Here is a 263,790-nt window from a genome sequence, read left to right as displayed (position 1 = left end):
GAGTCCATCTCTCTTGATACCACATGAACTAACTTGGGTCAGAAGGGAGAGAGCCACAAGACTATGCACCAGCTGTGAGTTGACTTTATGTCAAATACCTACTGTGTACCAATAACTATGCTATTATTTTCAAAACCTTTGTCTCAATGTTAACTGAAGCCCTACAAGATTGGCATCATTTTCATTTCACAGTAGCTAAAACTCATAGAGGTTATGTAACTGGCATGTAGCTTTGGATGGAGCTAGCATCCAAACCCAGGTCTTACTAATTTTAATTCAAAGTTCTTTCTAATGCACCAGTCACCCACTTCCTATTTCTAATTTCCTGGAGAACTCAGCTTCATTTTCCCCAGTGAGATCACATGGCTCCCCACTTAAATTAGTTCTTAAAATGCGGGCAAAAATGACATGAATTCTATTCAGAGTGGTCCCAGTTTAGGCTTTGGAGAAATAACTTATCAATGAAAAAAAACTTTCTATAGTAATAGAATGGAATTGAGAGTCCAGAAGCAAATGAATTCATTTATGCTCAATTGCTTTTTGCTGAGGGTACCAAGATAATTTAATGGAGGGAAAGAATACTCTTTTCAATAAATGATGCAGAGGCAACTGCATATTCACATGGAAAGGAGTGAAGTTGGAAGCCTATCTCATACCATACACAAAAATGAACTCAAAATGGATCAAATATCTAAAGTGGAAACTAAACCTGTACAACTCCTAGAAGAAAATATAGGGTAAAGTTTGCTGGCCTTAGATTTAGCAATGGTTTCTTATCTATGACATCAAAAGTACAAATGACAAAAGAAAAAAAATGGGAAGTTGGACTTCATTGAAATGAAACACTTTTGTGCTTCAAAGGACACTATCAAGAAAGTGAGAAAACTCACAGGAGAAATTTGCAAATCATGTATCTGATAAGAGAATAGTATCCAGAATATAGACAAAAAAACTCAATGACAAAAAAAGTCCAATTAAAAATGGTCAAGAGCTAAGTAGTATTCCACTGGGGAGATATATATTTTTTAAATAAAATATTGTGTATATGTTGTATATAATATAACATAATTATATATTGGGAAAACTCAGTATTGTGAAGATAGTGTTTCCAAATTAAATCGAATGTTTAATGCACTTCCAATTAAAATTCTCATAGTGTTTTGGTACTTGAGAAAGTTATTCCAAAATTCATCCAAAAGAATAAATAATCAAAAATACCCAGGCAATCTTTGAAAATTAAGAGTAATGAGAAGGAACTAGTATAACTAGATGTTAAAACACAATATAAATATACAAACATTAAAACAAAATAGGATTGTACAAAAATAGGTATACAGGTCAATGGGATAAAACCCAGAACCCAGAAATAGAAATAGATAGATTTATTATACCTACATCTTATAGGTCTATTCATATATATACAGCCATACCTTGGAGATATTGCAGGTTCAGTTGCAGACCACCACAGTAAAGTGAATTGCACATATTTTTGGTTTCCTAGTGCATATAAAAATGTATTTACTTCATATAGTCATCTGTTAAGTGTGCAATAACATTATGTCTAAACATGTACATAAATTAATTCAAAATACTTTATTGCTAAACAATGCTAACCATCATCTGAGCCTTCAGCAAGTCCTAATCTTTTTGCTGGTGGAGGGTCTGGCCTCAATGTTGATGAAAATGCAGTATCTACTCAGTGCAATAAAAAGCAAAGTGCAATAAAACAAGGTATGCCTATACTGAACACAGTATAAAAGAAACCTCACAAATAAATAGGGAGGGGTATATTGCTCAATAAATGATATTATAGTGTAAATATGCATCTGAGGGGAAGAAGTATAATGTCACTTCATACAGTATACCTGAATACAATTTATTCTTGTATTGTCATTTATTAATGTATTATTTTCCATATGAACAACTATAAGTCTACTTATGTCCCACCCTGTATGTTTTTTTAACATTTTATTTATTTATTTTTAGAGAGAGAAGAGGGAGGGAGAAAAAGGGAGAGAGAGAAAGAGAGAGAGAGAAACATCAACTGGTTGCCTCCTACATGCATCCCAAGTAAGGGCCTGGCCTGCAACCCAGGCGTGTGCCCTGCCTGGGAATAGAGCCAGCAACCCTTTGCTTTGCAGGACAACAGCCAACCTACTGAGTCACATGGGTCAAGGTTATATATTATAATTAGAATAAAGAGTTCTATTTAAAGACTCAAACCATAAACAAATAGCAGAAGAAAATGTAGGGAGCCTCAGAAAATGGGCTATGGGTTTAGTCTCTCTACTTAAAGGTTCCCCCAGGTCTCTTCCATTAGGAAGACTATCTTTGGTCCCAGTGCTTTGGAGGCCAAAGCAAAACCCCAACACAATGGCACAACACTATTATGTAAGTGTGCAGCAAAATCGGTGGCCAAGGTCCCTCAGAATTTGTCAAGCCCGAGAGTTGAGTGGGGCCTCTGCATGGGCATCCCCGAAAGGCTTCCCTAAGCACTGCAAGTCCAAGCTCCCTTTTGTCTTGTGGCTGTGTAACCTAATAAGAAAGTATCAAGAGGTACAGTGGAGCCCTGGCTGGTGTGGCTCAGTGGACTGAGTGCTGGTCTACAAACCAAAGGGTTGCAGGTTCTATTCCCAGTCAGGGCACATGCCTGGGTTGCTGGACCAGGTGCCCAGTAGGGGGCAGGCAAGAGGCAACCACACATTGATGCTTCTCTCCCTCTCTATCTCCCTCCCTTCCCTTCTCTCAAAAAAATGAATGAATAAAATCTTTTTTAAAAAGTAGGTACAATGGAGAGAGGTTAGAGAGAAAACAGATGAGGAGGAGGTTTCCTTGTTGGGGGAGGAAGAAGTCCTGAGGTCCAAGACTGTCATAGGAAACTCATCTTTTTTGAGCTTCCGCGAAGGAACCACCACAGTCTCAAGGCATAATATCTGAGGTATAATATCGAAAAACTAAGAAGTTGTTTGAGCCCTAAGCTCTGGATATCAGGACCTGGTGGAGGTTTTTCTCAGTAACTAGTATTCCTCTTTTCCCCAGTAACTAAAAGCAAAGTGAGCTTAGGGATGGCCTCAGACAGGGAACTGGTGAGTCACAAAACAGAGCAGTTAAGATGATAGCTAGAGGGGGACTCCACCTTCCTGACAAACCCAACTAGCTGGAGGTAAGCCAGAGGACACAGCCCAAAAGCATCTGTGCAAACAGGTTCTCCCTGAAGACAAGCAGAGTCAGGGAGATGCCTCAGTCCTTATTCCCAAGATCTCTCACACCATATGGCATATGCAGGTCATTACAGCACCTGCTGTTTGTACAGGATTAGCAGTTCAGCAAGTGTCAGACTGAATTGCTATCTGTCACTCGGTGCTTTCAAGCTGTCACAACACTATTTTGTCATTATTTTAGCATTTGTGATATTCTTACTATGTGACAGGGATTATTCCAGATATTTGGGTTGTAACACTAAATAAAACAAAGACCCTCCCCTCACAGAGCTTGTATTCTAGTTGGGGAAGGCTGATTAGCAAGCAAACAAGCAACACCACCAGATAATGGTAAGTGCCATGAAAAAAAATAAAGTCAACAGTGGGTCAGTGTGTGATGGGGAGTCTAATTTCAGGGGAAACTTACCCTGGAAAGGTGGTATTTGAACAGACATTGCAATGAAGGAAGGCAGCCAGTCATGTTGACAGTGGGGGTACATTAGTCCTAGTGGAGGGACCAGCAAGGACAAAATTTCTGAAGAGGGAATCTACTTAGCAGCTTCAGAAAACAGCAAGATTGCCTGGCAACTTTGTTAGAATGGAGTGAACAGGGGGAATGGAAGATGAGGTTGAGGCAGGGGAGTTAGAATAGGGAATGGAGGCCTCAAGCTCTAGCCGTCCCCTTCTCTGTCTTGGCTGGGACATCACAGACATGATTTTCACTGATGAGCTGTTCTGCCACTTCTCCCTCCCCAATTACCTTTCATTGGGAAGACCAAAAACATCCCTATCAAGAGAGGAGAGACAAGGATGAGCCATGTGGGCAGTAACCCCATCAGCATCAGAAGCAGAGGACCACCCTGTCCCCCACACTTGCCTACATTTGCCAAGTCTTTCCACCCAGACCCTATAGGATGACTCATTCTCTGATGATGCCCACTCTGTCTTCTCAAATGTATACTATCGTTTTAATAAATTTCCTGTGCCTTGGTAAGTCTTTCCGTTCTGCACTTGAATTCCTTCTTGGGCCGCAACAAGAACCTGGATGGGGTTGAGGCCTCCCTTGGCCTCCCTGGGTGCTACCTGGCATCAAGGTGAGAAAGGTAGAGAAGTGCTAGATCAAGTGGGACCTCATAAACCCCTGTGATGGCTTTCGGTTTTCATCTCAGTGAGATGAGGAGTTGTTGGAATGTTTAAAAAGAATTTATGGAAAATTTTAAGCATACGCAAAATTAGAGAGAATAGTATAATGAACCTCTATAAACTTATCACCCAAATTCAACAATTACCAAGATGCTGTCCTTTCTTTCATCTGTTCTAACTTTTCCTCTTTTTTACATGAACTGGTTTTTTAAATCCTTACCCAAGGATATGTTTATTCATTTTGGAGAGAAAGGAAGGGAAAGAGAGAAGCATTGATGTTAGAGAAAAACATTAATCAGCAGCCTCCCCCACATACCCCAATCAGGGGTTGAACATGAAACCTAGATATGTGCCCTGACCAAGGATTGAATGCACAACCTTCTGGTGTATGGGACAGCACTCCAACCAACTGAGCCACGCGTCCAGGGCTCAGCTGAAGTGTTTTAAAACAAATTTTACCCTTATGTTTCTTGTGTCCAAAAAAATGACCATTTTCTTATATAATGATAAAGCCATTATCACACCTAAAAAAATCTACTATAATTCCTTAGTATCATTTAACACTCAGTCCATAGTCAAATTTCCCTCGTAGCCTTCAAAAATTTGTTGCAGTTGATTTATGATAACCCATAAATTATTTTAATCTAGAACAGTCCTCCCTCTCCCCTCCCCCATTTTAAAAATACCGTTCCCTTCTTTAAGAAACTTTATCATTATTCTGTAAAAAGCCCCGTATTCTGGGTTTGTCTGTTTGCCTCCTCATGGTGGCGAACTTGTTTCTTTATTCCTCCGATTTCCTGTAAACTGGGAGTTAGCCCAGAGGCTTGTTTAGATTCAGGTTCAACTTTGGAGGTAAAAGTATTTTATACATCAATATAGGTAGATATTTTACATTGTGTCTATCCCCCTTTCTAGTACTTCTAAGACTGATACAAAAAGTGTGGGTAGTGGTGGCCTGATTTTTTCATTGTGAGAGTCCACATCGACCTTTCATCTCATGGTTTTAGCAGTCAATGATAACCATTGCATGATACAATTATTTCATAAGAGGATCTACAATGTTTTTCTATTTCTTTCATCCACACTTACTAGTTCACATAATGCAGTATATAGATAAGCCTCACTTCTGACTCTACCCCTTCTAATCTGTTCCTTCCTTCTCCCTACAGGTAAGCATTTTTTTTTTATTTGGGATTTTTCCTTCTAGAGTTATTTTTGCAACAAGAAGCATTTTTATTCATACATTTACATCTATACATATATATTTGTATCCCCTCTTCTTGACAAAAGTTGCATTACTGTATATGCTATTCTGTGTATACCTTTTTTTCTCTTAAATATATCCTGGAACTCACTCCATATCTGTGTCTCCAGATCTTCTTCATTATTGGAGGAAGATCTTCCTCATCATTGGTATTGAGTTATAAGATGACAAAATCTGACTTATAATTTAGAAGTCTTCTGCTAGCTGACTTGTAAAAAAAAAAAGAGGGATTTTTTAAAGGGTAAAAAGAAACTTGCAGAGAGATCTTTAAGAGGCTGCTACAATAATCTAGGGAGATGTGGTGATGAGCCATCTTAAATCATGCAAATCATCCCCAAACCTTGGAAATGGAAGGACTTCAGACCCTAACAAGTTCACTGAGTAGACCTGCACAACAGCTCAGACATCTTGTAGTGTTTGAAAGAGAGAGAAATAGATCTTTGTCTTATTTAAGCTACATTTTATTTTTATCACCTCTTGGCCTTTTGGCTAAGATCAACCATAAGCTGTATTGTATTTCAGATCTCTGTCACATGCACTGAATCTATATCCTAGCTAATGCAAATCATTCTAGTTCTCACATGTTCTGATTATTACCAATAGAAGTCAAGACAAGTAGTTTCTTGTGTTGACTCTTTTGGTCACATGACCTTGAGCAAAGCAGAAATGAGAGTGTGTTCCTGGTAGAGAGAATAGCATGGGTGAGGTTTAAGAGGCTGTGTTACTTAGCCTTTATCTCATAAGCAATAAAGAGCCCCTGCAAGTGACAAGAAGAATTTTCAAAAGGTTAAGTGAGTAGTAGTATAGAAGGGAAAAGAAACCAGAGACCAGGAGATCAGAATAAGAACCCAGGCTTAGGAACCCAATCCAGTTTCTTCTACCCAACGGGTAGTCATCAATGGCCCAAGAGAACCAATTTCTTCAATGACTTACCATGGCTAACTCTACCACCACCCCTCTAATTCCAGTTTTTACTATATTCTCTACTTGTTGCTGACTGCACTTCAGCCGCACTGACCTGTTTGCTGTTCCTTGAATGCATTCCTTGAACAAGTATGCTCCTGCCTGAGGGCCTTTGTACTTGTTGCTCCCTCTGTATGAAATGGTTCTTGCCCTGGATAGTCACATGCTTTCCCTATCAGATCTACCTAAAATGACATCCCATTTCCCATTCCCTTTACTCTGGTTTATTTTACTTCAGAGAATGAATCACCATTTTGCATCATATTATATATATTTATTTGGTTTTGTTGTCTTCCTCTTTAGATTATAAGCATCATGAAGATAGGGACTTTGTCTACTTTAGTGCTGTAACACCATAAAACTAGAATACTACATAGCTGGCACAGGATAAGTATTTGCTGAACGAATGAATGAGATACAGAATAGATTTTACTAAGTCCTTCTACTTGTACTTCAAAGAGTCTTGGCTAACGAAAATGTGAGGCAACAGAGGTGAGGAGGAGAGGGCTGAAATGGAAAACAGCTCTGAGACTAGAAACACATAGGAAGGAACTTGAAGAGGATCTCAGAAGCTTAGCCCAGGCCCATTTTCAGACTTTAAAGTGCTTGGATTAACTTTTGTGGAGATTTTAAAGTTTTCTGTAACTAACTAAATGTGCTATTTTTGTGTCTCTGCCTTTTCTCCAAAGTTATGAAAAATTTTAAAGAACTACAAAATTTTTAAACTTTTTGAAGAAAATATAGAAAAATATCTTCATAACCTCAGAGATGCGAAGAATTTATTAAATAACATACAAAAATACAAAGCTTAAAAGAAAGGATTGAAAATTCAACCACATTAAAATTAAGAACTTTAAAAAATCTCTTAAGAAAGTAAAAAGACAATCTATAAAGTAGGAGCAAGATCATTTATTTGACAAGTGTTATTGAGCACCTACTACATGCCAGGCACTATTAATCGTTCTTAGGATAAACCAGTGAACAAATCAAAACAAAATCCCTGCTCTTAAGGAGCATTATATTGAAAATGTGTGTGTTTACCACATGTCAGGTACCATTCTAAGTATTTTACATATATTAACTCATTTAATTGGCTCAGCAACTCTATGAGTTAGGTACTCCACAGATGAGAAAAATGAAGTTCAAAGAGGTTAAGGAAATTAAGATACAGAGAGATTAATTGCCAGAGATCACACAGTTAATAAGGTATTTGAACCCAAGCAGTCTGGCTCCAGAGACATGTTTTTTTATACTTTACTGCAAACAGGTACCTTGACATTCATGGATTCTAACTCGCAAGGATTAGTATATGGACTTTCTCAAGAGCTCCTACAAATCACTAAGAAAAAATAATCAGTAGAAAAATGAGTAAAAGGCATAAGTAGGTATTTTGCAGAAGAAATATGGCCCATAAACATGTGAACCAAAGCTCAACTTCTTTCATAATTAGGGAAATACAAATTAAAACTGCAAGAAGGTAGTATTCAACACTAAACTGATTGGCAAAAATTTTAAAAGTCATTCCTGGCTGCTGTGACTCAGTGGATTGAGCACTGGCCTGTGAACCAAAGGGTTGCCAGTTTGATTCCCAGTCAGGGCACATGCCTGAGTTGCGAGCTGGGTCCCCAGTGGGGGCCACGTGAAAGGCAACCACACACTGATGTTTCTTTCCCTCTCTTTCTCCCTCACTTCCCCTTTCGCTGAAAATGAATAAATAAAATATTTTTAAAAATTGTTATAAGTCAGTTCAAGCCAAGTGTTAGGATATGAAGCAATGTGAACTCACGCCTGGTGAAAGCACATGATACAATCACATCAGAAAACAGTCTAGCATGTCCTAGTAAAACTGAATTTGCACAGAACCTATGACTTAGCAGTTCATTCCTAGGTATGTGTCTTAAAGAAACTTTTACACACAAGCACCAGAAGACGTGTATAAGAATGCCCAAGCCCTAGCAGCATGGTTCACAATAGCAAAAATGAGCTGGAAACAACCCCAATGTCCATCAGTAAGAACATGGATGAAGAAATTATGCTATATCCACCCATTTTCATACAACAGAATTCAAAAATAAGAGGTACATATGTCAACAAAGATGAATCTCAAAATGTTAGTGTTGAGTGAAAAGTATCAAGTCTTGGTACATATACATACACCTACCTTCATATACAGAGATAAAATATTGATAATTGTTGAATTGAAGAGGTAGATGATATATAGGTATGTATTAGGCTGTTCTTTCAACTTTCCTACATGTTTCGATTTTTTACAAGAAAAAGTTGGAACAACTAACTTTGAAGGCCTTTAGAAAGAGTATGCCTTCTCTAGTTCATCACCATCCCCACTATTCCCTATTCATACCTCTCAGCCTGTTCCCTCATTTCTAATACCTCTGGTTCCTTAGAGACATTGGTGTTTGCAACCTGTGGCCCTGCTCATCGGTCTCGGTCCCTCCTAGATCTCCCTGTCTCCTGCCCTGTAAACAGATCATAGCATAGGGACATGACAGGTATTTTTCTCATTCCCATAGGCCCAATAAACCATATATGAACTTCCGCTGTTTGGAACAGACAGTATGAGCTGATATAATACCTCATGGCCATGCAGTGGAGAGGGAAGCCCTCTTCACCCACTTCTCAGCAGCTATAGCAACTTCGGCAAGTGTACTACACCTTCTAAGATAAGGGTGGGGCCTTTATCCCACAAGACAAGATGAAGAATTTTATGATTCTTTATGACTCTTGTAGTCTCTCTGGCACAATAGGTGAAAAGGGTGGGAAAGTAAGATCTGGGAACATCAATGGACCAGTGGAGTTAAAAGCACTGTATCAGGGATATAATAGATGAAGGAAATGGCAGTTACCTGTGCTTGGATGTGAGAGTGAAAAAAAATCCATTGAGGGTGCACAGGCACAGAGAGTTGGCAGCTGATAAACCCTTCCTATTCAGACTGACCACTTCTTAGTTGCTCAGAGTCCAATGACATGAGGGAGACTGAAGCAGCCTCCCAGTTAGCATTTGCTGAGCCATATTCAGTGGTATGACAGGTGCTTTCTTTGCAAACTCTGGCTTTCACTCCCACAGCTATCACATTGTACTAAACAAATCCTCAATCCCTGCCACCCCCAGCTTGGCTATTTCTGTACATACCACACAGCATGGATTTATCCAATTGTTTAGCAGGAAAAACAGGCTTAGAAGGAACAGGCAGATAGCCAGAAGCAGGCAGCTTCCATTGAGGGAAAGCTGAGGTTGGACAGTGACACCGCATGACAGTCTGGACCAGGGTGCTGAAGCAGGTGGGGAAATGGCAAGATTCCTGTCTGATTATTCTAATCACCTGAACAGAGAGATGAAGATCACTTGCTTTTCTGATATCTACCTACTTTGGACCAATGACTAGACCTGGGTGGTATCTACTGGCTATGTCTCCTTTGAGAATATGGCTTTGTCTTTTGGTTTATTCTTGACTTGATCTCCACACCTTGCTGAGTTCCTAGATCTCGGAACTTCAATTTGTGGTTAATATCTAGATCTTTGCATGACCAGGCATTGGCTTAGGGGAATACTGATGCCTGTCCTTACTTCTCTGTGACTTGCTTTGGCTGTTTACTGCCCCATCCTATTGTAATAGAACCCACTTGAGGATTTGATGCTGCTCTGATAAATCCTTAGCAGGCCAGGGACTGAAGATAAGGGAAAGCAGGAGTTGGTTACCAAAACTGTAGCATCAAGCAGATACCTGCAGTCCTATGAGAAGGAAATAAAAGCCAAGGCCAGACAATTAGCTTTTAAATTGTGACCCATGGGGCAAAGACAGTACTTCTCATGTATAGTGTTAAAGAAGAAAACCCCTACTGGAAAAAGGTGTACCAATAAAGATAGATAGATAGATAGATAGATAGATAGATAGATAGATAGATAGATAAGAGGACATCCATAAAACAATGATGAGTGTGTGTCATCAACCAAGCAGTATGATTAATACAATTCTGTGAAGTCATGTTTTTAAAAAAAGAAAGAAAACAAAGGGTTGGTGTACTTAACATGAAGTTCTCACATCCCCAAGTTTTATAATTTCTTTTGCCTATCATTCCATTTTCTTTGATATACACTTTAGGGTGGCCAGGGCCACCCACATACCAAGAAAATCCTTGGCCTAGGAAATTGCAATCACTGTCACCTTTAGTTTAGATGACAACTGATTAATTGTTTTTCTCCAAAAGAAAGCAATATGAAAGCATATGAACCAATATGGTGACAAAACAGATTTCTGACCCTAGCTTTTTTAGGGGAGAGCCTGATCTCTGTGATCCAAAGCTAACAAGTCTCATTTTCTACACTTACATTTCAATGTTCCCTCAACTTGAGCCAAGGTGAATCTATGCAATAGCACTTCCAGGTCTAGTAGAATTTGAGGGGCCTTCATGAAACCTGTCTCTGGACCTGTTTGAAGAAGAGGCTCAAATGCTCTTTTCAGACTCAGTCATTTCCTTGGAGAGAGGGTCCAATTCTGCTGACAAGGCTACCTGCTCCCCAAACCCTGCCCAGGTTAATGGAGGCTTGAGGAAGTGTCCTACTGTTTGTACCAGTAAATCCTGAAACCTTCTGGGAGAGAGGAAACTGAGCAGTGCCACAGAAAGAGCCATGGGTGAGAGTTTCTGATCAGTGACCTTTCACTGACCATTAAAGACCTAGAAATCTGAGCAGGTGGTGGAAGGAGCATGTCTAAAAATTAGTGCTTCCTCCATAAGAGGAGATTGGTTGAGCGAATCATGGCATATCCATACAATAAAATACTCTGTATAATCTTACAGAAGAAAATTGACATAAAAATATCGATCATATACTGTTAGGTGAAAAAGTAGGTCACCAAGCAGTATAAAGAATGAGATTCCAGCCCTGGCTGGTGTGGCTCAGTGGATTGAACACCGGCCTGTGAACCAAAGGGTTGCAGGTTCAATTCCCAGTCAGGGCACATGCCTGGGTTGTGAACCAGGCCCTCAGTAGGGGTCGTGCGAGAGTCAACCACACATTGATGTTCCTCTCTTCCCCTTTCTTTAAAAATAAATAAATAAAATATTTTAAAAAGAATGCGATTTCATTTTGGTTAATAAATTATACATATGTACAAATTATACATAATAACTAGCATTTACTGAGCTTCAAATATAAGTATAAGCAAGATACTTTACTCATATAAAGCATATGAGTAAAGTGCTTTACATTAATTACTTTATCCTCATGACAACCCTATGATGTAGGGAGATATTATATTCATCCTTCTACAGATGAGGAAACTGAGGCACTAAGAAGTTAAGTAATTTGCCATCATTCACTTGAGGCAAAGCTGAAATACAGACCTAGATGTGTTGACGTCAAGAGTCCAAACTCTTCACAGTGAAGTATATCTATGTCTACAGACATATTTATACAGAAGAAAACGTGAAGAAAGAGAGATACCAGGATGGTGACAGTTGACAGTTAACAGTGGTTATTTCTGAGTGGTGAGATTGTGGTTTACTTTTGTTTCTGTTATGCTTTCCTGACTAGTCTGACATGTTTATAATTTATATGGATTATTTTTGTAATCAGAAAAAACAATAAATTGATTTCCATTTTGAAAAAAGCAAATAAGCCATTGCTTCCAACCAGTAGGCAGCAAGCAGACTGCTGACAGGTGGGGGGAGTAACTTCATTACTAGGGTTCTGGAAATTTCTACATGACCCAAGCATTGTCTAGAATGAATACATAATATGCTTCTACATATGTTTTTTTCAAATGTCATGATGTATGCATCCATGGTGTGCACCCATAGCCTTTCAGTTTGCTATATATTTAATCAATCAATGAATTTTAAAAATACAACTATTATCATGTGGAAGTCCATGACATTTCAAGCATTAAAACACAAAAGGAAGGGATGGGATCACCTGCCAGGAGAAAAAAAATGTTATGTATAGGTTAACTTTCTGTAGCTTGAGTGTCTTCTCAACAACTTACTTCCTTTTTTATGGGGAGGGAGGGGCAGGAGGAAACAGAGGGAATAAAAACCTGAAAAAGCACATATTATTGAAAGTTAACCCTGGAGCAGTCTTGCAGAAGACAATTTACAAAGATGAGAGAAGATGGCAAGGGAGTTGATATAGGCCCAGAAAATTGTATCATGAAAAGGCAGAATGCTCATCTCCCCTGTATTACCAGGAACCTGTCTCCAACATCAACCACAGGGATGTCAACAGTTAAGTAGGGCAGAGATGCTGCAATACCTGAGCGCTGACATTTATTTGCTGGAGGGCCAGTCTGGTACCCAATCAGCAGAAACAACAGAAGTGGGGCAGGCCCCTAGGTGTAAGGGGAGGCAAAATAAGCAGAGCTTTGTCTTTTGCCAAACTGACTCAAAGGTCAGTACCTGCCTTCCTTTCTCTCATTCTTCTTCTCCTCTTTTGTATTGTGTCCCTTTCCCTGTATTTCTGTGCATCCTCTTGTCCCCTGCTGAAGTCTCTGGGACACATTTCTCCATGAGATTCCTATGATCACGTTACTCGTAAGAAACCATCTTGATCACTCACCTCAAATTAAGATTCCCACTTACCAAAGGCCTAGGACTTTCTAGGCATTAGGGGCAGGTGCACTGACAATAAAATGTGGTCCACACTCTTTTAGAAGCATACAGTCTTCAGGTGTGAAAAGTAAAAGCAAACAAACAAAAAAACCCACCAAAAAAACCCAGAAAACAACTCCCACAACCCAATGTGCTTCAGTAAGCATAAAGTTACGACAAGGTAAGAGACAGGAGTCAGAGAGAAAGGAATGGGTCTTTGTTCCTCCTCCCACTTTGGCCTGTGTTTGGGACTCAACCCTGAACCAGGTTCCACACTCCCAATCCCTGCTCATGGGAACTGGTGCTAAAGCCAGGAAGACTGGCCTACTCCAAGTGAGAACATTCTTCAGTAGGTCAATGGCATGGTGAACAAAAGAGTTTAGGAAGGGGAACTGTTCTGTATTAAAAGCCAAAGAGCTGAAACCTGGGTCTGATTCAGTCTTTGGACCCAACTGCCAATCCACAAGAAATACTACCCAGGAACCTGCTGAAGTGCACCATGAGCATGTAGTAAGCAAAGTCTGGGCTGTGGGAAATGCTCCAGGTCAGACGCCATAGGTTCTCCAGCAGATGTTATCAGGAAAAGATATTATTAAGGAGGAACCTGTACATCAAAACAGACAGCCCTGGCTGGCGTAGCTCAGTGATTGAGTGTCAATCTGCGAACCAAAGGGCTGCTGGTTTGATTCCCAGTCAGGGCACATGCCTAGGTTGTGGGCCAGGTCCCCAGTAGGAGTTGCATAAGAGGCAACCACACACTGATGTTTCTCTCCCTTTCTTTCTTCTTCCTTTCCCCTCTCTCTAGAAACAAACAAACAAATCTTTAAAAAAAACAAGACTTAAACTCTTCCAAAGTGTCAGTCATAAAACACAAGGAAAGACCCAGGAACTGTCACAGATTGGAGGAAACTAAGGACACATGATGCCTGAATACAGTGTAGGACTTGATGGAATTCTGAAACAGATAATGAACATTAGTAGGAAAAACTAGTGCAATTTGAATCGTCTGGAGTAAACAAAGTCTGGAATGAACAGTAAATAATGTGCCAGTACTACTTCCTTAGCTCTGATAGCTCTACTATGGTTATATAAGATGTCAACAAGGGAAAGCTAGGCAAAGGGTATAGGGAACTCTCCATATTATCTTTGCAACCCTCCCATATGTTTAAAGTTATTCCAAAGTCAAAGATTTAAAAAAGAGAAAATTTAAGAAACATCTCAATTTTTTTTCGTGGGCAAGACTAAACCATAGTCATTAGGCAAGTGCTTTTAGGTAATCATAGAAAGGCCAGGGAAGTCCTGACTGGTGTGGCTCAGTGGGTTGAGTGTGGACCTGCAAACCAAAGAGTCACTGGTTTGATTCCCAGTCAGGGCACACGGCTGGGTTGCAGGCCAGGTCCCCAGTGGGGGGGGGGGGTGCGCCAGAGGCAATCACACATTGATGTTTCTCTCTCTCTCTTTCTCCCTCCCTTTCCCTCCCTCTAAAAATATATAAATAGCATCTCAAAAAAAGGGAAAGGCTGGGGAAAAATTACTCTAAATGTCAGGGTAATGCAGGGCAATGGTAGTTTGGGAAGAGGAAGAGAATTGTCATTGAAATGGGGCATGGGGAGAGGCTTCTGGGGTGAGTGGAAAAGTTTTATTTCTTGACTTAGTGGTGGCTGCAAGGTGTTTCTCTTACAACAATTCATTAAGTTTTAGGTAGTTTTCTATATCGGGGTTTTATTTTACAACAAAAAAATTAGAGAGAGGAGATAGGGGAGAGAGTGACAGAGAGACTTAAGAGACATAGCATTCAGTTATAACCAGTGGATTTATTTGAATCCTGATTCAAATTAACCAACTGTAAAGAGATATTGAATATGGACTGGCTCTTAGATGTTATTAGAGAATTGGTAAACTTGTTAAAGGTGGTAGTGGCGTTGTTATGGAAGGAAAATCCATATTTTTGTTGATACATAGTGAAGCATTTAGGGATGAAATGACATGTCTTAGAATTGCTTAAAAATACTCCAAGAAAAAAAAAAGGTGGAGAAATAGGTAAAACAAGTAGGGCAAAATATTAATAGCTTGAAGATGAACACAAAGGTAAAATTGTGTTGCATTTTCTAGTTTTGTGTGTGTGCAGAAATTTTTATAATAGCAAATTAAAAGAGGGAGACAGCCTCAAACCCAACTGCCTCAGGTCAACATTCTGTGCCAACAGAGACATACTCCTAAGGGCTCCCCACCCCCACAAACCTCCAGAGCTCCCTTCTCACCAGCCATCTCCTTGAGCTCACAAAGCCCATAGTCTTGGAGTAGCCTGTGAGAGATGTTTCCCTTCTCTGGATCTCTGGGTCACCAGGACTAGATGGCAGTCCTTGTCAACTTCCTCCATCCTGATGTCTCAATAATCCCAGAAGAGAGAGTCAAAGGGCAAATGGGCAGTGTCCATGGCTCAGGCTCTGAAGTCCCGGCCCCTGAAGTGGGTGGGAGGTGTGGGACAGAACAAGAAGGGAAGAGAGCAGGTGAAAAGCCTCCTGGTCACCAGTGAGGGAGCTTCTGGAGGCTGGTGTCACCTGTGGTTGGAACACTGCTCGGGGATCTTCGCTTCTGTCAGTCTCCTGGGCATCATGTCTTGTTTCAAGCAGCCTAAGCACTTCCAGAGTCTCATAGTTCTGCACTGGCCCTTGTGCTATGTTGTCATACGTGAGTACTGGCTGAAGGGTGCATAGCAAGAAGCCAGAGTCAGGGGCCAGGACAGAGCTGGGGTGATTTGTGAGCTCCTAACAAGTTTCACCTGTAGCCTTTCATCATTTTAGATAGTACCACAGAGGACAGACAAGGAGTCTTGAGCTCCCTGAGTACCCTGGGGAAGGAAAAGCTAGAGTCCCGGGGGATAGTAAGTAAGGACAGGCAGGGGGATAAGACAGGGGCATGATGGCTCATTTTAGCTACTTGATCAGCCTCACTATCTGGAGATGGAAAATGAGGCCCAGGGAATAGTCATGATCATAAGGAAACAGGGAGTAAGACAGAGGAAGGATTAGTACTACAGACTTAGAAAAGTATAGCCTGTGTTCGAACCATAGTTCTCCCCTCTGGGAGGCACGGGTGGTAGCACAACAGGGTAGCATGGGGGAATACAGAGATAGTGGAAGTAATGGTGAAGGGCAAGAGTACAAGAATGGTAGAGGGATACAGATGCTCCGTGAGTAGGGTTTGGGGATATATGGGCAACGTATGGGCAAGGGCAGGCGGGCTAGTGGTTCAACAGGGTTCCAGGATGATTGCTAGAAGGGAGACAAAAGGAACCAGGTGATTCGCAAATGGGAGCAGGAGGGAAAAGCTGGTGTCAGGCAGAGTGCAGGAGTAGAGGGATGGTGGGTGAGCAGGGAGGCAGGTGGACCACAGAGGCAGGTAAGTGAAGGAACAGGGCTGGTGTATGGTAGATGACAGAGGAAATGTTTGAAAGACAAATAGACATGGGTAGTGGATAGGAAGGAGCTGAGCTGTGCAGAAAGCCAGGACCAGAGGGTTAGGTAGTTTGGAGGGCTCTTAATAGGGCTGGACAAGAGTAGTAAGTGGTCCATTAAGTGGTCAAGTCCTGATGGCAGCACAAATTTGATCTGCTTTGCTCCCTCATCAGTTTGGATCATGACCCCATTGTTTATTTACCTGATGTTTACATCGTTATGGCTGCTACCAACCCTTTACTTTGTCTGGTATTTCCTGGACTGGAAGACCCCAGAACAAGGTAAGACTCATGGACCTAGAAAGAATAAGACCTAAGAATGTTCCATCTTAACCTGTAGCTAGGGAGTTGTACTCACGGTGCCACAGGCCTCTTGTCCAGTTTCTCACGGTCACAGGAGCTGGGCCAGTCAGGGCCATCCTGGCATCTCCTCCTTTTCCATCTCTCTAGCAGAGCCATGGTCCCTCCATGCTGGCAGGGAAGCCCTGGGTGAGTGGGAGGAGTGGGGTTGGCCCACACAGACACTATCCTTACTGATATTCCTGTCTCAGGTGGACGGCGATCTGCCTGGGTAAGGAACTGGTATATCTGGACTCATGTCAGGGACTATTTCCCCATCACGGTAAGTGTGTCTTCCTTGGAGTCCCTTCATGGTTCCCCAAACACTAGGAATTTATGCTAAATGACCAGGGTTGTCCATAAAGGTAATGAGCATTCCAGACAAGTTTCAATGTAGGCTAGACATACTTTTTTTTAAAGATCTTATTTATTTATTTATTTATTTATTTATTTATTTGAGAGAAGGGAAAGAAGTGAGAAAGAAAAGGAGAGAAACATCCATGTGTGGTTGTCTCTTGTGTGCCCCCTACTGGGGACGTGGCCGGCAACCTAGGCATTTGCCATGACTGGGAATCGAACCAGCGACCCTTTGGTTCACAGGCTGGCACTAAATCCACTGAGCCACACCAGCCAGGACTAGACACACTTAATTATCCAGCATTGCTCCTGGGCACTCATGCTAGGACACTTTGGATGTTCTTGAAATGACCTAGCAGATAACATAGGCAGAAACGCAAATGCAGTTCTGTTCAGTTTAACAAACACAGACTGATAGTAAATTCTATGCCACATGTTTGGGGTACAGAAAAGTGAGTAGAATACCATCCTTTGCCATCAAAGAACTCACATCTAATGGGGAGGATAGGCAAGTGTATACAGGGTCGAGCAGAAGTAACACCTGCTTGAGTGTGGTTGGGAGGGTAATAATATGGGTGTAATAATTTAGAGTTTTAATTTGAACATTTCACATAAAATGTCCTATGGTGTGCTTGAATGTGCTATTGTTATATTACAGAATGACATGCTTATGATTTTGTAAGAAAAGATTTTGTAACAAAAAAGGGTGTTATTTGTGCCAGGCCCTGTATTTATGATTCGGTACAAGATCTACAAGCAGTTCAGAGGATGGGTAAGGAAAGGCTCCATGGACACGGTGATATGCAAGCAGAGCTTTCAAAGTTCAATAAAAGTTACTTAAGTGGGCACTGAAATGGGGTTTGGGGGTGGGGAGAAGATACCAGGGAGAGGTTCTAGAAATGTACCACTACACGGATCCTCTGAGCACACTTCGGAGCAGGCAACAAACACCGTCCTGATTTTGAGATCAGAGCTTGCTGACCTTTTTCACTTTAGAGCACTCTGAGAAAATGATGCCACTCATGGAGTGCACTAATGACTCCTTGCAGCCATAGGCAAGAGACCCAGGAGTTCAGCTGCCCCAGGCTCTATGTGATTTTTCAGGGGCTGAGGAGACCTATACCTCAGCCCCCTGAAAACCCACCCATGGCCTATCTATGGAAAAGCTTTGCTTAGAGAGCACCCTGATTCCTGCAGTGTGTCCATCTTTGCTGACCATGTGGTCTCATTCCACCTCCTCTGTCAATTCTCTCCATGGCTACAGATCGTGAAGACTAAAGACTTGTCACCTGAGCACAACTACCTAATGGGGGTTCACCCACATGGCCTCTTGACCTATGGCGCCTTCTGCAACTTCTGTACTGAGGCCACAGGCTTCTCGAAGATCTTCCCAGGCATCACACCCTACTTGGCCACGCTGTCCTACTTCTTCAAGATCCCCTTGATTAGGGAATACCTCATGGCCAAAGGTGCTTCTATGGCAGGAGATTAATAGCAATAAAGGAAAAGAAAAGGGGTGGTATTATAGCTGGAATCCAGAAAGTCCTTCTGGTTATCTCACTGGCACCTTCCTGCTGTACTTTCAAGCAGTGCCTCCTGCAAAGTGGAGATACTGCCTCACAGTGAAATGTGTTCAATTTGCTCACAGCCTTCTCTTCTCCACACCCTTTGTCCCATCTCATTCCCTCTTCTCCTGAGACCCATGGGAACAGAGGATACACCAACAGGCCAGTGAGAAATAGCGTAGAGGGTGTTCCCTCTCAGTCCTTTCTCCTCTGCTGATCATTTTATTCCTGTCTCTGCTTCTTGATTCGTTTCAGGTGTTTGTTCTGTGAGTCAGCCAGCCATTGACTACCTGCTGAGCCACGGCACTGGCAATCTCGTGGGCATTGTCGTGGGAGGGGTGGGCGAGGCCCTGCAAAGTGTGCCCAACACCACCACCCTCATCATCCAGAAGCGCAAGGGGTTTGTGCGCACTGCCCTCCAACATGGGTAGGTGTTCCTCCCGGGGTGGGGGTGGGTGGCCTTCTCTGAACAGCATGCCCTGGTAGGTGATGCCAAGATAAATGAGACATGTCTCTTGCCCTCATTGAACCAACTAGTGACTAGGGGATATAACTATATAATTTCAAAAAGATTTAAGTCAACTGCTCCTTCTTTGCTAACTGGACCAGTTCCCAGCTAGCCAAACTATAAACCCAGATTCATTATCAGGGGAATTGGCTAGAGCTGCCCTAGTATATAGAGGACTCCTACATTATTAATATCAACATCTACATCTGTCTGTGAATGTTAAGTGCAAGAGGCAGTACAGTATGGTCAGTATGCACTAGGATCTGGAGTCAGGGGCCTGGTTTAAAATCCTGGCTCCATGACTTACCATGCACTCTGGGACAGGTTCCTAAACCATCCTGACACTTCATATGTTTATCCTTACAATGTTGCCACTAATAATTATACCTTCTTCATTGGGTTATTGTGGGATTTAAATGAATTTCTGTGCATAAAACACCTACCGTGTGCCTGACACAGAATTAGCCACTAACGACTTAGGAGCAAGGAGAGAAAGTAAGGTGGAGGAGGCCAACGTTGGAGCTCTGGGCTGTCTCATCAGCTCAGCAGGCCGGCTCATTGGATACAGGGACAGCTGTCCTACTACAGACTCAGAAAGGAGAGAAGCATTTCCTCTAAGGACCTTGCCTTAGTGGTCTGTTGATCAGTCAGAGCAAATGTAGGGGAGAGAGTGATGAATGCAGAGGAAGGAGTCCTGGAAGCCAGTCCAGGTCCTGCCAGTCACTGACTGCCTGAGTCTGAAGAATGAGAAAGGGACTCACCCCCTCCATGTCCTCTGCTGTCTCCACTGTGAGGAACCAGTAAGATCACGTACATCAGGGTGCTGGGAGATCGTTATTAGTAACTCTCACCAGAAGCCCTAAGGAGCCCCATTCCCTATCTAAGACCCTGTCAGGCTGAATTCCTGTGGCCTATGAGAGAGGAATGATTTTTGCTGTGCTAATCCCAAGACCCAAGAACAGAATACCTCATGCATAGTCCCTGTGGATGTGGGGTGCATCATATACACACATCCGTGCAAAATTATTGTCCTCTCTGTGCTCCCTACTAGTAGGAACAGAGTCAGCTATTCCTCTCCCTGATGCTTCCTGCAAGCTGTGAGTGAGTCTCTGGGGAATCCCTGCCCAAACTCTTCTTCCTTTGCTGCACCCCCATATCTTGCCCCTGTGATCCTGGCCCAGAGAGAGCAATTTTATTGGCTTTGAACTGTTAGTTCAAGAGACACAAAATACGAGAGCCCTGTTTAATGCAAGAAGAAATTCTTTATGCCACAGGGACTTTGTAATGGATGGGGTCCTGACCACAAACACACGTTATTCCTGGGTGGTTTCCATCTGGCCTGTGTTTGGGAAATAAATCCAGGCTTTCTTACAGGACTCATCTAGTCCCTACCTTCACTTTTGGAGAAACCGACGTATTCAATCAGGTGGTGTTCCATCAGGACAGCAAGATGTTTAAGTTCCAGAGCTGGTTCCGCCGTATCTTTGGTTTCTATTTTTGTGTCTTCTATGGGCGAGGCTTCCCTAGAGGCTCTACTGGGCTCCTGCCATACCCACTGCCTGTCACCACTGTGGGTGAGTGCTGCTCTCAGCCCAAGTCCACCTCAGCTCTTTCTCAGCTTCCACCTCAGCCCTGCCCACCCTGCCCCCAACAAAGAAGAGGGCAAGTGGGAGGGGAGATGCTGAGAGTTGATTTGGTACCTGAAAGGATCAGGCCCAGGGTGGGGAGTGGGAAGAAAAGAGAAGGAGGTTAATGGAACACAAGAGTTTAATGCTCACTCTTTCTCCTTTGGCATCTCCCATGGCATCTCACATGGCAGTCGGGGAGCCTCTGCCAGTGCCCAAGATTGAGAAGCCAAGCCAAGAGGTGGTGGACAAGTACCACGCACTCTATATGGAAGCCCTGCAGAAACTGTTTGACCAGCACAAGACCAAGCATGGCTTATCAGAGACCCAAAAGCTGCTTTTCTTGTGATTGAAGAGGCTGTGTGCCCAAGACAGAGTTCCTGAGCCCTGGCTGATGTGGCTCAGTGGCTTGGGCATTGTCCCACAAAGGGAAAGGTCGCTAGTTGGATTCCTGGTGTGGGCACATGCCTGGGCTGCAGGCAGGGTGTTCAGTTGGAGCACGTGCAGAAGGCAGCCAATTGAAGTTTCTCTCTCTCTCACCTTGATGTTTCTCTCCCTCCCTTCCCCTCTTTCTAAAAACAAAAAATAAATGAGAACAAAAACAAAAACAAAAAGAGAGAGTGCCTGGAAGAGGAGACTCATTTGCTACTACCCAAAAGGGGGAGAAGGGAGGTGAAGAAAGGATAGTGTGTGGTTGGACACAGCATCAGGAATTCCTTCCTTGCCACAGCGTCCTTGTGGTTGCTGTCCCTGAAGGGCTTTACTCAGAGGGAGCATTCCTCAGATGGAGACATCCTGAGGCCCCTCAGGCCCAGACAGGCATGCTCCCTGCTGGCCTCCCTACTGGCATCTCCTCTCTGAACCCAATGGGCCAGGTCCTGGAGGGGTCAAAAGATAGCCAAACAACCCAAGTACCTGCCACTCTAGTTGCTGTTGTTGCTATGTCAACACATTTAAAAATTGACATCTATTTTGCATACCATAAATTTAACTCATTTACAGTGTAAAATTCAGTAGCATTTAGTATAGGCACAGCATTGTGCAAGCACGACCACTCTCTGATTTTAGAGCATTTTTCAGAAACCCCCCCTAAAGAAACCCAGTTCAAATTACCAGTCATTCCCCATTTCCCCACGTCCCCAGACCCTGGCAACAACTAATCCACTTTCTGTCTCTTTGGATTTGCCCATTCTGGACATGTCATATAAATGGAAGCATAGAATAGGTGGTCTTTTATGAATGGCTTCTTTCTCTTAGCATAATGTTTTCCAGATTCATCCAATTTCTTTTTATGGCTGAATAATATTTCATTGTATGTATACATCACATTTTTTTTTCATTCACCAGTTGATTGATTTGGAGGTTGTTTCCACTTTTTGGCTATTATGAATAATGCTGCTGTAAACATTCATGTGCAGTTTTTTGTGAGGTAACCTGCTGTCTCCAAATACAAAGGCTTACCTTATGTTCACCCCACTCAGCTAACAAGCAGGCCTTTCAGATAGATCAAAGGCATCTTACTTAGGGTTTCTTTTTAGTTTGACGGGTATTCCACATAGGTCACTTTGTCCTCTTGGTGGTGTTGGTCTTCTAACACCATCATCTCAAGATATTTTCTACCTTCCTAGGAGTTCTACTATGGGGGGCCCACTTTATATCTATATTCTAAATGCTTACTAAGCTTTGTTTAAAAATTTTTTAAGTTGTATTCTGGGAGTTTTCAAAGAGTAAATAAAAACACAGATATCTCTTATTTTTTATTTTTATTCAACTTATTTGGGTGACATTGGTTTATAAATTATATAGGTTTCAGGGGTATAATTCTATGATACATTACCTATATAGTGTGGTGTGTGTTCACCACCTCAAGTCAACTCTCCTTCTGTCACCATTTTCTCCCCCTTTACCCTCTTCTACTTCCTTCCACCCCACAGATGTCTCTTCTTTCACAAGGCAATCAACAAAAGACCCATTTAAAAATACGAAAAGGAAATTTTTTAAATAAAATGAAATAATAAAAAACGTAAAGGAACAAATGTTAAAAGGCTATCTAGAAACTCATACAACTCAATAGCAAAACAAACAAACAAATCGTTCGATTTAAAAATGGGGCAGAGGACCTGAATAGACATTTTTGTAAAGAAAGCTGTAAAATAGCTAGCCGCCGCTAGTGCCAGGCCTGGGGCCACTTAATGAGAGGTATGGGGGCTCATTGAGGCCAGGTGTTGCTTATTTGAGAGATTTTTAGGAAAGTCTGAAGCATGAGCCAAGATAGGCCATTCACATGGTAAAGGAACTGGAAACAGCTTGTGTGGGCTCACATGTTGGGTGGGAAAAGGTCTCAGGAAAGCACCACAGGGCTGGGCAAATGGTGTGAACCAGGTTTGGTGGCGACTGCTTGCCGTCTCTGTGGAGGGAAGGTTCATCAAAGCAACAATGGCCTCTGCCAGCATTTCTGTCTGGGAGAAAGATGCCCCCCTCACCACTCTTGCCCTGATGCAGGACACTTCAGCGGTGGAGCTCAGAGGGAGTGAGTCTGAGTAAGTCTGTGTTTGGGCTCTTTAAGAGGAACTGCCTGGGACTCCAGAAGTTTTTGTCTTCCTCAGCCTCAATCCCTACTGGTTTTAACAGCCAGAAGTTATGGAGACTTCTCTTCCCAACACAGGAACCCAGGAACAGGGTGCCTGGTGTGGGGCTGGGACCCCTTGCTCCTCAGAGGTGGACCTCTGCAGCTGAGATATCTCTCCTGATTTTTTCTGCAACAGGTTAGTGTGGGACCTGCATTTTAAGCGTTTCTGCCTCTCCTACCTTCTTCTTTATATCCTTAGTTATAGGACTTCTGTTCAGCTAGATTTCAGGTGACTTTGGATGATGGTTGTTCTGTGGTTTAGTTGTGATTTTGATATGGTTGTGGGAGGATGTGAGTACTTCATTTACCTATGCTGCCATCTTGAGCAAAAGTCCCTTGTGTTCTTATTACCATCAGCTACTTGCTTCTCAAACATTCACTCCTCTATGTCTTTTCTCCCCACCCTCCCCCTCTCCCCTACAATGCAACCTCATATCCTCCATCACTCTCCCTCTCCTTCTGAATATTTTTAAGATACTCTAAGGTTTTGTTCCATACTGTGGTTATTACGTGACTTTATACATGCTGATCATCAAGGGCACTAATCAGTAGGACTTAATTATAGAATGTGAAGGCAGGAAAGAGTATTTCCAAAGAGTAGCCAGGATGGTGACCCTAGGGGACCAAATAGCCAGGGGTCCATCTGAGGTGATCACAGGGGGCAGAAAGTGAGCAGACTTACACTGGATAGCACTTGAGGGGTATCCAGAAAGCAGACCTACAGAGGGAAGAGCTGTACTTAGTCACTGTCCTTGGACCCAGACTATCAGCCAGAAGTTCACTGCCTCCTCATACATCATAAAGGCCAGCAAAGACCCTCCTCTGGCCCATCTTTGATCACTCCTTACCTCCTTACCATGGTCTAAAGTAATACACTGGACTACTTCATGTTTTCTGAACATTTTCACTTTTCTTTTTTCCTTTGAAACATGTTTTCTCTACATGATAAAGCCTATTCATCTTTAAGCCCACATGAAATATCACCTTCTCAAGTGAAGCCTTCACCAGGCAGAATTAACACCCCCTTCCTCCATTCTTTCATAATCTTTTGCTGGCTCTTTTATTGTACTTAACATATTATATTACAGAATAATTATTTTCTTCTACTTGTTTAAAAGCCTCTTGAGAATAAAAACTATAACTTACTTGTCACAACATTCCAAATGTTTAAAGCAGTGCCTGGCATGTGAGAGCTACTTAATATATGTGTATTTCCAGGAAAGAAAGAAGGGGTTTTGTAGAAGAAAGGTACTAAAAAGATAATGTAAGGGCATGTGAATCAAAAGTATTCTATTCAATGAAAGTCTAATAAGCTAAGTAAGATAGCACAAAAATACATAGGTAAAAGACTGAAAAAAGAAGTCTGAAGAGACCTAACTGGTGTGGCTCAGTGCATTGGGCATCATGCTGTGAACTGTAAGGTCACCAATTTGATTCCCAGTTGGGGCACATGCCTGGGTTGTGGGCCAGGTCCCCAGCTGGGGGTGTGTGAAAGGCAACCAATCAGTGTTTCACTCTCACATTGATGTTTCTCTCCCTCTCTTTCTCTCTCTCTAAAAATAAGTAAATAAAATCTTCAAAAGAAGTTTACTCTACTAAACACAGAGTAGAACTTTGGAATGTACAGATTTCATGTAGCTTCAACTATCACTACACTGAAGCCCCATAAGCACAGGGGCTATGAGTGTCTCAGTTCTCTCTCTCTCAACCCCTTAGCCTAGTGCCTGGCTAATTATGGCTGCTTAGGAAATGACTGTTGAGTCCTGGCTGGTGTGGTTCAATGGATGAGTGCTGGCCTGTGAACCAAAGGGTCACTGGTTCAATTCCCAGTCAGGGCACATGCCTGGGTTACAGGTCAGATCCCCAGTAGGTGGTGCTTGAGAGGCAACCACACATTGATGTTTCTCTCTATGTCTCCCTCCCCCTCTCTCCAAAAATAAATAAATAAAATCTTTTTAAAAAGAAATGATTGCTGAGCAAATGAATCCAGAAGGTCCATGACATGTGGACAGTTTCTAATTCTGCTAAGACAAGTGACTTAGCTAGTGAATGAACTAAAGTGTATGAAAATGTAAACTTGTCTTTGGCACCCTCTACTCATGGTTTACTGCATGAAGGGTGTGAAGAAGAAGCTTGAAATTTTCAGTTATATCTTTACTGCATTTGTGCATGGAAATCATATGGTCTCTGGATGCATGCTTTGTGATGTATTCCAAGGGTCTGCTGTATAATGTGATTGGAGACCTCAATACTCTGCTATCAGAATATGACAAATCAAGTAAAAAACTGATTTTTAAAAGCATGGAGCTGAATAACACAATAACTAATGTAGATTAGCCTGTCAAGTGATAAGAACATAATGAATAGGACAAAGAAGTACATTTTCTTTTGAAGTGCACATGAATCATTCAAAACTACTATTTGTGCATTTGAATACAAAATGCTCTTAGTAAGTAAAATACAGAAATTTGACATACCATAGTACACAGTACAGTAAACTTAGAAATAAATAATAAATGTTAGAATTAGAGTCCCCAGTTGAATAGAAATTAAAAATCTTCTCCTGACAAACAGGCTCAGAAAATAAATTTAGAGGCAATAATAGCATGTTACAGAAAACAAACAAAATGAAAATACAGCAAGGAAGTGCTCAAAAAACAAAAGGATGTGGACATGTCAAAGGGACACACAAGAACAACCAGGAAAAGCTCTCAAAGGCCAAACCTGGAACAATTTAAGCAATAAAATAAATAATGTAATATTGGATTATTATTCAAAGTATACAATAAGTACACATGAGTCCATACTGACATAAATAAATGATTGAAGAAGTAAATAAATGATGACAAAGAGACAAATCTTCCTTGCAGAAGAATTACAAATAATGTATGTAGATACTCTCCCCTCCAGCAGGTGGAGCTTAATCCTCTCCCCACCTCCAAGTGTGGACTAGACTTAAGGACTCTATTCCAAAGAATAGAGTGTGGAAAGAGAAAAAACAGTAACTTTAGAGTGGAAAAACCTGGCAAACACAACCTAAAGCAACTGATCAAGGTTAACATCACAAGCAATAAGCCATGTTGGTGTCACGTAATGAGAAGGACAATTCACCTCGGTGGTATTCTTCTCCAAACCCATAGGCCCAGTTTATGAGAAAAACATCTGAAAAGCCCAATTGAGGAACATTGTGCCAAATACCTAACCAGTCCTCCTCAAAAATCACTAAAGTCATGGAAATAAGAAAATATGAAGAAACTATTACACACAAAACAGAAACTAAAAAGATATGATGACTAATAGCAATGTGGTACCCTGGATGCTAGTAGAAAAACTGGTGAAATCCCAATAAAGGATGGAGTCTCATTAATAATAATGTACCAATGCCAATTTCTTTTTTTTTAATTTTAATTTTATTTAGTTATTTTTCAAGTACAGTTTTTTGTCTATTTTGCCAATTTCTAATTTTTAAAAAATCCTTACCCAAAGATATTTTTGTTGATTTTAGAGAAAGAGGAGGAGAGAGAGTAAGAGTGAGAGCCATCTATGTGACAGAGAAACATTGATCGGTTGCCTCTCATATGTACCTTGACCAGGGATCGAACCTGCAACCTTTTGGTGTATGGGACACTGCTTCAACTAAAAGAGCCACCCAGCCAGGGCTCAATTAGTTAGTTTTGGCAAATTTACTGTGGTTATAGAAGATGTTAACATTAGGGGAAACCTAGTTTCCCCTAGGAAACTACCTGGGTTATATGAGAACTCTGTGTATCATCTTAGCAGTTTTTCTATAAATGTAAAATTATTCCAAAATAAATAATTTAGTTTTAAAAGTGTATAAGTTGATGCCAAACTGATGCTGAGAGGAAAACTCATCACTTTTAAATGTTTGTATTAATAATTTTTAAAAAGAGCAATTAATTGTACCTGTACCTCAAAAGTTTAAGAAGTGAAAGGAGAGAGAATTCACTAATTAATTAGAATACAGGGGTGGGTAAAAGTTGGTTTACAGTTGTTTATATGAAAAATAATACAGTAGTTAATAACAATAAAAGAATAAACTCTATGCTTCATGTACTCACAACTGTAAACTTATTTTTGCCAACCACTGTTTATAATCCCAGGTATGTGTATATAAATGAAAAATAAAAACAGATATATTTGTATAAATATATAATAATAGTTAGATATAAATATATAAAATAAATCCCAGGCAGATTCATAGAATTTGATCAATGAACACTGTATTAGTCTGCTCAAGCTGCTGTAATGAAATACCACAGACTGAGTGTCTTGAACAACTGAAACTTATTTCCCCATAGAGTCTGAGAAGTCCAAGGTAAAAGTGCTGGCAAATTCGGTTCTTGGTGAGAGCTCTCTTCCTGGCCCATAGACTGTCGCCTTCTTTCTATGCCCTCATATGGCCTTTCATCATTGTGTGCAAGAGAGCTTGTAGTCTGGTGTCTTTTTTTCTGATAAGAAAACTATCCTATTGGATCAGAGCTCCATCCTTAAGATCTCTTTTATTCTTTATGACTTCCTTAGAGGCCCCATCTCCATACAGCCCCACTGGGGGTTAGGGCTTCCATAAAAGAATGCATGTTATATCCAGAGCATAAGAAAATCACTTTCAGGACTTCCGCCAAGATGGAGGCATAGGTGGATGTGCCGTGCCTTCTCCCACAACCAAGATTAGAGAAAACTAAATATTAGCAACAGAAAACACAGCCAGAACACGGAAAATTGAACTTTTCGGAAGTCCGTTAACAACAAATTCTTCAGCCTGACCGGTAAGGGGCGAAATCAGCGGCTGGCGGAGCAGGGTTGCACAGGAGGACTCGGCCAGACACACTCAGGCCCGCGGAATCCAGACGCAGGGTCAGACCTAGTGAGCGACCCAGCGAGCAACCAGGCGAGCGACCGCGGTGGAGACAGCCGGGCCGGGGCTGCGTGTTGACTGAGGTCGCGCATTTGTGCGAGGGTGGACAGGCGAGGAAGTGGGCGGTTGGACCAGGCCGGCAGGTCCCCAAGGCAAGCGGCAGTGGAGGGCGCCACCATTTCCCTGCTCTGACCCCACCTCCACATACAGCGTCATAACCCAGCGACTCTGAGTGGCCCGGCCCAGGTGAACCACCTAGGCACTGCTCCTCCGCACCCAGCTGTGAGAAGCGGCAGAGGGGGTCGCCATTTCCCCGCTCTGGCCACGCCCCCAACATACAGCGTCACAACCCAGCGACCTGGGAATCCAAGCCGCCGCTTCTCACACTTAAAGGGCCCGAACAGACCAAGAATGGCGCAGGAGGATCTCAGAGCCCCAGAAATAAATCTAAGCGATGAAGAAATAGCAAAACTCACAGACGCACAGTTTAAAAAATTGATGATCAGGATCCTCACAGAACTGGTTGATTATACGGACAAATTAGACAAATATATGAAGGCGAAACTCATTGAAATGAATGGAATTGCACAGGACACCAATAGCAATGAAAAGGAAACTGGGACTCAAATCAATGGAGTGGATCAGAAGAAAGCAAATAATGGCCAAACAAAAAGAGTCAAGAAGCAAGAATTCAAAGAAATGAGGAGAGTCTTAGGAACCTCCAGGACATCTTTAAACGCTCCAACATCCGAATTATAGGGGTACCAGAAGGGGGAAAGGCACAGCCACCAGTGGAAAACTTATTTGAACAAATAATAAAGGAGAATCTCCCCAATCTGGCAAAGGAAATAGACTTCCAGGAAATCCAGGAAGCTCAGAGAGTACCAAAGAAGTTGGACCCAAGAAGGAACACACCAAGGCACGTCATAATTACATTAGCCAAGATTAAAATGAAGGAGAGAATCCTAGAAGCAGCAAGAGCTAAGGGGACAGTCACCTACAAAGGAGTCCCCATCAGACTGTCAGCGGATTTCTCAAAAGAGACCTTACAGGCAAGAAGGGGCTGGAAAGAGGTATTCCAAGTCATGAAATCCAAAGACCTACAACCAAGATTGCTCTATCCAGCAAAACTTTCATTTAAAATGGAAGGACAGATAAGGTGCTTCTCAGATAAGATCAAATTCAAGGAGTTCATCATCACCAAGCCCTTATTATATGAAATGTTAAAGGGACTTATCTAAGAAAAAGAAGTTAAAGAAACATGAACAGTGAAAGGACAACAAACTCACAGTTATTAACAACCACACCTAAAACGAAAGCAAACTAAAAGGACAGCTAGAGCAGGAGTGGAAACATAGAAATGAAGATCTCAAGGAGGGTTAGCAACAGGGGAGTGGGAGGAGGAGAAGGGGGGAGAAAGTACAGAAAATAAGTAGCATAGACAGTAGATAGAAAATAGATGGGGGGCAAGAATAGCATGGGAAATATAGAATCTAAAGGACTTGAGACACATGGTCATAAACTAAAGGGGGGGTGATGGTGGGGATGGGGGGTAGGGTGGAGGGGAATAAAGGGGGAATAGAACACCTGTAACAGCATAATCAATAAAAAAAAAGTAAATAGTTAAAAAAAAAAAAAGAAAATCACTTTCAGACCTAAGAAATATTCCATGTCAGAATCCAGACTCTAATTGCTTTTCAACAAATAGGATTTGCTCTGTCAAGTGTACAACAGCAAAACAATGGAGACAGTCTAAATGTGCATCAATAGGGAAGGTTAAGTGCATTTACCCAGTTGGAGTACTATGTAGACATTGAAAGTGACATTGCAGAATTTTTTTTTGAAAAAAGAAAAAATCTATTTTTCTAGAGTAGTAAAATTTTTTATTCCTACAATAGTCAGTGTTGAACATTCTTTTTTTTCATTTTATTTTTAAAATTTTTTAAATTACACTTGGCATTTAATATTATTTCATACTGGTTTCAGGTATATAGCATAGTGGTCAGACAATCATATACTTTGCTAAGTGGTCCCTCTGATATTTCCGGTACCCACATGGCACCATACAGAGTTATTAGAATATCATTGACTATATTCCCTATGCTGTACTTTACATCCCCATGACTGTTTCATAACTGCCAATCTGTACTTCACAATCCCTTCACAGAATTCTTACTTTTGACAGAAAAAATGTTGTTAGCAAATACATTGTTAACTAAAAAACAGAGTTTACAAAACAGTATGTATACAAATGACCTAATCTTTGTAAATAAAATTGTGTGTGTGTGTAAAGAGAGAGAGACATAGAAGCAATTGACACCCACAAACTGGCCCGGCACAGCTCTGCCATGCTATTCCCATGCTGTGAGACTGGTAAATTGGGCACAAGCCATATCACAGATACCAACCTCAGACTAGATCACCCTGATGCCAGGATACAGTTAAATAAAACAAGACCACTCCATCATTTTGTTTAAGTACAGACAAAATAAGGTTACTTTGCTGCCTACACAGTACCCAATATCCCTTCTTACAAAGAAAAGCAATCATTGCTCTTTCTTTACCAATGAATACTTTCTCCTCTTCCCTTTCTATAAGATTTATTGAGCAACCCAATCAGAGAATTGCCCCGTACTTTTTTACAGCATCGAATCTCAAGTGAACCCTCACCTCCACAGAGCATCCCCTAAACCATGCAATAAAACCCAAATCCTACAATAGTTTCTTTCTAATATCCTCTCAGTGGAGTACCCCATGGTTCCTCCTGACATGTGTTCTCCCTCAGAGCAATGAGTGATAAACCCAATTTTTTCAACTACAGATACATTCTTGGCAGTCTTTGGCTAAAGGGGGGATGTATGTGTTTATTCACAATTTCATTGTCATTTCTGTAGCCACTGAAATTGTATGTGATCAATGATCATGTGATTTCATGGTTACCATTATATCCATTCAGCATAAAATCATAGTATTGTTAGCCTTGGCTGGTGTGGCTTAGTGGATTGAGCACCAGCCTGTGAACCAAAGGGTCGCTGGTTCAATTCCCAGTCAGGGTACATGCCTGGGTTGTGACCCAAGTTGTGCCCCCAATAGGGGGTATGTGAGAAGCAACCACACATTGATGTTTCTCTCTCTTTCTCCTTCCCTTCCCCTTTCTCTAAAAATAAATAAATAAATAAAATATTTTTAAAAAATCATAGTATTATGAACAAGGGATGTTATTTGGACTTATTATTAATATCTGAATCTATACTTTCAAATATAAATAAGCATTCTAAATATAATTCAGAGTTAAAAACTTCTGTGCTTTATATGTTGAAATTATATCAAAGTACATATATGTATGTATATATATGTATTTATATAGAGAGAATTATATATAATTATTACAGTTAATAATTAATGACAACTATAAAAGCTGTTATTTTGTGTATGAAATAATTAAAACCTTTCAAGTAATTAACTAAATAGAAAAGTAGATTGATAGTTAATATGAACATTAAGGGAGAATGTGTTATCTAGAGAACATTAGAAACAATGCTATATCCTCTTTGAACCAACAGATGCTTATGAAAACTTTAACTATAAAGGTTAAATTATATATTAATTCTAATCTTTATAGAACTGTTTAATGTACCAACATTAACAACATTAGAGTAAATTTTAGGAACTATGTTTAAATTTTAGTTATCTAATTCCATTTAGACAGTGACTTATTCTTTTCCAGTGACCTCAGCTGAAAGTGAACATTTTTAAAAAGATTTTATTTATTTATTTGTAGACAGAAGAGCAGGGAGGAAGAAAAGGAAGGAGAGAAACATCAGTGTGTGGTTGCCTCTCGTGCACCCCCTACTAGGGGCCTGGCCTGCAACCCAGGCATGTGCCCTGACTGGGAATTGAACCAGCGACCCTTTGGTTCACAGGCCAGCATTCAATCCACTGAACTACACTAGCCAGGGCTGAAAATTAACATTTTTTAATATATCAAATGTGCAAACTAGAGAGCATAGCAACAACCAAGCAGCTCACAGTGCAGAGATGTTATAGTTGCTACACTATTAGGTCAAATTTCTTAAAAATGACTACTGAAGATTTTAAGTTGCAATAATATTAATTATTTATATAAAACTTTAGATTTATTGTGATATCCCAGGGATTCATGCTAAAATGGATAATAGTATTTAACTTTGTCCTGAGTTTTAGTTGAATATTGACTTTAACTCGACCATTCAGCATTTGGCCAAAAATGGGGTCTTCTGTGTCCCTTGCATCTGTGTGTAAGATAGAATCTGGAAGGGTATATATACACCAATGTACAAACAGTGACTGTCTAATTTTCTGTATGGTGGTCTTTATGTTATGTTTACCCATTGTCCCAGTCTTCCTTACCCAGAGAACCCCAACTGGGTTTTGAGCAGCAATAAACCCAACTTCCTATACACATAGATCAGGTTTGCCACATGATCTCACTCTGGTCAATGAGACTAAAGCAGAAGTCTACTGGGTGGGGTTTGGGTTAGTATATGTCAGTAAGTTTGGTAGGTATCACATAGAACGCCTTCCGCTTAGAAATTTACAATGGACGTTATGATGTTAAGGGCTCTGGATAAATCCAGTAGTAAAGAAATCTTCTTAACATTGTTTAACCCAACCTTTTACAAACTTAGTAAGACCTATTACTATCCTTGAACATTTTGGGGGGGAAACTACATTAGAGAAATGAATAAAAACAAAAACTTGTAAAATCAAAGTAGCTATAATCCTTAAGGAACCAGAGCAAGGCTACCCTCTGAAAAAGAATTCAGCAAGTCTGACTGGGTAAAAATAAATGTTTTATTCACATTGGATGTAAAGGATTATTGGTAGTGAAGAGAATGAGGCTTACACTGAACATTAAATTAAATATCAATGAGAAATACACAAAATGAGCAGGTGCCAGCAGCATGTTGCCTGAGAGGGCATGAGTTGATTTTACTCTTGAATTTTCCAAGTACATCTGGTTTCTTCTTTCCAACAGTAGATCTAAGAGCATGACTAGATCCTCAAGTGGTGGTACAAAGTTTACAGCAATAACCAGCCAGCCCCGAGAAAGTTTTCATCTCTCTCCCCTGTCCTGGAGAGTTCCCATGTTTTAATGATTAATTTAGTTTGACTCAAGGAGGGATAATTTGCCTTCTTCCCACCCTGTGACCTAAATACATAAGCTCTGGCAATCAAACATATGCCAAGGTGCCCTCAGAGACAGACTTGCTTTTTGGTTGCACTCAACTATTTCTGCACTTCCTTTGGTGATGAGCCACATCTTCATTCATACTGGGAATATCAGCTCTGTAGGTTTCAGCACGTAGCCCACTCAATGGGTTATTCTTAAATCTATGGAAAGAGGTAGAGGCGTGTGGGAACTCAAAAGGAAAGAGGAGTATAAACACATGTGAACAGATCTTGATTACAAAAGCTATTTGAGATCGGCCTCCTTAGTTAATGTAATTAGCTAATATCTTTTGTATGCATAGATCCAAGTTAGCAGGAAATCAAGTGTTTTTCATTATCTTTCTTAGTGTCTTATCCTCCCTGATTTCTCTTAGGGATTTGACACTATTGCTTGCTGTCTTAATTTTTTTCTTTTGTTCAAAGGAATTTTAAAAAATAATTTGTGTAAGTACTCTTTGACACTCTTTTTTTCTTGACAGTATTTGTTGATAGTACTTGTTGGGACAATACTAGAGTACCAACCTGTTTCCTCCCTTTGAGATAACTGTAGCCATCTCAAAGATGATACTACAGTCATCTCAAAGTGAACTGTTCTTAGTCTTCTGCTTCTCACACTCAAGTTCCATTCTCTGTCATGATCTTAACTATCACTCTAAGCAGCACCAAATCCAAATCTAGAGTTCTAGTTCCTTGTCTGGCTACACTAAGCTTGAGAACTGTCAAAAAGGGCTTCCCACTCACAAGGACAATAAATGATGTTTCTTCATTTGTTACTCTATTGACACTTTACGGCAGCCCTGCCAAAGAGTTATTACTATCCCCAGTTTGCCAAAGAGGAAATGGAATCCCAGAGAGATTAAGAAACTTTTCTGAGATCACAGAGCTAGTCAGAAGCAGATCAAGGATTCAAAGCCAAGTCTGGTTATCTGACAATTGCTTGTTCTTTCTGCTACTCCTCATCACCTCCTTCACCTAAGTGCTGGCTTTCATCCCATCAATGAAGGAGAAAAGAGGCCCAGTTAAAGCATTTAGCCTAACCAGTTGGGGATTGCAGGATGAAGAAGTAGAAAATGTGGGAGAAGTGAAAGCTCAGATGTACTACCTTGTCCTTCTCTTCACATCCAGGTTAGCCTTACAGGTGGGCCAAGTAGTGAGCAGCCAGTGTAGTGGGATGTGAGAGCTCCTGAGCAGGCCTATTTTCCCTCAAAATATCTTTCCAATGCCCTCCCTATCTTCACTATTCCTAAAGTGCTCCCAGATCTTGGAGTTCCTGTAGCCTCTTAAGGTGGGAACATACCCAGAAGAAGAAACATTAAACTGAATTACTGACATGTAATCATTCAGCAAATATTTATTAAGTAAATGAGATGATAAAATAACAAGTATTTATATTTGCTTAGATCTCTAGATTTGCACTACAATCTGAAGTATTTAAAGCTGACATCATGGTCCTTGTTTTACAGATGACCAAACTGTGGCTCAGAAAGTCTGAGTAATTTACCCAAGTTGCACAACTGAGCCACACTTCATAACCAAGGCTCAAACCTGGATCTCTCAACTTTCAGTCCTGTGTTTTTTCCTTCCTACAACAGCAACTCAAGGGGTTTACAGGTGGGAACTCAAACATATGCAAAGAGTTACCATATTTTGCCATGTACAACACTCTCCTGTGTATAGTGTGCACCCACGTTTTTTGGCCCAAACATTCAGGAAAAAATCTTTCGCTTTAATTTTTAATTCAATTTTTAATTTATTTATATTTAGATACTTATTTTTTATATTATCAAGAAATTTTAGCATTTATTTTTTAACATATTATGGTACAAGAAATTTTATGTAACAAATAATTACAAAACATAAGACAGATACAAGGTATTTCAGGTACTACACATGTATAATGCACACCCTTATTTTTCTCTCAAAAATTTGGGCAAAAAACTGTGCATTACACATGGCAAAATACAGTAAATAGCAATTCAAGATATTAGTATAAGTAATAGCAAAAGACCATAAAGGTTCCAAATGACCAATGTAGATAGCAATAACCATAGGAGTGACCAGAAAGTTCACTGGGTGAGAGAGTACAGAGATGGACTCAAAGAGGAAGTGGAACTTAAGCCTGGCCTTGGAAACAAGGTAGGAAACAGTGGGAGAAGAAAGGGAAGGCATTCTAGTGGAGGGGGGAATAAAGGTACAGAGGTGAGAAAGCACAAGTCTTCTTCAGAGAAAGAATGAAAAGATGAAATGAGCTGAAGAAGAGATATTTGTATTAGGGAAGTAAGGAAAATAATTGAATATCTAACTGAAGAGTTTCAACTTGCCCTGTAGACATGGGGGACCCATGAAAGAGTTTTGAGTAATACAGCAAAACTGTGAAAACAGTGTTTGGGCCAATGAATTTGGCAACATGCATTGTATTGAATGCATTCTTGTGAGGAGAGACTGGAGGTCAGGAAGACCAGTTAGGAGACTGAGACAGTCAGTCAAGGATAAAGTGACAAGAGACAATATTAGAATGGTAGCAGTGGGATCATAAAGGAAGGCAAATTGTAATTGACATGATGAAGAAGGAAATGTCAGAATCTCATGGAACAGGGAGGAAGAAGAGTTCAAGTTGCCTGAGAGTTTGCAAGGTTAGGTGACTTGAGGAAAGAAGATGCTATGAACATAAATAAGTAAGACAGGTAGGGAAACTTGTTCAGGAAGTTTAGTTTTTCACACCTCATGTTGGAAATAACAGTGAACGATCCAAGTGAAACTTTCCAGTGAGCAACTGATGATTTAGAAGTGGATTTGGGAGGAAGTTCAGCCTAGAACATGGTGTAATGGAAGGATCTCTGGGATTCAGGGGACAAGCCTTAGTTCCTGCTCTGCCACTAATTTGCTAAGTCATGGGCAAGTCATATCTCTGGGCTTGTTTTGTCCTCTGTAAAGTGAGGGGGTGCCCAGGCCCTAGAAGATTTCTGAGGTACTCTCAAAGACTATGAGTCAACTGAATTGTACTCACATGTATATATGTTCTCTCCAAGAGAAAATCAAGGGCCAGATGGGAGAGGGGATTAAATAACTCCCAAATGCTCTATGACAGAACTTGGAATTCTGTTTACTTTAGAGAGTAAATGATAGAGAGAAGCCAACCGAGAGAGGAAGTAATGAGAGAAATAAAAGTCAGAGGAGAGAAATTTTAAATCAGGGGGATAAAATGAGAAACTAAAATAAAAGGTATTACAATAAATGGAAGAAACATTTATACCAGGTTAATAAGTATGTTAAAGAACATATTTAAATATATAAGAATACTGCAAAGATGCCAGTTGAAGAAGGATATGAACAGACTGTTAACACAAGAGGAAATGCAAATGGTAAACCCATGGGAAAGTGTTCAATCTCGTGAGTAGCCAAAGACATCAAATTAACAAATTAATGTTTAAACCATCCAAGAAAATGTATCAAGCCCAGTTGCAAAGCAGCAAGGGAACTGGAACACTCATGTGTCATTGTGGCATTACAAAGTTGTGCAGTCCTCTTGAAGATCAAGATCCATAAAAATATTCATGCTCTTTGATCTGGTAATCCCAGTCCTGGGAACCTTTCCTAGGAACAGAATTACTAAGAGGAAAAAAGCCACATGTATTAAGATATTCAAAGCACAGAAAAATTGGGAGTCACCTAAATGCCCAATAATAAGGTAATAGTCAAATAAAATATAATCTGCTCATGGATGTAATTTTATGCAGCCACTGAAATGATAAATATGAAAGACTGTAGCATAAAGAGAACATTTATGATAACAGGTTTTTGCAGAATTTAAAAATATATGTACATGATGTCTACACATATAAAATATATATGTATGTAATATATAAACAGAAAAAGCCTGGAACATGAGAAAATGAAAACAACTGTCTAGGGTTTGAAAGTATAGGTGATTATTTTCTCCCAAAATTCCCTTTAATTTGTCATAGTGGAACTTTTTTAGTGTTGCTTTTATTAAAAAATTTTAAAGAGGACATGCAACAAAGACATCATTGGGAAGTCAAAAGCAATAAAGGTAAAGAAAAAATCACTGAAGGTTTTACTTATGAGGCAATTTGTGTTCTTCTAGGTACAAAAAAAGTGTAGGAATGAAACCAGATTAGGAGAGCTAAGGGGTGATTTTGTGGCAAGGAAACAAGGGTTATGGGGTTCTTTCTAGTGATGACAGCAACATGAATAAGATGAAGAGAATGGTAGCTAGAGGAGTCAGCAGGGTCAAAGTATCATTGGGAATGCTTTATTTTCATTTGTTTGGTTTTGGGTGTGTGTGTGTGTGTGTGTGTGTGTGTGTGTGTGTGTGTGTGTGTGTAGACAGGTGAAATCAGTTATGTAAGAGACTGAAAAGGATGAAGAAGGATAAAAGAGCAAACAAGAGGGAGTCCTTTTCTTCTGGGGCTTCAGGGAAAGAAGGGAGAAAGACAAGATGGATATAGAAGTAGAGTTAGCATAAATGAAGCAGAAGGAAGTTGAGGTATTTGTTCTTAGTTTTGGAGGAGGTGAGGTAAATCATGTTTTTTTTTAAAGATTTTAGTAATTTACTTTTAGAGAGAGGAAAAGGGAGGGAAGAAGCAAGAAACATCAGTGTGCAAGAGACACATTGATTGGTTGCCTCTTGCACACCCCCCATTGGGGACCTGGCTCACAACCTAGGTGTGTGCCCTGACTGGGAATCAAACCAGTGACCTATCGGTTCTCAGGCCAGCACTCAATCCACTGAGCCACACCAGCCAGGGTAGGTGAGGTAAATCTTAAGAGATCGTGAGGTAGGATGAAATTGGGGCAGTCACTCTGGAATGTTTACTAGGAATTCAGCAGACTAAGAGGGATGGGGGTTCAGATGAAATCCCAAGACAAGAAATTTCAGTGGATCAAACCACTCTTGTCTTCTGGCTTCATCTGCAGTCCCCTCTAGTCTAGAGAGTAAAGAAGATGGGTTCAAGGGGGGAAATCAGGGTGTTTAACTAAAGTTAGATTGAGAGCGAAGGCAGCTATAAAGTAGCAGACCACAAAGTCTGGGCAGCTAGTCTCATTTAAGCATATGGGAGGCTGGGTCAGTTTTGATGGAGAGAGCAGCTTTCCTAGGTGGGGCTTGTGGGTAGGAGTGATGATAGGCAAAGAGGCTGTGGTCATAGGAATAAAAGAGAGTGAGTTGCAAATGAGGACAGGGTGTGTGACTGTTTAGGCAGTGGCCGTGAGACTGGGAGGCTAGTAAGAAGGCCAGTTCATTTACTCCCTGCAAAGGGAAGGGGTCCCTGGGGAACAAGCAGGTCCTGGATATCTAGGGGGGGGAAGAGGGCACACTAAAATAATCCAAAGGGGGACTAAGGGGCATGGAACTCATTTTTTCTCCCTGCATACCGATCCCAACCTTACTCTCCAAAGAGACTTAGTAAGACCTAGTGAACTAATAGACAACTAAGAGATCAGAGACAGGTCAGCAAGGGTAGGGTAAAACAAAAAGAAGGCTGATGACTCTGGAGGCCAACGGGCTGGAAGGTTATTTCAGAAAGGGGTGCCTAGAAGAGTGAGCCCACCCTTTTTGCAAAGGCCTGCCCAGAAACTCTTACTTCCCAAGGCTTGGGAGTTAGTGCCCCAAGTTCCACACCATACCCCATATCCATAAGCCTATAAGAACTAAGATGGAGCTGGGAAGGGGTGGATGACTGGATGGGAGACTCAGAGGGGTTCTATCCTAGTCCTAGTGCCCTTCTCTGCCTCAACACCCTAAAGCCTGATCTGAAAGAGCCAGTGATGGATTTATTCTTTATGTAGGGCAGGAGCTAGAGAAAGGGGAGAGACCAGTGAAGAGCCAGCTCTGGCGTTGATCCCAGTCACCACCCACAACCTCTGTACAAACCTGCTCTACCCCTTGATGCTGGAACTTACAGCTGTGAGATCTCCTCCCTTTCATTCTGAACCATCCACTGTTCCTTTCATTACATACAGCAGAACTGTCAAAAATGCTCTGAGCAAACATCACAAAGGAGGGGCAGTCTCATTCCTGTTCCAAAGGCCCTTATCAGCTTACACCCTGTCCCCAAGGCTCTTCAGAGTCCCCAAGCCATGGTGAGACTCAGAGTTCCCTCTCTATGTAGTGGCTACACACCAGGTCAACAGAGCCGTACCTCCAGCTGCATGTGGGGGCTCTGGCATGTGGGCTTTCTGGGACTGTGCCCTATTTCAGCATCTCAGTAGGCCAGGCTATCCTGTCTTCAAGGGGGAAACCAGAAAGTGGGTGTGGGTGTCACATATGTCCCATCCTTGGCATTTGTGACATGCCAGTTCCCCCATCTCCTGATTCTGGCTGTCTTCATCAGATGAGTGAGGCAAGTCCTGAGATTGCCCCAGCTTCTCCACTGCTCCAGGCGAATGCTCTGGTGTGGCTGGGGAACACGTGCTCTACAAGGATGTGGGGGGAAAACAGGGGGAAGGAGGCCTGGGGAAGCTTTCCAGGAAGCCTCGTAGGATTAAGAAATAGGACCAATGGTCCCAGGAATGGGACAGAAACAAAAAGAAAGAAGTAGAAGAGCAAGAGTGGGTGCTACCTACTGCCTTTGGCTAAAGAGTAGAGGCATCTGAAGGATTTGTGAAAGATGGGTAACTCGTGCTTTTCTTGGCTGCCCCTAACCCTCAGGGGGAGGGTCTCTCACCAGAGCCTGGAAAGAGGAGGAAGCAGCTGTCTCAGGTGTAACCATTAGGGTCCCTCACATCTTCCCTGCACTCACCCCCTCCTCTCTCCCTTCCAGGCTCCCAGTGTTATAATCTATCTTCCCTAGGGGTAGGGCAGCCACTGTCTTGGGGGGCAGCTGTCCACCTGCAGCTGCTATCCTCACGCAGGGACACCAACGCCAGGGAGGAGGAAGCCTTGGGAGGCCGGGGTGTGCCACCACTGCAGAGCTTCCCGAGTTGCCTTCGATACTTGTCCCCAGTGAGCAGGTAGAGCACAGGATCCAGGCAGCTATTGGCACTGGCCAGAGGCCGGGTCACTTTGTAGGCCACGTTGACAATGTTCAGCACCCGGCAATCAGCTTCCACCAGCCTCGCCATGTAATAAATGGTGCGGGTGATGTGGAAAGGCACGAAGCAGACAGCGAAGACAGTCAGCACCACTGCAATGGTGCGGAGAGTACGCAGACGAGAAGATGACTGGGCAGCCCCTGGCAAAGGCCGATACAGGCGCCGGGCCATGAGCCCGTAGCAGACGAGAGTGACCAGGCAGGGCATGCCAAAGAACAGCCCCATGATTACTGAGCTGAAGTAGACATAGTGGTGAAAATGTTCAGGCCGAGTGGTGTCATGGCACAGGATGGTGTCTCCATTGACGCTGGTTGTGACAAAGAACAGGTTGGGCACAAGGCAGCTGGCGACGACCAACCAAACAGCCAGGCAGAGAAGACTGGCAAGGCGCGGGCGGCCCCAGCGCAGGGCCCGCAGTGGGTGGCAGATGCCCAGGTAGCGGTGCACACTAATGCAGGTGAGGAAAAGGACGCTACAGTAGAGGTTCCAGTAGAAGAGGAAGCGGACGAACTTGCAGAGCTCAGTGCTGAAGGGCCAGTGGTTGCGGGCCGCGTAATAGTAGATGAGGGTGGGCAGTGACAGCACATACAAAGTGTCTGACAAGGCCAAGTGGAACATGTAAGTGGCTGTCGCATCCCAGGGTCGGAGGTGAAATACAAAGAGCCAGAGGGTCGGGGCATTGAGGCCTAGACCCAGCACAAAGACAACTGCATAGCTCACAGGCAGCAGGATAAACTTGAACTGCTCATCAAACTGGCAGTTCAGCTCCACCTCACTGTTCCCAGGGTCTGAGCTGGGGACTGGGGTAGTGAGCAGCAAGGATTCTGTACTGGCCATGGTCCCCCTAGAGGTAAAAAAGGCAGAAATGAGAGCACTGGATTTCCCTACCTCCACCCCGCACCCCCTAGCCCTGACCTGAGGCAAAAAAAAAAAAAGCGAAAACAAAAATAGAGAACAGGGAGGGTGATGGGTGAAGCCATAGTGGGAGCTCAGCTGAGAGGAGTAAAGTTGGGTGCAACCCAGGCCAGCCAGCCTCCTACCTGAGCTCCCTTGGTCCAGCCAGGGGAGTGGTAGGTAGCAGGCAGTGGTTTGGATTGTTCTTGTTCTGCAGCTGACTCTGTCTTTTAGAGCTTGGCTACCTGAAGAGGGTAGAGGCCTACCAGCACTCTCCAATGTGAGAAGATGCCCAGACCCTAATTGTCTCCTAGTTCATCACAGCAGCTGTGTCCCTGCGAAGAGACCATCTTTTCATTAGGTGGCTTCCCCTCTCCTCTTATCCTGCTTCCAGTGTCTTCCTACTCCAGTTACCTCTGACTGCCAGTCCAGCCCAGGAATCCCATCGCCACTCTTACCCAAGAAACAGGTCTCCTACCTGATCCCCTTGAAGCTGAGCCCAGCTGACTCTGTCACCCTTCCCCTTGGCAGCCAGAGGGCATATCCTTGGGGGTGGGGATGGGGTGTGGCCTGTCCCTCCTCCCATCCTGGGAGACTGTCAGAGCCAGCAAGGCCCATGACGATAATCTAGTCCAACCCACTCATCCTAGGGATTGCGAAAGGGGCCCAGTGCGATTACTATTTAACAACTTCTAAATGACTGTAGGACAGAGTACACAAGAAATGTCTAAATTTACACAGACGAAGAGCCAGGCCACTGAAGATAAATAAAGCTATGGGACGATTATACAATCTGTGTAAATGAGCAGGAACATGGGAAATGAATGGTAACTGCAAGGTAACACATTGAAAGACTTTGGGAAATTTAAACTACTCATGTAAATCTTCACTCCATGTGCATGTGATCATAACAAATGCTTATGTCACACCTACTCTGTGCAAGGCACCAAGTGCTTTACACTTATAATGCCCCCCAAAGCTTTCGATGGAAGCAGGTAATATTATTGTCCCTATTTTGCGGATAAGAAAACTAAGCACACACACACACAAAATAAAATTAAAAATAAATAAAAGAAAACTAAGCACAGAGAGTTTAAGTATTTTGCTCATTAGTGGAACAGCCAAGATTTGAACCCAAGCAGGCCTGCCCTTGAAGCAGCCTCCAGTGTCCATATACCGTATTGCTGTTTGGTCACCTCTCTAAGCCACTGGCCATATACCAAGAAGGGACAAGCAAATATTTCCTCAGAGACAGCTCTGTCCTTGGTCCAGCTCCAGGAGTTCACGAGTAATGGGCAAAACAGACACAAGCTCCGACTCTAATGAAGCTTACATAGCAGTGGGAGGGGAAAGATAAAATTAACAAGTAAAATAGATAGATTTTGATCATTATTATGGAGAAAAATAAAGGAGGAAAGGGGGTCCAGAAGGAAGAACAAGCAGGGATAGAGAGGATTGCCATTTTAAAATGTTTTAAATATTAGGGGACACTTCACAAAAGATGGGTAGTTATAATGGGATCAGAGAGTTTGTCAGGGACCAGATCATGAAGGTCCTTGGAAGGCATGGTGAGAACTCCTTGGCTTTTACTTTCAGTCCCTGGGAAGTCATGTCAACTTTACAGGAGACAAGAGTTGGGAGCTGATGGACATTTTAGAATGTCCTAGCCAGCTGTAGGCTAGCTGTAGGTGGGACATAGACTGCAGGGCTTTGGGGTGCAAGGGGGAGACCAGTTCAGAGGCTGTCGCCCATAGAGATGATGGTGGACCAGGCTGCTGGAGGTGGTGAGAAGTTGTCAGGCTCTGGCTAGATTTGCAAAGCAGATTTCCTGATGTGGGCTGGGGGAGAAAAGGCTGAGTCCAGAATGCCCACAAGGTTCCTGGCCTAAACAACTAGAGAAATGGAGTTACTGTTGACAGAGATGGGAATGGCTGCGAAAGGAGTAGGTCAGAGGCAAAATTGGAAGTTCAATGATCAGCCCGTCAATATTCTGACATGCTTATTATTACATGTCAGAGGAGATATCATGGAGGCAGCAAGGAGGCAGGTCACTCCTCCCCAAGTATGCGAGTCAACAAGCTTCTCCTACAGACTCCACCCTTTCCTATGCACCACCCCTTATCTCTCCCGCATTACAGGTGACCATGTTCTAAACACAGTAGAGAAAGCAGAGAGAGCCCGAGTGAGCCTAGAGGTTTGAGAGCCAAGTGGCCGGGAACATCCAGTTGTCAGCAGTTCAGGGCCTGGGACTCCTGGGGCTAGCTAAGACTTCCTGATTATGGAGGTTTTAGGTCCAGGAGGCAAGTTCCAGGCCTGCTTGGGGAGGGGGAGCAAGGTGAAGCAGAATCTACTCTGAAGGGAGTTGGCGAAAAATGGAGACTCTGAACCTGATCTTCAGGTCCTGAGAATGCTGCCCAGCTGGATCCTGGGAGAGAGAGGAGGAGGCAGGCCTGACGGGAAGGCTCTAGAATCTAGAATCTAGAGCACCTGGTAAAAAAAAACCAAAGACACTGAAATAGAGAACAAGGGGACAGTGACCAGAGGGGAGAAGGAAGGGAAGTTAAGGGGAAAAAGGGGGAGGGATTTGGAGGAACAAATAGGAAGGACACAGGGACGAGAACTAAGGGGGGTGGAAATGGGAGGGAGGTGGGGAGCAAGGGGCGGGGGAGGCTGGGATGGGAAAAATAGAGAAAAAACTGTACTTGAAAAATAACTAAATAAAATTAATTTTAAAAAAGAAAAATAACTAAATAAAATTAATTTTTTAAAAAAAGATAGAGCACCTGGAAGGTCCAGAAACCTAGATGGGGGAAACCTGGAGATCCTTGCTGTGTGGGAGGGTGGGGGGCAGATCAAAGGTAGGCTTGGAGGAAGCGATCATAACCTGAGTCCTAAGCAGATGACAGCTGTGATGCTGCACAAAAGGCCCAGGTGTTTGTTGCCAGATGCAGTTGAATCCAAATCCTTGTTTTCCCATATGTGAGGTGTGTGATCCTGGATGCCACTTTGTAACTCAAGAGTCCTCACCAGGGTGAAATGGGAGATACAGTCAAACCTTGGTTATCAAACAATTTGGTTCTCGACTGGGTTATCCACAGAAAAAAAAATGCCTCAGTTGTCTAAGAGAACTTTAGGTCTTGATTTCCTCCCCATTGACACTTTCATGCTGGTACCTGTATGATCAGTCACATGTTTCTCAGGAGACAAAGGCAATTCTTTTTTCAGATAAACTGCCTCTTAAACGGTTGTTTTTGTGAGTTATATTTATTTATTGATTTATTTAGAGAGGGGAAGGGAGAAAGAAAGGGAGAGAAGCATGAATGTGTGGTTGCTTCTCATGCACCCCTAACTAGGGACCTGGCCCACAACCCAGGCATGAGCTCTGACTGGGAATTTAACTGACAAACCTTTGGTTGACAGACTGGTGCTTAATCCACTGAGCCACACCAGCTAGGGCTCAAACAGTTTTCTGGAATGAATTAGGTTTGAGAACTGAGGTTCCAGTGTAATAATAGCAATCTTTTAGGGCTTCCTGCATAGTGAATTGGTTAATAGATGTGAAAGTACTTTGTAAACCATAAATGCTGCTAATCCATAAAGTATTTTGATCATTACTTTGCTCCCAAGGATGAAGCTGGTCTCTTCAAAGGCGGACAAGTGTGATTTGAAGGTTGGTGTACACCCAAGGGGACAATTCAATGTCCACTATACTAGGGAAGCCCTGGGCTGAGCCAGCTTCTGGCTCCCATTACTGCGAATTTGCTTAGCTCTCCTAGATTTCTGCTAGTCCCTGGACACAGCTACCACTGCCACTGCTGCCACCACTGCCACCCACTGGCTGCTTCAGGAAAAGACCGCTTCCCGCATTTCGAAACCAGAAGCTAGCTTCTGCTAATGTCACCAGCACCTAGGTCAGAAGGAATAATTTGTGCCTTGTGCAAAGCTGCTGCCCAGGCTTGCTGTCTTCTGTGAAGCTCTTCCTCACTTTTGTATCTGAGATTCGGGGATCACTTGGGTTCTCCCCTTCCTCTGGATGTTCCTTCAGACTCCTTCCCTCATTCGTTTTTGCCCTCCTTCCCCAAGGTGGGACCTTTCCCCAAGGCTTACTCTGAGAGCCTCTCCCCACTCCCCTTGACGCCTGTCCTCCCTTCTCCCTTTCTCCCTCCCCCCTTCTTCCTCCCTGCTTTGCCCCCCTCCGCATTTCTCTCCCTCTCTCTCAACATCTACCGATTTAACTTAAAAGGTATCAATAGTTATAATGACCAATGAGACTCTAGCATACAGATATCTCTCTAATTAAAATTCATCTCTCACATTCCCATCACATTTGATTTCTACTGAAATAACAGCACACACTATAGACTGCCTAGAATTATACTCACTTGCATTTTTGTTCATCTTTCTCCACACCAGACCCAGAGCTCCTCAAGGACAAACACCTGGTTTTACTTCTGTCTTTCCCACAGCCTTCCAAGTACAGTTATGATAACATACATTTCAGATAGTTCCCCCCCCAACCCAAATTTACTAACAAAATCATGGGAAAGTGACTGGCTCCATGCCATTTTACTCAAGTTAGTCTTGTTCAGGTGCTGCCTCTGTAATGGGTGCTATGAGTCTTTTAAATGTCTATTCTTTATCTCCAGCAAGGCGGTTAACAACGTTAGAGATCAGTATTGCCCTGTTCAGCACCTAGGACAGCATGGGAAGTGTCTCTTTCTACCTTGTGATCTGTCCATCTCCTTTCCATCTTCCACCAAAGAGCCAATGCCCTGGTCTAGAACCCACTTAAGTCTGCTGGTGTGCTTTCAGTTGCAATAGTAGAAAACTGCAACTCAGCTGACTTTAAAACAAGCAAATTTATTATCTTGCGTCAAAGTCCAGGAATGGGCAGCTTTGGAGCCGGCTACTCAACAGTTCAACGATTCGATACAAAACTCCCTTTTCTTTCCATATTTCTGATCTGCAATCCTCAGCATGCTGTTTAGCAACCCCATGGTCACAAAGTGACTATCGCAGCGTAGGCATTGCATCAAAACATGCAATATTCAGTGGCAGGAGGTGAAGGTCTCCATCCTGTATGCTTATTTGATCACTGAGGAAAGATTTCCCAGACTCTCGCTAGCAGACTTTCCTCACTTCTCAGTGGCCTGAATCTCATCATGCCTGCAATTAAACCAGTCACTGGAAAGAGATGGAATGACCATGGCGGGCTTAGAAGAGCAGAACATGAAGTAGAAGAGGGGGGAGTAGCTAAAAAATGGGAATCCTGCCCACAAAAAGGAAGGCGGATATGGCTATTGGTCAGATAAGCAATTCTGTTTGCTACAACCCCTTGCTTGAATAACAGACCCCTTGCTTGAATAACAGACCCCTTGCTCACTCAGAGGTGTGGTCATCACTTCCTAACTGTCAGGTGTGGTTGGAATATCACTTATGTGTGTCAAGTGAGGGGGTAAGGACCTGAAAAGGACCAAAATCAGTCTCACTGGGCCCAAATCAAGGTGTCAGAATGGCTTCACTTGAACTGTGATGGTCACCTTGCAAGTGTGAGAAACAACAGGGGAGGCCCCATTTCCTCACCCTTTCCAGCTTATAGAGCTATATTCCTTGACCGTGACCCATTTCTGCAGCCTCAAAGTCAGCAGCATAGCAGCTTGCTTCAACCCTCACATTTCCTTCTCTCTCCAGTCAAATCTTTTTCTACCTCCCTCTGCCTCCAACTTATAAAGAGACTACCGATTACACTTAGGGCCCACCCAGATGATCCAGAATAATCTCCCCATCACCAGTTCTTTAATTTAATCACTCCCACAAGGTCCCTTTTGCCATATTAGGTAACATTCATAGGTTCCAGGGATTAGGACCTGAGATGTTTAGGGGCAATTATTCAGACTTCCACAGTAGGTCAAAATTCATCAAGCTGTATAATTAACATTCGTGCATTTTTCTGTTCCTAAATTATACCTCACTCAAGAAATGCATATGCTCCTCAAAAAGAGGTAATGAATCAAGCTCAGTCACAATAATGAATTAAAGACCCATGAGATCTATTTCCTGCTGAGAGGACCGTGGACCTGAGTGCAAAGAAGGAATGAGCCTCAAGTGTGACTCTGAAGACAATAATGGACTGAAGGCTAGTCCGAAAGGGCATTCATCCTGACTATTCATTCACCTTGCCAACAGACACCAGCCTTGGCAAGTATATGACTCTTTTCTATGTGTCCAGCATTAGTTTCAATCACACTATGGTCCCTGCAGAGTCTGGGCTTCTAGCTCTACCTGATAATGCCTGAGAAGGAAAGAGATATAGTAACTAAGAGATAAAGCCCTGAGGTGCCTACTGGGAAAGAATGAGAAGGGCCGATGCAGCTGCTGTGTGAGAATACCCTGTTGTGGAGAGTGAAGGCTGCATCTATGAATAGATGCTAAAGACTGGCCAGCTCTAAGGGAAGTTTGGGTGGGGGACTAGGGTCCTGTGTCCTCAGGCTCTGTCTCTACGTTCTCCATGTCCACAAAGCGTGGGCCTGGGCCCTGTGGGAGGGACAGTCAAGTAAAGATTTGGGTTTTTTTAAGACTTTATTTATTTGTTTTAGAGAGAGGGGAAGGGAGGGAGAAAGAGAGGGAGAGAAACATCAGTGTGTGGTTGCCTGTTGTGTGCCTCCTACTGGGGAACCTGGCACACAATCCAGGCACGTGCCCTGACTAGGAATTGAACCAGTGACCCTTTGATTCACAGGCTGGCACTCAATCCACTGAGCCACACTAGCCAGGGACAAGAAGATTACTTTTGTTGCTGCCGTTATGGGGATCCTGGTAGCCGGAGGACAGAAATATCTCTAATTCTGTGAGCAGTCCTATGAGGCAAGGGAAACTGCTTACAGCCTAGTCATTTCAGAGATTGGAGAGTGTCAAGAGCAGTGGTGAGGAGAGTAGGGGGTGGGAAGGGAGGATTTCCTCTAAGTGGGGGTTATGCACGTCAATGACCTATTCCCTCCACATGCAACAGCCTGCCAGGAGAACCTGTTCTGGGGTCAAGCATCCTTTGTTACCATCTCTCCAACAAGGAAAGAAGTTCAAGGCTCACATGCACATATACTCACAGCTTAGTACACTCATCCCCCTGCTCCCCTACCTCCACTCCCTCTTACAGGAGATTGAGTCCTGCTGTGCTCAGAAGCTGGGATAATCTGTGTTTCTGAGCTTCAGAGTCCAAAGTCCTAAGGGGCGGGGGGCTGCATAAGAGGTGCTCTTTTCCACACCTTTGGCCTGTAGCTGTTCAAGAGATAGAGAAAGACCAGTGTGACACAAAGCTCTCTTTTCAGAAACACAAAGGCTTATATGGATACTTTGAGCCCTCTTATTTCTATCCCTCCCTATGCTTCTTTAAGGCCTCTGACTCTGCTTTGACTGCAGTCCTCAGGTTCAAGGCCTACCATGGCCAAAACTCTATTTCCCCTTCTCAAGTTCCCCTGCCTTTAACCCTATTAGCCTCAAGCTCCCTACCCTCACCCTGTCCCAATACGAGGAGCCTGCTAATCTTTTAGCTACTAATGTGCTTTCCCAACTAGTGGCACCTGAGCTATTTATAAAGCAGTATTTCATGCTAACCCACCAGAACCATATTCTTCTCCCATGATTCCTACCAATCTGAGCACTCACAGGACCTTGGGTATAAGAGGCTGGGGATGGAGGCATAACAACCAGAGCTGGAGACTGATGTGAGCTTCATCTCTTTCTCTTTCCAGGTAATAGTCCCATGTCTTCTATTTCTAGCCCATACTAGGCCCCCACATCCCTTACCCTTAGCATCCTCCTTAATATTATCAGGGAGCAGCCCTGGCTGGTGTAGTTCATTGGATTGAGTACCAGACTACAAACCAGAGGGTCGCTGGTTTGATTCCCATTCAGGGCACATGCCTGGGTTGTGGGCCAGGTCCCCAGTAGGGGGCACATGAGAGGCAACCACACATGGATGTTTCTCTGCCTTTCTCCCACACTTCCCTTCTGTCAAAAAATAAATAAATCCAACCTTTAAAAAAAAGCCTAAAAATATGATCAGGGAGCAGTTTAGGGACATTTCTCCTGACACAGCGGCAGGCATGCAGTCTGAGAGACCCTGCAAGAGACCACTGGAAGCTTCCCTAAGCTCACCCCAGGGACCAGACCTCATAGGCATCAAAGGGAAGGACTAGAGAGAGCTTTCTTTCTTTTTTTCCATTAAGATTAAGAATAGTGAAATTTATTTTTCTGAAAATCTAACTATCTCAAGATTTTAAATATTATTAAATATATAAGTTCATGAGGGTAATGACTGTTTCTTTCATTCATAAAACTCAGAGCCATCCCTATATCTTTCCTTTAATAATTATTTTTTATTGCTCAAGTACAGTTGTCTCCACTCCCCCCTGCCCCACCCACCCTCCATCCCACACCCGTTTGGTTTGTCCATGGGTCCTTTATACATGTTCCTTGATGACCTTTCCCCTCCCCTCTGGTTACTGTCAGTTTGTTCTTCATTTCAATGCCTCTGGTTATATTTAGCTTGCTTGTTTTTTTTGTTTGTTTGTTTGTTTTGTTTTTTAATTATTTATTCATCTTTAGAGGGGAAGGAGAGAGGGAGAGAAACATCAATGTATGGTTGCCTTTCATGTGTCCCCTGCTGGGAACTGGCCTGCAGGGAACCAGCCTGCAACCCAGGCATGTGCCCTGACTGGGAATCGAACCGCGATCCTCTGGTTCGCAGGCCCACGCTCAAGCTTGCTTGTTTGTTATCTTCCTTTTTCTAATGGTCTCCTTCACCAGGGCCTAGCCCCTGGGACCTGGATGAGAATAAGTAAGGCACAATTTGGAGAGGGCGATGAGAGTGACAGATTCAAGAAAGGCTTTCAGTGCCCATAGCAGTGTCTGCCACCAACAACAAAGAGCATGAGAGCACCAACTGCTTGTCTCCCATAACTCTCCTTTCTCAGCTGGGGGTCAAGGCCACCGTGATGTGAACTTAGGCTCAGAATCCATTGTAGGAACAAAAGCAGACAGGATCTGTTTGTTTGTTCATTCATTCAGGTAGCTAACACAGATGTCTCACAAAGATGCCTACGCTGTGCCAGGTGATGTCCAGCTTCATCCAGTGCAGTTTTCCCTCGCAGTGTCTTCTGGATGGAGGCCTGTCTCCAGCCCCTTTACAGACAAGTTTCTTCTCTCTGAAGGCTTCCACGAGTGCCCCAGCTATTCTAGGAAACCCAGCACTTTCTGAAGATGGACACTATAGTTAGCCAACAATTTGTAAAATATAAAAGCAGGGAGGTATACAGGATGGGTGAGAATATGGACAAATAAGTACCTTTGGCAGGAGAGAGAATAGAAAAGGCACTTCATGCTGAGAGGTGTGGATCTAAAGAGGAAGGTTACATTACATTAGGTGTGCCAAGGAGAGTAAGGGACAAATGATTGAGCCTTCTTCCTTCTTTCCCTCCTCCTAGAAAAGGATCTACATCAACATTTCTAGGTAAATAAGAGCTCCTTCTACTTCTCTGATCCTGGAACTTGTCCCCTACCCAAATTCAAGTACTTGCTTGTGCGGCAGAGAGGTTTCCAACCTCCTCCAGTTTGTGGCTTGAACTCTACCCCAGTTACCTCCTCCTTTGCACCCTTGCCTGCTCCTAGGGTGTCTTCTAATCTTAAGAGTATTTCTTTTTTTCCCCACTTACCTTTTTTCCTCTCCCTTCCTCCCTTCTCTCCCAATCTTCCTCCCTGTCCTGTTTCTGGTTTTCTCCCCATAGGGTTTTTTTTTTTAATTTGTTTTTAGACAGAAGGGAAAAGAGGGAGAAAGAGGGGGAGAGAAACATTAATGTGTGGTTGTCTAAAATTTAGTGCACCCCCTACTGGGGAGTTGACCCACAACCCAGCCATGTGCCCTGACTGGGAATCAAACTGGCAACCCTTTGGTTCTCAGGCTGGCACTGAGTCCACTGTGGAATCCTAGGTCTTGATCTTGGTGTTCTCCCTCCAACCTTATGATGGGCCTCTCTCCTCCAGTTTCAGGTTCACTACCAAGGCAAACCCATCTCTGTCAGTGTTTGTATCAACAACTGCACCAGCACACTCATCAAAAAAAAAAAAATCAAGATTTCAGTGAGCTTCTTTTCCTATCCTCCTACCCCTGGCCCCGAATCCACAGATCTTTTTCCAAAACTCTTCCCCACTCATCCAAATCTGCGTTCAGCTAGGCTTTCCTGCCAATGCAAGCGTATTGAAATGTACTTGTCTTTGTCCATGAGCATATCATAGTGCATCATGTGTATTTTATAAGGTCATATCTGAGGGCATATCTAAGTTGGGGGCTTGAGGATGACTGATTAAATATAGTCATGCGATTTTCTTGCCTGTTCAGTTGACCAGAGCACAGATGTTGTCCTGTATTCAGTAGACAAGGATGCCAAGACTGTGTTCATTCAGGAGTTCATGTGAGCTGGGGCTGGGGCTGGGGCTGGGGCTGGGGCTGGGGTTAGACAGCCAAGGGGTGGAGGGGAGGTGGGAAGAGGGCTGCGTGCTAGAGGCAGAGGAGAGGGTTGGGGAAAGAAGAAAGTGCGTAGAGCCCAGGACTGAGAAAGATCAAAGTGAAGGCTGACATGGACAAAGGGGAGAATTCCCAGGAGAACTAGAGGGAGGATACCCACAAGAGGATCATCAAAATGCTGAGAGAGGACAGTGGTATAAGGATTTCCCATCAGAGCAAATTGTTCCCACTTGCCGCAGTGAGACATGGCAGCTTTCTTGAATAATCCAGTAGGTTTGTGCAGTTACGGAAGATACTCTTGGGAATGAAAGTACACTGAGTTGGCAAGCCTAGCCTGAATTCTCTTCTTCTCCTTTCAAAGGGAGACTATAGCTGCTAACTCTAGCTTCTCCAAGAGCTTTGCAGTAACCCCACTCCTGGCTGCCAACTGCAAGAAACAGGGCTTGGTGCTGGATGGAAAACTCAAGCGTGGTGATACCAATCTGGCCTCTAGCATGATATAAGCTCAAATGTCACTCCCAACATCCATTTTCTATCTCTAACCCATTCTGCATGCCATATATACAATTGTGAAGTTTCACCTTGAATAAAGCCTACCTATTTTTTAAAAAACATCCCCAGGTCAGTGTTTAGAGATCCCTCCAGAACTGAGGGCCAAGATTAAGCCAAATAATTAATGTCCATGGGATCCATGACGGGCTTAGGTCATAGGCAGCAAGAAAGAGAAAAGTGGAGAGAAAAAATTCCTACGCTGTATATTTCACAACCCACAAAGGTCTTATACATATACTATGTTTCCTTTATAAAAATTTCACTAAAGTAGGCTGTAAAGTTGTTCTTGTTCCATTTTATACCTAAGAACCCGAAGGCTGAAAGAGATGAAGGAATTTGTGCAAGCTGCTATAGCTAATAAGTGGCAGAGCCAGAAGGGATTCTAGTACATGTCATCTGGCTCTAACACTGTGATCTCTGCAGTACCTACTCTCTGGGGAAGACAGAAATGGATGAAAGACTAGGTGATGAGAAATGGAGGAAAAGGAGGACAAAAAGGAGGATGATATGATAGGGATTGATAGAATTCTATCAAGCCATTCATTTGGCCCTATGACTTCAGAAGTCTTGGTGTTAGATGTATGTCCCATGAAAAACCATCCGCCACACAAGCATTAATTCTCTCTGCCTCTCCCCATGCCTTATTATGTAGCTATAGACAATTATAGCAAGGAAGACCCTTACAAATCATCCAAACAGCATTATTTTATAGGGGATCAGCATCCCAGAGCAATGAAGAGAACTTCCCAAGAATATACATCTTCCTGTATCTCCTTTTTCAATCAGCAGGTTTTTTATTGAGCACCTATTACATGTAGGAGAATACAAAGAAGTTTAAGACAATTTCTGCTTTCAGGCAATGTATGGCCTGGATGGGGAACAAAGAGGAATGCAAATGCAATCTAACAGTTAAATGTTGCTACATGTGGTTGAGATTATAAATCCAATAGAAGCTAAAAGAGGCCAACATAGCTGAAGAAGTTTTCCTAGAGGAGATAAATGAGCTAGATCATAAAGAATGTGTAGAATCTGGAAGAAAAGAGCACTCCAGATTGGGAGCATAGCAGGAGCAAAGGCTAGAAGGTGGGAATCTGCATGGCACATTTTGGGCACGGCGAGAAGATGGGTCCGCTTAGGTTGTCTCCCAGGTATTAGGGAATTAGGGCAGAAAAAGTTCGAGAGGCTGGGTGGGGCAAGATTGCTAACAGTTGTGGAAGCCAAGCAGCGTACTTACAGTCAGAGATGTAGGATCTAGAGCAGGAGGTAACATGGTAAAACTGGATTTTAGGAACAGAAATGTGGTCCCATTGAGGGGGAGAGAGTAGAACCTGTGAAACCTGTTGGAAGATAAAAGGGACACAGGAAGGGACTGGGGGACTTGGTGAATTACTGCCCCTCCTCAGCTCCCCCTACAAATGCACGCTGAATACTGCCACCTCCAGTCTTCGACGTAGAATGAATAAGGAGCTGCTGAGGATCCTCGTGTCCTACAAAGCCAGAGTCACTCTGGTGGTGTTCAGTGGAGGGTGAGTGAGGGTTCAGGGTCTGCCTGAGCAGGGGTTGGGAAGCTGAGGGTTTCTCCCTTCTGCTTTTCTCCCGGTTGAACTGACCCAGTCAAGCTGTTCCCCAGCCTTCTCCCAGATCAGGTTCCCTGTGAGCTCAGTGAGCAAACCACCTTCCCTTCCAGAAACCCATTCTATGGCTAAGTTAACCTCACCCTCTCCCCCCCCCCAGTAAAATTAGATTGCCATTTTCCATTCCCAGCTGCTACTCTTATTTTTTTAATTTTTTAAACCATTTTTATTTATTTATTTTTGGAGAGAGGGGAAGGGAGGGAGAAAGAGAGGGAGAGAAGCATCATTGTGTGGTTGCCTCTCGAGCGCCTCCTACTGGGGACCTGACCTGCAACCCAGGTACGTGCCCTGACTGGGAATCGAACCAATGACCCTTTGGTTTTCAGGCTAGCACCCAATCCACTGTGCCATACCAGCCAGGGCCAGCTGCTAATTTTATAGTATCATTCTACTCTCAGCATCCAAGGAGACCTGACAGCCAGGTAAGAGACTGTGGAGAGCGGACAGGGGCAAGAGGGGAGGATGAGGAGACTAAAAGAGTGATAGGGAGTCTGAGGCCATCCAGGATGGGGAGACTGAGGGAGAGAAGTTCAGGGAGTGGACTTGGAGGGAAATCTGTAACTCTGCCTTGGGTTCCTTGCAGTGATGTTGGTATGGAGCTGCCCCTGATCCTGATGCATTTAAAGCAGCGCCATGGTGACTAAACCAAGTGGGATTCACAGGAACAGTGAGCCTCTGGTTGGGGACCAAGCAGTTGTGATCTCATGGATCAGAGACTAGCAGTTTGGGTGGAGATTGAATAGCAGCAGGCAGGTTGGGTGTCTAGGGGAGTTGTGTGGAAGGATGGCAGAGGGTAAAAAAGGGAGGGGGAACAGGAATAAGACATTTCTTCAGAAAATGAAGGGCTTCATTTTTCCCTCCCTCTACTTGCTTGCTGGAGAGGCTGCTAGGTAAGGAAATGTCAGGCCCAGGAAGTCCCATCCCCTTCCCCACAGTCATCCTCCATTTTATGATGGTGGAAATGTGAAAAAGCTTCCTGGAGTATCGCTTTCAATATGTTTGTAGTGAAAACTTATGATTGAGCTTTGTGCCACTGTTCAGTGCTTTGCAGCTGCCCTCCCTTCCGTTTCTGCATCCCCATTCTCCATCCCTGGTCCTCTCGTGAATGGCCCTTGCCCTTCAAGTTCTGCATTCCTGCTGCCCTCTCGCCCTTTCTTCCATCTTTCATTCTTCCATCCCTTCCCTCCATCCCTCCCTCCATTTTTATTTCCCCTCCAGTTGGAATGTTCATGTTGGGAGGTTGGGGAAGGGACAAGGGAAGAGAAACTATCATGTGTGGTCAATGGGTGGGTGAGTGAGTTGGGGAGCTACTGAGAGAGGGCTGAGGATCTGAGCTGGGAGGCAGTGAAGGGATTGCTTCTGTGCTGTCAGGAAAAGGGGGGAATGTGGAGGATGCTCAGAAACTGCTTCCTAACCCTGCATGCCCCTGTGCTGCTTCTGCAAGCTCTGAGGACAGACTCATCAAGGACTTTACCCAGTAGGAGCCTAGCGAGGAAGAGAGCCAGGAGGCTTTGGCGGAGGAGGGGGAAGAGGGGAGCTGAGCACCTGGCTCTGGCGCTTGGGTGGGAGTGCTGCTGTAATGCTCTAATAAATCAGTTTGTCCACACGTGGCTGGCAATCTCTTTGCTATCTTCTCCTCCAGGAGGGTAATGGAACTATTGAGAATGAGTGCCCCCTTCCTCGTCAATAATTAGATCACCCTGTAGAAGGTGCTTTCCACATAAATGACCCTCACCTCCTTCTGGCACGCCACCAGCCCTCTGTGGGTCCTTCAAGTTTCCCTCCAGGTGCCACCCACTGCTTTGGAGGAGGGACCTGCTGCAGCCGCCTGCCAGTGGGCACGACTATGCTCCCAGACTGAGATGGTGCAAAGGTGGTTTGAATAGCGGTTGGACAGAGAGCACCGTGCGATTTCAGGTAGCTAGCCACAATGTACAGGGGCAAGACACTGCAAGGATGAAAGCTGGGGCCTGGAAACCATCCAGGGACCGCCCCCTGCCCTCCCCCAACATCTGCAATGGTCTCCATGTAAATCCAAACTCTTGTTCCTGGAGCGCAGGGTGGTGGGAGGTCTCAGTTGGGCTTGCGGAATAAGGAGATCTGACAGTATGGAATGGTGTAGAGAATTAATTTCCTCCTTGCCCAGTCCAACAAGTAGCTTATTTATCTGCCTCATAGTGGGGAAGACATCAACCACCACTGGCTTCATGATCCAGAGCTTCAACTGCACTGACTAGCTGAGCCTACCACCAAAGCTCATGCAGTAGGTTTTGTCCCCTTCTCAGCTCCACTCACCCAGGAATTCTCCTCCTTGAAGTTACCTGTTGTTAAGTGTTAACAAGTTGAGCAAGATCACCTTCTCAGGGGCTGTTATCCAATTACAGTTCTAAGGCTGCCTGGTATTGGGGGGTAGAGGAGAGGTACAGAGTGAGCCTCTCTCATTTGCAGGCAACCATTGGAATTGACTTCCTGTCTAAGACAAGGTACTTGGGGGACTGAATAGTGTGGGTTCACTATCACTAACCGTCTATGTCAACCCTTTAGGCATATGCATTACCACCCTGGACTATTTGTGGATAAAGAAGAGAAGGAAAAGCTTGAAGCCTCCCCAAATTGCCAAGCCTTCCCTGTTTCTCGCCCTCTCTATCCTCATCTGGACTCTGACTATAACACAGACAAAATCCAAGAGGTCTTGAATCCTTAGACCTGCTGCTCTATAGGGTCTTCCCTAATGGAAACAGTACATGGACATTGGACCTGTCCTAGGATGGTAGGCCACCTGGTTTGTGGCTATAGTAGCCACTTTTCAGGGACCCAGTTTCCTTGACTCTTTATTTTGCTTTTATTAACTTCTAGCCTTTCACAGCCTAGTTTCTTGTCTACCTTTGTCTGCCTTTGTTTTATGCACATTCACCTGCAGCCGTGGGACCCTTTTGCAGCCTAATTCCCAGCTACATTATGCTTTTAAAAAAGATTTTATTTATGTATTTAGAGAGAGGGGGAGAGAGGGAGAAAGCGAGGAAACTATCCATGTGTGGTTGCCTCTTGTGCACCCCCTACTGGGGATCTGGCCCACAACCCAGGCATGTGGCCCTGACCGAGAATGGAATGTGCGACCCTTTGGCTCGCAGGCCAGCACTCAATCCACTAAGTCACACCAGCCAGGACCCTAGCTACATTATGATTCAATTATTGCAGAGGTTGTCTATGACCTCACAAGGGGGTGCTATCTGAAAAACGGATTGAGGTAAGCAATAGGGAGGTTGACAGAAATAGCAGAGAGAAAGGGCAGGTATTTTATTCTCTCTAACACTGCACTAAATGTTTCAATGCTCTGCAACACATTCTCTGGTACATATCAATGCTTTCAAAGAGACAGATAAGTAGGCAGATGTTCAGGCAGAAAGAGGTGACAATGTCCTCATCATGTTGGTGGGTAACAAGATTGATCCAAACAAAAGCTACAGTATAACTACAACTTTTTCTGCCATACCTGGAGATCAGTCTCTATGGGGAGGGTCTACTATGCTCTGTTTACTCAGGAGGAGTTACTAGTGTCAGGGATCAGAAAGGTCATGGGTTCAAGGCTTCTAGGGTTCCTGGTACTAGGGAGGCATCATTATACCTCAGAAGCATCTAGTCCTATCCACTAACTCTGACTCAGAAGCAGTCTTACCATTGTCTGGCCCCTTATGTAATTTCTCAGTTGTCAAAACACATCTCTGCAGAAGAGGGGGAAGAAAAACCCAGAGACCTCAATGCGATGTTTGTTGAAACCAGTGCTAAAACCAGATGCAACGTGAAAACCATTCCTTATGGTAATTCCATGGCACTCCTGGCTCTGGCCACCCACCGCCGCTTACTCTTTTGGATAACTTTGGCTCATCCTATTGTAGAGTGGGAGTAAGGTTCATGTCCCCATCATACAGAGAAAAGCCCCAGAATCATGTCTCTGAACCTGACCTCCTTTTTTTTTTCCTTTTGTGCATCACCATTCTCTCCCTCCACCCCCATTCTCTGTCTCTCTCTCACAGCTATTCCTGTGCATGGCTTCTGGCCTTCCTTCTAAGAGGAATTCATCCCCACTGAAGGAAGAAGAGTATCCTTTCTTCCAGCTTTGCTGAAGTAGGAAGTGTACAAGCAGAGAAAGCAAACTTCCCTCACTGAGTTGATGGCCAGCCAATTTTTCTCCCTGACTGATATTTAAGAGACAAGAAACTAACTTCAGTCCAAAGGAGCTCCCTGGTTCCCCTGTAGGTGAAAGGGATCATAAAGTCAGAATTCCTCTTCTGTGTCTCCTAGAAGCTGTTCTGGGAGTTGAGATGTGGCCCCAGTCTCCTCTCTATTACCTTCCTTAACACACTTCAATGGTTAAAATCCACCTGGAGCCCTCCGATGACTCAGGCATCAAAAGCCACTGTTCCTGTCGATAGCTTAATTTTTTAAAAACAAAATTTAATTTTTAGAGAGAGGGGGACGGAGGGAGAAAAAGGGAAACATTGATGTGTGAGAGATCCATTGATCAGTTGCCTCTCTCATGTCCCCAGTCACTGACCTGGCCCACAACATAGGCATGTGCCCTGACCAGGAATTGAACTGGCAATCTTTTGGTTCAAGGGACGATGTCCAACCCACTCAGCCACACCAGCCAGGGCTGTCCACCTAATTTGATCCACTTATTGCATTTGGGCTTTCCAGGACCAGTCCTTCCCCCTCCACCCTCAGGGTTATGGTTTAAATACTTGGCCAGTTACTAAGCTCTGGTCCGCTTCTGGGGCTTAGGAGTAAAACAGAAGCCCTGGAAGTGCCATCCTTTCTTCCATGACTGCATCTCATGGCTATGGGTGGAAAGTTCTTGCAGGGCTTAGGAATTCCCACCTCACCTCTCTGACCACTAAGACACCTATAGGGGATGCACTTCCACAGCACCTGGGGTCCCTCGAAGGCTGATACAGTTCATTCTCCACTGCGTTCTTATCAACACTCTCTATAAACAACTGGTCCTTTTGCCTCAGCCTATTACTCCTTGCCCTTTCTCCACGCTCTATCTATGCTTCCACAATGCAATTGCATCATCTGCTGCTCCAAGTACTGCAGAGCAAGAACCAGTTTAGGGCAGGAGGGGTTTTGCCCCTTAGGCCTATGGTACCTGGCTGGGTCTTTTTACAGTTTACTGCTCTTAGATGAGTTGTTAATCACAGGGAGAGGCTTGGATCTCAACATTCAGTCGATTCACCCAATATGCCTATGTGCAAGTTTCTTTCTCAGATGGCCATTAGGGGGCAGCAGAGCAACAGGGAATTGCCCAGGAAGCATGACAGCAAAAGTTCTAGGTCCAGCTCTGCTCACGAGGATGTTGCTACCCAACAGTGGCACCAAGCCTCTAAGTATCACAGTAGAGCTGGGATGGGATTTCTAGGAAGAGCCAGAACTTCCCCATAGAGATATATTGCTACTATTTAGAACCTTTTCCCATATTTAAAATTTACCTTATTTCAAATTTCAGATTTCTAGGCTCCACCTTGGTCCATCAGAATCACTCTCCAGGGGAAGGGCCTGGAAATATTTAAGCTCCCCAGGATTCTTTCAAGGCAAATTTGGGACTTTGATCCCATGGCCATTTCATGGGCCACTTCACCCCATATCTCATATCTCATTAGAAAAACTAGCTATTCTAAATGGGCATTTTGAACATGGTATATACAGTGTGGCCTAGAATCTCTAACAATGGGTTGTAAGTAAGGAACTCAGAACCTCGCAGGTTATTTGGGGGCTGGGGCAAAGGAAAGAGGGAAGTTAGCTGTCAGTACTACTCAACCTACAACTTGGAAATTGGGAACCAAATTCTGACTGCTGTCCTGAAAAGAAATGCAGCTAAGGCTCTCCGTTAGTTTACATTCCAGATCATAGAATCATGGAAAAGAGAAGACAGAACTGTATTAATACCATACCCTGCAGAGAAATGTCCCAAGTTCATGGGGAAAGAGCACGTTCCCTCCAGTATCCCTCCATACCATCCCTCAGTTATACTGCAACTAAGGTTCCCAAGCCTCCCTGATGTTCTGGGCAGATAGAAATAATTGTGAAGTAGGTATAGCATTGCTCTGTTACTTCTAGCAGCTCCTCTTTGGAAGAGCTTTTATGTTTGCCTCAAAAGCATTTTACACTCAGTGATTATCATCCAAAAGTCACACCAACATTTCTTCAGCATCATGTTTTACTTTTTGGAGAATAGGAGGGGCAGGAGGGAAAACAGGGTCCCCTTGGAGTCTCCAAAGTGTATGAGACTCTACAAGAGTGTATGTGGCTTCCCTGAGGCCTGGCCAGCTTGTCCTAGAAGATTCCAAGTGGACAGCTGTGGCTTATAACTCTCTAGTGTACAGTCCTCTCTTTTTGGCGATGATAATCTGGGGAAAAGAAGAAAGACAAGGAAGAAAAAGCAGGTGATTTTCAGGCCTGAGCTTCCAGTTCCCCACTCCTGCCAACCATGGGGCCTCCAGTAATCAAAACTTAAAAGAATTCCTACTGCAGGCCCTTCCAGGTAAGGGACACTTACTGTAGGGAAAGAAGCGGACACGCATGCTGATTTCCCGGGCTGTCTTCAGGATCTCAACAGCCTGAAAGGAACACAACAGCTTGTACAAATAAGATATGACTCAGCACAGAATAGCAAGAGGAAAAAAGTCCTTTGCCACTCCAACCTTCTGGATCACTAATAGCTGCTTCTCTCCAGTACACTTCCTCAGGAAAGATTCTTTCTTATCAAGTTACACACAGATTTGGCAAATCCCATCTGATCTGTCCTACTTGGGATCGCTTCCTGCCACAGCACAGCCCAAAACACTGTGCTCACCTTGCTATGCTCAATATCTTGGAAATCCACATCATTCACAGCCAGGACTTGGTCCCCTTCCTGAAGTCCTGCTCGATGTGCATCAGAGTCAGGGATCACCTGTTGGGAAGGAGAGAATATGTGATCGAGGTGGGAGAATTTCAGAGACTGTAAGTGAAATTAAGTGCTATTAAAATGGAAGGTGCTACTGTTTGTGTGTGTGAAAATGTAGGCAAATATGCTTGCCCGATTGGAAGTATTTTTGTTTTTTAAGATTTTATTTATTTATTTTTAGAGAGAGAAGGGAGGGAGAGAGGGAGAGAAACATCCACGTGTGAGAGAAACAGTGATTGGTTGTCTCTTGCACATGCTCAGACCAGGGACTGAACCCACAACCCAGGCATATGCCCTGACCAGGAATTGAACCAGTGACCTTTTGCTTTTCAAGATGATGCCCAAACAACAAAGCCACACCAGCCAGGGTTCAGGTGGGAAGTTTTAAGTGGGAAAGCCTGTTCCCATTATGCCCCTTCTATGAGTCTACAAAATCATCCTTCTCCGAGGCCTTGAAACATCATGGTTCTGCAATATAACAAATGTAAGTAGCTACCCATATTGCCTACCAGGTGCACGCACCTTGGAGATGAAGATGCCTAGCTGGGAGGCCTTTCCTCCTCGAATGTTGAATCCCAACTGCAAGACAGGAGCACAGAATGGGGGCTCAATATAGACCACAAACACAAGAATATCTAGTACTATCACTGTATGCTAGCTGGGATATGTGTCCCTCAGAGAGAAGTTGGAAGTTGCATCTCAGCTTTTCTGCCCAGTAAAGGTAGTTTCCCCACCTCCTTACCTGCTTCTAAATCTGTCCTCCCAACCACAGATAAGTTCTGCGCATGGTATGGACAAATCTAGCCTGGTATAAGATGAATTGTAATTGTTCCACAAGTTCACCTGAGCTCCAGGGGGCTTCTTCAGTGTGACAGTTCGGGGCAGAAACTGGGTCAACTCATTGTTGTAGTCTGGGTGGTATACCCTCTGCAAGACACAGCAAACCCAGAAATCTTACTAGCAGATTTAGATTTTATACCCATTTTCATCTGGAACACAAATGTGTCTCCCTGAAGTTAGGAAAAGGTAAAAGCATGGGCTTAGCTTAAATAGACCAGATAACACTGTCCAAATGGGCAGATGAACAGCTTGGGGACATGCTAGCAATCCAGTGGCTCCCCACGTCTTTACCTTAAGAGAATGGAAACTGGGGCTCTAAATTTCCAGAATTCTGTGATGTGAATGGACTCTGGCAGAAGGATTCCATAAGAAGCTTCCAGTGGACCCAGTTACTCAGAATCCAACTAAGGGGTCCCTTGGCTACAGAAAAGGCTAAGATTCATTCTCCTTTGAGCTTTCTAACTGTGCTATCCTATGTTTAATATATCATCTTATGCCCGTGGGGAAAAATCTGCTGCTATTCAAGAGTACAGATGGTTCCCACCTCATGAGGAGGAATCCATGCTGGGGGATTCTCATAGGCTGGCAGGAAAACCACTGGGTAGTCATCATAAGGAATTCGGCTGTCCATCTTTGGCAAAGCTCTGTAATGAAAAGGTGAATCAAAGCTGATAAAAATGGTTTAAAAGGGACAGCAGCTAGCAACTTTCAAAAAACAAATCCAACCTATCCCGGGCCGTCATCCTATGGTCCTAGCCCACTTCTAGGGCACAGATTGGTGGAAAGAGGAAAGAAAAAAGATGGAAGAAAACAATGAACTTTACTGGGTATCTGGACGTTGAACAACCTGCTAGGTCCTTTATAGATGATCTTTCTTATAACACTCCTACAAAACAGATGTTACTGTCTTCAACTTACAGAACAGGCAAGCAAAATCGCGTCTAAAAAGATCTATTTTCGAAATCCAAGGGAGTGCTGACTCCAACAATGAACAGGGAGTGGAGGGAAGGCACCGCCCCACATTTTGTACAATTGATCGGTAATGGTGAAGATCCTCAGACCGACCGTCCCTTCACCACTAGCCACCTTCGAATATGCTCCTCGCATCCTGCCTGAGCCCCGTGCATTCAAAGCGGTAATTGCAGTACTATCTCACCCGCCAACAAGGCTCAGCCAGCTCAGGTTCCACTCGCTGCCAATTCGGCCGGAGGACCGGAAGCAGATGTTTTGACTGGCAGGTAGGGGCGGGATCATGGTGCGACGCGCATGCCCACAACTTCCCAAAAGCGTCCTTCACGCTACGCTGAGGTGCGCGCACCTCCCGCCGGTTGTCTGCGCTCCGATTGGCTGGCGCCTCCACTACCAATTTGAAACTTGGCGGTTAAATCTCCGGTTGGAACAGGGCAGCAGAAGACCCGGGAAGGTACGTTTAGTTTGGCGAGTTAAGGGGTCGCAATTTAGCCCAGCATTTGCCTTTGCCGGTACCCTGAGGCTGTGGGTCCTTGTCATCGTCTCCGCTGGGGGTTTTCCTTTCCATTTCAGAGGTCACTTCGCTGTCTTCAGAGTGTCGGGCTGTGGGATAGTCCTGTGGTGGCCAAATCGGAGGGAAAGTGACTGTCCAGCGGCAGCGATCCCGTAGCAAGGAGGAGGCTCCCTCACCTACTCGGAGTCCCGCAAACCATCTCCCACCCCTAGTGGAGGGCCGGAACTAAGGGAGGACACCCTCCCCGCCCTCGCCAACCCACCAAGATTCATCAGCAAGCCTATTTTCTTTTTTTTTCCCCTCACAGACGGTGCTGAGGTAGGATGATGAAGGAAGAGGTGAAGGGAATTCCTGTAAAAGTGGCACTGCGATGTCGCCCTCTGGTCCCCAAAGAGATTAGTGAGGGCTGCCAGATGTGCCTTTCCTTCGTACCCGGGGAACCGCAGGTGCGTAGCACAGTCTGGCCCGGAGTCTGAAAATCCGAGGCCAAATGACAGTGAGGGGCGTGGTCTGGCCTTTCGTTATTTTCTTACTTCTTGTCCCTGCCCCTTTGCCTTCTCTAGGTGGTGGTTGGTAATGACAAATCCTTCACCTACGATTTTGTGTTTGATCCCTCTACTGAACAGGAAGAAGTCTTCAATACAGCAGTAGCACCACTCATAAAAGGCATATTTAAAGGTGAGGCTACTTCATTCTTCAAACGGTTCTTGAGCATATACTATGTGTCAGGCATTGTGCTTGGATGTTACAAATACAGGAATGGATGAAACATGAGTCCTGCCTTCAAAAAGGCCATAGTCTAGGAACTAGTGCAATGTAACTTGGGAAAGTATCTTGTACCCTTGAAACTAGTTTTGTGCTCTGTTTGCTTTCTGTGGTTCTGCTGTGCTTTCGCTTTCATATATTCTGTTTTTGGGTTTTGTTTTTTTTTTTTTGTCTTGGGACCTCATTAGATTCGAAGCTCTTTGATGGGTGCTGATGAGGCCCATGCACTTGCAAGACCTGTGGAAGTATCTAGAGATAAATAATAGAGCTTCGAGGCCCTGGAGGAATGCAAAGCTCAGGGGTAGGAATAGAAGTAGATGACTACATACATAATTTTTGGTGCATAAACAATTTTAAGCTTTTTGCACCCTTTAAAAATATTTTTATTAATTTTAATTTTTTAAAAGATTTTATTTATTTTTAGAGAGAGTGGAAGCGAGGAAAAAAGAGAGGGAGAAAAACATCCATGTATGGTTGCTCCCGTGCACCCCCTACTGGGCACCTGGCTCACAACCCAGGCATGTGCTCTGACTGGGAATCGAACCAGCGACCCTTTGGTTTGCAGGCTGGTGCTCAATCCACTGAGCCATACCAGCTAGGGCTTATTGTTATTTTTAAATCAGTTTTTATGGTTATTCTATTACAGTTGTTCCAATTTTCCCCCGTTTGCCCTCATCTGCCCATCGCACCTCCCTTCCCACAGTCAATTTACACACTGTTGTCAATGTTCATGGGTTATTCATACATGCCCTTTAACTAGTCCCTTCCCCTTCTTTCCACTATTATCCCTCTCCCCCCACCCTCTGGTTGTTTTAAGTCTGTTCCTTGTTTCCTATGGTTCTATTTTGTTTGTTAGTTTATTTTGTTCATTAGATTCCTGTTACAGGTGAGATCATATGGTTATGTCTTTCACCACCTAGCTTATTTCATTTAGCATAATGCTTTCCATATCCCTTCATGCTGTCTCAAAAGGAAGGAGTTCCTCCTTTCTTTCTGCTGTGTAGTATTCCATTGTGTTAATGTACCTCAGCTTTATGATCCACTCATTTGCTGATGGCCACTTAGGCTGCTTCCAGCACTTGGCTATTGTAAATTGTGCTGCTGTGAACAATGGGGTGCATAAGTTCTTTTGGATTGGTGTTTCAGGGTTCTTAGGATATAATCCTAGCAGTGGTATTACTGAGTCAAAAGACAGTTCCATTTTGTTTTCTGAATGAATTCCATACTGTTTTCTACAGTGGCTGCACCAGTCTGTAATCCCACCAACAGTGCACTAGGGTTCCCTTTTCTCCACAGCCTGGCCAACACTTGCTGTTTGTTGATTTATTTATGATGGCCATTCTGATAGGTGTGAGGTAATATGTCATTGTGCTTTTAATTTACAACTCTCTGAAGGCTAGTGATGTTGAGCATCTTTTCATATGTCTCTGGGCCCTCTGTATGTCCTCCTTGCAGACATATCTGTTCGGGTCCTTAGCCTATTTTTTTAATTGGATTGTTTGTCTTCCTGGCATTGAGTCATATGAGTTCTTTATATATTTTGGAGATCAAACTCTTGTCTGATGTATCATTGGCAAATATGTTCTCCCATATAGTTGGCTCCCTTTTCATTTTGGTGATGGTTTCTTTAGCCTTGCAGAAACTTTTTAGTTTGATGTAGTCCCATCTGTTTATTTTTTCTTTATTTTTCATACCCTTGGAGATATATCAGCAAAAATATTGCTACATGGTATATCTGAGATTTTCCTGCCTATGTTTTGCTCTAGGACCTTTATCGTGTCATGACTTATATTTCAGTCTTTTATCCATTTTGAGTTTTTTCTGGTGTATGGTGTAAGTTGGTGGTCCAGTTTCTTCTTCTTTATTTTTGCACATACCAGTCCAGTTTTCCCAACACCCATTTATTGAAGAGGCTATTTTTACTCCATTGTATGCTTGTGCTTCCTTTGTCAAACATTAATTAGCCATAGAGACCTGGGTTTATTTCTGGATTCTCTGTTCTGTTCCATTGATCTATGTGTCTATTCTTATGCCAATACCAGACTTTTCATTTTATTTATTTACTTTTAGAGAGAAGAGAAAGGAGGGAGAAAGAGAGGGAGAGGTATATCTATATGAGAGAGAAACATTGATCAGTTGCCTTTTTTGTACCCTAACTGGAGACCCGGCCTGCAATCCAGGCATGTGCCCTGACTGGGAATCGAACCTGTGACCTTTTGGTTCACGGTACAATACCCAACCCACTGAGCCACACCAGTCATGGCTGCACCCATCTTTAAGGAAAAAAATATTTTACAAGTTAAAATATACAATAGAATCAATCAGTCCTGCTTTAAAAGAAGCAGTGCTTTCATGCAAAGTGGTATGAAAACCAAAAGGATGACACTAATTCTACTTTGGAAACCTGAGATGAATTCCACAGCATAGGGAACCTTGGAGGTAGGTATTGATTGATAAGTAGAAGTCTTTTAGGTAAAGAGTGAGATTTCCTGAAGTGCTTGGATACTCTGGCTGGTTAACAATCCTTATTGTAGCCTTGGCTGGAGTGGCTCCGTGGGCTTAGCATAGTACTGCAAAGCAAAGGTCAGGGGTTCAATTCCCAGCCAGGGCGCATGCCTAGGTTGTGGGCCAGGTCCTTGTCAGGATGTGTATGAGAGGCAGACAATCAATGCTTCTCTCTCTAACATTGATGTTTCTCCCTCCCTTCCCTTCTCTCTAAAAATAAATAAGTTTAAAAAAGCTTTTAAAAATCTTTATTGCAGAATCTAAGGCTTTAGTATTATTCAAGACAATAGCAGGGTTCTGAAGAAGGTAGCGGTGCCTGAGAGGTCTTTAATATTATTCTAGGACAGTGATTATACAGGATTCAAAGCAGAGCTCTATTTAAAAGAAGTAGAACCGTGACATACTAGTCCCTTAAAGTTGAACAGGACATTTATGGCACCTAGTCTAGTTTCTCTTCCAAAGAAAATGCCTGTAGCAATATCTGTGTAAAGTGAACTTCCGATGTTTATTTGAGTATTTTTGGACAGAGAATTCACTGACTCACAGGGTAGTCTTGTTGATGGTTTTGGACAACTCTAATTGCATTAGGTTATATTGAGGTGAGATTTGCCTCCTAGTAATAATTTGTACCCAGTGATGTTAGTTCATCTCTCTAGACAAACAGTAGCCTTCTTGCAGGCAATAGCTATTCACATTTTTTTCCACTTTTTAAGTGATGTCATGACTAGGCACATTGAATACTTTGTTTCAAAATTTTTTAATATTAAAGCAATAATCTCAAACTTATAGAAGCGTTGTAAGAACAGCATAAAAAACTTTTTTTCCTCAACAATTTGAGGTAAGCTGTTGACCTGATGCCCCTGGATACTTCATTGTATATTTGCTACTAACAAGGACTTTCTCCTACAGAACTACAATACAACCATCAAAATCATGAAATTAGCCCTGGCTGGTGTAGCTCAGTGGATTGAGCTCGGGCCTGCGAACCACACGATCGTGGTTCGATTCCCAGTCAGGGCACATGCTTGGGTTGCAGGCCGGTTCTCTGCAGGCCAGTTCCCAGCAGGGGACGCACGAAAGGCAACCATACATTGATGTTCCTCTCCCTCTCTCCTTCCCCTCTAAAGATAAATAAATAAAATCTTAAAAAAATCATGAAATTAGCTCTGGCTGGTGTAGATCAGTGGATTGAGCGTGGGCCTGTGAACCAAAGGGTTGCCAGTTTGATTCCTAGTCAGGGCACATGCCTGGCAACCACACATGGATGTTTCTCTCCCTCTCTTTCTCCCTTACCCTGTCTCTAAAAATAAATGAGTAAAATCTTTTTTAAAAATCATGAAATTAGCATTGCTACATTTCTACCATCCAGTCCTCAGACCTCATTCAAGGTTCACCAATTGTGTCAATTTTGTCCTTTATAGCAGAGGGTCTAGTACAAAATCAGTTGTATTTAGTTGTACTGCCTCTGTAGTTTCCTTCGTTCTAAGATTTTTCATTCTTTTTTGACTTTCATAATCATGACACTTTTGAAGATCACAGGCTAGTTCTTTTGTAAACCTTTTTTTTTTCAATTTTGGTTTGTCTGATGTTTATTTATTATTAGATTTGCATTCTTCGTCTTCAGCAGAAATATCACAGAAGTGGTGATGTATTCTTTTTGAATCCCGCCAGTCAATACATAATTTTGATTTGTACCATTTCTGCTAATGTTCACTTTGAGAGCTCGTTTGCAGGTTCTAGCAGGGGAGCATAGCTACTCATATACCCTTGACTGAGGAATGGTCCTCTCCTCTATCAGGGAAGGTCCCTTTCAATGGGGTGTGCAGCTTTAGGAGGGATGCACAAGGAGCAGTGAGGGAGGAAGAGAACACCCACCTCGCCAGCTAGATCAGCTGAATCAACACTGGTGATCAGTGGGGTGACAGATGGCACAGCCAGATCGCCCTCACATCCTGATGTTCATTTTGATCATTTGATTGAGGTATTATCTGCCAGGCTTCTCCACTATAAAGTTAACCTTTTTCCTGTTTACATATTTGCAAGACCATTACATGATTCCACATCTCTTCTAATTAACCATGCCTCCTCCCCTTTAGCCATTCCTGAAATAAGATGGTTTCCAGAGCCTTCACTCTCTGTTCATCTTCCTCAGAATGCACCATCATAGCTTAGTAAGAGTACTGTAGTTCTACTTTCCTATCTTTAACTTGGGAAACTATGAGAATTAAAGTATAGTCTTTAGAAGCAATAAAATATAGAAAAGGATTCCAATGTACATGCATTTGGTTAACATTGCTCTGCCAAGACAAACTAGTATTTTTCAGTTAGCTCCACAGCAGCCCCCTCGTACTCTGAACTCCCAATACCGCAGAGCCCTGAGTGTTTTGTAGAAAGTACTAGAACTTGGTTTCCCCAGTTATTACTATATACACCCATCTGTAGTGTTGCAGAAGATTATGGAATGTTATTCTCTTGACCCATAGGCCTGCCATAGTATACCACACCAGGCCATCCTAGCAATCCATTAGTAAAAATCTCAATTTAACATCTTACGATTTTTCAGAACATCTAGGTCTTCATTTATACGAACGAGTTCTTTCAAAAAGAAAAAAAGCAAAGGGCAGCCCTGGCTGGTGTAGCTCAGTGGATTGAGCATGGGCCTGCAACCCAGAGGATCATGGTTCAATTCCCAGTCAGGGCACATGCCTGGGTTGCAGGCCAGTTCCCAGCAGGGGACGCACGAGAGGCAACCATACACTGATATTTTCTCCCTCTCTCCTTCCCTTTCCCTCTAAAGATAAATAAATAAAATCTTTTTTAAAAAAGCAAAGGACATATATCCCATTGAATCACACTTAAATGATGACATTCCTATGAGGAGCCCAGTACTGTGGTCCAGATGCAGTCTGTCTGAGAGTGCAGATAAGGGATAGATGCTTTCATTGTCTGTAAGAAGCAACTTCGTTCCCTTTTCAAATGAAGACTTAATCAAAAATATACATGTTTGAATCCCTTCTATTTATGTAGCTTCTGGGACTTTCATTTAAGTCTCAAAATTTAGAAGTGCTTGAAGTAGACCGAAAGTAGAATTACAAAGCTCTGAATGGCTTTTTGGCAGAGACTTGGCCATCCTCACAATGGCCGTCAGATCCTCAAGTGTTTTACTTCCTATCTTTTGAGAGCTATCAGGAGGGGCATACATTTTGTGTTTTTTTTTCTTTGCTTATTTGGAGCAGTACAAAGTCACGATGCCCAGATGACTTTTCTCTGTGGCTGTTGTTCATGAGAGACCCTTATCTTAAGAGAGCAGTCTCAGTTCATAATTGCCAAAGGAAACAGAGTGTATTGATTGGATGAGAACATTCGAGCACCACTATGTGTGTGACTTCTGTTTTGCCAGGATACAATGCAACCGTCCTGGCCTATGGACAGACTGGCTCTGGAAAAACCTACTCCATGGGAGGTGCATACACTGCAGAGCAAGAGAATGAACCAACAGTTGGGGTCATTCCTCGGGTGATACAAATGCTCTTCAAAGAAATTGACAAGAAGAGTGACTTCGAATTTACGCTGAAGGTGTCATACTTAGAGGTAAATGATTTATCTTTAATTATTCTGAGTTTAAATTTATCTTAGGGTAGAAAAAGAAATCCAAATCAGGTTTTTCCTGGCATTGCTCAAACTAATAAATTACATTTTTAGTAAATTACATTTTTATAAACTGATAGCGAAAACTTACTGGCTCAGTTGGATCTGGCTTGCACCCAGTTCTTCCCTTGTTGTCAAAATAGTCTGTTTAATCTGATTGTTAGAGGAGTTGGCATTGCCATATAAAAAGATGACAGTTCTGTTAATTCCAATTTGTCCTCTTATTGATTCTCTGTAGAGTCTGCAAAAAAATATTTGATTTGCCTTTACTGTTTTGAAGCTTAAGCAATAATGCTGCTATTTTATGAAGAATGTTCTAAAAATTGGGAGACGTATTGAGTTTTATAGGTGATGATAGAGTGTGTTTATTCAACAGATATTTATTGAGCACCTACTATGTTATAGACCCTGTTCTAGGTACTTGGGCTATATCGGTCAACAAAACATAAAAGTCCCTGCCCTTGTGGGTGTCTTCATTCTAGTGTATATCAGTGTAGAAGTAGATTGACGAGTTACAGCTAACCTCGTGACACCAAAAACACTTCTCTAGGGAACTTCCAGTTCTGGGAAACTAGCTGGTTAGTTCCATAGCAGGGATAAGATGCCTCATCTTTACGGAGCAATAATTAAAGTGCAGTGATATAAGGATGCAATTATAAATTGTACATAAATACTTCATTCTGAAGTTGACTCTTAATGGGTATAGGAGGTATAGAGTTTAAAGATGGGGAGGCACACATCATTAAGATTAGCCTTCTTGAATCTTCATGAACCCAGTTGTGGTCAAGGTAATCAAATGAAAAAAGAACTTGGGAGCCTGGTATGTCAGATAGGTAGCCACAGCAGTAATAGCAAACAAGTAGAGTGCTGACACTGTGCTAAACACTGTTCTAAATACTTAAAGTCCTGCTTGTTGTTGAAATATTGGTCACTACTTCTTCTTTTTGCTTCCTGCTTCCACCCTTTATTAAGAATTTGTTGGTGGAAAACCCACTTCATATGAAATGTTTTTACTCCCGAGTAACGTAGGAAAGTTTAGATTTCACTCTACTGTATTATCAGGGCGTGATGCCGTAAATGTCTTAGAATTGTTATTTCAGTTTCATATTCGCTTAGACTATTGCAACTCTGTTCAAACTTACATTGTACCATGTACGGGCATTCCTTAGTTGGACTATGCTTTCCTTCTATAAAAGTACTTTGGGGAAAACTCCAAAAAAAATTTTTGTCATTTACAGCTTAACAGAATCAGTGAAGGTGACACTGTTAAGGCACCATGAAAGAACTGAATTTGGGCACCCATGTTACTTTCATTGTCTGCCATTCCTCAGAGACTCTGTCTTGAGAAAGCAGTCTCAATTTCGTTACAGTAACGTGTGAATTCATTCTTGCAAGTATCAAATGTTCACCATCAAATGTTCGCCTATAGGGTTAAAGCCCTTTTCTTAATTAAAAATATGATATGTGTGTTGTAAGAATAAGAATGTTTTGAAACAAAGTCACAAAGAACTTAAAAATCATCTCCGATCCCACCACCCTAAGATTACCCTGTTAACATCTTGTTTTTACTACTTTATTTTCAATGATACCAGATTTACAATGAAGAAATCTTGGATCTTCTATGCCCACCTCGAGAGAAAGCCTCTCAGATAAATATACGAGAAGATCCTAAGGAAGGCATAAAGGTGTGTTTGTTGTTGTTATTATTATTACCTAAAAATGTTGGTCACTACTAAAGGTCACATCTGTTTTATTTGCCACTGTGGTTTTAAATGACTACTAACATCTTTCAGATTTTATGTGGTCCTGATTGCCTTTGTTAATGTCGAATTCCTACATGAGATCTCTCGGAGGGAAGGATCTTTGATCACCTTCCTGTTACCTCTTGAAGGAATGCTAAAATCAATTAAATATTTACAGGATTAGCTATTTATAGAGTTCTAAGACTTTGATGTCCAGTATGGTACTCACTAGCCACAAATGGCTATTTAAACCTAAATGAACTAAAATTGAATAAAATTTATAATTCAGTCCCTTAGCTCTGGCCAACATGGCTCAGTTGGTCCAGCATTGTGTTGCAAAGTAGAGAGTGGCCAGTGCAGTTCCCAATTGGGGGACATGCCTGGCTTGTGGGCCTGGTCCCCAGCTATGGACATGAGAGAGGCAATCAATCGATGTTTCTCTCCCTCTCATTCTGCCTACTTTCCCCTATAAATGAATGAATGAAATCTTTTTTAAAAAAACTCAGTCCCACCCTGGCTGGTGTGGCTCAGTGGTGAGCACCGACCTATGAATCAAGGGGTCGCCTATTCGATTCTCAGCCAGGGCACATGCCTGGGTTGTGGGTCGAGTCCCCGGCAGGGGGTGCGCAGGAGGCAGCCATACATTGATGTTTCTCTCCCTTGCCTTCTCCCTCCCTTCCCCTCTCTTAAGATGAATAAATAAAATTTTTAATTGAAAAAGTCAGTCCCTCAGTTACACCAGACACACATGAAGTACTTAATAGCTACCTATGGCTGGTGGCTACAATATTGGACAACACAGATATAGAACTTACCCATGGTCAAAAGATTCTGTTGGACAACCCTGGAATAGACATTGTGCTAGGCTCTGGAGTGATATTTAAAAATTGAAAACTTAACTAACATAACCTTTTCAAAATTCATAAGTACGATAAGACAAAGATCACTTATTTGAGAGGCTTCTGTCACATGGTAGTCGCAGGATGTAGAGCTATAGCTGAACAGAAAATTTTAAAAAATCTTAATGTTCTTTTTTCAAAAAGGGTTTTATTTATTTATTTTTAGAGATGAAAATGGAGGGAGGAAGAGGGAGAGAAACATCAATGTGTGGTTGCCTCTTGCGTGCCCCTACTGGGGACCTGGCCTGCAACCGAGGCATGCGCCCTGACTGGGAATCGAAGCAGCGACTCTTTGCTTCACATACTGGCACTAAATCTACTGAGCCACACCAGCCAGGGCTAAACAGAATTTTTTTTTATTTTATTTAGTTATTTTTCAAGTACAGTTTTTTCTCGATTTTTCCCATCCCAGCCTCCCCCGCCCCTTGCTCCCCACCTCCCTCCCATTTCCACCCCCCTTAGTTCTCTTCCCTGTGTCTTTCCTATTTGTTCCTCCAAATCCCTCCCCCCTTTTTCCCTTAAATTCCCTTCCCTCTCCCCTCTGGTCACTGTCCCCTTGTTCTCTATTTCAGTGTCTTTGTTGTTTTTTTTAAATATTTTATTTATTTATCTTTAGAGGGAAAGGGAAGGAGAAGAGGGAGAGAAACATCAATGTATGGTTGCCTTTTGTGCATCCCCTGCTGGGAACTGGCCTGCAGGGAACCGGCCTGCAACCCAGGAATGTGCCCTGACTGGGAATCGTACCGCGATTGTCTGGTTCGCAGGCTGCGCTCAATCCACTGAGCTACACCAGCCAGGGCTGTTGTTGTTTTTTTTCTGCTTGCTTGTTTGTTTTGTTGTTTAGCTTCCTGTTAAAGGTGAGATCATATGGTATTTGTCTTTCAATGCCTGACCTTTTTCACTCAGCATAATGCTTTCCAGTTCCATCCATGTTGTTGCAAAGGGTAGTAGCTCCTTCTTTCTCTCTGCTGCGTAGAATTCCATTGTGTGTATGTACCACAATTTTTTGATCCATTCATTGACTGCTGGGCACCTAGGTTGCTTCCAACTCTTGGCTATTGTAAATTGTGCTGCTATGAACATTGTGGTGCATAGGTTCTTTGATATTGATGTTTTAGGATTCTTAGGATATAATCCTAGCAGTGGAATTGTTGGGTCAAGAGGCAGGTCGATTTTTATTTTTCTGAGAAACTTCCAGACTGTTTTCCATAATGGTTGTACCAGTCTGCAATCCCACCAACAGTGAACTAAGGACCCCTTTTCCCCACACCCTCTCCAACATTTGTTGTTTGTTGCTTTGTTTATGATAGCCATCCTGACTGGTGTAAAGTGGTATCTCATTGTGGTTTTAATTTGCATCTCTCTGATAGCTAACGATATTGAGCATCTCTTCATGTGTGTCTGGATATTCTGTATGTCCTCTTTGGAGAAGTGTCTGTTCAAATCCTTTGCCCATTTTTTAATTGGGTTAGATGTCTTCCTAGTGTGGAGTCGTGTAAGTTCTTTGTATATTTTCGAGATTAAACCTTTGTCTTAGGTACCATTGGCAAATATGTTTTCCCATAGAGTTGGCTGTCTTTTTAATTTAATACTGTTTTCTTTAGCCATGCAGAAGCTTTTTATTTTGATGAGATCCCATTTGTTTATTCTTTCCTTTATATTCCTTGCTCTAGGGCACATATCCGTAAAAATGTTGCTGCGTGGAATATCTGAGATTTTCTTGCCAATGTTCTCCTCTAGAACTTTAATGGTGTCACGGCTTATATTTAAGCCTTTTATCCACCTTGAATTTATTTTGGTGTATGGTGTAAGTCGGTGCTCAAGTTTCATTTTTTTTGCACGTTGCTGTCCAGTTCTCCCAGCACCATTTGTTGAAGAGGCTATCTTTACTCCATTTTATGTTACTGCCCCCTTTGTCGAATATTAATTGACTGTAGAGAGTTGGGTTGATTTCTGGGCTCTCTGTTCTGTTCTATTGGTCTATGTGCCTGTTTTTATGCCAGTACCAGGGTGTTTTGATTACAGTGGCCTTGTAATACAGTTTGGTATCAGGTATTGTGATCCCTCCTACTTTGTTCTTCTTTCTCAAAAGTACAGCTGCTATTCGGGGTCGTTTATGGTTCCATATAAATTTTTGAAGTGTTTGTTCTATGTCTGTGAAATATGCCATTGGTACTTTAATAGGTATTGCATTGAATGTGTATATTGCTTTGGGTAGTATGGACATTTTGATGATGTTAATTCTTCCAATCCCTGAACAAGGTATCTGTTTCCATTTGTTTGTGTCTTCCTTGATTTCTTTCTTCAGGGCTGTGTAGTTTTCTGCATACAGGTCTTTTACCTCCTTAGTTAGGTTTATTCCCAGATATTTTATGTTTCTTTTTGCTATATTGAATGGGATTTTTTCCTTGATTTCTGCTTCTGCTGATTCATTGTTAGTATACAAAAATGCCTTTGATTTCTGGATATTGACTTTGTAACCAGCTGTTTTGCCAAATTCATTAATTAGTTCGAGCAGTTTTTGGGTAGAGTCTATAGGATTTTCTATGTACACTATCATGTCATTGCAAACAGTGACAGTTTTGCTTCCTCCTTTCCTATTTGGATGCCTTTTATTTCCTTTTCCTGCCTGATCGCTGTGGCCAAAACTTCCAGAACTGTATTGAATAGAAGTGGTGAAAGTGGACATCCTTGTCTTGTTCCTGATCTTAGTGGAAAAACTTTTAGTTTTTGCCCATTGAGTATGATATTGGCTGTAGGTCTCGCATATATGGCCTTTATTATATTGAGGAATGCTCCCTCTATTCCCACTTTGCTGAGTGTTTTTATCATAAATGGGTGTTGTACCTTATCGAAAGCTTTTTCCGCATCTATTGATATGATCATGTGGTTTTTGTCTTTGCTTTTGTTTATGTGATGTATTACATTTACTGATTTGTGAATATTGAACCATCCCTGCATTCCTGGGATGAATCCCACTTGGTCATGGTGTATGATCTTTTGGATATATTGTTGGATGCGATTTGCCAATATTTTGTTGAGGATTTTAGCGTCTATGTTCATCAGCAATATTGGCCTGAAGTTTTCTTTCTTTGTTGTGTCTCTATCTGGTTTTGGAATTAAGATGATGCTGGCTTCATAAAAAGAATGTAGGAGTTTTCCATCCTTCTGGAATTTTTGGAATAGTCTGTGGAGAATAGGGGTTAGCTCTTCCTTAAATGCTTTGTAGAATTCTCCTGTGAAACCATCTGGTCCAGGGCTTTTGTGTGATGGGAGTTTTTTGATTACTGCTTCAATTTCTTTTGCTGTTATTGGTGTATTTAGATTTTCTGCTTCTTTTTCACTGAGTTTTGGAAGATTGTATTTTTCTAGAAATGTGTCCATTTCCCCTAGGTTTTCCAATTTCTTGGCATACAGTTCTTCATAGTAATTTCTTACAATCCCTTCTATTTCTGTGGTATCAGTTGTAATCTCTCCTCTTTCATTTCTGATTGTGTTTATTTGTGTTCTCTCCTTTTCTTGACGAGCCTACTTAAAGGCTTGTCTATTTTGTTTATTTTCTCAAAGAACCAACTCCTGGATTCATTGATCCTTAGAATTATGCTTTTAGTTTCTATGTCATTTAGTTCTGCTCTGATCTTGGTTATTTCCTTCCTTCTGCTTGCTCTGGGCTGTCTTTGTTGTTGTTCCTCGAGTTCTTGCAGGCGTAGGGTTAGGTTGTTTGTTTGAAATGTTTCTATCTTCTTTACGTAGGCCTGTATTGCTATAAACTTCCCTCTCAGGACTGCCTTTGCTGTGTCCCATAAGTTTTGGGTTGTTGTGAGATCATTTTCATTTGTTTCCAGAAACGTTTTGATTTCTTCCCTAATTTCATTCTTGACCCATTCGTTGTTTAATAGCATACCATTCAGTCTCCATGATTTTGGGTTGCTTTGGGTTTTTTCTTTGGGGTTGGTTTCCAATTTCAGTCCCTTGTGGTCAGAGAAGGTGCTTGGTATGATTTCAATTATCTTGAATTTTTGGAGGCTCGTTTTGTGTCCTATCATGTGGTCTATCTTTGAAAATGTTCCATGCGCGTTTGAAAAGAATGTGTATTTAGCTTCTTTGGGATGAAGGGCTCTCTATATATCAGTTAAGTCCATTTCATCTAGGGTGTTGTTTAATGCCGCAATATCTTTGTTGATAATTTGTTTGGAAGATCTGTCCATTTTTGATAGTGGGGTGTTAAAATCCCCTACTATAATTGTGTTGCTGTCAATATCTTTCTTGAAGTCCTCTAAGATTTTCTTGACATATTTGGGTACCCCTATGTTTGGTGCATATATGTTTACAATGTTAAGGTCTTCTTGGTGGATTCTTCCCTTGAGTATAATGAAGTGACCTTCTGGGTCTCTCTTTATGGCCCTTTTTTTGAAGTCTATTTTGTCCGATATGAGAATTGCTACCCCAGCTTTTTTTCTTGTCCGTTTGCTTGGAAAACTTGTTTCCAGCCTTTCACTTTTAGTCTGTGATGGTCTTTTGTCCTGAGGTGGGTCTCTTATAGGCAGCATATGTGTGGATCATGCTTTCTTATCCATTAAGCTATTCTGTGTCTTTTGATTGGAGCATTTAATCCATTTACGTTTAAGGTTATTATTGATAGGTACTTATTCATTGACATTTTTGTACCTGTGTTCCTCTCTGTCTCCCTCTTATCCTTCCTTCCCTTAAAGCAGTCCTTTTAGTATTTCTTGTAGAGCTGGTTTGGTGGAGGCGTATTCTTTTAGACTTCTTTTGTCTTGGAAGCTCTTTATTTGGCCTTCTATCTTGATTGAGAGCCTTGCTGGGTAAAGTAGACTTAGTTGCAGGCCTCTGGTTCTCATTACTTGGAATATTTCTTACCTAAACAGAAAATTTGAGGCAACATAGAAAGTTTTGTATATGGGAATGGTCCAAATCCAGAAGCCAGTGTTGAAAACAGGCAGAGCTTGGGTCTAGCACCAGTTTGAATATTCAGGAGTGGGAGAATCCGATGATGGAAGTTGATGAAAATAGGTAGTACAGACTTGGGAAAACTTGATAAAATAATATCTTACCCATCTTTCTCTCCTTCCTCTCTTCCCTGCATGGAAAGGTGAAGCTTTAGGGGACAGGTGCCCGAGAGGCAGGTGCTTTTTATTTTCCCCCCTTCTGGGTTGTTAAGCCATTAACCAAGTGCAAAAGCAGGGCTTGAAGGATCAGACTCATTTTGAAAGCCTGATGAGCTTGGAATAGGGGAAGACAGTTTGGATAGTGGGAATAAGAAACTTGGGCCAAACACATGCTGTCTGTCACCAGAAAGAATGTTGGTAGTAAGCCAGCTCTTGACCAGATTCCAAGATGTTTTTTATGCCCCATGCTGCAGCAGGAATTAAATCCGAAGCATTATTTGAGATGAAGTTTGCAATACAAAGAAGTGTAGGTTTGTGACTTAAATTGGGGCGGGTAAGGACAACTTTGTTAATGCTTTTCAGATGGGATGAATGGAATGTAAGTAAGTATAGCAAAGAGTAAGGGTATTCTTGTAGTAAGGAATAGTTTGAACAGGAAAGCAGAAAATATATTCCTAGGGGTAATAAGATAAGACCAGTCAGTCTGGAATCAGAGATATGGGTTGGAAGTAATGGGAGATATATTAGGACCAGATTATTACTCCATATTAAAGAATTTTCTTTCTATCCCTGTGGGCAGCATAAAAGCTATTTAATCCTTCCAAATGAAGGTCTGCTTTGCCTACTTTTGCCAGGTCTTTAGATTCCATGTTTATCTCTCCAGGTAAGTTATGTCCTGGATGTAAGAAGAGTATCTTCAAATCTCTTTGTATCCTCACTATCTAGCACAGGGCTTTGTAGTTTGGTGACATTTTAGGAAGCAGGATTTTTAGGGAGACTAAACAGAAATGGATTGAAAAAAGAGAAAGATGAGGCCAAGGAAGGCCAATTGGGGAAACTGCCTTATTTCTCAGGCATGAAGTAATATGGGCCTGGACTAGGCAAGTAGAAAGGAAAAGGAAGCAGTAGATTCAAAAGAAGAATGACTAGGAGGTGGTGATAGCTGAGATATGGAGGAATGGGAGGAATTGAAGGTGAATCTGAGGTTTTTAGAATAGAAATATTAATAGAAATGAAGAAGTAGTGGATAGAGTCAGTGTTGGTGAGACGAAGATGAGTCTGACTAATAATTTACTGATTTCAAAGTGTAAGTAGCAGGCAATTACAAATAAAAGACTAGAAATTAGGGTACCAATATAGATTTGGGAGCTCTGGAGTAATAAAATCATAGCATATTGGGGCTAGCAGAGACTTTATCTAGTTTAATCTTGAGAAGCTCCAAGAGATTTTAGTTTGTACAAATGCTAATAGCTAGATACAGTACCAAGCCCAGGATCCTGGTTTTCTGGCTTCCTATGGAAGCTATGCTATGCAATTTCCCCTAGTGGAAAATGAGGTTTAAAATGGACCAGAAGTATGGGAAGGAACCTCAGATCCCACAGAAGAGAAAGTAGCAAAGAGAAATACCATAGCTGTTTATGTTACTCTTGCTGTCCTTCAGGTCAAAGCTTACCTTCACCTGGGGCTCCTTGGAAGGCACCTGACCCATTGCTATCCTAAAATCTAGAGAGCTTTTCTAGCTCCAGTATTGGCCGGTACCTTGTTTTGGAAGCCCCTAGGGGAGATTGGAGGCCTTGGTTTGCAGGGATCCCAATGATTAGGGTTTCTAGATAAAACCACGGCTCTTCTATTCAATATTTATTAAGGCTCTACTGGAACATCAAGGCATAATTTCTTCAAACCATCACTTCTATTTCTTTTTTTTTAAGTTTTTTTTAAGATTTTATTTATTTATCTTTAGAGGGGAAGGGAAGGAGAGAAGGAGAGAAATATCAATGTATGGTTGCCTCTTGTGTGTCCCCTGCTGGGAACTGGCCTGCAACCTAGGCATGTGCCCTGACTGGGAATCGAACCATGGTTGCTTCATTCCCAGGCCCGCACTCAATCCACTGAGCTACACCAGCCAGGCATCACTTCTATTTCTGATGAAGTATTTGAAATACGTATCCTAAGGGAATTTTATTTTTCTTTCTCTGACTTAGATTGTAGGACTCACTGAGAAGACTGTTTTAGTTGCCCTGGATACTGTTTCCTGCTTGGAGCAGGGCAACAACTGTAGGACTGTGGCCTCCACGGCGATGAACTCCCAGTCATCTCGCTCTCATGCCATCTTCACAATCTCCATAGAGCAAAGAAAGAAAAATGACAAGTAAGTCACAATGTAAAGAGTAAAGTTTTTTTAAAATTATTTTTAGAGAGGGGAAGGGGAAGAAAAAGAGGAAGAGAAACACCAATGTGTGGTTGCCTCTCTCACGCCCCCTATTGGGGACCTGGCCTGCAACCTAGGCATGTGCCCTGACTGAGAATCAAACCAGGATCCTTTGGTTTGCAGTCCCGCGCTCAATCCACGGAGCCACACCAGCCAGGGCGAGTCAAGATTTTTAATGTGAGTTCTAGTTAAGTTGACCAGTAGGTCGCTTCTTTAATTGCTTTGACAAAGCATCTGACATCAGTACACTGAGCACTAGTAATGAGTGGGGCTATTTTGACCAACTTGAAAGAAAAGAAGAGCTGGCGGGTCAGCTTCGAGACTCAGCTGTCCTCAAGCTTGTGTACTCTTTTCACTTATGGCATCCTGTCATTATCATAGGAATAGCAGTTTTCGCTCCAAATTGCATCTTGTAGACCTTGCTGGATCAGAAAGGCAGAAGAAAACCAAGGCGGAAGGGGATCGTCTCAAAGAAGGTAAGGATGGTTAAAGCCACAGTTGGAGATAAAACCTTCTAGCACTCTTCTTCTTGGTATTACTGGTGTCTTAACTGGGATCTTTCAGGTCCCAACCTAACAGTACCTACAATTCAAGCCGGACACTGATTTCAGAAATAGTGAAAAGTTGTTTCTTTCCCTTGCGCTCATTTCCTAATTTAGGTGTGAGATTTGGATCTGGCCCTTGGCTTGATTTCATCTCATCCAGGCAAGTTTTTGTTTTGTTTTCTTTTCTCTTCTTTTACCCCCCAACTACTTATGATTAAAATCAATATCCTCAAGTATTCACGGTCTTTCCCAGATGTCACATAAACCTCATCAGCATGGTTTCCATATCTTTATTTAAGTTGTTGAATAGAAATGGTGAAGCTCCTAAGGCTAAAAGAATCCATGGTGTGTGCTATTACCAATCTTTGTCTAGCATGAAAGTGACCTGGTAAACTGCATGCTGTGGGAATGGTCTTTTAAGTAATTATTAATCTATCTAACAAAAATTAACAACCAGCTCCTGTTTATCAGTTTTAAAGATCTTATTTTTTATTTTAAGAGAAACGGGAAGGGAGGGATAAAGAGAGGGAGAGAAACATCGCATATATGTAACGTACATCTACCAGTGGCCTCTTACAAGTGCCCAACAGGGAACCTGACCCGCAACCCAGGCATATACCCTGACTGGGAATCGAACTGGTGACCCTTTGGTTCACAGGCCAGCACTCAATCCATTGAGCCACACAAACCAGGGCTGTTTCTCAATTTTATCCTTAAGGATCTCATAAAAGATTTCATGAATGCCTTGCTAAAGTCCAGATATACTATATTATCATATCTCATTAGCCACCAGTTTAGTAACAGTACAAAAAGGAAGTAAGGATTAGCCTAAATCAACTTTTTTCTATAGAAGACACATCAGACTTACTGACCTGTAATTTATGGAATTAACTTCTAGCTCTTTTTTTTTTTTTGAATTTTGAAATTACATCTGCCCAGTCTTCTGGAACATCTTTTTCTCCGAGATTTCTCAAAGATCACTGACATAGTTTCAGCACTCAAATTTGAAATTACTGTTAGTTTCAATTTACTTGGCTAGAATTCATCTGGCCCAAGATATTTGACCTCCAATGAAAGTATCTGATGTCTCACTACCTCCCTACCTTGGACTTCAGGTCCCTCAGGAACTGAGAAGGCAGAAGCAACAAGAATAATTGAGGAATTTTACCTTTGTCATTTACCAGTGTTATACTGCTGGCACAGGGCAGAGACTGTTTCTTTCTCATTCAGCTTTTTGTTCCTAATGTAGTTAAAAGTGACCTTTCTGTTGTGCATTAACCTTCTTATTTAAAGGTTCTTGTGCCTCTTTTATCTTTCCTTAGGTGTACGGTTCTGAGTTATCTTTTAACGGCTCTTTGAGATGGAATTCACAACCATGAGATTCACTCATTTACACTGGCCAGTTCAGTGGATTTTAGCATATTCACGGAGTTGTGCATTCACCACTGCGATCTAATTTTAGAGCACTTCCATCATTTTCCCAAGGAAGTTTAATATCCATCAGCAGTCACTCCCCTTTCCCACCCCTTCTCTAACCCTAGGCAATCACTAACCTATATTGCATATTAATATAGTCATGCAATAAGTGGTCTTTTGTGACTGGCTTGTTTCACTTAAGGTTTTGGGTTTTTTTTTTAAAGATTTCATTTATTTATCTTTAGAGGGGAAGGGAAGGAGAGAGGGAGAGAAACATCAATGTATGGTTGCCTTTCGTGCATCCTCTGCTGGGAACTGGCCTGCAGGGAACCTGCCTGCAACCCTGGCATGTGCCCTGACTGGGAATCGAACCGCGATTGTCTAGTTCGCAGGCCCACGCTCAATCCATGGGTTTTTTTTTAAGATTTGTTGTGTGAGAATTTTTTTTTTATCTAAGCGTAGTTGACATGCAATACAGGGTGGGGCAAAAGTAGGTTTAGAGTTGTCCATATGGAAAATAATACATAATTAATAAGTGATAATACAGGAATAAACTTTCACATACTCACAACTGTAAACCTCCTTTTGTCTAATCCTGTATTATTTTCATTTCAAGTGTACAACATAGTGATTCGACATTTACATGCCTTACAATGTGCTCACTGTGATAAATCTAGTAACCACGTTTTACCATACAAAGTTATTACAATTCTACTGACTGTATTCCCTGTACTGTGTATGACATTTTTGTGACTTATTTTGTAACTAGAGGTATATACCTTTTATTCCCCTTTACATTTTTCAACACACCCTGAACCCCTCCCCTCTGACATCATCAGTTTGTTCTCTATTCATGAGCCTGTTTATGTTTTGTTTTTTTAAGATTCCACATATACGTGACATCACATGGTAATGTATTTGTCTTTGTCTGACATTTCACTTAGCACAATACCTCTAGGTCCAACCATGTTGTCAGAAAGGGCAAGATTTCATTCTTTTTATTGCTGAGGAATAGTCCATCGTGTATAGATACACCACATCTTCTTTGTTCATTCTTCTATGAATGGGCACTTGCATTGCTTCCATATATTGCTCATGATAAATTATGCAGCATTAAACATAGGGGTGCACACATCTTTTCAAATTAGTGTTTCGGATTTCTTCAGTTAAATGCCCAGAAGTGGAATTGCTGGGTCATGTAGTAGTTCTAGTTTTAATTCTTTTTATTAAAGGAGGTTTTTTAAAAAAAGTTTTTAGATTTATTCTTAGAGGGGTAGGAAGGGAGAAAGAGAGGAAGAAAAACATCTGTGCAAGAGAAGCATGGATTGGTTGCCTCTTGCATGCCCCCAACTGGGGACCTGGCCTGCAACCCAGGCATGTGCCCTGACTCGGAATTGAACCAGCAACCTTTTACTTTGTGGGATGATGTCCAACCCACTGAGCCATACCACTCAGGGAGAGGTTTATCCATCTTAATACTTATAGCTCTATTCTAAAGTTTTGTTTTAAACCAGTCTTAGGGTTTCTTAGTATAAAATCATATCAGTAAAAAGAAAATGATCTCTTTGTGAATATTTATCCCTATCATTTCTCATGTTTTTTTATTAGCAAGGAGAAAGCTGTTGAAGGATACACACTGGGCTTGTAAAATTGCTTTCCTTGTATGGTGGGAGAGACTAGTTTCTGGTTTTAGTTGGAATGGTTTTATTGTTTTAATATTTGAAATGATAATTGCTACTGGTTTGGGTAAATGATATTTAATTCTTCTAGTTCCAGAAAGTCTTTTTTATGTTGTGTTTTCATCTTCTTGAGTGTATCTTTTTTAGACTCAGTTGGCTATTTCCTTCAGCAACTCTATTTCATGAAAGGCTTACTTGAGGTTTTCTGCTTCTTTCTGTCTTAGGCTTCTGGGTCCCCTTAGGTGTCTTGTTATTTTTCTTTCTCTTCTCACTGGGACGCAAGTCTAAAGCTGAGGTCCCTTAAGTCACAGCAGCTATGTGACTGGAAAAGGCTCAGTGGTTTGTACCCATGAGCCAGCACTGTAGAAGCGGTCATGTTGTCAGTCAGCTTCTCACACTGTTGGGAGGCATTGAGGGGAGACCCCTCTGACTCTTGTTCCCTGGTGCTGTCCTTGTTTCCTAGTAGAGAGGACGCAACCCAACTCTTTAGTTTCTTTTTTTTTAATTTTATTTATTTATCTTTAGAGGGGAAGGGAGGGAGAGAGGGAGAGAAGTATCAATGTATGGTTGCCTCTCATGCGTCCCCTGCTGGGAACTGGCCTGCAACCCAGGCATGTGCCCTGACTGGGAATCAAACCGCTATCCTTTAGTTCACAGGCCCATGCTCAATGCACTGAGCTACACTAGCCAGGACTAGCCTTCAACTCTCCAGTTTCTTGTCAGCATTTTCAGATCCAGGGAAACCTGCCTTACTCACATGGGCAATGTCAGCTGTCTCCTGGGAGTTCATAGAGTCCCACAGGCCAAACCTTTGCCAGCAGCCAGGTTCCCATCCTTGCATTTTGGCTCTCCTATATGGAACTCCAGGCCTTTAGCCCAGAGTTCTCAGCTGTTCCAGAGAGAACTCACTCTCAGGTCTCAGACCCACTCTGTGAACTCACTCTCTCAGCAACTACTTGGCGGAAGGACAGAGTAGACAGATCTAACTTGTGGATATAGGGGGTCTGGGCTATCTTCAACTCCCCATCGTCCCAAAATCCATCAACATTTTAAAAATATACTGCCAATTCCCACAAAGGCCTAAGATTATTCATTTTTTGTAAAGTCTTCTAGCTTTTCTACTAAGTATTATTACCAATTTGATAAGTGAAAAATGCTATCTCATTTTCTTTCCTGTAGTTATCAGTGAAGTTAAAAATACTTTTAGCCCTGGCCAGGTGGCTTAGTGGGTTGGAGCATAATGGGTTTGATTTCCAGTTGGGATATGTGGCGGGGAGGAGGCGACTGATCAATTTCTTTCTCTGTCTCTCTTTCTCACTCTCCAACATACCTCTCCCTCCCTCTCTCTCTCTCTCTCTCTCTCTCTCTCTCTCTCTCTCTCTCTCAAAGTTAATGAACATATCCTTGGGTGAGGAATAAAAAATACTTTTATATTTATAGGACATTCATGTGCTAGATTAATTTACCTATTCAAGATATTTTACTTCCTTTACTCAACATGGGTGCTGCACATTTCTTTCTAAGTTTATCCCTATTTTTTGTTGAGACTTTGAATATAAAACAGATTCAGCTAACTGCCACATAGAGTATAAATAGATTACAGATGGATAACAGGTTATTCAATGGAAGTATAATGCAGTGTACAGAAAAATGCCCAAATCATAATTTTCAACTCTGATGAATGTTCACAATGTGATTATACCAATGTCACCACCACCCAGATCAAAAAACAATATGACGAGCGTTCAAGAAGTACCACTTGTGCCCACTTCAGTCTCGGTCTTCCCCAGAAGGTAACCTTTGCATCTGATTTCCTTTCACTGGATGTAAAGTCCCTAGAAAAGTGAAAGGATGCCTAGTTGAATTTGAATTTCAGATAAATGGCAAATCATTTTGTAGAGAACATACTTATATTAAAAATGATTCATCATTTATCTGAAATTCAAATGTAATTGATGCTTGTTATTTTTTTCCCTTTGTTAAATCTGGTCACCCTAACTCAACATTATGCTTGTGAGACTCATCTATATCATTTCACGTAGTCGTAATTCATCCATTTTCACCACTATACATATTCCATTGGTGACTGTGCCACAGTTTATTTTTCTTTTCTACTGTTGGATGGGCATTTGGGTAATTTCCAGCTTGGGGCTGTTATGAATAGTGCTGCTGTGGATATTCTCGTACATGTATTTTGGTGAGCATATGTACACGTATTCCTTCAATCCCAAATCCTCCTGTAACTGTTATACTATCTCCTTCCGTTTAGAGTCAAGCTCCTCAAAAAAGTTCACACTGCTTAGCAACATATGTGATTCATTCGTAGTTACATTTTTTTTCGGTGAGATAGAGCATACATGGAAAAAACTGCATAAATCATGTATATCATTTAATAAGTAATTATAAAGTGAACACCCAGGTAACTATCATGTAGGCTGAAAAAGAACATTTCTAGCACCTGTGTCCGTGACCTCTCTCAGGTCACAACCCCCTTCCTTCCCTCTTGAGGTAACCACTCCTGACGTGTATGATGGTAATTCCTTTGCTTTCCTGGACAGTAGTGCCATCTGTGTATACATCTCTAAATAGCATAATTTAATTCTGTTTGTTTTTAAACTTTATATCAATGGAATCATACTAATGTGATCTTTTGTGTTTTACATCTTTCATTCAACATTGGGTATGAGATTCATCCATGTTGCATATAGCTACAGTTCCTTTATTTCCATTTTGCTACAGTAGTCCATTGTATGATTAGACCAATGTTTATTCTTTCTACTGCTGATGGATATTTCAGTTGTTTCCAGTATGAGGCTATTGCCAACAATGCCCCGATGAACATTCTTTTTTAAAGAAGAGTTTATTTCTTTATATTTAGAGAGGGGAAGGGAGGGAGAAAGAGTGGGAGAGAAACACAATGTATGGTTGCCTTTCGAGCGCCCCCTACTGGGGGCTTGGCTCACAATCCAGGCATGTGCCCTGACTAGGAATCGAACCAGGGACCCTTTGGTTCACAGGCTGGCAATCAATCCACTGAGACACACCAGCCAGGCCACTATGAACATTCTCATTCATATAGCCTGATACTTATGTGTATGAATTTTCTAGAGTATACACCTCAAAGTAGAATTACTGGGTCCCAGGGTACATACACACCCAACTGTCCAGTATACCAGAGTCATCGCTCCACATTTCCCAATAAGGTTTTGCCAGAATTTAAAATTTTTGCTATTCTAATGGGTGTGGTAAACTTCACTGTGGTTTTAATTTTCATTGCCTCGATGACTAAAGGGGTGGATCACGTTTTCATATGTTTATTGGCCATGTATATTTTCTTTTCTGGGAAATGCCTGTTCTAGTCTTGCCTATTTCTCTATTGTCTTCTTCATAGTGATTTCAAAAATAGTTCTTTACATGTGTACTATAGAGTCTAGTCACTGGTCAGTTATATTCATTTTAAACCTCCCCACCCCCACAGGTTTTGCAAATATCTTGTCCCTCAACTCTGGCTTGTCTCTTTCCTCTCTTTTCATTTATGATTGTTTTTATTCTATGTCTTGTTTAAGAAATCCCTTAGTGTGCCCTGGCTGTGTGTAGCTCAGTGGATTGAGCACAAGCCTGCGAACCAGAGGATCGCGGTTCGATTCCCAGTCAGGGCATATGTCTGGGTTGCAGGCCGGTTCCCTGCAGGCCAGTTCCCAGCAGGGAACAAAAGAAAGGCAACCATACATTGATATTTCTCTCCCTCTCTCCTTCCCTTCCCCTCTAAGATAAATAAATAAAATCTTAAAAAAAAAAAAAAAGAAATCCCTTAGTACCTAAGGTCTGGAAGATACTATTCTATATTATCTAATAAAAGCTGCACAATTTTGCCTTTTCACACTTACACCTTTAATCCACCTAGAACTCTTTTCTGTACATGGTATGATGTAGGGGTCCAATTTTGTTTTTTGTATAAATGCCCCTTTGTCCTAGCGCTATTTGTTGAAAAGTCCACCACTTCCGCCACTGGTGAGCAGTGCCATCTCTGTCATATATTAAGTGCCTAAATCTGCCTTGGTCTGCTTTCTGAGCACTCATTCTATTAAGTGAAGTTCAGTCTTCCAAATGTAAGTACATAGTGCATCTCCCCACTTATTCAGGATTTTTTAAATACTTTTCAATGATTTTCCCTGTGAAAGTCTTATCCATCTTTTGTTCTATTCGTAGGTAATTTGTATGTTGACAGTATTGGAAGTGATATTTTAAAATCTTTTCACTCAAGTATAATATACAAACAGAAAAGTACATATATTATAAGTGAATAGCTCACTGAATTTTTATAAAATGAACAAACCCATGTGAACAGCGTGAATAGAATCTTTAAAATTTTGTATTCTAACTTTGGTTATAGTGTACAGAAGTACAATTTATTTTTAAATATTAATTTTGTATCTTGGCACCTGTTTGATTCACTCTCTGGGTAGGCCATCTTTACCCGCCTTGCCAAAACCACCATGTCAGATATCACCAGTGATACCTTAATTATCAAAGCAGTTGGGTCTTTTCAGTGCTAATCTTCTCTAACCTCTCTGTGGCATTGACACTTGAACATACCCTCCTTGAAACTCTTCTCCTGATTTGTAAATCCCCACTCTCCTAGTTCTGTCTTTAACTCAAGCTATTCCTTTTTTTAGTTTCTTGCTTTTTCTTCTTCCTGTTCCATTTTGCTAATTATTGCTCCCAGCATGAGCTCCTTGATTAGGAACAAGTACCCACTACCTGCTATTAGTTCTTTCTTAGCAACATCGTAGAGACGCACACACTTTCAGTCTCTTCCTGCTGTGTCTCCAGAGTCTATGCCCTCACCCTGTACACCTGGTCAACAGCCCCCTAACACTGGCTGCTTGGAATCATTCCATCCCAACTACCATAGCTACGTTAATCTCCTTAAAATACCACTTCGTACATGGTCCCTCCCCTGGTTGGAAACTAAGTGACATATTGCCGCATACAGGATGGAGTCTGAAAACCATAGCCAGGTCTTCCAGAGCCTTCGTCCCTGGCCTGTCTCCTCAGCTGCCTTTCACAGCTTCCCTGCCCACATTCTCCACTGCAGCTACATGGCCTGCACCACAGGCCCTGCTGATTCTGGCTTCTGTGTACTTTCCTTATAGCTATCTCCTCTTCTCTCCCAGAATGCAGCCATTCCCCTACTCCCCCACCAACCACCTAACAGGGAGTGTCCAACCTTTTGGCATCTCTGGGCCACACTGGAAGAAGAGTTGTCTTGGGTCACACATTAACTATACAAACGCTGATGAGCAAAAAAAAAAAAAGGGGGGGTGGTTTAGGTAAATTCACGATTTTGTGTTGAGTCACATTCATAGCCATCCTGGGCCACATGCCGCCCGTGGGCCGAGGGTTGGACACCCTGATACAACATAGCCATCTTGCAATGACCCACTCATTGCATCTCATAAATGACCCACAAACACCTCCCATTCCACATAGCTCACACTGAAGTCCTTGTCTCCTCCTGCCTCTGTTAAACCAGCTCCTTCATCCACTGCAGTAAGTGATTCCAATAGGTCCCCAGTCACCCACACCAAAAACCAGGGCATCATTCCATATTTTTCCTTCACTCTGACTCCTTCTCCCAGTTCCATCAGTCACCAAGTCCTGTGAGTCTTACTCATATCTCAAGTCCCTTTCTTTTCTCTAACCCTGCTACCACTACCTTAGTTCAGGCCTTCGTCATTTCTTAGCTTACTGCTAGCTTTCTGATTGGTTTCCCTTTCAAGTCAGGCACTCAAGCCATCTACCAACCAGCAGCCAAGATGTGCTTTATAAACTGGATATACCTGCTTAGAGCCCTTTCCAGACCTCCTCACTTTGTACCATGCTGCTTAACACGGCCTTTGTATTCTGGCCCTACATACCTGCCTAGCTTCATCTCGCCCCACCTCTTCTTTGCCATCTGCTATGCTAAGCCATATTAAGCGTGCCCAGTTCTCTCTTGTATGTGCATCTTTGTGTGTTCTGCTCCCTCTGCTGGAAATGCCTTCCATCTGTTTTCACATGGCTAATTCTATTTCTTTTCAAGATTTTATTTATTTATTTTTAGAGAGAGAGGAAGGGAGAGGGAAAGACATGGACAGAAACAACCATGTGTGGTTGCCTCTCGCATGCCCCCTACTGGGGGACCTGGCCCACAACCCAGGCACCTGCCCTGACTGCCAATTGAACTGGCAACCCTTTGGCTTACAGGATGACACCCAACCCACTCAGCCATACCAGTCAGGGCATGACTAATTCTATTTTGCCCTTATACTCAGCTCTGATTGTAGCCCCCTGAAGAAACTGTCTTTGACCACCCACTTCCTCCACCCACACCATCTACCAATTACCTATTTTCTACACTAGAAGTACCCCAAGTCTGTATTACAATCATCTCCTTACCTGGCTGGCTCCCCCAGTAGATAGTAAGCCAATCAAAGATTGGAACTGTGTCTTACTCATCTTTTTTTAAAAATTGATTTGAGAGAGAGATTTGTTGTTCTACTTATTCATGCATTCATTAGTTGATTCTTATATGTATGTGCCTTGACCAGGATTAAACCCACAACCTTGATATATGGGGAGGATGCTTTAACCAACAGTATTCCATTGTATGACTAGACCAGCTGAGCTACCCATCCAGGTGTCTTATTCATCTTGGAATCTCTAGGGCCTGACAGTGCATGACATGTCATTGTAGGTTCTCACTGAATGCCTGAATTCTTTCTCCCTTTTGGTCTGACTGAGCATTCCTACTGAGATTTCAATTCAAAATTCAGATATCACCGACCTATGAAATCTTTACTTTGGGTCAAAGTCTTTCCATCAATTGGTACTCCATAGTGTTTTCTCATAACATTGTATTGGAGCAATCATTGCATTTTAACTTTCATTTGTCTCAGGGTATCGTTTGATTTAGTAGCATGTAATGTAGCTTCTCTTCTCAGGGAGAATCTCTACAGCTAAGATATCCCTCCTGATTCTCAACTGTCACACAGTTGTGGGTGTGAGCCCAGCCTATTTCACACCTCCATCCCCCTACCAGTCTTGGTGTGGATTCTTTTTTATATCCTTAGTTATGGGACTTCAGCTCAGCTAGTCTTCAGATGGTTCTCTAGCTTGATTGTTCTATTATGTAGTTGGAATTTTGCTGTGCTCACAGGAGGAGACAAGCACAGTGGTACTTCCTCCACCATCTTGACTGGATCCAGAGAATCTCTTCTTTAAACAAAACTTTTTAAAAAGATTTTATTTATTTATTTATTTATTTATTTATTTATTTATTTTATTTATTTTTATTTTTTTTAGAGAGAGGGGAAGGGAGGGAAAAAGGGGGAGAAAAACATCTATGTGTGAGAGATACATCGCTCAGTTGCTGGCTGCCTCTCGCACCCCCCTGACTGGGTACCTGGCCCACAACCCAGGCATGTACCCTGACTGGGAATTGAACCAGCAGCTTTTTGGTCTGCAGGCTGGCACTCAGTCCACTGAGCCACACTGTAGGAGGGTGCAGGCAGAGGGCCTCCAAAAGAAGAATTTGCAATGGGGTTCAGAACTCAGGGTGTCCAGGAAATATTAAAAATGTGGGATGTCCTCATGGCCCCAAGTTTGAGCTGGGGGGATGGGATGCATGGAGCAGGGCCACGAATTGTTTTGCATAGCAACAGTTTTGCAGATAACCTCTAGAATGGTCATTTAACATATCTGTAACCTTTAACTGGTTTCATAGATATGTTCAATAGCTGTGGCCATGCTTTGAGCCAGGGAGAGGGGAGTGACTTCCACTCAAGATGTAACTGGGAGGCAACTCCCCAGCCCCTGTTACAGCGCCTGCATTACAGCACCTGCGTGAGAGCTTGGAGCGATTGGCTCTACGTCATGGGGCCACAACTGCCCAGACTCACTATAGCAGCCCAGTAAAGCTGGGAGGATATGGGAGTCCTGGCTGGTATAGCAGATTGTGGGAGGAGTCGGAAATGGGGCTGCAGAGAAAGACTGGTGTGGAGATTTAAATGCAGACACAGCAGCCATTGAGGAGAGAACCACGCACTTTTGGCCAGAATGGGGACTCTCACAGCCCTGTGAGAGAGAATCACCATGTAGCTTTAGCAAAGAACCACCACGTGGCTTTCTATTTCTTTTCCTGAGATACGATACTCCAGGCGGGGCAAAGGGGAAAAGAAGGACTGTGTGTGTGTTGGGGTGTTTTGAGGGACTTTGAGATTTTGATGAGGACATTAAGTCATTACTCTTAAGTCTGTATAACTCGAATAAATAATTCCTTTCTTTTTCACCAATCTCTAACATGGAGAGCTATAATTCTCTGGCGATGGGAAAGGCGAACCTAGTACAGGGGGACCCCAGGAGAAGGGGGATCAACTAGGTAACATTGTTGAACCCCCTTCCCTGGTGGCCAGTCCGGGAAAACCATGGGAGACCACATGTGCGGTAGCTTTACAACTACTTGTCACAGTAAAAGCCTGCCAAAAGTAGCCAGGAAGGATCCGCCCTATAAGAATAGAGTCCCTCCAGCCCATGAGGTCAGTCTCTGCTTGGAGTTGGCCTGCTCCCATGTTCTCGGCTATAAACTCTGGGTGTTTGGTTCAATTCTTTGTCCCGATCACTAAGAGCCTGGTTATCTGTGCCCACCTATGACACCAGCCAGGGCTAAATGAAACTGTTCAAGGCATTTCTAACAGTTGAAATACATTTTTTAAAGGATTTTAAATTCAAATAAGTTTGTAAGTTCAAACTTACAATGTGTGTATAAGTCAATCCTCAAACAATAATAGTATTATAGCCTTTTTTATTTTCCATTTATTTCTTTATATTAACTTGAATATCATAAGCACTTTTATGATAAAATATGCAATGCATCCAACAAATGATTTGTATCCAGAACATATGAAGAACTCTCAAAATTCAATACTATGAAACAGTCCACCTAGAAAATGGGCAAAAGACACAAACAGATATTTCAGTGAATAGAATATACAGATGGCAATAAGCACATGAAAAGATGCTCAATATCCTTCATTATTAAGGAAATGCGAATGAAATCCACAGCAAGCTATAATCACTGCCCACCTCTCAGAATAGCTAAAGGAAATAATAGTGACAATACCAAATGCTGGCAATTGGAGAAATTGTAGAGAAATGTACAGAAATTGGATCTCTCATACATTGCTCTTGGGAATGTAGGAAGGTACAGACCCTCTGGAAAATAATGTAATAGTTTCTTCTAAAAATAAACATGCTCACCACATGATACAGCACTAGCAGTCTTGGGCATTTATCTCACAGAACATGTACGCAGAAAATCCTATGCGGGAATGTTTATAGCTGTTCTATGTGTAGTAAGCAAAAACTAGAAACAATTCAAGTGTGCACCAGCAAGTGAATGGTTAAACGAACTGCAATATTCATGCCAAGTAATAGTACTCAGCAGTAAAAGTAATGAACTATTCATACAGACAATTACTTGGATGGGTTATTATCATGCTGAGTGGGATAAAAAGGCCAGTATTGAAAGGTTACATATTGTATGATGCCATTTATACATTGTTGAAATAACAAAATTATAGGGAAGAACAGATTAATAGTTGTCAAGGGTTAGGGATGGAGGGGTGAAGGAGTTGGCTGTTGCCTATAAATGGTAGCATGAGAGCCCTGCAGTAATAGGAAAGTTCTGTATCTTGATTTTGGTGTTGGTCACATGAAATTATACATGTGATAAAATTGCACAGAAGTAAATGCACACACACACAGTATACATGTAAAAACCAGTGAAATTGGAATGAGGCTTGAGGATTGTGCCAATGTTAATTTCCCAGTTTGGATATTGTACTGTAATTATGCAAGATGTCACCATTGGGGGAGGCTGGGTGAATGGTGCACAAGACCTTCCCATGCATTTCTTTGCCATTTCCTGTGAATCTATTATTATTTCGAAATTAAGTTTTCTTTTAAATGCAACATAATGAAAAGTAATGTTTTCTCTTTCCCTAAATCCTTAGTCCACATCTCCAAATATTCTTTCTTTCTATACAAAGGAAGCATACTGTGTACTGTTCTACTCTACCCTTTATTTTTTCAGCTAAATTATATTTGCTGAAGACTATACCATATTAGCATGTATATCTGTATTGTGTTCTTTTTCATGTCTATATATTGTATAGATATGCCATTGTATTTTGTTATATCATTCCCATATGATGACTGTTTGGCTTCAGACTTTTGGTAATACCAACTAGCTTCCAGTGAACATTCTTAATTCTTAGTCTATGACATAATGGGGTTCTGGGTGACAGTTACAATTTTAAGGTTTTACATCTATTTTTAAGAGATTTTATTTATTAATTTTTTAGACAGAGAGAAAGGGAGGGAGAGAGGGAGAGAAACATCAATGTGTAGTTGCCTCTCACACACCCCCTGTGGGGGACCTGGCCGGTAACCCAGTCATGTTCTCTGACCGGGAATCAAACTGGCGACTCTTTGGTTTTCAGGCTGGCACTCAATACACTGAGCTACACCAGCCAGGGATGCATCTAATTTTTTAATAATTTGTTCAGGTGATTTATTATCAAGCAAATCCTGAATCATATAGATACGTAACTGCAAATTATCAACATTTTTTAAACAGCCTACTTTACAATCTCAGGATTCTCTTCAATTATTAAACTGATCTAGGAGCTTCAATGAGGAATGATAGGATATTTAAATCCAAAATTGGATCAATAATAATAATTTTTTTTCTAATTTATCACTCCCGGAACTTACAAGAAGCACTGAAATCCTGTTATTTTTGTGTGTATGTGTGTGTGTCATTGGTTAAGTGCTTCATATGTACTATCTCATTTAATCTTTTCTATCTTTAGTGAGATACTGCCGATATATATATATATATATATATATGTATGTATATGTATATATATATATATATAATTTTAAGGTATACAACATGATGACTTTATATATCTATATAGATATAGATATAGATAGATATATAGCTATATAATTGGCATAACATGACTTTCTACCTTCTTCCCCTCACATAATTATCATATTTTTTACATGTGTGGTAATAACATTTAAGATTTGCTTTTTAAAAAAGGTTATATTTATTTTTAGAGAGAGGGGAAAGGAAGGAGAAAGAGAGAGAAACATTGGTGTACAAGAGATACATCAGTCAGTTGCCTCTCTCACGCCCCCTACTGGGGACCTGGCCTGCCATCCAGGCATGTGTGCTGACCTGGAATCAATCTGGTGGCCTTTCAGTTTATAGGCCAGCACTCAGTTCACTGAGCCACACAAGCCAGGGCAAGATTTACTCTCTTAGCAACTATCAAGTATATAATATGATACTGTTAATTATAGTCATCAAGCTATACATAAGATCCCCAGCTTATATTAATAGTTGGATGTTTATGCCTTTTGATCAACATTTCCCATTTTCTCCCACCCCTCAACCTCTGGTGGCCCTTATTCTACTCTTTCTATGAATTTAGCTGTTTTAGATTTCATGTATAAATGAGAATATACAGCATTTGTCTTTCTTTCTTGATTTATTTCACTTATCATGATGCCCTCAGCTGCATCATGTCACAAAATGTAGGGCTTTCTTCTTTTTATGGCTGAATAATATTTCATTATATATAGAGGTAGATATCTATAGCTATATATATATGTATATATATATATACACACACACATATATACATATACACAAACGCACATACATATTGCTTATCCATTCATCCATCACTGAACACTTAGATTGTGAAGCTATCTTTAATACCATATCATCTTGCCCTGGCTGGTGTAGCACAGTGGATTGAGCACCAGCCTGTAAACCAAAGAGTCCCCGGTTTTATTCCCAGTCAGGGCATATGTCTGGGTTGCTGGCCAAGTCCCCAGTAGGAGGGCACACAAGAGGCAACCGCACATTGGTGCTTCTCTCTCTCTTGCTCTCCTTTGCCCTCTCTAAAAAATAAATAAAATCTTCAAAAAATACCATACCATCTTAACATGTTGAGTTCCACATTCATTGATAGTTCACAACTGACTATGATGCAGTGGTGAGTACTTGGACTGAGCAACTGCCTCAGTCTGGGGTTTTACTACAAGCTCATGTGCTATAATTACTTGCACAATTTTCATGATTAGCTCTCCATGAGTGCACAGCCACAACCTCAAATTATACATTTGCAAAATATTCAAAGCATGGGCGCAAATAATAGAGGTATTTTTTAAAACTGCAGAAAATTATTAAACCTTGCTGCACAAAGATTCTGTGTTGGTTGACCCTGGTGTGTTAATATTTGGTGTGTAGCACATTGCAGTGAGCCATTTAAATGCAGCTTTTAAATAGCGGTGATGGTTGTACAGCAATACGAATGTGTTTAATGCCACTGAACTTTATAATGAAAAATAGTTAAAATGGTAAAATTTGTGTTACCACAATGAAAAATTATTTTTAAAACAAAGTCCAAATGGCAGTGGCAGAAACTCTGCAGCCTCTGTGGTCCCTTAAGGGATCCCTAAGGTTCTCAGGAACGGTTTGAGAACCATTGCCCTACAAGGTAAATGCAGATACCTGAGCATGCCCTTTATGATCTCTCCTTAGCGGTCTTCTGGCATCTAGGTCACTCTCCAAAGTCATAACTTTCATTGTATTCGTATTGAACTACCTGTAGTTCCTAAATGTATCATGCTCTCGCCCAAACATGTGCCTTGTCGTGTGCTCCTTCATCTGCCTAGAATGCCCTATATTCTTCTTTCCTACCGTTCCCTCCTCCATTGGATTATCCTAGTCATCCTTCACAATTCAGCTTACGTTTTTTTTTAAAGGATTTTATTTATTTGTTTGTTTGTTTATAGAGAAGGGAAGGAGAAAGAGGGAGAGAAACATCAATGTTTGGTTTCCTCTCTTGTGCCCCATGCTTGGGACATAGCCTGAAATCCAGGCATGTACCCTGACTGGGAATCAAACCAGTGATGCTTTGGTTTACAGTCCATTGCTCAATGTACAGAGCCACACCAGCCAGGGCTCAGCTTAAGTTTTTAATTCTTCTCTGATGCCTTTCTTTGCCTTCCCAGGTAAAGTTTACCACTCCCTCCCAAGAGAACCCATTTTTTATTGTACTATACATATCTCTTCCTTTAACCTTATCTTTGCAGTCATTTGTGTGTCTTTCTCCCCTTGTAGATGATGAACTCCTTAACAGTGGGGATTGTGACGTATTCATCTTTGTATCCCTGATACCTAGCAGAGTGCCTTAGAGCATTGTACACATTCACTGAGTGTGCAATGAAAAGACTCAGATGTGTGGAGTGAGAAAACAGGAAGAGCCCAGGATGTCTCAAGTCTGCTGTTGGTTAGGTGACCGGTTAGATGGTGAGACAGTAAAAAGGAACAGTGCTTGAAGTGAAATAGATTTGCACTGAGAGGTGAATCTCTTTTGTTCAATGTTTTTATGCAGTGTCATATGGGCATAGCCCCCTGGAAGTGATTCAGCAAGTGGCCAAAATATAGTCTTGGACAACTGGCTTGGAGGTACAGACTTAGGGAATCATTAATATGGGTATTTCTTGGAATTCTAGGCGTGGATGAGATAACCCAGGGAGAGTGTGTGTAGTAATAAAAGAGCTTGAGACAGTCCCAAGAGAATACTATTTTGTGGATAGAGATTAGAAAGACCATCCCATTAGGTGGACTGGGAATGGTTGAGAATGGGGACACAGTAGTTGCAGGCTCTACAAGGGAGACTTCAGAGTCCAAGAGTTCTTTATGGACATTTTCTAGCAATCACCTCTTTTCAGTCTCAAACCTCTCCTTTTTCCAAGGCACCTGGTGCCTCTAAGTGAGCAATGTAGCTCATTTCCACAGAAAATAGAGATTGAGACCATGGACTTTGGAGCCAGACTGCCTACATTAGAATTCTGACTCATCCACTTAGTAGCTGTGTGACCTAAGACTAGTTATCTAACCTCTTTGTGCCTCAACTCTCGTATCTGTCAACACAGGGATAATCATACTTTATAGGACTATTGTGAGTACGTTTATAGTTGTGAGTATGTCAAACAAAAGTTATTCTTATGTTATTATTATCATTAATTATTATATTATTTCCATAAAACAGCTGTAAACCTACTTTGGCCACACTTGTGTAAAGTACCTAAAACAGGGTCTGGGTTATAGTAAACACTAGATAAAGTTAATGTTGACAGTATTCTCTTTATTATTATTGTCTCTTAGCAGACACTTTAGTAATAATAATAAGATGATGAAAAATAGCTGTTCATGTCATTTCACAGAATTAATTTAAGGATTAAGTGTGATAATGGATATAAAAAGTAAGTAACTGTGCAAATGGTTATTGACATAGTCATAGTTATCTGTCTGCTTTGTTTCCATTGAAAGGACAAAATGTGCCAACAAACTCAGTTGTGCCTATCCAGCATTTGGACCTTTGTCCTTTGACCTTTACTTACAGAGGCACTCCAAGAAAAGTGAACAGGCTTAAGACGTTTCCTTAAAATTGATGGGTGAATACTTCGGTGGAGTCTTTATTTCTTTTACCTTTCTCAGTAGAAACATAGGTCAGAAGATCAATGCTTTACCAAGCAATTTAAATTTTGTTTCCTGCTATTAGGTATTAATATTAACCGAGGCCTCCTGTGCTTGGGAAATGTAATCAGTGCTCTTGGAGATGACAAAAAGGGAGGCTTTGTGCCCTATAGAGATTCCAAGTTGACGCGACTGCTTCAAGGTAAGCACGAAGTGCCTCTAAAAATAGAGAGTAATTTCTAATGATATTGCTTAGAAAGCGAAAATGAAACAGGGAAAAGGCCCTATGTTTGGACTATCACGTGCAGAGCCATCTAATTGATACACACAAGAGAGAGAGACCTGTTGGCAAGCCAGCTGGTAAGATAATGGAAAGATGTCATATATGGCTTTGAGAGCCAAGAGGTCTGTACAGTGCCAACTGTACTTAGTACTTTCTCTCTGAAGACGAACTTGTTACTCTTTCTTTACTTGAACTGATAAACAATTCCCCGAAGAGTTCAAATCTACCTAGTGAGAGCATCTGAGAAATGGTTAATCCAAATAGCAGCCCCTGACTTACTTAGGCCAGGTCCTGGTTTTAACCTGATGAACTGCTGAAATCAGTCTTGCTCCAGAATGAGGACACATGCAATAGGACTATAAACTATTATTATTTTAAACATCAAAAATCTTTGTGTTTTTATATGGTCACGAATGAGAAATTGGTAGATCCTCAATTTTTTTTCCCTTACAACTCTGGTTTTAAAGCCACCAGCCCATATGGAGAGCTTTGCTTGCATTTTACTTGTTTGATCGCATTTCCTTCCATTGCTCTTTTTTAGATTCTCTAGGAGGTAATAGCCACACTCTTATGATAGCCTGCGTGAGCCCTGCTGACTCCAATCTAGAAGAAACATTAAATACCCTTCGCTATGCTGACAGAGCAAGAAAAATCAAGAACAAACCTGTGGTTAATATCGATCCCCAGACAGCTGAACTTAATCATCTGAAACGACAGGTATAAGGGACTTAAAATTTGATGAGAAAAGTTAGAAGAATGTGAATGGAATGATAGGGCTGCTTCTGCTTCTTAGCTCCTCCTCTACCCAGAGGTTTAAAGATACTGGTGAAGCGTTGTGTTGGTTTGGGGAAGTATTAACGTCTTAATAATTCCTATTAACATATTTGTGTCATATTTAAGGTTAGGGGGTGGCATTGGAGATTTCACTGATAAAGCGGTGAACACTGAGAGACGAGACAAGATAGGTAGGCAGGAATCGGATCCTGAAGGTCCTTGAATGACTTGTTAAAGAATTTGGAATTCAACCCGAAAGCTATGAGGAGCCATTGAAAGATTCTAAGTAAGAGGGTGACTTGGTGAAATATGTGTTTTAGGGAGATTACTCCAGCATATATAAAGAAGGTGGATTAGAGGTGGGCATGACTAGGAATAAGAAAATAAATTAGGCTGTTCTAATAGGCCTGAACTCCAAAAGGCAATAGCAATAGAGATGGAGAAAAGAGGGCAAATTGGGAAAGAAAACAAGGAAGTAGAATGTGTAAGGATTACTTGGTAACAAATCCGATGAGGAAGGGGGGAGGGTGAGGATAATCGAGGTTCATTCCCAGGTTTCTTGCTCGGACAATTGAATAAACGGTACCAGTCACTGAGTTGGGGACTACAAGCTGAAAAACAAGGAAGTGATGAAACTCAGTTTGGGGTATGTTGAATTTGAAAGGCCTGGGGGGACATCTAAGTAGCGTTGCTAAGGAAAGGAACAGAATGCTGTCGCATGGACAGTGAACACTAGATAAGGAAGTGGGGGAAGCTGATAGGCTCTTCTTTCAAGAAGGCAAGATATAAGAAGACAAGAGGTAGGTAATCAATAGTCAAGGGATGTAGTTTGTTTTTCAAATATGGAAGACTTGAACAAGTGAATGGACCAGTTGGGAGAGACTGAAACTGAGAATAGGGAGCAGCTGATAAGGGGCCATCTCTAAGTAGTTGAAATCCTGTGCACAAATAAAGATGGCTTTCCTTTAGACAACAGAGGGGATACCTGCTGCGAGACTAGCAGAAAAGAGGTCAGGATAGGAATGATGCAGTGACACTCATTTAGAGGGGGAAGAAGCGAAATTGGGGGCTTTTCCTCCTGATGACCTTTATCTTCTTGGGTAAGTAAGAGGCAAGGTCATCTAAGAGCCAGTGAGCAGATAATAGGGGAGTGGGACTTAGGGGACCACACAAGACTTGAAATGGAAGAGGCAGTTAACGGCAAGCATGAATTTCTGCAGGTGTCACTGTGGTTGTGTGACAGCTCAGCAGCCCTGGAAGAGGAGCTGGGAAGGCAGGTTATGGTTGGATTGGTTCAGGCTTGGGGGTTCAAGATTTGTTGCCTTCCAGGGCATAATAGTCTTTCCACTGAGAATCTAGTGTTTCCCAACCATCCAGTGCTCACTCCGCCTCTTGGCCTTTCTATTGAGTGGTAATAACTACTATTTCGTTCATCTCTTTTCTTCCCTCCCCCTCTCCTCCTTTATCTCCTTCCCTCTTAGCGGTTACTATAGAAAATACATGTAATTTACTTGTTCAAAGTATCACCTAAATTATAAAATACCACACCCAGTTCTGTCCCTCTGTTTTCTTTCATGTATATCCCTAGTGCCCCAGGTGCTCTTCTTCCTAGTCATTTATTTGTTCGTTCCTTCCAACAGTAAATATTTATTTTTTAAAGATTTTATTTATTTATTTTTAGAGACAGGGAAGGGAAGGAGAAAGAGAGGGAGAGAAACATCTATGTGTGGTTGCCTTTCATGCACCTGCTACCAGGAACCTGGTCTGCAACCCAGGCATGTGCCCTGACTGGAAATCAAACTGGCAACCCTTTGGTTTGTAGCCCACACTCAATCCACTAAGCTACACCAGCCAGGGCCCAACAGTAAATATTTATTGAACACTATTTTGTGCCAAGCACAGTGCTGGGGTACATGGTTGAGCAAAGCAGATGCAGTTGCTGCCTTCATGAAACTTATTGCCTATTGGGGGAGACAGACACTAAGCACATAATCATACCAACATATACTGATAAACTGGGATAGTATGCTGTGGAAGTATGGAATAGGCACCCCTGTTATATATCTAACCTGAGAAGGCTTCCTGACGTAGCAGCATTTCAGCGGAGATCTGAGGGATGGAATAGGAATCATTCCATGTGAAGAAAAGAAGGAAGATGATTCAGGACAGAAGAAATAGCATGTGTGGCAAAGTATAGTGGTTAAAGGCATGGACACTACAGCCAGACCGCCCGGGTTCAACTTCCAGCTCTCACTCACTAACTGTGTACCTTGGGCAAGTTCTCTGTCCCCTGGTTCCCTATCTGTAAAAAGGAAATAATTGCACCTACTTTGTAGGATTTTTGTGGAGGTAAAGTGAGTTAATCCACAGAAAGCACTTAGAGCAGTACCAGGCACATAACAAGTGTACCAAAGTCCTGAATCAGGAAGAAGTATAGTGCCTTTGAAGAACTCACAGCACGCCAGTGTGGCTACAGTGGAGACAGCAAGGAAAGAGTATGCCAGTGTTAGACTAGCGAAAAAGCAGAGGCCTGATTCAAGCCTCATGGGCTGTGCTAAAAATGATTGAAAATTTACCTTTTTAAAAGATGATCTGGCCACTGTGGGGAAAGGGATTGTAGTGGAGGAAGACTAGATTCACGGAGACCACCTGAGAAGTTACTGCATTGAGCCAAGTGAGAGATTACATTGGCTTAGACTTAGGGCACCAGCGGTGTTAAAAAGAAGTGACCAGTGCATTAGTTGAGGGGATGAGGGTGTGGCACCCAGATTTCTGGCATGTGAGACTGTATTCCCTAACCAGGGGTTCACTGGAGAAGGGCCAGGTTTGGGGACAGCAGGCAAGTAGAATATTAAATAGGTATTTGAACGTATGGGTCTAAATTCAGAAATATCTATGTTTGAGATAAATTTTGGCAGTCCCTAGTTTATAGATGGTGACTGAAGCCACAGGCAGAGTTGAGACTTTAAGGTGAGAGTATAAAGTGAGGAGACAGATACCGAACTTTGAAGAGCTTTATCATCTTAAGGACAATTGGAGTGAGGATGAACCAACCAAGAAGACTTAGAAGATTGGCTAGAAGACTAGAAGGAAAAGCAGGAAAGTAGAGTGTGTGGTGACTACCAAATAGTCAAATGAAGGGAAGACTGAAAACTGCCCATGGCATTCAGTGACATACAGATCATTGGAGACCTTGGCAAGAGTTAGTTCGGTGGAATACTGTGGGCAGAACTCAGTATGGAGGTTGAGGAGCAAGTGAGAGAGGTGAGCAAGGTGTCCAGGGGTGTCCAACCTGCGGCCTGTGGGCTGCATGCATTCCAGGGTGCTGTGAATGCGGCCCAACACAAAATCATAAATTCACTTGAAACATGATGAGGTTTTTCTGTGATTACATGTCACAATGTATTTAATGTGTAGCTCAAGACAACTCTTCTTCCAGTGTGGCTCAGAGACGCCAAAAGGTTAGACACCCCTGGTAGATGATTCCCTCAGACTTTGTGAAGGGGAGAAATAGGGCAAAGGAATAGGAAGTGAATTGGGAAGCATGCTTTTGTTTTAAGATAGGAGATTTGAACATGTTTTCATCTTAATAGGAAGTATATCCTGTAAATCAAAGATAAAGAAAAAGGAAGGGATGACCAATAGAGTAAGATTAATCAGGGTCAAGAAGAGTTGGGATCGAAAGCACAAGTGAGCAGACTGGTTATGGGGGGCAGAACAGCTCCTCTTCTTCCTAAGAGGGAATGGGAGAGGGTGACTGCACATGTGCTCTGGGTTAAGATCCCTCTCCTTTGGCGATTTCATTCATGTGCTTCTCAGAACCCTAAAGTCCTTACCTATACTTGATAGCTTAGCATTTTCTGCCTTATAGTATATTATTTCCCACTGCTGTTTCAGGCCTCTGGCTTGTCTTCCTCAACTAGATTATAAACGAGAATAAACCACAAGAGTTTATTGTCTTATTCCCCACCTGTCCCCACATTGTCTAGCCCAGGGCTATTTGATTCCCCCCCCTTTTTTATAAAGATTTTATTTATTTATCTTTAGAGGGGAAGGGGAGAAGGAGAGAGGGAGAGAAACATCAATGTATGGTTGCCTTTCATGCATCCCCTGCTGGGAACTGGCCTGCAGGGAACCAGCCTGCAACCCTGGTATGTGCCCTGACTGGGAATCGAACCGCAATTGTCTGGTTCGCAGGCCCGCGCTCAATCCACTGAGCTACACCAGCCAGGGCCTTTTTCTTTTTTTTTTTTTTTTTTAAGAAATATCAATGTGTGGTTGCCTCTTGTGCATCCCCCACCGGGGACCTGGCCTGTAACTCAGGCATGTGCCCTGACCGGGAGTCAAACCAGCAACCTTTTGGTTTGCAAGCCTGCGCTCAATCTACTGAGCTACACCAGCCAGAGCTTTGATTCCCCCCCTTTTTTTTATTGTTCTAGTACAGTTGTCTCCATTTTCCCCCCACCACTCCACCCCACCCCACCCATCCCCACCTCCCACCTTTGATCCTACCCCCTTTGGCTTTGTCCATGTGATACATACTCAATAAAAACTCATTAAGATCTTAGGTGGAAAGGAGAACTTTTCTTCTAAGTATCCTTGAGTCATCAAGCCTGATGTCTTCTGTAATACCTAAGATATGCCCCAGATTTCCTGTCTATTGAATAAAATTACCCTATTGCTACTTGTGGTAATTTCACTGTTAAAGGGATAAGTAGCTTTTGATTGGTGACTGTTTATCTTTGCATTTCCCAGGTACAACAGCTACAGGTTTTGTTGCTACAAGCCCATGGAGGTACCCTGCCTGGATCTATAAAGTAAGAATCATAGATTTAAAATATATATTCTAGTAGAGGCTATTTGTCCTAATGGGCATTTCCCCCACTATAGTAAAGTTTCTGGTAGCACTTAGTGTCAAGGTAAGGATCTCAGCAAACTTCCTGACTATTTTGGACTTAGCTAGTTCACTCTGAAGCAGCTTGATACAATAGGAAGAACATGGGTTCTGGCTTCATAATTATTCATTTCATCGGAATTCCACTATGTGGAACAGAAGAGGCTCTCCCATTTATTCATTTGATTTTTTAATTTATGTCCATATAGACTCATGGGTATTTACTTTATTCTAGGGTGATATCAAATTGTTTTGGCTTTGTCCACTAGGATCTCTTTTAGGGTGTCTGTTATGTTCTATAACATGCTCTCAACTTTTTGAGCATTTCCACAAAATTTTCCACGTCCATCTTAGATTTTCACCACCCCCATTCTGGAATCCGTCATGTCTCCGAGGAGACCTGGTGTTTTTTCAGTTGGGAAATGGTATTTAGAAACCACATCTAGGCACTTAGGTGTGCTGTTTGGTACTGGAATGTCACTAGTTCTAGGCTCCCTCAGTAAGTAGTGCTAGGAAATACCTATATGTATAGCAACCCACACATAATACTCATATCTATATTTTTATATCTACCTGTTTATATACAGGATGGGGCAAAATAGGTTTACAGTTGTGAGTACTCACAACACAGTTTATTCTTTTATTATTTTTTATTATCACATTATTTTCCATAGAAACAACCATCAACCTACTTTTGCCCCACCTCATATATTGAAAACCATGATTTTATACTGATACCTCTGACTCCAATTCAACACTACAGGATTCATTTTAGCCTTCCTCTCCTTATTTATAAACTTCTTTTGCCAATCGAGAGAAACCACCTGTCGTTATCTGCAATCTACTTACTTGTTCAGGTCCTGTATACACATAGTCATTTCAGAATTAATTAGGCCATACACCTGTGAGAAACATGGGTATGAGCGAGACTACAGCATTTCTGTGCACTTCTTTTTGTCTTCAGGCTTAGAGTGACCGGGCAAAGTCCTGTTTCCCACAGTCACTGCTCGTGCTCCATTTTGGGTCCCCTCTACATCTCAGTTGGTTTAAATTATTTATATTTTCGATATGTGAAGGCTGCGTGAAACATTATGATGACCTAAGTCAGTTATTAAAAAAAGATTACTCAGAGCAGAGAAATGCAAATCAGAACCATGATAAGGTCATTGCACACAAGTTAGGATGAGTACTATTTTTAAAAAACCAGGAAATAACAAATGTTGTCAAGGATGCGAGGAGGATGTGGAGAAATGAGAACCTTTGTACACTGTCGGAGGGATTGTAAAATGGTGTAACTGCTGCGGAAGACTGTGCGGAACTTCCCAAAACATTAAAAATGGAACAGCTGTGGGATCCAGCAGTCCCACTTCTGGGTCCATATCTAAAAGAATGGAAAGCAGGGTCTCAAAGATATCTGCACTCCCGTGTTCACAGAAGCATTATTCACAGTGGCCAAGAGGTGCAAGCGACATAATGTCCATCGACAGGTGAATAGATAAACAAGATGTGGTATACACATACCATGAAACATTTATCTTTATAAAGAAAGGAAATTCGAACACGTGCTATCACGTGAATGGAGCTTGAGAACATTATGCTCATTGAAACACAGTAGTCAAAAAAGACAAATATTGTATGATTTCCTCTGCTATGAGGTACTCTTGAGTAATCAAATAAAAGGAGAATGATGTTTGCCAGGGGCTGGGGAGAGGGGGAATGGACAGTTTTTGATAAGTGGGTACAGACTTTGAGTTTTGCAAGATAAAAATGTTTCAGGAATAGATGGTGGTAATAGTTGCTGAATATTGTGAATATTTCCCCCCTCAAATCCACTTTACTTTTTAAAATTTATTGGAGTGACATTGGTCTGTAAGATTACATAAGTTTCGAGTATATATTTTGAATCATATACTTAAATATGGTTAAAGTGGTAAATTTTATGTTTTCTATACTTTACCACAATTTTTAAGTATATTTTATTCATTATGCCATTACAATTGTCCCATTTTCCCCCTTCATTCCCCTCCACCCTGCACACCCCCTCCCACCCACATTCCCCCCCTTTAGTTCATGTCCATTTAGCTTCTATATTTCCCACACTACTCTTGCCCTCCCCCTGTCTATTGTCTCCCCACCATCTATGCTATTTATTCTCTGTAACTTCTCCCCACTTCTCCTCCTCCCACTCCCCTGTTGCTAACCCTCCATGTGATCTCCATTTCTGTGGCTCCACCCCTGTTTTAGGTATCTGATTAGTTTGCTTTTATTTTAGGTGTGGTTGTTAATAACTGTGAGTTTGCTATCCTTTCACTGTTCATATTTTTTATCTTCTTTTTCTTAGGTAAGTCCCTTTCACATTTCATGTAATAAGGGCTTGGTGACGATGAACTCCTTGAATTTGACCTTACCTGAGAAGCACTTTATCTGCCCTTCCATTCTAAATGAAAGCTTTGCTGGATAGAGCAATCTTGGATGTAGGTCTTTGGATTTCATGACTTGGAATACTTCTTTCCAGCCCCTTCTTGCCTGGAAGGTCTCTTTTGAGAAATCCACTGACAGTCTGATGGGAACTCCTTTGTAGATGGCTGTCCCCTTATCTCTTGCTGCTTCTAGAATTTTCCCCTTCATTTTAATCTTGGGTAATGCAATTATGATGTGCCTTGGTGTGTTCTTCCTTGGGTCCAAGTTCTTTGGGACTCTCTGAGCTTCCTGGACTTCCTGGAAGTCTATTTCCTTTGCCAGATTGGGGAAGTTCTCCTTTCTTATTTGTTCAAATAAGTTTTCCACTTGTTGCTGTTCCTCTTCCCCTTGTGGTACCCCTATAATTTCAATGCTGGAATGTTTAAAGATGTCCTGGAGGTTCCTAAGCCTCTCCTCAGTTTTTTGAATTCTTGTTTCTTCACTCTATTCTGGTTGAATGTTTCTTTCTTCCTTCTGGTCCACTCCCTTGATCACTCCCTTGATTTGAGTCCCACTTTTCTTTCCATCACTATTGGTTTCCTGTGCATTTTCCTTCATTTCACTTAGTGTAGCCTTCATTTTTTTATCTGATTTGCGACCAAAATCAACCAATTCTGTGAGCATCCTGATCACCAGTGTTTTGAACTGTGCATCTGGTAGGTTGGTTATCTCTTGGTCACTTAAAAGTAGTGGCTCTGGGGCTTTGATCTATTCTTCCATTTGAGCCATAATTTTTTGGTCTGTTCATGCCTGTTGTGTGAGGGGCAGAGCCTTAGGTGTTCACCAGGGTGGGGCAACCCAGTTGCTGGGTTGTGACACTGTATGTGGGGGCGGGGTCATAGAGGGAACAATGGCTCTTGCTCTGCTCTCTCTCAGATTTCAGTCCCCTCTGCCGCTTCCCACAAGTAAATTGGGCCCTTCTGGTGCTGATTCCCGGGTGGGTGGGCTTGTGTATGTTCTAGGACCCTGTGGGTCTCTCCAACAAACTCTCCTGTGAGGGTGGGAGTCTCACGCAGCACCTTTTCAATAGATGCTTTTAGGCTTTATTTCCTGGCACTGGGGCTCTGGGTTGCGCTATCTGTCTTGCCGCCTGTTTTGCCTAGTTTATCGGTGTGCGAATGTGTGACCATGGTCAGCCAGCCGCCTTGTGTGCTCTGCTCGTTTCCTCCCCATGCCCAGGGTCTGCTAGCCCTGGCCGCCTGCACTCCTGGGTCTGGCAGCCACCACCTTTTCCTGCCCTGCTCCCTCTCAGCAGGCTGCCCACTTCGCCCCCTCTTACTGGTCCGGTTGAATGGTTGTCAGACATTCGTACAGTTCAATTTTTGTCTGTTCTGGTTGTGTTTTTGTTTCTAAATCTTTGTTGTCCTTAATTTTGGTTGTGCGAGAAAACAGTGTTTCCACCTACGCCTCCATCTTGGCCAGAAGTTCCACAATTTTTTTTAAAGGGCCAAGAGATCTAAAAAAAACATTGGAAATGGGACACATGGACAGACAGTTCACCAGAAAGAGAGATCAAAGTAGCTCTGAAATGTGAAAAAATGCTCAAACCCACTCATAATTAAAGAACTACAAATTAAAACAACACTGAGCCCTGGCCGGTGTAGCTCAGTGGATTGAGTGCCAGCCTGTGAACCAAAGGGTCGCCAGTTCGATTCCCAGTCAGGGCACATGCCTGGGTTGCAGGCCAGGTCCCCAGTAGGGGACGCACAAAAGGCAAGCACACATGAATATTTCCCTCTGTCTTGCCTTCCCCTCCTCTCTCTCTGAAAATAAATAAATAAAAGTTTTAAAAAACACTGAGATAATATTTCTCACCTATCCAATTGGTTAAAAAAATGATAAAAATATGACAACACATTCCATTGGCAAGACTGGGGGGGAAACAAATACTCTCATATACTGCTGTTGGGAATGCAAATAGGTGTGGCCCTTCTGGAGGGGAACATGTTAATATCTGACAAAACCAGACATGCACTTACCTTTTGTCCCAGCAATTCCTTTTCTAGAGATGTACCCTGAAGATAAATCACTACCAACACAAAAATACAGAGACACAAGGTTACTTGCTGCAGCATGTTTATAATTGCAAAATATTGCAAACAATCTAAATGCCCATAGATAGGAGAGAGGTTGAATCTATGACACGTGTACACAGTAAGAGGCCATGCAGCTGTAATAGAAAGAATGAGGAAGCTTTCTATGACCTGATAAGACATGATTCCCAGGAAATACTGAGAAAAGCAAAGCCACAAAGAGTATCTATAGCATAGTACCATCTGTTTGACAGAGAAGGGGATATGAATACACAGATATCTGCTTATTTGTACAAAAAATGTAGGAAGGCTAAACCAGAAACTAAAGAAATTGGTTAATGCAGGAGAAGGGAGAATAGTGGTGGAAAGGGGGTGGAAATAAGTGTGCTATGAGAACAGGGTAGCAGGGGCAAAGAGGACATGACACTTCTCTGAATATATATATATATATTTTTTCCCTTTAAAAAATAATGTGTAAGAAATGACCTGAAATTTACCATCTTAACCATTTTTAAGTATACAGTTCAGTAGTGTTAAGTATGTTCACATTGTTGTGCAGTGAATCTTCAGAACTTTTGCTTCTGGCGAAGCTGAAACCCCATACCCATTAAATATTAACTCTCTACCCCACTCCATGTGTTCTTTTACACTTTTCTGACATTGCTTTTATTTTTAATTTATTGAGTTGAGAGAGAGAGAGAGGACAGCAGTGAGGGAGAGAGAGAAAAAAAAAACATTGACCTGTTGTTCTACTTAATTTATGCATTCATTGATTGATTCTTGTATGTGTCCGGACCAGGGATTGATCCCACAACCTTGGCATATCAGGACGATGCTCTAATCAACTGAGCTACCCAGCCAAGGCTGCTTTTATTTCTAGAATGCTCTTTACCTTCACCTGTATGCACGTAGACCTTGCCTATATTTTCTTCTAGTTCTCTTGTGGGTTTTTTCTTTTTAAAAAAAAAATTGTGATAAAGAACATATAACATAAAATTTACTATCTTAACCATTCTTAAGTACACAGTTGGGTAGCACTAAGTATATTTACCTTGTTGTAAAACAGATCTCTAGCACTTTTTCATCTTCTGAAACTGAAATCATGTACCCATTAAACAGCAACGCTCCTTGTGCCCCTCTCCTCAGCCCCTGGTAACCACCACACTACTTTCTGTTCCTGTGGATTTAAGTACTTTAGATACCTCATATAAGTGGAATCCCACAGTATATTTGTCTTTTTGTGACTGGCTTATTTCATTAAATACACAGAGTTGGGCAAAAGTAGGTTTAGAGTTATTTGTATGGAGAATAATGTAATAATTAATAAATAATAATCCAAGAATAAACCCTATGTTTAACATACTCACAACTGTAATTCTTCCTTTGCCCCACGCTGTATGTACCATTTGTTGTGTGCCCATTCAGTCATGAATGGACACGGGTTGCTTTTCCACCCTTTGGTGATTGTGAATAATGCTGTGAACACAGGTGTGCAGGTATCTGTTTAAGATCCTGCTTTTGATTCCTTTGGATATGCACCTCAAAGTGGAATAACTGGATCATAGTAGTAATTCTTTTTAAAATTTTTAAAAATTTTATTTAGTTATTTTTCAAGTACAGTTTTTTGTCTATTTCTCCCATCCCAGCCCCCCCACCCCGTGCTCCCCACCTCCCTCCCATTTCCTCCCCACCCCCAGTCCTCATCCCTGTGTCCTTCATTCTTGTTCCTCCAAATCCCTCCCCTTTTTCCCCCTTAAATTCCCTTCCCTCTCCCCTCTGGTCACTGCCCCCTTGTTCTCTATTTCAGTGTCTTTGTTTTTATTCTGCTTGCTTGTTTGTTTTGTTGTTTAGCTTCCTGTTAAAGGTGAGATCATATGGTATTTGTCTTTCAACACCTGGCCTATTTCACTCAGCATAATGCTTTCCAGTTCCATCCATGTTGTTGCAAAGGGTAGTAGCTCCTTCTTTCTTGCTGCTGCATAGAATTCCATTGTGTGAATGTACCATAGTTTTTGGATCCATTCGTTTACCGATGGGCACCTAGGTTGCTTCCAACTCTTGGCATTTGTAAATTGTGCTGCTATGAACATTGGGGTGCATAGGTTATTTTGGATTGGTGTTTCAGGGTTCTTAGGATATACTCCTAAGAGTGGAACTGCTGGGTCAAAAGGCATATTCATTTTTAGTTTTCTGAGAAAATTCCATACTGTTTTCCATAGTGGTTGTACCAGTCTGCAATCCCACCAACAGTGAACTAGGGTCCCCTTTTCCCCACAACCTCTCCAACACTTGTTTGTTGCTTTGTTTATGATGGCCATTCTGACTGGTATAAAGTGGTATCTCATTGTGGTTTTAATTTGCATCTCTCTGATGGCTAGCGATATTGAGCATCTTTTCATGTGTTTCTGGATCTTCTGTATGTCCTCCTTGGAGAAGTGCCTGTTCAAGTCCTTTGCCCATTTTTTAATTGGGTTGCTTTTCTTCTTAGAGTGGAGTCGTGTGAGTTCTTTGTATATTTTGGAGATTAAAACTTTGCCTGAGGTATCATTGGCAAATATGTTTTCCCAAACAGTTGGTTTTCTCCTTATCTTAATACTGTTTTCTTTAGCCCTGCAGAAGCTTTTTATTTTGATGAGATCCCATTTGTTTATTCTTTCCTTTATATTCCTTGCTCTAGGGGACATATCAGTAAAAATGTTGCTGCATGGAATATCTGAGATTTTCTTGCCAATGTTCTCCTCTAGGACTTTAATGGTGTCACGGCTTATATTTAAGTCTTTTATCCACCTTGAATTTATTTTGGTGTATGGTGTAAGTTGGTGCTCAAGTTTCATTTTTTTTGCACGTTGCTGTCCAGTTCTCCCAGCACCATTTGTTGAAGAGGCTATCTTTACTCCATTTTATGTTACTGCCCCCTTTGTCGAATATTAATTGACTGTAGAGAGTTGGGTTGATTTCTGGGCTCTCTGTTCTGTTCCATTGGTCTATGTGCCTGTTTTTATGCCACTACCAGGCTGTTTTGATTACAGTGGTCTTGTAATACAGTTTGGTATCAGGTATTGTGATCCCCCTACTTTGTTCTTCTTTCTCAAAAGTCCAGCTGCTATTCGGGGTCGTTTATGGTTCCATATAAATTTTTGAAGTGTTTGTTCTATGTCTGTGAAATATGCCATTGGTACTTTAATAGGTATTGCATTGAATGTATATATTGCTTTGGGTAGTATGGACATTTTGATGATGTTAATTGTTCCAATCCATGAACATGGTATATGTTTCCATTTGTTTGTGTCTTCCCTGATTTCTTTCTTCAATGCTGTATAGTTTTCTACATACAGGTCTTTTACCTCCTTGGTTAGGTTTATTCCCAGATATTTTATTTTTCTTTTTGCTATATTGAATGGGAATTTTTTCTTGATTTCTGCTTCTGCTGATTCATTGTTAGTATACAAAAATGCCTTTGATTTCTGGATATTGACTTTGTATCCTGCTGTTTTGCCAAATTCATTAATTAGTTCGAGCAGTTTTTGGGTAGAGTCTATAGGATTTTCCATGTACACTATCATGTCATCTGCAAACAGTGACAGTTTTGTTTCCTCCTTTCCTATTTGGATGCCTTTTATTTCCTTTTCTTGCCTGATTGCTGTGGCCAAAACTTCCAACACTATATTGAATAGAAGTGGTGAAAGTGGACATCCTTGTCTTGTTCCTGATCTTAGTGGAAAAGCTTTTAGTTTTTGCCCATTGAGTATGATATTGGCTGTAGGTCTCGCATATATGCCCTTTATTATATTGAGGAATGCTCCCTCTATTCCCACTTTGCTGAGTGTCTTTATCATAAATGGGTGTTGTACCTTATCGAAAGCTTTTTCCGTGTCTATTGTTATGATCATGTGGTTTTTGTCTTTGCTTTTGTTTATGTGATGAATTACATTTACTGATTTGCGAATATTGAACTATCCTTGCATCCCTGGGATGAATCCCACTTGGTCATGGTGTATAATCTTTTGGATATATTGTTGGATGTGATTTGCCAATGTTTTGTTGAGGATTTTAGCATCTATGTTCATCAGCAATATTGGCCTGAAGTTTTCTTTCTTTGTTGTATCTCTATCTGGTTTTGGAATTAGGATGATGCTGGCTTCATAAAAGGAGTTTGGGAGTTTTCCATCCTTTTGGATTTTTTGGAATAGTCTGTGAAGAATAGGGGTTAGCTCTTCCTTAAATGCTTTGTAGAATTCTCCTGTTAAATTTTTTAAAATTAAACCATCATACTGTTTTCCATAGTGGTTGCACCATTTTACATTTCTACCAGCAGTGCACAAGCATTCCCATTTCTCTGCATCCTTGCTAACCCTTTTTTTTATATTGAATTTATTGGGGTGACACTGTTTAACAAAAGTCATACAGGTTTCAGGTGCACAATTCCACAACACATCATCTGCACACTGTACTGTGTGTTCACTGCCCCAAGTCAAATCTCCATCCATCGCCATTTATCCCCCCATACCCTCCTCCACCTCTCTCCACCTTCCCTGGCAGTCACCACATTGTTGTCAGTGTCCATGACTTTTTCTGTTTTTCTTTTTTGCTCAGTTCCTCCCCTCAACACAACCCAAACCCAAACCCCACCCCTCCATAGCTGTCAGCCTGCTCTTTATCTCAGTCAGTCTCTATGTTGCATGTTAGTTTAGTTTGTTCATTAGATTCCACAAGTGAATGAGATCATATGGTATACTGTGGTACATTTACACAGTGGAATACTACTCAGCTGTAAAAGAAAGAAATTCTTACCTTTTGCAATAGCATGAATGAACCTGGAGAGAATTATGCTAAGTGAAATAAGCCAGTCAGAGAAGGCTAACCCTTTTTTTCTAGTATTAGTGATATTAGTCCTTTGTCTGTAGTGTATTACAAGTATTTCCTTCATGCGTGTCCTCTTTTACTTTGTTTATGGCATTTGTCATGCAAAAATTTTTAAATTTTGTGTACTAAGAAGTATATCAATCATTTTTTACTGACTCTGGATTTTTCTAGCTACTTTGTTGAGATAATTTGCAGACCTTAAAATTCACTCATTTTAAGTGTATAATTCACTGATTTTTAGTAAATGCACAGTGTTGTACAACTATCACCACAATCCAATTTTAGAACATTTATCTTGCCCCCAAATGACCCTGTACACTGTACTGTGTGATCACCACCCCAAGTCAAGCCTCTGTCCATCACCATTTATCCCCCCATACCCTCTTCCACCTTCCTCCACCTTCCTCCACCTTCCTCCACCTCCTCTTCTCCATTTGCAGTCAGCTCTGTTCCCGCTCTCAGCCCCAGGCAGCAGCCACTAATCTGCTTTTGGTCTCTATAGATTTGCCTATTGTGGGCATATCATATACATGGACTCATAGTATGTGGACTTTTGTCTGGCTTCTGTCACCTGTAATGTTTTCAAGGGTCATCCATGCTGTAGCCTGTGTGAGCACTTTTCCTTGTTGAATAGTACACCATTGTCTGTTAGCATCGTATGGTGTCTATCCAGTCACCAGTAGATAGACTTTTTGGCTGTTTCACCTTTCTGGCTATTATGAATAATGCTACTATGAATATTCATCAGCAAGTTTTTGTGGGGGTATATGTTTTTTATTAGGTAGGTACCTAGAAGTGAAATTGCTGGATCATACATTTAACTTTTTAAGAAACTGCCAAACTGTTTTCCAAAGTGACTACTGTTTGCATTTTCCTCATGCTTCTGGTTTTTTTATTCCTTGTTAGAAAACCTTTCCTACAAGGTTAAAGAGGATTTTGCCAGTGTTTTCTTCTAGTCCTTTTGTTGGTTTTATTTTTTACTTTTCATTTTTCATTTGGAATTTCATATATGGTTTGAGCCCATTTTCTTTTAATATCCTTATTCTCAGTACTCAGTCATTTTTTTCTGATTATAGAAGTGCTACATTTAGAAAAGTATAAAAAAAATCTTAAAATTGCCATAATGTCATCACCCATAGATGACCACCTTCGTCTTTGTAATTGTCCCCGTTTTGGTAATTTAATCTTGGTATCCTTGGAATTTTTTTTAAATCTTGGATAAAGAAACTGAGGAAAGCTGGGGTCGCTTAAAGACCTATTCCACTATTCCTGGTTTAGAAGTAATTGGGCCATCTTCCTTTCCTTTCAGTTTCCCACAGACCTATTTCATGTAACACAAGACTAATGAAAACCCTTCCAAACTTCCAACTACCTAGAATATACTATAGGGTATATTTTTCACCTACAAAAGTAATAGATTCTAAGAAACAGTTGATGAACCAAACACTTGAACTCAATTGTTCAATGTTTCACAGAGAATAAAGGTGCTACTTCTTTTTTCTAAAGTGTATACTTAGTCCTGGCTGGTGTGGCTCAGTGGACTGAGCACAGGCCTGAGAACTAAAAGGTGACTGGTTCAATTCCCAGTCAGGGCACATGCCTGAGTGGTGGGCCAGGTCCCCAGTTGGGAGTGTATGAGAGACAACCAATCGGTGTTTCTCTCACACATGAATGTTTCTCTCCCTCTCTTCCTCCCTCCCTTCCTCTGTCTCCAAAAATAAATAAATAAAATCTTTTAAAAAATGTATACTTATATTTTCAGAGACATTTCACGCGGCTTTTAACAAAATGTACAGTTTATATCCATGGGGCTTATTTTTGGCTTTTTGTCCTCAGATTATATTGTTTTCTTTTTGAATGTGTATCATTAAAGCTTTTGTATTGATTTCCTGCAAGTGTTTGTCCATTTACACATGCTTAACTCCTTGAATTCCTAGCATTGGCAATTAAATAGCATGTGAAGGAGGAAACACTAGTTTTCCATTATCCTTTCTGCTGTTTAGAGCAACCTTGGAAGTTTTAAGGGAAAAAAAGTATGGAATTAAAGTCTTGTTACTTTGGAGGGGATGGGCAAAAAGGGTGGAGGGGATTAAGAAGGTGCAAATTTCCACTTATAAATAAGTCACAGGGTTATAATGTACAGCATAGTGAACACAGCCAGTAATATCATAATAACTGTATAATAACAGATGGTCACTACCTCAACTTAATGTCATGATTACTTCATGAGCTACATAAATATCAGATCAAATGTACACACCTGAAATTAATCTAATATTTTATGCCAACTATACTTTAATAAAAAAAGTCTCATTATTTTGGAGTTTGTCAACGTTGAAGAATATTGGAAGTTTTCACTTTAATAACAGTAAGGAAACAATGAAATATCAGAGCAATCTGAAATAGCACCAAATTTACTGATAGTTTATTTTCATAACCCCTGTTTTAATTTAACATTTCCTCATAAGAGTCTTAGTAAATTCTCAGCAGTGTGATAGGAGACCTTACAGTGTGGCCTTGCTATTAACTTTGTGATAAAGATCTTTCAAAAGAATTCATGGAGGGTTTAACCTGGGTGAGAGGGCATTTACTCCTGAAATCCATTTCTAGCCTTCATTGAGATTGAGGACAGCTGTACCCCGTCCTATTTTTCTCTTTATTATAGCCTTGACAACTATTAATTTTCCCTTCAGTCTCCTTAAGATCCAGTCTTCGTAGTTCTTCTGATCTTTTCTCACCAGTCCTATTTTTCAGTCTTTTGAACAGCTAATCCCAGTGGATTACAAAAACAAAAACCGAAACTGTACTTCTTTTTCATCTGCTTCATTAGTCTGGGACTGATATCAAGTAATCTACATAAATTCCAAAGGTTCTTATTTATATGTACCCTTCAAACTATTTCTGTCCCTCCCTTTCACTCCTATTTGAAATGGAAATTACTGTCGCCTCCAACCACTCTAAGCAATTTAAAATTGATAGACAAATGAACAGAAGGCTGCAGGTCATCAGTTTTAGGCAAGACAAGCACTTAGAAGGGAGCACTTATTTATGGAGAATTGTGAAATGTACTCTTAGTGGCCACTGGTCATCATTTCAACTTTCGGAGTCCTTAAATGCTATTCCCCTAAACTGGACGCTAAATAGGTCATTGACTTACTATGTGTATGAGGTTAAAATTAGACCCTACCCCTGCTGTACCCTTCCCTTCCCTACTTCCCTAATCTTTAATGAGAGGCTGAGAGTGGGAAGTAGAGCACAGGTGTCTTAGCCACACTGAGCCTTTGCTTCTTATCTATGTGGCACAGATAGGAAGATCCTAAACCAAGAGCCTAGGGTAGAGAGTAGTCATTCCTGTTGCAACCATATCTAGCTCTGAATCATTACCATCCTCCAACTCATGGTTTCACTTACATGTGGAGTCTAATGAGCCAATAAACTAACAAATAAAATTGATAGAGACTCATAGATAGAGAAAATAGGCTGGCAGATGTCAGAGGGGAGGGGATTTGGCGGACTGGAAAAAGGTGAAGGAACTTAGGGAAAAAAACCTCATACACACAGACAAGAGTATGGTGATGACCAGAGGGAAAGGGGGTGAAGGGAGGTAGAAGAGGATAAAGGGGGATGACTGGTGGTGGAAGGAGACTTGACTTGGGGTGGTTAACACAATACAATACACAGATAATGTGTTAGAGAAGCATACCTCTGAAACCTATATAAGTTTGTGAACCAATGTCACCCTGATAAATTCAATAAAAATAAATAAAATTTAAAAAATAAAAAGGTATTTCAGGAAATATATATCTTATTCATACAATATACTACCTGACTGAGAGAATAGATTGGAATAGACACACCTTTTCCAGACTTTTGAGGGTGATTTTAAACCAATCCCCCACCCACAAGGCCTATGGGATATATTTCTATCCACCTTTGATATAGGTGTTATCAATCATGTATTTTTCTAATATGTTACTTTTCTCATTTTAGTGTGGAACCATCAGAGAATCTGCAATCTTTGATGGAGAAGAATCAGTCTCTGGTAGAGGAGAATGAAAAATTAAGTCGTGGTCTGAGCGAGGCAGCTGGCCAGACGGCCCAGATGTTGGAGAGGATCATTTTGGTGAGGCCCCAAGACTAAACTCCTAGCAATCTGGACATTTACTAGCTTTTGTTTCTGAGATATTTCACATGCTTCTCATGAGAGAGACAAGTTATGTGGAAAGAAATGGATAGTGTTACCACATTCTCCAGGGAGGCCCTCTGAGGTAAATACATGGACTTATGTTCAAGCATGCAGAAAAGTTAAAAGAATTGTACAGTGAACACCTGTACACCCACCACAAAGAATCTACCTGAATCCCATTTTAAAATAGATTTGTTCTAAAATACCAGGTCCCTCTGTCACCTTAAGTCCTGCCTAATCTTTACCATAATACCAAGTGTAAGTGTTTCTCCAATAAGATGTTAGTTCCTCTCTATCTCCCTTCCACTAATATTATCACATGTCATATCCCAGCCTGTTATCATGGCAAGATAGAAAAGCTGGGAAATTCATTCCCATTCCTTTTACATCTGGTTAATTTCCCAGCAGTGGATCATTGGGTAACTAATGGCACAGGGTCGGTATCCAAGTACCTTTCTGATGGGAACCTCCTGGATCAGCACGGGCTGACTCTGTCTTAATGGTTGTTTCTGCTAGTCTGAGTACAACTCAGGCTGTCATAGCACAACTATTGCTAGAAGCAAAAATGAGTGTCCACCAAAATGTAATTGAACATCTGTAATTTATAAACTGTCAATGCATCAGTGTGCTGTCTTGTCAAGGAAGGGTGAGCTGTTTAATGATTTCTTCAAAGGGGGCCAAATACCCCCTCTATTGTCTCAGCCATTATTAGCAGAAGGGTTGATGTGGGATCTAGGGGATTTTCATATACAGGTTTTTGTCTCCATGCTGCATTGTATGCCTTTGGAGTAATTCTAGAAGATGTGTCTCACATGTATGTGAGCATGGCAGATGTAACAGACAGTACTTGTTATTCTAGCCACATACCTGTTTGACCTTTATAAGGTTATTACAGTGGCTGGCCTCTGGGCTTATTGTTGATGTCCTATCAGAACTTCATAACAAGCATATATTTTTCTCCTATATAAACTGTTCTCCCCAAAGCTGTTGCAGCATCTAGCATGTTACAGACACCGTGATGGAAACCAAACAAGCTATCAATCACCCTTCCCAAACACAGAGCTATCTCTGCCATTTTTCTCTGCCATCAGTCTTGTGCTTCACCCTCTTTCTTACTTTCTTTTGCTAAAACTAGCCTACCATCTCAGTTAATGGGACTTGAAAAAAACTCTGCTCATATGCACTGTGAGGCCCTTTTATGTTTTAAATGCCCTTCTGCTGGGACTAGGCAACAACATCGTGTAGGAGGCAGTTTAAAGGAAGTGGGTTTCTGCAAACAGCAGGGGGTAGCATGCCAGGAATACTGCTTTCTCCCCCAGTTGCAAAGTTCTCTTTGCAATTGAGGCTTCACACTCCACCCCATAGTCTGAGCGTCATGGCAAGCATAAGACCCAGCTGCTCAAATGCTATTTTTAGTAGTTCATGTTGACTAAAGGGCTAATTTCCATGACCGTTAAAAAACATTTCTCACTAAATAACCAAAGTCCACCAAGTCCTCTATTACAGCAAAAGAGGCAGCCTCACTACCTGGGTTTGAATCCACAGAAGTAGGAGAGAAGGCATAATTAGGTGAGGCTGTCAGGCACCGACACTGATCATCTCCTGGGTCTTTGTTGCAGACAGAACAAGCGAATGAAAAAATGAACGCCAAGCTAGAAGAGCTCAGGCAGCATGAAGCGTAAGTTTCCTACCAGATATTTGCTATTGACCTCTACCACCTTGAGATCTAATCATAGACGCTCTGGCTTTTGCAGTGTGATTGACTCTTGCATTCCTGTGCTTGAATTTTCAGCTGTAAAGTGGATCTTCAAAAGCTAGTGGAGACTTTGGAAGACCAGGAATTAAAAGAAAACGTAGAGATAATTCGCAACCTGCAGCAACTGATTACCCAAATGTCGGTAAGCCAAGTTGGGATGATGCAAATAGACACATTACTTTCATTTGTTTCTTTCTCTTTTTAAAATAATTTTGCCCTGGCTGGTGTAGCTCAGTGGATTGAGCGCGGGCCTGCGAACCAGACAATCGCGGTTCGATTCCCAGTCAGGGCACATACTGGGGTTGCAGGCCAGTTCCCTGCGGGCCAGTTCCCAGCGGTGGATGCAAGAAAGGCAACCATACATTGGTGTTTCTCTCCCTCTCTCCTTCCCTTCCCCTCCAAAGATAAATAAATAAAATCTTTAAAAAAAATAAAAATAAAAAAAATAAAATAATTTTTATTTTTCAATTACAGTTGACATGTAATATGATATTGGTTTCAGGTGTACCACTCAGTGATTAGACATTCATAGAACTTATAAAATCCTTAGCCCAATAAATTTAGTACCCATCTGACACCATATATAGTTATGATAGTATTATTGACTATATTCGCTATGTTGTACTTTACATCCCCATGACTATTCTGTAACTACCGATTTGTACTTCTTAATCCCTTCACCATTTCACCCATCCTCCCAAACCCCCTTCCGTCTGGCAACCATCAAAATGTTCTCAATCTGTGAGTCCCTTTATGTTCAGCTTCTTTGTTTATTTTGGGGTTTTTTAGATTTCACATGTAAAATCATTTGTTTTTTTTTTTCTTTCTCTGTCTGACTTATTTCACTCAGCATCATACCCTCTAGGTCCATCCGTGTTACGGCAGATAGCAAGATTTCTTTTTTTTTATGGCTGAATCATATTCCTTTGTATATAGGCATCACTTCTTCATCCATTCATCTCTTGATGAACACTTAGCTTGCGTCCATATCATGGCTATTGTAATAATGCTGCAATGAACATATGAGTGCGTGTATCTTTTTGATTTAGTGTTTTGATGTCTTTGGAGAAATACACAGAAGTAGAATTGCTGGGTCCTTCATTGTGTCTTTGTTTTAAAGTCTATTTTGTCTGATATAAGTATTGTTTCCCTAGTTGTTTTTTTTCAATTTCCATGAAATATATTTTTCTATTCTTTTACCTTCAGTCTCTATGCATCTTTTGATCTGAAATGAGTCTCTTGTAGACAGCATATGTAAGGGTCTTGTTCAGCCACCCTATGTCCTTTTTATAAAAATCCTCACATGAGTATATATTTTTATTGATTTTTAAAGAGAGGGGAAGGCAGGGAGAGAATGAGAGAGAGAGAAAGAGAAAACCATTGACACGAAAGAGAAACATTGATCAAGTGCCTCCTATACATGCCCCAACTGGGTATCAGGGTATCGTGATACCCAGGGTGTATGTGCAAGGTAACGAACCTGCAACCTAGGTATGTGCCCTGACTGGGGATTGAACTTGCAATCTTTTGGTGCATGAGACAATGCTCCAACTAACTGAGCCACCCAGTCAGGGCTCACATAGGTTTTTAATTCCTTCTCTTCTCTTTCCGGCACCCCAATGATGTGAATGTATGTACACTTGAAGTTGTTCCAAAGGCTCCTTAAATTATCTTCCTTATTTTGGGGTTCTTTTTTCTTTTTGCTCTTCTGATTGGGTGTTTTCTGCTTCCTTATCTTCCAAATCTCTGATTTGATTCTCTGCTTTGATCCCTTTACAGGGAATCATCTACTCTATTGTTGATTCCCTGTAAATTATTCATGTCAGTTAGTGTATTTTTCATTTCTGACTTTTTTTTCAATGTTTTCTATCTCTGTTTTATGTTCCCTATCTCTTTGTTGAAGTCTTCATTAAGTCCCTCTACTCTTCCCCTAAATTCATTGCCCATCCCTATAACCAATATTTTGAACTCTGTGTCTGGCAGGTTGTTTATCTCCATTTTGTTTAGTTCTTTTTCTGGAGTTTTGTTCTGTTCCTTCATTTGGGGCATGTTTCTTCAGCAGCCTTCTGTATTTGCTTCTATGTAATTAAGTAGATCTCCTATGTCTCCCAGTCTTGGTAGAGTGGCCATATGTAGTAGGTGTCCTACAGGGTCCAGTGGGCACAGCCTCCCCTCTCACCCAAGCTGGACACTGGAGGTGCACTCTTCATCTTCATGTAGCTAGGCCTTGGTTGCTGTTGGTAGATCAATGGGAGGGATTTACCCCCAAGCCATTTGGCTGCAAGGACTGGCTGAGACTACAGGAGAGGAGCTGCCATGCAGGGGCAGACCCCATGCAGCAGGACTCACTTCAGCAGGGTTCTGGTCCCCAAGGAGTCCACCCCTAGAGCATGTCACTCATGGACGTGTTTGGGTGGAGCTGCAGCATGGTCTGAAGCTGTCCACTAGGTACACTGGCTCTGAGGCCTCCTGGGACATACCGGCCAAGATTAGCTGTCACCTATGTCCTGTCTAGGGCCACCTAGCATGAGCTACAGAGCAATCTGCAGGTGGCTTCTACTTGTGCTGGGCTGGGATGTGCCCAGGAGAGGCCAAGCTGTGAACTGAGGCTATCTGCCGCTCCTGCTAGGCATGAGGCTGATCAAGAGGTACAGGGCACACCAAGGCCAGATACTCCTTGTTTGGGGTTTGTGATTTTTTAAGAGATTTTAGGAAAGTCCACAACATGAGCCAAGATTGGCCGTTTGTATGAACAGTCACTGGAAGTGTCCTAGGAGAGCCTGCAAGTTGTGTGGGCTGGAGCGTCAGTGAATCACCAGAGCAGAGTGAGCAGTGTGAGCCAGGTGGATGAAGACGCAGATATGGCGCCCGCCCACCAGCTCTGTGAGGGGAGGGCTCAAGAAGGGAATGATGGCCTCTGCCAGCACTTCTGTCTGGGAGAAACCTGGCCCTCCAGCCCTCACTGAATTGTTCAGTTCCTAGAGCCTTTCAAGCTGCTGCTCTAGCACTGGAGCTCAGAGAGACTGAGTCTGAGTACATTTGTTAATGGGCCCTTTTAGAGGAACTGCCTGGGATTCTAGGAGCTCCTAAGTCACTCTGGTTTTCACACAATTCACACTGGTTTTCACAGCCAGAAATTATGGGGACTTCTCTTCCTGGCACGGGAACCCCGAGCTGGAGGGCCTGGTGTGGGGCTGGGACCCCTCACTCCTTGGGGACCTCTGCAGCCAAGATCTCTCTCCAGATTTTTAACCACCACGCGTGGCTGTGGGACCAGCCCATTCTGCATCTGCCCTTCCTGCCAGTCTCCATGTAGCTTCTTTACATCCTTAGTTATAGGACTTCTGTTCGGCTAGACTTTAGGTGGTTTGCAGTGAATGTTCTTCTGTAGTTTAGTTGTAATTTGACATGGTTGTGGGAGAATGCGAGTACTGCATTTACCTACTTCCCCGTGTTGACCAGAAGCCCTCCTGTGTGTCTCTTGATGCATATAAAGAAAATGTTCAACTCTGTGTGTTCTGCTGAAACAACTAGACTGTGAGCTGTTTGAGAACAAACGTCATGGTCATTGGATATGATCTAAATATGAATTTGTGAAATGAAACATCCTTAGGATACATATGCAATGGCACATTAATATTTTAGCATTCTAATCAAATGCTGCAAGCAGCAACGGCAACATAAAGGGTGGGGCAAAAGTATGTTTACAGTTGAATTAGTATGTTGTTCTGCATTTGAACAACTATGAACCTACTTTTGCCCCAGCCTGTATATATGCAGTGCAAAATTGCCTGGGTAGTGTGAGCAGCAGTCATTGATTTGCAGCCCTTTTGGTGTAGGCTAACTTAGGAAGGGGTCTTGTAACACATCCCAATCTTAAATAAACTGGCTTGATAAATAGCTTAGAAAAACCAGGGTATACCATAGGTCTTTCACTTTTTCTTAAAGATTTTATTTATTTATGTTTAGAGAGAGGGGAAAGGAGGGAGAAAGAGAGGGAGAGAAATGTCAATCAGTTGCCTTTCACACACCCCCTACTGGGGACCTGACCCACAACCCAAGCATGTGCCCTGACTGGGAATCAAACTGGCGACCTTTCGGGTTCATAGGCTGGCACTCAATCCACTGAGCCACACCAGCCAGGGCTCTTTTAGAACCAATATTAAATTAGTTTCAATCATCGTTCTGCTGTAAGTTCCCCCCCCCTATTTTTTTACATTTAGAACTATTATAGTAGTTATGGATGGGTTTGGAGGGGACAGAGAGGTTGTTATTTGCTGTTTTTTTCCAGAAGAAAAATTTTTACCATTCTAACACCTTCCTAAAAACTTAAAAAAAATTTTTAGTGCTCATTCTCTTAGTTTTTAGGTATACATACTTTTTAAAAATTGAAATAATATTGTATTAAGTGATCATGTTTGAATAAGGGGTTATGGTTGTCTTTGTTCCATCTATACCCTCTTAGTTATCTTTCTGAAGCAGTAACATGTATGTAAATGCCTGGTGATAATTCCTAGCTCTTGGGCAGAGGTTTTAATTTCATCAGAACAGTGATTCTGTACCCCAGATCTTGCCCAGCATTTCCCAGAGTTCTCAAAAGCATATTACAAAATCATCCACATCTGTATTTCACTCTAAAGAGCCATTGAAAAAAATATCAAATGGTATGATGGGGAGAAGGTTCACGATGGCCAGTTCTGGGAAATTAAATAACTAAACTCCCACAGGACTAGAAAGCAGCGTTTCAGAATAAGTAGTACTCTACAAAACGATCATGAGCAGTTCGAGATGACAGTTCATTTATCCAACCAACAGGCCCCAGTAATTGAGAACCTGGGCTGCAGAGCCAGACAGACCCTGCTGGAAAGCCGATTCTGCCACTCACTAGCTGTGTACTCTTGCTCAGTACTGTATTAATAGCAAAGGAAAATAATTTAAGGAACCAAAATTGAGGCTTAAAGGCATTATTCAGCGGACACACCCAGGGAGCGCCTACCATGCTCCAATCCTTGTGTGACTCGGGTAGTTCCCCAGGGTGGGGCTCAGACAGCAGCTTGTATTGTTAATTGCTGTGAAACTTTTGGGGTGGAGGCTGTTTCAGTTTTCATGGCTATTGATGAAGAACATCAGTGCAGTCCCATGCTGATAATGGTTCAATTATTTTCAAGGATTGTTCTCGCAAGCCGTGTAGTTTGTCAGTTGGGCAAGGTTCACAGGTGAGAGGTGACCCAGCAAGTGGAAAGGGAAAGGGGGCAAGGAAAACTGGGGACTCTCTGTCGTGTGCTTCAATCCTCTTCCATTAGCAATATCAGCCAAGCGTGTTGGGGGAATGAAGATGGGGGTGGTTAACTGCCTAGAGAATTCAGGAAGACAGCACAGAAGAAACTGGGTCCTTAAAAATGAATGAGGGTTTGCCACACAAACAGAGGGGAAGGGCAGTGTATAGGGAGGAAAAAGGTAAATGCAAAAGCAATGAGGAATTAACATTTGGAACACAGTGAGAACTTCTGTGTGGCTGAAATATAAAGCCAGAGGGTGGCTATCACAAGGTGAAACTTCACCATCTATAACTCCTCTTATGAGGGTTGACTGCCCTCAAAAAAACGTTATTTATTTATTAAAAATGTGTATTCTCGCATGTTTAAACTTCAGTCATCTTCAAAGTGCTGTCCATTTGATGTAATACACCTACCGAGATGGTTTTTTCGACTGCTCAAAACAGTTTTTGAACTCATGGATTTGGATGCCTTTTAGTGTGTCTGCTGGTTTTTGTTTCACATCTAACACATCAGCAAAATGTTTCCCTTTGAGGACTTTTTTTCATCCAGGGTAACAAAAACAAGTTGCTGGGGGGAGATATGGCAAATAGGGCGGGTGGGACACAGGGATCGTGCTATTTTTGATGAAAAAATACTGAACACTTGGTGTGGTGTTGGCAGGTGTGCTCATAAATCACCCATTATGAAATGGGCAAATGCGTTCAAGGAACGCATTTTTCAAGGAGTCTTGAGAAAAGGAGTCTTCAAGGAGTTCAAGGAGTCTTAAGAAAAATTCACTGAAGCTGAACGCAGCCTCTCCCAACAATGCCATATGGTACACTGATACAGATGGGTTCCTAGAATGCTACCTGGTGGGGGAAGTCTGTACTGCAAGGGACCCACCCTCCAGAAAATAATTCCGGGATTTTTGGGTCCCCCATCATAAATATAGCTGGAACATCTAATATATGAAAACCTTGTGCGAGTTGCCACCGAATTAAAATAACCAAGGCTGCAGAGCCCTATGGGAGCCAAAGTTTATAAGATCAGAGAAGAGTGGTCCAGGGCACCATTGTTTATGGCCATGCCACCTCATTTCTGGGTCTTTGAGCCACATGGGGAAGGTGAAAGGGAAACCTGTGGGACTAAGTTAATAAGAGAAGGCATAGCCTCAGTGAGGATCTAGAGACACGACTGGTGCCTGGTATGCCTATAGAGGAAATTGCTAGTGGCGGCTAGCTCCAAGGAACTCTGTAGAATCGCTGTGTCTGCCACTAAAATTAACTTGGTACACGCAGGAGGAGGGTGCTAAAGATTGCCACAAGCTGATAAAGCCCCTGGCATCCAACCGCTGTCAGTTAGGCAGAATAAGTCCTTTTACCCATGGCTCCTGCTGGACTCTCGAATCAGAGTTCTCCACATCTATTGTTTGGAGACCCTCCCAACTACATATTTTTTAAAATTATTTAACAGTGTACCCTGTGGCTTTTTATTAAGACTCACTATAGTGAAAGCAAAAGGTTTCAAATGTAAGTGCTTGTGCCCTTCATTGTGAATTAGAATTATTTTTATCTTAAGTGATGGGTAAATACCCCCTTTTCTGTTATGAAGGCAGCCATTGTTCCCAGACATTTTTCCTAGGGCTTTAAGTGCTGAACTATACTATTTATTCCTTTAAAGTATAATTCAAGTAAACTCTTGTTGAAATTACCTGTGAAGAAATCTGTGCATTTCTTTAGGTTCCCTCCTTCAAGACCATTTCCATAAAAAAACATTTTGCATGTCTAGTAATGGTATTGCTTACAACCTACCAGCACGGATTTCATTTGGGCCAGTGTTGCTGGTTAATTTATCTCATTGTGCCTTGTTTCCCTGATCGTCACCTTTAGTAAATCATGTCTTTTTACCTTGAGAAAAGTTCTACCATGGAAACGGACAACAGGGTGGGGCTGACTGTGCGTACAGGGCATGGTGCTGTAGGGCCAGGGACAGCAACAGGGGGAAATTGGGACAACTGTAATAGACCAACAATAAAAAAAGAAAATATGTAAAGAAAAAAGTTCTCAGTTGTAGCTTTAGAATGAGGGAGAAGAAGGCAAGAGGCTGTTCAAGCAAAATAAATTCTATTGTTTATATATCTATATATTTTTTAATATTTTATTTATTTACGTTTAGACAGAGAGGAAGGGAGGGAAAAAGACAAAAACATGGATGTGTGAGAGAAATATCAATCGGTTGTCTCTCGAATGCCCCCAACTGGGGACCGCAACCCAGGCATGTGCCCTGACTGGGAATCAAAACAGTGACCTCTGGGTTCACAGGCTGGCACTCAGTCCACTGAGCCACACCGGCCAGGGCTGTTGGTATATATTTATTTACATTTAGGATTATGAAGGCAGAAACCTACCCTGTCCATGTAGAATATGTCCCCAATGCTCAGACCTTAGCACAGTGAAATTCACTGGGCCAAAAGGTAAACCCACAGGAAGAACACATCTTTAAAGATTAACCTTTCCTCTTCGATCCTCACCCTGTGGAAGGTACTAGAAAAAGTCTTCAAAGCCAGTGTTGTAGACCCTACTAATCTAGACTAGGCCTGTAACTAGTCCTTTTACTGAAACTTAAAATGTGAGAAAGAAAAGGTAATTATTAACCTATAATACGCATATATTGAAGTGCTCTTTCTTTTTTTCCTTTTTAAGACTTTATTTTTAGACAGGGGAAGGGATGGAGAACGAGAGGGAGAGAAACATCAGTGTGTGTCTGCCTCTCACACAGCCCCCACTGGGCCTGCAACCCAGACATGTGCCCTGACTGAGAATCAAACCAGCGACCCTTTGGTTCACAAGCTGGCGCTCAGTCCACTGAGCCACACCAGCCAAGACTGAAGTGCTCTTTTTTTTAAAGGAGGATTTAGTATATCTTGCTCTTAAAGAATCACCAGTATTGCTAATCATGATGAGAAAGGATGTGCAAACACTGGCACTGCCTTTGAATTCTCTTTGAGTCTCACTAGTTGAGAATTTCTGGGTAGAATAAAGGAAATGCTTTATAAACAGCACTGACTAAGGGCCTCTTCACTCCTCACCTTAAAGGTACTGAGATTAAAGTTTCAACACCATGTAATGTTTCCCTAGGCTGGTACAGAAACTGCATGCCCTAACCCTAAATTCTTTCCTTGCTATTGAGCCAATAGCTCTTTCGCCTATGACCTACTTCATCATGTGACTTTCTGGAAATAATCCTTTATTCCCAGGGCTTTGCAGGATCATTTAAACAGAAATGGCAATCCATAGGTTGCAATGCCAAATAAAGCCTAAGTTTCACCCGGGAGATCTGAGCTTGCTCATGTGATAGCCTATAAACAAATTAATCCTAATAAGTGGTTTTACAGTTCTTTTCTAGGTGGCATTTCAATGCTCAGAACAGGAATTTGCCCTTCTCTGGGAGAGAATTAGTGTCTTTACATTTCCTCCACTACCTGGAATAGCTGCATATGATCAATTCTTATGGTATAAGAGTAACAGTGGCTGCAGTATATTTGTCTGGCTTCATGGGCACATTTTTCTGGGGTATCTACCATGTCACATATTTCCTTGGAGGGTAGACTCTTGCCACCTAGACTGACTATAAAATAAAAATAAAAAATAACCCTTTCCCTTACTGGTGTGGCTCAGTGGGTTGGGCATTACCTGGTGAACTGAAAGGTTGCTAGTTCAATTCCCAGTCAGGGCACATGTCTGGGTTGTGGTCAGGTCCCTGGTTGGGGGCGTGCGAGAGGAGGTCTATGAATGTTTCTCTCATACACTGATGTTTCTCTCCCTGTCTTTCTTCCTCCCTTCCCCTCTCTCTTTAGTCTAAATATATAAAATTATTTTTTAAAATGAAAGCCTTGATTCTGTTCACTTTTGTGCTGCATTGCCTTTACTTGGTATGTGTATTCTTAAGATGGCGTGTCCATGAGGACTGTCTAGACCTATATATTGTAAAAGTAAACTTAGTGGTAAAAATATAAAAGGAAAGGATGGAATCTATACAGTCGTTTAAACGTTGGCCTGTTGGGATGGTTAAGTGCTCGTGCTGGCCCAATGATTTCTGGCCAGACCGAAGAGGTACAATAAATACAGGGTGGGGAAAAAAAGGCATACAGTTGTTTATATGGAAAATAGTACGATAATTAATAAAGCATAATACAAGAATGAACTCTTGTTTCATGTACTTATAACTGTAGACCTGCTTCGCCCCACCCTATATGTAAGGTGCCACATGACCCTATTTTTGGCAAACTGTACAATCAATCTGTCTATAAAGGAGACAAACTCTTGGGAGGTGGGAAACAAATGCGTGGCCATTAGAGTCTATGCACCTAAAAAGGGTTCAGCGCCTTCAATGGTCTCTATCTACACTTGACAAAGATTGAAGAAGCAGTATAAAATCCCACTAGTAAACTTCACTTCAGAATCTTTGCCTAAACTCAAACATCATTTGTCATTGCAGGATGAAACGGTGGCTTGCATGACTGTGGCCGTTGATACTGCAGCAGAACCAGAAGCTGTAAGTAATCGTCCCCTTTGTGTAGAAGCAGGAGCTTCAACTGCCATTGCCTCTAATTTATCATTCGGCCGAGGGTGAGAACCCCCGATTGCCACCATCCTCCGTAGCATGCCTGGGCAATCCAGAAACTTGGCATATAAATCTGAGCTTTGTCAAATCCCTAACAGGAACAGGCTCCATCTTGAACAGTAAACTGCTAATGGGTGGCAGGACCTCTCAGGTATGTCACTTTCCCCATTTGCAGCCTGGCTTCCTGATCTCTTGCTAGATGCTAGTGTTCTACATCCACTTTCTAGCAAGTTAAAATGAGGAAATCATGGCAAGATCAGAAGAGCATTAGAGAGGAAATGGAAGAGACTTTTTTTTTCTCAGCATACTTTTCTATGTATGGGATGGTTAGGAGCTAAAAGGACCAAGGAGAATATTTTGAGTATTCACATGACAAGAATAGATAAAATATATTAGATGTTGGCTGAAGGTTACCAAGCAAAGTCAAACTGAAAGGCAGGGTGATGGTGTGCTCGAGACAGCTTTTTCTCCCTAAAGCAAATATTTATCAGCATTTTACATACTCTGAAAGAAGATGAGAGGTAAATCAGGTGCCAGAGGTCAGCTGTGTGAGGAAAATGAAGTTTCTTCTCCATTTCCAGAGCCCTCTCCCTTGGAAGGGCTCCTCAGAGTGGGGTCAAGGTGGACATGTAGGCTTGGTCCATAAAGAAAAGGGCAGAAAACTTAGTTCCCTCTCAAAGGGTCAATTAAAGGATATAAGATATGAGATGCCTGCATGAGCAGGGAAATAGCCCAGCTCAATTTATTTCAGATATTTAAATTAAATATAGGAGAAGCCACAGTTTTCAAAGAACATAGGTGCTGGTAATGGAGAAGTGGCTGTGAGACTCGATGAAGCCAAGCCGTGCCAGAAGAGCTCCAACTGCTCGTTTCTCTGACCAATCATTATCCCGATCTGTTGCAGCTAGTGGAAACCTGTCCTCAGACCAGCAGGTCTTCCAATGGCTTTACCACTCAACATGCTCTACGCCAAGCTCAGATGTCTAAGGAGCTGGTTGAACTGAATAGAGCCCTTGCACTGAAAGAGGCCCTGGCCAGGAAGATGACCCAAGATGGCAGCCAGCTACAGCCCATTCAGTTCCAGTACCAGGTAAAATCTGTACTAGAGCAGCCTTTGTTAATGTCTATGCTCTGTCTTTCATCGCAAAGCATGATGATGACAAGATAGCATGTGTGTAGTACAACTAGAGTTGTACTGTTAGTTAAGAAAAGAAGGGGAAGGGACTAGTTAAAGGGCATGTATGAATGACCCATGGACATGGGCACCAGTGTGGGAATTGACTGTGGGGGGCCGGGCGGGCAGGTAGACTAGGCAGAGGAGGGCAAAGGGGGGAAAATTGGGACAACTGTAATAGAACAACAATAAAAATCCTAAAAAGGAGAATACATTCAGGAGAGGAGGGAACCTGTAATTTAATTTAATTTAATACCTTACCTTTTATAATAGGTTGTTTTTAAAGATTGTGTTTACTTATTTTTAGAGAGGGTGAAGGGAGAGAAAGAGAGGAGAGAAACATCAATGTGTAGTGCCTCTTGCCCACCCGCTACTGGGGACCTGACCCGCAACCCAGGCATGTGCCCTGACTAGGAATCAAACTGGTGACCCTTTGGTTCACAGGCCAGCACTCAATCCACTGAGGCACACCAGCCAGGGCCTGCAATAGGTTTTACTCAAATTGCATAACGTTGTAATAAAAATGCTCTCTACTTGGAGAAATTTTATTCTAATGACTGTGCTAGGATTCTGCAAAAGGTACATGATCTGAGTTAGAGGGTCAGTTATGGAGGGATTGGTGGTGGATAGCATGTGTCTTGTCAAAAGGTTAAACTATTTTTCCTAGTGGTAATTCGAAGTGGCTCTTTCTAATGAAGATGATTCATCTTTACTTAAGGGCAAGTCTTTGGCTTTCAGGTTATCCACAAGGTTACCCTTACTGTACACAGGGGTGTCAAACTCATTTTCACTGGGGGCCACATCAACCTTGCAGTTGCCTTCAAAGGGCCAAATGTAACTTTAGGACTGTATAAATGTAACTACTCCTTAACTAGGGGCAAAGAGCTCAGTGTTGCCGCCAGGTAGAAACAAGGTGCTGGGCTGGATAAAACAAGGTGGAGGGCCGGATTTGGCCTGTGGGCCTTGTGTTTGCCACCTCTGCCCTACACCTTATTTTTTCCTTGCAGCTCAGTATTTCACATCCACAAAGGGATGTTAGCAGAACTGGTAGAAGGAATGGTGCATTATTTTCCCACCTGGCTGTAACCGCAAAGTCCAGTATTCTGGTACCAAGAAACCCCTGTAGCACTCATGAATTTCCACCACCAGCTCCCCTAAATTTTCAGAGTAAAAACAAGAAAACCATTTTTACTAAATGATTTTTTGCCACTTTCCCCCTCAAGGGTAGAGGTTGCTTCCAAAGTACTAACTGACTTGCCAACAGAAATTTTATTTCCTTTTTATTATCACAGTCTTATTTAACTTTCTTAAAACTTAGTTTTTATTTCTGTCAAACAAATGCACGTCTATCATTTTTAAAAGCCAAATAGTATAATACTCAGAAAAACAAAAGCAGTCTCCCACTCCACTATCTTCTTTCCTGGTCCCTAGGCTTATTCTTTAAGTTCTTCAAACTGTTTCTTCTGACATTTACCTGTCTTTCTAGATAAGAGTCCATAGTATAATGACATCAATTTAAAATTTTTAAACATTATCAGCAGAATTCCCACTATGGAAGATGGGAATGTAGCTCTCTTAGGCTGCCAGCCATGCACACTGCCTCTGCTGTGTTTTTCAAAATGGTAATATCACAGTGTTCGATTAGATGAATATTTAATGTTTACATTTTTATGATTATGTAAATGTTTTACAGCTGAGCCACACAGTGTCATGAGATTCCATTTGCTTTCTTGTCTAGTGTTTTTTGTATTCTGCAGTTAATCTCATTTTTTAATTTATTTTTTCTTTTAGTTGGTGTACAATACTATATCGGTTTTGGATGTACAATATAATGATTTGATATTTTCATAATACCTTACAACATATTTACCCCACTAATTCTAGTAATAATTTTTCACTGTGTAAACTTGTCACTATATCATTAACTGTATTCCCCTTCCCTCATTCATCCATCTCCCCCTCTCCTAATAACCATCCCTTTGGTCTCTTTTTCCATGAGTCTGTTTTGTTTTGTTTGTTTGCTTCATTTTGTTTTTGATTCCACATATAAGTGAAACAGTTGTTGTTTCATAAGTGAAACACATGCTGTTGCATGTGTGTGTATATACATATGTGTGTATATACATCACGTCTTTCTCCATTCATCTATCAATGGACACTAGCTTGCTTGCATATCTTGGCTGTTGTAAATAATGCTGCAGTGAACATTGTGGTACATGTATCTTTTTGAATTAGCGTTTTGTTTTCCTTTGGATAAATACCCAGAAGTGGAATTGCTGGGTTGTATGATATATCTATTTTTAGTTTTTTGAGGAGTCTCCATGCTGTTTTCCATAGGAGCTACACCAATTTTCAGTCCCACCAACAGTACACATTTTCACCAACAGAAGTTATTTGTTGACTTTTTGATAATAGCCATTCTGACTGGTGTGGGGTGGTACCTCATTGTTTTGATTTTCCTATCCCTGATGACATTTGATGAGCATCTCTTCATGTCTGTCAGTCATCTGTATGTTCTCTTTGGAGAAATGTCTTTTCATGTCCTCTGCCCATTTTTCAATTGGATTATTTAGTTTTTTGTTATTCAGTTGTACAAGGTTCTTATACATTTTGTATATTGACCCCTTATTGAAGGTGTTGTTTGCAAATATCTTCTCCCATTTGGTTGGTTGCCTGTTTGTTTTGTCGAAGGCTTCCTTTGCTATGTAGAGGCTTTTTAGTTTGACATAGTCCTATTTGTTTATTTTTGCTTTTGTTTCCCTTACTCAAGTGGATGTATCCAAAAGATATTACTCAGACTGATGTGAAATAGCTTACTTCCTAGTTTTCTTCTACAAATTTTATGGTTTTGTGCCGTACATTTAAGTCTTTAACCCATTTTGAGTTTATTTTTGTATATAGTGTAAAAGAGTAGTCCACTTTCATTTTTTTGCACATATCTGCTCAGTTTTCCCAACACCACTTGTTTAAGAGACTGTTGTGCTTCCAGTGTATATGCTTACCTCCTTTAGCATACATTAGTTGACCATATAAGTGAGGGTTTGTTGCTGGGCTGTCTGTTCTGTTCCATTGATCTATGTGTCTGTTTTTGTGCCAGTACCATACTGTTTTGATTTTTATAACTTTGTGGTATAGTTCAAGATCAGAGTACCTTCAACTTTGTTCTTCTTTCTCTAGACTGCTTTGGTTATTCAAGGTCTTTTGTGGTTTCATATCAGTTTTAGGATTAATAGTTCTAGTTCTGGGAAGAATGCTATTGGTATTTTTACAGGAATTGCATTGAATCAGTAAATTGCTCTGAATAGTATGGTCACTTTAACAATATTAATTGTTTCAATCCATGAGCACATTATATCCTTTCATTTAATTGTGTCCTCTTCAGTTTCTTTCTTCAATATCTTACAGTTTTCAGAGTACAGGTATTTTACCTCCTTGGTTAAGTTTATTCCTGGTTATTTTATTCTTTTTTGATGCAATTGTAAATGAGAATGTTTTCTTCATTTCTCCTGATTGTTTGTTATTAGTGTATAGTAAAGTGACAGAATCCTGTATATTAAGTATGTGTCCTGCTACTTTACTGAATTCTTATACTAATTAATTTTTGGTGGATTCTTTAAGGTTTTCTGTATATAGTATTATGTCATCTGCAAATAGTGACAGTTTTACTTCTTCCTTTCTTATTTGGATGCCTTTTCCTTTTCTTGTCTGATTGCTATGTCTAGGACTTCTAGTACTGTGTTGAATAAGAGTGGTAAAAGCATATATCCCTGTCTTATTCCGATCTTGGAGAAAAAGCTTTCATCTTTTCACTATTGAATGTGATATTAGATGTGGGCTTGTTGTGATAGCCTTTATCAAGTGGAGGTAAATTTCCTCTGTACTCACTTTGTTGAGAGTTTTAATGATAAATGGATATTGAATTTGTTTTTTTCTGCATATACTGAAGTAATCATATGATTTTTAACCTTGGTTTTGTTGATGTGATGAATCACATTGTTTTGTGGATGTTGAACTACCTTTGCATCCCTGGTATAACTCCCACTTGATCGTGGTGTATAATCCTTTTAATGTATTGTTGAATTTGGTTTGCTAGTGTTTTCTTGAGAATTTTGGCATCTATGTTCATCACAGATGTTGGCTTGAAATTCTCTTTGTGGTGTCTTTGGTTTTGTTATCAAGGTGATGCTGGCTTTATAGAATGAGTTTGGAAGGTTCCTTCTTCTTCAATTTTTTGGAATAGTTTGAGGAAGATTGGTACTAATTCTTTAGATGTTTGTTAGAATTCACCTGTGAAGCTGTCTGGTCCTGGGCTTTTATTTGTTGGGCATTTTTTTTGATAACTGCTTCAATTTCCTTGCTAGCAATTGGTCTTTTCAGATCCTCTGTTTCTATCCTGGCTTAGTTTTGGAAGGTTGTGTTTCAAGAAATGCATTCATTTATTTTAGATTTTCAAATTTGTTGGCATATAATTGTTCATAGTATTTTTTAATGATCCTTTGTATTTCTGTGGTGTCCGTTGTAATTACTCCTCTTTTATTTCAGATTTTATGTATTTATGTTCTCTTTTCTCCTTGATGAGTCTTGCTAGAGGATCATCAGTTTGTCCTTTCAAAGAACCAGCTTACTTTCATTAATCATTTCTATTGTTTTTCTATTTTCCATTTCATTTTTTTCTGCTATGATCTTTTTTATTTCCTCCCTTCTACTTTGGGTTTTGTTTGTTCATCTTTTCAAGTTTCTTAAGGTATAAATTTAGATTGTTTATTTGAGATTTTTCCTGCCTCTTCAGGTAGCCCTGTATAGCTATAAACTTTTCTCTTATAACTGCTTTCACTGTGTTCTATAGAGTTTTGTAAAGTTGTGTTTTCATTTTCATTTGTTTCATAGTAGTCTTTAATTTCCTATTTATTTTCTCTTTGATCCATTGGCTTTTTTAGAAGCATGTTTTTATCTCCATGTATTTGTGGGTTTGGCTTTTTGTTTGTTTCATTTTTTTCTATAGTCGATTTCTAGTTTCATGCCATTGTGGTCAGAGAATATACTTGATATAGTTTCAACCTTCTTGAATTTACTGAGGCTTGTTTCGTGGCCTAGAATGTGATCTATCCTGGAAAATCTTCCATGTGCACTGGAGAAAAATGCATAACCTACATTTTTTTGGATGAAAAGCTCTGTAAATGTCTAGCAAGTCAAACTGATTTAATGTGGCATTTAAGGCCATTGTTTCCTTATTAGTTTTCTGTCTGAATGATTTATCCACTGAAATGGAGAATTAAAGCCCCCAACTATTATAGTATTATTGTTAATTTCTGTCTTTATGTATATTAACATTTGCTTTATTTACTTGAGCATTCCTATGTTGGGTGCATAGATATTTCCAATTGTTATATCCTCTTTTTGGATTGACCTCTTTAACAATATGTAATGTCCTTCCTTTCCTCTTTTTACTTTGTTTTGAAGTATATTTGTGTGATATTAGTATTGCTTCCCCAGTTTTTTTTAAATTTCTATTTGCATGGAATATCTTTCTCCACCTTTTTATTTTTCAGTCTATCCATGTCTTTTGATCTGAGTGTATCTCTTATAAGCAGCATATAGATGAGTATTGTTTTCTTATCCATTCAGCTGCCCTGTCTTTTGATTGGACATTTAATTCCATTTACATTTAAAGTGACTATTGATAGGTATGTGCTTATTGCCATTTTGTTCATTGTTTTTGCTATTCTAAGCCGTTTCTTGATCTCTTTTTTATTAATTTGTTGGTGTCCTTTAGTGTTTTGATTGGATTCCTTTCCCTTCATTTTTTGTGTATTTTTGGCATGGTTTTGGTTTATGGTTACTATGAGGTTCATATATATATCCATCCATATCTATAGCAGTATATTTTAAGCTGATGGGTATTTAAGTTCAATCACTTTAGAAGGGAAGGGAAGGAGAGAAATATTAATGTATGGTTGCTTCTGGTATATCCCCTGCTGGGATCTGGCTCCTGCTGGGAACTGGCCTGCAACCCAGGCATGTGCCCTAATGGGGAATCGAACTGTGATCTTTTGGTTCGCAGGCCCATGCTCAATCCACTGAGCTACACCAACCAGGGCTAAGTTCAGTCATATTCTAAAAGCAATATGTATTTGCAATATGTATTTACTCCTCCCTCCCCTCTTTGTTTTTGTTGTCATTTTTCATACATTTTTGGTTTTTGTTGTCATAGTTATAGTTAATTTTGCTACTATTATCGTTTAACCTTCTCATTAACTTTTCAAGTCTTTGATCATTGTTGATTTGCCTTTACCAGTGAGATATTTTTCCTTACCTGTATTTTTTAAGTTTCTGGTTATGGCCCATTCTTTTCTGGATAAAGAAGACCCGTTAACATTTCCTGCAGGGCCAATTTAGTTGTGGTGAACTCCTTTAGTTTTTGCTTGTCTGGGAAATTCTTTCTCCTTCAATTCTAAATAATGTTACTAGATAAAGTATTTTCAGTTGTGGTTTCCTTTCTTTGAGCACTTTAAATATCTCCTGCCACTTCCTTCTGGCCTATAAAGTTGCTTCTGAGAGATCAGCTGATTGTCTTGGAGTTTTCCTTGTCTGACTTGTTTTCATTCATGCTGCCTTTATGATTGACTCTTTGTCTTTAACTTTTGCTGTTTTCATTAGAATATATCTTGTTGTAAATCATTTTGGGTTCATCTTACTTGGAGCTCTCTGTGCTTCCTGGACCTGCATATCCGTTTCCTTCCCGAGATTAGGAAAGTTTTCAGGTATTGTTTCTTCAAATATTCTTTCTGCCCTCTTGCTCTCTTCTCCTCTGGAATCTCTATAATGCAAATGTTACGGCACTTGATGTTATTCCAGAGATCTCTTATACTATCCTCATTTTTTGAAATTCTTTTTTTTTTTTTCATTTTGCTATTCTGATTGGATGATTTCTACTATTCTGTCCCCTAGGTTGCTAATTCATTCTTCTTTTTTAACTAATCTGATGTTGGTTCCTTATCATGTATATTTTATTTCAGCTATTATGTTCTTCATCTCAGATTTGTTCTTTACATTTTCTGTCTCTTTGTTGAAGTGTTCTCTGAGTCTTTCTATTGTAGTCTCAAGTTTGTTGAGCATTCTTATGCCTGTTTCTTTGAATTCTTTTTTTTAAGTTAAAATTCTTTCTTTTTTTATTGTTGTTCAACTACAATTGTCTTCATTTTCCCCCCACCATTCTCCCCTGCCCCACCTACCCCCACCTCCCACACTCAATCCTAATCCCTCCCCATTGTCTTTGTCCATGGGTCCTTTATCCACGTTCCTTGATGACCCTTGCCCTTCTTTCTCTGTTATGCACATCCCCACTCCCCTCTGTTACTGTCAGTTTGTTCCTTATTTCTATGTCTCTGGTTATATTTTGCTTGCTTGTTCGTTTTGTTGACTAGGTTCCACTTGTAGTTGAGATCATATGGTATTTGTCTTTCACCACCTGGCTTGTTTCACTTAGCTTAATGCTTTCCAGTTCCATCTATGCTCTTTCAAAGGGTAGGAGCTCCTTCTTTCCTTCTGCTGTGTAGAATTCCATTGTGTATATGTACCACAGTTTTTTGATCCACTCATTTACTGATGCACACTTAGGTTGCTTCCAGCACTTAGCTGTTGTAAATAGCACTGCTGTGAACATTGGGGTGCATTAAGTTCTTTTGAATTGGTGATTAAGGTGTTTCTTTAAATTATTTATCAAGCAAATTACTTACCTCCATTTCATTTGGGTTTTTTTCTCTAGAGTTTTACCTTGTTCCTTCATTTGGGGCATATCCTTCTGTCTCACCATTTTGTTTGTCTTTGTGTTTGCTCCTAGGAGTTGGATGGAACAGGTATCTCTCCCTGTGTTGAAAGCGTGGTTTCCGAGTAGACTGCATATTGAATAGTTTTGGCAGGCAGGTTGTAGTTGGGGCAGGTGTGTGCAGTGCCTGCCTGGTGTGTCACCTGGGTTGAAGGGGTGTGTTCTGGGTGGGGTGGCTTGCTGTGTGCTTGCTTTCTTGCCCTTATAATCTGGGTGGGGCTGCCTGATGTACATGGGGCTACCCCCTGGGCTGTTGGCGTGTCCTGTTGCTTGAATTGTCTATGGTCCCAGCTGGGTCTGTGCAGGATGGCTTTGTGAGCTTGTATCTGTAGACCCCAGCAGCTTTGCCCCCCCTCCCTTTGGGGCAGGTTTATGTGTGCGCACCTCAGCACTTGGCTAGTCCTGCTCCCTTTATGGCCAGTACAGCTCCTTACAGGCTCAGCCGCACCCTTCTCACTCCACAGGCAGCCCTGTGTACATGCTGTTGCTCAAATTATCCACAGCCAGAGCAGTGTCTGGGCAGGACCACTCTGCCTGCCTGTAGCTCAGTGCCCTACTAACTCTGCCCTTTCTCCTGTTGGATGCACACAGTACTTTGAACTCTCTCCTGGGTGCAGGCAGGAGCTCCTGCATAGGCACACGCAGAGCAGCACCCCACTCACTCCACACAGGGCAATGTGGTATGTGGATACTACAAAGTTTCTCTAACTGCACACTTTCTTCCAGCTGGGCAGCCCCATTAATGCATGTGGACCGGGCAGTGCTGTGGGCAGGTCACCACAGCATTTTGTCAGCCCCCTACTCTTTCTAGGGGGGCAGCCCCCCATGAGCACACGGTAGCACCCCACTGTCTCTGTACTTTCCTTGGACAGAGCAGCCCTGCACTGCAGATCAGCAGTGTTCTGCTGGCTCCGTACTTCCTCCAGGTAGGGGAGCCCCTTGTGCATGTGGCCCAGTGGGGACACAAAGCAGTCTCACCTGCTGGATCAATCTCCTGGTAGAGGTACCCCTTTCCTGCATGCGCTGGCACTCCTATTTCTGCTGGGTCTCACTCTAGTAGGAGAGGGTGGGAACTTGTTCCAGCGCCCTGCGGGTCCACTGGAAAACTTGAATAGAACAGTGCAGGTCTAGGAGAACCATCAACAATGGCACTCACTGGTTCCTCTCATCCTGGGTGGTTTCCTCTGCCCCCAGAGACCTCTGGTGTTTCCCCCAACTTCTATAGGCAGTCACTCTCTCTTGTTCGTTGTGCAGTGGCTGCTCAGTTGGCTATGCATTTCTTTCTTGAAGATAGCCCTCCTGGAATCTTCTGTCCTGATTTGCTTTCTCTAGGCCTGCTGTCCAGCCATCAACCAATGACCATCATCCCGGGAATCTGCTTCACTCCTCATATATGTGTTGAAACAGATTCAGTATCTTCCTCCTTCTTTGGATACGCCTTTGCATAGGTGGAGTACAACTCGAATAGCTTTCCGAGAAAGTATAAATGAAAGGAAAGTGTTTTAAACAATTGCATGCTGCAAATAATTTGTTGTTGTTGTTATACTTGTTAGTTTGGCTGGATTTAGAATTCTACAATGGAATTTTGTTTTTCAGAATTTTGAAGACTTTGCTTCATTATCTTCTATTTCCAGTTTTGCTGAGAAGTCCACTATAATTTATGATGCTTTTTACTTGACCTGTATTTTTTTTCCTCTGGAAACTTTTAGGATGTTTTTGTTGTCCCAAACTGTAATTTAATTTTATCGTGATGTGCCTTGGTATGAGTCTTTTCTCATTTATTGAGCTTGGTTCTTGGTGTCCTTTTGATCTAGAAATTTAATAGAAGGTTTTCTTGTGTTATTTCTTTACTCATCTTCTTTTTTTTATGGATATAATGCTTATCGCTAAGGATAGAAATTAAATTTTCTTGAGTTTTTCTTCTTTCCCGCCTCACCTTTCTGCCAATCTCTTCCTTTAGTGTATTTATTTTGGTCTTTCTCTCAGGTAAGAATTATGACTCAAATTTCCGGTGGCCCTTGGCTGTCTGTCCATTTATATTTAACAGTGAGGCACTAAAAAAACAATAGGAAGTTCTGTACACGTGGGTGTCCCTTGGGCTGATCAGTCCAAAATCTTTCATTAATTCTCCTGCCGGGAGTTATGTGGGCAGAGCAGTGGTATGCCCTGTTTCTGGTGACCCAGAGAGAAGAAGGGAATTGGAGTCTCTCTAGTCATATGCAGACATTTCTTTAATCCTCTATCAGCAGATGATGCTTTATCCTGCCTTCCTCTGTGCCTGGTGTCTGTGAGCTCAACCCATCAGGTTTGGTGTGTCTAGAGAGGAAACCTCTGCTCCTCTCTGTGGTTCTAGGGGATAAATCGGCTTGTTTCTTCTTGCCATTTGTCCTGCATGAGTCATATTTTAGCTTTGCCACTCTGCTAGCTCAGTTACCACTCACCCAACTGTTTTCCCTTTCCAAAATGTATTTATATCTTCTGACTGCTCTTTTCATCCTTGCTGACTTATACCCTTCTTTTAGATCATTTTAGTGGGATTTCAGGAGGGAGCAAGTTAAATATGTAGCTCGATCTTTCATGTTAACAGGACATGAAAATGCAGCTTTTTCCCCCAGTTGAATGTCTTTTGGCCTTTTCAGAGTAAACAAAGGATTAACATTTAGGCTGAGAAATTATTCCTCTTTTCTTGTGCTCTTGCCTGGAAACATGGGGACATGTCCCCCCAGTTTAGCTATATGAGAAGGTGCTATTAATGAGCTATAATACAGCTGTAGTAAGATAGCTTGTCTTTTTATCCATGGAAATCAAACATACTTGTGCTCCAAAACCTAAAAGTTAATGGGACTTAAATGCTGTACACCTAAATCTAATATAAAATAATATTGAATGTAAACTGTAATTGAAAAATAAAATTTATTGAAAATGGAATAAAAAAAGAAGAAATCTTAATATAAACAGTACTTTTTAAATCACACGTAAATTGGTATCTCTTTTTTAAAAGCTTTTATTTATTTACTGTTAGAGAGGGGAGGGCAAGGAGAAAGAGAGGGAAAGAAACATCAATGTGAAGGAGAAACATCAATCAGTTGCCTCTCATTTGCACCCTGACCAGGGACCAACCCACAACCCAGGCATGTGCCCTGACTGGGAATCGAACTGGTGACCTTTCAGTTTGCAGAATGATGCCCAAACAACTGAGCCACACTGGTCAGAGCTGTCACTCTTTCTAAGCCATACTTTTTCTATCACTGTGAAACATTGCCATAGAAAAATTTGAGTAGGTATAGGTTCTGACTAATGAAGATTACCATGAGTTATAGTAGCCTAGGACTATAAAATATTTGAATAATTCCTTTTGTGGAGTTGATGAGACAATTATTGACTGAATGTGTCATATATAATAAAGACATACTATTTTTTACCCTTCTGATTGGTACAAATTTGGAAGTCTGGTAGTAATATCAAATGTTAACAAGGGTACAGAAAAACAAATACTCTCATACACGTATATAGCTAGCAGGAGCATAAATTGGAATAGCCACTTTGGAGGACAATTTGGTAGTATCTATGAAAATTGAAAATATGTACTCTACATGATCCTGTAAATTCCACTTGTCTGTACTAGAAAAACCTGGCACATGTGCATGGAAGACATGTACAAGAATATTTCATTATGGCAGAAAACCAGAATGAGATAGTTCTTCTATATATGCATTGATATAAATAAATCTCCAAGACCAGGTTTTTTTAAAAAGGGAAGTTACAGAATAATATATACATTAAGTGTAATTCTTTTTATCTTTAATATATTTCAGTAGGTACACACACATACATATATGCACATTTGTATGTATATATACACATTATATATTATTTTTATACCTATTTACATATAGCATATATTTTAGACATTTTCTACATATATTTGTTAGTAACATATAGTCTATGGATTTACATATATGTAAAATGTCTAGAATATGTAAACATCTAGAAAACCATCTGGAAGTCCATCATTAAGCCAGTAACTGGTCAATTCTGGAGAGGAGACTGGAATTCTATCAGAGGTGGGGCAGTCAAGGGGACTTGCCCTTCGTATACGTTATTTGGACTTTTTTTTATAAGAATATCTTCATATGTTAGTTCTATAAGTATACATACATATACACATACATTTCTGCCAATTTAAATATGCGAGATAACTATAAAGCAGTGAGTTTGACTTTTATTGGTTACACTGAAGTGGCTTGGGATATTTCATGGAAAACAGCTTGTGCCTATTGAGAACGCTTCTCAGCTAAAGCCCCACCTAACGTGCCTCTGCTTCTTGGTGTCATTTCAGTGCTGGTCTAGGGCCTGCATATACTCTTGTTGGCTGCCAACCATTCTTTCACCTTTCATCATTTTCCTTTCATCTTTTTTTTGTTGTGATAACAGGAAGGAATCTGTCCGTTGGGTTTTTTCCAGTCTTCAAAGCTAATGTGTTTCCTGAATGCACGCAGAAGTACAGTTGCTATTGAGTACATGTTTGAAAGTTCTGAATATAGGGATATTTGTGCAACTCTGTACGGTTTATGAAATGTCTTTACTTTTTTCATCTTATTTGACCTTCCCAACAACGCTTTGACGCAAATAGTGTGGTTAAGTGTTTAGATAGAGGGGGAAACTCTTGGGGTCCCCAAGACCGCCCCAGGTTTGATGATTCATCAGGAGGATTCACAGGACTCAGCATGTGGTCACACTCACAGCTAAGGTTTATTACAGTGAAAAGGTACAAAGCAAAATCAGCAAAAGGTAAAGGCATATGGGGGCAAACTCTGAAGGAAACCCACAGAGTCACACAGAATGTACCTTCTTTTTCCAGGAGAGGATTGTGACAACATGTGTGAAATATCCAGCAGGGAGGTTTCCCCGAGCCTAGGAATCCAGGGTTTTTACTGGGGGCCAGTTATCTAGGTCTTCTCTGCCCAGCACATACAAGAACTCTCGACTCTCAGAAGGAAAGCATGTGTTCAGGATAAATCATCTTGTTCGCACTGTTCAGGAATAGGGAGCCACTTTTATCAGTTACGGAATGGTGGGAACCCTACCAAAACCTAAGTTTTTCAGACATGAGCCAAGGACCAAACTTCCAAGCAGGCCTTTTTAAAGATAGTAGTCTCATGCCTGCTATAGTAACGCTGTTCTGCACAGAAACTAAGGCTAAAAGAGGTGAAGTGACTTTCCATAAGATATTTAGATCGTAAGTACTGGAATCAAGGCTCAAGCCCAGGCCCCTGGACTCCAAGTGCATACTTTTCCCACTGCATAACATCAATCGCCATCAAATCAAGTACAAATGTTTTTAGCGTGCAATTGAAGGGGTGAAATTGAGTGCATAATTCCTTAAGACATGGAATGTTGAAGTGATTTTCTTCCCGTGCCTTTAATGCCTTCTTTCTCTCTGACCTATAACATTTGTAGGATAACATAAAAAATCTAGAATTGGAAGTCATCAATCTGCAAAAGGAAAAGGAAGAACTGCTTGCTGAAATTCAGACAACAAAGAAGGATGTCAACCAAGCCAAGTAAGAATAAAGTCAATAACTATCACATCAAGTTCCTACCGTGCATGAGGAGCTAGCTGTAGAGGAAGTGGAGAAATAAAAGAGCCATTTCCTGCCCCCATGAACTTTCAACTTCATTCTGGAGGGCAGAGCTAAACAAAAGAAAAGTTAGTTAATTGAGATGATAAACAACATGTAGTAATAGTGACAGCAAAAGAATGCCATAACACAGCATAGGATTAGTAGCCAGATGCATTTCTTAGGTAGTAATTGCTTGAAGAGTTCGGAGGCGGGACATATTGGTTTAGGCTGCCATGGCCCAGGATTGCTTTATGAGGAGTTAGCATTAGAGCTGGGTTTTGAAAGATCAGCAGACCTACCAGACAGCAGCAGTTTGTCCCTGCACTGATGCTAAATTGACTTGTGAATAGAATTAATGTGCAGGCTAATAAATGGAAAATCAGTCTAGCCATTTCTTAGTTAAGAATAAAACCAAGACAGCTAACCAGAATATCCTACTTCCCCTCAAACCTCTGCCTTTATCGCTATTCTGCCTTCTTTTCACTCAGTGACTCTGTTACATCTCTCTGTTGATTCTAAGCATCATGTTCTTAAAAGTTATGCTAAATGTTTCCTTTCTGTCTTGTACTTGTGTAATCATTATGAGAATTATTTCTTACAGCTAAAATGAAGTGAAATGGCTTCAAAGAACCATCCCTTTAACACACAGCAGCATGGGGGGGCTATATTGAGGCAATGGCATTGTTACATACTCATAAAAATTATTATTTGACTATATATTAAGGCCCCATTATTGAGATGGTTTTGATTGTTTGGGTGGTATTTCATATTTAAAGATGGCTATGTGACTGGTCACCTATTTCATATGTGTCTGGGTTATAAGCCTGGGAGTCTAATGCTATGTCTTCCAAAGTCAGGCTTTGCTGCTGCTGGTCTTCACTTCTGCAGCCTCTGTGTTTAGGTTGAGTGAGCGCCGCCGCAAACGTCTCCAGGAGCTAGAGGGTCAAATAGCTGATCTGAAGAAGAAACTGAATGAACAGTCCAAACTTCTGAAGCTGAAAGAATCCACAGAGCATACTGTCTCCAAACTGAACCAGGAGATACGGGTATTAACCTCTCATCCCTGCGTTTACCCTACTGAAACTTACAAGCATAGGTGTTCCATTTGGAATTGTAGTGTAGAGGTGTGTTCAGGTGAGAAAGTAGCAGACAGGGTCACCATTTCCAGTGTGTGAGTCTCCACAAATGTCCCTGTTTCAGGACATTGTTCTAGCAGTTATCTAGAATGTGAATAACAAAACCCTTCTTTGACATTCAGAGTGTAATGTTAGATTCTCTGAAACCAAAGGGCAAAGACACCTTAATATTCAGCGGTAATATCCTGACCACCTTCCATGGTCATATGAAATAATTCCTTAAAGTTGTTGCAAAATGACAGACACCTAGAGAAATTTTTCAGTTATTGAACATTCAGTGTATCTGCAAAGTGCTGGTGATAGGCCGCTTATGCTGAAAACTTTGGATACAATGGCAGCTAGATGGGTTTGTCCTGAAGCTTAGTAGATACTTCCTTGAAATTTCATTTATATACCATGAATTTAGGGCTGGATTTAGCTTGTGGGCACATGTTTGTTTTTATTTCTTCAGAGCGTTTATTTGTGTTATCCGTACCTGGAAACCCTGTGCAGGCCCAGCAAGGGTTTCCAGGTATAGACGCAGGCAAGCCCGATCTGAAAATCTGTTGGTGGCCTTCTCAGCTTAGTTTGCACTCTTATTAATGGTCAGGCTCTCCATCTGCACATCAACCTAGAAAAAAATACAGGTAACTAATACTTGTGCTGGTTTTTGTTTTTCCAGGTGATGAAAAACCAGCGGGTACAGTTAATGCGTCAGATGAAAGAAGATGCTGAGAAGTTTAGACAGTGGAAGCAACAAAAAGACAAAGAAGTAATCCAATTAAAAGAACGAGTAAGTAACAACCCTCTTCAAAGGTAATAAACTGTTTTCTGGGCTAATGGACTTTAAATCATTTTTTTCTTTTCTCTCTTTTTTAATAGTTTTCTTTTTTAAGGTTTTCATTTATTTATTTTTATTTTATTTTATTTTGTTTTGAAGATTTTATTTATTTACCTTTAGAGGGGAAGGGAAGGAGAGAGGGAGAGAAATATCAATGTATGGTTTCCTTTCTTGGGTCCCCTGCTGGGAACTGGCCTGCAACCCCGGCATGTGTCCTGACTAGGAATCGAACTGCGATCTTTTGGTTTGCAGGCCCGCGCTCAATCCACCGAGCTACACCAGCCAGGCCTTTATTTATTTATTTTTAGAGAGCAGGGAAGGGAGGGAGAAAGAGAGGAGAGAAACATCAATGTGTGGTTGCCTCTTGAGCACCCCCTACTGGGGACCTGACTCGCAATCCAGGCATGTGCCCTGACTGGGAATCGAACTGGCAACCCTTTGATTCACAGGCCTGCACTCAATGCACTGAGCTACACTAGTTAGGGCTAAATCTTGGTGGGTTTTTTTCAAATAACTGCTATCTTCAAATGTGACACATTTGTGAATTTAGTAGCTACATATGAAATGTCTACCAGGTGCAAGGTACTACCCAGTAGATACCATGGAAAATAGAAAGATGAGCAGTATGTGAACTCTGCTCCTGAAGAACGCCTTGTTTAAGGGGAAGATGAGACATAAGCATGGTTTTCTCCGATGTAAAGAATAAAGACATCTGTGCTTTACAAATGGTCGGAAACACCAAAGTAATTCAGAAAGGGAAGCGTACTTCCAGCTGGAGTGAAAAAGATGAAAGGTGATGAACAGGCCTTGAATTACAGGGAGGATTTTCATAGAGATAAGTGCAGGCATTGTGGGTGGGGCAGCAGGAGATGACGACTTTGTAGACATATTCAGGGAATGGCCAATGGCCCAGGTGGGATGAAGGATGGTAGTAGAAGATTCCATCGGAAAGACAAGTTGAAGCTGGATTGTTAAAGATCCAAGAAGCTGGGACTTTATTTTGTTAGCCAAGTAAAGATTTTTAAGGTTTTTGAGAAACAGAATGTTATCAGCTAAGTAGTGCTTTAGAAAGATAGGTCTGGGAATAATATGCAGAACAAACTGAAGTATTAAGAAACCAGAGGGCAGAACACAAGTTAAGAAGACATTGCATGTTCCAGAAAGAGAGTAAGGGCCTAAATTAGAGTTGTAAGTGTTCTTGGAACAGACATCAATTTGGAGACACTTTTAGAATTAGCCAGAATGTGATGTGTCAAGAAATAAGGAGAGATATACTTCAGAATGGTAGCAGGCAGGAGCTTTGTGGACTCCACTCAGTAAGAGAAGTACAACTGCTAAAATTTATTAAAACAACCACTAAAAATCTCTGGAAACTGTCCTAAGGACATACAGCAAATAAACAATTATTCAAGGAACTCTGCTTATTCTCAGTAATAGCAACAAGGGTCTGTGGCATTTGAACTACCACCAACTCCCCTTTCCCCCTAATTAGCCCCAGCCTCCAGTCTATGGCTATGGCTTCTCCTGTTTCATCCCTCTCAGCTCTGTGCTACTGAAGCTCTGTTTCAGGCAAGAGCAGCCAGGAGGTCTGGGTGTCCCTTCTCCCACACAGCCCCCCCACACACAGGGTGAAAGCCTTTCCCCTGCTGCACAAGGCCAGGAGTACTGAGGCCTTATTACCCCAGCCCATCTAACCGTAGGGTGTAGGTTCCATATCAGGAGAGGCAAGCCAAAAACAAATAATGTCTACTGTCCCAGCACAGCATCCTACTTAGAACAGAAATGTCACTCAGAGAAGTAAGCTGCTGTCCCTGCCCCTAGGCCCTGAGCTGGGGTGCAGAGGTTCTGCCCACAGGGGAGTGGCAGGCCACAGGCTCAGCCATAGGAATACTGCCTTCTGTAAGGGGACTGACTGCATCTGGGGAAAGAGTTTGGAGAAGTTAAGACCTAAATGTGCTATCAACCAAGAATCTTATAGACAGCGATTTTCTTGCAAAATTGAAGGCGAAGTTAAGACATTCCCAGATAAACCAAAGCCAAGATCTACATTACAAGAAATACTAAAAGAACTTCAGACTGAAAGCAAGTGATATGAACAGTAATTTGACTTTGAACACACACAGACAAAAACAAAGAGGGTCAATAAAGGTGTTACGTAGGTAATTCTAAAAGAGTGTAATTGTATATTATTTTTCCTCTCATACCTGATTTGAAAAATAACTGTATAAAATGATATGTATGCAATTGTATTGATGGGCCTATAATATACAGAAATGGAAAATATTTGACAATAGCAGATAAAGGAGGTGGCTGGGAGCAAAGTTGTATTTGAGCAAGGATATGACATCAGATGGTAAGAAGAATGTACAGGAAGAAATGAGGAGAAATAGGAAGGGTCAAAATGAACAAATTCTATAAACATGTACTTGCTTTCCTGTTAGCTCAGCTTGTTTAAAGGACATAAATTATATAAAGTGATAATTACTATAATGTATTTTTGGAGTATAAATATAATATGCATAACAATAATAGCACAAAACAGGAAGAGAAAACAAAGCTATACAGAAATAACATTTCTAGATCTCACCGGAATTAAGTTAATATAAATCTGAAGAACATTCTTTTTTTTTTTTTAAGATTTTATTTATTTATCTTTAGAGGGGAAGGGAAGGAGAGAGGGAGAGGAACATCAATGTATGGTTGACTCTTGCGTGTCCCCTGCTGGGAACTGGCCTGCAGGGAACCGGCCTGCAACCTAGGCATGTGCCCTGACTGGGAATCGAACCACGATTGTCTGGTTCGCAGGCCCGCGCTCAATCCACTGAGCTACACCAGCCAGGGCTAAATCTGAAGTACATTCTGATCTGATGTTTATTATAAGCACTAGAGCAATTACCAAGAATATAACTCAAAAACATAGTGAAATAATGATTAAAGTAATTAATATGCTGTATTCATATTCATTTAATGTAAAAGAAAGCAGTAAAGGAAGAATGAAGGAACACAAAAGAAAACAAAAAGTAAACATAAATCCAGACATATCAAAAATAACATAATTTGAATGGGTAAAATAGTCTCATCAAAAGGCAGAGACTGTCAGACTGAATTTTAAAAACTCAAGGTCCATAACAAGATATGCTGTCTACAGAAGACATGTGATGGACTCAGAGACACAAATAAGTTGAAAGTAAAAGGATGGAAAATGATCTATCATTCACACATCAACCATAACAATGCTCAAGTGGCTTTATAGACAAAATACCCTTTGGAATACAAAATGTTGCCAGAAATAGAAGGGAACATTTTGTAATGATAAAAGAGTCAATCCCTCAGGAAGATATAACAATTATAAAAATATGCAGCTAACAGAGCCCCAAAATACACGAAGCAAACACTGACCAAAATGAAGGGTGAAATAGACAAATCAAAAATAATATTTGGCTATTTCAATACCGCACTTTCTTTTTTTTTATTTTTTTATTGTTGAATTACAGTTGTCCCCACTTCCCCCCATTTCTCTGCCCTGCCCACCCCACTCCGACATTCATTCCTCCCCAGTGTCCTTATCTATGAGTCCTTTATACATGTTTCAATAATAGAGCACCTAGGCACAAGATCAGCAAGGATATAAAAGACTTCAAAAATATTGTAAACGAACTAAGCCTAACAGACATCTATACTCCAACCAACAACAGCAAGCTATATATTCTTCTCAAGTGCACATGGAACATTCTCCAGGATAGACCACACATATATTTGCCATAAAACATGCATAAATCAATTTAAAAGGATTGAAATAATACAAAGTATGTTTTCCAATATATTTAGGAAATTTACAAATCTGAGGAAATTAAACAATGCACTCCTAATTAAATAATGGGTCAAAGAAGAAATCACAAGGACAACTTGAGATGAACAAAAAGAAAAACACAGCATAACAGAACTTATGGGATGAGGCCAGAGAATGCTTAGAGGGAAATTTATGGTTGTAAATGCCCATATTAAAAATGAAGAAGGAGCCCTGGCTGGTATAACTCAGTGGATTGAGCATGGGCCTGTGAATCAAAGGGTCACCAGTTTGATTCCCAGTCAGGGCACATGCCTGGGTTGCAGGCCAGGTCCCCTGTAGGAGGTGCACCAGAGGCAACCACACATGAACGTTTCTCTCCCTCTCTTTCTCCTTCCTTTCCCCTCTCTCTAAAAATAAATAAATAAAATCATTTAAAAAATGAAGAAAGACCTCAAACCAATAATCTAGCCTTCTACTTTAAGGCACTGAAAAAAGGAACAGCAAACTAAACCAAACCTAGCAGGTAGAGAGAAATACTGTATTAAAGGTTATAATAGAAATGAATGAAATAGAGGGTAGAAAAACAATGGAGAAAATCATTAACTCCCAAAGTTGGTCCTTTGAAGTGATCAACAAATACAAACTTTTAGGTATGCTTTATAAGAAAAAGAGAGAGAAGTTTCAAATTACTAAATTTAGGGGTGAAAGAGGGGCTGCTGGTACTAACATTTCAGAAGGAAATGATTGTAAGGGAATATTATGAAAACCATATGCCACCAAATTAGAAAGCCTAGATGAAACGGAAAAATTCTTGGAAAGATGGAAACTACCAAAACTGAAAAAGAAATAGAAAATCTTTACAGACCTGTAATAAGAGATTAAGTTAGTAGTTTAAAATTTCCCAGGAAGAAAAGCCCAGGCACAGATGGCTGTACTAAGTGAGTTCTATCAGACATTTAAAGAAGAAATCATGCCTTTTGCGACAGCACAGGTGGACCTGGAGATTATTACACTAAGTGAAAGAAGCTAGTCAGAGAAAGATAAATACCATATGATCTCACTCATATATGGAATCTAATGAACAAAGCAAACAAAATAGAACCAGAGGCATGGACACCTGGAACAGACTGACAGCTGTCAGAGGGGAGGGGGACTGGATGAAAGAAGGGGAAGGGATCAGCCAAAGAACATACATGCATGACCCACAGACACAGAGAGCAGTGTGGGGATGGCCAGAGGGAAGGAGGGACAAGGGCTGGGTGGAGGTGAGCAAAGGGAGGGGAAATGGGAACCTCTGTAATAGTGTCAGCAATAAAAATAAAGAAAAAAAAACAATAGTAAAAAAAAGGAAATTACCCTTATAATAAAAATATCTAAGGTGAATGTAGGTTATTACTTAGAAAAATGTAAGAAAAGAAATGATACCATATTTTCAGGAATTCCAAAGATCAGGGAGAACACTTCCCAACTCGTTATATGAGTCCAGTGTTTCCCTGATAACAAAACCATGCAAAGACGTCCCAGGAAAAGAAAACCAGAGACCAACATGTCATGAATATAGATGTGAAACTCCTCAACATAAAATGAACAAACCGAATCCAGCAACGTATAAAAAGAATGACACACCACGACCAAGTAAGGTTGTAAAAGAAATGGCAAACCTTCTTTAACATCTGAAAATCAATTAAGGTAATACACCATATCAGTAGAATAAAGGACAAGAACCACACAACCATCTCAATAGACAGAAAAAGCATTTGACAAAATCCAACATTCTTTCATGATTTTTTTTAAAAAGCACTCAAGAAATGAAGAGAGCCCTGGCTGGGGTAGCTCAGTGGATTGAGCACAGGGCTGTAAAGTAAAGGGTCACTGGTTCAATTCCCAGTCAGGGCACATGCCTGGGTTGCAGGCCAGGTCCCCAGTAGGGGACACATGAGAGGCAACCACACATTGATGTTTCTCTCCCACTCTTTCTCCTTCCCTTCCCCTCTCTCTAAAAATAAATAAAATATTTTTTAATTTAAAAAAAGAAGTGAGGAGAAAGAAAGTTCCCTAAACTTATAAAAGGGAATTAATGAAAACCCTGCAACTGGCATTATACTCACTAGTGAAAGAATAACTTTCACCCTAAGATCAGGAACAAGACAAGGATATCTGTTCTTGCCATTCTGTTCAACATTGCCCTACACTTTGTAGCCAGGGCATCTAGACAAAGAAAAATATATCAAAAGCATTCAGATTAGAGAGAAAGAAGCAGAACTATGTTAGCAGATGACGTGATCTTGTATATAGAAAATCCTAGACAATCTAAACAACCATTAGAACTAATAAGTTCAGCAAGGTTGCAGGATTTAAGTTCACCATATGAAAATCAGTTGTTTTCTATACACCAGCAACTAACAATTTAAAAATGAAATTAAGAAAACAATTCCATTTATAAGAGCATCAGTAAGAATAAAATACTTGGGAATCAACTGAACAAAACAGTCATAAGGCTTAGACACTAAAAACTACAAAACAACTTCCAGCCAAGATGGAGGCATAGGTGGGAACATTATGCCTTCTTGCACAACCAAGTTTAAAGACAACAAAGTTTTAGTAACAAAAACGCAACCAAAACACAGAAAATTGAACTGTACGGAAGTCCCACAACAACAAACAGTTCAGCCAGACCTGTAAGAGGGGCGGAGTCAGTGACTGGCAGAGCAGGGTTCTGAGGGAAAAATTGGCCAGACCGGCCCAGGTGCGCAGGTGGCAGTTGGCAGATCCCAGGCACAGGGTGGCAACCGGCAGACCCAGTGAGTGTGTGGGGCAGCTGGCTGACCATGGTCACACATTTGCACACAGATAAACCAGTCGAAGGAGCGAGCAGTGAGGCAGACTGCACAGGCCCCAGCGGCTTGCAGGAAGCAGCAGAGGGGACCGCCATTACCCCTCTCTGACCCTGCCCCCACATACAGCATTACAAACCAGCAACTGGGTTGCCCTCCCTGGTGAACACCTAAGGCTCAGTCCCTCATATCTAACAGGCACGAGCAGACCAAAACATTATGGGTCAAGAAGAACTCAAAGCCCCAGAGCCAATAACTCTATGCGACCAAGAAATAGCCAACCTAACAGATGCACAGTTCAAAACACTGGTGATCAGGATGCTCACAGAACTGGTTGATTTTAGTCACAAATTAGAGGAACAAATGAAGGCTAAACTAATTGAAGGGAAATGCATAGGAAACCAGTAGTGATGGGAAGGAAATTGGGACTAAAATCAAAGGAGTGGACCAGAAGGAACTAAAACACAACCAAACAGAAAAGAATGAAGAAACAAGAATTCAAAAAAATGAGGAGAGGCTTAGGAACCTCCAGGACATCTTTAAACATTCCAACATTCGAATTATAGGGGTACCACAAGGGGAAGAGGAACAGCAACAAATGGAAAACTTATTTGAACAAATAATAAAGGAGAACTTCCCCAATCTGGCAAAGGCAATAGACTTCCAGGAAATCCAGGAAGCTCAGAGAGTCCCAAAGAAGTTGGACCCAAGAAGGAACACACCAAGGCACATCATCATTACATTAGCCAAGATTAAAATGAAGGAGAGAATCCTAGAAGCAGCAAGAGATAAGGGGACTGTCACCTGCAAAGGAGTTCCCATCAGACTGTCAGCGGATTTCTCAAAAGAGACCTTACAGGCAAGAAGGGGCTGGAAAGAGGTATTCCAAGTCATGAAAACCAAAGACCTACATCCGAGATTGCTCTATCCAGCAAAGCTTTCATTTAGAATGGAAGGGCAGATAAAGTGCTTCTCAGATAAGATCAAATTCAAGAAGTTCATCATCACCAAGCCCTTATTATATGAAATGTCAAAGGGACTTACCTAAGAAAAAGAAGATAAAAAAGATGAACAGTGAAAGGACAGCAAACTCACAGTTATTAAGAACCACACCTAAAACAAAAGCAAACTAAGAGAACAGCTAGATCAGGAGCAGAACCATAGAAATGGAGATCACATGGAGGGTTAGCAACAGGGGAGTGGGAGGAAGAGAAGGGGGGAGAAGGTACAGAGAATAAGTAGCATAGATGGCAGGTAGAAAATAGATAGGGGGAGGGCAAGAATACTATGGGAAATATAGAATCTAAAGAACTTGTGATACATGGACATAAATGAAGGGGGGAGAATGGTGGGGGAGGGGTATGCAGGGTAGAGGGGAATGAAGGGGGAAATAGGACAGCTGTAATGGCATAATCAATAAAATGTATTAAAATTTTTTAACTACAAATATTATTAAACTAATTAAAGATCTAAATAAACAGGCAACCCATGTTCATGGATGGGAAATCTCTATAGTCTTTTTTTTTTTAAAGATTTTTATTTATTTATTTTTTTTAGACAAAGGGGAAGGGAGGGAGAAAGAGAGACAGAAATATCAATGTGTAGTTGCCTCTCACGTGGCCCCCACTGGGAACCTGGCCTGTAACCCAGGCATGTTCCCTGACTGGGAATTGAACTGGGGACCCTTTGATTCACAACCCAAGCTCAATCCACTGAGCTACACCAGCCAGGGTGGAAAGCTTCATATTCTTAAGATGGAATACTCCCCAGATTGATGTAAAGCTTCAATCCCAATCAAAATTCCACGTGGCTTATTTGCAAAAATTTACATGTTGATTCTAAAATTCATATGGAAATGCAAGTGACCCAGAATAGTCCTAATATTCATGAAAGAGAAGAGTAAATTTGAGATATCCTATCTGTCACCTTTTTTTTAGTGTGTTGAGATTACTTAAGATGTACTCTTGCAGCAAATGTTGGGTATACAATACAGTATTATTAACTGTAGTCACTCTGCTGTACCTAGATCCCCAGAATTTAGCCACCTTATAACTGAAAGTTTGTACCCTTTGACTAACCTTTTCCCCATCCCACAGTTTCTGGAAACCAGTGTTCTGCTTTCTGGTTCTGTGAGTTTGACTTTTAGATTCCACATATAAGACATACAGTATTTGTCTGTCATCCACATTGTGCCAAATGACAGGGTTTCCCTCTTGTTTATGGCTGAATAATATTCTATGGTGTGTATATACAAAATTTTCATTATCCATTTATCTTTTCATATCTTGGTTATTGTGTATAATGCTGCAATGAATATGAGAATGTAGATATCTCTTCAAGATACTGATTTCATTTCCTTTGGATATATACACCCAATAATGGGATTACTAGATTTTATAGTAATTCTATTTTTAATTTTTTGAGGAATCTCTTCTTTTCCATAAAGACTATGCCATTGAAAAACTCTTTAGTTACATTATAAGGTTTAATTTTAGTGATCTGAATAGCAATTAAAAGTCTGGCTTATTTCTTCTCAGGACCGAAAGAGGCAATATGAGCTGCTGAAACTTGAAAGAAACTTCGAGAAACAGTCTAATGTGCTTAGACGTAAAACTGAGGAGGTAAGAAACTCCAGTCTGCTGAGTCAGGTGGATTGCTTAGATGCTGGCAAAGCAGCATCCCTTAAATGAGCCAGTGTCCTGAGAAACCAGGCATGCCAAACTTGCCCAGCAGTTCCTATGTCTTGACCCCTGTTTATATGCCAGGAAATGTGAGCAGATAACCTGGTGAAAGTGGTGCTATTTACGTAAGGATTTCTTTCTAATCGGACTTCCTTCTTTCCAAAACATCACAGAATAATATTGGTATGTGACATTTCCAGATGCTTTCAAGTGTGCGATATGTCCTTGAAATGTGCACGTCCCCATGCCTCCCCACCCTCCCCCCCAGCTCTCAAGCGGGAACTTCTGACTAGTACCAACTTTGGAGCCTAGGAAAGGTGCACATTTGACGTGGAGACTTAGAAACTTGGTTCCCATGGGAACTCAAACCATAGACATTTTTTCTTTTTCCTTACTAATGTGCTGGAAATTGGAATGTTCTTCTTTTTATCCTGCAATTCAACATTCCAGTGAGCTGTTTTTATTTAGGCAGCAGCTGCCAACAAGAGGCTCAAGGATGCTCTCCAGAGACAACGGGAAGTTGCAGATAAGCGGAAGGAGACTCTGAGCCGTGGGATGGAAGGCACCGCCACTCGAGTGAAGGTGTGGACAGTTTGCATGGACATTTCTGTTTTGTATATTGGGAACAGGCAAACATGGGAAATCACTTTCTTTTCATTTAGAAGGAAGCTGCAAAATCTGAAGGCCAACCCAAAAGCCTTATTTCCTAAAGCAGTGAATATATGAGTGGTTGTCAAAGACCAAGAGTAGACAGGCCTTTCTGTCCCTGCCCCTCTTGAGGTTCAGTAAATTTCTTGGCAGTGTTATTGAGGTATAACTGACCCACAATAAAGTGTACATATTTAAAGTGTACCATTTAATAAGTTTTGACACAGATATATCCCCATGAAATCACCATAATCAAGACAACATCCGTGCCCATCACAACCAAAACTCTGTATTCTTTATAATCCCTTCCTCCCTGCCAGTCCACCTTTCTACCCCCCACCTCAATGTAACCATTCATCTGCTTTCTGTCATTATATATTCATTTTTTTCTAGAATTTTATACATTTTAATCATACAGTATTTTTCTCTGGCTTCCATTCCACATAATTAGTTTGACATTCATCCACATGGTGGTGTTTATGAGTACTTCTTTCCTTTTTTATTACCAAGTGGCATCCCTTTCTATAGAGATTCCACAGTTTTTTTTTTAATTCACTCACCTACTGATGGACTTTTGTTTTTAGTTTTTGACTACTACAAACACATTGTACTGAACATTCATAGACAAGTCATTGTGTGCATACATGTTTTTATTTTGGGGGGTAGAAAACCTAGGAGTAGAATGGCTGGCTCATAGAATAAGCGTGTATTTTTTAACTTTTTTTGTTGTTTATGAACAACAGAAATTTATTTCTCACAGTTCTGGGGGCTGAAAAGTCCTAGGTCAAGATGCTGGCAGAGTTAGTTCCTGGTGAAGGGCCATTTCCCGCTTTATAGACAGCAGTCTTCTCCCTGTGACCTCACGTGGTCAAAGAGGATATGTATTTTAACTTCTAAGCAACTGCCAAATTGTTTTCCAAAGTGATTGCACCACTTTACGTTCCCACTAACAGTGGATGAGGGTTCCCATTGCCATACTTTCCCAACGATATGTAGTTTGAATGTGGTCAGTCCTTTCAGTTTCAGCTATTGTAGTAGATGGGTAGTAGTACTCCAGTGTGATTTAGTTTTCATTTCCCTAATGACTACCGATGTTGAGCACCGCTTCATGTGCTTCCTTGGCACGTGTTTTATGAAATATCTGTTCGAATCTTTTTCCTATTTTTAATTGGGTTGTATTTTTTTCTTGTTGAGTCACAATTTTTATATGCTCTACATATATTCAGGAAAGGGCTTTTTAAAAAATAATTTATTTATATTTAAGATTGTATTTATTTTTAGAGAGAGAGAAAAGGAGGAAGAAAGAGAGAGAGAAAGATCAATGTGAGAGAGAAACATCGATTGGTTGCCTCTCTTACACGCCCTGACAGGGGACCAAACCCACAACCCAGGCATGTGCCCTGACTGGGAATCAAACCAGTGACCTTTGGCTTTGTGGGACAACACCCAGCCAAGCCACACTGGTCAGGGTGCATTTTAGATTTTTTTTTAAGATTTTATTTGTTTATCTTTAGAGGGGAAGGGAAGGAGAGAGGGAGAGAAACGTCAATGTATGGTTGCCTTCTTGCGTCCCCTGCTGGGAACTGGCCTGCAGGGAACCAGCCTGCAACCCAGTCATGTGCCCTGACTGGGAATCGAACTGCAATTGTCTGGTTTGCAAGCCCGCGCTCAATCCACTGAGCTACACCAGCCAGGGCTAGATTTTTAACAATATCTTTTGAAGAACAAAGCTTTAATTTTTATGCCATCCAATTTATCGAAACTTTTCTTTCATACTTGAAAGGCTTTCATATTCTATTTAAGAAATCTTATGGGGGGAAATGCAGACAACTGTAAATGAACAATAAAGTAATTTTTTTAAAAAAAGGAATCTTGAAGGTCACAAGGTTTTCTCCTAAGCTTTCTTCTAGAAGTTACATAATGTTAAGCTTTATCTTTAAGTCTGTGATTCATTTTGACTTGACATTTTCGTCACAGTCAATTGTTCATAAGTCAATTTCTAGATTCCATTCCACTGATTTAACATGTCTATCCTTGATTACTCTGGCTTTGTAATAAGTCCTGAAATCAGGCAGTATTATTTTTCTAAAGTTGTTATTCTTTTTCAAAATTGCTTTGGGGTGACTAGGTCCTTTTCATTTCCATATAAAGTTTAGAAACAGCTTATCAATTTGTACAAAAAGTCTGCTGAGAGTTTGAATAGGACTGCTTAGAATTTATAGATATATTTGAGGAGAATTTACATTTTAACAACATTGAGTCTTGTTCCATGAACACGCTACACCTCTTCATTTAGCTAAGTCTTCTATTTCTCTTAGCAGCATTTTCATTTTCAGGGTACAGGTGTTACACATTTGTCGAATAGTATGATATATTCTTGTGAGATTAGAAATGATTTTTTTTATTTCAATTTCCAACTGTGTGGACATACTTGCTGGTTCTTGTAGCTTTTCTGTAGTCCTTAGGATTTTCCATGTAGGCAATCATGGCACCTGCCAATAGGAACAGTTTTATTTATTTCTACTTATTCTGTATGCCTTTTTGTTTTGTATTTTTAGAAGATTTTTATTTATTTATTTTTAGGGAGAGGGAAGGGTTGTGGGCCAGGTCCCCAGTACGGGGCATGTGAGAGGCCACCAAACATTGATGTTTCTCTCCCTCTCTTTCTCCTCCCTTCCCCTCTCTCTAAAAATAAATAAATAAAATCTTTATGAAAATTTATTGGCATGAAGTTATACATAATATTTCCTTTTTATCCTTCTAATGACTGCAAAAGCCATATTAATGTCATCTATCTCATTCATGTTATTGATATTTTGTGTCTTTTCTCTTTTTTCCTGATCATGTTGGCTAGAGGTTTGTCAGAGAACTAGCTCATTCTTACAAATATTTAAGATGCTAAATTTTATGTTACATATATTTTACCACAATAAAAAAATACCCAAAAAACTTCAGTTCATTGATTTCTGATCTGATCTTTATTATTTCTTTACTTCTGCTGTGGATTTCATTGGCTCCTACTTTTTTTTTCATTTCTTTTTTCAATTTACATTTTTATCTTTTTCAATTACACTTGACATTCAATATTACATTGATTTCAGGTACTCAGCATAGTGGTTAGACACTTATATAACTCTCAAAGTGATCTCCCGATAAGTCTATTACCCCCCCAGCACCACACGTAGTTATTGCAATATTGACTATGTTCCCTATGCTGTACTTCACATCCCTGGGACTATTCTGTAACTACTAATTGGTACAGTAATTCTTAATTCCTTCACCTTTTTCACCCAGCCCCCCAAACCCTCTTCCATTGGGCAGCATTGACTTGAGTGCTTTCTTCTTTTCTAATATAAGCATTTAGTGCTATAAATTTCCGTTTTAGTACTCTTTTAATGACAGCCCACAATTTTCGATAGTTGCGCTTTCCTGTTCATTCAATGGAAAGTACATTCCGCTTGCCCTGTTGATTTCTTCTTCGTCCCATGGGTTATTTAGAAGTATGTTATTTAGTTCCAAATATTAGGGGATTTTTCCAAATATCTTTCTGTTGTGGTTTCTAATTTAATTTTGTTGTGGTTAGAGAACATACTTTGTATGGTTTGAATCCTTTTGAATTTGTTGAGACTTACTATGGCCCAGAATACAGCCAATTTTGGCAAATGTGTATACTCGAAAGGAATGTGTACTATGTTGTTGTCGGATAGTATTCTATAAACGCCAGCCATGTCTATGTGATCGACTGTGCTGTTCATTTCTACTACATCCTTCCTGATTTTTTGCCTACTTATTCTGTCAGTTAGAGGTGGGTATTCAAATCTCCATCTAGAATTATGAATTTGTCTTTTTCTCCTTGTAGTTCTGTCTGGTTTGCTTCATGTATTTTGCAGTGTGTTTTATTGATTATGCTATTACAGTTGTCCCATTTTCCCTCCTTTATTCCCCCCATCCCACAAATTACCCCCCCTTAGTTCATGTCCATGGATCATACTTTGCTTCTCTATCTCTTATACCACAGGTGGCAAACTCAAGGCTCATGGGCCGAATCTGGCCCTTCACCTGGTTTCTACCCGGTAGCAGCGCCAAGCTCTCACTTAACTGTTAAGGAGTAGTTACATTTATACAGTCCTAAAGTTACATTCAGCCCTTTGAAGGAAACCACAAGACTGATGTGGCCCCTGGTGAAAATGAGTTTGATACCCCTTTCCTATACTATTCAAAACCTCCCCTGTTCTATTTTGTCCTTATCTATGAAGGTTTATCTAAAATGGAGGTGACAAAGACAGGCTACAGAGAAATGTAGGATATCTGAAGAAAGATTTTTCTGCAGAAAGTCTCTTTCTTGTGACCTTCTGGGATCTTGCTGTTAAAGGCTCTCAGAGAGCTCTTGGGATTTTTGATCAATGTAGGCACAAATGGAAATCACACCTCTAGTTATATGAGCTCTGGTCTGAGGGAAATTAAGTCTGGAGGTGAATCTAGCCCATGGGACAAAGATTCCTCGTCCCTAACCCAACATCACTGATTTTTCTTCTAGAGTTGGCTTGGAAATGAAATTGAGGTTATGGTCAGTACTGAGGAAGCCAAACGCCATCTGAATGACCTTCTTGAAGACAGAAAGATCCTGGCTCAGGATCTGGCTGAACTGAAAGAAAAACAGGAATCTGGGGAGAATCTACCTCCTAAGCTCCGGGTAAGTGTCCTTATGGAAATATTTGGTCAGTGATCAAAACCCTGCACTCCCCACACACCCTGACTACTTTGGAGGGTTATGTCCCTTGTAGTATTTCAACCCCATTCCCACGATTCTTCTTTACAGAGGCGCACATTCTCACTTGCTCAACTGCCTGGTCAAGTTTCTGACTTAGAGGATTCCATTACAAAGCAGATTGAAAGCCTAGAGACTGAAATGGAACTCAGGTAATGGGACTGCCTTAAAGGCATTATAAAAAGGTATGCTTGGCCCTGGCCAGGGTCTCAGCTGGTTGGAGTGTCATCCTGTACACCAAACAGTTGCAGGTTCAATTCCAGGTTAGGGCACATACCCAGGCTGTGGGTTTGGTTCCGGGTCAGGACACATACAGGAGGCAAGCAATCAATGTTTCTTTCTCACATCAGTGTTTTTCTCTCTCTGTCTCAAGTCAATAAATATATTATTGTCTCTCTCTAAAATCAATAAATGTGTTGTTGGGTGAGGATTTGCCAAAGAAAAAATTATGCCTGGAATCAAAATAGAACCTAGTGATTCAGAAGCTTTCTGATGGTGGAAGAACAACAGAAGGTAGCAAATTTTTGTTGAAGTAGACATACCACTAGACATGTTAGATGCATTTTCTTATTCAGTCCCTCCCTACGAGGTATTACTTTATGAGACATGTATTATTCTTCTCACTTTAGAGATCTGAAGTTCACAGACCTGAAGATATTTGCTAAAGGTGATACAGTGCTAGGATTCGGAACCTGGTCTAACTCCAAAGCCCATGCTCTTTATGCTGCACCACAAATTTTGATGCAGAACTGACTCAACACAAAACTTTAGGGGGCCCCCCCAAAAATGATACCAGAAGAGCAACAACACAGAAGTAGGAGACCTTTAGAGATCAACAGCAAAGTAGATAGAATAGAACATGTAGGTAAAGCACATAACACAGTACTTGGCATATTAGAGGTTCTCACTGAACGTTCTTCTCTTTCTCCCTGCCTGGCTCTAAGACCAGAAATTATGCTACACAACCTGTCTAATCACTGCCGTCTTTTAAGTATCTCTGAACTCTAAAAGAATCAGAACTTAAAAATTGTATAGTTTCTTAGGATCATTGAATTTCATTGCTCAGAAGAGCCTGGAGATCTTTCATTTGTTTTTAGCAACACGCACTAGCTGTTTATCTTTGGACACATCTATAATGTCAGCGTTTAACTTCCTACTCCATGCTGCACTGGGTGCAGTTGGGACATATAGAAAAAACAGGTGGCGTCATCCTTGCTTTCCAGTGGAAATAGTAAACTGTTGATAGCTTACAATTAGCTATGGTGAGAGAATTTAAATCACAGAAACCAGCAAAATCTACAAATCAGGTCTAGGGTTGTTTTTTTTTTAATTGCTGGTTGTTAAAGATTTACCTGCATACCACTGTGCATGAGCAAATGATTACCTAAATGTAGGGCAAGTGCCAAATAGAGGGCAATCAGACAGAGGTGAGTTTAATCAAGAGAATTTTCCAAAAGTTGATGAGCCATAATCCAAAATTTGAAATCACTGAGGGACATGAATTGTCAGAAACGAAAGGAAGGGGCATATTGTAGGAAACAATTCTGAAGTGTTCTGGCCCACCTCTTCCAAGAAGCCTTCCCTGACCCTTCATCCCTCACTAATTTCCCTCTTCTCTAAACTCCTTCAGAACTTACAGTACTCAGTCACGCGATACAGGCGATATATGTTCTCTTGACATTGATTAACTGTTTTATGTTTATTAGTCTTGTCAATCTAGAAAGATTGTAAGCTTGTTGAAGGATAAGACTACATATTAGACCAGGGTTCTCAAAGTGTGATCCCTAAACCACTGGGTGTGTCTGAGACCCTTTCATGGACTCTGAGTGATCAAAATTGTTTTTAGCCCTGGCTGGTGTTGCTCAGTGGATTAGTGCTGGCCTGCAAACTGAAAGGTCACTGGTTAGATCCCCAGTCAGGGCACATGCCTGGCTTGCAGGCCAGGTCCCCAGTGGGGGCCATATGCAAGAGGCAACTGACTGATATTTCTCTCCCTCTCTTTCACCCTCCCTTCCCCTCTTTCTAAAAATAAATAAAGTCTTTAAAAAAAAGAAGATTCAAATAAATAGCAAGACACATTTTTTAAAAAGGAAGAAACTCGTCAATCTTGTGGCAGGCACTTCAAGATAACCTCTCACAACACCAGCCATAGGTATCAGTTCGGTCTTCAGTCCCAGCAAAGAGCACCCTCCCATTTGTTATATTGAGATTTTTTTCCTTCCACTCTCTAACCTAAATCTTGTGTACACATAGATGAGCCAGCATCATATCACTGTCTGAGCTCCTGTGACCTCAAGATGAAGTCACATTAGTCAGTGCACCACTAAAAACCCTTCCTAAAACAAATCTTGCCAGGTTCCACTATATGACCCGTTTATTTCAACCAGTATGTCATTTAGTGAAGCCATTTGAATGGTCTTTGGAATCGACTTTGCACCAGGCTTTGAGAGAATGTACGTCCTCACAGCTGCTGAGCACGTGTCCTAACCAGATGATGTAATCCTTGTTTAAATGATATTTAACTGCTACACCCTTCCATAAAACTCTTTGCAGTTTCTATTCAGAGCTCTTCTCCTGTCCTTTGTGTTGAAACTGCTAGCAATAAGGCTCACTGTTTCTTTCCCTGAAGGAGCGCTCAGATTGCTGACCTCCAGCAGAAGCTGCTGGATGCAGAAAGTGAAGACAGACCAAAGCACCGCTGGGAGAGTATTGCTACCATTCTGGAAGCCAAGTGTGCCCTGAAATATTTAATTGGAGAGGTAAACATCACTCTTCCTACCAGAGATGAGGGGTCTGGCTTGGTAGGTTGAAACATGGTGCTAGCCTGGAGTACTGTCACTGTGCTATTGTTACTTTTTATGGTAGAAACCACAATGACACTAACCTCAGAGACATGATTTCATAGGTAAGAGTTGGTGTGAGCATGGGCTCACTAATAAACGTTTGCAGTTATTCTTAGGAAAAGATCAGGATGCCATCATTAGGCCACTACTTAAACTATCACACTGCGCTACTTTCTAAGACACCTGTGAAGTGTCTATTCAAAAAGTTTCAGATACAGTCTAGCAAAAAGAAAGTCATCTTGGACATACAGCGATTCCTCTGAAGGAACTCCATCTTCACTGACCTTCAAATAATCTATCATCTCACATTGTCACAGAGGAATTCAAGTTGATCGCCGCTGCTGATTGAGGCAATTTCCTCTTCAGATGAGCACACAGCCTCCTCCAGCTCTGCAAGTTTGCGCAATGCTCCCCTTGCTGCATTTTGTGTTGGGTTAGCAGATTTGCTGTACCAAAGAAATCCTGATTAGTCTTATGAACACCGGGGTTTGTGATGTTCACCATCCAGGCTAGTAGAGAATATCTAAGTAGGCCAGCATAAGATATCAATCTAGCCTGAAGAGCCGGATCTGCAGTCTCAGCTAACATGTCTACGAGTTTCAACATGTGCACACAGACATTCTGACATGGGACATAATTGGCCATAAGGGTGTATCTTATGAATGTCTCTTTAAAATTAAGGAAGAACTGCTTAAATGTTGGAATTGGGAGTTGTCACCTACTGTTCACGTTGGGTTTATTCTTGCCACGAGGCAGAGCAAGAGATTGAACGGCCTTTGTGATGACTTCCAGCTCTAAGTTATCTCAACAGAAATACCAGCTTTTGGCCCGGGTGGTGGTGTTACTATTCAATGGTAGACTCCATGTGATGTGCAAGCACAAGAATGGACTTGGACATGGAAGAACTGGTCATAGTTCATTTCAAGAAAACAGATGTTTGCCTGCCTAAAGAATAGGGCAAGGGCATTCTCCAAACACAATGGTCTTCTTTTATCTCTTCCAGCTGGTCTCCTCCAAAATACAGGTCAGCAAGCTCGAAAGCATCCTCAAACAGAGTAATGCCAGCTGTGCTGACATGCAGAAGATGCTGTTTGAGGAGCGAAATCACTTTGCTGAAATCGAGACAGAGTTACAGGCAGAGCTGTTCAGAGTAGAACAGCAGCACCAAGAGAAGGTAAGCTGGCAAGACAAGAGCTCTACTGAGAAAGAGACCATCATTGCTTCCTGCTATTAGTTTTTGAAAAACAGTGGGGGAGGTTGACATTTCCTTCAAAAGACCATGCAGTCTTCTCCCAATTTGGCAAAGAAAACCTGAAACAGAAAGAAATTACTTGTCTCATGTTACCCAGGCCAGTGACAAGCACTCTTAGCCTCCATCTTGGTACCGAGGTTAATGCGTGTGGCGATCTTGGGTGCACTGCCTGGACTGGGCCGCATTTCCTGTTTTCTCTGACTCCTGCGGTTCCCTTGGGTTGTATCTCTCTGTAGGTGCTCTACCTTCTTAGCCAGCTGCAGCAAAGCCAGATGGCAGAGAAGCAGCTAGAGGTGTCCATCAGTGAAAAGGAACAACAGCTGCAGAGCACGCTGAAGTGTCAGGTACAAGTGAGGCCAAGGTCCCCAGGGCTGGGTTCCATGGGCCTGACTGAGAGTGATCTGTGTCAGACTGTTGTACTTACCGCAGAGGGTAATTATGTACTGAAAAGGTTGGTAATGGCAACCCCTATTGCTTTGTGGCCCAAGTTGATCAGTGGGAGGGAATTTAGAATGTAGCCACACATAGAAGAACCTCCTTTTTGGCCCAGAAATGACAGTACATACTCCATCCCAGACTCTGAGGCCTCCTGCTTCTTTGCCTCAACTCTGAGCTCTAAACAGTTGAGAAAGTGAAATCACCCTGTAGAATCCTAGGGGCGTTCAGCTGTGTCTTCCTGAGCCTATTCTTCTGAGCTAAGACCTGACATGTCGATGAAATGCCTAGAGTCTAAATTTCTACCAGAGGCTGAGAGTGCCACACCCTTTAGCAGCATGCCAGGGCACCGTTTAATCCCACTACAGATCTTTTTCCCGACCCACCTGTCTGGAGGGTTTCCTTGGTACCTCCCATCAAAGGTATGACCAAACTAGTTAAGGCCATATGCATGAATCTGGTTGCCTTAAATGTCAGGGACTTGAACTGGGCTTATTATTAGAGTAGCAAATAAACTGCCTAGCCTGTGTGGAGAATGGTGAACAAAAACATCTGGGGCTTGAGAGCGACAGAGCTGGCCGTGAGGGTTTCTTAATCAGCATCCTGATGTGACTGAGGGGTGTGAGGCTAGAGAGTGGAAAAGACTAGGAGAGCATGGGAGGCAGAGCCCCTGGTTTCCATGATGGCCATCAGGGTTGCTTGGGAGGGTTGGGATAGAAGTGACGTTCAGGGCACCTAGGAACGGGTAGGAATCGGGCATTTTTCTGGGTGCCAAGGCCTGCGGTGCAAAAACCATCTGCTGCCAGCAACTTGGCAGCAGTGTGTTTTCATCTCTGTGAGTTGTTTGGTAACCCACATGCAGTGCCCAAAATAATCCCACCGATCTCTGCACTCCTGGAAATAGGAAGAAGAACTGGAGAAGATGAGAGAAGTGTGTGCGCAAAATAAGCAGCTTCTCCGAGAGAACGAAATCATAAAGCAGGTAATCCAGCCTCCCACCCACTGAACAAGCCCTGGGAGACCCTGCTGCAACTGAGGCTAACCAACCCTTGGGAGTAACCTTGAGTGCGATAACTTGGCTGTATTTTAGGGAGTTGACATCGAGTTTCCTTGTGATGTTGTCAGGTGCATTTCAAAATGGTATAAACGCACATTTTTTTTTTCTTTACAGTTTGCTCTTTTCAGAATCTATTCCCGATCTTGTAAAGTGGGAGTCCTTCAGCCTACTTTACTGTTACCCTGCCTCACTTTCATATGTTTGAAAATTAAGCTAGCTTAGGAATCTTGATGTTGGAGCCACGAACACCCTCAGAAGCTGCCCTGCAATATATACTTTGTCTCTTCTTTTCGAATAGAAACTGACTCTCCTCCAAGTAGCCAGCAAACAGAAACCTCATCTTCCTCAGGATACCCCTCTCTCTCCAGACTCTTCTTTCGAATATATCCCACCTCAGGTAAACTGCTTAGTGCCCTCGCTGCCTTCGCATAGCCAAGGTTTGGAGTGAGTGTGCTTAAAAATCGCCTTTTAGAAGAGGTTGACAGGTAAAATTTCCAAATTCCAGCATCTCCCTTTTCCTTGGAGCCCCAGATAAAAGTCTAGTGCAATCTGGAGGAAAAATAACCCTTCTCCCTCCCGGGGAGACTGACTCTTGGCCATGGACAGACGTTATGTAACACAGCTGAGGGGGAGGAGCCGAAGAAAGCTGCATTCAGCTGTCGGTCCAAAGACAATTATCAGATCCTTAGTCTCTCCTTCCTCCCTCAGATTGCTCAGCCTCTTTTCCCGCAGTTTCTGTCCCTTCAAAGACTCTGAAAGGCCAAAGGTGGAAGCAGAATTTCTTCGGATTGGTAAAGCCAAGTGGGCTATATTTGAGGGAGTCTGAAGTCTCTATTCTGAGAATATAGCTGGCTACTGCTGCTGGAAAGTTACAATCCACATGCTTTTTTTTGTTTTGGTTTGTGTTTGTTTGTTTGTTTGTTTGTTTCTGAGTTTGGGGAGTTTTGTTTGGTTTTGCTGTTGTCTTTGTTCAATGACCATCCCAAACCTTTGTTCTCAGCCAAGACCTTCCCGTTTGAAAGAAAAGTTCCTGGAGCAAAGCATGGCCATCAAGGATCTACAGTATTGTTCAGAGCATTCAGTGAATGAGCCTGAGGACACTGATATTGACGATGGGGATGATGAGGAATGGAAACCAACAAAATTATTGAAGATGTGCAAGAAGAACATCCAAGGGGTAGGAGGCAGCTCTCACCTCTGGCAGGGGTTCTAGTCCTTGTCTCCACTGTTGGTGGGAATGTACCCACTGCAAACCCTGCACCCAACCCCCTTGGTCCCATTCAGAAGCATTGGATTCACAGAGCAGGGCTTGTCAGGCCAACTCTGCCTGGAACCCGGGACCAGTCACAGGGGAGGCCTGAGTGCACAAGGCTGCTCTCTTCATGTCTGCAGGTTCCCACCAGTCTGAAAGGTGGTAGCATTCTGTTCTAGATCATTCTCCAGGTGGCTTCTAGAATGACCATGATAAGCCTCCTCATTTTTCTAATACTTATACTTTATAAACCATTCTTGTATATGGTATCTCTATTCATTGTCACAAAAAAGTAAGCAAGGTATTTATTACTTGTTGTACAGACAGCTCTGAGACCGACAGGGGGCAAATGACCTTGTCTGAGGTTATAAAACCAGGTGATGGCAAGGACTGGAAATCCAATATTCTGACTCCAAGTCCAGTCAGACTGGGAAGTTAAGTCCAGTCTGCTTAGTCCAGTTTGCTTCTATCACATCATATCAGTCAAAATTACAGGCCAGAAGCTGAGTGCGAACTTCATCTTCCTTGCCCAATACAGTGATTTTGGTCATTAGGCTCAGGGGCAACAGGAATTACAGGGAAGGCCAACAATTAAGGTCAAACACACCAACTTCAGGCTAGTTAGGAACAGTCTGACTTTGAGGCCAGTTTTATTTCCTTCTGTGATGACAGCCTTACACAGTTATCCCACATAGACGTATTAGGATTAAACATTAACTTCCCAGCCACTACAGGTTCCCGCTTCCCCAACTGCCCTGCGGCCACATTCCTCCTGAAGAGAACAGTTCCCAGATCACGCTAGCTGGCTTCCAGGAAGGCTAGTCGATTTCATTAGCTGATAGTGTACCATGTGGGGAACTGAGCCTCATAAAGCCATATCAGAAAGAAGCAAGTCCTGAGGAATAGACAGTCTGGGAGGCATTGAGTCACTTGGAAAGAGTATCAGGAATGCAATGTATTGGGACTGAGAGCTAACTCCTCCTTAGCCTCAGAGAGCATATAATCTAGCAGGAAAACAAGGCAAAGAAATAGAAGCACAACTATAGAACCTCAGCATGTTCATCTCAGAAATGCACTGAGGCGTTTTTAAGAGTGACTGACTATAAAGCCAAACCAAGTAGACAGAGTTCAGGAAGATGCCAGGAAAGAAAAGATTGTTGCTGCATTCTAAGACAGAAAGGGAAATGCATGTTGGGAGCAACTCGGAGAGCATTTCTGGCCCAATGAATAGTTTCGTGCTGTTGGTTAGTAGAAGTAGTAGAGGGTCAGAGATTTGGGACACTTAGAGGACCGCCACAGAGCATGTCTGACTTTCATCCACTTACGGAGCCACCATTTATGGATTCTACAGTGGTTGAAGCACAGAGTGTGAGCTGAATACAGACAAAAAGGTCAGCTAGGTAGCAGGAAGCAGAGTTGAAAAGTGCACCCAGAAACACGTAGTTGAGGGCCTAAAACCCTGGGGAGGGAGTTTCCAAATGAGAAGCAAATCCAAGCACACTTGCCTCGAGGAAAGCTTATTATGTGTGTTATAGCACTATTGCTCTGAGCCTAAAAAGGGAATACATAACAAAAATTGCAAGTAAACAAGATTCGCTATCAACGAGAAATCCTGTGTCTAAAACAGTCAGAGATGATTCCTTTCTAGGCTTTTCCCCAATTTTGTAAGTCAAGAAGAGATGATAGGTGGGCTTTAAGGGGAGAAAGCATGCCTACAATCTGGCTTCTTCCTTTGTGCTAGCCTTGAAGTACGTGGATGTTTTGGCTGCTCTTTGATCTGGCTGCCCATGGGTAGTCACTATAGACCTTGATGCTTTGCATGAAGGTCATCCCGACTATTATTATTTCAACCCGCCTGAAGTGTGCTGGTATTATCACCAGGTTACTGCAAAGCAGACTGTAGCAGACACCAAAACGATGGCTTGTCCAAAGCTAATGCTGAAAATGTCAGCTTCCTCACTCAGCCATCTTTCCTATGTGCACTAAGAATGTGCTGAGGGATAGGCAATGTACTAGAGTTGAAAAAAGTAATAATTTAGCCCTAGCTGATGTGGCTCAGTGGATTGATCGCAGAACTATGAACTAAAGGGTCACAGGTTCGATTACTAGTCAGGGCATACGCCTGGGTTGCAGGCATGTAAGAGGCAACCACACATTGATGTTTTTCTCCCTCTCTTCTTCCCTTCTCCTCTCTCTAAAAATAGATAAATAAAATATTGGAAAATAAATAAAATTTAAAAATAAAAATAAACAAGTGATAGTTTAGAAGCCAGGTAGACATGGGCTCTAGTCTTGAATTTGTCACTGGTGAGTTGGATGGCTGTAAGCAAGTCACTTAATCTCCCTTGGCCTAGATTCTTCATCTGTGTAATGAAGGAGTTAGACCAGAACAGATGTATAATGTCCCTTCCAGCACTAATATACTGAGCCAGAATAACAGTTGAAGTTCTATAAATGGGCTTTAGTTGTTGTTTTTAATAAATGGATTTTAATAAAACTACCTCTATATGGGGCCATATGGTATCTGAGAAGTTAAAAGAAGAAATGTATGCAAAAGCACCTTGTGACAGATGACATATCATGCAGTACTGTTATTGAAGCACAGTAAGCATTTTACAAATATTCTCATTTGTCCCCTTTGGCAGAAAAGGGCGAGCAGGTATTGCCGGCTCTACCTTAGTAATGAAAGAATGGAAGTGAACCTGGCTGAGGTGACTTGTCCAAGGTCAGGCCCAGTATTAAATACAGGACTACAGCCCAAGTCTCCTAATTTCTAGGCGGGTTATCTTTATGTTAAAATTTTCACCAGAGCTTTTCATTCTAAGACACACCGAAATTAGTGTTAGAAGAATTATAGACTGTAAAGCAGTAGTTCTCAAGCCTGGCTGCACATTAGAATCCCCAAGGGAGCTTTTAAACATGGGAGCGGGGGGCCCCACCCCCTGATATTCTGATTTAATTGATCTGAGGTAGGGCCTGGCCTTTCTGAAAAGCTCCCCAGAGATTGCGGATGTGCATTCAGGGTTGAAAACCACTGGCTTAAAGGAACCCCAGGGGTTCCTTTCAGCTCTACTTCCTACTCTACCCGAAGAAGTTCTCTGTTAGAGTGGTTCTCACCTGTGGTGTTGGGACGTGCTGGGCGGGTTGCCAACCATTGTGATGCACACATGTGTGCGCACACACCACACACCTGTATATTTGAAGTTCTGTCTATGGTAAGACAGGGCATGCTCCCTGTCTTACATTCTGATCTGTCAGGAGAAAAAATGAGATGAAGTTGTAGCTAGCACATATGGCGTTCATGTGCATACACGTGTCCTGTGTATCATAGCCATTCTATAATAACATCTCCAGGTGTGTTTCTAGCCTCTGCTTCCTTGAAAAGTTCTGGAAGTTGGGAATCTCACAGTGCAGCAGCCAGCTGTGTTCTGTAACTATCTGGAAGTTGTTCTTGTTGGTAGGCTGTCCTGTAAACCATCCCAATGGCTCTTGGCTACATAAAAGTCTTGTTGTTCTTCCTTATGACAGCCTTTCAGACACCACTCTCCTATCATCCCCTCGCATGAAACGAGATACACAGGCAGGGTAAGAGAATGTCTTTGAGGCATACAAATGAATTTTTACACAGTCAGAGGGCCATACCCAGCCTATAGCAACCAATGGATCAATGTCATCCTGGTGAGATGTCTCTAGGACATGTCATAGAACTCTGTCTTTTGTCCTGTCTTATTCAAAGAAGCAAAGATTTGGGTTTTTGTTGTTTTTTTTTTTATTTTAGTGTCAGGTGGCATATGACTAAGATGGGCATTCCTGTCTATTGCTATTACAGATGTAAATGTGGTAAACCTTTCTGTAAGGCAACTCGAAAATAGGTATCAAGCCTTTAAAAATTCCTATTTTCCTTGCTGGGGTGGCTCAGTGGACTAAGCACTGGACTTTGAAGCAAAGGGTCGCCAGTTTGATTCCCAGTCAGGGCACATGCCTGGGTTGCCGGTCAGGTCCCCAGTAGGGGGTACATGAGAGGCAACCACACATTGATGTTTCTCTCCCTCTTTCTCTCTCCCTCCCCCTCCCTCTAAAAAGTAAACAAAGTCTTTTTTTAAATGCTTTAACAATTTCTATCTTTTGGCCCAGTAATTATTTATAACACATAAGAATCTATTCTAAGGAAATAGTGGTGTGTAAAAGATTGATTTACTCAACACATCTTTTTGGAGCATCTATTATCAGGCATTGTTCCTAGGTGCTGAGGATACAGAATACAAGACAGGGAAGATCTGGGCTTCACGATACTGAAGAAAGACATTCTCGTGGAGAGAGACCCATAGTTACCAGGAAAACCTATCAAATCATTTTAGATAATAAGAGAAAAAGAAAATACAGTGAAGTCTCAGATGGGGTAGGAAAAGAGTGCTTCAGTAGAGTGTCTCTCTCAGGAGGAGATGTTTAAGCTGAGATCTGAACAAAGTGAAGGAGCAAGTCAGGAAAGAATCAGAGCAGGAACATTAGGAAAGAGAAACTACAGATGCAGAGACCTAGGGGCAGGATGAGTCTGGCTTAGGAAGGAACAGCTGAAAAGACCAGTGTGTGTGGCCACAGTGTGTTGAAAAGTAGGAGACAGTAGACCTAGGTCAGATCAGAGAAGAGCCAGGGCCCTGATCATGGAGGGCCTTGTCATTCCTGGTGAGATCTGGGTCATTTTTATGTGCCAGAATGTTCTCTGTAACATCATTTATAATAGCAAGCAATTTCTTTCAAAGCAATCTGAATGTAGAGGACTGGTTTAATAAATTGAGATTTTCACATAATGTAGTACTATATTACAGCTATTAAATATTAAAAATCACAGGTTTTTTAAAATATTTCTTTACTTTTAGAGAAAGGGGAAGGAAGGGAGAGCAACATCAGCATGTGAGAGATACATCAGTTGGTTGCCTCTCACATGCCCCCAACTCAGGACCCAGCTCACAACCCAGGCATGTGCCTGACCGGGAATCAAACCAGCAAACTTTCAATTTGCAGGATAGTGCTTGATGCACTGAGCCATACCAGCCAGGGCAAAATCACGGTCTTGATTTTGAAATTTTATAAAGTGATATATATTATTCTCATAATTGAGGAAAGACATTAATTAGCCCTGGCTGGTGTGGCTCAATGGATTGAGCATAGGCCTGTGAACCAAAGGATTGTGGTTCCATTCCCAGTCAGGGCACATGCCTGGGTTGCAGGCCAGGTCCCAGCAGGGGATGCTTGAGAGGCAACCATACATTGATATTTCTCTCCCTCTCTCCTTCCCTTCCCCTCTAAAGATAAATAAATAAAATCTTTTTTAAAAAGATGTTAATTATGGGTTTATTGACCTTCACAACTACAGAATAATGAGGATGGTTGTCATCAGAGAGAAACAAAGGGCTTGAATTTAACTGTAAGCCCAGGATGAATCCACAAAGACATAATGGAGGGGAAGCTACTGTGATTTTAGGCTTCATTCACAAAACTGTAGGGTTTGTAACCAGGGAGGTGGCTGTGTTGATCTACTTCACAGTGGTTCCAGCACATCTAGAAAGTTATGCTTATTTCTGGATGTCTCAGTGAAAGATGAACTTGGACAAATTGGCCTATAGTCCAGCTGGTGAGGATTCTTGGAAGCTGTGCCATGTGGTGAATCACTGATGGAGCTCTAGGTATATTTAGCTTTGAGAAGATTTGGATGGAGGAGCACTGGGGAGTGAAAATGATGTTTCAGGGTTTGAAAAACTGTGCTGGGAAAGTGGAGTTCAACTGACCCCATGTCACTTCAGATGACAGAAGTATGTCCTGTGGTCAGAAGTTTTACGGAGACCATCATTATGCCGGGATGAATAGTTTGGGATAATTAGAGCAGGGCTATTAGAGAGGTGCTTCAAACACCACAGGGGGCTTTAGGCCGTTGCTTGACGTCTCCTCTGACTCACCCAACATGCTGTGAGCTCTGCCACTGGTTCGTTCCACTCCAAACTATCCCAATTTCTTCCATTGTTTCTCTTATAACATCGCTTCCTGTAAGGCTGGTCACCCATCTCTTTTTGGTTTAATGTCTTCTTTTTTAAAAAAGATTTTATTTATTTTTTCGACAGAGGGGAAGGGAGGGAGAGAAACATCAATGTGTGCTTGCCTCTTGTGCGCCCCCAACTGGGGACCTGACCCATAACCCAGGCATGTGCCCCGACTGGGAATCGAACCATTGATCCTTTGGTTTACAGGCTCGCACTCAATCCACTGAGCCACATCAGCCAGGGCATAATGTCCTCTTCATTACATACATACACACACACAGTGAACTCCTGAATGTGTCCACAAGGAAACATGCTTATTGACAGGGAAAGCAATTTAACAGTGCCTGGCACATGTTAATGTCAACTACTACCGCAGCCTTGTCAGTACGTGTGAAACATGGCACTGTGAACAGTAGGGATGAAGAGTGACCTGTGCATAGAGAGAAAAGGAATACAACCAGAGGAGCTACATGCGTTCGCATAAAGTTTGAAACCATGCCAGAAAATTCCTTGTATTTCTTGATAAAAATTCAGATGTGGTAAAAGACATGGGCAGGAATAAAAACCACTTAATTGGAGAAACTTTGCTTGACCCTGGGAGGGAGGAAGGACCAGAAAGGAGACTTCAGTGACATCTGTTATATTTTCCTTATTAGGGAAGGGCCACAAATGCAAGGTTTTTTTGTTTTTTGTTTTAATTTTTGTCTATGATTTTCTATGCCGGACAAGATGCTGCAGCCCTATAATGGGGTAGATTGCTTCAAATATGCTCTGACCAACCGAAGGCACAGCGAGGCAGTTGCTATTGTGATTTCTGCACCCCAGATATCTACCTGACTGTGTTTGGGTTTGGACGGCCATTTCACACTTTGGACTGCTGGAACTTGACAATACCTCCAATCCCCCAGGCCTTTCGTGCAAAAACTAGTTTTCAGCCAGGTCTTCCCTCCCACCATGTTACACTTACGTGGCTGAGTTTGGGGGGTACCTAAATACCAGACTTGCATTGATCCCTGTTGTAACTTTTCTTTTACTTTCAGCCCATAATTTCAACCTGTCAGAATATTTGTGAATTATGATTCTGTTATCTTATGTATCAGTCATCCTTCCAGCTTTGTGTTGTGGTTACAGCCAATTCGCATGCCTACCTTGCAGACCGCTTATGAGATTCAAATGGGATTTGGTATTCATATACTATATGAAAGTACTCTGAAAACAGTAAAGTGCTAGACACATGTAAATGAGATTGCATATCATTAGCGACTCACGAAAATGCTGAACGATTCAGGTGCTGAGGACAAAGCCCAGGCTGACACTGAACAACTGTAGAAATGTGAGCTAGATGAAGTGCTGTTACGGAGATCCAAAGACATCGAGCAACTGTGCCCAGGACTTAAATATACTAAACTCTGCAACCGTCCAGCTCGCATTTCTTCACTCTGCCCAGAAACTTATCCTGAGAGTCTCTGTCCATTGCCCTGTGTTGTTACACTCTCTCTCTGATCTGTCTTTTGAGTATTTTATGCCCGCAACACTGGATTTGGCTGGCTTGACTTGTCCTTAGTAAACCTATGTTGCTTTGTACTGCTCACTGTTTCACTAAAGAGAGGACTGAGGAGATAGAAGCTTGGTAAAGTTGCTGGTGTTTTTGAGAAAGTCTTGCAAATGAAGGGAAGGCCCCTTGAACCAGCCGTCTAACCCCTTCAGTAATGAGTCTTTGTACAAACGTGTTTTGCAGTGTTCCTGCAAGGGCTGGTGTGGGAACAGGCAGTGTGGGTGCCGAAGACAGAAGTCGAACTGTGGCATGGACTGCAGCTGTGACCCCACAAAGTGTAGGAACCGTCAGCAAGACAAGGTAAGACCAGTGCCATTGCCCCTCACCTTCCCCATGAGCTTGTTCTTCATCCTGCAATCTGAAAAAGACATGGTTTCCTTAATCCTTCTTCCTCTGTGCTGGCCTGTCTGCATATCCCCTTCAGAAACCACAGCCCTTCCTGAGAGATTCCCAGGTATGAGCGCCCCATTCCCAACCAGGGCTACAAAGTTCCTGCATAGTTTCTGAGGCAGGAGCAAGGAAACAGAAAGCAGGCATTTACAGGCATATAGACTCACAGGATCAGGCTAATCCAGAGGCTTAGCTGGAACTGTAAGGGCCACGTGCTGAGGTGGCAGCTTTCAGGAAGGAAGTTAATCCTTCTGACATCTTGAGACATTAGTTACTTAGCCCCACTCCGTGGGAACCACCTATTCCATGGCTCCAGGAAAAGACCCACAAGAACATGGTCTTCCTAACAGTCACTGTTGTGAGCCAAGTTAATTGTAGCTATCCTCTCCGTATCGCTCCCAGGAGCAGGAAACTCAGAGCAACAAAATGTGTGCTGAGAAGGCCAGCACCAAGCAGGTCAGATCTACACACTTGCTTTCAGCCTACCTGGGCCGAGGGCCAGAGCTCATTCCTACAGCTCTCTGTGTGATAAACAATAATTTTAGTGCGCTTAGTCTAATGATTATTCATTGTGCATTTCTTGAACAGCTCCATGTGAGTGGTTTGGCCCTGGGTTTTTCATTAAAAATACTTCCAAGGTAGGTAGTCATTAGAGGACTAAAACAGCAAGCCAGAGGTCAGGCTAACAATTGTAGGTATCGCAGGGCCCTCAGCAATTTATTCCTGTGGTTTCCTTCAACTCAGGTACTAGACTCCTATGGTAGCTCCATGGAAATGCCTCCGAGCAGATGTACGTGACCTGACCCAGCGCGACCCCTTGTCAACCAAAGCAGCTTGCTCTTTACTTATTTACATTATTGAGCTTCCTCTTAGGATTTCAGTTGTAGAAACCACTGACCTAGTGTAATGCTTTTATTTTACCAAGAAGGAAACTAAGGCCCAGAGATAAGCTTAAGTGACGCACCCGATAATACACAGCTGGTATGATAGCTAAAATCAGACCTCAGTATCACACTCTATGACTTAAAATTATACTACAAAATGACAGTAATCAAAACAGCATGGTCTTGACAAAAAAAATGGACACACAGCCCATTGGAACACAATTGACAGCCCAGAAATAAACTCATATGTATACGGGGAAATAATTTTCAACAAAGGAGCCAAAAACATACAATGGAGAAAAGAAAGCCTCTTCAATAAATAGTGCTAGGAATATTGGAAAGCCACATGCAAAAGGAAAAAAAGAAACCAGACTGCTATTTGTCACCATACACAAAAATTAACTCAAAATTATTCAAAGACCTAAATACAAGACCTGAAACAACCAATTACATAGAAGAAACTGTAAGTACTAAACTTATGCACCTTGGTCATAGAGAGGATTTTATTAATTTGACCCAAATGCAAGGGAAATACAGGCAGAAATAAATGAGTGAGACTAAGACTAAAATGGTTCTGCACAGCTAAAAAACTGCCAACAAAACAAAAAGGCAACCAACTGAATAGGAGAATATATTTACAAGCAACACCTCTGATACGGGGTAATAACTACATATATCAGGAACTCATACAACTCAGCAACAAAAACAACAACAAAAAATCCAATTTAAAAATGGGCAGAGGGGCTGAATAAAAACATCTAAGAAGACATAAAAATAGCCCACAGATATATGAAGAGATGCTCAATGTCACTAGCTATCAGGGAAATGCAAATCAAAACCACAATTAGCTACCACCTCACACCTGTTAGAATGGCTATTCTCAAAAAGACAGGTAATAACAAGTGTTGGAGAGGTTGTGAAGAAAACGGAACCCCCATTTCCTGCTGGTGGGAACGTAAACTGGTACAGCCCCTATGGAAAAGAGTGGAGGTTCCTCAAAAAATTATGAATAGAGTTATCATATGACATAACAATCCTCCTCTGGGAATCTACCCAAAAGTTTTGAAAACTTTTATTCACAAAGATAGATGCACCCCTATGTTCATTGTGGCATTGTTCACGGTGGCCAAGACATGGAGACAACCAGTGATTGGACAGAGCACATATTTACAATGGAACACAAGTCAGACGTAAGAAAAGATGAAATACTGCCTTTTCCAACAACACAGATGGACCTTGCGTAAATCATGCTAAGTGGAAAAAGTCAGGAAGTATATGATTTTACTCATACGTGGCATGCAGAACTGAAAGCACCAAATGAACAAACAAGAAAAGCGAACAACCCCTGGCTGGCGTAGCTCAGTGTATTGAGTGCGGGCCTTCAAACCAAGGGATCATGGTTCAATTCCCAGTCGGGGCACATGCCTGGGTTGTGAGCCAGGTCCCAGCAGGGGATGCACAAGAGGCAACCATACGTTGATATTTCTCTCCCTCTCCCTCCCTTCCCCTCTAAAGATAAATAAATAAAATCTTGAAAATAAAAGAAAAGAAAGGTGAACAAAAACTCAGACGCAGACAACAGTAGGATGGTTACCAGAGGGAAGGGGGAAAAGTCGTAAAGGGGAAACAGGTTCAAATACATGGTAACAGAAGATGACTTGACTTTGGGTGGTGGACACACAACATAATATACCAATGATGTGCCATAGAATTGTATACTTGAAACCTATATAATTGTATTCACCAATGTCATGTCAATACATTTAATAAAACATGTTAAAAGATCTTAGACTTCTAAACAAAAAAAGACTGGACCTCAGGCTTCCTGACACTTAATGCAGTTCTTTTTTCATAACAGCAGGTTGTAACTGCAGTCAAAGGTCTACCAAGGAACTTCTTTCTCTTCGCTTCAGTCTCCTTCCTGATAAAAAGACTACTATAGAGAACCTCTTGTAGAGAGGTACTAAAAAGCTAATACTGCCTGGAGAAAGGGAAAGTTAAGCATGGAAATGAGCAAGGCTTGGTCTTGATTAAACCTTGCCTTGTGACATGTCCTGGGCCACTATTCTACCCAGTCCTTTGCCTGCAGAAGCTGCCATCAAGCACTATGACCTCCCCCAGCAGGGTCTCCCTAGGACCTGCTGAAACACTGGTGAGGGCCTCTAAGCTGGTGTCTCACTGGCTGAAGGGGAGCAGTGATTCTGTAACCCTGGAACTTGAACTTCTAATAGCCTGTCTTCTCGATTCACAGGACAGCTTGGGCACTATTGAGCGGACCCAGGATTCCGAAGGCTCCTTCAAACTGGAGGATCCCACAGAGGTGACTCCAGGACTGAGCTTCTTCAACCCCGTCTGTGCCACTCCGAACAGCAAGGTAAGTAGACCGAAAGGCAGCCGTTTCCAGCTGTGTTATCGTCCATCTCAGCCTCGGTTCTGACAGAGAGTGGTGGGGGGAGGGGAAAGGTATACTCTGCTGGTTGGGAACTGGGAATGAGACATAGGCTGGAGTCTGGTTCCTCCCACAGAGGAGTCTTAGGGGACGCCGTGTACTACCGGGAGCATGCAGAGCCTTTGTGGGGGCCAAGCTGGGCTGAGCCTCTGCCCCCACCTGAGATCTTGTCAGACCTGTTTCTGTCCTTCCTAGATCCTGAAAGAGATGTGTGAGGTGGAGCAGGTTCTGTTAAAGACCGCTCCAAATGCCTCCTCCCTCAGCCTCCCAGAGTTGAAACATGTCACCACAGAATCCCAAGAAAATAAAGCTCCAGGGAAGAAAAAGAAACGAGCTCTGGCCAGCAACATGAGCTTCTTCTCGGGCTGCTCCCCTGCTGAAGAAGAAGTCCACTGAGCTTGGGCTCATTGCCTCTGCCTCATTCTGTCTTGGGAGATGTGTTGCAGTTGCAGCCAGAGGGTTTGGGGTTTTTTTTTAATGACTCTTCTAGATTTCAGGTTTCCTGCTGTTGTAAAAAGGGGACAGCGTGTTACTGGAAAGGAAGGAACATTTGTTGGACTACCATTCTCTCTAGAAGGGTGCTAAGCCACTTACTGAGGAGCGAACCAACTGACCTTCCTTCTGACTCTCAGGAACCAGTCCCCCCCCCACCCCGTACAATCTAGCTCCTTCTGATTCTCAAACAGTGAAGGCTGTCTCCCAGTGGGGGTGAGGTGGCCAAGGCTGTCTTATCTCTGGGTTGTCTCAGCTTAATGGCAGAGCCCGGCCTAGGGGGTCGGGGGGTGGGGAGTAGGATGGAGACCAGCACCAGTCCTTCACCCCCACCTCAGGAAGGGGTTCTCCGTGGTGCTGAGGTAAATGAAACCTCTAAAAATGTTAACATTTTAATGATGTAAATAAATAAATAGATAAATAATAAAGCTTAGTGTCACTGCTGTTTGCAAAGGCCCTTCTGTGCTCCACTTTCAACCTGCGCTCCTCAGCCCCTAGGAAGTCCATGAAGGACAAGTCACGCAAGCCACCAGGGCCTCACTGCTTTGTCGCAGCCCCTGTCCCCCCCGAGGGGTGTACGGAGCACCATGGTGTGTCTTCATCGCTCTGCCACCTTAGGAAATCAGAATCCCACCAGCAAAGCCTGTGGCCGGATCTCCACTGCACAGCCTACCTGGACTCTGGACTTGGGAAGAAGGGATCATATGTACACACTAAGCATCTGCGTGCGCCTGCCAGAGTTTAATTTGAAGTCACAGAGTTAGTAATATAGCTAGGACTTGAACCCAGGTCTAACACCAGAACTTCCTGTATGACTGGAGTGGCAGTGGTGACGTCCCCTGCAGCCTGACTTCTTGGAGCAGAGCGTGGGGCTGCACTTCTCCTTTGAAAGGGGAGTGGAGGGCCTCGGCTCGCTCCTTACTCAATATCAGTGCTCTCCATTTCCGCTTACCACAAAAAAAAGGGGCCAGCCCTGGAATGCCAAATGCTGGTTGCTGACTGGCCTTGCAGACTTCTGAGGAGTTTGCAAGCCCTGGGCAGCCTCTCGTATCCATACATTCTGAATCCTAGCTGCCCCCCTCATGGCACCCATCAGAACTTGGCACATGAAAACCAAGACTCCTCTAGAATCCACCAGAGCCAAGCAAAGGAAAGTGGAGGAGGCCCTGCTGAGAATGAGGCCTGCAGGAGCGCTGGGTGTCCCCTCAACCCTCGCTGGCCTCCTGCCAGCAAGCAGCCCTGCTTCTCTGCATTTTAATGTCGAAGGAGCAGGAGAGCCCCTGCCATTGCCAACTAGAGCCCCTGGATACAATGGGAAGGCAGAGAGGGAGGGGAGCTGTCTCTTGGCATAACAGTCTTCCTTCTCCCTGTTGCAGACCCAGTGCGCACTGGGGGAGGGGAAACAGCTATCCCCAGAGAGGCATCCTGTCCCACCAACACAGAGCTGTCCCATAGGCTCCGAGCCACCACATTGGCCTAAAGGGAGACAGGGGAAGGTCCTTCAAGGCAGCCCCCAACCCCCGTTCCGCCCAGAGCCCTGTGCTGTAGCGCTAAGCTGACTGCAAATGCTAGCCAGCCCTCTCTGCCACTGGTGTAGTGACAGCATCTTTTGTATGTCGTGGACAAAAAAAGGGACCACTGTGACACCTGACCAGCTCAGGAGAGACCTTCCCGGCAGCCTTACGAAAGCAGAGACCAAAAGTAACCACATAGGGCTGTCTGAATATGAAAACTCTTAAAAGTGGGTAGTCATATCCTAGGCCTGTAACCTCCTTGACATAGTCAGTCTTTACCTTAAGTAAGCCTGTCTGTTGTCTTTTGTGCATTTTTGTAATGTCAGGAGTAATCAAGTTTCCTGAAGCCACAGGACACACCCACTGCATTAGAGATCATGGCCCCTCACTGTTCTCTTGTTCCCCACATACCGTCTCTATGTGCTGTAAATGTGAGTTGTTTACTATCCTGTGGCCACCAATGTAAAGGGAATATGTGCCTCTGTTTTACTTTTTATCTAACCTCAGCGATATCCCCATTTGGCTTTCTCCTGACCCCTTAATCTACCACCAATAGAGTTCGTGTAACCCTCATTTTGTCTCTTCCTTTGATTTTCATGTATAAAATAGGCTGTAAAACTGCCACTCTGCTGAGCATTTTCTCAGTCCCTTGAGATCTTGCTTCCCAGCAATTGTCAGTTTGGCTCCAAGAAACTAATAAAAATTCTCTATAGGTTTGAATGTTTGTTATGTCAACAGTGTGTTCATCTTTCAAAAGCCTGTGACCCTAACACCATACCCTCCTCAGATATTCTTGGAAGGAGACTTGAGATACTTTGGAGATAAGGCAGCTGAAATCCTGAGTGAGCATATCCTGTCTGGGGTGATGGAGTGGGCAAGGAGCATCTATCTACAAGGCCCGTGGGGACCCCTGGCCTAGAAACGGGGTGACCTGCTGTCCAGATTTCAGGAAGTAACTTGCATTTTTCTCTTCACCATGTACTTTGCAGAAGTAGAAGTAGGCTCCCAAGAGGAAAAGGAGACTGATGAACCAAGGCTGTCCTCCCATGAAGCTTGACACCAAATGCTGGACTCCCTCACACGCACACATCCCCTCCCAGGGGGGCTGGCTGGGCCCCTTCTCCTCTGCCAAGCTGCAGAGCTGTGTGGTCACCTCCCCCAGCTTCCCTCCCGCCTGCCAGTGTGCCCTCAGCCCTCTCCTCCCTGAGCCAGGACAAAGCCCCGGCAGTGAGTGAGTGGAGCAGGAGGAGGGACAGAGGGATGGGGAAGGCTGCACAAAAGAATTCCTCACCCCAAAGCCCCCTGACCGGCAGCAGCAGCGAGTAAAGAAGCAGATCTGCTCTCCCTCCTCCCTCCTCCCTCCCATCTTCCCACCCGGCCTGGGCACAAGCCAGAGAGCAGCTGCAGGCGGTCAGAGAGGCCCTCGGAGAGGTGGCACTGTCAGCTTCCTATAGGTGGCAACAGTAACACCTGTTTGAGTGGTGAGGCTGAGCGGAACACTGACACAGGGAGGAGACAGACAACTCGGACAACTCGGAGAGGAGCTGGGAAGCAGTGCAGAGCACAGAGCAGAGCTGCCGCTGAGAGAAGGTGTGAGGGCCCCCGGGAAGGCTGGGGGCTAAGGCGGGAGCAGCCAGCGGGTGGGCGGGTGGAGGTCGGCTCCAGCCGGCAGGGATTGGATAGCATCCTTGCTCAGCCCCCCTGACTGGGGTTCTCAGGCTGCTCAGACCTGACCCCATCCTCCAGACAGCTCCTGGAGGCCGGTGACACTCCCGCAGGCAGTGTGTGGGGTACAGGGGCAGGACCTGAGGGGAGGCAGGAGGTGCGGATGGAGCCCAGGGCAGGCTACCACAGCCCAGCTCCAGGGTGGACAGAGGCAGGGCCACCCTTTGGGGTACCGTTTTCCTGGGAGGAGACTCAGGGAGCAGACAGGTTTCCTTCTGCAGGCTCAGGCCCCCACCCCTCCACGTCCTGTGCAAACCTCCTTTCCCAAGACAAGCATAGGGTAAGGAGGGCAGTTTGGGGAGCAGCCACACCCTTCGTCCTTTCAGGAGCCCAACCATGGTATGCCTGCTAAGACTCCACAGCCTCAGGAGAGCCCCAAAGACAAGGGGTGGTGTTGCATAGAACGCAGGTATTTGGGGTGTAGTCAGGAGCTCCTTTACACACCCGGGGTCATCGACAACCCCGTTTGTACTGCCCGCCACTAGTGCACATGCAGGTACAAATGGTGACACAAATCGCACACCCTCTTCTGGATGATCAGCATTGCACACCCAGCTTAGTTTGGGGATGAGTAAGCCCGGTCAGCCTCAGCCTGACTCAAAAGCACAAGGTACAGAGATCATCTGTCCCAAGGCAGCCTCACCACCCATACCTTTGCCCTCTATTTGTTGCACTTTCACCTTAGGGACCTCAGAGAGTGGGAACCCTGAAAGCCAGGGAGGTGGAGACTGGGTTCTCCTGGCTGGGGTGGAGGGACAGCTGGGCAGGAAGCAATGGGACACGGGAGGAGAGCTTGGACTTGGCCATGTGTGCGTGGACAGGAAAAGAATAGGAGTGACCCAGGCTGCATGTTGCCATTTTCTTGTTATTGGCTGTGCCCCCTGCCCCCGGGAAAGTGGAGACCAAAGGTGGAGATCTTTCAGTCAGGGCTTTGTGAGGTGTACAATCTGTATCCATAACAACTGGCCAACTAGCTAGGCCTCCCCTCTGCCCCAGGTTGGAACTGTCACTCCTGCTTGAAGTTACTCTTGATCCCTGACGTGGAAGCTTGGCCTGATGTGACTCAACTTGCTGCACTGAGTTTGCCCCACCCCAGGCAGTTTCTCTGAAGTCCCCACCCTGGGCGGGCAAGCCATGTATCCCCAGAGCTGAGATGCTGTTCATTAGCAGTGATTGGGTGTTCAGCCTGCCAGCAAACAGGCTGGACTTCCCAGGTGTCCCACTGACTGAGCAGGTATCCAGATTAAAAGGAAAGAAAGGCTGGAGATTGTCCCCAGGGCTCCTCACATACACTAGGAAGGAGGCTGCAATCTGCCTTCTACCAAGGTCCCAGCCGGTGGAGTATCCCCTCCCACAGGCCAGCACCATGGCCGATTCCCCCAGCTGCTGCTCCACGTGGGCCCGCTGCCTCCGCTGCCTGTATAGCTGCCACTGGAGGAAGTGCCCCAAAGAGAGGAGGAAGAGCAACCAGGTGGAGTGGGGATGGGGAGGGTGGGAGTCCAAGGCTGGGGCCACTTGGAGGGGAGGAGGCCAAGGTGGCCAGCTCGCTCAGAGGCAGCTGAGGGGTGGGGGGAAGGGGCTTTCTCTCCCCAGGAGGAAAAATCTCTCCAATATGGGAAGAGAGTGTCCCCAGTGCCGGCCAGGAAGTGCCCTTGAGTTGCTATCCATTGGGGACTGAGCTGGAAGTTGGAATCCACTGTGAGCTTCTCTCTTGCCCCTTTACAGTGCGAATGTTTCTGGTTTGGCCTGCTCTTCCTCACCTTCCTTGTCTCCCTGGGCTGGCTGTACGTCGGGCTCATCCTCCTCAATGACCTGCACAATTTCAATGAGTATGTCATGGACGCCACACCCCTGTGCCCTTCCCTTCCCCCTGCCCCCATCTCAGCATACATGTGAACCTACTCCTCACCCTGGGACCCCTGGGTGCTTAGTCATCCCCAGCCCTGCCCAGCTCTCCTGCTACTTAAACTCCTCTGCCAAATCTCCCCAGTCCTGCAATTCCTGGCCCTGTGAAGGGCTGCCCCTTATTCCCTTCCGGTCCTCCATCTGGGTCTGCCCACCCCGACTCCCCTCAGGCCTCTGTGCACACCCCTTCCTGCACCCAGAGCCCTCTCTCCCCTCCCACAGATTCCTGTTTCGCCACTGGGGACACTGGATGGACTGGTCCCTGGCATTTATGCTTTTCGTCTCTCTATTGGTCACATATGCATCTCTGCTCTTGGTGGGTTGGGGGTTGGGGCGGTGCTGGCCTAACCACCACCTCAGCTGATCCTCCCTGCTCAGCTCTACCCTGTCCCACTGTGGGGAGGGGAGGAGGGAGGTGTCAGCCTGTGAAGCCTGCCTCAGTGACCCACCTCTCTTGGCGCCTCATTGCTCCCACACCCCTGTGCCCCCCCAGCTCCTGGCTGTGCTCCTGCGGCTCTGTGGCCAGCCTCTCCATCTGCACTGTGTGCACAAGGTAGAGTGGGAATGGGAGTGAGTGGGAGAGGGGGCCCCTGGGCCCAGCATTTGGCTGGCGATTTGCCGAAGACCTCACCATTCCATCCCTGGCCTCACACTCAGGATCTGAAGCCCAGTAAATATTTGCTAAATGCAAGAAGGGCCCTGGCTTGTATGGCTCAGCAGATTGAGCATGGGCCTGCAAACAGAAAGGTCGCTAGTTTGATCCCCAGTCTAGGGCACGCACGTACCTGGGTCACAGGCCAGGTCCCCAGTAGGGGCTCATGAGAGGCAACCACTCATTGATCTCTCTCTCCCTTTCTTCTTCCCTTCCTTCTCCTCTCTAAACGTATAAATAAAATTTTAAAGAGAAGGATGGAAAGTGGAGGAGTCAGGGGAAGGGAATGGTCCTGTTCTCATAGAGTGCAGGGCAGCCCAGGTGGCCATGAACCAGGGGTTAAACAGAAGGCCCCCTTCATCCCCGGGTCCCCCAGGTGCTGCTGTTTCTCATTATACTTCTTGTGGCCGCCGGCTTTGCAGTACTGGGTGTCCAATGGCAGGAGGAGTTGCTTAGCTTACATCTGTCACTACAGGTGAGTGGCTGGCTGATCCCCAGTCCCTGGGTGAGAGCTGTGGCCTGGGGTCAATTTCAGAACCTATCTGGCTCCCTGGTTCCCCAGGACAACAAGTAGCTCTGAACTCCAAAAGTCAGGTCCTCCAAGGAGAAAGGAGAAGAGCCCTCCTCACCAACTCTTACCCACAGGCCACAGCCCCATTCCTTCACATTGGAGCTGTTGTTTGCATTACCATCCTGGCCTGGCCTGTGGCAGATGCCTTCTACCGTATCCACCAAAGAGGTGCCAACTGTGCTCCCCTACACACCCTCGCTGGCCGCCCTTGCTTCAGCCTCCTGCTGCCCAATTCCTGCAACTGCCCTCTGCTCCCAGCCCCCCAAGCTCACCCAGTGCCCTCTCTTTATAGCATGTCCCCCACTCCCCACAGGTCACAAGATTGTGCTACTGTTCCTATTTTTTGGAGTTGTCCTGGCCATCTACCTGTCCCCCCTGTGCATCTCCTCACCCTGTATCATGGAATCCAGACACTTACCATCCAAGCCTAAGCTAATGGGGCACCGAGGGGCCCCCATGGTGAGCGTGGGCAGAATGCTGGCAAGGCAGGGAAGGTCTGCAGCAACCAGATCTGTGGGTTCCTGGGCCCCCACCCTTCCCAAAGACCTCCTCGGCAATTCCCTTTCCCAGCTGGCCCCTGAGAACACCCTGATGTCCCTGAGGAAGACAGCTGAATGTGGAGCTTCCGTGTTCGAGACCGATGTCATGGTCAGGTGAGGGAAGTTGAGGTGGGGGGGGGGTGATTGCTAACAGGCACAGCAGGGGAGCTCCAGAAATGGGAGCAGCCCCAGAGCTTGGCCCTCTGACACCCCTTGTGCCCTCAGTTCCGATGGGGTCCCGTTCCTCATGCACGATGAGCGCTTGAGCAGAACCACAGATGTGGCCTCTGTGTTTCCGACCCGCATCACCACGCACAGCAGCGACTTCTCCTGGGCAGAACTGAAAAGACTCAACGCCGGAGCCTGGTTCCTGGAGGTGAGGACAGTATCTGTCCAGCAGGGACATTCAGGGCAGAGTTCCTTCACTGATAAGTAATTGCCGAGCCCTGTGCTGGGCAATAGGTGTACAGTCACCCCTCCGAGGCCACTCCCTTCTGGTAAATAAAAACTGAGCTAGGGCAACAGGTTATCAGAGTATGAAACCCAGAGGGATGACAGTGTGGTCGCTGAATAGAGACGTCACTGTTTGGCATAGTGGCTGTGGGCAAGGGTCAGGCGAAGTTTCACAGGAGAGGATGCCTAAGCGGTTTTTTAAGACAGACAAGGCAGGAAATGAGAATTCTGGTCAGAGGCAAGAGCGCAGCTAAAGCCCAGAAGGATGAAGAAGCGTTTTCCAGGGGACACAAAAGTAGCTTGGTGGCACCAGAGATAAAACTCAGGGGAGCAGGGGTAGGGGAGGCTGGTGAGGGGAGTTTGGTGAGGGGAGCAGAGGCTTGGTCTTGGAAGGCTTCAAAAGCCAGGCCCACAAATGTGGACTTCAGTCCTGCAAGTGATGGAGTCCGCTGCAAAGGATACTTAATTTTTTCAGTTCCTTCTGTCCTTGTAAAAACAGAAATCAGAGAAATAACCTAGAAATGGAAAAGTCACAAATTCAACCCTTCTAGATAGTCACTGTTAACAGTTGGTTTCGTATTCCATATGTACCTGTTTTCAAGCACACAGATAAATGCGCACACACATATGTACTTTTTATTTTGTACAGATAGGACCGCTTCACATATTCTTTTGCAACTTTCTTTTTAAAAATTTTTTATTGTACTTTTCCATTACCATTTATCCTCCTTATAACACCCCCCCTGCAATCACCACACTGCTGCCCATGTCCATGAGTCCTTTTTCCTTTTTGCTTGATCTCTCTACCCCCAGTCCCCCCAACAGCTGTCATCTGCTCTCCATCTGTAAGTCTCTGTTTTTCTTGTTAGTTCAGTTTGTTCATTAGATTTCACATATGAGCGAATCATATGGTATTTGTCTTTCTCTGATGGGCTTATCTCACTTAGCATGATGTTCTCCAGGTCCATCCATACTGTCGCAAAGGGTGATATTTCTTTCTTTTTATGGCTGAGTAGTATCCATGGTGTACATGTCCCTTAGTTGTTTTATCCACTCATCTACTGACAGGCACTTGGGCTGCTTTCAAGTCTTGGCTATTGTAATAAGGCTGCAATGAACATAGGGGTATTTCTATTCTTTGGAATTAGTGTTTTGGGTTTCTTCAGACATAGTCCCAGGAGTGGAATTGCTGGGTCAAAGGCAGTTCCATCTTTAGTTTTCTGAGGAAACTCCATACTGCTTTCCACAGTGGCAGCACCAGTCTGCATTCCCACCAATGGTGCGTGAGGGTTCCCTTTTCTCCACACCCTCGCCAGCGCTTGTTGTTTGTTTACTTGTTGATGGTAGCCATTCTGACTAGTGTGAGGCGATTTTAACTCTTTACATAATGACACATCAGATTTGAAGAGCAAGGGATGTCTCGGTTTGCATCCTGGCTTGCTTCAGCACTTCCCGGCTGCGTGAGCCTGGGTAACATTCTTTAGTCTCTCTGTGTTTCATTTTCCTCATCTGTGAAATGGGAATAATAATAGTACCTTGTATGATTATTGGGAGGACTGAATAAATGAATACACATAAAGTACTTTGTTTATCTCATATTTTTGTATTCGTTTATTGGCTCATGTAAATATAGGCTTGTGGGGTCTTGTTTTACACAATGAGTTATATTTATTATGACTATGCTCACATTTCCCGCTGGCGACAAGTTTACCTAATATTCACTTATCTGGAAAAGCCTTTTTTTCCACCATTATTTTCTATTAGGGCTTTATTTAGAAGCGTGAAAGTATGTATTAAGAGAACAGGTGTGTTGTCTCTCTTTTTTTAATACTTTTTATTGAGTTTATTGGGGTGACATTGGTTAATAAAATTATATAGGTTTCAAGTATACAATTCTACCATTCATCATCTGTATATTGTACTATGTGTTCTCCTTCCATCACCATTCATCCCCCTTTACCCTCTCCTACCTTCCCCCCACCCCTTTCCCTCTACTTATCACCATACTGTTGTCTGTGTCTATGAGCTTTTTTATTTTTGCTTAATCTCTTCACCTTTTTCACCCAGTTCCCCAAACCTGCTCCCCTCTGACAGCTGTCAGTCCGCTCTCTATGAGTCTTTCTATTTTGTTTGTTCATTTATTTTGTTCATGAGATTTCACATATAAGTGAAATCATATGGTATTTGTCTTTCTCTAATGGACTTATTTCACTTAACATAGTGCTCTCCAGGTCCATCCATGCTGTTATGAAGGGTAAGATTTCCTTCTTTTTTACAGCAAGTAGTGTTCCATTGAGTAAATGTACTACAGCTCTCTTATCCACTCATATACTGGATAACAGCACTTGGGCTGTTTCCAGATCTTGGCTATTGTAAATAACACTGCATTGAACATGCAAGTGCATATATACTTTCAAATGAGTGTTTCAGGTTTCTCCACATAAACTCCCAGAAGTGGAATCATTAAGTCATAAGGCAGTTCCATTTTTAATGTTCTGAGGAAACTCCATACTGCTTTCCACAGTGGCTGCACCAGTCTGCATTCCCATCAACAGTGCGCTAGGGTTCCTTTTTCTCCACATCCTCGCCAGCACTGATTGATTCATTGTTTGTTGATTTATTGGTGTTAGCCATTCTAACAGGTATGAGGTGACATCTCATTGTGATTTTTTTAAAGATTTTATTTATTTACTTTTGGGGGGAGAGAGAAAGAAAAGGAAAGAAATAGCAATGTGTGAGAGATACACCGAGTTGCCTCTCTAATGCCCCCAGCTGAGGACCTGGCCCACCAACCCAGGCATGTACCCTGTCTGGGAATCAAACCAGCAACCTTTGGGTTCGCAGGCCCGCACTCAATCTGCTGAGCCCACCAGCTGGGGTTCATTGTGGTTTTAATTTGCATTTCTCTGATGATTAGTGACATAGAGCATCTTTTCATATGTCTATTGGCCATCTGTGTGTCCTCTTTGGAGAACTGTCTATTCAGGCCCTTTGCCCATTTTTAAATTGGATTGGTTTTTCTTTGGTGTTGAGTTGTATGAGTCCTTTATAAATTTTTTATATTAATCTCTTATCAGATGTATCACTGGCAAATATGCCTTTCTATCCAGTGGGTTGTCTTTTCATTTTGTTGATAGTTTCCTTTGCTGTGCAAAAACTTTTTAGTTTGATGTAGTCCCATTTGTTTATTTTTCCCTTTATTTCCCTTGCCCAATGCCACGTATCAGAAAAAAATATTGCTATGACAAATGTCCGAGATTTTACTGCCTATGTTTTCTTCTAGGATTTTTATGTTTCTGAGTCTAATATTTATGTCTTTAATCCATTTTCAGTTTCTTCTTGCATATGGTATGAGAAGATGGTCTCATTTCATTTTTTTGCATGTATCTGTCCAATTTTCCCAACACCATTTATTGAATAGACCATCTTTACACCGTTGTATGTTCTTGCCTCCTTTGTCCAATATTAATTGGTCATAAAATCATGTGTTTATTTCTGGGATATTTATTCTGCTTCATTGATCTATATGTCTGTGTTTAGGCCAGCACCAGGCTCTTTTGATTACTATGGGCTTATAGTATATTTTGATATCAGGTAGCATGATTCCTCCAACTTTGTTCTTCTTTCTCAAGATCGCTGTGGCTATTTGGGGTCTTTTTGGTTCCATATAAATTTTTGTAATATTTTTTCTAAGCCTGTAAAATACATCCTTGGAATTTTCATAGGAATCACATTTGATCCATAGATGGCTTTGGGTAGTGTGGACATTTTAATGATGTTAATTCTTCCTATCCATGAGCACAGTATGCGCTTCCATTTGTTTTCTCTTCTTCAGTTTCTTTCTTCAGTGTCTTATAATTTTCCAAGTACAGGTCTTTTGCATTCTTGTTATACTTATTCCTAGGTATTTTTAATGCAATTGTAAATGAGAATGTTTTCTTAGTTTTCCTTTCTGATAGTTCATTATGGGTGCATTAAAATGCAGTTAATTTCTGGATATTTATTTTGTATTCTGCTACCTTATTGAATCCATTGATCAGTTCTAGTAGTTTTTGATGGAATCTTTAGGGTCCTCTATATACAGTATCATGTCATCTGCAAATAGTGACAGTTTTAATTCCTCCTTTGCAATTTGAATGCCTTTTATTTCTTCTTGTCTGATTGCTGTGGCTAGGACTTCCAGTACCATGTTGAATAAGACAAGTGAAAGCAGACATCCCTGTCTTGTTCCTGACCTTAAGGGAAACGCTCATAGTTTTTACCCATTGAGTATGATGTTAGCTGTAGGTTTTTAATACATGGCCTTTATTATGTTGAGGTGTGCTCTCTTTATTCCCATTTTGCTGAGTGTTTTTTTTCATATATGGGTGCTGGTACTTTATCAAATGTTTTTTCTGCATCTATTGATATGATCATGTGATTTTTATCCACATTTTGTTTATGTGATATATCACATTTATTGATAGGTGGATATTGTATCAGCCTTGCATCCCTGGAATAAATCCCACTTGATCATGATGTATGATCTTTGTAATGTACTGCTGGAACCAGTTTGCTAATATTTTGTTGAGGATTTTAGCATCTGTGTTCATCAGGGATATTGGCCTCTAATTTTCTTTTTTTGTAGTGTCTTTATCTAGTTTTGGAATTAGGATAACGCTTGCCTCCTACAATGAGCTTGAGTCATTTTGAAAGATATTTTCACTGGATATTAAATTCAACGTTGAGATTTTTTTCCCCCCATAACTTTAAAGATGTCATTCCTGCCCCTGCTGGTGGCTCAGTGAATTGAGTGCCGGCCTGTGAACTGAATGGTTGCCGGTTCAATTCCCAGTTGGAGCACATGCCTGGGTTGTGGGCCAGGTCCCCAGTTGGAGGTGTGCTATTTCTCTCACTCTCTTTCTCCCACCCTTCCTCTCTCTCTCTCTAAAAATAAATAAATAAATAAAATCTTTAAAGAAATAAATAAAGATGTCATTCCTAGCATACGTTATACTCAAGAAGTCAAACATAATTTTGACATTTTGGTGGGGTGGGGAGGGCAGTGCTCTTGTTGCATTTCTGAAGAAATAGATATTTGGAAGTTCTTACTGTGACATTCCAGAGTGCTTCTTGTCCATCTCATCTTGCATCAGTGAGAGAGAAAACTTTCACCTGCCTTCCAGACAGGGTCCTGTTGTATAAAGTACTTCTAACACTACCTGGTACACAGTAAACACTGAATAAATGTTAGATAGTTCGCTCTATCTAGGTCAGTGATTCTGAGGTAAGGTCATTTGTTGATTACAAGGGGAGGGGAGGAGAGTGGCCCAGGTTGGCATAGCCTCTAGAAGAAATGGGGGAGGGAGGAAATCAAGGACAAGTAGAAGGATGGTGAGGTGGCACTAGAACGAGAAACAGAGCTGCAGGAGGCAGGCAACTGTAGAATCATATCAGAGTTTGGGATCTGCAGAGCAGGTGGGTCAGGAAAGTTGTTGAAGGTGCCGTGGAAGACTAGTTCAGGCTGTGGAGGCGCCATGCATAGGGGATGCAGATGCAGCCAGAAAGCTCCTGATGGTTTGGGAGGAAACCAAGGGGTCAAGATCCAAGAGGACTCCACGAGACTAAAGAGGAAGTGTAGTGGAAGTGCAGAGAGAGGAAGTTAAGAACCTGGGCGGGTAAGAGGTTGGAGTCACAGATGAAGGTGTTAGAAGGTCTGGAAAAAGCCATAGTTTGAAGAAAGAAAGACACTGGCTCAGAGGCAAGCAGAAACTGGACGCCAAGTTGGGGAATGAGTAAAATGGTGAGAATGGGGGGATGGCCTACAGGCTTCTTCTGGTCTTGAAATCATTTTCCTGTTCTTATAGAGGCCGCCCTTCTGGGAGGCCAAGAAGCTGTCGGGCCCTGATCAGGAAGAGGCTGAGAATCAGAGAGTACCAACACTGAAAGAGCTGTTGAAGGAAGCGGCAGCCCTCAATCTCTCCATTATGTTTGACTTGCGCCGCCCCCCACGGAACCACACATACTATGACACTTTTGTGAACCAGACATTGGAGACTGTGCTGGATTCAAGGGTGCCTCAAGCCATGGTGATATTGCCAGGATCCCATGTGCCCTTCACCATCCGCCCCCAGCGCCCACCTTCCCTAGGCCACAGTGATAATCTTGAGCTACCCCTGCCCCAGGGCCCCACCCCAGTTTATGTAGCCCATCCTGTGATCAAACCTGTATGCTCTGCCCCTGCCTCTGGAATCCCCAGGCCTTCCCCAGCTTTATGCTCATCCTCCCCGAACCACAGGTCCTGTGGCTCCCGGATGAAGATCGGGCTACTGTTCAACAACAGGCACCTGGCATGCGCCAGGTATATGGACAGCAGGGAGTCAACACAACCGAGAGGCCCCTGTTTCTCAACCTCCCCTATCAAGACCTGCCACAGTTGGATATGAAGTGAGTACCAGAGGCCAGCCACCCTGGGGGTCACCTGTGGCTAACAGCAGGGAAGAGCCAATGCAGGGAGGGCAAAGACCATTCACTCATTCAGTCATACAGCAATTATCTACCACACACTTGCTATGCGTCGGGCACTATTTGTTGCAGACTTTGGACGTACAAGTCAAAGAGAAAGACCACAAACCACTGAACCAAATATATGCCTATTGGACACCAATAAGTGATATGAAGATAATAAGATGTGGGGAGATGCAATAGAGCAATTGGGTTTGAGGGTGAGGGGATAGGAAGGGGTCACATTAGGAATAACAGTTAAAGAGGTGGTGTCTGGGCTGAGACCTGATGGGTCACAGGAGCAGATGACAAGAAGAGCTGCAGAAGAGCAGGAATAGCAGCCTGACGAGCACAGGGGAAGCGAGGCTGGAAAGGCAGGCAGGGGCCACATTGGGAAGAACCTTGTAGGCCATTTAGCTTTCATTCTACACCAGAGAGATAAGTACAAGAGAGGATGGATGCAGGGGAGAGAGGTGAGAGTGTTGCAAATGTGACCTGGGCCCCAAAAGCTGACCCAGCCGGTAAATATGATGAACCTCAAAACATTCCACTGCCAAGATCTCTTCTAATGTTCTTGTGTTCAGACAAAAAATGGGGACCAATTGATAGCCCAGTTATCATAAGTATGTCAAGGACCTTTCCCCCCAAGTTGTCACCAAAGAGGAAGCCATGAAATTGGGTTTGGCCCCCACCTTAATCTTGTCCTGGTCAGCATCAACTGCTGATCACATTTTAAATTTTTTTTTTAGTTTTTTTTTTGAGGGAAAGGAAGGGGAGGAGAAAGAGAGGGAGAGAACATCAATGTGTGATTGCCTCTCACATGCCCCCTTCTGGGGACCTGGCCTGCAACCCAGGCATGTGCCCTGACTGGGAATTGAATCAGTAACCTTTTGGTTCGCAGGCCTGTGCTCAATCCATTGAACCACACCAGTCCGGGCTGATCACATTTTTAAAAGATCTGAATTGGTAATGATCACACTGATGATGAAATGAAGGCCCCAAAAGGTCTAAGCACTCTGAGATGACGGGCCAAATGTACCGAGATGAAATGCAACAGGGATAGATGGAAAGGCCTATATTTGGGGCCCAAAAGAGGCTCAGTTGCACGAAGACAAGAGATGAGACACTAGCATCAGCAGGAATATGTGAAAAGACCAGGGTTTTGACTGAACAGTGCGCATAACAAGTCATCCATGCCACATCACATCGCTGAAACTAACCTGTCCTGGGCTGCCTTCACACAGGCCTGAAGGCAGGAAGAATATGGCTCTCCTCAAAGCTTGTGCACGCCACCTGGATATCGTGTGCAGCTGCAGACCCCATACTTTGCAAGGCACACTGATAAACTGGAGGAAGATCAGATGAAAGGAGTTTATGCGGTGAAGGAAGTGATAAGCCAGGTTCCAAGCGCCAGGTGAAGGAACTGCGGCTGTTGGGCCTACAAAAGAGAAGGTTCAGGTGGACACAGTCACTGATCCTCAGACTTCTGAAGGGCTGGCCGGGGACAAAGAGGAGAGACACATTAGGGTAGCCCCAGACAGCAAAGCTGGGAATCTACCAAAGAGAGTAGAGCTCTGCAAAGAAAATCACCTTTGGTCAGGAGCTGCCAAGCAAAGGTGGAACAGAGAGCTCCTTGGCAGTGACACTGTAGACTCAAGCCAAATAGGGGCTGCCTCCCACACCTTGTGCTCCACGAGCCTGTATGTTCCCTGTTTTTTTTTTTTTCACCTCCTTAGGGCACTGCATAAGGATAATGTCTCAGTGAACCTGTTTGTAGTGAACAAACCCTGGCTATTCTCCCTCCTCTGGTGTGCAGGGGTGAATTCGGTCACCACCAACGACTGCCAGCTGCTGCAGCAGATGCGTTACCCCGTCTGGCTTATTGTAAGGGCTCTGAGAATGTCACTCTTCCCTGCTTCCCCTCAACCCTGTCCCTCTCTTCCTTACTTTCCCCCATATACTACCTTTGGGGCTCTAGCCACTGACCGGGGCCTATTCTTATTCCCACAGGCCCCTCGAACCTACCTAATAGTGTGGATCGTCACTGATTGTATCTCCGCCCTGCTGATTTTGTGTCACTTCATCCTCTGTGGGTGAGTGCTTTGGGCCTCAGCTTTCTGGATCTTTATTCTCCCCAGGGGCCTGGCGATAGGACTGATTCAGACTCGTATATGCTGCCTGGGGTTTGGGATCAGCTGTGTTTGGTTCCTTTGAGGTCCTTAGACTCTTTCTTGGACATCAAATTGGCTTGAACCTGGGAAAAGCATTTTGGGGAAACTCAGGGTCACAAAGTTGTGCCTGAATCTGGCTGAACTCACAATGGGAAGCTTCTCTCCCTGTAGGAGATGTGTGGAGAAGAGAGAGCGAACTGGTAAGAACTTTCTTCCCTCCGCTTCTTTTTCTTGTCTGCTAGCCTTCCCCTTACTCATCCCTGCTGTGCCCCGCTCCCCTCTCCAGGTTTAGAAACAGCTGTGCTGCTCACCAAGATCAATAATGTCGGAAGGGAATGAATGCCCTGCCCTAGGCCCGCACCAGCTGTTTACGCCCGCCAACGGCAAGGACGGGAGGATGGCTGAGGTGGAGTGTTGGTAGTGTTTGGGGTAAGGCGAACTTTTCCAATGGGAGGTTTTGAACTATGAGCACCCTCTGCCCAGATGGTGGACTTGCCCATGGAATATGCTCCCCTTCAGATTTTGACCTGAGTTGGTGGTGGAAGACAGTGAGTCATGAAAAATTTCTCCCAAAGTAAAATGTTCTAGTACAGAGGAGATTGCCAACATCATGTTTCAGACTTGTGTGCATGTGTTCATGTATAGAAGGAACGGGGTGTGTCAGGGATGGGACAGCTTGGAACAGTGACTGAAGAGAAGACCGAACGTCCTTCTCAGACCTGTGAGACGATGAACACACCAATCCCACTCCATTCACCACCTCCCTAGACATCTGCAATGCAGCTGCTTTGCTACCTAGAGGCTAGAGGCTAAACAGCCCATCTAGCCATGAAGTTCTGTGTCTACATGTGGCTTTTTGCTGCGCACAGCCGTTTTCTTCAAGACTCGTCAGTTCCTGTTTCTTCTCAATCCCGTCTCTGAATAAATGTTATTTCCATTTGGCCACAGTCTCATCTTTTCAGCACTGGGGCTCAGCGGAGGATGCACCCTCCACCTGGGGTTGTATGTGACGTGACAGTGAAGGGTCCTCGTAAGGAGATACATAGGTTGAAGGTGGGAGTAGGAGCACTTGATGCAATGAAAGGCTGCAAGAGGAAAGCTGGAGAGCCTTTGCCTCGGGAGGCAGTCCGGGTGCCCCTAGGCGCGCTGTGCAGAGTTGCTTTCTAGCTCCACCTTGTGGTCACCTGCCCCAAGAGGCGGACCGGGTCGGTCATCCCCTTGGCAGGTTTGCTGAATGACACCTGTTTCCCCTGCCAGTTGGGAACCTGGGTCCTTGACTCCGGACCCTGATGTCATGGTCCAGTTTCCATAAGTTTTCGCTTCTCTGGGCTGCGCGTAGCATCTGGTTCCCCAGCCTGCCTTTCCTTGTAGGAGCAAGTTTCCCAGTGTGTTTCCTGCTCCTAAGTGCCTGCGCTAAATAGTCCAGGTGACTAGCGAGGAGCTGGTGTAGGATAAAGGGTCTCGTAGAAGGGGGTGGGGCGAAGACAAAAAGGGAACAGGAGGGGGATAGGCGGCTGACTTTTCACAATGGTTGTGCAGTCCCCCACTGCATAACATTCACCCAAATTCGTGTCTCCACACGAAGGCAAATCGAATTAAGGCTCTGGAGAGTTCAGGAGGTTCAGTTCCCCATTCTTCCCCTCTCGCCAGGCTGGGACCTGGGGCAGCACTAGCACCTGGGAACAAGCCCCTACTCAGTCGCAGGAAAGCCCCAGAAACTACAATTCCCAGGATGCCCCGGCCACTTCCGGTCGTTTGATTGAGATTGATGGAGGCGAATTTGAATTCGTGTCCCCGCCCCCCTCCTGGGGGACCCCGCCCCTTCCCCCTCACCACCCCCCCCTCCTTGCACACACTTGCACACGCACCCGCGCACATTCACACAGAAGTAGTTGTTGGCACCAACATACCTGGCCTGCAGCTAGCGCTGTGGGGGGGGGGGGGCACCGTGTGCGGTGCGCCGGCAAGCAGAGGCGTTCAGGAAGTGCGCTGGGGCTGTTGCAGGTCGGATCTTCCTGGGGTTCACACCTCCTGCTATCCCGCAAGTCTTTTTCATAAGTTACCTTTCCGGACTGTATATTCTTAGTTTTGCCTGTTCGCGATCCTGCCCCACAGTCAGGCCGACTTACAGCCTCAGCTCTGAGGTGCCCAGCCTGTCAGGTACTGCCAGCCTCTGAGCATATACCTCCTCTCCCCATCCCTTCTTTTTTGTCCCCTCCCAGTTGTCCAGCCTCACCCTGCGGCCTCTTCTTCCCCTCGCCTTCTGTCCTAACCCTGACTGCCTCCAGGATCTCCAGCCTCCTCAACTGCCAGCGCCCTAGCTCTGAGCTGTAGTCCGCCTACCCCAGCTTCTACACTCCCGACAGAATTCAGGACCCAGCTCCAACCCTTGACCCATAGCCCCTAGCCCCTAGCCCCTAGCCCCTAGCCTTGGGTACTCATCCCTGAGCCTGCCACTACAAATCTTTCCTATCTTCCCAGGAGTACTGAATAACACACTTACTCTCTGTGAGACCCTAGACTGGAGACTGAAACGGACAAACACTTGAGGGCAGAGGGACAGGGGGAGCAGCTCATTGGGGTTCAGGTGTAGTTGCTCTCAGTTATTTTTAGCTACTGACTCACAACGTCTGGCATCTGGGTTTGGGGCAACAAGACTGGGCTGGGGGCTATTAATAGAGCTGAGGCACAGTCCCTACCCTGTTCAGTTTGGAAGCACATGGAGCCAGGAGCCTCCCCCTGCCATCATGCCCTGTGCAGGTGTAGTGGACTGGGGCAGTGGCTGGACCAGTACCTCTCTGGGTGCCAGTTTCTTAGTGTGATATCTCTACCTTGCAGTTCTTGCGGGAAAGCTCACCATGAGACTCCTAGGCACAGCTCTCCACTAAACTTGCATGGTTTGGGCTCTACTGCAGTGATGCTCCTGTTTTACTAGGTGAGAGTGAAGAAACAAGTCCAAGCGTGGCCTTGGCCTGCCTAGACCTACTCCTGGGTCAGAGTACTAGGTTACTCAGAGAAAAAGCTCTGGATTTCTGGTCCTCAAAGGCTCTCACGAGGATAGGGTGTGCAGCATGGTCAGAAAAGAGAGGGAGGGCACAGAGCCAGGAATTTGCTAACCCCAAACCAGACACAGCAGTAGGAAGCTGCCTAATTTTTTGTTGACCATCCTTGCATTCTTCTTTTTATTTTGTCCTCTCTCATTAGGCTCTGTCCCTACTCACAGGGGTCAACAAACCTCAGGAACTCTCTCTACTCTATAGAGAGAACGAATTCAGGAAAGCTAGTGAGAAACTTGTCTCCACAAAGGTGGAAATGATCCTTTATACAGGGTCCAGGAGAAGTAAGGCCTGCTTGAGTGTGGTTGGGAGGATAATAATATGGGTGTAATGATTTATAGTTTCAATTTGAACATTTCACCTAAAATGTTATATGGTGTGTTTGAGTGTGATACTGTCATGTTACAGAATGACATGCTTATGATTTTGTAATAAAAGAGTTTGTAATAAAAAGAGGTGTTATTCATTCCAGACCCTGTATATTGGCATTCCTATGAGGCCTTTTTATTCTAATAAGCTAAAGTAGCAGTTCTCTAATTTATACATTGGGAATCATGGGGAAATCTTGATACCTTACTGGACTAATCACCCAAATTTTTCTCTTCTACACCCAGTTCGCTAGAATTCCCATAGACCAAGGATGCACACCCACAGCAATGCCCCCTCCTTGCAAACCAGAAACTTCTGCATTCAGCACCCCCAGACTCTGGCTTCCAGGTGCACCCAGATAGCTTTGGGGCAAAGGTGATTGTTTCTGCACATCCAAGGACTGAGGCCACCCAATAAAGAAATTCTTCACTATACTTTAAAGAATAAGCCCAAGTATTCGGACAGCAGCGGGCTGTGCTGCCCCAACTCCATTAATGTACTCAGGGCGCCAGAGAGACAGTGGATGGGATGAGAAATGGTCTCCCTCCTCCTCCCCAATCCTTTCCCGTACTCATCCATTGCCTCAGTCAGTGCAGGCCTTCCGGTTGCCTAGCAACCACAGCGCCTGCCAGGGCACGGGACTTCTTTTGGCCTGTAGGGGGCGCCTGTATTCCTGGGGCCTCAGCCTCAGCAGTTGGGAAGGTTTTCAAGTGTCAAAGCATTTCAGGCTTCTCAACCCAGTCCAGTCTGAGTCTTAGGGCCTGAGGAATGGGGAGAAGCCCAGTACGAATCTCAAGGGATTTTACTCAGATTCATAAAAATGAAAAGATGAGAGAGAGAGAGAACCAGTCAATAGGGATGGGGTGTGGGGAGGATAGTTTGACCCTCTCCATTTACTGCAGGCTCAGGAATGCTTATTGCTCAATCAGAGCAGTTCAGAGGGCCCAGGCTATATATAGGGTTTTTTCCCCTGAACCATTTTTAGGTAGTAGAAAAAGAGTCTAGCAGTCTATATTGACAAACTGCTTAGCATAAAAAAGACTTTAAGCTCCAAGCTTACCAGTTTAGCCTAGACTTGGTCATAAAGGAAGATATTTATTCATTTGTTCATCCAACACTAGTAATTAACCCTAACCCAGTGTGTCTCAGGTGGCATGTTAAGTGTTTTACATTTAATCCTTACAAAACCCCTATGATTATTTCCATTTCACAGATCAAGAAATTGGAGCTCAGAGAAGCACAATCACATCCAAAGTCACACAACCGGTGACTAGGTTGGGTCTCACTGAGCAATCACCACGTGCCAGTGTCCAAGACTATAGAAAACAAGACACCCTCTCTTTTCTCTACCTGATGAACACCTCTTCACCCTTCCTGATCAAACTACAATGCCATGTCTTTTGAAAAACTTTTCTTATATCCTCCCCCAACAAGTAGAGTTGATAACTTACTTTTCTGCATGCTCCTCTGAGATAGCATTTTTCACAGGGATGGAAACAATCAGCTTCCATATTTCTTTTTAAAAAAGTAAGATTTTATTTATTTATTTTTAGAAGGGAGAGGAGGAAGAAAAAGAAGGAGAGAAACATTAATGTGTGGTTGCCTCTCATGTGGCCCCTACCAGGGAGCTGCCCACAACCCAGGCACGTGCCCTGATTGGGAATCGAACTGCCACCCCTTGCTTTGTGGGCCTTCACTCAATCCACTGAGCTACACCAGCCAGGGCAGCTTCCATATTTCTATTTCTCTAACTTTGAGCACCTCAGCAGCAGGGCCTTTTTACTATATTCATCCTCACTTGGATGTCTAATCGACATCTGCAAATCAACATATCCAAATCGGAACACCTGCTCTTTTCTCCCAAAACGATCCCTCCTAAAGTTGTCCTCATCTCAGTCGATGGTAATTTAATCTTTCCCGTTGCTTTGATGAAACACCTTGGCGCTACACCTCATGTCCAATTCATCAGCAAATCCTGTTGACTCTCCCTTTAAAATACACCTCGAATTTGCCCTGCCCAAGTGGTTCAGTTGGTTGGAGCATCATCCCATGCACCAAAGGGTTGTGGGTTTGATCCCCGGTTGGAGAACATATGGGAGGCAACCAATCAATGTTTCTCTCTCATATTGCTCTCTCTCTCTCTCTCTCTCTCTCTCTCTCAAATCAATTTAAAAAACATATCCTCAGGTGCAGATTAAATATATATGAGGTCTTTCCAGAAGGTATCCAGCCATGTAATATGAAAAATTGAGACATGTATTGAACAAGATACAAGAAACATTGTACCTAAGACGATGGCACCTCAGTCCCCTTCAAAGTAGGCACCTTGGGACCTCACACAGTTCTCCCAGTCGCCATCAGCTGCCTCATTGTATTTTCCTGAATCTCATCAACCATCTGAAATCTCTTCCTTTTCAAAGGTGATTTTAGTTTTGAAAAAAAGCCAGAAGTTGCAGGGTGCCAAATCTGGGCTGTAGGGGGGCTGAGTCACCTGGGTGATTTGATGTTTTGCCAAAAAAGTGCACGAGACGAGATGCATGAGTGGGTGCACTGTCATGATGAAGCTGCCAATCACCACTTGCTCATAGCTGTGGTTTCTGAATCATCTGAATAGTTTCTGTGGAGGAATGTTCAAGCTTAACACAAAATTTGATTGGGGATTCATTGCTCTATTCAGTCACTTTAAGTGTGACAGCCACACAGTGTACATCCTCACTCAATGGCATCTATGCCCCCACTGACTAGTACAGTGAAGTCGTCATTGTTCACACATGCGCATTCCAGGCCACTCTCTTTGGCTGCCAGGTTACATCAATGTTGTACAAACCATTCTCATTATATTAACTATGGCTGGACTTTTTCTGGACAGACCTTGTTTGTGTCTGTGTGTGTGTGCATGTACCTATGCCCACACATATGTGCAAAATACACCCAGAATTCAACCACCTCTCATCACTCCCAGTGCTACCATCATGATCCAAACCACCATCACCTGTCGTCTGAATCACTGCAGTAGTCTCCTGACTGGTCTCACTGCTTCTGTCCTTGTCTGCTATGGCCTATTATCCACACAGAAGCCAGAGCAATCCTGCTAAACCCAAATCATATCATGTCAGTTCTCTGCACAAAACCCTCCTATGATTCCCCATCCCTTTCAGAGTAAAGCCAAAATCCTTACAATGACCCGCAGTCTGGTCCTCTACTAAACCTCTGATCTCAGCTCCTAGTGCTCTCTCCCTCTCTCACTCTGCTCCAGTCACTTGGTCCTCCTTGCTATTCCTTGAACAAGCCAGGTACACTAAGGAGTGCAGAACCCTTGCACTGGCTGTTCCCTGGCTAGGTTTACTTTTCAGCATGGCTCACTTCCTCATCTCCCTCAAGTCTTTGCTCAAATGTCATCTTGTCTGTGAGCCCTACTTTGATTAACCTATCTGAGATCTCCTCTCTTCTAATTTCTACTTTACAGTAAACACAGGGTATAAAGGAACAAGGTAAATGACACCATGGCAGGGGGTGGGGAATAAAAGACCAATCCGGAATGTGGGATATTCTACCAAACAACTGATCTGTACTCTACAAAAAGTCAATGTCAGTCATTCAAAGAAAAAAAGATGAGACTTGTAGTTCTGGACCCAGCTGGAGTAGACATACTTTTCTCTATCCCTCCTGCTAAAATTCTGGACACAATATGTGAAACAAGCATAAGACTTTGAAAGAAGGAGAAAAGGGCAGACTGGCTAGGAACCCCCTGGCTGGTGTGGCTTAGTGGATTGAGTGCCATCCTGTGAACCAAAGGGTCACTGCTTCAATTCCTAGTCAGGGCACATGCATGCCTGGGTTGCGGGCCAGGTCCCCAGTAGGGGGTATGTGAGAGGCAACCGCACATTGATGTTTCTCTCCCTCTCTTTCTCCCTCCTTTTCCTTCTATAAATAAATAAATAAATAAATAAATAAATAAATAAATAAATAAATAAATAAAATATTTTTTAAAAGCCTGCTCTCTCTAGTGAAAAGACCCAGAAATGGGCAGCATAGCCAGACAGAAAACTCATAGGCAATAACCATTCTACTGCAACCAAACATCACAGAAAAAACAACTGCAGCCCTGCCCACACCAGCAACGGCCAAGAAGAAACCCAGACTTCTACTCTCATCAGGCTCCCCAACACACTCAGTGGGAAGGTGCCGGAGAAGGTGGAGTAGGGAGCCTGGGCTTCCACCCCCACAAGGTACAAGGGTTCCCCTCCCCACCAGGTGGTGTCAGAGTGCCAGAGGAAGCCCTAGTGGAGCATGAGTTCTTTTGTTCCTGCCTATTACTTCTCCCCTCCCCACCCCACACCTCTCCCACCTTCACCCCCACCCGCACTGTGGAAGTCCCCTGGAGATCAGGGAGGAGCCACTTCAACTTTTTCCGGACAGGGAGGTGTCGGAGGAGAGCTACAACTCCCTGTTGAAGAGGAAGGAGGAGCCTCCATTCGGAGTATCAACTGGTGCTGAGTGGGAAACATGAACTCTACCCCTACCTCGCAGTAACCAGGCAAAGGCCCCTTCCACTGACAGCAACAGAGTGAGAAGAAGCCTATCAAAAAAGAAATGCTTTATGCCCTGGCTGGTGTAGCTCAGTGGACTGAGTGTGGGCCTGCGAACCAGACAATCGCGGTTCGATTCCCAGTCAGGGCACGTGCCTGGGTTGCAGGCTGGATCCCAGGAGGGGACGCAGGAAGGGCAACCATACATTGATGTTTCTCTCCCTCTCTCCTTCCCTTCCCCTCTAAAGATAAATAAATAAAATCTTATTTAAAAAATTTTTAAAAAAGAAATGCTTTAAAACGTTCCAGAGTCTCATAATGTAATATCCAGAATTGTCTAGAATGCAATAAAAAAAAAAAACTTGTCACAACAGGAACCAGGAGACTCTCAACTTGGATGAGAAATAATCAGCAGATGGCAACACTAGGATGGCGGAGAGCTTTAAATGATCTGACAAGGATTCTGAAGTGGCCAACATTTTAAAAAAATGCTTCAAAAAAAATTTTAAATGCTTCGATGAACAGTAACAAACAAGGTTGAAACAAATGAGGGGGGGGGAAAGGAAACTCCCAGCAAAGAAATAGGAGATGTAATGAAAAATCAAATAGAAATTTTAGAACAGAAGAATACAATAACCGAACTAAAAATTTCATTGAATGGGCTCATCAGCAAGATGGACAAGGACAGAGGAAAGAATCAGTGAACTTGAAAATAGAACATTAGAAATTACCCATTCTGAACAGCAACAGGAAAGTAAACTAAAACCAAAAATGAACAGAGCCTCAGAGACATGTGGTGCTATCAGAAGACTTAACATTTGTGTCATCGGCATCGTAGGAGAAGAAAAAGCAGAAAAAGTTCACAAGAAATAATGACTGAAAATTTCCCAAATTTGGCAAAAGACAGAAGCCTTCAGGTTCAAGAAGCTGAACAAATCCCAATCTGGATAAACTCAAAGAAGCCCATGCCAAGATACATTACAAGCAAACAATTGAAAACAAGACAAAGAGAAAATCTCTAAAGCAGCAAGAAAGCCAAAACACCTTACCTACAGGGGAAAAACAATTTGGTGTCAGTGGATTTGTCACCAGAAACCATGGAAGCCAGAAGGAAGTGGCACGACTGAGTTCAAGTGTTGAAAGAAAAGAGCTGCCAACCTTGAATGCTAGGGCCGGTGACTATATCCTTCAGAAAGGAGGGGGAAATCAAGATACCCTCAGACAAAAGAAAGCTAAGAGATGTCACCAGCAGACCCACCCTAAGAAATAGTTAAAGGCAGTTCTCAAAGACAAATACCATATGATCTCACCTTTAACAGGAAGCTAAACAACAAAACAAACAAGCAAGCAGAATAAAAACAAAGACACTGAAATAGAGAACAAGGGGACAGTGACCAGAGGGGAGAAGGAAGGGAAGTTAAGGGGAAAAAGGGGGAGGGATTTGGAGGAACAAATAGGAAGGACACAGGGACGAGAACTAAGGGGGTGGAAATGGGAGGGAGGTGGGGAGCCAGGGGTGGGGGAGGCTGGGATGGGAAAAATAGACAAAAAAAAGAAAAATAACTAAATAAAATTATTATTTTTAAAAAGGCAGTTCTCAAAACAGAAAAGAAATGATAAAAGAAGAAACCTTGGACCATCAGGAAGGAGGACCTAATAGAATGAAAAAAATGTAAATACGTAGGGTTTCTTTCTCCTATGGAGTTGTCTAACTTAGGTTTGATGGTGGAAGCACTGAGTATGAAATCATCTGATGCAGAGTTCACTGTACGTAGAAGAAACATAATGTGATAGGGGAAGGGGACTTGAAGGGAGGTAAGGTTTCTACACTTTCCCCATTGTGATGAAATGATGACACCACTAAATCTTTGTGGTGACAAAGCAGTCCTGTATCTTGATTGCAGCGATTGGTACAGGAATCTGCGCATATGGTAAAATGGCATAGGACCGTACACTCATTGTATCAGTGTCAATTTCCTGGTTTTGATGTTGTATTCTAATTATGTACGATATAATCACTGAGGGAAGCTGGCCTTTTCTGTATTATCTATTATCTATGCAGCTTCCTTGTAAATCTATAATTCTTTAAAAAGAAAAAGGTTTTTTTTTTAAGGTTGGGGCTGTTCTAGATTAAAAGTGGCTAAAGACACAAATGCAGTGTGAGAACCATGATTAGATTCTTGATGCTAAAAAAGTATAAAAAGCAGCCCTGTCTGGTGTGGCTCAGTGGACTGAGCGCTGGCCTGCAAACCGAGGGGTCGCCGGTTCTATTCCCTGTCAGGGCACATGCTTGGGTTGCTGTTTGGGTCCCCAACTGGGGACGTGCGAGAAGCAACTGATGGCTATATCTCTCACACAGTGAGTGTTTCTCTCCCTCTCTTTCTCTCTCCCTTCCCCTCTCTCTAAAAATAAAAAATAAAATAAAATCTTTTTTTTTAAATATAAAAGGGAAATGGGGGGGATTTGAATTCAGAACTGGTGGTATTAGATGATGTTAAATGATATGAAATACTGTTAATTTTCTTTGATTGTATAATAATATTGTGGTTATGTAGGAGGAGGTCTTCATTCCTACAATATGCCTGCTGGAGTATTTGGAGAAGTGAACTGAAATCTGTAACTTCCATTCGCATGGTTCAGAAAAAAAGTGGAGATAGACTGATAGAGCAAATATCAAAAGACACTACCCATTGTTGACTCCATGAGAAAGATATGGAGGTGCTCATTGTACTGCTCTTCCCACATGTCTGCCTATTTGCAAGTTTTCATTTTTATTTTTTAAAGACTTTATTTATTTTTAGAGAGAGGGAAAGAGAGGGAGAAAGAGAGGGAGAGAAACATCACTGTGTGGTTGCCTCTCATGCCCCCCAACTGGGGACCCAGCCTGCAACCCAGGCATGTGCCCTGACTGGGAATCAAACCAGCAACTCTCTGGTTCATAGGCCTGCACCCAGTCCACTGAGCCACACCAGCCAAGGCTGCAAGTTTTTATTTTAAAAAAAGTTGGAGAGGACATGCATGTGGAGGATAGATATGTGATTAAGCAAGTGTGGTAAAATGTTAATAAGAATCTAGGTGGCAATTGGGTGTTTGTTCTGTAATATTCTTTACGTTTTTCTGTATATTTGAACATTTTCATATTAAAAGCACATAAGAAACTCAAAGAAAAATGGTCCCAGCCCACTGTCTCTCTGGCATACCCAAATCCCCCTTTCTCTGCTCTACTTTTTCTTTTTTCCCCACGGCACTTATCATCATACGTAGCATATCATTCATTTACTTACTGTGATAATTTTTGTCTGTGTCCTCTCACTAGAATGTAAGTTCCCCAAGGACAGGGATTTTTTGTATGTTTTGATTTGTTCTGTTTTCTGCTTAATCCCCCAATCCCAGAACTGTGCCTGGCACATAGGAGGTGCTCAATGAAAGTTTGCTGAATTAAGAATAAATTTCAGGCCCTGTCTGGTGTGGCTCAGTGGATTGAGTGCTGGCCTGTGAACCAAAGGCTCACTGGTTTGATTCCCAGTCAGGGCACGTGCCTGGATTTTGGACCAGGTCCTCCCTAGTAGGAGGACACGTGAGAGGCAAGCACACATTGATATTTCTGTCCCTCTCTTTCTCCCTCCCTCCCTTCCTCTCTCTAAAAAATAAAATAAACACAATCTTTATTTTTTAAACTTTTTAAAGATTTTCTTTATTTATCTTTAGAGGGGAAGGGAAGGAGAGAGGGAAAGATCAATGTATGGTTGCCTCTCGTGAGTCCTCTGCTAGGAACTGGCCTGCAACCCAGGCATGTGCCCTGACTGGGAATTGAACTGCGATCCTTTGGTTCGCAGGCCCATGCTCAATCCACCGAGCCACACAAGCCAGGGCTAATAAATACAATCTTTAAAAAAAAGAATGATTTTCTGTATCTCTAGGACCTAGGTCAAGGTCCTGCCCAGAGCAGGTGTGCAATGAATATCTGTTGAACTGAGATCTAAGTTCTGCAGAACTTAGAATGGGCCTGTTGTACTAGAGTGGTTCAGAGCATGGACTCTGGAGGCAAATGGCCAAGTCTTGCATCCTGATTCTGTCACTTTCAACAATGGTCCCTAGCTATATCAACACTCCTGAGCCTCAGTTTGTCATTGGTCAAATTAAGATAATAATCATCGCACCTTGGTAGGGTTTTTGTTTTCACGCGAGGCACTTCGACTTTGTAAAGACTCACTAATTGGTAGCTAATGACAAAACAAGAGCAGCAAAAAGATAAAGTCTTTCGGCCCTGTCATCCTGCCTCCCTGCCCCAGCAGGCTGAGCCAGGAGTGGCTAAGGAGATTTCCAAGTTCTGCAGAACCCCTCCCCCACGGAATGCTTTCTCTGACTTCACATCTCTTCTCGCTTTTCCTCCTGCCCTGGACCTGCTTTCCTCTTGGTGCCCTGAAGGTCTTTCTTCCATCATAACTATGCAGAAGTTGGGTGGAGGAGACAGGAGCCTGTGAGCCAGGGACAAGAAGTTTGAGCTTTCTTTTCCTCCTGTTCTAGGAGTAAGTCCCTAGAAGGGACTCTAGGAGAGGGACTCACCGGTAATGGAAGCAGATCAAGTGGGAGGTTGCGGGCATTTCGGGGCCTAGAGGTTGAGAGAACAATAGTCCCAAAGAGGAGGCACTGACAGGCGAGTGGCCTCATAAGCGACCCTCTGCCCGGATCACTGTTAGGAGAGAGCACTTTCCCCAGTGTCCCTTCAGTCCGTTCTGCTGCCTCAAGTCTCTTTACTCCTGGTGGCCCCAGCTGTGAGCAAGCCCGGGGACCCATTGAGCATCTTCCAGCAACTCCCTCTTGGAAGTCGGGTGGGGTGGAGTGGGCGGAGGATGCGCTGAAATCGGGGATGTTGGGACACGAGATCCAGGGCTGAGCTCACCCGTGGCCCAAGTGCTCTGCCCCCGCCCCAGGGTTGACGGCGCCCCGGATATGTGGGGAGCTGGGGCAGCGCCTGGGGGCGCCAATGCCTCTGTTCCTTTAAGGAGCCGCTGTTTAGCATTCCTGCCGCTGCCGCTGCCGCTGCCTGACTCTGCACGCTGATTGGCTGGAATCAACTGAGAAGAGAGCCAGGGAGAGATGCTCTCGACTCCACTCAGATCCATCCTGAGGACCAGTGCAGGAGCGGTCCTCGCAGCACCCAGCCTCTGCCCAGACTCCCGCTTCTTCTTTGCCACTGGGCCTAGGCCCAGGAGCCACGACGGGCGACACGGAGCCGCCAGTGCTGGAGGGGGAGCCGTGGGTGCGGGGCAGCGTGGGGGCAGAGGCCCCGGGACGCCCGCCCGGCCCCAGGCCCCGCTCCGCCCGTGCGCCCCCACGGGTGCCCCCCCCTTCCTGGTCCGAGCAGTGTGAGTGTGCCCGGGAGCCCGGCGGTGGCGGCGGCGGCGGCGGCGGCGGCGTGGAAACCGGCGTTGGCTGGGGGGTCCGGGCCGCGGGGGGCAGTGCCATGCACAAGCACCAGCACTGCTGTAAGTGCCCGGAGTGCTACGAGGTGACCCGCCTGGCCGCCCTGCGGCGCCTGGAGCCTCCGGGCTACGGGGACTGGCAGGTGCCCGACCCCTACGGGCCAGGTGGGGGCAATGGAGCCAGCACGGCTTATGGGGGCTACAGCTCGCAGACCCTGCCTTCGCAGGCGGGGGCCGCCCCAACCCCCCGCACCAAGGCCAAGCTCATCCCCACTGGCCGGGATGTGGGGCCAGTGCCCCCTAAGCCAGTCCCTGGGAAGAGCACCCCCAAACTCAACGGCAGCGGCCCCAGCTGGTGGCCTGAGTGTACCTGTACCAACCGGGACTGGTATGAACAGGTATGGACCGGTGAGGGGGGGGGGCGGTGGGGCAAGCCGGGGTGGTGCGGTGGCTGGGGAGTGGGGGCCTAGAGGCCTGGGGTGCAGCAGGGATTCTTGGGGCTCCAAGCCAGTGGACCCTAAGCCGTAGCATTGCAGCTGGGCCGGGGAGACGGTGGGAAATGTGTGCTTCTCTGTGTGTGTCTGTTTGGGGGTCTCCATTTGGAGGGGATTGGGAGGAGCTGTGTGTGTCGGGTGAAGGTATGGCGGAGGGGCACATTTTCCTGCGTGGGGGAATCGGGTTTGTCTTGGTGCCGGGGTTTAGCAGTGTCTCTGTGTCTGGCAGGGGGCGGGAGGTTCTGCGGGGGCTGTGTGTGGTGTGTGTCTCCACAGGAGAGGAGGAGGGGGCAATGGTGCTCTGCGTAGGGGGGACATGTGTGTGTGTGTGTGTATGTATGTTGAGGTGTGTGGAGGAAGGCAGTGGAGCTTCCGTGAATCTATGTAGAGCCCATGTGCCCGGCTCGCTGAGCTCCGTCCCTCGATGCCATGAGTCCCTCTCTGTCCCAGTCCCTTTGTGTGTGAATGTGCACATGGACATGTGAGACCGTCTCTCAGAACGTGGAGGTGTTTCTGTAGATGAGGCTGCAGGGATGGCCGTGTTCAGCAGTGTGTGTGGCTGCATGTCTATGTGTGTGAGCATGTGGCTGCAAGTGTGAGCACACATGTGCCTGGGCATGTGTGTGGTGTCCCTGCCGAGAGGTGCTTGACAGGCAAGGCAGGGGAGGGGGAGGAGGAAAGAGACACGGTCCCAAGCAAGGCTGAGAGGCTGCTGAGAAGGACAGACTCTTTTGTCCAGGCAGCTCTGAAGTGTGTGTGTGCTGGGGGTGGGGGGGCGGGGGGACCGAAGAGAGCTTCCTCGCTCAGAACAGGCAATGGTGCCTGGAGCCAGGCAAGGGGCAGCTGCCCTGGTGCCAGGACTGGCCGCAGTGGGGCATGTTCCCTTGGGTACCCCTGGATGTGGGAGAACTTGGCCCCCCCAGGCCTGACTTGGCACAGCTTGGGAACCCCTGGGTGCCGGGCACAACTCCGGCTTCCACTCCCAGCCTAAACTGCCAGCTTAGAAAATGGAAGAAGCATCTGTGGGAGAAGCAGCAAAATGGAGGCTGGGACGGCAGAGCCAGGTCCCTGGCACGCATGGCGGAGGGGCCTGCCTGCTTATTTGACTCTGCAGCCCCCAGGGTAGGGAGAGAGGAGGAGGTTTTGCTCTCGAGAGCAGGTGCCGACTGCTCCAAGCTAGTGACCATTCTGGCCGCCTCTGTCCTCCTCTGGGGATAGGAGGTGCTCTCAACTCAGAAGCAAAGGTGGGGACTTCCTCAGGAGAGGAGTCCTTGGTTCTGGCCTCCTGTCTGTCCACACTTACTCTTTCCTGTGTCCCTTGCCTTGGCCCCTTGCCTTCTCAAGCAAGTCCACCTCTCTCCTTTTCCTACTATCCTGGGGCCTTATCCTTGCAAACACTCTCTCGTGCTTGTCCTGCTCACCTGGGAGATGGGTGACAATTGCAAGGCTGGGCCAGTTGGCCAAGGTTCTTTTGCCGGGGGGTGATCTCTGGGTGGCTCCTGGTGCTGGGGGCAAGTTCCCTGAGGGGGGTAGTGAAAGGGTGGACCAGTGAGAGCAGGAGCGTCTGGATCTCACCAGAGAGGGGCTTGAAGCAGTGACTTATCACATGTAGGTACACATGGTACCCCAGATGCATGTGAGGACTAGCTGCATGGGTGTCCTTTTCCCTGTGTTTCTGTCACATGGTACTTGAGGCACCTGTGTTGGTGTGGGGACTCTAAAGAGCCATAGGTTCCCCCTGGGATCAGGGACCAGAGTGGGGCTGCAGCTGGAGTCTTCTCACCAACTCTCAGGGCTGCAGGGCCTAAAGTCCTGGGGCCAGGCCCAGAAAAGGTGTGGGCATAACTAGCCAGCCCTCTTCCCCTGTCCTCCTCTTTGTTTGTCAAAGCCAAGGCTTGGGGGGGTGCAGGTGGGAGCGGGGAGCAGGGCAGGGCATATGGAGGAGCTCCCAGCCAGGGTTCCCAGCTCCCCTCTTCAGAGGTAAGAAAGGAATCAACAGAGCCGGAGAAAGGTGGGGGAGGGGTGCTGGGTTTACCTGCAGAGAAAGGCAAGAGGGCTCCTCTGTTTGAGGGGATGATGAGCGGAGGGGGGAGGGCCAGGAAGTAGGTGCTACTTGTCTGTCCAGAATCACATTTTCACTTGACAATGGCCACAAGTATATCCTGTCTGGGAGGCCCCCTCTGTGGGCTGCTCAGATCAACCCTGTGTCTCTGTCCCCTGTCCTTGCGTCTCCTCTCATGGCTACTGCATGTCAAAGGCTGGGGATTCTGCTGCCAATCAGCCCATGGCCATTGGCTTCTTCCTCATGGGGAATCTTGTCCATTCTGCTTCTGACTCCTGGCCAGATTCTTCCCTGGCGCTTTCTGCAGGGAAATACGAGGGGTTCAGGATTAAGCACCTCTTGGTAGAAAGTGGATTAGGACTTTGATTCCTGCTCATGTGAGGAACTGGGCTCCTGGGGACACAGAAGGAGATGTAGAATGTGGGTTCATGAGGTCCTCTGGAGGGACAACTCTCCTTTTCCCCATGAGCTCTGCTGGGGAAAGGGGTGAGTGGCCAAAACATCAGAGGCCTTGGCAGCTTGCTTGAATCCAAAGAGTACCTGGAGATCTAGGTTCGAGCCACTGCTCCGCCACTAACTCCCAGTGCACCCTTCACACAGCCCATGTCCTCTCTGGGCCTCAGTGTCACCATCTGTCACATGAGGGAGGTTGGAAAAGGCGGTATCTGCTGTCTTTCTACCGCTTCCATGGTGGGAGCCTGTGGTCCTCACTGTGGAGAGCTGTGGTTCAGAAGGGGAGCAGGTCCCTATCCAGGTACTAGGTGCCCCCACGGATGCCAGGTGTGACGTGCTTTACCTGACATCTTCAGTTTCTGTCACCCCCTGCACCCCTCCTAGTGAACCACAAGGCCCTTGAGCCCAGCCTCTCACTGTGTGCACCACCAGCTGGTTCAGTCCCAAACCACTGATCTGAGCTTTGTGAGCAGTTGGGTTTAGCCCTGATGTGCCTGAAAGCAAGTGGGGGGGGGGCTCCTCAGGGTCAGCCTGTCCCCATCTGTGGCTAATAGGTGTCCTGGGGTCCATTTTGGGCTTTCCTAGTCTGTGGGGAGTGGGGAGGAGCAGGTGGACCAGGGGGCAGACGGCTGGGTGGGGGCAGGACGCACTGAAGGAATGGCCTGTGTCTTGCCCTAGGTGAATGGCAGCGATGGCATGTTCAAGTATGAGGAGATAGTACTTGAGCGGGTGAGTCTGCCAGCAGGGCGGGATGAAGGGGGAGGGGAGTGAGTGAGCCAGGAGAGGGGAGGGCCTTGAACCTCAGTTTTAACACTCAGAGGGGGACCCACGTGGAGAGGATGGGGCGAGAGCGGCCCTCAGAGGCCGCGTCGCTGCATCAATCAATCAAGCGACTCACAAATATTAATTGACCTTGCTCACTGAAGCCTGGATAATTGAGGAGGGGATGGCTTTGCGGAGGCTTCTACGCCATCATGATGAGCACAGGCCGGGAAGCCACCAGATTTCTGATGAATGTGCCCTGGTCTGCGCTGGTTCCTTCTGAGGCCTGGAGCACCTGCTTTGGGTGGTTGGGGGAGGTGGGAGCCAGGAGTCCTCCCTCAGGCTCTCTGAGTGACCAGACTGTGCCCCTCTCCACTCCTTTCTGCAGGGCAATTCTGGCCTGGGCTTCAGCATCGCAGGTGGCATTGACAACCCTCATGTCCCTGATGACCCCGGCATCTTCATTACCAAGATCATCCCTGGTGGAGCAGCCGCCATGGATGGGAGGCTGGGGTGGGTGAGGCGGCCCAGAAGCAGGGCTGGGGGCCGCAGGGGCAGGGTAGAGATGAGTGGAGGAGGGCCACCTTGCAAGGATGACCCTTCCATTCAATCTGAGAGGAGGGGGGAGAGGGAGGGGGAGGGAAAGAGGGGGGAGAAAGGGAGGGCAGGGGAGGGGAGCAGGAGGAGGCAGGGGCGGGGGTGGAGAGGCGGTGGTGCGGTGTCATGCCTCTTGGGCTTCCCCCACAGGGTGAATGACTGTGTGCTGCGGGTGAATGAGGTGGACGTGTCGGAGGTGGTGCACAGCCGGGCTGTGGAGGCGCTGAAGGAGGCAGGCCCTGTGGTGCGGTTGGTGGTGCGGAGGCGACAGCCCCCACCGGAGACCATCATGGAGGTCAACCTGCTCAAAGGGCCCAAAGGTGCAGCCCTGTGGGTTCCTGTGCTCTGGCTAAAGGTCTCTGGTGTGCCCTGTAGGAGAATGGAGGGAATGGCCTCACTCCTTGCCTGACTCCCCATTCCAACTCCCAGCCTTCTCTGTCCACCTCATGTCTCACCTTTACTGGCCTGGGGATGGCAGTGTAGTGTTTGCAATCCCTGGGGGGTGGGGCGCTCCCTTGGGACGGGTGTGTTGTCTGGGAGCAAGGGTTGGGTTTGGGACTGACCGAGCACTCTAACGTCTCCTGTGGCCCTCTCCCCACTGCCTGCTGGCTCCCACCCAGGCCTGGGTTTCAGCATTGCCGGGGGCATCGGCAACCAGCACATCCCAGGAGACAACAGCATCTACATCACCAAGATCATCGAGGGGGGTGCTGCTCAGAAGGATGGCCGCCTACAGATCGGGGACCGGCTGCTGGCGGTGAGACAGCTTTCATGGGGATGCCCAAATCGTTGCATGGGGAGGGGGAGCTCCAGCAGCCTCTCACTGCACCTGAACCTCACTCGGGGACTAGGCATTGTGGGGAAATTTAAGAGCATCCTTGGAATTGGGTGTCCCAGACACCAGGGTCCTAGTTTTGTTCATGGCTGTGTGTCCCTCACATGCCCTACCCTACCCCTATCTCAGGCTTCTCTGCCCCTCACAGCACTATACTTGGGTCTATGAGAGGGCACCGCTGAACTTCACTGAAAGGACCCCTTCCGGGGGGTCCCAGAGAGGCCCTGCCTTCTCCCAAGTGCTAGCCCGAAGGCCTCTCCTCTCCTAGGTGAACAACACCAATCTGCAGGATGTGAGGCACGAGGAAGCTGTGGCCTCGCTGAAGAACACGTCTGACATGGTCTATCTGAAGGTGGCCAAGCCAGGCAGCCTTCACCTCAACGACATGTACGCACCCCCTGACTACGCCAGCAGTACGTACCCACATGCCCTGTGTCTGGGCCAACGCCCCCACCCCCTGGCTTCTGGAGGGAAGAAGTTCATACCCCTTGTTCAGGGACAGAGAGAACAGAGGACTAGTGCTCAGGAGAACTGACTGCAAACCCCAGCTCTGTCCCCTTGTAGCTGGTGCCCTTGGACAAGTCCCTTTCACCTGTGTTTAGTTTCCTCTTTGGCAACGGGGAGCTAATGCTGTATGTGCTGCCTTCCTCATAGGCCTGCTGCAAGGATCAAATGAGACCAGGGACGAGAAAGCCCTTGGAAAACTGTATTAGGCGACAGAGATGTGAGGGATTATTATTAGTCACACCTCCAGTCATGCCTTTCTTTGTAGACTGCCTCAACTTTAGCTCTTTCTAAGACTCACAGGAGTGAGCCCAGGACTCAGAAAGGGGCTGTGGAGGAGGAACCCTGGGGGGTGCAGTGGGGAGGAGAGGCCTGAGGAACTAGCACCCCTTGGTGCTGAGGTGCACCTGAGAGGGGGCTGTGAGGGACAGTCCTTGGCGATGGGAGGAGGGTACCTCCGTGTGTCTGAAGTGTTCTCTCCCTTTCTTGATTTCAGCTTTTACTGCCTTGGCTGATAACCACATAAGCCATAATTCCAGCCTGGGTTATCTCGGGACTGTGGAGAGCAAGGTCAGCTACCCTGCTCCTCCTCAGGTTCCCCCAGCCCGCTACTCTCCTATCCCCAGGCACATGCTGGTTGAGGAGGACTTCACCAGGTGAGACCCCCGCCCCCTATCTAGGGGCAGGGACGGGAGGAATCCCTTTCTGGCTGCCTCCAGGCCTAGTGTAGTATGGCAAAGATGGGGACAAGGTCCTCATCGCTCCTATTTTGGGGAGTCTGGGGCCCTCTGTCAGCCCTTGGGGCCCTCGGAAGGGATAGAAGTGGCTGCAGGGACGAGTTCTACCATCAGGGGGAGTGCCAAGTGAGTGGCCCCAATCCAAAGTGCTGAGAAAGGGTGGGGTGGAGTGTTTAGGGGGCTGAGGAGGTGGAGGCTGCGGGGGTTCCTGCCCCGAGACAATTGCCGCCCCCTCTGCTGCAATCATCCCGAATTACAGACGAAAGCCGCAGCCGGTGGGGTTGGCGGGACGGGGGGGGGGAGGAGGCTGGCGGGCCGGGTGGCATCGAAGGGACCGGCCCCGCCCCACTCTGGCGGCGGCTGCGGTGGAACTGGTCGGGCCTGCCGGGGTTCCGGGGGACAGGTTTGCCGTGGGGTGGGGCCTGGTAGGCTGCTGGGCTAGCTGCAGAGGGGCCGGAAGGATAGGCGGGCGGGGGAGATCCGCGGGAGCCATGGAGAGGGCACGCAAATTCTCCGGCTCAGGCTTGGCTCAAGGCTTTGGTTCGGCCTCGGCCTCGGCCTGGAGGAGGGCTTCGCAGAGGTGGGCCTGGCCGCTCCGCTCCCTACGACCTGGAGGGGATGGCAGGTAGGAGAGGAGGGCTTCTGGCAAGAGCATCCGGGACTCAGGGAGGAAGTCTCAGGCCTAGACCCAGAGCAAGAAAGGAGTACTCTTGGACTTGGGGCTCCTCTGATTACAAGATGCTTAAAGTGTAGGCGGTGGGCTGGGGGAGTGTGCCAGGGGCCCTAGCAGGATGGATATACCTGAGTGGCTGTTGTCTTCACCTGATGCCACTGTGACCATTTACTGAGGGATTTCTTATGCATGGTTAGTTGTAGTCCTGGTTCTCCTACGTTTGTTCCCTCCCTTCAGTTAGGCTCCTAAGCCTCTTTGGGGGACCTGAGAGTTATTTACCTCTGTCTCCCACATCACCTAGCAAGGTTGCATAGTAGTAGCTGGTGACCACATCTGTTGTTGGGGAAGGTAGGATGGGTCATAGCATGGGGGGGGGGGATTTTCAGACAGCAGAGGCGCAAATGGAAAGTAACTGTGAATGTTTTGAGGATGCAGGATACAGTCAACCTCAGGGTGATTCCACCGCCCCTAACTAATTCCTCTTCTGTGGCCCAGGCTCCAGCACACCAGTTGGCAGGAGAGGAGAATATGGGGAGGAAGAAGAGCAGGCAGTGGGCTCTGAGCTATGGTGTCCAGAGCCCAGGCTAGGACTTTGCCGACCTGAGAGACTAGAGGACTATCCACTGGGAAGCTGACTCCAAGGGCTCAGGAATCTGGGAGGGAAGAGGAACTGAAACTTGGCACCTGGCAGAAAACAGCAGCCAAGCAGGTTCCAGGAGAGAAAGGGAGGAACAGGCTGTCATACATAGGGACGTAAGTCCTTCTTCAGTGATATGGGAGGGACTTGTCCCAGGCTGGTCCTCATAGGGACACCAGTTAGTATCCACCTTGTACTGCCTGACCCTTTCACTGCTTTCCCACCAGAGAGCCCCGCAAGATCATCCTGCACAAAGGCTCCACAGGCCTGGGCTTCAACATCGTGGGAGGAGAGGATGGAGAAGGCATTTTTGTCTCCTTCATCCTGGCAGGAGGCCCAGCTGACCTGAGTGGGGAGCTGCGAAGGGGAGACCGGATCTTATCGGTGAGGAGACAAAGGCAAGATGGGAGGTTGGGAGTTGTGCCAGTCTAAAGGCAGGAGGGGAGAGAGACCCTGCTTTTTCCAAGGACCACTTCTTGAGACGGGGGAAGGGCTAACAGCTGGAGGAAGCTTCTATTTTCTTTATGGATGTCCTTAGCAAGGGACGGGGACCAAGATGAGACTTATCCTTGAGGAGGAAATGAATGTATCTTGGATCTTAATTCTGGTTGGCATTTGACCCTATTAAGATAATTATGCCACTAGAGATGCCACATCCTTTAGGTCCCCTCTTAGGGGCAAGGACTGGATATTGAGAAATGCATCTGAGTGGGTCAGGGGTAGGCTATGCCTCTCTCTTTCCTAACTGCTAGGATAGAGGACTCCCTTTCTTGTTTTGGGGATGGCTATAGCCCCTCTGTTTCAACAGGTGAATGGCGTCAACCTGAGGAATGCAACTCATGAGCAGGCTGCAGCTGCTCTGAAACGGGCTGGCCAGTCAGTCACCATTGTGGCCCAGTACAGACCTGAAGGTAGGAGAAGGTGGGGCGAAATGATTTGAGTATAGACTTATGCTAAGTGTTGGCTTTTGGCATCATAGGTAACAAAGCTACTTGACGGGGTCCCTTCAAGCCTGGTGCAGTAACCTCTTACTCTCTCGGTTTCCTTCTGGACAGGGGTAGGTTTGGGCAAGTCCCAAGCATCTTAATTAAGGCTGTGCTCAGAGCCTGCTGATCAGGGTTGCAGTGCAGCAGAAGGCCAGTAGTGGGCAGCAGCCTACGGGAAGAAGCCCAGAGATTGGGGCAGCTGGAAAAAGGGGAGGGGGATGGAAGAGGGGCGCAAGAGAGCTCAAAGGCGAAGACAAGGGACTGTGTGCCCTGTCACAGGAGGGTAGCTTGGTTTAGAAGGCTCTCAGAGAGACAAGATCCAACCTTTTAAAAGACATATTGGGCCAAAGGTCTGTGACCCTCCACTTCCCTCCCTGTATCAGGGTGACTATGAAAGTCCAACAAACGCGCTGAAAAGGTGATGCCAAGCCCTCGTGGTAAGGAATTGGGAGTGGATCCTCCTCCCCCTATGAGGGGCCTTCTTTGTGTTCTCAGGGAGCAGTCCCCAGGCTGGGGCGGGTGGGCGGGGCCGGTTATGCAAATAAAGGCATTTGATTGGCTGGGACTAGAAGAGGCCCAGGTGCCGAGGTGAGCTGCGAGCTGGCGGCGCGCCCCAGCCAGCAGGCCCGCGGGGTGGCCATTGGCTAGCCGAGCGCGGCCTCCAACCACACGCCCCGCCCCCTGACCCAGGCGGCGCCCGTCCTTCCCCCCCCCCCTCGAGCGCCTCAGGCGTCTCCTCCTCCTCCCTGCCGTGTCCCTCCCCCCTCCTCCAGCGCGCCCCGCTTTGTGTCCGTGGTCTCCCGCGCGGGACGGAGGGGCGGCCGGAGGAGCTACCGCTTTCTCAGCAGTAGACCTGGACTCGGACCCAGCGCCAGGTGAGGTGGGGCGGACGGGGGGGTTAGACGCCCTCCTTGTCCGCCCGAGCCTCTCTGCGGTTCTGTTCTCAGACTAGACTCTCTTTCCCAACACTGCGCCCCGCATTCTGCGCTCTTGCCCAGTCCTTGCGGGCTCAGCTTGGAGCCCCTCCTGGGGGTCCCTCCGGGGCCCAGGGAGCGCCTCCCTCCCCAGTTCCTGGGCACTGTCTGCGGCATCTCTTTGCCATCACCTCTCCTAGCCCACCAGTTCTGTCCCCTTTTTCGCTCCAGGGCCTCGGGCCTCCCGCTGCAGCTCCCTAATCCCCAAGCTCAGAGGAATTTTCTAAAGCGCTCCTCCCCCAACATTCATGAATCCACCAAACCTGGCTGCCTCTGGGAACACCCGAGACGGGCTTGGCCTCGACAGGGTCCCCCACTCCTGCTTTTGTTTGCTCCGATTTCTTTCACCTCCCCCTCCTCTTTGTTAGCCCACCCTTTGTCCCTTAGGGCTGCAAAGCCCGGGCTCTTTGGACACTTAGGCCCCGTGGGTTGGTTACTAATGTGGAGGACGGGACCTCTCGGGGCAGGTGCGGTGGTTCCCTGATGAGAAAGAGAGGGGCTGGGAGCCGTGAGGTATCTAAAGTGCCTACCTTTGTCCTTTCCGCCCTCCCCCCACTCTGGTTCAGTACCTCCATCCTCGAGCTTTGAAGGGAAAGAAGAGAGGGACCGACCCCCTCCTGCACTAACCTTTCTGGATCCGGGCAAAAGTGTAGGGAGGTAACTAATAGGAGAACTGGCTGGTTTGAGGTAATGGGACAGAGAGATGCAGATGGACACTCTGAGTCATTTCTCTCCTTGTTTGGTGTTCAGCTTAAAGACAAGAAACACACCTTAGGGTTATTGTTTTTATGATTCCTGCGTTTGCTGTGGGCTTCTTAGAGTAGAGCTAACCATCTGATTGTTATTGGCAACCGGTATTTATTCACTTTCATGCGCACAACTTTGATAATGCAGTTTCTGCAAAGAAAATGGTTTCTCTTGCATATTTGTTTGTGTGTGTGTGTGTGAGAGAGAGAGAAATTGATGTGTTTCGGTTTTGCTCTCTGATGTTGGGCACATGGAAACAATACTGTGAATCTCTCTAGTGGTAGGATGCTGGAAACTGGTGACTGCATGTTTTGGTGAGTTTTGTTGGGGGAATGTAACTGGTTTTCATACAAAGCTGCAAGTTGCCCAGGGTAAAAGGATTCCTGCAGTGTTGATTGCTCTCTGAGACTATTTTTGAGAAGTGGTTACTGTATGCTGAGGTGCTCTCTACCACTTGCTACACAAAGCCTTTCTTCTCTTATCATTTAGTTGGAGCACTGCTGTTAAAGCTCTGTCACCCCAATCTTACTTCTTTCTTTGCTTTGATAAATCCAACAGGGTCCCAATGTGCAAACGTTGTTTGTTTTTTTTTTTAATCTTATTGGAAAATGGACCCTTGGAGACAGGTTCAGAGGGGCTCAAGCATTGTGTGTCCGGCTCTGTATTTTCTTTGATAAAGTGATAGCTTTTAAAAATATTAACTCCATGTTCATCATTTTATAAGGACATTAAATACTGTTCTTTGCAAGGTTGCATCACATGGCCATTTACAAAATGAATAATGCAAATATATGTCTGTTGGCTAAAATGGCAGACACCGCATGTTATTGCCTAAGTAAGGGTTCGCTCTTTGCATATTTTTCACATGGAATGTGGGAGCTGGAAGGGATTATGTGGTCCAACTCACTATGAAAACTGGAACAGCAGCAGGAGAACAAGGACGTGACTTGCCTAAGGTCATGAAGGGAAGGTTGCCAAGGTCAGCAATCAGGCTATTCCTGAGGTCCACCAGTTGGGACCAGTTGTGCTTGGGAATGCCTGAGAAACCTAGGACCTAGTTAGACCAGAGGAACAAGGTGTGAAGGCACTGGGGAAAGAGAAACTAGGCAGAGAGAGGGAAAGGAAGACGTACGTGCAGGGGACCAGTAGCATGGTGTCCATGGTGGCCACTGAGGTACCATTGCCAAATCAGTGCAGTTTTTAGCTACATACCCTTTAGCGTGAGCAAGGGTATGAAAAGTAGCTTTGACTGATTAGAAGAGTAAGAACAATTCTTCTCCTTTTTTAAACAGCTTAATTGAGATATAATTCTTGTACCCTAAAATTCACCCATTTAGATGTACAACTCAGTGGCTTTGAGTCCATTCACAGAGTCGTGCGTCCATGGTCACAGTCAATTTTAGAACATTTTCATTACTGTTCTCCTTTCAAGATGCAGAGACGGTGCACTTAGGGGCTGGCTGGCAGCTGGGTAGGAATGAATGCTCTAACCTATTTTGCTTCGTGTGGGTCAAATCCATAATGAAGAGAGAAAATTGTGGCTGTCTACTTGAACTCTACTGTTCCTAACATGGTACAAGCATTTTTATGATGAAGCTTTGGAAAACATTAAAGTAGAAGTACTAAGTGATAAACAGTGAGAGATACTGTTTAATAGTTTCATTCCTGATTGCTCCAAATTGTTGTGGACACAGCAATCTTACCTATTAGCTAAAAATAGCCTGATGTTCTTGGGCATGTATAATCCTGCTTAAAATTCAAATTGAAAATTTAAACAAGTGGCTCTTGGCAAAGGCTCTTTTCCAATCTATTCAGAAATGAAAACTATTTTTCTGTGACTTGTAGAATTACTCCTCCAAGGGAAGGATGGGCTTTGTGTTCAAACCAGATCCTTCATTTTCTTTCTCCTCTAGTTACTTCGTGTCAGCCTCTGTTTATAAACTGAGCTAATGTTTTCTGGAAAGCCCTTTTGTTTATAGGGTAGAACCTGAACCCTAAATCAGGAGGTGAGCCAGAAAATGGTCATAAAGGTAGCTAAACCAGGAACTGATCTTTTGTGACCAGTCTTTTCAACTGGAATGTAAACCCAGACAGCCTGAGAGTACAGGGAGTAAGAGAGAATTCCAGTTTTCCATACTTACTTCTTTAAAGTGCCAAGTAAGCTTCACCATGGAAACATCTTCAGGTAAGGCCTGGGAACTAAAGATCAGTGTTCATAATAACTTGAAAACATAACAGGGATATTTTCCCCGTAACATTTAAGTAACCTTTCCATCTCCCGTGTTTAACACGGAAGGGTGTAAACATAACTGCTTACCTATCAGCGAGATCTTGGGAGCACAGAGGTGAAATTTATCAACACCAAGAGTCAAAGTCCTGAAGTGTCTGTTGCTATCCTAAGAGAAGGCTAACCTAGGGAAGGAAGAAGATGAATTCCTGTTAATAGTGTTTCTATTCTGAACAATGTGAAGAGAGCTAGTATTGTATTTATCTTTATGCTCCCAGCACCTAGTCTGGAGCATGGCATGTGTTTGGTTGAATTGAAATATTGAATAGCTCTATGTTCACATGGCTTTCTGAGCATCTTCAGGATATCTCTGTGGGATAGGTAATATTATCCCTATTTAAATATATATATTGATTTTGAGAGAGAGAAATATCAATTTGTTGTTCCACTTATTTATGCATTCATTCATTGATTCCTGTATGTGCCCTGACCAGGGATTGAACCTGCAACCTTGGCGTATTAGCACTGCGCTCTAACCAACTGGGCTACCCCAGCCAGGGCCCATTTTACAGATGAGGATAATGAAGCTTGGAGAGGTCAAGAGACTTGCTCAAGGTCACACAGTCAGTAAGGGGCAGAATCAAAATCTGAAGTCAGATTTTCTGAGAACTTCGGGTCCAGGGCTTTGGCCACCAGGTCACAACTTCCACCCAACACAGCAGAGAAGCCATGAGCCTCCCCCTCTCCCCACGCAGACACACCTGGGCACAGGAAACCTTACTGCTCTCAGGTTTCTCAGGTGCCTGCAGCTGTTAGCCAATGGAGTAAATCAACTCCCAAATGTCAGCTTTTTAGTCTGGATGGCCACAAACTCCTGCAGCCAAAGGAGGAAGTAACCTGGAGGCAAAGGGGCTGTTGGAAGCTCCAGGGAGACCCACCTCCCTCTCCTGCAAAATAAAAGTGAATTTAGGAAGACTGCCATGGGATAATATTGTGGGAAGAACCCCAGAAGGAGCCAAAAATGGGAGTTGTTGGCCTGACTTAATGGCAAATATGTGCAAGCTTAAGAATATTAATGCAGTAAGTAGGCATTTCGAATTTGTTCAAGTGAATGGAGGTGTATCTGTCATTCATTTTTTTATGACTTTACAATTCACTCGTTTAAAGGGACAATTTAGTGGTGTTTAGAATGTTCACAGAATTGTGTGACCACCCCCCTACAATCAATTGTAGAACATTTTCACCAGCCCAGAAAGTCTGCACCATGTAAACTGTTACCCGCCCCCACCTCTATCAGCACTAAGCAACCACTAATCTACTTCCTGTCTCTATGGATTTGCCTATTCTGGGCATTTCATGTAATATACTGTGGTCTTCATGACAGGCTACTTTTACTTAACATAGTGTTTTCAAGATTCTTCCATGTTGTAGAATGTATTAATACTTCATTTCTTTTTATAGCTGAGTAATATTCTATTATATGGATACACCACATTTTGTCTATCCATCATGTTATCGCTTGATGGGCATGTGTGTTGGTTGCACTTTTTGGCTGTTTTATGTAATGCTCTTATGAACATCGGTATGCAAGTTTCTACACGGACATTTGTTTTCATTTCTCCACACACCCGGATCATATGGCAAGTCCATATTTAACCTTTTGAAAAATGCCCAGGCTGTTTTCCATAGTAGCTGTACCATTTCACATTCCCACCAGAAGTGGGATGGTTCTGATTTGCCCGCATCCTCACCAGCCCTTGTCAATGCCAGCCTCTTTGATTCTAGCTGTCCTGGTGGGTGTGAAGTACTGTGGCTTTCACTTGCATTTTCCTGATGCCTAAGATGTTGAGCACCTTTTATGTGCTTATTGTCATTCTGTTTTACTCTGCTTGATCTCCTGATTGGATTCTCACAGTTTCCAAATTGACTTGAGACCAGAGGAAGCCAACTATGTTATTACTCAGATGATTAGAGGGAACCAAGAGGGGTGAGGGACCAAGTTGCGCTATTGTCACTGTGCTAGAGGGGATTTAAGGGTTGGGTGTAGACAACTTCGGCCAGGAATGCTTACCTGATAAAAATGATAGGGCTTACCACTTTTTAAATTTTTTATTTAAAAAAATTTTAAAGATTATTTATTTTTAGAGAAAGGGGAAGGGAGAGAAACATCAATGTGTGGTTGCCTCTCACGTGGCCCACACCAGGGATCCAGCCTGCAACGGAGGCATGTGCCCTGACTGGGAATCAAACCGGCAACCCTTTGGTTCACAGGCCAGCACTCAGTCCACTGAGCCACACCAGCCGGGACACCACAATCAATTTTAGAACAGTTTTCTCACCCTAAAATGAAGACCTGTACCATTAACAGTCACTCCCCGTTTTCCCCCAACCCCTCCCCTGCCCTAGCCCTGGGCAACCACTAATCTTTCTGTTTCTTTAAAGTTATCTTTTCTGGCTAGTTCATATAATGTGGTCTTTTATGCCTGGCTTCTTAAGTTTAGCATAACGTTTTTAAGGTTCATCCATGTTGTAGCATGTGGCAGTACTTCTTTCCCTTTTAAGGCTGAATGATATGATACTCCATGATATGGTTGCACCACGACTTATTGAATCGTTCACCTATTGATGGACTTGTGGATTGTTTCCACCTTTTGACTAGTGTTGGCGTGAACATTCTTGGGTAAGTTTTTGTGTGGTCATATGTTTTCAATTCTTTTGGGTGTTATACCTAGCAGTGGAATTACTGGGTCCTAAAGTAACTTAACATTTTCAAGGAACTGCAGACTTTTTCCCAAGTTGGCTATACCTTTTAGGCCCACCCTGTTTTGTAAACTGAGAAGAGAAAAAGAATGTTAACCTTCTTAACATTTTTGCCTCCTGGGGCTCAACTTTGGCCTTTTCTGTCCTCCCCATAGCCCAAGGCCATGGTAGCTGGAGTTGACAAAGCATTCTGAACCTAGCTCCTCAGGTGCTTTCTTGTCCTTGTTAGATGTTGGATGCTTTGAGGCAAAATCCTAGCAGCTCTTTTAATTTTAAAGATTTATTTATTCTCAGAGAGAAGGAAATAGAAGGAGAAAGAAAGGGAGAGAAACATGGATGTGTGAGAGAAACATCAACTAGTTGCCTCTTGCATGGTGCCCTGACCCGAGTGGGGCTTGCAACAAGGCATGTGCCCTGACCACAAATTGAACTGGTAACCTTTTACTTCGTGGGATGACTCCCAACCAACTGAGCCACACCAGTCAGGGCATTTCCTAGGAGCTTTGGTGTATGCAAAACGTTGGTTCTCCTGATGCAGTAGAAAGATTAGAATAATATATGGCAATAAGAATGAATTATTTCTTATGTAGTTAAAGCTGTTTAGGATTTCTTTTTACTTGAATATGTTGCTCGTTGAAATCTTGAACTTGATAATTTACACCACTGCCTTGTTTAAAGCCTTAGACTTCTGTTCCACAATTTTGTGTTAGATAAGTAGAAGTGAGTTGTGAATTTTGTTTATAAATTCCTGTTTGTACCTAGACTGTTATTGAATCACACAATCTTGAGCTAATAACAGTCTTGCCGTAATAAGGATCATGTCCTCTCCTTTCCTGTGATAAGAGTTTCTTCGTCTTGAAATGGACCTTTGTTTACTTTGCACTGAAATCGGGTGTCTTAAAAAAGCAAAGGCCCTAGATTGGGGGATTTTTCCACTTGATGCAATTAAGTCACACAAATTTTAATAGGCTCCTAGAAGATTAACATAATTTGTATAAATATGCCTGTTGGAGGTCTGGATACATGTCCTTCACATTTTCAAAAAGGATATAGAGAAGTTTTCCAAATTCAGACTAGATTATTAAGAGTTATTTGTAAACAGTGAAAAAAAGAAGTGGTAAGTACAGGAACCAGCATTGGTTCACCAAGGTCAAACAGGTCACGTGAGACTGGCCAGTTTGCTTGATGGATGGGGTTACTGGACTGGTAGATCAGGAAAATATGGTAGATGTAGTTTACTTAGATTCCATTAAGGCCCTGCAAGGCTTCTTTGGTCCACCCTTGGATCAGATGACCAGGCGACAGTAATGATAATACATTTAAGTGGAGTTGTCTGTAACCGGTTGATAGCTCAATCCCACATGAAAACGCTGAATGAGCCAGGAGCAGTGTGGAGGGGAATTTCTCGGGTATGTGTATACTGGCCTTGTCCTTGGGCCTGTCCCATTCATTTTGCCTCCCCCACTCCTCTCAGATTGCTTCTTTTTTCCCTGGATAGAAAAGTGTTACATTTAGATTGGTAGAAAATTGGAAAGTACAGAAAAATGCAAAGTAAAAAAAATGTTCAAATCACCTGTAATCACCTCCAGAAATAACCGCTGTGTGTGTGTATTTTCCTCCAAACTGTTACAGCATACCGTATGCTCTAGAATGTATCTCAAGACTGGGATCATTGTATTTAAAACAGTTTTATATCTTTTTTTAACTGAACATATGTCATGATTCAAGTGGTTTTTAATAATTCACTAACATTGCATTGTGTGTGCCGTCATCATGTCCTTTATTGGTCTTTATTAGTGGACATTTAGGTATTCCCAATTTTTGATATCTTACAAATAACTCTTTGATGGATATTCTTGTACGAGGCTTTTTGGGACTCCGAGGTTGTTTCCTCAGAATCAATTACTTGGAGTGGAATTATTGGGCCAAAGGGTATGGCCGTGTCTAAGACTTTTGGTATATTTTGCTCAATTGGTCTCCACCTCTACCAACAGTGTATTTAAGATCCTTGCTCCTGGCTGGTGTAGCTCAGTGGATTGAGCGCGGGCCTGGGAACCAAGCAACCACGGTTCGATTCCCAGTCAGGGCACATGCCTGGGTTGCAGGCCAGTTCTCTCCCTCTCTCCTTCCTTTCCCCTCTAAAGATAAATAAATAAAATCTTTAAAAAAATTTTAAAAAAAGATCCTTGCTAACATGCAGTATTATTTTTTAAAATCTTTGCAAATTTGATATGTAAAAATGTTATTTAATTTAGGCTTCTTTTGTTAATAATTGAATTGCACGTGTGTGTGTGTGTGTGTGTGTGTGTGTGTGTGTGTGTGTGTGATTCATTGGTCATTATGTCATGAATTGCCTGATCCTACATGCCCTTTTCCCATCTCCCTGTGGAGGTCTGGTCATCAGTTCGAATTGATGTGTAAAAGCTTTCATGTAATAGAATATTAATTCTTGGTTACATATGTTGCAAAGATGTTTCCCAGTTTGTAGTTTGCTTTTTTACTTTATGATTTTATGTTCTCAAATCTCCCAGTGTTTTCTCTAATGCATTTTGCCTCTACCCATAGGTTTGGAAGGGTCTGCCTTACCCTGGGAGCAAATAAATATCCACCTTAGTTTTATTCTAGTTATTTAATGTTTTAGTTTTGCATTTAAAACTTTTCCCTGCCTGGAGTTTATGATATAAAGGTAGGATACTACTATACCTTAGTTTTGCTCCAAATGTTTAATGAATCACCTCAGTATTATTTATTACTTAATTAATTGTTTTGAAGATTTTATTTATTTTTAGACAGAGGGAAAGGGAAGGAGAAAGAGAGGGAGAGAAACATCGATGTGGGGCTGCCTCTCGCGTGTCCCCCAACTGGGAACCTGGCCCACAACCCAGGCATGTGCCCTGACTGGGAATCCAACCAGTGAGCCTTTGGTTTGCAAGCCTGTACTCAATCCACTGAGCCACACCAGCCAGGGCAGTACTATTTATTAAATAATTCATTTTCCTACTGTTTTTGAAGTGCCACCTTTATAACACACACACACACACACAGTGTGGATTTCATATTTCTTATTCTGGTCTGTAATATTTTACTCTGGGATTATCAGTTACTGAAAAATGATTACAGAAGTTTAGACAAATGACAAGGAGAGTCTTTCTCTTGGTCCCATTTCCTGGGTTCCTTCCACAGAAAATTCACTCAAAAGAGATTCAGTTGATGCCCCAGTAAAGACTGTCAAGGAATTGGTGAGCCTGTTGGGATGACTACTGTGAGGAATGTGTGAATCTAGCCTTTCCTTTGATGTGATAAAACGTAGAAATTAGGTACGTCAACTCAAGTTAGCAAGCTTAGTGTTATAAGATGTTGTGTTTCAGGGACTATATTGCAGCCTCTCTGTTTGGTGGAAGAGGTTGTTATGAACAAGAGTACCTACCCACTACCTTGAGAACAGGGAACGGTATAATTGTCTTCATTCTTGTGTTTGTCTTTGGGTGGTTCTTAACATATACTTTGGCTCATGGGTTAAAGGAACTAAAGGCTTTGTGAGTCTTGCATGTGAATATGCTGAATGAAATTTATTTGATATGGAGAAAAGGCCCTATTTGAGGCATTCACCGTGACCCGCTGGGTGATCCGGAATAGGTGAGAAGGACCAATAGCAAGTCCTGTGGATAACTTCTTAGCTTGATATGAGATCAAAGCATTTTTCATTCTACTCACTTCACAACAGGTGGCCGCGTGTTCTGAATCCTTTATGTACAGGGTCCAGCACAAATAACACCCCCTTTTTATTACAAAACCTTTTATTACAAAATTATAAGCCTGGAATTCTGTAACATAACATCGCCCTCAAGCACACCATATGACATTTTAGGTGAAATGTTCACATTAAAACTATAAATTATTACACTCATATATATTATTACCCTACCAACCACACTTCAAGCGGGCGTTAATTCTGCCGGATCCTATACCATAGTCCTTCCACCTGGTAGTTCTTCCTACATCCTCACTAAGCTTTTAAAGAGACAGAAAAATCCAGTCAATAGGAATAAAGTGGAATCTTTTCTGAGGTGCTAATCTGTCATGTCTTGTTTCCTGCTTCACTCTTGGTATCAGGGTGCTATCCAGAATGCAGGCTGTGTATGGCTGAGGAAGCACACTGTGACAGTGCAGGGACCGGAACAGTGACAGCAAGGTTTCTTGTTCTGGGTTAGCTGTAGTCCCAAACCCATTGTTCTGAAAGTAGAGCTGAGATTATTCTTCTCCAAGCATTATTTGCTGCCCATATTGAGCCCTGTTTGTCACTGTTCTGCCCTCCCTTCATCTAACTGTGTTAATGATTAAGGGAGTAGCAATATGTAGCCTTCGGAATTTTTGTTTGCCATTTATGCCCATTGATTTGGTACTTTTTGGACCCAGAGAGTTTAGGATTATTTGCAAATATGAAAATTTTCCTCTTCTAAATCATATTAAAAATTAACCCAGTCCTAGGTTTGACACCTTATGGACCTCCTTGATTTGATTATAAAATCATAATTATGGCAAAATTAGAAGGGACCAGAGAGATTGTCAGTTTTAGAGGTGTCCGTGTTTCTAAATAATGGGCTCCATAATTACAAACTAACCCACGAGGGAGGCTTCATTTTGTTCTTTTTAAGATTTTATTTATTTTTTTAGAGAGAGGGGAAGGGAAGGAGAAAGAGAGGGAGGGGAACATCAATGTGTGGTTGCCCCTTGCACACCCCCTACTGGGGACCTGGCCCACAACCCAGGCACGTGCCCTGACTGGGAACTGAACCAGCAACCCTTTGCTTCACAGGCTGACGCTAACCCCACTGAGTTATACCAGCCAGGGCCATATTGTTTTTATGGAGACAAGTTTGTGACTCCTAGAAATGGTGCACTATCTGCTGTTCATATGCATATCCATTTTTCCTTCATCTGCATCCATTTCTTTTGAAAACATGGGCTGTACTGTTGGGACAGATGCTTGTAATTCAGACGCATCCTGAGGCTTGGCACTCCAAAGAAAACTATGGAAATCTAAAACACAATTCATACTCATCAAAATCTGGGACTCTCTCATGAGGCTGTCGCTTCATTTGCACCAGACTTCTGTGCATTCTCCCAGTGGGTGATTGCTTTGAGCTCAGGGCAGCTCTGCAATGCCACATGAGGGCTACCTGAGTTGGGGATTGGAATATCTGTACTTCCGTGGGAACAAATGAGCCTTTGGGTGGCTACTGACTTCTTTTGAGCTCACAAGCCAAACAAGACATGTGCTATTATTATTCAGGCCTGTCTTCTGTATTCAATATTTGTGTGGGGACGTAAGGTCGGGAAGTTACATTTCTCCTTTTTACTTTAATTGTGTCTTCCCATTGTTCCTACCTGTCACGGTCTATGCGTGAAGTCTGTCATCCAGTTGTCTCCCCAGCTTCGTTGTCATTTCCAAATTTGATAGGCATGACTTTTATTTTATTTTGTAGTGTTTCCCTTTTATATCTTCATCCAAATCATTGGTAGTCTATACTGCATACAGAATAAGAACTGTTTGTTGCTATCATTGGTTTCTTGTCTCTATAACATTTTCCTACCCATAATTCAATAGGGCCAAATGAACTTTCTGTGCATTGAGAACATGAATCCCTTTCAGCTTTTCCAAATTAATAATACATGTCATATTTAGGTCTGAGGACTCCATTTTTCTGCCATTAGGAAGGTACATGGATTTGAGAGCAAAGTCTTACAGGGGAAATGGATTTGGAGGCTTGCGTAAGTTTCTAGTTTTTATTAGTGAACATTGTAGTTTCAGGCCCTCTTGATACTGTATTACACTATGAAGCAGATCTTGAAACCTCTGACATGTCAGTGTTTTGCAGAAGTGGGTTGTGGGTTTTTTGTTGTTGTCGTTGGCCAGTTTTTAGCATTTTGGGGGTGGGTGGAAGGAGAAAGTTTTGTTCTCTTTTTTTTCCGACATTAGTTCCCAAGGGGCCAGAACTTGAAAATCACAGTGGCCAGGTTTGGCCCACAGGATCTTTATGGCAAGCTACCAAGTCAACAAAAGTTTATTGACTCAAGAGGGGTGCAGGTTGCCACGCTAAATTTTGAGAAGGAACCAAAAACCACATCAAGGAGCTTATAGTTTTGTAAAGGAAATGACGTCACCACAAACACTGGGCACTAGATGTCAACGGAGAGAGGCAGTGGAGGGTCTGGAAACTATGACAGACGAAGCATGATTAAGGAAATAGCAATATTTAGCCTGTAGAAGAGATAACTTATTTCGAGGACAGGATGAGCATTCCCTATTAGCCTGATATTATCCAGCCTTTTCCTGGTCTTTCAGGAAAAACCTCAGAAGTTGCTTTTGGTCCTTTCTCACCCTACATCCAATCAGATGTAAAATTCTGTCAGTTTCTAGATCTGACATATTTCTTGATTCTTGTCTTGTCTTTCTATTCTCAGTTGGCCCCGTACTATGTCAGGCATTTGAAGTCATTTTCTATAGTGGAATAGGTTCCTGGTCTTTGTTATCTTTATGTCTGTCCTCCATTCTCTGTAACATCCTCTGAATGATCTCCTCCCAAACCTAGTTCTAATTGGATCACTTTCCTGTTTAAACGCCTCAGTGGTTCCCATCACTTTGTAAGAAAAGTTCTATGTCAAACTCTTGTAATCTCGCCCCCAACCTTCCATCACCTCCCTTCCCCCTGCTCATAGTTCTCCTTCTGATCAGTCATATTCAGTAGGTCCCGGAACCTGCTGCAGGCTTTCCTAGCTCTTTGACCTTCTTTAAACTGTTCCTTCATCCTATTATGAAGCAGAGAACCCATTGTGTTTTATGCTGTTTTAGATGCCAAAATTAGGATCAACTAGCAAGAGAGATGGCCCTCGATCTAATAATTTTCTCTTGAATGGTGTTGTCTAATAATTACGGAAGAGAGCTTCCCAACACTGGAAATACTGAGCAGAGGCTAGGGGGGGCTAGATGCTTTGGATGCTGTAGAAGAAGGGGCTACCTACACTGGGGCCTGTAGGGCCTAAAGAAAAACAGAGCCCTGACTGGTATGGGTGGCTCACTGTGTTGGGCATCATTCCTGCAGACCAAAAGGTCACTGGTTTGATTCCCAGTCAGGGCACATGCGTGGGTTGTGGGCCAGGTTCTAGGTTGGAGGACATGCAAGGGGCAACCCATCAAGGTTTCTCTCCCTTTCACTCTCCCTTCCCCTCTCTGTAGAAATGGATAAATAAAATCTTTAAAAAAAGAGAAAGCATGGTTCTCTGCAGTTAACAAATTGCTTCATAGCAATTGTCACAATTATAATTAAAACTGTAGTTAAAGAGTTGTTTGTTTCATGATTGTAATTTCTAAGAACTGTTTTGATTACCATCACACATCTAGCAGCCCTCACAGCACCTGGCACACAGTGAACTTCAGTAAATATTTGAGTAAATAAAAGAACAAATCAAACTTCTAGGATGCAGAAAGAAAAGATGGTGAAGGACATAAAGGATGTTCAGTGTCGGGCAGGGGATAAAATTCCAGGAGAAGGAAATAACAGGTAAGAGTGAACAAGTTGTGTCCAAGCTACTGTACCACAGTAGCTTCCAAAAGGATCTGTGTAATGAGAGATGGATAGAGGGGCTGGGAGTGACAGGATGATGGATGTAGCAGTCTTTGAAAATTTGGTAGACATATTAACGTAAATATGTTAGTTGCTATTGAGTTATTATAGATACTTGGAGAGGGAGGCAACAAGTTGAAGTTTGAGGAAGGCTTTTCAAATAAGAAGCTAGCCCAGGCAGGTATAGCTCAGTGGATTGAGTGTCAGCCTGCGAACTGAAAGGTCACAGGATCCTTTCCCAGTCAGGGCACATGCCTGGGTTGTGGGCCAGGTCCCCAGTAGGGGGCATGTGAGAGACAACCAATTGATCTATTTCTCACACACTGATGTTTCTCTCCTTGTCTTTCTCCTCTAAAAATAAATAAATAAAATATTTAAAAAAAAAGAATCGAGGCTGTAGGGGAGTTTGCAGAATCTGGGGGCACACGACCCAGGCAATACAGGAGTGGTCCTGAGCAGAGATGACACAGTGTGAACTAGATCAAAGAAAGAGAGAAAATGAAGAGGCGAGATCAACAGTGAGGCAAGGAGATGAAAGTTAGAAATTGATGCACTGAGGAAGCAATTAGTATGAACTATTGGTTGTGCTCTGGGGAAAGGGGGGTGGGAAGGGAGGTGTTCTTTACAGTATCAGGGAGGTTTGGCCTGAGTTTATCAAGTAGGGGGAGGCATAGGGGTCAAGTGTAGAGGTAGCTATTTCTAGAGGAAGATAGAGTGTCACATAGGTGTCAGGACGAGACCTTTGAGCCTGCAACTCCTCCCACAGAAGGACCACATTTTCTGCGATTATGATTATGCGGTGAGAACATTTGAGGTTCCTCTTTGTCTTTGTCTATTCCAGAATACAATCTTGATTTTACTTTGGCATAACCAAAGGCTCATTGAAGTGTTTTTTCCCCCAAACAAAAGATCAGTCTGTCCTCAAAGGCAAATTCCGCCTCCACTTCTTCAGAAACAGAAAAGCTGCTTGAAATTTTAAAACATCACTTTATCCTATTTCCAGTCATAAAAGTTTCAGGATGTTGGGGTTCAATGTGGTACTGCCAATCAAATTTTTTCATGTGAATGTAATTTCACCCAGCACTTTCACTTTTAGGAATCCATGCTATGGTAAGACTCAGAAATAAATAGTGCAGCACTGATGGTAATATTGAAAAATTGTAAACAATTTAAATGTATGTCCATTGGGATATGACTGAAAAAATGATGGTCTATCCATAATGTGGAATTCTATGCAGCTATTAAAAAGAATTCCCCAGCTGGTGTGGCTCAGTGGATGGAGTGCCAGCCTGTGAACCAAAGGGTCACCAGTTCGATTCCCAGTCAGGGCACATGCCTGGGTTGCGGGCCAGGTCCCCAGTAGGGGACACATGAGAGGCAACCACACATTGATGTTTCTCTCCCCTATCTTTCTTTCTCTGTTCCCCTCTCTAAAAATAAGTAAATAAAATCTTAAGGAAAAAAAAAAGAATGAGGTAGATCTCTATGTACTGACGTGGGTGGGTTTCCACTGACATATCAGAGAATAGAAAAAAGGAGATGCATGTGACTGTGTAAGTTGTGAGTGTATGTATATAAACAATATATATGAATGATTGACCCTTGAACAATGCGTGGGTTAGGGATGCTTGACCCTGGGCTCTCAAATATCCACGTATAACTTGCCTCTCGCCAAACTTAGCTAATAGCCTGCTGTTGACTGGAGGAGGCCTTACTGATAACACAGTCAGTGAACACATATTTCGTGTGTTGTGTGTATTATGTACTGTTCTTTCAATAAAGTAAAACCACAGAAAAGGTTAATAAGAAATCATAAGGAAGAGAAAATGTTTACAGTATTTATCAAAAAACTATCCGTGTGTAAGTGGACCTGTGCAGTTCAAACCTGTGTTGTTCAAGGGTCAACTGTACCCGGAACTAAGTCTGGAAAGATACATACTAAAAATCTTAACTGATGACCTGTGGGTAATGGGATGGGGAAATGATATGGGAGTGTCTAAAGAAAAAAGTTATGGATTTATAAAAATCATGTGCTACTTTTGTAATTTCAAAAGCTGTAAACTCATCAGCTTTCTCTGCAGGCACATTGGACAGCGGCCTCTAGCACTTTCCTGGGGGAGGGGGGGTTGCAATTGTATTGTGAATTTTTGTCTCTTATTTTTCAAAAATTTTTTTCTTTTTGAATTATCAATTATTTTTTTTCGGAGAGGGTACCATACCCTCCTTTTGCTGTACTCTGCACACGATACTTACCTTATCTTTTCCCTGAACGACACAAAGCTCAATTTTTCTAAGCCAAGAACAGCAGTTCCAAACCCAATTGGGCATCAGAATCACCGTATTTAATATACAATGAAAGAAAACAGGGCCACCTCGACATTTGCTAAAAATGCAGATTCCTGGGTCTGCTCAGTAAGCTGTGAGTCAGTGTCTGGGGTGGAGTCCAAGATCTTTCAGAGGCACCCTTGGGGGTCAGTGAGAAACTCTGTGTTGGGGAAATGTTGACTGATTGCGCCCCCTCTTACTCTCAGTGTTTAGCGAAGGAAACAATGGCTGCAGTGACTCACCGTGGACATCTTTGTGGGTCACAAGTGGTTGCGTTCATCTGAATGGGAAAAATGAATAAAACACAGTGTAAGTAGAGTTGAGATGTTAGCAATGAGTGTTTCTTTGAAGTAGCGCATTTGAAGTGGGCCCTTTGGGTTAGAGGCTAGTCTGGTGGGCTTTCTAAGCAGCAGCTTTCTCATCGATGCATCATGGACCCTTGTAAGTGTGTGGGGGAGGGACCTTGGCAAATTGTGAGTCCTTAGAATTCAAACACATTTTAACTGAAGCTCCTGTTCTTGGATAATAGTTAGTGCCTATAATATTAAGCTGAGGTACTATCTACCTTGAGACTATTCTAAACACTTTTTGTGTTAGAATTGGTTTTTTTTTCTCTTTGTTATAAACAAAGTCTGTTAATCAGATGCCCACTGTGAGTTATTAACATCTCAAAAGGGTGTTTGAAAGACATATCCCAATTGCTCCCAGCAATTAACCTTGGTAAGAAAGTAAATGGGAATAGTTCTTAACTACCTTTCCAAGTCTTCAGTGAAGCTGGCAGCCATCAGTTAAATAAACCATTGGGTTTATGAGTTCTGAGAAGTGTCGGCTTGGGCGCACTTCTGTAATTTGCTCCTCATTTACCCAACAGTCATTTATTCAGAGGCTACTCTGTGCCTGGTGGATGTTAGATAACTCTACAAATAAAAGCCAGAGACCTGATGAGCATCTGGAACTCTAAGGGAACCATCTGAATGGGAAAAAAATGAATAAAGTACAATTTAATGCACTCGAAAGCTTAGTAGCACTTAGAAAAACAGAAAGTGGATTCCTTAAAGCAATATCCTCGTTCTCTTTCTGAGGTCTATTTTAAGTGGGCCCTCTGGCCCAGCATTATCAAGCTTGGATTAGGAGCTTTGAGGAAATGGTGGTTTGCTGGTTGTTTTTTTAAAGGTTTTTTAAGAAACGTAGTTACTAAGCAACTGCCATGACCTGCTGCTAAGTTGGAGTTCAGCAGTAACTCAATTCCAAAGAAGGGAAATATATAAACAAGTTGTGAGAGGGGGAAAACCGGCTTAAGGACAGATTGGGTGTATTTTTTTCCTCTGGGTTCAATGCATATTTCTGCCTTTTGCTTATCTTCCCCAAGAAAGGGCTGCCTGGTCAGAAATCTCTTTGTCTCACCCAGCTCTCCATCTGGCCTGGGAGTGCAAAGGAGGGCCAGAAAGGAGTGCCACTGGAGAAGGCTAAGGTAAAGGGCCAAGTCCTGGGGTGGGGCCAGCACCCAGACCAGCTCTAGAGGTAGACAGCTCTGCTGCTGTGCTCTTGGACAGTGTATGACAGATGGGTCGCCACCCTCTCTACCTTTAGATTTGGGACACCTCATGGATATCGATGCGTTGCCCTGTAACCCTCAGAACAGGGACATTGTCCAGCTGCTATCTCGCTCCCCTCCCCTCAACATTTAATGGGTGAGTCAGTGACTTAACTACTTCCTGTAGGATTTCAGGGCGGGGAGGAGGTCATGAGGACAAACCCCCATAACTCCAGTGCAGGGCGAATGGAAGAGCACATGAATTGAACCAGTTCGCTTCATTGGGACAGGAGTGAACAAAAACTTTCTTGAGAAGAGGCGCTTTCCATGCGTTGGAACCTCATTTCCTCCCCTTTACGCTCTGTAGCATTTCCCTTCATACCCAACTGAAGGTCAGGTTGCTTTGCTGAGGGAAGGGGAGTGTCAGGTGTTGGAACAGGTGTTTTGTTTTCTGCTGTGGACTCACACAGACTACAAGGGGAAGCTTCTTGCCAGCCCTGTATGGTATAATGCTTTTGTGGAATTCTTTTTCCCTGGAAATGTGTCTGGCTTTTTTTTTTTTTAAAGCACTTCCCCAACCTCTATCCCTAGAATAAATCTTGGCTTCCTTTAACATCAGCTGGCCATAATGAAGTAGGCCTGTTTTCTCCCATTTCCACAGCCTTTGCCTTAGACATATCCATTTAATGTGGCAATTATAGACCTGCAAGATGTTGTGTAATTGTGTGTGTGTGTGTGTTAAATGGGAATATTATATTTTAAATGCACTAGGAGAATGTCACAGCAAAGCAGCCCTATAAATAGCCTTTTATAATAAAGTTATAATGGCTACAGTCAGTTTTCCTGTATCAGGTTTTCTTACATTTGGCGTACAGCTCCAGTCCCCTTTACAGAGTGCTAAGGCGGGTTGGGCTGTTATGATGATGTCAGTGATCCTTAGAGCTGGGCAAGGATCGATCCATCCACGGTCCCACCAACCAGGTGATTTGGGAGGAGGGAGTTATTAGCAGATTTCTAGATATGACAGATTTATGTGTTAATGTAGCATTGTTACTGAAGCCAAAGACCATGTCTGTTCAAGGGGAAATCACTTTGTGACGTTCCTATCTGATTGTGAGGTCCATTTGTTTTCTACCTTGGTCCGGGGTTCCAACCACAGATCCCCACTCCAAGAAGTCATCTAGAAACAAGTCGTCTTTCTTGCCTAACAGTAATATAATGGCCTCGGGTCCTTTCCAGCCTCCCCCACCCTGCGTCTCAAGGCCATCTGTTCTCTGCAATCCACTCTTTGGGAAATTCTCCTTTCCCATCTGCTCTCCTTGGGCCTTAATGCCTGCTCTGAAGATTTATGAAGGCTGCACTGGAACCTATTTCCAGTTGTTACTCTTTTCTTTCAGGATCAGTGAGATTTCAAGGCAGGTAAAAGCCTTTCCCATTTGATATGTCCAAACGTGACTCCTTTTTCAGGTGTGTTCTCTCCTTTTATGACGGTGGGGGGTGGAGAGAAGTCTGCCTGTGTCTGCTTGGAGGAGGGACTCTGCCTATCCAAGCAAAGATCAGCTCGGGCTGCTTTGAAGCCAAGTGTCCTCTGGCCCTTGGGCCACTGGCATGCAGGCTCAGTGCGGCTCCTTTGGCTTCATTCTTTCCTTCCCCTTTCTCTTGTCTTCCTGACAGAGTACAGTCGCTTTGAGTCGAAGATACATGACTTGCGAGAACAAATGATGAACAGCAGCATGAGCTCTGGGTCTGGGTCCCTCCGGACAAGCGAGAAGAGGTCCTTATACGTCAGGTGAGTCCCGCTTCCAAGCCACAGGTCCCGCACTGCACAAGGGGAGCCCCGTGCCAGCCCAGCCCTTGTTTACATAGTGGGGTAGGGAGCGTGTACCGCCCGCACCACCACAACACTGTGCACGATATGCTTGGGTTGTGTACTTTCTGGTCAGTAGCACTTCTTCCCCGTTGGGAGCTGGCTTCTTCCTTTCTGCTCATGAATGACTCAGTACAGGAACATTACATTTCGGTTTGCTCTAATCGGGAAAGACTGCTGGGTGATTGTTGCTAGTCAGCATTGAAATAGCACTTGAATGTTCAAAGTACGTTGCTTGCAATGTATGATTTGAGGGGACAAGTTGGTACCCCTCTTTCACGTATGAATAATACACACCAGGCACTGTATCCAAGCGTATCAACTACCACTGTGTTCCAGTACAGGGTCTCTTTTAAGAGACCAAAGAATTGGCAGGTGGTTGCACTTTTTGTAAAACATTGTGTTTGCTCACTCCCTGCTGCCCTGGGCTGCCGTATCTGAATCATGGGACATGGGACAGGATGGTGGACGGTCCCCAGGAAGTGTGGGCGGAGGGAATGGGTATGTAGTTTTGCACCCGTACTTTTGCTGCTGAAAACTCTTCCAGGATATCCAAGGTTGAGCCTCTGACCCTGCGGGCACATTATCATACTTTGTCAGGTCAAAGTACAAACCTCCTGGGTCACTGGACTGCTACATGAACAGTGTGGCCTCCTGGTAGGATTATAGTTTTCTTCTTTCCACCTGGGATTCTTGGAAAAACTCCAGTAATTGGTGCGAGTCGGTTGTATCTCTGCAAGGTTAAAGCCCTTACAGAAAGAGGTGGCGGGGTTACACCCCTGATGTTGCGGCCTCCTTCCCTGTGTGTTTCATGCTTACTTATGGGGTTCTAGCAAACTCCTGGGTTATCCCTGGCCAGGTGGCTTGGTTGGAGCATTGTCCCATGCACCAGAAAGCTTGCAGGTTCGATTGCTGGTCAGGGCACATACCTGGGTTGCAAGTTTGATCCCTGGTTGGGGTGCATATGGGAGGCAAATGATTAGTGTTTCTCTCTCACATTGATGTCTCTTTCTCTCTCTGTCTCTCGCCCTCACCCCCCTTCTCTTCCTCCCTCCTTCCCTCCCACCCTTCCTCTCTCCATATCCTTGGGAGAGGATTTAAAACAACAAAAATCCTGGACTGAACTTTTTTCTAGTGGCTAAGGGGTTAGGAGGGGAGGTTGCGTATGCTCGTTGCCTGGCAACAGGACAACTGCTCTGTCCTTGGGGTTCAAGATGAAGATAGCTGACTGACAGAAAGACTAATTGTGGCTCTTCTCTGGATACTTGATTTGTTTTCCTGTAGTTGGTCTTCCCTGTCCCTTCTGCCAGGAGTGGGGCTGAGGGAGCCCAGCTTTTACGCCCAAAGCCCACTAACCCCTTCATGGTTCTTTTCTAAAATAACCCCTCCCCTTGAGTCCTTACATTTTGGGAGCAGCTTTCTGTACATGTGTTGTACTCACTTCTCACTCTGGTTTCTGTCACTAAAGCCTTAGACACCCAGGCACTGCTGGGGAGAGTCAGCAATGCGCTGTGGCCTGGCGCTACAGGGTAATACCTCTGTGACTTGGTCAGGACTGTTCTGTTCCATGCTTCCGAGCCCCCGCAGATGCGGCGCTCCAGTGCGCGTGGGAAGCTACTCTTTAGGCAAGACAGTTTCTTTGGAGAGCTGTATTTTTAGATTTCCCCTCTCCTCTCCACCTCTCCTGGGCTAGAGCTCTCCCTGCCTGGGTAGGGGCACTGGGGCGTTAGCTCCTGACCTGGAAGACTTGGAACCCCCTTCTGTGGCCCCAGCCAGGAAAACATTTCCTCCAACTCTGAGGAGGAGGGTGGAGACGGACTCTGCTTCTAGCAAAGCAGTTTATCCAGTTTGCATAATCTGCCCTCACCCTTATCTCAGTCACATCTGTATCCTTTGCACAAAGTAAATATGGCTTAGAATAGTGAACATTTGTGACTTACTTTAAAAAATAACATTTCCTGGCTGAAGCAGTGATCCCAGGTCCTTCGCTGAACTAGCCCCTCTGCCAGAGCCAGCCTAGCTCTGTTTCCTCCTTTCATGCCTGTTTGTGGCCTTTCACTCTGCACTTGGTTCCCTTTCTTCCACGTATAAACATATTCAACTTTCTTCCATTCCTAAAACGAAAAGAAAGACATTCCTTCCATACCAGTAGCTCCTTAAACGATCATCTCGTCTCTCTTCTTCTGCTCTCCACGTTTGCTCAATTCTGTGCTAGCAAACACTAGTTCCTCGAGAGGTGAATAGTATTCAATGAAAAGGCAGTGCTGGTTCAGGAAGTTGGGCACTTGTAGGATTCAGTAGGAAAGCAGCGTTCTTCCCTGTGACTAATCTCCAGGACGGACTTCCTAGGCAGTATTTTCCCGAAAGATAGGAAGGAGCATAGGAGCCTTATTTGGAGAATCCCATCTTAACATGCAGCTTGGACAATGTTGGAGTCATCTGTACTCGCTGCTGCTATTTCTTCCAATCAGCTCTCTTTCAGCATCTGCCCTTGAGCTTGGTGTGATGGCTCCAAGCAGCTCTGGAGGAGCAGAGGCCCAAGTCTGCCAGGGAACTGCGGTGACCTCTTAGTCGTCCAATCCAAGGTCTGGTTCACTGACTCTCTCCCATTGGTCTGACTTCTTCAGAACATTTGTCTCCATGGATTACCTACTTTTTTCTTTCTTTCTATTTTCTTTCTTTCTTTCTTTCTTTCTTTCTTTCTTTCTTTCTTTCTTTCTTTCTTTCTTTCTTTCTCTTTTTAAAAAGATTTTATTTATTTATTTTTAGAGAGGGGAAGGGAGGGAGAAAGAGGAGAGAAACATTAATGTGTGGTTGCCTCTTGTGTGCCCCCTACTGGGCACCTGGCCCTCAACCCAGGCATGTGCCCTGACTGGGAATCAAACCAGTGACCCTTTGGTTCACAGGCCAGCACTCCATCCACTGAACCACACCAGCCAGGGCTACCTGCTTTTTTCTTTAAAGGCTGTCTTCCTAACCTCACTGACCATTCCTCAGCACATTTCATGAGCTCTGCCCCCTAAATGGCAATGACAAATTATTTTCACAACTTTGAGTCCGGTCCTTGTGTAAATGAGTCCCCCGATCAGTTTACTGGACTCCAGACCTGCAGTGCAACTACTTGCTGGCCATGGGCCCGAAGCCGCCCTCCCAGTACAGTGTGTGCAAAACAGACCTTCCCACACCAACCCCTCCTCACTTCCCTTACCTTAGTTAATTGCATCGCCCAATCATGTGGACAAGGGATTAGATTTATTCTGTCACCCAAGGCAGATCTCAGCTCCCCAAGAGGAAGAAATTGCCACTGATTAAAGCTGTCTCAAAGTGGAATGGCCTGCTTCCGGAGATAGTACATTTTATCTTTTGTCACAGGAGGTGTGACAGAAGAGGCTGGGCAACCATCTGTCTAGGTGTCGCAGACACGGGTGAAAGTAAAGCAACAGTGTGGATATGATCTGCCTGGAAGCTTTCAGTAGTTCCCCAGTGTCTTCCGGATGAAGGGCATGAGCCTTTAGGGAAAATCAACTACGCATCCGGGCCATTGTGATTCTTTTGAAATTGCTTTTTAAAATCCTCTCAATAAGGTTCCCAAGTAGACATGATTACTTTCATTTTGCAGATGAGAAAACTGAGACTCCAGTTAGAAAACCAAGAAGTTCCCAAACTGGAACTTGACCCCGGTCGGTCAGAGTCTAGAGGGGGGTTGTCTCAGCATTTCCCAAACCTGCGGATAGGACGTAGCTGTCATGCCAGTGAAAGGACACATCCACAGGCCCCTCTTCGCTCACCTCAGATTCACCAGGTTGGGGAAATGAGTGTTTGTAACAAGCAATTGGGCCCCTCATGACTGACCACCTGTGTGTCGCCATAGACACGTATTCATTTCACTTGAACTGCTGAACATTACACTTGCTTCGGCTTCTCCTGCGAGGAAAGTTAAAGCCCAGGGCTATGAACTTGGCCCAGCTGCTGAGGAGTGGGGGCGGGTGCAGGGAGGTGGCAGCCCTGTTTTCTGCCCTCTGGCCGCTTGCTGTATACACGGAAGACACTGAGCTGCAGCTGGTGAAAGTGAAGGAATCCTTTCCAGGTGGGGTTTCACCTCATTCTTTTTGCTATTCTTTCCCTTTCTGACATTGTTTTCCTGCCTTCCCTTCCCCCGAGTCTCTGTCTTCCTCTGGTGTGCAGGGGGTTGCAAAGCTCTTTTGAAGCAAATAACACCCTCTCACAGGTGCACTGAGGCTATAGCAGGTGAAGCCCTGGGGAGCTATGCTGTACAAACCACAGGGGAGACAGGAGTTGGGGAGCAGGGAGCAGGAGGAAGAAGGAGAGATAACAGTGTTTGTAAAAGGAAACTGGGTGTTAAAGTCACTACTGACTTAATGGAAAGGCCTTCCCCGCCCTCTACCATACTAGGATCATCACTTAAATCATATAGGTATGGGGGGAGCAGAGCCCCTCTTTCTGCCAGTGTAGGACCTCTGCTGTGCAAGTCAGTTGGCCTTCCACATTGAAAAAGTCCACAGAAATATAGCTCTCTTGCCCTAGCCATTGTGGCTCAGTGGATTGGGCACCAGCCTGCAAACCAGAGGGTTGCTGGTTCGATTCCCAGTTAGGCCACATGCCTGGGTTGCGGGCCAGGTCCCCAGTGGGGGGTGCTCAAGAGGCAACCACACATTGATGTTTCTCTCCCTCTCTTTCTCCCTGCCTTCCCGTCTCTCTAAAAGTAAAGAAATAAAATCTTAAAAAAAAAAGAAATATACCTTTCTTGAGCCTCTTGCTCAGCATCAGGGTGGCTGGATGTTTAACTCGGGCCATTCTGATGTGTGGGTAGTACAAGGACACAGGGTGGGTTAGGCTTCCAGGGACTTCCAAATTCTGTACTTGTGTTTTATTGAATGTGTCTATCAAATGAGTAAATGAAAGACCTTGTTCTCCAAAAGTTGCCAAGAAGCTGGATAGTACAATTGTAGAAATAGCTTTTGAAGATCTGTTCTGGCCAGTCTGCCTGCATTCTTCGCAACCACAGGACAGCATCAGGCATTTGGGGAATCCTGGCGTCCCCGCTGGCCATCTGCCATCCCAGTCTTCTTCCCACTCTAGAAAGGAAATCATGTTGGGGCATCTGTAGTCTCGAGTCAAGAAACAATGTTAGAAATACTGGCTTGATCATCAAAGGCAGCTGGAGAATGCTACTTCTTGTCAACAAGCAGACATGACTTGTGCAACCAGCCTTTGCTGAGCCCAGGGTGGTGCTGGGGGGGGCGGGGCCTGACTCTGTGTTACTCATTAATGAGTTTCCATAGCAGATGAAAATGCCAGCAAGGTAACATTGGCCCTCATCACCATCTGATGGGATTTGGGGGTGACGGTCATATGCATCTAAAAAAGCCACAATTTGTAGAGTGTTCAGGGCTATTGGAGAGTGGGGCAAAGTTTCCAGTATCAGTGATTCCAGAACTGCCTGTTGCTAGATCATTACCCCAAACGCCAGTCCTGGACCTGTGTTTATAATCCCCTCAGTGGATGCAACAAGTAGGTGAACCTCAAACGATCACACACAGTGGGCCGTGTGGTCCTTGAATGCTCCTCTCACTGCAGATTTGCCCTCTGAGGCCAGAGACTTTGAGTAGACTAAGGGAGACAGTGTGCTTCCATGCTGTCCATCTCCCCTCCCTTGGAGTGTGCCAGGGAGACATGGCATGCTTGCTGCCAGGTGCACTCGGGCCCCTTGTGAAGATCTGCCATCTATTATCTACCTGAGCAGTCAGGTTTGGACTTCTGGGTTGTTCTTCAGAAGCTGCTGGAAACTTTTACTCTCACACTGACGTGAGGGGTTGCTGAGTGATTGCTACTTTATAGCTCTCTGCAGGCGTTATATGGAGCAGGCAAGAGAGGGGCTGAACTTTCAAATAATATGTGCCCTTCATCTATTGCCTTCTGTCTTAAGTAGCTCGGGCTGCTTTAACAAAATACTGGGTTGGCCAAAAAGTCCATTATGGTTTTTCCATCAAAGACTATATTTTTTCATTTTCACTAATGACTTTATTGATTTGGGTATTTTGAAGATGTTGGCTAGCTCCCGCTATTGGCTTCTACTGGGTAGGGGGCCGGGGTGCTGCTAAACATCTTCCAATGCATCAGGCAGCCCCATAGCAAAGAATTATTTGGCCAAAATGTCAGTAGTACCAAGAAAGTTTGCAGACCACTTTCATTGTGTTTGATCAGTCACAGCACCTTCTCCATATACTGCCCAAATCTTTATTCGTGTTTCAGTTATGTTTTTACCTTTCTTCAAATAACAAAGCATAATACGCTGAACATGTTGTGTATCTTCTTCCACTGTCAATATTAAAATGGCTGCATGAAAATTCACCAATTTTGACAACTATTTTTTAAACTGCATGCTGAAATGACAGCTGTCACAATACAATCTAACAAAATTGTTTCAAATGAACTTAAAGACTACTATGCACTACTAGAGCCATCGTACGGAAAAAACGTAATGGATTTTTGGCCAACTCAATACCACAGGCTGAGTGGCTTAAACAACAGACAGTTATTTCTCATGGTTTTGGAGGTTGGGAAGTCCAAAGTCTAGGTGCTGTCAGACTTGGTGTTAAATGAGGGCCCCCACTTCCTGGCATATAGACGCCACCTTCCTGCTGTGTCATGTGACCTTTACTGGTTGCGTGTGTGAGGGGAGAGGCGGTGGTGAGGGAGGGAAGAAGGGAGAGAAAGGGAGGGAGAGAGAAAGGAAAAGGGAGAAGCGGGGGAGGGAGGGGGAAGCTCTTCTGTCTCTTCTTCTTCTCATCAGGAAATTAATCTCACGATGCTCCCTCGTGAGCTCATCTAAACCTAATCACCTCCAAAGGCCCCACCTACTAATATCATCCCATTAGAGACTGGGGATTCGGCATATGAATTTGTGGGGAACACAGACGTTCAGCCCATAACACTGACCAGAGAAAGAAAGCAATGTCTTCACCCTGGCCTCATTTGCCATTTGGGAACATACCACATGGCCTCAGTCCTCAAAGGGCTTCCCCTTTGGCAGTAAAATAGCAAAAGATTTTAAAAACTGCAAGAGCTAACTAGCAATACACACAAAACATAAAGAAGGGTCACTGCTAAATACATAGTAGGAATTTGGAAGAAGGACATTTGGAGAGGGCAGGGTCGCAGAGAAAGGTGGGGCTTTGGTTTGGACCCCAGAGGAGCCGCCGAAGGCCTGAGAGGACAAGCAGAGCCTCCCAGGCCAGACAGATGGCTGTCACAGGCAGAGAGCTGAACACTGTACTGGTTGAGTGCAGCAGAAGCAGCCACTTGGCTTTCAAGGCTGAAGTGCTCTTGTTTACTTTGCTGAGAGAAACCTGCCCAACCAGTTTCTTGAGTAGTTGCCATTTGCTTGGTGTTCCTGCTCACTAAGACACTAGGCTGTGCCAGGTACTTGTGATTTCTCTGCATCTGGCATATCCACCCCTCATAATTCTGGATGGGAACTGCGGAGACTTGGGCCTGGCACCCTGCTTGCTTTCAGCCCATGATAGTCCTGCTTTCCCATCAGGCAGTGAGGTCCCAGTTAAGAGGAAGATTAAGGGGCCCCAAGCATGTGCATCATCCCCATGAGTGTGCACCCAGCTCATAGGGGGTGCTGTTTGAAGAGCATCACTCAAAACATGTCTTGTGAGACCTTTGGCAACACGGTCTCCTTCAGAAGACAGGTGGCGGTATTTACAGCTGCCATGCTGATCTTAGCTCGGGGCCTCCGACCTGCAGACGCTGGTGAGAGAAGTTAGTGTTTTTCTGGCCTAGCCACCATGTTTGAGAAGTGACAGGAAAACTGAGGATTTGGCTTTCCCTGGCTTCACGGAGGTGCTTGGCCATATCCGGGGAGGAAGGTACTTAGGGTTGGAGAATCACCTTTCATTTAGACCACTCCCTGTGATCTTAGGCTGTGCATGGTAGTGTTTCCACAAGCTTTTTAAAAAAAGACTATTTTATTTATTTGTTTTTAGAGAGAGGAGAAGGGAGGGAGAAAGAGGGAGAGAAACATCAATGTGTGGTTGCCTCTCCCACACCCCCCACTGCGGACCTGGCCCGCAACCCAGGCAGGAGTCCTGACTGGGAATCGAACCGGTGACCCTTCAGTTCACAGGCTGGCAGTCAGTCCACTGAGCCACACCAGCCAGGGCTGTTTCCATAGCTTTTGTTCTCTCCAGACACAGGGTTCCCTCTGACCTAACCAGTCCTTAAGTTGGAGGTCTCCATGACACTCTCTTTATCTAGACTCAGCAGTAAGAGGCTTCTGAGGCCTCTGGTCTCCCAACAGCAGCATGTCAAAAGATCGCACACATGGGGTGGGGCCAAGGTGACAGAAGGACTCATTATGGCCTATCTTTAGGTGTCTAGAGACAAGTAGGTGCTGCCTCCTTCTTTTTTTCCTGCTTACTCTCTTTTTGAGTCACAGGTTGAAAAGCTCGCTTGCTGCGTCATCTGGGCCTCAGATATGTAGGATTTTGGTTCCAGCGCAGTGATTGATTTAAAAGGAGCAGCAAGTGTGTTATCTGCCTTGATTTTCTCCACTGCCTGTGCTCAGGATAAAAAGGAGGGGTGGGCAGGAGGGTATGTCCAAGAAAGGTGCTCCCTGATCCTGTCACTAGGCCTAACCAAAGGCATGTGTAACCAGGTGCCAATTCCCTTCACTTCCTCAGGTTTCCAGGCTGTTCCTAAGAGACCACCCACTGCTAGGTGGCCACAGTTTAGCATGCTTCTTCAAGATCTTATGTAGGTAGTCAATATTTTTTTCGAAACTTATTAAAGCCCAGTGTAAATACTTTTCTGGATTACATGAACTACGTGTCATTCAAAAGGTGGTTGGAGCCCTGGCTGGTGTGGCTCAGTGGGTAGAGCACCAGACAGCAAACCGAAAGTTCCCCAGTTCGATTCCTAGTCAGAGCACATGCCTGGGTTGCACACCAGGTCCCCGCTTAGGGACATGTGAGAGGCAATCAATTGGTGTTTCCTCTCCCTCTTTCTCCCTCTTTTGCTCTCTAAAAAAATAAATCTTTTTAAAAAGGTGGTTTGACTTCACTACTCAGGCCTGTGCACTTTGAACTGGGTTACTTTCGATGTGAAAGTTTAGCCTGGCTATGATAAACAGAAGCAGAGGCGATGAAGTCAGTCACACAGGGCCCACTAAATGAATACCATACTTCCTAGGGGGCTGCAGGTGGGCCATCGGCAGGTCGTCTGTAGGTGGCCCAGCTCAATAGTCTCCCTAGTGCCCTGCGGCGCAGCCAGGTGCAGGCGCAGTTCACTCCAGCCACTTGTCCCTGCTCACGCTGTTGCCCTCTAGCTGGAAGGGTTTCTCCCCATCTCTGTCCTTTCGAGCCCTGAACCTTCACTGAGCCCCAGTTCAAAACTCAGCACCTCCTTATAGCATCCCCTGGCTAGTTAGATGTGCTTGATCTTGCTCCTGAATGCTTTTAAGCCTTGGTTTGTCCCTTCTTTGTGCCTCTTCCTACAACATGCTTAGATAGCACAGCCCACAAGGCCAGGAGTCTGCTCTGGCCTCCATTGAACACAGTGCCCCATGCACAGTGGACTAAGTAAGCATTGAAAAAATGGAAGAGCCCTGGCTTTTGTAGCTCAGTGGATTGAGCACCAGCCTGCAAACCAAAGGGTCGCTGGTTTGATCCCCAGTCAAGTCTCATGCCTGGGTTGCAGGCCAGTTCCCAGCAGGGGTTGCATGAGAGGCAACCACACACTGATGTTTCTCTCCCTCTCTCTCTCTTCCTCCTCTGTCTAAAAATAAATAAATACATGATCTTTTTCTTTTTTCAAAAAAGAAAAGAAATACTGGAAGAAAGGCATTTTCTACACATAGCCACATGGAGCATTAGCTTTTTTTTTTTTAGCATGATTATGACTGAGATCTCATGACATTTTTCTGAGATTGAAGAGCCCAGGTCTGAAAGTCACCTACCATCCAATTGTACATGAGGCTCTGTGTGCCTCTGTGCCTCCTTTTCATCATCTGTGAGGAAGTTTTCTAGCTTGTCAAACATTTCAGCAGGAAAAGAGACCAAGTGGATTTAGAGAGAATCCACATCACAGTTTAGAAAACAAATCAAAATCATGACAACGGAAGAGCTGCTGAGGGAATCAGGCACGCTTACCCTGAGAGAGAAGAGCTAGGGAAGACTCAAAGACATTGAATGCTAAAGCTGGAAAGAAACTTAGAGAAGATTGAAGGATTTCCTTTACTATGTAGGAAGAGGGACGAGGTGACCTCTGAGGCTCCAGTGTTCTGCAAAGCTCTGTTCCCACTTGCAGTTCTGATTGACAGAAAAGGAAACTCGTGTTAATTCATCTTTCATGTTCTCAACTAAGAATGATCTTATAGTTTGGAATTTTAAATAAAAATATCATACTGCTACGTCTTTGCAGAATCAAAGTGTAAAAAGCATTGTCAATTCTGTTGCTCAGTATTTCTCATTCACAAATTCGTCAGATAAATCCAGGCACACTTGGGTACCACTTTTTAGTGGCAAATTGCCTTTTTTGCCTTGTTTCACAGGGAACTTCAAGCCACACTTGTTCCTCAACTGAAGCAAACGGTGCAAACCAGGGGCTTGGAATATCGATTTCCCCACATTTTAAAAGGTGCCTAGGAGAGCACCTGGTCATATTAGATGCTCATAAATATCTGTTTAATTAATGAAGACCCTGAAGAATAGAATACTGTATCACTCAACAGTGTGGTGACTGCCAGGGGAGGGAGGTGGGAGGAGGTGGAGGAGGGTATGGGAGGATAAATGGTGATGGATGGACACTTGGGGCAGTGAACACACAGTACAGTGTACAGATGATGCATTACAGCAGGGGTGTCAAAGTCATTTTCACCGGGATGACATCAGCCTCGTGGCTGCCTTCAAAGGACCAAATGTAACTTTAGGACTGTGTAAATGTAACTACCCCTTAACAGTTAACCGAGAGCTTGGTGCTGCTGCCGGGTAGAAACAAGGTGCTGGGCTGGATAAAACAAGATAGAGGACCAGATTTTGCCCGCAGACCTTGTGTTTGCCACCTGTGCATTATAGAATTGCAAACACGAAACCTACATAATCTTATTAACCAATGTCACCTCAATAAATTCAATGCAAAATAAAAGGATATTTAAAAAATATTTTATAATGGGCTATTATTTCAATTTAACCTTTATTGAAATTAATGCATAGAAGAGTTTAAAATCTCAAGATTATAATAGCATATACACAAGTATTAATCCCTTCCCTATTCTCCCGTTTTCTTGCTAACACAAAGGTAACGGCTTTCAGATATTTTTGCTGCAACAGAAAGAAATAGTAAATCACAATAGCCGTTTATGTGTTAAATAATGGAACTACAAAATAATAAGGACATAGAAATTCAATAAAATAAAATTTAGGCATTTCTTTTCACTAGGAAAGAAATACAAAAAGCTTATAGGAAAGGAAAGGCAGTCATCTATCGACATGATTTATATAATAATATAAAATTAAGTATTCTTTCACCAAATAATGTGATACAACTAAAGTGGGAATGCCAGGGACAAAGGGTGGGTGAGTGTTATACAAAACCCATGTACAATGTCTAAAATGTAAAACAAAAAATATAATATCAAGGAATAGCAAGAAGAAATAGTTATTTAGAAATGTGTTAGAAAAGAAAAACAGCTACCAAATTGGAAAGCAGTTTCTTTTTAAGTTTTCTTACATTTTTTGAAAATATTTATTTATTTATTTATCTTTAGAGAGGAAAGAGAGAGGGAGAGAAACATCAATGTATGGTTGCCTTTCGTGTGTCCCCTGCTGGGAATTGGCCTGCAGGGAACTGGTCTGCAACCCAGGCATGTTCCCTGACTGGGAATTGAACCACGATCCTTTGGTTTGCAGGCCTGTGCTCAATCCACTGAGCTACACCAGCCAGGGCTTTCTTACATTTTTTGAAAGTTGGAAAAGGAACATACACACCTGTGGTTAAAAAGCAAATCAAACAGCATCATTCACCATGGCATTCTTGTTGACGTGGATCAGCACTGATTTTTTTTTTTTTTTTTTTTTACTTAGCTCACATTGTTTTCATGTTGTGAGGTAGCTACAATTCATCCTGGACATCAACTTGCATATTAGTTTTCATAGGAATTGCATTCCTAACATCTAGAAAATATGTGTTCATGAACTTTATGTTATAAAGGTCAAAGGTCAGGTGTGGTTCTGCAAGGTGCTAAGATATACAGGGATCCAGCCGAAGTAAGGCCTGCATGAGTGTGGTTGGTAGGGTAATAATAGGGGTGTAATAATTTAACTGAGATATTTCACCTAAAATGTCACATGGTGTGTTTGAGTGTGGTATTGCTGTGTTACTGAATGACATGCTTAAGATTTTGTAATGAAAGATTTTGTCATAAAAAGGGGGCGTTATTTGTGCCGCACCCCGTCTATCAGAGTGTTCTTGTTGTGCTTTAAATTTGTAACCAGTAAAGTCTCCCTTCTAATCTCCTACGACCTCATCCCAATGTCTCCCAGTCATTTCCACATCTTCCTTCTGTCCCTGCCCGTACTAACTTGTGCTTCATCCAGGTTCTGTTCTTTTTCTCACGATATTTTGTTTGAACCTTTGAAGCCCATGATGGCATTTAGTGTTTCTCATTGTCACTTAGAATAAGTGGTTCACCAGGCTCCTCTTGGTGGGAACAACGAACAGAATGCCTTCCTTGTTTCCAGGAATGCAGCCTCAAGTGCAGTGCAAACCCATCCATGTTTCATTGTGTCACACGGACCTCAAAACCTGGCCTTTCTCCTCCTTGCCTTGAGTGCGCTTGAGTATGCTTTCTCCTCCTATCCTCACCTTGACAAAGGAGATGAAGGGCTGTTTTCAGTTTGGGTATTTTCATTTTTGAATAAACTCACACTGATTTCTTAAGGCTCTGGTTTCAAGAAGATTGAAAAGTCAATGGGTGTTTCACTCTGTACAATTTTGCTATATATTTTTAAGTCTTATCTGGGCCTGCGCAGGGGGAAATAGATTGTTTTTCTTGGCAGCTTCCAGCTGAGCCCCAGAGCACCACCATATTGAAGGTAGATGTCTTGGACTAGTTCTGGGAAATCTGCTGGGCAAAGGTGTTCTTGGGAACGCAAAGACAACAGAGCCTGGGCTGCAAGTAGAAAAACACAAACTTCTCACTGAGCTCACCCCTTCGTGGAGACTGCCTGTGAGGAGAGATCTAGTGGGTAAGAAAAGGAGATACTCTCATGCGGCTGAGTGCATCCCCTGAGCAGGAGCTCACGTTTAAAGACCCCACATCAGAGCTGAAGTCATCAGCACATCATGAAAAATGGAGCTTGTAGCTTCACTTTAAATTTGCCTTCAAATTTAAGCAGGGGAGGGGGTGTACTGGGACACCCCCTCCCCTACTGTCCCCGTACATGTGAGATCGGATTCATGTTCCCAAGTCTTTACTGACGTATCGCTTCTCTACTCTCAGTTCTTCAGGGGCCTTCCCAGATTTGTCCAGGACCTTTATTTCCAACCTCATGTCCTGTGACTCCTGCTGCAACCAAGCTGATCACCCTTTTCTGAAGGCTGCATGGTACACCTCCCTCCCCACCTTGTCCCATCATCCTCTTGGGCTCTGTCCTCTACATGCCTGGTCACAGGACCCAGGTTCTGTCCCATGTGAGTTAGCTGTGTGACAATGCATCAAATGGTTCTTCCTCTCTGAGCGTCTGTTTCCATGTATGTATATACAAGACAGAGCGACAGACTGAACTAGGAGACTTCTTCATAGGATCTCTTTCAACGATATCATCATGTGGGTCAAATTCAGCCTTAGCTTTGTCCTTGGCTGGCCCAGGACACAGGGCCCTGTCTCTTTGATGTCTCTACAACATTGAATATGATGCTAGACCACTCATTGTTTGAGATTGTAGTTAACATTTTTTATGTCCTGTCTTCAACTGCTTTGTAGAGGATATGTTTGTACACTGAGAAAGCCTCTTGGTAGAGCTAATTTCTTTGCCTAGGATGTGGATGAGGGGGAGGACTGTTGAGCGCATTCTACTGCTCAGAAGCTGGGAAGAGATGGGAGTCGAGTAAGCTTTTCCCTTGCACCCCTGGATGGGAGAATGAAATGTCTGTTTGCAAACAGGGCGTGTACTCGCATCGCCACTGACAGGAGAAAATTCCCCTTGGGCTGCTGGAAAGCCACTGCGCCTGCACTGACTCCTGGGTTGGCCTTCCAGTGCCATCTATTCAGCATGCCTGTCTCCTGCCATTTAGGGTTGGGACCATCCCTTCATCTGTCACTGTGCGTTTCAGGGCCCTGTTTGATTATGACCGGACTCGGGACAGCTGCCTGCCAAGCCAGGGGCTCAGCTTCTCCTATGGCGACATTCTACATGTCATTAATGCCTCTGATGATGAGTGGTGGCAGGCAAGACTGGTGACCCCACATGGAGAAAGCGAGCAAATCGGTGTGATCCCCAGTAAGAAGAGGTGAGTTGCTGTGATCACAAGAGAGGCCTTCCTTACCCTCTCCTTGGTACTGATTTCTTTTGTTCTTTTCCTTTCCTTTCTTTTTTCTTTTCTTTTTTTGTACCAATTCTCCTGTAAAGTTGCTAGAGAGCAGGAGATATGCTTTATTGTTCCATTTTGGTGGAGAGTTGGGGCTCAGGACATGGTTATGACTCAATGGCCCAAAGGGGGCTGCTGTGCCCGCTGCAACCCACTGCTGAGACTGCGCACTGGCAGTAATAGGACTCGTTTCTGACCCCAACACAGGGTGGAAAAGAAGGAAAGAGCTCGATTGAAAACCGTGAAGTTCCATGCCAGGACGGGGATGATTGAGTCGAACAGGGTAAGTGGGGATTCCCCAAGGAAGTCAACCAGTCTGTGAAGAGGAGTCAGAAGCTCAGAGTCTGTCTGGTGGATAAGAACTGGGGACCACCAAAGAATCCCTCTCTCTCTCTCAGGGGCTGGCTCTGGCCGGTCAGCACGCTGGCTGCCTTTCTGAGAGCAGAGACAGGGCACTGAGCCTCTCTGACCAGTCGGTCCTCCTCCCCTCTGGGTAAACTGGCCGTTGAAGATGTGGTGGAGTTGGACTGTCTGCAAGGCTGACTGGCTCTGGGTACATGAAACTACAGTGGAACCACAGTGGGTGTCTCCCTGGCCGCAGACTCTGTTGGAGCTATAGGGACCCTGAACTGAATCGGGCCTTGCCTTCCAGCCGGGGATGTAAGCCCCAGAGCTCGGACTGGCTGCCCTTCAGACCAAACAAGGCATGAGGTCTCTTGCCATTCACCCCTGTTCTTCCGTGAGCTTCGCAGGCTGAAGAAGTTCTCCGGTGCAGTAGAGGAAAGAGAGACACGGAGTAGGTGACTCTGTGTCAATCAGTGGCACCTTAGGGCATGTGTCCAGGACGCTACAGTGACCCTTGTGCTTTAGGAAGTACCAGTGAGTGCTGTGAGTCCACATTAGGTAGAACCCTCTAACATCCCCATGACATTTTCCTGTAAACATAATTTTCCTCTCACATCAACTTTCATTTAATCTCATAGACTCCATTTGTGAAAAATGGTCTTTTATTTAGCTCACCATTGTCTCCATTTTAGTTTTTCTTGCATGCTTTAAAATCCATTGTTCTGTTTTTTTTCTTCTGTCCTTCCCCTCCATCTTCATGTTCTTTCACAGTCGATCAAAACGAAACGTAAAAAGAGTTTCCGCCTCTCTCGAAAGTTTCCATTTTACAAGAGCAAAGAAAACATGGCCCAGGAGAGCAGCATACAGGAACGTAAGTAGCAGCAGGGCACAGAGAACAGACGGCGCACAGCCCCGCCCTCTTCCTCATCGGCACCTCCCCTCAGGAGATGACTGGGCAAGTGTGCGTGTGCTGGTGCATCCCTGTGTGCATGCGCGTGAGCGTCCTTGCCTGTTGGAAGATTCAGGGTAGAAATGGGTCTGCACAGGGAGACTCCGGGCTTTTTGGCCAGCTCCTCACTCTGAAAGGACATCGGAGGCTCCCTCCGAGTGGAACTGGTTCCTGGGCCAGCCCACCAGTTGTTGGCGCTGGTGTTGGGAGTACCAGGCTGAGCTCTGCTGTGCTGGTGACTAGTAGTTCTCGGCCTCGGTGCCAAGGTTCGGAAAACTGGATTTGGAGGAGAACCAGGCCTAGGGACTCAGGGTTGCTCTCCTGGCTTCCTCCTCTTGTATTTTCTTTCCCTTAACTTCACTCATCTGTGTCAAGAGAAAAAGCCTTTTCTTCACTGGATGCCTACTTCTCAAATCACATGCACGTGCCTCTGCACACAGAATGTGCACATGGCTCTCATAGATCCCCTGTTGTCCCACTTTGAGGATAAAAATCCTTCCTCCTGATGGACTTGACATGGAATGGGGATTGCTCAGCATTGTCCAAATAAAGATACACTGAGAAACATGAAGCTGCTTTGGCAGTAGAGGCCATATTGCCGTGCTGAGTGAGCTTTCTATGCACCAGTTCAGTCCTGGGAAGTACTCACATGCCTCTGAAGTTTATCACTCTGACCTAACCTTAAACACCAGGTCAGGCTGGTGAAATAGTTCTCACATGGCTCATGGTGAATGTAAACCTATCTTCTGCCTCACAAGGAGGGGTCTCGGGGTCCTGGGCTATTGGGACTGGCTGGACACTGGCTAGTTCTGATAGGGAATGTCCTTTTTCCAGGCCAGTCTGAATCATGGGCATGGTATGTGTAGGTCATTGCCATCTGGGGTGCTCGCTAGTGGACACAAGAATGCCCTCTTTCCAGATGCAGTTATGACTCACCATCCTGGGCAGCGCAGTCAGAAGCACTAGGCATAGCTGGTTCTGCTCATGAGCAGTAGGAGCCAGTCACCACAATTCACCAAATGAGTCCCAGAACCTCTGCGCTGAGCCTGGAAGGGTGCGCTGCCAGGTGGCACAGCTGGCGGGGGTAGGTTTGCCTATTGGGCGTGAGCGGAGGCTGCCCTAGTGCTTATCCTCTGGAAGCTGAGCTTGTCCCCTGTGGTCCACACAAGTCAGTCAGCCGTGAAGGCCCCGCCTTAGACTGCATGAAGCTTCCCCCGAAGGCTTTGGGCAGAGCAGAGCAGTGTTGGGGGAAAGCTCCTCGGGGTGTCGACAATTCTGCCCGCTTCCCCGCCTCACATGGATGGGGGTTTGTCCTTCCATGCACCCACAGAGGGAAATGGTGATTTCAGGGCCAAAGCACAGACCTGCGCTCTGTAACTATAAATTCAGTCAAAGCATGCGCTCCACGCCTTGGGAAGTTACCTGCCCTGTTGACCTGTAGGCTGTACACCACCTCAGAAAGGCTGTTCACTCAAGGCCCTCTGGAAGCTAGTTGGGCCACATGAATCCATGTATCTGACCTGGGACGTTCTTTCTGTAACGAAGTTCTTAACCTCACTGTAGCTGTAGGTCTTCGTAGTATTTCATACTTCTGTCACTAATGCTCACCTGGCTCTGTATTCTTCCTTCCCCTGTCTTTTTTCTCTCTTTTCTCTGTTGTCCCCAATTCCCTCCCTCCCTCTCCCTCCCTCCCCCTCCCTCCCTCCCTCTTTCCCTCCCTCCCCCTTTCCTTCTTTGTCCTTGCTGTCTGTGAAATCAGGACTTCCCTGGGTTAAGTGACGATTATTATGGAGCAAAGAACCTGAGTAAGTCAAACTCACACACCATTAACTGGGTTTTTGGCATGAGTGGAAGTGCTGGGGTTGGGGGTGTAGGGGGCATGGATAAGGGCAAACGGGGAGGGGAGGGCCATGTTTGTGGGAACTCTTAATACCACAGCAGGAGGAAGTACAAGTGGCTACAAATGTCATACTTTGGCTCTGGATCCCTGGTAATCTAATAAAAGCCTCTCATTGAGTCTGTGTTTTCCTTTTGTATTCTGACATGGTGGCTGGCCTGCCACCTGGCATCCTGCCTTATAAGCAAGGTGGGCAGAAAGTACTCCTCCAGGGTGACCACTCAACTCATCTCTAGTCTATTATTGAGGTGAGGGGTGCCCGCTGGTTAGAGTCTTCCCCCAGCGACCCAACCCTCAAGAATTGGGCTTCAGAATGACCTCTTTCAGTCTCAAGCTAAGGGCAGGAGACTGGGCAGCCCTTTACCCAGCATGCATCTGAGGTTTCCCAGCAGGTCCAGGGACCTCAGCAGACAAACACAGGCTAGTTTTCCACAGAGCACCTTGAAGGGGCTATGCTTCATTTGCAAACCATATCTATATAGGGCAGCATTTGCAAACCATATCTATATAGGGCTTTAGCTTGGGAAACCCAGGCTGACCTTTCCTCTCTGACAATTGCCCCAGAGTGCAAAGTGACCGGGCATAGATGACTTGGCCTTAGCGTCCCCTCTACACAGGCACACACATGTGGCCGTGCTGGGAAGCTTCTGTCTGCCCATGTTCTCCTTCAATAAGTACTAAAGGCATGAAGGTGAAGCCACTTCCTCCAGGGGGTTGCTCAGGAACCAGCCATGGGTGGTTAACTCAGCCAGTTCTTCCTGAGGGGCCACAGCATATCACGGTCTGCAACGGTGTCATCTTGGCTGAAACGAGCAGTGTCTTTCCATAGTCTGTTGTGTCCATGTTTCATCTTCATTCGCCTATTGCGTGGGGAGTGCTGGGTTCTGTTTGGGCCACACGGTGCCTGGTGCCACCAGCCGGTGTGGCTGCTCCGCCCACGACCAGGTGTGGGCTTTCCTGTCCTCCCAAGTGCTGTTTGTTGTCTGTGCTGTGACACGTCAGTGTTCTGGTAGATGGGGGGGCCACCCCCCTCACCGCTGAGGCCACATGGTCCTTCTAGGTAGTAGAGGCAGGAGGACCATGGGTCCCACCATTGTTGCGTGGTGCCTGCTCAGCCTAGGCAGTGCTTAGCCTCATAGTTGCGGAGCATCCTGCAATTCTGTACTTCAGGGCCTCTGTCTGGGAGGGAAATTCAAGAGCAGCCTGGTCCCTGCACTTTTCTTTGCTACTGTCTCTGCCTTGCCTTTCCTACTGGTAGCCTTGGGAGATGCATTTTGACAGAGGATTTGGAAGCCATCCAGTGTCAGTTTGGATTCAGATGAAGAGGAAACTTCCCAAGAGTGGGAGGCTTGTAGCATATAGGGAGGGACTTGGCGGACCAAGAGGGCGCTGGGGACTAGGACGAAGTAGCCAGTGGCTCAAGAGTAGAGCTGTGCCTCCTGCTTGGTGGCCTGGATGTGGCAGGTCTCCTGTGGCCTAATGTGGTGGACAGCTCAGTGTCTCACTCCTGGAGCTTCTTGAGTTTTGTGCCGCGTGTGACCTCTCAGTGGTGTGTTCTGAATCGGAGTTTCTTTCTTGTTGGCTTGCAGAGGGAGTGACATCCAACACCAGTGACAGCGAAAGCAGTTCCAGTAAGTGTGTGTCATTCTCCCCCATGTCATGTCGCTCCACCATGTGTCCCAGCCACCCTCATTCCAGCGTTGCATGGCTGCCATCTCTATGCGGAGGCTGGTGCTTCTTTCAGCCATGCACATGTTCAGAGCCTGGACATGCTGTGGCCATGGCCCTTCTGGGACGGGTCTTAGGCCATGGATTAAAGGAGAGTAGAAGCCCTGCAGTCCTTGCTGGAACTCAACTTATAAGCCTCCCAGGGGCCCCAGACAGGGTGAGCTGCCAGCAAATAAAGCCCTACCATGGGCATCATGGGCTGTAGGTGCTGCCAGTTCCACAGATCTCCTCAAAGACCACGTGAAAAATGGCTCCTGTGGATATTGTCCTGAATTGCTTTGCCAGGTCACCATGACCTCGTGGATTAAGGCTTGGTATCCTGAACTTTTAGCTGGGTTGAACAATCAGGTAACTGCCCCGCTTTCCTTCAGAGATCCCTTCACAGAGCCAGAGAAGCCACAGTGCAAATCCCATGAACTCTGGGGACACTGGCCTCGTTAAGTCTGCCAGAAGGTCTTCTGCTCAGTGGAAGCCTGTGAGCAGGCTTCTCTGGCACTTCTGTCCCCCGCTTTGGGACCTCCAGGCACCCAGCACCAAGTGGCTTGGCAACTGTTTTAGGAAAAGCCCATCATTGCTAGGGTACATGGAGCTCTACCAGAAGAAGGGAGCAGACCCATGCATTGGCTTTCAATGGCACCAGGGGACCTTAGTCCAGCTTGGCGCCACTTTTCTGGATGTTCCTTCCAGTGAAAAAGGGATGGGAAGACCATTTAAAGTCCAACATGAGGCTGCAGCTCTAGGGACCTGCGGGTGCATCCTGACTCCCCTGCCTGCAGACGAGGGGACACAGATATTGTTATCCCAACCACTTGAAGCTTCCCCTTGCTTCTCACCAGAGTGCCAGGGCAACGGAGCACAGCTGAGTGTTCCCAATGAGAACAGTTCCTGAAAAATTGGGATGCTTTCTGGGGCAGGCTTCGTAATTTCTGGGTCACGCCCCTTTGCTCAGCTGTATTTCGCCAAATGAGAGTGGTTCTGGCTCCAGTGCCAGGGCGCTGAGGGCTCCCTGTGCTGTTTGGCCATTAGGAAGTGGGCAGGTCCACGAGGCAGGTGTGAGCAGGCACCACCTGCCTAGGTGGTTCCTGGCACAGGTGGGACTGAGGTGAATGTTGGAAGACGAGGACACAGGCAGATTAGGAAATGCTAACATGTCTCCATTTTCTTGTTGCAGAAGGACAAGAGGATGCTATTTTGTCATATGAGCCAGTGACTCGACAAGAAAGTAAGCCCTTTTCTGAGAGTCTTGCTTTCCAGCCAATGTTGCCGTCATGGGGCTGAACACAGGGGTGGCTATGGTGGTGCAGAGAACTCGGGGGAGCAGAAGTGGGGTGTGCATCCCCCTCCCTGGGTGCCTCGTCCTCCTCCCCTTCTTCCTAGTGTTAGAGATGGGGCAGCCTCTTGCCGTGCACCCCCTGTCCTGCCTGTGCTCGCTGCCAGGGCACCTTCCAAAGGAGAGGGCAGATTTACAAAGATGGCAAATGGCAATTTCAGTATCTGTGGCCACTGCTGAAAGGGAGATGCTGGTCACCGGTCTTTCATGGCTGCTCTGAAAGAACCTTGCTCTGCTGCTGGTGCCCATGCAGAGATTTCTCCTGAGTCTTCTAGAAGGGGAGATGCTTCAGGTTTCAGATTTGCCTCCGGCTTAGATATTCTCAACGGAAAGGCTCTTTGATGCCTCTATAGTTAAAAGCCTGAGAATGGCTGGCGACACCCCACCCTGTCTGACTGGTGGTTCTGAGCCTTGACAGACTTGTGGGTGGAACCAGCCAGCCGCTGAGGGCCTCACTCGCGTCTCCGTATGCTCTCCCCGCAGTTCACTATGCAAGGCCTGTGATCATCCTGGGCCCGATGAAGGACAGAGTCAACGATGACCTGATCTCAGAGTTCCCACATAAATTTGGATCTTGTGTGCCACGTAAGAGCCCAGGAAGGCTTGGGGTGTGGGGTGTTGGTGCCCAGGGATTCGTCACTCTGGTGTGTTCACGGACAGGGTGTGGGGCCTCGTGGCAGGGTGCTGGGGGAACAGGGTGCATCTCACACCCTCAGAGACATGAGGCCGCACTCAGTTCCCCTGAAGGTGACAGGGTTGGGAGGGCTGAGACATCAGAGCAGCCTGCTCACTCCCTTGGAGACGTTTGAGCGCCGAAGGTCAGGAGTGACGATGGGACACATGGGGGGCCCACCCACATGGTGTTGGCGTGGCTTGCTGGGTGGCCCATTACATTCACCTTGGTCTGAGAACCCCCACTTCAGTGGTCCACTTGGAGCTAAACCCAGTAGCCCTACCCTGTGGGTGACACTTGAGGTGAGAGGACGAGTAGGCGACATGGACTTCTTCCCAGCTGCTCTTTCCCCACTCATCTCACCATGGGCATGGCCTGGCACCCAGATGACAGAGGAGCAAGTGATGCTCTTTGGGCCCGGGGCAGGTCACTGCCTTTGGGCCACACACACAGCGGTTTCCTTTCTTCCTTCAGACACCACCCGGCCTCGGCGTGACAATGAGGTGGATGGACAGGACTACCACTTCGTGGTGTCCCGAGAGCAAATGGAGAAGGACATTCAGGACAACAAGTTCATCGAGGCAGGCCAGTTCAATGACAATCTCTACGGGACCAGCATCCAGTCTGTGCGGGCAGTTGCAGAGAGGGTAAGGACGGCAGGTGGCCCTGCTCAGCACAGACTGCTCACAGGGGCCACAGAACTGCCCCTGCCCGGGTGGTGCTGTGCCCTCGGTGCTCCTGGCATGGGGCCTGCAGAAGGGCACTGCTGAGCAGTGCCGAGCCACCCTGTGGCTGTCCAGTGCCTGCGTGGACGTGTTTCCCTGTCCGCTCCACGCCCTTTTATGCAGAGGGTCACTCCCCTTAACAGGGACTTCTCTGCAGACCTGGCTTTTTCTGGGTACTAGGAACAAAATGTAGAGCCTGGGTACCTCTACGGCAGAATCTTCCAGGCTTCTCTGGGTTCTCCTTAGGGGCATGTTGGGGTTGCCACTGGGCGAGTACTTGAGGTGGGCTGATGCAGGTTGTTGCTTTTCCAGGGCAAGCACTGCATCTTAGACGTTTCGGGCAATGCAATCAAGAGGCTGCAGCAATCACAGCTCTACCCCATTGCTGTTTTCATCAAGCCCAAGTCCATCGAAGCACTTATGTAAGTTTTTGCTGAGGCTCAGACACCACAAGCTGGGAGAGGGCCCTGGACAGGAAGCAGAAACCGGAGGGAGGGTCGGGAGCCAGCTCTGGCGCCTGAGGGCTCCTGCTCTGAGTGCCCCTACTTGTGGTATGCTCCTGGGTGAGCTTTCGCACCTAGAAGGTTTGAGAGAGGTCAATGCTAAGGTCAATAGAAAGGTCCATGCTAAAGGACCATGCTACTCTCAGAGGCCAGCGGAGCCGATGGCCATGGAGCCTGGAGTAATTCTTCATCTTCCCCAGACCCACAGTCTCATTTGGTGCTATTCTCTTCTGTCTTTGGCAGGGAAATGAACCGACGGCAGACATACGAACAAGCAAATAAGATCTATGACAAAGCCGTGAAACTGGAGCAGGAATTCGGAGAGTACTTCACAGGTAAGGGCCCCAGCCACATGGTGTGGGCCCATGGGACCAGCCAGTGCCTGTTGTTGCAGGGGCCCCCTGAGGTGTAGACACCCCACAGAGTTACCAGGTGCTTTGGAGCTCATGCCTTTCCAAAGCCCCCACGTGGCCTGCAGCGTCCCAGAGCCCTTTAGCCAGGTTATAGTACCAGCTGCCATCACCAAACCCTGCTTACACCGCTTTGTTCTTTCTGTCTTCGTGCGCCCACTACTGTGCAGGCCTCCTGCCTTCCATCATCCCCCCCCCACCACCACATCTAGGACTCATCCGGGCACGTGTTAGGTGCTGAATAAATATGTGTTGCCAAAGACGATTACTCGATGTGGTGTTCAGCTTGTCCGTCAGCGTATGTGTGTGCATGTGACCACAGAGGTCAGTTCCTCAGGGCCTGGCAAGGTGACAGACACATGTAGGCTGGTGTAGAGTAGAGCCTAGCTGGCTTGCTCCTAGGTTAAGTGGGACAGAATCCATAAGTGTCAGCTCAGTCCTTGGGTTTCGGAGCCTCCTTTCCTGTGAGCATGTGTGTCCTTGTGTGCCGGGCTGACCTCTGAGAGAGAGCAGATGTGGCGGCCCCAGGAGCACCACTTCTTGCCAGAAACTGTGGCTTCCAGCTCTTTCTCTGGATAACCGGGATTTCCCCAGCCTCCTTGTCACAGCTGCGAGCTGTGGCATCTAATGGGCACTCAGTCAAAGTCTTAGGAGCAACACATTTCCCTATGCGCTGCTACTTAGTCTCACTTTCTCCTCACATTGACCTCAAGCCCTGGGCTTGGAGCGCCTGCCAGTGCCCCTTGCTGCCCTAGGCTCACAGAGTGTGGCCCAGGGACACCATCCACCACCACCATGTGGGCGCTGTGGGCAGGACAGGACAGGCTGCTGGGGGTTGGTGGGCGCTGGGTACCACGGTAATCATTCTGTTTTTCTCTTCCCTTTAGCCATTGTACAGGGTGACTCACTGGAAGAGATTTATAACAAAATCAAACAAATCATTGAGGACCAGTCTGGGCACTACATTTGGGTCCCATCCCCTGAAAAACTCTGAAGAAGCCCCTCCGCCCTTCCTCTTGTGAACAGAAGAAATCAAGCCCCTGTACCCTCCTCCCTCTTCATTCCTGTCCCCACGGGGAGAACAAGTGACTACTGTTCTTACCCCCTTTTTTTAGATATGTCAAAAAAAATTGAGTTTTCTAGTCCTGTTCTGTTTTTTTAAATTTTCGTTTTGTTTGAGTTTCTCTGGGGGGGATGATGCCATCTCACTCATCATGTGACTGTGCCCACTCCTGCATGGACCTTTCCCAAGCACTAGCACAGGTGCAAATCCATCAGAGTCATTGTTTCCATAACAGTCGAGCAGAAGCGAAGAGAAGAGAGGAGGACTGATGGACAGACAGACTCTGGACAGCTGCACAGCTTTGAAGGGAGCTCAGCGTAGCCCGAGACCAGGCACTCCGGGCACCTCCGCCGACCTGTTCTGCTGTCATGCAGCTCTGAACGGTGCGACGCCATGGCGACAGAAAGTATCTTATTTATATACAGATATATATATGTAATTTATCTAAAATATATAGAAATTATTATATATATATATTATACACTCTCATATAATATATATATATATATCTCTCACACACCTTTGGACTAGAAAAATCTATGGAGACTTCATCAATGGTACTGTGTTATTAGAGAAATGCTTTAATTTTCATATTCCAATCAGATGGCATCTTATATCCCAACTGGTTGGGGAGGGATCGAAAGTGGTAGTAAGTGCTGTACCAAGGGCACGTGCACTTGGTCATTCTCTTGACAGCCGGGGTTTTCCCTGGAGGGGGCCGGCCGGGGGCCTGCAAGAAGGGGCTTTGGCCAGGGGCGGGGGGTGGGGGGCGCTGCATACCTGACCCTGAAGCAGCTGCTGCCGCTGCGGCACAGCCAGTGCTGTGAATGGAGAGAGAGAATGGCTAACGATGCTCCATATTAAATTGCCTATTGTTTTATGCCACCTGATGTGTCTGCATGAGAGATTTCCTTTTTGTTCATTTTTAAGCTGCTGTTAAACCAAAACCATGTTGTGCTACTGTGTCAGCCTTTTCATTATTCCCAGTTTTACTTTTACTATTTAACTGAATGCATAGAAGCCGGTTTGACAGTGTCCAAGAGGCTTGTGACGTTGTGGAGTTGCCAAGGCCTTGTGATCCAGTAGGTGACCCAGTCCGGGCGGGCAGCAGCACCGGAGGTGGGGGAGCTGGTGAGCAGCGAATGCATGACCCAGGGCTCCATATCGCACTGTGGCCCTTTACCCACCTGTCTGGGCCATGCTAGACTCAGCTGAGGCCCTTTCATGGGGCCCACAGACTGGGGTAGGGAGTCACTTGCTTTCCAGTTGTGTGCTAGGACAGCGGCACAGCGCTGCGCTCAGCCAGCCCTCTAACGAGGAGTTTGATTTGGTTTTCTGTGCAGCCGCTTCCGTAGGCCCTACCCCAGTGGCCCCCTCAACAACCGCTGGTAGCTTACAGTTTCTTCCAGGAGGACACAGACTCCCATGCCCTTTGTCTGAGCGGTGAAGTTACGACTTCCTCACTGGTGACATGCG

At 43.8% G+C, this 263,790-nt stretch overlaps 6 protein-coding genes across 22 annotated transcripts; 4 read left to right on the top strand and 2 right to left on the bottom strand.

The window, feature by feature from the left end:
- The first annotated feature begins 15,727 nt into the window (after positions 1-15,727).
- Positions 15,728-21,417, top strand: LOC119040221 (acyl-CoA wax alcohol acyltransferase 1). The gene is made up of 7 exons (XM_037133128.2): positions 15,728-15,867; positions 16,808-16,915; positions 17,185-17,255; positions 18,594-18,798; positions 19,150-19,321; positions 20,777-20,976; positions 21,222-21,417. The coding sequence occupies exons 1-7, from the start codon at positions 15,792-15,794 to the stop codon at positions 21,374-21,376; spliced, it is 987 nt and encodes a 328-aa protein (XP_036989023.1). The 5' UTR covers positions 15,728-15,791; the 3' UTR covers positions 21,377-21,417.
- Positions 21,418-33,343: 11,926 nt separating this feature from the next.
- On the bottom strand, positions 33,344-42,224 carry P2RY4 (pyrimidinergic receptor P2Y4). Of its 6 annotated transcripts, none has more exons than XM_037133099.2 (4): positions 42,169-42,205; positions 41,837-42,025; positions 40,594-41,640; positions 33,344-33,905 (listed from the first exon to the last, which is right to left on the bottom strand). In XM_037133099.2, the coding sequence occupies exons 3-4, from the start codon at positions 41,631-41,633 to the stop codon at positions 33,797-33,799; spliced, it is 1,149 nt and encodes a 382-aa protein (XP_036988994.2). In that variant the 5' UTR covers positions 41,634-41,640; positions 41,837-42,025; positions 42,169-42,205; the 3' UTR covers positions 33,344-33,796. The 6 variants fall into 6 exon arrangements, 5 of the variants coding, with proteins under 5 accessions (XP_036988994.2, XP_036988996.2, XP_036988995.2 ...); XM_037133101.2 differs by having other exon boundaries at positions 42,149-42,180; XM_037133100.2 differs by lacking the exon at positions 42,169-42,205 and adding an exon at positions 42,105-42,129.
- Positions 42,225-60,594: 18,370 nt separating this feature from the next.
- PDZD11 (PDZ domain containing 11) lies at positions 60,595-63,438 on the bottom strand. Of its 2 annotated transcripts, XM_037133112.2 has the most exons (7): positions 63,338-63,438; positions 62,726-62,825; positions 62,185-62,268; positions 61,864-61,920; positions 61,249-61,347; positions 60,952-61,012; positions 60,595-60,802 (listed from the first exon to the last, which is right to left on the bottom strand). In XM_037133112.2, exons 1-7 carry the CDS (start codon positions 63,433-63,435, stop codon positions 60,768-60,770), a joined length of 534 nt encoding a protein of 177 aa, XP_036989007.2. In that variant the 5' UTR covers positions 63,436-63,438; the 3' UTR covers positions 60,595-60,767. The 2 variants fall into 2 exon arrangements, with proteins under 2 accessions (XP_036989007.2, XP_036989008.2); XM_037133113.2 differs by lacking the exon at positions 62,185-62,268.
- A 65-nt stretch (positions 63,439-63,503) lies between these two features.
- On the top strand, positions 63,504-180,805 carry KIF4A (kinesin family member 4A). 4 transcript variants are annotated; one of them, XM_037133109.2, is made up of 31 exons: positions 63,509-63,604; positions 63,972-64,110; positions 64,291-64,342; positions 70,335-70,525; positions 72,175-72,267; positions 80,335-80,501; positions 80,943-81,037; positions 98,895-99,011; positions 99,634-99,809; positions 104,622-104,683; positions 118,107-118,239; positions 119,922-119,980; positions 120,095-120,200; positions 129,814-129,870; positions 130,844-131,029; positions 144,399-144,502; positions 145,464-145,608; positions 146,360-146,470; positions 155,680-155,763; positions 156,292-156,405; positions 161,009-161,164; positions 161,291-161,391; positions 163,869-163,998; positions 165,086-165,256; positions 165,571-165,678; positions 166,674-166,751; positions 167,125-167,223; positions 167,827-168,003; positions 175,852-175,968; positions 179,194-179,316; positions 179,587-180,802. In XM_037133109.2, exons 2-31 carry the CDS (start codon positions 63,988-63,990, stop codon positions 179,785-179,787), a joined length of 3,636 nt encoding a protein of 1,211 aa, XP_036989004.1. In that variant the 5' UTR covers positions 63,509-63,604; positions 63,972-63,987; the 3' UTR covers positions 179,788-180,802. The 4 variants fall into 4 exon arrangements, with proteins under 4 accessions (XP_036989005.1, XP_036989004.1, XP_036989003.1 ...); XM_037133108.2 differs by having other exon boundaries at positions 64,228-64,342; XM_037133110.2 differs by lacking the exon at positions 167,125-167,223 and having other exon boundaries at positions 63,504-63,604; positions 64,228-64,342; positions 179,587-180,805.
- A 1,786-nt stretch (positions 180,806-182,591) lies between these two features.
- On the top strand, positions 182,592-196,837 carry GDPD2 (glycerophosphodiester phosphodiesterase domain containing 2). 3 transcript variants are annotated; one of them, XM_053656665.1, is made up of 16 exons: positions 182,594-182,987; positions 184,480-184,593; positions 184,848-184,951; positions 185,250-185,343; positions 185,521-185,580; positions 186,056-186,154; positions 186,325-186,418; positions 186,564-186,709; positions 186,821-186,903; positions 187,015-187,165; positions 193,089-193,310; positions 193,520-193,668; positions 195,462-195,609; positions 195,736-195,818; positions 196,068-196,096; positions 196,183-196,837. In XM_053656665.1, exons 2-16 carry the CDS (start codon positions 184,489-184,491, stop codon positions 196,233-196,235), a joined length of 1,620 nt encoding a protein of 539 aa, XP_053512640.1. In that variant the 5' UTR covers positions 182,594-182,987; positions 184,480-184,488; the 3' UTR covers positions 196,236-196,837. The 3 variants fall into 3 exon arrangements, with proteins under 3 accessions (XP_036989013.2, XP_053512641.1, XP_053512640.1); XM_037133118.2 differs by lacking the exon at positions 196,068-196,096 and having other exon boundaries at positions 182,592-182,987; positions 196,139-196,837; XM_053656666.1 differs by lacking the exon at positions 196,068-196,096 and having other exon boundaries at positions 182,593-182,987.
- A 12,480-nt stretch (positions 196,838-209,317) lies between these two features.
- On the top strand, positions 209,318-262,393 carry DLG3 (discs large MAGUK scaffold protein 3). Of its 6 annotated transcripts, XM_037133094.2 has the most exons (20): positions 209,318-209,674; positions 212,964-213,014; positions 213,436-213,560; positions 213,795-213,964; positions 214,265-214,401; positions 214,748-214,892; positions 215,480-215,639; positions 217,258-217,414; positions 217,839-217,941; positions 237,883-237,997; positions 252,437-252,613; positions 252,899-252,974; positions 253,808-253,907; positions 257,472-257,513; positions 258,782-258,832; positions 259,424-259,525; positions 260,088-260,260; positions 260,651-260,760; positions 261,085-261,176; positions 262,139-262,393. In XM_037133094.2, exons 1-20 carry the CDS (start codon positions 209,318-209,320, stop codon positions 262,243-262,245), a joined length of 2,550 nt encoding a protein of 849 aa, XP_036988989.1. In that variant the 3' UTR covers positions 262,246-262,393. The 6 variants fall into 6 exon arrangements, with proteins under 6 accessions (XP_036988989.1, XP_053512633.1, XP_053512634.1 ...); XM_053656658.1 differs by lacking the exons at positions 209,318-209,674; positions 212,964-213,014; positions 213,436-213,560; ... (2 more) ...; positions 214,748-214,892; positions 215,480-215,639 and adding an exon at positions 215,936-215,995; XM_053656659.1 differs by lacking the exons at positions 209,318-209,674; positions 212,964-213,014; positions 213,436-213,560; ... (2 more) ...; positions 214,748-214,892; positions 215,480-215,639 and adding an exon at positions 216,088-216,123.
- Positions 262,394-263,790: the final 1,397 nt, after the last annotated feature.

Source organism: Artibeus jamaicensis, unplaced genomic scaffold, assembly GCF_021234435.1.
Source record: "Artibeus jamaicensis isolate MK-2021 breed Jamaican fruit bat unplaced genomic scaffold, CSHL_Jam_final scaffold_2375, whole genome shotgun sequence".
Classification (NCBI taxonomy): Eukaryota; Metazoa; Chordata; class Mammalia; order Chiroptera; family Phyllostomidae; genus Artibeus; species Artibeus jamaicensis.
This window is presented reverse-complemented; position numbering and strand designations above follow the sequence as displayed.

What these genes read in the sequence shown, in the direction of transcription:
- LOC119040221 (XM_037133128.2), top strand. Translation starts at nt 15,792, where the DNA reads ATGTCTTGTTTCAAGCAGCCTAAGCACTTCCAGAGTCTCATAGTTCTG. An exon ending in CTTGTGCTATGTTGTCATAC is followed by an intron (nt 15,868 to 16,807) that starts GTGAGTACTGGC and finishes CTCCCTCATCAG; the next exon opens with TTTGGATCATGACCCCATTG. An exon ending in CGCACTGCCCTCCAACATGG is followed by an intron (nt 19,322 to 20,776) that starts GTAGGTGTTCCT and finishes GCTTTCTTACAG; the next exon opens with GACTCATCTAGTCCCTACCT.
- P2RY4 (XM_037133102.2), bottom strand. Translation starts at nt 41,633, where the DNA reads ATGGCCAGTACAGAATCCTTGCTGCTCACTACCCCAGTCCCCAGCTCA. An exon ending in CGTGAGGATAGCAGCTGCAG is followed by an intron (nt 33,906 to 40,593) that starts GTGGACAGCTGC and finishes CTCTTTCCATAG; the next exon opens with ATTTAAGAATAACCCATTGA.
- PDZD11 (XM_037133112.2), bottom strand. Translation starts at nt 63,435, where the DNA reads ATGATCCCGCCCCTACCTGCCAGTCAAAACATCTGCTTCCGGTCCTCC. An exon ending in TAGGCATCTTCATCTCCAAG is followed by an intron (nt 61,348 to 61,863) that starts GTGCGTGCACCT and finishes CCTTCCCAACAG; the next exon opens with GTGATCCCTGACTCTGATGC. An exon ending in TGTCCGCTTCTTTCCCTACA is followed by an intron (nt 60,803 to 60,951) that starts GTAAGTGTCCCT and finishes TCTTTTCCCCAG; the next exon opens with ATTATCATCGCCAAAAAGAG.
- KIF4A (XM_037133108.2), top strand. Translation starts at nt 63,988, where the DNA reads ATGATGAAGGAAGAGGTGAAGGGAATTCCTGTAAAAGTGGCACTGCGA. An exon ending in TAATCCAATTAAAAGAACGA is followed by an intron (nt 146,471 to 155,679) that starts GTAAGTAACAAC and finishes ATTTCTTCTCAG; the next exon opens with GACCGAAAGAGGCAATATGA. An exon ending in TTAGACGTAAAACTGAGGAG is followed by an intron (nt 155,764 to 156,291) that starts GTAAGAAACTCC and finishes GTTTTTATTTAG; the next exon opens with GCAGCAGCTGCCAACAAGAG.
- GDPD2 (XM_037133118.2), top strand. Translation starts at nt 184,489, where the DNA reads ATGGCCGATTCCCCCAGCTGCTGCTCCACGTGGGCCCGCTGCCTCCGC. An exon ending in AGAGGAGGAAGAGCAACCAG is followed by an intron (nt 184,594 to 184,847) that starts GTGGAGTGGGGA and finishes GCCCCTTTACAG; the next exon opens with TGCGAATGTTTCTGGTTTGG. An exon ending in GTTACCCCGTCTGGCTTATT is followed by an intron (nt 195,610 to 195,735) that starts GTAAGGGCTCTG and finishes TTATTCCCACAG; the next exon opens with GCCCCTCGAACCTACCTAAT.
- DLG3 (XM_037133094.2), top strand. Translation starts at nt 209,318, where the DNA reads ATGCACAAGCACCAGCACTGCTGTAAGTGCCCGGAGTGCTACGAGGTG. An exon ending in GCCATGGATGGGAGGCTGGG is followed by an intron (nt 213,561 to 213,794) that starts GTGGGTGAGGCG and finishes CTTCCCCCACAG; the next exon opens with GGTGAATGACTGTGTGCTGC. An exon ending in GTTGAGGAGGACTTCACCAG is followed by an intron (nt 215,640 to 217,257) that starts GTGAGACCCCCG and finishes CTTTCCCACCAG; the next exon opens with AGAGCCCCGCAAGATCATCC.